Below are 288,358 nucleotides of genomic sequence, written 5' to 3'. Positions count from 1 at the left end.
GAGCCTGAGATTCCCCAGGTACTCGCTGGCATGGCACTTCCTGGTTTCCTTTGATTTCTGATACACTTTATCGCAATGATACGGATAGATTCACAATTGATTTTATTTTCATGTGATGAGTTACACATTTAATATCTATACACATACACATATGTTGTTGTCTAAATAAGGTAAATATTTATAATGCAATCATTTGTACTAAGAATAATACCATTGCAATCAATATTTTAGCATTGTAGGACAAATAAAGCAAAATAAGACCACTGCAGTTACAGTTCTGATCACCAGTTAATCATGACGTACGATGCTTCAAAGGGTGGTGGCATCACCAGTTTTATAGTTAGCAAACAGACACTGCTCCCCAGAGTCGGGTGGCTGTGCCAGCTCAGGGCTCCCTTGCTTGGTGGGTGTTGGCCGCCTACAGTTTTAACTCCCTCATCTATAAAATAGGGATTTTACAACCTGCAGTGCTGTGATGGAACGAGTAGCTGGTGTCAGTAAGAATTCAATAAATGGCCAGCCTAATCTTAAAGGGTTTAAGAGGACAATATTGAAGTTATCAAATGAGTACCATCATGTTAAATATTCACAGCCAATGATCAACTTACTATTTAAAACATTCGCAAGGAAAATAGTTCAAAGTCCTTTAATTTTCAGACAGTTTTTATTTGTGAATTACACGATGTCACAAGAACTATTCTCCACTTACACTGAGGTTCAGAGGCTCCATGGGACTACCAAAAGAGCCTCATGGTTTGACACCACACCCTGAGGAAAAGGGTCACACGAGGGAAACTTCTTCCTGAAACCAGGCCACGGGCCACTGGTGGAGATCACCTTTCCTATTGACCAGGGCATTTTTTGTTGTTGTTGTTCTCCCCACTTCTATCGACTCTGCTCATAAAATTTTCTTTTTGAGAAATTTTACATTTATTTTAATCTCCTCTTCTAGTGTGTAGAATTCAAACCATTTTGCTTATTGATCGTGTAAATACTTGTTAATAAGTTAGGAGAGTTTTCAGTGTTTACTATCCAGCACAGGAAAGGAACACTCCATGAATTTCCCATTCCCCTCACCTCCAACACTATTTCATGTACTCTCTGCCTAGAAAATGCGGGAATGTTGGGCATTTAAGAAAAACATGTTCTAGACTTTATGTGGCTGCAATGTGTCAGGCCAAGAAACAAACCCACAACTGGTCTGAACCTACTTCCCTTCCTGAAAGCCCTTCATCTCCCATTTTTTCAAGACAGACTGAGGGCTGAACTCAGCCTGACCCTGAGGTTCTCTAAGACAGAGCTCTCCTCCTGTAGCCAAGATGCACTTCCAGCTGGACCCTTACAAACACACACTATCTTCACCACTTTTAGCTCAATAGTTAAGACAATGCTTGTCCGTTCTGGGTATCCTTTTTTTGTTGTTTGTTTTTTTGAGTAAGAGTAAAACACTGATCAGACCAATAATTGAACTAATGGAAAAAAAGGATACCGAAAGCCCTGTTCTGAACTGTTGCTAAAGAAGACAATAGAATCTGATCTCTGAAATTTGACACATAAACCACTCTGATATGGACAAGGATGTCCACTAAGGATTTCAGCTTTCCAAAAGCATAATAAAGATATCAATTATAAGTATATATATATATATATATATATATATATATATATATATATATATATATAATTAAAACCATTTATTTTTATTTGGTATAACGCTTTTAACCAAGTTTTTGATATCACTAAATCTAGCAACTTTCAGGTTCAAAAACAAAGTTTCATTGATCTGGGAGAACTGAGGCATATCATAGAAACTCTTAATAAGGGAAAAGGCCATTCAATTTTTTTCAAGACCTTCCTGTTTGGGTTTGGATCTGGATATCCCACAAGGCTCAGGGGTTGAAGGTGTGGTCTCTGGTGCAGCCCTGTTCATGGGTGGGCCTGTCAGAGTGACCTGATGATGACAGCCCTGACCTCCTCAGTGGATTAATGGATTGAAGGCACTTTTGGATTGTAGGAGGTGTGACCTAACTGAAGGAAGCGGGTGCTTGGGCAGCTCCTTTGGCGACTATAGTGTGTCCCTGATCTCTTCTGCCAATCCCCCCGCCCGGCTGCCAGGCGCAGAGCAGCTTTCCTCCACACACCTCTCTTCCTGCCATGATATTCTGCCTTGCCTTAGGCCCTAAGCAGTAGACTCGGCTGACAATGGGCTGAGCCCTCTGAAACCATAAGCCACAATAAAGTTCTCCTCATCTAAGTCTCCGGTATTTGTCCCAATGATGAAAAGCTGACTAATATACTTTTCAAAACCCCTGAACTAATTAATATGAAGATTTCCGGTAATTGAATGTCTTGGCTCAGGATCTAAGAAAGTTAGTATTACATTAATGAAACAGAAAGTTAAGGGGATAATGAAAATAAAGTATTTTGGAATTTCAATACATCAGTATTGAATATAATTAATACCCCTGAAAAAATATGAAAACATGAGTTTTGTTCTAGTTTTTCCAAAAGGAGATGGAATTATAGTGATACACCTACCCATTTAAAAACTTCCGTTTATGTTTGGGCATGGTGGTGCATACCTGGAGTCCCAGGAGGCTGACACAGGAAGTGCATTTGGGCCCAGAAATTCAAGACCAGCCTAAGCAACGTATCTCAAAAAGCAAAGAAAAAGGGGAGAAAACATTATAGCATAATGTGAAAACAAGGAAAGAATAATACAAAAAAAAAAACAGATAAAGGTGGCATTATAATTGGTGATATCTCTGACTTTGTATGAGTAATGGCTATCAAAGCTTCTTTTAGGGCTGGGGTTGTGGCTCAGCAGTAGAGCTCTCGCCTGGCACATGTGGGGTCCTGGGTTCGATCCTCAGCACCGCATAAAAATAAAATAAAGGTATTGTGTCCAACTACAACTAAAAAAATAAATATTAAAAAAGCTTCTTTTAAAAGCTGAGAAAACTCAATTTAAAAATATCACATTAATCAAAAATGCTTCAAGATATATTTGAATAAACATTTCAACTCTTTTTATTTTGAAGTATAAACACATGCAGCTAAGTATGTTAAAGAAAACTATTCAGCTATTAAGTTATCATGTAAACACTACATATCTAACTACAATTAAGTCAAGGATTAGCATGTCTCCAGAAAACCAGTGTGCTCCATTGATTTTGTTTTAATCATGACTCTTTTTAACTCCAAAAAGTAACTAGAGGTACTCACCTAATTGCTTTTTGTTTTACTGTCCAAGTTTTTATCTGTTAATATGGTAGTAGAGTTCTGCCTGTTCTTTAACTTCATATAAATGGAATTATACATATGTATGTTTTTTACTTTCATCATTTAATTACATAGCGCACCATGTCCTTGTGAGTTGTTCAGATTGTTTGATGTAACTTTAGGTCTTTTATTTCCAATGTGTGCAGCATTTCATTGTACGAGTTTACTAGAGTTTCTATATTTATGATACTATTGATTGACATTTAGATTGTTCTGAAATTTTGCGAACTGTGAACACAGTGGTATGAACAGGCAGTCCCTTGCTCTCCTGGGGCATGAGCACCTATGATTTTGTTATTGACAATAACTGTCCCACCCCAACTCAAACTTTAGCTGGGCTCTGCTGAGCACTTTGCTGGCTTCAGCCTTAATCTCTGTCCTGGGCTGCCTGCCCAACCCAGTCCCAGCCAGAATCCTGCTAATTCAGGTTCCCAAGAACCCCCTCACCCTTGCTCATCCTTGTGGCTAAGTCCTGGCTTGCCTTAGCAACAACCCTGCTCAGTGCATTTACCAAGATCCTCCCACCTGGGCACCTCCTCTGCGTCATTACCATCAGCTGTCTCCTCACTCTGCTCCTCGACTTTCAGTCTTTAGCTCTCTTCAGTGGCCTTGAGCCCCACCTGGCTCCCCTTCTGCAGCACCCCCACTAGAACAGTCCTGAAGGTCCACCCTTGTTTTTACAAGAAGAGGTCTGTTTATAGTGCCCACTGAGGAATGATCCAGGACACATGCCCGCATCACAGCCCTAGAGTATTTGCATATTGAACCTGATCACCATTTTCCGTTTTGGGCAATGAGTATACTAATTTACAAACCTGCCATACACCATATACGAGCATTCCATAATTCCCTGTACGTGCCATCTACTGCTTGCTTGAATTTTAGACATTCTTGTGGTCACATGCGAATTTTATTGTTTAATTTGCTTAGTTCCTAATGAGGTATACATATTTCCATATGTACACTGACTCTTCAAATCATTTGAATATAAGCCTTTATGTCTTTGCATTTTTATTTTTATCATTTTACGGTTTTGGCCTATTTACTTCTGAATTTCATGCCTTTGTCTTATAGAAATGTTGTCTTCATATTCAGGAAAGAGAGCTTTGTGACTGTATGTGTTGCCAATAACATCTTTCTCACTCTTTAGAGGTGAATTTTGGAAAACAGAAGATCTTATGTTTAATGCCATTCTGTTAGTAATCTTTTACTCCACTGTATTTTTTGTCTTCTTATATATTTCCTACTATTATGTCATAAAAGCAATCTATGAATTGAACTTATATATTTGTTGTTTTAGTTGGTTAGTTATTTCATACAGGTGTATATACACATATCCTGTGTTCTCATCTGCATAATCACGTGCTCTGGAAGTTGGCTTGGTATATGGCAATTCACGTCCTTGCACATTCTTCCTCAAGGGTGCTTTGTCTACTTTTGAATATTCCCATTTCAATGTAAATTTCATAAATATCTTGCCAATTTCATATAGAACATTGTCATTTTTACTGAAATTTCATTAACTATATAGATAAGTTGGGAGGGTGTGACATTTTTCCAAAAGTGAAGCATACAATACAGGACTATGGTATATATCTTAAATTATTAAACCTATTTTAAATCTTTTCATATCATTTCAAAATTTTCAGACATGCTGTGCCTCTTTTTTTAGACATATATGTAGATATACTTGTATTTCCATTTTTCCCAGGTATATAATGTAAATTCATTGCAAACACTACATTAGTGAATTTTGAAAATTGTTCCTTGGGGAAACACAAGACAAAGTTCCTCTGAGCCTCTAGCCACTATGTTTTTGTAACTGATCAGAATATAACCTTGTTTTATGTATGATGCTGTTTATACACCCTATTTAATATGCACTGTTAGCTTTTTATCATGGAATTCACAGCCTACATCACTATAACTCATAAGGAAGGAAGCAGTGTAGCCCACATCCTTTCTCTGTAAGGTACAACATAGCCTTCCGGGGCTTAGAAACACCAGACGGCACTCTACTTTTACATTGGGAGTCATTTTCAGCCATGGAATCAGCAATCATAAAACCAACAAAAAGGACAAAAATAAATTGAAAAAAGTATACATGATCCTAAATCGACTGCCACAGAGACACCTGCTTGACATATGAGAGCTGGAACAAGAAGCAAAACATTGATTATTTGACCTCACCTGAGAAGCTTCTTTGAGTAACTCAAAAATTTCCACTGCTCTGAACACTTCCACAGATGACTCAACATAACCACAAGTTAATTAATTAATTAATTAATTTTGGTGGTGGGTGAGTGGGGGGAGTTGCCGAGAAATACAGAATCCATAAATAATGAAAATTAACTCTAATTTATATTCTTGATAATTCTGTATGTGTTTAAAACCCTATCTCATTTTATGTGTACTGAGTATAGAAATACAATAGATTTTTTTAGAAATGTTGAGAACATAGTCATCTTTTGGAAATCATTTATTAATTCCAATTTATCTGTAAGTTTCAGGTTTTGTACAAACATTATTTTGTTGTCTAAAAGTCAAAATCCTGCTATGGTGGCATTTAGAACTAAGGCTGAGCACAGAGTATGCAAGGCTTTCAAAGTTTATAACTAAACTTCAAATTTTCTAGTTGGCACAAGAGACGATGCCTTGGCTTGAATTGACTTAAAATGGTCCTAGCTACTAGTGCTGCAAGCACCTGGCAGAAACAAAAGGAAATCAGCTCAGGAGAAAAGAACAACATACACAGCCTTAAATGCTTTCTAAAAATATATCTTCAAGCTCAACGTTTGACCCATGTTGGAAGAATCAAGCACATAACCAAAGACAACAAGAAAGAAAACAGCAGAGACAACCCATGATAGAAATAGATCCTCTGGTTCCAAACGTGGAATTTTAACGATGAGTTCTCAATGTTTGAGATGCTCAAGGAAACAAAACAAACGGGAACATTCGGTAGGTCACCAGAATTTCTAGAAATAGGGTCAGGGTGACTTTTTAAAAATGATAACATCGTGCGAAGTAAAATAAACTAGACTCCGAAGTCAAGAGTTGACTGCTTTGTCTCATGTGCAGGAACCAGAGCCCAATAATGGGGAAAAGGGAAGGAGAAGTCCATTAAAATAGAAGTGAGATCAGTGAGTAGAGGAAGGTGATTGAGGGGGAGGAAAGAGGGAGAAAAGGAAGGAGTAGTGGAGTGAACGGACCAAATTATGCTCTATACATGTATAAATGAACATAAGACAGTGAATTTTACATCTGTGTACAGCCATAAAGCTCCAATTAAGAAACAATAAATAAACACTGGGAAGGTCAACAGAGCAGGCAGCATGTGTGTGTGTGGGAGGGAGAGCTGGGAGCTGAAGTAGACCAAATTAAATCCCATCCAAGTATTATTACATCAAAATGAACCCCACGGTTATATATAAATATAATGCCCTAATGAAAGCACCAAAAATGTCCCAGCATATATTATATTCTAAATAAAGGACAAAAAATGTGTAAAAGTTAAAAATAGATATTCTGGACATGGAAAATGCACAGAGCTTTATAAAAGGAATCAATTGTGTTAGGAAGTATCAAAGAAAATTCATAGAATGAAGCATAGGAAGTCAAAAGGACAGAGGGAGGTAAAGAGCTGCGGGATGCACGTAGGATTCTGTGGAAATGTTTTGTGCACATTTAGCCAGATCCCAGATGAAAGGAAAGCGAGGGTGCAGCAGAAGTGTTATGTGAGTGCTCCAAAACTGACAGAAGACACCCACTTACACATCAAAAAAGGCATTTTGATGGAGCGATACGCGTCTGTTTACCTATTGCTAAGTTATTCAATGATCATAAAATGATTTGCTGTTATCTCTCTCCATATTTATCTGCAATTTTGTCCACTATGGCAAGCTCCGTTTTAATCCCAGATGTAGGTCATTATTAGTGTTTTCTACAGTTATCATTTTTTTTTTATTTGTACCTACAGATTTAGCATTTTCTTTAATGAACATGTATCTTACACCTCTTCATTCCAAATGAGGATAAGCAGCGTATAGGGAACTCTTGGATATTTATTACATTCCTGCCTAGGTTCATAGCCTTGGTGACAGATGCTGCTCTATTATACATACCTTCACAAATAAGGGGAATTTAGAAAATGCCAGACTAAATAAGGGAAACTGAGCCTCAAAGAGGCCTTATAATATTTGATTTTCTACTTAAAGACTATATATAATGACTATTTGTCTAATATCAGGAAAGATATGCTTTGAAATTATTTCATGACTTCATATTCTTATTTTGGCTGTATTTATTTCCTTTTTAAAGCTGTTTATAAAGCTTAGTGCAGTTTAGAGATACAAAATAAACGTTAAGATAATAACTTAAAGCAAAAAACCAATCATTTGAGGGATCAACTATATGTTCCAATGGAGTTGACCTGCTTAATAAGGCATTTAAGCAAATATTTGCTACAAGGTATTCTGAAATTAATAGGAAAATGTAAAAGATCAGTGTGTATGCTTTCAGAGAAAGCACAAAATGTACATCGTTCAGAAAGATGAGAGGGATTTGGGAGATGGGATAAAGAGGTGTGACTGAATGAACTGGTTTGCGGGCAGAAGCTACTTGGTGTCTTCTAGCTGGCATTGACTGGGTGCGTGAAGCATGCAGGGACACCGTGGAGTTTGTGGGGAGGACACCCCTCCATTTAATTCACTTCAACGACGGGGGCTGCCCCATCCTGGAAGGCTTGCTAGTTGGGATGTCAGCAGACGGACACACTAGCCACAGGAGCTCATGGCACGGGGAAGCGGAAACAATGTGTTTCTGACAGCAGGTGAGAAATGAGAAGCAGCTTTTCTGTGGGCCTGAGGGCAAGGTTCATAAAAAGAAGATACATGTGGGAGGTGGCGTGCCCATTCTAAGTGCTGATCTGGAGTTACATACATGCCCTGTGTTCTGCAACTAATGCTCGTGACCTGAGTTTGTGATATCTAAAGAACAAGGACCTAGTCGGTCCCCAGAAGTCTATGTGCTCTGACCAACTGGACCAACAGCAACACTGGAAGATATAGGTCATTCTCACCTTGAACACCAACCCAGAGTTAGGTGAAGCCAGGACCCAGGGGAAACCCCACAGTACTATCTAGAATGAGAATGCCTGGCTTAGAACCACAACCAACATCTGCATGTTATGTTGAAATATTTAAAAGTTTTCAACTAATTTACACACAGCTTTATAAGTGTCATTATATCCCATCATCCCAGATATAGAATACCTATAAAATTTTAAGGGACACTATTAGATTGCCCACTTTAAGTTTTTATACGTGTCCTACATGAAGGCAGATGAGACACTGGTCCACCTGCCGCCCCAAGCAGTCTTCTCCTCCACAGCCTGAGTGGAAGCAGGAATCTGCAGGTCCTCCTGGCAGGGTGGACTCCATCTCCAGGAATCTCTTCAGATCAAGCCCCAGGGAGCCGGACAGGCAGCTCGCTCTCTGTTACAGATGCTGAACTCAGAATTGCTCACCTTTCTTCTTTCTTTCTAGCCTGAGCTCCCTTGGTGGGAGTTAGGGAAGCTCCTCTTTTTATTTCTTTTCTTTTCTTTTTTTTTTTGTTGTTTTTAAAGGCTGTCACTTGTTCTGCGCTTCCAGGGCAGAGATAGCTTCCTCTCTCCATACTCCACTGAACAGCTGTGCACCCCGCTTCTGCCATGGTCTGCTTTGGGGTTCTCAGTCTGACCCAGGGAGTAACCAAAACAGGGAACTTGTTAGAGAAGGCAAAAACACATTACATTTTCCCACGTCAGGGTGGAGATCTTTGAATTTTTGCTTTATAAAAAAGCATTTGTTTCATAGATTGATTAGGAGAAGGTTTACAACTATATTTTGATTTTTTAAAAATATACCAGCAGCTTCAAAAACTCATAGTGGTCCGGAATTCTGTTAATCTCTGAGAAACTCTGGCTATGAAGTAATCCAGGGAATTTCCTTATCACTTAAACTTACAATAAAATGTAACAGAATACTTTGCAGAAGTCTCTTTGTGAGTGCCTCAGCTGCAAGGCACAGTCCTGCCCCAGACTGTCCCTCTCAGCAGCTTTCATCTCTGGAACCTAGGCCACTGAAGAAGTCACCCTGGCCATTGTGGTGACACTGCAGGTGAGAACGGCCAGCCTCCTGTTAGACTCCTGTCCTGTGCAGGCCACCGCTAAGCACGTGGAGCGCAGGTGTCTAGTCCTTCCTGGCCCTTTCTCCTTCTCTCCTAGCTCACTCTTTCCTGGGCACTCTGGCGGCTGTCTGTCCATCCACATCACCAGTTCTGATGGGCAATCACAGTTGCTGCTTCATTATCACTCACATCAGTTCAGACACCTCCTTCTCCAATAGGCTGCCAAGATCAAACCAGTTACTTTCCTCCACTCACTCTTTGCCATGTTGACCTTCTGAATCTCTGTGGAACAATTGCTACTGGAAAAAAAAATCTAGTTTAATTATATGTATACACGTATACATTCTTTTATAAGGAGAAATAAATATTGCCTGTCTTAATGGCTGTTACATACTCAGTAGACAAATAACAACAAAGACCCATTGGGACATAGAAGGTACTCAATAAATATTTGTCAAATAAACCTTAAAGTAGTCTTTAAGTAGTTCAGTGACAGAGCACTTGCCTTGCACATATGAGACACTGGGTTAGATCCTCAGCACCACATAAAAATAAATAAATAAAATAAGGATATAGTGTCCATCTACAACTAAAAAAATCATATATATATATATTTTTTTAAAAGTATTCTTTTTGCATCTTTTCTCATTCCCTTTATTTTTCACATAACTTCTTCATGTTATTAGTATTGCTGCTTTTCTTCTTCATTTGCTTCATATGTATGTGTGTGTGTGTGTGTGTATATATATATATATATATATATATATATATATATATATATATATATGGCAGGTGGAACATTTAAGTTTAATATACTAGAGGTGGGGAACATTGCCATGAATTTTTTCAGCAACACTCTCATTTCTGAAACTTCTCAAATGGAACCAAGAGGTCTGTTGGGGCCAGAAATGACTGGAACATTGATGGTAGAGGAAATGTCATTGCCACCGGAGGGCTGGTCTTCTCAAGAATCGCTGAAAGAAAAGGGAGGCCTTACTCTTCATGCGTATTCTCTGGCCTCATTTTAATTCATGAACTGCTAAGCATTCAGCTTAAGTCAAACTTGCACATTCTATTGATTTGTTCAGCGCTATTCATGAAGATCATTCATACGCGCACAGTGCGTTAGAGACTGGTGCTATTAGGTGAAAATGGAATCCGGCTGAAAGCAGAAAAAGGAGACATATATTGGGGAGCAATTACCATATAAATAGACATTAACTATCCAGGAGGATTCTCCAACATGAAATAAGTGAACAGGTCTTCTGGGGTGTTATTTCTGAGACTTCAAGTTAAAATGCTATTTCAACTCATTTTTTTTCTTTTTTTCTGTACTAGCAGAGGAAGAAAATCCTAAATGAGAGGTTAACATTTTCACCTGTCCATCTCCTAACTATGAAGCGTCTATATGAACATAATATTCAGTTACAGCGTGTGAAATGCTAGGCGATTTTTACATGCAGAATGAAATAGCATATCACCAACATTCAAATGATACACAATAAATATGTATCAAATCAAATATATTATGGAGTTTTAATACATTCAGCACATGAAAAATACTCAAGGTTTTATTTCTTATGTCCATTTAAAAATTTTACAGAGGACTTCCCTAAAATCTACTTGGGATGACATTTTCAAGATAAATAGAAAATATAAAAGCAAATGAAATATTTTGCATGTAAGTCTTTATGGCAACTGAAATACTTGTATCATTTGCTTTGCTATTAATTTAATATGTGGCTTGAAACAAAATATTTCTTTCACTTCATCTGAACAGTGAATTAAGATCTTTACAACAATGAAATACATTTTTTAAAGAAAGTAGATAATTATTTCAGTTACATTTGATCATTTTAATGTGCATGCCCAAATCAATTTTTCTATAACCTCCCCCAAAATGAATTAAGGATATTTAACAGACTAAGACTATGAAGTCAAGAATGTGTATTCTCTCTTCTGTTTCTAATTTCTGTAGCTTGTGTGTTTCAAATGCCATGGTTCGGGCCTTCTGTGGTAGGGGCATGCTACTCCTTGTGTATGAATTCAAAGGTAATGTCATTTGTATTTGAAAAGTGCTTCACATTCCACAAAAAAATTATCTAACATACGTGGAGCTGATGATAATTGTTATGCAACTAAACTCAAGGAGCCTTTAGAACCAGGTATGGTCTAAAAGAAGATAAGAGGCATGAGGTTACCAAGCCACACTTCAGGCTGCAGCTTCTCCATTGGGTCTGCTATTCTAAAGAGCTCCTAAATAATGCTATTGGATTATTGGTAACTGTTTTACATAATGAATGATACCTTTCCTGCAAGCATATATACTGGATAATGTAATTTATGGGGTCTTTTAAGCATTAGCCAAGACAATATTTCTTTCTTCTTAATGCTTGAATAATAATCATATTAAAATTGTGTGATGTTCCACATGGAATTCAGAGTTTATGAATCGCATTATGTAAGCCAGCTCATGTAGCCATAAGCGAATGCATGGCTTAGTCATTTGCGACATGATCTCATCCTAAACAAATTCACATGAAACTTTTCCCATCCTATCACTTACTCAGAGCCGCAGCTTCAAGGGAGTCTGTTTTCACAGCCTTGGAAAATCAAACGAGCGTGAGAAGATGATGTGCACCCAGCAACAGTCCCCACGGCCAATCCCAAGGTTTCAAATTGTCTTTTCAAACCCAGTTTTATTCACGTGCTGAAGCTACGTGTTTTGAATGAACACGGAGACAAATGTGTTTTTCTTCATCTCTTCTATGAAGGGGAAGGTAAAGGGAGTGAAGGAACCACCCTGAGGTGAAGAGCTGCTGGCACCCTGTGCCTGCACGGTGCTGGCACCCCCACCCCGCATCTACCCCTGACCATTTGGTAGCTTCAGTGTCTACTGCATTCTGCCCACTGAGCTAAGTGCCGACCAAGAGGTGAAGACAGCGTTTCAGAGCTCTAGAGACTCGCGGCCAGTGGGAGGACACTTGCGGGGGGCCGTTCTCAGCTCTCCAAGGCAGTCAGCAAGGAGGAGAAGAGAGTGTGGGGGTGCGCTGGGGACGAGAGCCCTGGCAAGAGTGAAGCTTGTCACATCCGATTAAGAGTAAGCGTACTGGCACAGTGAAGCTTGTCACATCAGATTGGATCTTTGAAGATTAAAACAGAATTATCTGTTCCAAGGAGGAGAAGCAAAAAATTTCCCAGGCAGAGGGAATGGCGGTGCCGAAGCCAGGGAGCTTGGAGGAACCGAGGGTGTGAGAGAACACAAGCAGGCAGCCCGTGGAGGCCGCGATCCAGAGGAAAAGATCATGTGAGGAGGTGAGGAGACCGGCACATGGACAGAGCAGGCCACGGTGTCCCATGGAAAGCACCTTCGTAGAATCCAGAGAACTTCATCAACCTACGATGGGCACCCGCAAAGCCCACAGACTGCTCTCCTCAGAGCTTCCTTTTACAGAGAAACCCATTTCCCTGTTTCTCCTCAGTTTCCTTTTACAGAGATCACCCAGTTTCACTGTGGTTTACTGACTAGAAAAGTGCAAAATTTGCAACAAAGATATCAATGGCAGTAGTTACTGATACCATCAATGACCAAGGGCAGTGGCCGAAACAGGAAGAGATTCAGAAGCAAAATCTGCAGAATGTGAAAATGAATTAGATATGATAGCTGAGAGTCAGAGAAACCAGGGATGGTACCACAACCACCATCCTTGTTATCATACCATGAAACTATACTTGTAACTATTCACACAACTATTCTTGTGGGTGGATTGACAGGAAAATTTGGTAGTAGCAAATTTACATGTAAATTCAAGTGCAGAATTGGGTTCATGGAGTTTTTGGTCAGTTCTGTCTTAGATACACTATATGTATTTGCAGTGCTTGTGGAACATCCCAGGGGAAGAATTCTGAAGTTTGTGGTAGAGGTGGGGCCAGAGTAACAGAATTAGCATGCAGAATTAGCTGTGGTTCAACTCATTCCCATGCATGTACGAGGGACAGTCTGAGATAAAGTAAACTAAGTAGCTAAGTTAAACTAACAAACAAACAAACAAAATCACTGCATAAGTAGATCGATGTAAAGGGTTAAAAGTGAACACCTTATATACAATCAAAGATATGATGAATTGTGGTATAAAGTTCTATTAAGAATTATAATGCAAATAATAATAATAATAATAATGATAATAATAATAATAATAGAGCTCATGTATAATGGCATAATTTGGAGTGAACATACTTTATATACAGAGTTACGAAAAATGGTGTTGTGAATGGATAATTATGATTGTAATGCATTCCACTATTGTCATGTATGTAAGAAATTAAAAAAAAAACATACTAAATAAAAAAAAAAAGTGAACACTTAGCAATTGGCCTGCTACTGGTTACAAGAATAGTTTCATGGTTGTGATGACAAAGATCAGGCATGAATGGAGCAAAGATAGAATCCAATTATCAAGAAATTGAGGACACAAAAGTCCTTGTGAAAACTGCCCCTGTGAGATGTACCTGGCCCCAAGTTACATGAACGCTCTTGCAGTTCCAGCCCACATGCCTCAACAGATGAATGGACAAGGAAAAGGTGGTTGTAGACACAATGGAATTTCACTGAGAAGACCGAAAGCATGGCGTGTGCTGGTCAATGGATGGAACAGGAGAACCTCATGCCAAGTGACATAAGTCGCCTCAGCAAGTCAAGGGTCAATGTTTTCTCTCATTTGCAGAAGCAAGAGCAAAATAAGGCGGGGAAATGGCGTAGAGGGGAATCTGTGAGAACTGAGAAGTCAGTGGAGTGAAGGAAGGGATGGAGGGGAGGGCAGCAGAGTGGGGAAAGAGAGGAGGGGGAAAGAAATTGACCACAGTGACTGTGGACATCCATGAGAATACCAGAGAATTTCACTTCTATGGGTCTCTATAAAACACTGATTAAAAAAAAAATAAAAACTAAATAGACAGAAGGCAGACCAGTAGAGAAAAGAGAACAGGGACAGGGAGAAGGTTGAGGATAAAGGGAAATACTGGGGACTGAATTGGAGCAAAGCATGTTCTACGCCTCTGTAATTATGTCAAAATGAACCCACATAATGTCTAACTATAAAAAACCACAGTGACTATAAAAAAGAAAGTTTACATAGCAGGAGCCATGGAAAAGTAACTGGAGAATACACTAGAAATATGTATGTCTTTAATGAATTCATGAAGTAGACTTAACTGAAATATTGACTGGATTTTCTTAAAACACACACACACACACACACACACACACACACATAAAAGCTGGGTTATACAACGATGTCTCCAGTGCACAGATTTTGATTTAGAACTGGATGTCAGTGACGGTGGAGAAACTGAAGTTTCATAAATATTCTTGCACATTTATTATCCAGTCAAGTAACTTATACCATGATGATAAATCATAGTTGCCTTCAGGTGAAGAGTAGCACCTATGTCCTCATCTTCTCGTTTCTAATTTCATGAGCAGAAGCAAGATCAAGTCATAGGAGGCTAAATAAAATGAAGTAAAAAATCATGTAGATAATATTCTAATAGATTGCTACCTTTATTGTGTTTGTCCTGTGTGATTCAAACTATTTATCCATAAATAGCACTTGGTCATCCCGCACTCTGTGGCCTTGCCAAAGTGCTGCTGCCATGTTTGAAAGCTCTTTGATATATTCTGCCAATTTTTAGCTGAAAAGATGTGTTTTCTGAACCTAACCATCAATATGCCAGAAAGAGGTATGATAGGTGTTTGATCTTTAGCAGAGTTTTGAGGAAGAAGGGATTCAGATCAATTTTTATCATTGAATTGACATACTGACTACCTCGACAGTCCCGAGTTTTAAAACCCTAAGCTCAGTTGCTGGCCTGTTTTCATGTCTTAATCTACCTGAATTAGTTCACAGTGATGAAGGCTACAGTCTGGAAAAGACGCAGGTGAGGAAGAAATTCCCAGCCAGCCTATGAGAACTGGTATCAATGGAATTACTGCTTGACATAATCTTCTTCTTCTTGTTGTTTTTTAACCTAAGGGTAACTGGGAAATTATCCTGGTGGTTTTGTCAAATTCTATGTTATTATTAATTTTTGATTTTGTGCTTTTCATGAATTCCTTCCTTAAAATTTGTTACTATATGAAAGCAAGGAACTCCTTTCTCTAATTATATATATATATATAATTATATATATATATATATAATTCAAAGGCATTACTGGATAGGAATGATGTTGGTGCTACTCAAATGCAAGGTCATAGATGAGATCAATATGGTGGCTGTGACAGTATTCATCTGTGCTTTCACCGATGAATGCAGGGCCTGTCAAGGAGAACGTGAGGTGACCATATGTGTATAAAGGGTACAGCCTCCTTAACGATGCATGATTTGAACACTTCCATTTACCGAAGGAGTTTTGTGGGCCTTTTTACTAGAGTTATGTTCTTTGCTTATTGATCAAATTGATACTCATCTAAGGCAGAGCCCCCTCCTTTTGATATGTAGAAGTTGTCACGTTTTTATAAGGCTATGAGAAAGAGCCAATCAGAAAAAGAATGGCAAAGATATTAAAGAAAGAAGAAATGACTGATTAGAAGGGTCAAGAGTGCTAAGGAGGGGTTTGACTTCAACTTGAGTGGGGACAGATGGTGTCCTGTGAAGTACAGGGAGAGCTGGGGACAGGAGCCTGTGACACAGGCTGAGTCGTGGCTGCCTCCTTTCTGTCTAGCTTCCCCTTCAGACAGGGCTGAGGGAGCTGCTTTGGCTGGGAACCCTGGGGCAGAGGGCAGCCTCCACTGCCCCTGTCGGGACCTGACCCCCAGACTGGGACCAGTGTCAGCCCTTCCTGCCAGAGGCCAGGACCTCTCCATTAGTCACTGCGCAAGCCCATGGGCTCTTCCCCGGGCGTTGAGCAGAACCCAGAGCCTTTGGAGGTACTAGGTAAACTGAATTCAGTTTTGGTGATATGAGTTAATCTTATTTAATGCTGCAATAAATTGTCATTTGAGATTACAAACTTTAGCTACCAAAATTACTTATAAAGAAGAAAACAGAAAAATGATACCCTTGATCCTGAAATACAGGACATATGAGGCAGTTCCATGGAAAATACAGAGGGAGGGACTCAGGACGGGAGATGAGGTAGTTCGGTGCTTAGTGTGGGATTCCAGTGGGGTTGGATCTTGAAGGGAGGGGGGCACCCAGACCCAGGGACGGTGTGAGGGTTAGGGTAAGTGCTGTGGAGATGGCAAGGCCAGAATGACACTCATCACAGGTGATCAGAATTCATGTTTCACATGTGGCTGCTCCCACGGACAAAGTCCACGACATGCCTCTGAGAGAGGCCTTGGAATCAGGATGGCCAGACTTGGGGATCTGGAAGGTGAACACTGAAACAGACCACCTCTTCGGGGACCTAGGATTCCCCCAGATTGAAGGGAAGGAGGAGGGAGGAGAATGGAAGCCAGGATCCGGGGTACAACTGATAGACGGGTTGCAGGAGGAAAGAGTCCACCTTCTATGGTAAGCAGAGACCTCGGCCCAAAGACGGTGCCAGGAGAGGTGCTGGGGGGCCCTCCCTTCCCTGGGAGCAGTCTGGTTAAAGCCTTTCTGAGGTTCCTGTACCTGAGCAGGGAGGGCCTCTGACTGTGCCTCAGCTGGACCCTTGGGAAGACCAGGTTCCGTAAGTGCTGCTCACTTACGGAACCTGGCTTGTTGGGTCCCATTGTTTAAGAGAGCAGCTAACATCCCTTTCAAATCCGCACTTGCAAAATAAAACAAAAATCAGGGTCCTGTTTAGACTTTTTGATTTTAGTTCAACCCTCCAGCAAGACTGATTCAGAGTTTAGAGGATTTCTCTCCTCAAATATATGCTGGTCATTGAGAATAAGGGGTTCGCCACAGTGACGGAGCTCAGTGCTCAGCAGCTGCGCTGGTCTGGGGAGGAGGAGGCCGGGTTCCTCCGTGGCCCCTGTACTTCACCCCTTTCTGTGTCCCGATCCTAGCCACTGTTCCGATCTTCTTTCTCATGTTTTTACCCCTTTCTGTTTCTAGGTTTTACCAACACCACCACTACCTTCGCCCCTGCCTTCCAACCCACAGGTCTAGGTTCTCAGGACCTGTCCCCCGCTCATTAGGCACTCACAGGGGCTGCTGTGAATGTGTGCGGACGTGGTCAGTTGGACCTTGAGTAAGGGAGATGCTTAGGCAACCTTGGGGCCTGATGAGAGACCCGACTCGTTCTGCGGGAGGACCTGAAGGGACCTGCTCAGGCTCCTCTGAAGAAGAAGAAGAAATCTCACATTTTGCCGTGGACAGCGGCCACGCTCCTGTTGAGGAGTCTCCTGCCTGCTTCTCCTGACAGCCTCCCTGTGCCTCTCCTGTGGCCTGGCCAGCTTCCTATCACAGAAACCCATTTCTTGCCATGAGTCTCTTCCTATGTCTCCTACTATTTGGGGGCTTCTGGTTGAACCCTAATGCCTTCTTATTTCCCCTTCATGGTGCAATGGAGAGATACAGAACTGCACCATTTACCACAGCCAGGCTGCCTGTGGGGGTCCATCATCCATAAATCCCACGTCATGATAAAGCTTGCCTTCCAGGCTCACCAGAGGGTTAAATGGTGCTTTGCGTACATTGTCCACGCCTCCAAGAGGAGGAATCCCAGTCAGTTCCATTTCTTTCCTTGTCTTTATTTACATTTTTCCTTTCTTAGTGACACACTTTATAATTTGTATTTAGAATATATAAAAACTTTTTTCATTTAAGTCTCCAGATCACTAAATAATAAAATGACTTTTCAACAGGATGGGACCATTAACACCTGAAAGAACTTAGGTCATCACAATTTTTAACCAGAAAGCTGTATTTTCGGGGGCGGGGGGGATTAATTCAGTAAGTAAAATTTGTGGATTTTTATTTCTTAACAAAGGATTCTCAGTGTACATAGATAAACAGGCAACACACTGCAGATCGATACTTGCAAAGCAGCCTCTGCATTCCTGAAACATTCAAAGCTTTTAAAGACCCTTTTAAAATACTAATCTCGTCATTCATATTTTATTATTTCTCTGCCCTTCCCTTGCTCAGAATAATGGATTTTTGTTAATGACAACTTTGTTATTTCTTTTCTTCTCCTAAGCTCTGACCATTCTTTCCTCAGTTCATCTATCTCCCTCTCATTAGACATCCATTCTAAGGACTTTAGTGCTAGTTGTTGTTTTGAAATGTTTCAGGAGTTACATGTTGAACCCCAAATCCTCTATCACTATACTATCAAAGGAAATGAACTCGTCAACCAAAACTTAGTTACAGTTTACCTAGTATGCTTCAGTGGCAAACCAAAATCAAAGACAAGAAATGCATATTTGAAAGCATCATAATGACTCAATCATAAGGATTGAACTCATTTTCTCCAAACAATACCCTTGCTATTTTCTAGAAAGAAGGACATGGTACACACTGCCCTGTTCTACCACTGTACTCAATGTACACCTTAGGTTGCAAAAGTACTAATGCCCAGTTTGCATCCCATTCTTACAGGGACAAACACTGAGGGTGGGACTAAGAACAGTATTTCTGAAAAGGCACACTGCAACTGAGGACCTATGATGTCCACTGGTGAAGGTCCACCAGCATCAGAGCCCCTGTGGGCCTCATTAGACCTGCAGAACACAGGGATCCTCCTCAGACCTGCTAAACCAGGATCCGTGTTTCATAAAACCCAGGGGGAGACCTCTGCTCTATGAAAGCAATGCTTTAGCTTTGCTGGGTGGCTCAGGTGCCTCCCTGGGTTTCTTTGTTATTTTCTATGCAATAAGGACCAAGACAACATTCTTCAGTAATGTAAGCCATAGCCAAAGAAATAAGTATAACTGTTTTGTTACATATATCTTGCATAATTCAAACTCTATTACCTATCAGTGATCTATCTATATATTATCTATCAACTGTCATCACTCTGATCAGCTAGCTCTGTAAGGTGGAATACTCTAGGTCTTAAGGCACAGACTGTTAGGTATATTCTATCCTTAGACATCTTGTCAGTGCGGCTGGACAGGAGCAAAGACATGCACTTAGTTATACTACGAGGCTAAAATGGTACTCTTAGAACTCAGCTTTTGGTTGAAGAAAAGAATTTGGCAAATTAGAGAAAGTTTCTGGAAGAAATGTCACTTGGTTTTTCATCTAATTAGATCCTTGTCATGTCTAAATACCTGACCCTACCCTTCACAATGAATTAACACTTTTTCCTTCTTCCTCTCTCAAAAGAAGTTTTTAATTGAAATTAATTCACAGTCAAGAAAAATAGGATGGCTTTCCCCACTTGGTCACGTGCATATGGTTCCTTGATATGAAGTGACATTTAAACACAGGCCTCCTTGTGTTTAACGAACGACTACACGCTTTTCATTCTCACTCTTCACCCCTTGGTAGAGGTGACTAATGATCTTATTTAAGATGAAATGCAGAAGTTAATTACTGATCTTTCCTATTAACAATGATAATCAAGTTTAGATACTGAACCCAAATGTCTTTTTCTAAAATTTGCCCACTTCTTATAACAAATTTTCAGAGATAGTGCAATAAATAATGTGAAATATACAAGAATATGTTTTCTTTAATGCATTTTCCTGATTTAGTAAAAGTGTTTTTTTCTTTATGCAAATGACAGCATTCAATATGGACATACTGATGTGAAATAAATATATGTTACAGGAATTTAGGGAATGATTTCCAAGGGTCCTTGAAAAAATCATTGATGATGCTTTTATCTGGGTCTATTTAAAACTCACAGTATGTGTGGGTAGGAAAAAACCCTCCAGTGTGAGTTAAGCATTTTCTAACGCCCCTTCTTATTAGTCATTACCAAGAAGTCAAAAAGGAAGTCCTCTTAAAGAGCCTCCTCGGCCTGGCCTCCTTCTCCCTCTGCTTTTCACTGTTGCTTGCATCTCCGCCATGTCTGCAAGTCGGTTCACGGGGACTCAATTATGACACATCTGATCACCACAGGGGGCACAACCCTTGTGACTCTGGGCTGATACGTGTGAGGAAACCCACGGGTGCAGTCTCCTTGGGCTGGGTTTTCAAGCCTCAAGTCATTCCAGCACAGATGCAGCTCGCTCATTGTGAGGACTTAACCAAGGGTCCCTTCTGGAACCGACAGTGTCACTTGGCCTGACACAGTATTGTTGAGCTCCTGCCCAGAGGAGAACACTTTTCATATTCTTTAGGGTACCGACAGAGAGCACGGATGTTTCCCTAGGTTTTTAAACCCCAGTCCAGTACAAATGCAGCACCCTCACTTAGCCCCAACCATGTTCATAATCACCATACCATTTCAATATAATATCCCCCCAAAAAACAATGTTTACAATTTTATGCATTTTCATATCAATGTAAAACAGGTTAATTATACCTTGAGATAATATTAGGTTAATTATACATTGAGATAATATTAATTTGTGTGATTTTTCTTTGGGGTATACGTAGTCCCTTGTCAACTCATCTTTGCATGCCCAAGACATAAACATATTCAGGCACAGCTGGGCACCAGGCAGAATGTTTTGGAATGACAGTGTTTTAAGCACAAGGTAGTGTGCCCCTAGCTCAGGCCCTTAGGACTTATATCTGCATCTAAAATCTAAAGTTCCTGGGAGATATTGAATTCAAGAGCAGGAATGCTTTTTGTCTGTACTGAAGTGGGTACATCATAGTTGCCCATCACGTGTGCACACAAGAGACTTAGCTGCTTAAGAAATGCCACAGAACCACCTCTGTGGCCTAAGATGACATCAGCTCAGGCAGGCACAAGGCAGCCCTGCCCAAGGCCTCTAAGATGAGGAGAGAGCAGCCGTGGCCTCCACAGGGCCTGGCTGGTAGGATAATTTGCAAAAGTCATCACACAGTGATTCAAAAGCAATGAAGAAGAAATCAGTGGATTCCAAAGATGAAGAAATACTCTGTGCTCTGGAATTCGCACATCACATCACCCAGAAACTTCCAATTTCAAGTGAAATCCCTGGAATTTCAGATCATGGTCTTGCTGGGAAAGAGAGACTCTATAGAGGTAATCAGCTTAAAATAAGGTCCCACAGACTTGCGTGCACAGGGATGGAGAAACCCGTGCACACAAGCCCAGTGGAAAATTCTGGAACAGATCCTCCCTCAGACCTCAGAAGCACCAACCCCACTCCCACCTTGCCTTGGCCAGGAGCTGTGAGATAAATTTTCGCTGTGTCAGGCACCCAGTTTGTGATACTTGGTTATAGCTATAGCAAGCTTACACACTCATGGGGTGTGTAAGTAAATGAGCAGCCGTGGGGACAGATGTACCTGTAAAGGAAAGAGCAGTTTTCTTTAATTCATCACCATCAGTTTCAGATAAAAGGTCCCAGTGTGCCATGTCATGGCCCTCTCTCTCTGGGAGGTGCACAGGGACTCCTTTGTCATTCAATAGGTAATGAGCGCCTTTTGTCAGGACCAAGGATAGCAACTGCCCTCTTTCTCCTGGGAGACCAGCTATGGCTACTTCCTTGCTCCTGAAGACATTAGTGATGTGTTAATAGTCTAACAGGTCTCCTCCTCGTTGCTTCCAGACCCCTCCCAGTCACAGTCTTCATAGGTTTCCTCCAGGCAGGTGATGCTAATAACTCTTCATTCCATAACATTCTACCTAATATGTCACCACAATGAAGTTTTAGCCCAAGGGGCACTGACAGGAGTTCTGTCAAGTTCTGTTTTTATTCTAACTGTGAAAGTCTGAGTGAGGAGGGAGCCCTATTCTCCCTTGCCATGCGGTGTTGAATTTCATCTTTTTGGCCTCCTCCCCTAATCAGCCTTCCATTCCCCTAACCCTGCTGTCACTCTTATTGGGAGCATTAAACACATTACAGGCTTCTTTTTTCCTAGCCACATCCAGCAGTCGTCTAATCAATACCTTGCTGGCAGCTGTTTCATTTCTAGAGCGCTTGGTCCTCCACGCCGGCAGATTTGAAGGCAGAGTCTCTGAGCTCTTTCAATAGGCTCGCAGCCTCTTCTGACTATTTTCACCAAAATGAGGCCTCCGTATATCTGTAATGTTTCTTCTCTCTGAGGCTTACATGGCTGCAAAAATATCTTAGAATTATTCCTGGTGAATTTATAACAACAGTCCCCACAACTCTCCATGTGGTGACTGCTTTATTCCTTGTAAACAAATCCTGTAGAAAGAAATCCTTCACAAAAGCCTTCTTCTCCGGAGCTTCTAAAGCAGGGTATAAATCTCCATTTTAACCTCTGACTTCTTTTCTCCCTGGGAGTTGAATGCAAGGAGAATAAAAGATCCAGCATTTCCCTCCTCTTATATTTTCCTTCTCTCTCTGCTCTTCCTTGGGGCCTCTGTGCCGCTGCCCCCCACCTTCATGTACTTCTGAAGCCCTCCTCTGCCGCCACCTCGCCCGTCCCCAGGAGCTGACCCTCACCGGGTAGGAATCCAGACGGGATGCTGGGGTCCCTGCCTCCGAGTCCATACGCAATGGTGTTCACACCTGCCTGTGGCAAAGTGCTGACGGGAGCAATGGAAAGGACGGAAAGAAGGTCCTGTACCTGAGCACAAGCCCTTGAGTTCGGCTGGTGCTTTTGCTACTATGAGACTAATGACATGTTTTCATAAGTAGAGATGTTAGGGGCTGAACTGTGTCTCTCCAAAACTCACAAGTCCTAACCCCAAGCACCTCAAAATGTGGCTCTATTTGCAGATAGGGTCTTTCATGAGGTAATTATGGTAAAAAGAGGTATTGAGTGTCCCTAGCCCAATGTTGCAGGTGTATTTAAAAGAAGCTGAGTTTGGAAGTCAAATGCACACTGAGGACACAGAGAGAACACAACCACCCACCAACCAGGCAGAGAGGCCTCGGGAGGAGCACCCTGTGGACCTGCTCTTGGACTTGAGCATCTAGAACTTCAGGAGGACAAACGTCTGTTGTTTAAGCCACCTGGGCTCAGGTGCTTTGTTTCGGCAGCTGTGGTGAACTGAGCCAGAGAGGCAGCCTACAGGTCGGCCTACCACCATGGGAAGACAGAGCAGATTCCTCCAACCCATCACCATCAGTTTCAGAGGAGAGGGTCCAGTGTGCCGTGTTTAGGTGCAAACACTGATGGTCCCTATCGCTTCTGAAGGCTGGAAGGTGAAAAGTGAGCCTTACTCAACCCTCCTGAGAGCAGCCTGCGCCTACAGCTTCCCATCATCTCCCCTCTGCCCACGATCCCGTCTCCACCTGCTGAGGCAGCTGTGCCCCTTCTCCACATCCCTGACTCTAGGAATGATCCTCCTGGCTTACAGTTGCCACCTGGGCTTGGGGCCCTCTGGGGACAGCCTGCCCTCTCTGCTTTCTGTCTCATCAACACACTTGATGCCATTCCGTGGGGACCTATAGGCCCATTCCAAGTGTGCTGTGATGGCCTACCTTAGCTGAGTTTCAGCCAAGGGCCCTCTCAGGTCTCAGGAGCAGGTCTAAAGAGCAAACCAGCTCTCCCCACCATGGCCACACCCAGTGACACCCTGATTTTTCCTCCTCTTTGAACTAAATGGTGTGGCCTGAGTTTTTGTTGTTGTTGCTTTGTTTTTAACTCTGTGCCTGGGGACCAACTTTCTCCCACAGTGTTCCCCATGTCCTTCAAAACCCCACACACGCCCATCTAAGGGGCTGTGTCTGCTGTCCCCAGGATGCCATCTCTGCATCCACCAATGGCTCTTTCTCTTGCCTTCTCCAGGTCTTTGCTCACGTATCCCCACTTGAAAACTTTTCTGGTCATCTTATCTAAAGATGCCCTGTTCTCAGTTTCTGTCCTTCCATAGCATTTGTCACCACAGAAACTCCATCAAATACACCCGTGTCTGTCATTCCATACTTACCTCCCTTGGAAGGGATACTGCATGGCAGCCATTGTTGTAACCCCTGCTCCTCAACAGTGCTCAGCACAGAGAGGCCTCAGGACATCACCCCTGAAGCAATCTGTGAATCAATAAGGCCGCCCATCCTTTGTAGCAATTCAAGTAGAGCCAAGAAACACACCGTGGCAGTATCTCTGGGCCACGCCATCAAAATGCTTCGTTGATACATGTGCATGTGTGTGTTTGTGTGTGTGACATGGCTTGCACACAGGTGTGTGTGTGTGTGTGTGTGTGTGTGTGTGTGATTGCTGTGTATATTCCAAGAAGCCTAAGGTCCACTTTCCCCAGTGCAGACTCCTCATGCTGACAGAGGAAAGGCCTGTGAACAGCCCCGGCTTCCTTGTGTGGCCACAACCAACGCTGTGGAAATTCATGCTCTTTGTATTCTGTGCTCAATGTCTTCCTGGAATCACAGACTCCTCTCTGCAGTACACACCCTTACTCCTCCTGCCCAGTTCTGCTACTTGTCTTAAAGTGTAGTTCTGATGTCACCCTTGCTGTGGAATTTTTCTGATCTGTACCACCCACCTAATGTCATCCAGAATTTAAAGACTCAGTATGATCGTTTTTCTTCTCCGGTAGCTTGTACTATTGTATTCTGTAGATGGTGTGACGGAATCATTTCTCTCACCACAATCTCAAGCTCTGCGTGAGGTCCTAGGGCAGCTCTGGCACAGTGCTACAAATTGGCGGCTGAAACCACTCAGTTCTGGAGGCTGAATTCCAAGGACTAGGTGCTGACGGGATGGTTCCTCTAAGTGCTGACTGAGGTGTTCCTTGGCTGGAGGGAGTAGCGCCTCCATCTCCGCCTTTGCCTGCACCGCGTCTCCCTGGTGCGTGTCTGTCCAAATCTCCCCTCTCTCCAAAGATGGCAGTCACTGGATTAGAGTGCTCCCTGCAACAGCATCACCGCACTGAACTAATCACATGCACAAGGACCCTGTGGTACAGGAGGTCAGCCCCACCCAGAGCAAGCTTCCCAAGAGGAGGTCTTCCTCCCTCCCCTCCAGGCCCACAGTGCCCAGTCCAGCGCTATCCACATTACAGAGAAGTGAAGGACACGGCGTCCTCTGGATCACGCATGTCTTCCCAGAGTATGGAACATAGCTAGTATTCCATAATGTGTTTAGGGCTACTCATTCCACAGTAAATGTCTTCCTACACGTTTACTGAAAGCAGGTCCTGGGGCCCGACTCCCCGTGAAGGCACGCCATCATGACTTAGGCCTCTGCCTAAGCTGTGCTTAGTTACCTTAACCTAAGGCCCAGCAATGCAGTCAGGAGCCAGGTCCTTCGGGGAGAATACAAAAGATGAAACTGCAGAGGGAGAAACAGGGCTCCGGCAGCCTTCACCTTGTTCAGAATGCAGAGACTCTCCTCCTGAGCAGGACCCCTGCACAGCCCTGGGGACACATTAATTCACGCACCTTCCTTGAGCTATTGCTCATCCATTTCTTTGAAAACCTCGTAGATCTCAGGCTTGTTGACTCCAGAAGTGAAATGTCAGATTTATTTTTAAACATTGTTGCCTTTCAAATTCATATTATTGACTTCCTTTTCAGAGTCCTGTGGAATAGGCAATTCATATTCAAAATGCCTTCTGAGCCTGTGTCTCCCTCCAGCCCAGAGCTGGGTTTTGAAATGCTTTTGTGAGATGGCATTTCTTCTGTTACTCCCTGTCAAAGAGATTACTGAATCGCCTCCGGGATCATGTTTTCAGCATCACATAATTTTTATAGCCCTGGTTATGACTCTCTGTTTGCTGCCTAACTGCCTGCCCACTGGCCATCTTCACCTCCATCAACTGCGAGTGAACTTTACCAGCAAACTGAACCTTGACCTGGGTTTGGGAAATGAGCAACAACTTTAAACAAATGAAGATATGCACTCAGTACAAAAGCCATTTTTTTTTTTTACCATAAAAGCAAATTGGCTTAAATATATTAAATCTTAGAATGAAAATACGTAACACACTTGAGTAATTTTTATAATTTATACCCACCTATGTTATTTAATGATTTGATGAGAATAACCAAGTATTAGGATGGTTAAGATTCAGAGTTCTATACTTATTAATTCTCAAGTATGAGTTCTTTCATTTAATGTATCATAATTGCAAAATAATCCTTACTATAACCTTATTATAGAACAAATTTTTAGGAAAATGAAAAGATACATCTCACTGGGTCTGGTAAGTTCATGCATAAAACACTCACATACCACATCCACAGTAACAATTAACATTACAATGCAGCCCATGCAAAATTCTAGATGGCCAACTAAGAATTACTGATTAAACATGTGGTTAAATGAAAGTCATTTGAGACTTTGATAAATTACTGTGTGTTAAATATATTTTATTAAACTCATTCCTTATTTTTTTTTATAGATTTGGGCTATAAATTCACCAAGCTAATATAAGGTGTTTCAGAAAACTATTTTTCGGCTGGATTTTAAAGAACTTCTCATTAGCAGTGATTCCATTCAAATGGACATGGCTATGCCTTGCAAGGATTTCTCTCTTGGTAAGTGTAATACGCCTCTGTTGGCCTGGGTCTTGCTGTTTTTGAAACAGCTGGATTTTAAGTTGTTAACAACTCAGTAAGATCAAATAAATTGACTTACAATATGGATTAAAAGATAAAAAAATGAGTTCTTACTGAAACACAAATTTCTGTTGCACAATACATCTTTTAAGTGTTTTCTTTTGCTTTTGTTGATTCAACATGAAAGGTAACCAGGAGAACAATTCTACTTATTTCATGATGACAAATGAGCTCCTCCAACACAGCAAATGATGTAATACAACTGATAATTCTGAAAAGTGAGTAGGAGAGGTAGGCCCTCTTTGGGGGTCTGAATATTCTATCTAGTTTTCATCTGAATTTCTTAAATATTCTAACAGAATAAATCTTACTCTATTTCTGGCTCTTCCTTTCTATTTATCACTGGTTTTTAAATCAGGACTCCTGATGGCTCTCAACAGTGAAGAAACTTATGTTTTTCCTAAAATAATTAATTTTTTAATTTTTGCTGTCTCTTAAAACTTTTGTACCTGATGATGATGAATTTTGCCGGGCTTTCTGGAAAATAACCAAGGTTAAGAAAGCCCTCTTCCCTTTTATTTCCTGAAATCCTCCACGGTTGGCTTTCCAGGAAGTGATAGCATTAAAAGTCTTCTTCCTCTTCATATCACCTTCTTCCATGACCCCCTTCTTTGACAAAACTCTACGTTTTCTACCTTCCTTTGACTTGTTGCTGTTAATGAATACCTCTCTGTTTCACTGACCTAAATACAATCATTTTCTTGATTCTCTGGTGTTTTTCCTGTCATAGTCTGTGTGCCACGACACAGATGGAATCGCACCTCCTCTTTGGACAATTCGCTCTACCAATGATGAGACCTGTGGGGCCCTAGTTCTCCACGCTCCCCGGGGAGTCCACCAGCAGCATGTTCCCTGGACACTTGCCCATGGAGATGATATTGATTCTGTTTATTTGCTTGATCATAGATGTTGAAATCTTTGACCTCCCTGGTCTGATCACCTCTGGTCTGATCACTTGGCCATCATTATAAATGAACTAAAGTTTTGCAGAGATCTTTTCTCTAAACAATCTTGTTTGTTTGCTTTCTCTATTTTAATATTTTGTCTACTTTGAGATCTCAACTGAAAATTCATTGCTGGAGAAAGAATAACTGTTTTGATACAAACCAATTAGTTTTGCTTCTGTGCTTATACTTAAAACATGGCTGAAATTTCTGAACTGAAGCTATAAATTTTCTCTTTCTCTCCATTTCTCTGTGTTTATATTTTTGAAGTTAAGCTCTTTGCCTCATGATATGTATGTGATATGTTCCTAAGTGGTATTACCAACCTAAATTTTAAATCTCTTAACAGAGTTCTATTCTGATTGGCTTAAAGATAAGTAAATGTTTATATAAATGGCATGTTTCTAAATTCTAAGAAATTAAAAATTTAAATTCTAAACAATGTGCTTAATATACTTAAACAGAAAAAAATTCATGTCTTATAATTCTAGTTCATGTAATTTATGTAAACATTTGGCAAAGGAAACTAGTTAAATATATTGGTTCAATAACAACATGTATGGGTTCTCTGAGTTATCAGCGCTAAGTATAATGCAAGCTCATGTTTTAATATTACTTGAGTATGTTCTTTCTAAACTTACGAGTGGTACTAGCTGAAGGATTTACCATTCCTTAATACTTCTTAAATATTTTCACTAAGTATTTAAGAAAATGTAAATTCATGTATTCAATAATCAAATCAGAATCAGATCATCATTATAACAAACTTTATTTCAACAGTAATTATGTTCCCAAATATGTCATCTTGAAGATAATTTCCAAGATCTTTAGATAATTTAAAACCTTGGAACAATAATAAAGTGTGCTAATTAATGGATCTTTTGTAGATAATATCGGTTTGAGAGTGGCAAAATGCTAAACATTAATTATCAATCATGATTTTAAGTATACATGCCTTTTTCCTCTCTGTTTTTTATACACCACAGAGAAGCTATATTTATCTGCATCTGCTCATGAACCTGCTCACTTTTGCCACTTGGAGAAGTTGTACTATGAGAGATGTTTTTGCCTATAAAAAGTTGAGGACATGTATTTACAGGCACTACAAACCTGTGGCAGAGCCCTGACATGTGCCACTGATAGTGTGGACTCAGTCACCTGTTGCTTCATCTGTGAAATAGTAGTTACTAAGGTGAAAACAAAATCCACATGTGTGAGTCTCAGAAGTAGTAACAGATGTGGTAAGAGTCCAACATTGTACACAGGATATGCTGGATCAGATTTTGATAATGATAAAGACAGAGATTTTTGCCCTATGGTAAAATGACTTGTTCCAGAATGGGAAAAAAAAAAGTACAGGACAATAACTAAATGAATATAAGTTGAAAAGTGTCTCAGGAAAACAGTGTTGGCAGTCGAGGTCATGACTGGCTAAGACTTGTTCAATTTATAGATAGATATTTCAAGTTAGAGTTTGAACGTCAAATACTATTTTGACACAAAACTAGAGTTTTGTTATCTCTCTGTTTTAGTAACATTTTCTCAAATTATTAGTATTTTCATAGGAAGCTGTTGGAGAAACAATATCTGTAGTTTATAATGACTGTTTATGACCTCGGTTATTTCTCACTGATGGAGGAGCTAAGGGTCTGTGTAATCCAGTCAGTTCTCCTCTTACCTTTGAAATATTTTGTTGTCGCTTTGGTTAAGTGTTACTCAGTAATGCATGATCCTTTCTTATTCATTCAAATCTCCTGCCAACTTTTTGATATTTTGCCTTCACCAAATTGTCTTTTTTTTTTCCATCAAAGCAGTCTTTGAGATTCATATTTCCCAGATGACTTCTAGGGAATCATAAAGAATTTTCCTTTCATCTTATGAGAAGAAAGGTGCTACAGATAATCAATTTATTGCTACCTTACCACTGGAAAGCACATGGGAAGCATCGTAAAAGTCTTGCCCAGGTAGGATTAGTAAGGCAAAATGGTACCGCAGCAATATCTCCAAAGTTGCGTGCTGTCTGGGATTCCTGTGAGATGTGCCCACATGCTTACTGTCCATGATAGCTTCTATTTGTCAGAGTCTTGCTGCTGCTTTGCCTGGGTTAGACAACAGCACTAGAGTCTGGTCAGTCATCATTCATGCTGATTGGATCCAAATTTTACTTCTTTGATTCAAATCTAGTATTTTCTAAGCTAATGGAGTTTCTTCTAAGCGAATGGTCTCCATTTAGGGATTTCCAGTGCTTTTTTATGTAATTTTAACTATATTTAAATGTTGAAGACCTACTCTAGAAGTACATCACCTTCTGACTCACTATTCTTGATATATTTGTTATGGTTTAGATATTAAGTATCTCCCAAAAGCTCTTGTGTGACATAATGCAAGAAGGTTTAGAGCTGAAGGATTGGGTTATGAGGGCTATAACCTAGTCAGCACATCAGTCTCCTGGTAGGGATTAACTGGGTGGGGATTTAGGTAGATAGGGTGTAGCTGGAGGAGGTGGGCTGATAGGGGTGTGCCCTTGTGGTTTCTGTTCTGTAGGTGAGGGATGGTCTCTCTTTATATGCTCTCTGAGTGCCTTGGTCTCAGGTGTTTTCCTGTGTTACACCCTCCCACCATGATGTTCTGCCTCTCCTCACACCCAAGGAACAGAGCCAACTGCCTATGGGCGGAGACTTCCTAAACTGTGAGCCCCAAAGTAAGTTTTTCTCCTCTAAATGATTCTTTTCGATCTTGTCATGTCAGCAATGAGAAAAGCTGACTAAAACAATACTCCAATTATAAACTTAATATAGTTCTGTTATGTTTTAGGATTGATTTATAAAAGTTTTTATTTATTTATTTATTTTTTTAAGTTGTTGATAGACCTTTATCTTATTTATTTACATGGGGTGCTGAGAATCGAACCCAGTGCCTCTCACATGTCGGGCAAGTGCACTAAAGCTGAGCCCCAGCCCCTATGGAAGTTTTTTGTATGTAAAGAATATGTCATCCATTTTTATTAGTTAGATATGATATTGCCTCTTTTTTAAGATAGAGATAATCATTATGTTTATAAGTATTTTGTGGTTATCAAATCTTTTTGGATTGATTTTAATATCCTATTTTGCAAGCTACAAGAATGACCCAATTTCCTTGCCCATTGAATTATTCTGGAAATGAACTATCATAAGATCTTTCACTTTTGAAAGCTAACAACAATAAATTAACCATAGCCATTCTAAGTCTTTGGTTGTTCACAGATGGTTTCCATTTTTTTCTGAGGCTTCCCTGAAAGTTCTTGTAATCAGCTGTTCCAGAGCCTTGTCTTCAACAATGGAGACCATTCCCAGAGTCCTGTGGAACAAGAGGTATGCTTGGCCAGAGGCTTCCAAAGGCATCCTTTAAGCTGCTTGGACACTCTACCATAAAATTGGATTGTTGAACTCCTTCAAAACTCTAGGTGAGAAGCAGATGGATTCATGAGATTGTTAATCCAAGATCAAGTGAAAAGAAAATGAATTATGCAGGATTGAGGAGGTGAAAAGAGATGGTTATGAGTTTGTTTATAGTATTATTGATGTTTGGATTTTCTATTTTGATGATACATAAAAAACTCCTTTCTCCTGAAGTGATCTATCACTCAAAACAACTTTGGAGACTCTACTTTGTAAATTGAAATGAAATATTTTTCTTCCTGAATTTTTCATAATTCTGAAAACTCTTAAATGTTCTTATTTTCATAGCAATATAGTTGCATGCATACATTCATATTATGTAATGTAGTTATTTGCATGTCCTTGTTAAAAGAACATATTTAGAAACATTGGTTATACAACCAAGGTCTTGCCTGGAATGTCACATTTAAGAAGGATGTTCTTTTAATCAGATGCAACTAGACATTTTAAGAAACTAAGGTTGACTTTATGAAGTCAATGTTTACAAGGTCTTCTTAGAAAACTGACCCAGTACTGGTTATAAGGTTCCTAGGTGGTTAAGAAAAGTGGCTTACAGACAGGCCCAGGAATCTTAAGATATTGGGGGAACTCAAGAAGAGAGTAATTAGCTCAAGTTTCTAGTATTGAATTCTCACTTTCTTATCCTATCCTTCCTATAGCAGTTTTTAAAGTTCAGTCTGAGATTCCTCATAAAATTCCACCAAAGGAGGCATAAGAAGGCCTATGTGGTTAATCACCCTTCTTGGTGCAACTATGTAAATAATCAGACCAAATCTGAAGACACCAGCCTTATTTTGTGAGTATAAATGATCTTTCTTTGAGATTACTTTTGGCCTTAAGGAGAAATTATCTGTCTCAATGGAAAACTCATCAGCTATAGCCCCACATTTCTGGGTTATCAGATTCTAAGCTCATGTATTGTCTTAGACCCATGTTAAAGTTCTTTGAATATTAAAGGTAACTAACAGATATTCAAACTCTTGTCTTATAATTAGTTATTTGACTTTTGCCTTCACTGTGAAAAAAAAAACTGGTTTTGGTATTTAAGTATTTACTAGGCTGAATCTTGCTACTTTGCCTTATTTGGCAACCATTTCCAAATTTTCTAATTTTTCCCCATTTTCTTCAATACCAGGTTTCAAACTACGAGATGGTAGTTTCATCAAAACCACCATTTTGGAACTTTCTCACCTGATTCAAAGTCACCAAAGAATACATCCCGACTGCCCAAACCTCTGTGGGTTGCTTGCTTGCCTGGCAGGTGGTGCCTGTACCCAGGTTCTGAAGAAGCTGTTTGTCTTATAAAACTTCAAAGCCCTCATCAAAGCTAAAACCACCAATGGCCAGCATTCACTGTGGGACAGCTGCTGCTCAGGTCACCATGACAGTGTGGAGAAATGCCAGGAGATGCATCCAGGTGACCCAGATCTGACAACACCACTGAGAGTGCTGGCATCCCAGATTTGGGAAGCTCAGTGGGGGCCATCCGACCGGGATTTCCTAGAGTAGCCTCTGGGAGTCCACTGCATTGACTATTCCCAGAAGTTGACTCCTATATCCTTATTTTAATACAACATTTTATAAATGCTTCTTATTTTCTTTTTAGAAATATCTTTTGTATAAATACCTAACCTCCATGATCCTAGGACACCTGGACTTTTCCAAGTGCCTCATGATAAACGGTTCAACTGGTTTTGCAAGAACAGCCACAACAAGAGCCCACTAGAGACTGTCTAAGTGCAGGAGACCCATGATGTGCTCTGCTCTGCATGGTCCGAGACTCACTGAATAAACAAGAGGACTTACAACGATGGACTTCAGAAGACAACTGTGGCTAGGAACTTCCCTCACCTTTTGTTTAGGAAGGTGGGTAATCACAAAGGGCCATCCTGCCCTTGCTTCTAGAGGCAAGACCCATCGTTTCCCTCCTTTATAACGCCCTTGCAAGTTTTTCCCCTCTTCTCTGAGATGTCTCATGTCCTATTGTGATGTCCTAATTGAACCCTCTCCTGATCTCCTGAGTTATCTAATGCATTGCTGCCTTGACATGCCACAGTATCATTATAAAGGCTAAAATTTGGTGAGATAGCTTATGGTTTCCATCCTTCCATGATTTTACAGGTGTCCATGCTGGTAAATACATCTTGAAATATTTATTTTCAACCTGTTTTATTTATATATATATATATATATATATATATATATATATATATATGAGAGAGAGAGAGAGAGAGAGAGAGAGAGAGAATCATATATAGACACAAAACCATCTATATAAAATATAATTTTTACATTCCACACTATTTAAGCCTGGGGAAATAAAAACTTTAATAATAGGTTGTCAAATACCAAAAGAAGGTAGTATTAAATCCTGTTAGGCTGGTGTAAGGGCCAAATGGAAACTGAAAGCGGCTTTAGAAAAAATATGATATTTTAAAAAATAAAGAAAACAATCTTTTTTTTTTTTCCTGCTTAAGAGTTATATCAAGAAGGTAGAGGTGCTTTGGAAACTCTGGGTGAAGTCCTATTGATTACCAGGAGAGTTTTTATACCCTTTCTTAAGGATATGGGGATGATTTTGAAAGCACATTTTCTAATTCATCTAAAGAGATCACCTTAAAATCTGCTGTAAAATATCAGCCAGGACTCCGCCTGTCAGAGAGAAGACAAGCAGATACAGGGTCTGAAAAGGGACATGCAGCTGCGTCACATCACCTCCTGTGCGTAGCACCTGTCCCCTGTCTAGTTAGCTCTGAGGGTCACTGGGCTGTGAGGGAGGCTCCCAGGGGGTAGCAGCCAGGACTCTCTCCCTCTCCAAATCAGGACCTGCCTGTTCCTGAATCATGTCCCCCAGCTGTCTTGGACTTGCACCTCTCTCTCATGAACAGCACTGGGACCAGGATAACACTTGACTGGACTCTTTGCAGCCAAAAAGAAACATTCTTGCTCCTGAACACTTCTTTTTTTTTTTTTTCCTGTCATTTTCCAGTGGTTTGGGGGTAACTATTATTATTTTTTAATTAAAGGATTTTTAAAATTATTTTATGTATATCTATATAAATCCACAGTCTTACTCCTATATGGCTATTTAAAAAAACTTTTTAAATCTCATAACTTTTATTTCTGGATTCTGTTTCAAATCCCCTGTTTTATTCATAGGGCTAATTCAGAGCTTTCCACGATCACTGAGATCAAGTTAGGTGACTGATTCCCAGAGGACACAGACTGTCCTGATCGAGCCAGCAGGTCTGGACCCCTCCACCCCACCCCACCCCACCCCCGTGCCCTTCTGTTCTGTAACAGCACGAACATGGGTCCTTCAGTTGGTGTCCTTACATGCCGAAGTCCAAAGGTGATCATTAGGCATCTCTCCCATTATGAAGTGGTAACTCAGAACTTTGCAACTATTGCTATTTCTCTTCATTTCCTTAGAAAGCAGTTTTTTAGTTACATTGTGGGGTTTTTTTATTCCTTTCAACATTTAAGTTTGTGAAATATTATATATATGAAATATTATATATAAACATTATATATAATGTTATATCTTTATATAAGAAAGGGGTAGGGAGAGTAGGTATACATATTTGTTTTTATTTTCAAAAAGAATGTAAAGAAAAATAAAAAAGCTTATTAAAAATATGATACAAAAGTCAAAACAAGGAGGAGTGTGGAGAGGAGCAGAGAAGGAGACTACTGCGAAGCATATCTCCTGGTTTGTCTTAACTGTGAAAAACGTAAATGTTTTACATGTTGACAAATTAAATTGAATTAAAATGAAATAAAACCAATAATTAAGGAAATAAACCTAACAAATGATGTTAAAGTTAGTGAAATAAACATACATAGCAAGGAAAAATTATAAACAATGTGGGAATATCCAGCCTCTGAATCCATGATCATAAATGTGCAAAGACAAGCAGAACTACAAATACTAACATTAAACTTAGACTTCATTTTGCACTCTAATTGTCAGTAGCAATAGTGTTGAGATGATTTTTGAACTATTGTAGTTTTATTTGTAGTTTTATCTGAGGATGAGAAAATTCAATAATTATTTTAAAGATGTTGGAGGTCTATTTTGCATTTGTTTTTAGGAGAAAATATTACAGTACACAAATGAGGGACAACACATAAAAACCATACAGTGCTAAACTTGAACTGGAAATACTTTTATGAACTCATGATTTCATTTCCAAAAGTAAGTCCCTCTTGGTGGGCATGGTGGTGCACACCTGTAATCCCAGCAGCTCAGGATGTTGGGACAGGAGTCTCTCAAGTTCAAAGCCAGCCTCAACCACTTAGCAAGATCCTGTTTCTAAATAAAATATAAATAGAGCTAGGGATGTGACTCAGTAGTTAAGCACCCCTGGGTTCAATTCCTGGTACCAAAAAAAAGTAAGGCCCTCTTAACTCTGTCCTTGGAGAAGACCTAGAAGCAATGCCGGTGGAAGTGTGATGAGCAATGGTGCCTGCAGGAAATGGGCTGTAAATAACAATCCCTGCTAAGACCACCAGGATCCCCAGAGACAGGGAGGCTCCCCAGCCTGCTGTAGGACACGCACCCATCACCAGGGGCACATGTGGTCACAGAAGCAGGCAGCTCTCCACCATCAATCGATGAGGCCTGAAAGCTGTGGACACCAGCTGATAGCCAGGGTTGCCTGAATTGTCTTATGAAGGGGGAAAAGGCAACTCCCCTAAGCCTATGATCTGTATACAGACAACGTGTCGTTCCCATGAGACAGAGGGGCGAGACATCCAGAAGTGGCACTGAGAACAACATTTTGGGGCAACATTGGGTATAATAAGCGTATCACACATTCCTCTGCAAAGCGATAAAGAAACAATAAGCTTCTTCTGTAAAAAAAACTGCATATCATGATATCAAATAGATTCCCTTTATTTTAAAGAGTTATTTACAGAAGAGTTCTGGCTATGACATGGAAGGAGGAAAAAATGGTCATTTTGCAAATCTGGTAAAGTTTATCAAAAACAAATGAAAGGTCTGAGTTGGGGTTTTGTGGGACAGGGACCAGCCTGTGTCCACCAAGAACCCAGAACAATCCCAGCATCACTAGATATAGGCCAGTGTTCGCACTCAGGCATGATTCACAAGGAAGCACATCGCCGCCTACGAAGCCTTCCTCTGAAGCCCCCGAGCTAACTTTAACCCGTGAGTAAAGCAGAGAGCACCGCAAGCTAAACACCCCAGGACTCGGACAGGCCGAGGTGTGGGCACATTTCCAGGGCGGTCTGGGTTCTGCAACACAGCAGCGCCAGGTAGTGTAGGCGCCAGGGTGACCTGTGGGAGTAACTACGTTGTAGAGACAATTTAAAAAGACAAGGGCCATACTCTTTGGATCCCAATTCAAACAAACCCATTCTAAAATGATATTTTTTTTAACTGAAAATCTATTGTGAATTTGGTATCAGTGTGCTGTGGGATTGTCATGAATAGATGGAGTGACACCTCCTTGTGGTTTATTGCATTAGGTGTGGCGTTTGCCTTAGATATGACAGTGGCATTTGTCTAAAGATGTGTGATAAAATATGGAAATGGCATTCAGAATGACTCAGCAAAGAAAATTTTAAAAATAAAAAGTATGCAAGATGAAGCAAATTTAGCAAAATCTAGAAAATGGTTGTATCTGGGTGATAGGTATTTGGAAATGCATCGTACTATTCTCTCCTTTTGCAATCTGGAAGCTTTTCATAATATTTTAAAAGTCAGCGTGCTCTGGTTAGATCAGCTCTTCCACAGAGATGCCCATTATATACTGGAAGGTGCGACACTCATTATAATGAACCCAGTATGTTGATCTGTCCTAGTATCTTAGGTGACTGGCGATTGGCAACAACTGTTTGGATGCCTCCAAAGCAAATCACAACCAGCATGATAACAACCCAAACAAGACTCCCTCATTAATTTTAAATTCCTTATTTCCTCTATTTCCTTTCTTTTTAAAAATTGCATCAGGAGCAAAGAGCTACCTTTGATAGAAACTCCAAAGTTCTCATTACTACTTTTCTCTCTTCCAATTTCTGGATCTGATTTTTTAAAAATACATCATGAAATTCTACTTATTTTATCCATAAATATATCTGAAAATCACTCACTTTGACAATTCTCTCATTTCCCAAATCTTCTCTTTATCAGTTATAATCTGCTTCTTATAAGATGCCAGAACATATTTTCAAGAACAAAACTGAAAATTTTCCCACTTCTCTCAGAACAAACACTGAAACTCTTGTGCCCTGTAGGGTGTCAGATGGAGCCCTCAGTCTTTCTGCCCAGCTGTGCTGTCCTGCTTTCAGCCACAGGAAGCCTCTCTGTTCCTTGAATGAGTGGCATTCTTCCTCCTGCAGGGACTTTGCACAAGCTCTGTGTCTTGAATACTCCTCCAACCTTCCTTTATTTGAGTTGGACTCATGGCTCAGAGTCACCTGTATATTTTCTCAGCAGAGCACAATTTCATTCCCAGGATTAGATCAAATGTCCACAATATAGTCAGAGATACACCTTCTCTTCCTTCTCAGCACCTATCACTCTTTTTTATTTTGTGTGTGTGATTGTAAACATTTCATCACTGTCCCTGAACTTGAACTTCTAGGACTGCATGGACAATAGTGGTTTTCTGCTCACTTCTGTATCAGCTATGCTCACACAGTGATTGATGTACAGCATTGAAAGAACAAAATATTTCTTTAATGAAGAAGCAATTCATAAATGAATAAATCTGAAAATAATGCAATTAATGTGTATTAACTTCTTGTCTCTTACAACAACTGCTGAAGATATTTTCAGTTATTTGGATGTGTGTGAGAATCTGCTGTGATAGTGTAGTTCAATTTCATATTTTTATGCTGAGCACACTGCAAGCCTGTAATCCCAGCCACTAGGAGGCTGAGGCAGGAGAATCTCAAATTCTAGACCAGCCTCAGCAATTAGCAGGACCTTGTCTCCAAATAAAAAAAAAATAAAAAGGGCTGGGATGTAGCTCAGTAGGAGAGTGCCCTTGGATTCAATTCCTAGTACCAAAATAATAAAAATAACACTATTAATACTACTACTGCTAATAATAATAATGATGATGATGATATTGTTGATGATGATGATAATTTCCACATCTTCAGGCTCCAATTCAGCCTTTAATTTCAGCTCCTGGCTTGATGTCACTTCCTGTCTTTGCAGTCCCATGAAAGAAACTATCTTTATAGTGTCCCCAGTTGAAAAGACCACTGAAGAAAGACACTGGAATATATGTCAGCCATAATGTCTAAAGAGTTCCCTCATATTCACAAATATTTACTTTTAAACTTTTTATTTTTTTGCAAAAAAACCTGGTACAATGAATTGGCTTTATAAAGAAGAATAAAAAACAACCTCTGTCTTAGAGAAGTTGCCATCTGTTACTTCTCCTGAAATCATATTTTTATTATTATTAGGCAACAATGCCACAGCCCAGATTTTAAAAATTATTGATAATATTGATGATGGTAGAATTTCAGGATCAACTCAAGTTAGTTTGGAGCTATCTGGGTGATAGTTTTATCTCAGAGAAGAGTGTTCCCTGGGCCATGAACTTACCTGAAAAGCATTCTTGGAAGTCTGGTTCATGGCCCGGGGGGAGGAGAGTCAGCACATGGGCATCTCCATTGCATGATCCACCGAGAAGTCCCAAGATGGGACCAGGGCTCTGCCCAGTCAGGACTTTAGATCCGAACCCCAGGGCTGCTCCTCCTCCTTCAAGAGGGGGCTTCTGGCCCTGCAGGTATGATTTGTCTGTCTTGTCCCTTATGGAAAGGAACTCAGGCAGGCTATGCTCTTGGGTGTCTAGATTTTCCACTCCACACTATTTTTATGAGATTCACCTGTATCATTGCATGCATTTGATTTATACTTATTTTTGTAGAGTATTTCATCTGTATAAAAGTATAAATATTTAAAACATGGACACAAAACCATGCAAAAAAAAAAAAAAAAAAAAAAAACCTATGTTGAAGAATAGAAATGAAAACATCAAAATCTGGATGCTATTTGACTATATATTTTTCTTTCTTTCTTTTTTTTTTAAAGAGAGAGTAAGAGAGAGAGAGAGAGAGGGAGAGAGAGAGAGAGAATTTTAATATTTATTTTTTAGTTATCGGCGGACACAACATCTTTTTGTTTTTTGTATGTGGTGCTGAGGATCGAACCCGGGCCGCACGCATGCCAGGCGAGCACGCTACCGCTTGAGCCACTTCCCCAGCCCAACTATATATTTTTCTTAAGCAAATGTATAGAATAATTTATGGAATGGATGTTTTTCTAGGAATGTTTTTAAAAGAAAAGCTCTCAGAAAACATTATTTATATTGGAATTTTATACTATTATTTTAGGGGGGCTTGCGATATTATTTTTTGTAAGAAGCTATTTCTGATTGGCAGGCCCTGATGGGAGTCAGCTTTGCTCAAACACGATTCTAAAAAGGGAATTGTGAATCCTGGTTTTGTCCACATGCTGGCATCTTGAGATTATCAGTTATTGTCCACTGACTCTAAGAATTCTCCTAAAAATTCATAGGCCATGAGGCCCTGGGAAGGATACTTAGGCCGAGGACTCTCTACTGATGACCAAAGAATGCATTTAGAAGGGGGGAACCCATCCTGCAAAATACTTCAGGACCAAGGCTGCACATGTTCATTATCATCGTGTTGTCATTCATAAGAGCAGAGTTCACTGGCTTTTTGCACTATAAATGTTCAAAGTTCAAGCTTTAGGATAAAAATAGATCTGCTCCACATATTTATAGATCTAGCTATTGTTGTCTTATTTTGCACAGAAATTAACTAACTGTGTTTTGCCAGTGTGTTTTACAAAATGCTCAAGGTCAAGTCCTCACTGCGAGGACCCTCTCAGCATGGTTCTGAAGGTACCACTTTCTTTGCACTTTGGGGTATCTTTGAAGTATCTCTTCCAGTAACATCAAAAACATGATTTAGTAGTCTCTGAGTTTTTGATCAAAATAATGCTGCCTAGTGAAATGGAGCTGGCTACCCAGGCTTGCCATGGGCCCCACTACTCTGGGCCTGGACGTGCACACCTCGGCACACGATGTAAGGCTCGGTATCACCACCGGTTTGAAGGTCTTAATATTTGAGGAAATTGCCCTGGCTTTCACTTGATGCTGGGACCTGCAAATTACAGAGCTAGTCCTGATGTTAAATAGAAAATGAAAAAGTGTTTGCAGTGGTGAAGTTTCCCAAGAGGCAGGCTCAGTGTGCCGTTTAGAGCAAGGATGTTTATTAAGGAGGACCCCTGGGATCTGTACCTGTGGGCCTGAGGGGAAGGAGGCAAAGCAGAGCAGAGGGAGAGACTGAGCCTCCTTCAGGACCCACCAAGCCCCAGCTGGCATCACAGGCTCTCAGGAGCTGGAAAGGACCTTCCGAGTTGTCCAGAGCTACACTGACCTTGCAAGGCCTTTTGGGTTCCTTCCCCTGCAGGAGTAAATGATTGGGCTGCCCCAGAAGAACAGTGGACTCAGTCCCAAAGGGCCTGAGTGCCAAAGCCTATGTCAGGAGTGTTTGCATCCCCCAGGGCACATGGTCCTTCATATCAAGGAGTCCAGGGCAGCACACCTCTTGTGTTTCCAACTTGCAAACAAGTCTGTGATCATCTTCAAACATCCTCTGAGGTCTAGCAATCAGCCCCTTCATCACTGTGCAACCACTTCCTACCTGTTGTCTTACAGGTTGCTATTCTTGCTGTTGCTTCTTAACTTGTGTGAAGTCTTTAAGGGCTTATCCACATTCTTTGTTATCTTTCCTCTAGCCTGTGCATGGACCTATGTGTTGGTTAGATGTCTGTTCTTAAAAAATTCAGCCCATGCAATGGAACTAGACAAAGCTAATTGAAGTGAAATTGAATACGTGGCCTTGACCTCATTAATATGCCTTGTGGACCAAACAAAATGACCCCACTTGCCTTACTAAACTAGGTTGTTCCAGCCACAGACAAAGCATTCACTATATTTAAAGTCTACCTTAAAAAGCCAAGTAAATTTAAAAAATAATCCATTGGCTACCCATTTTAGCAAAACAAAATCAGCTCCTTGCAATATATTAACAACAAAACAAACAAATTAGTGCTTAAATATTTTAACTGTAAAGGCAACAGAGCAGAAATCAAAGTGTAAGATAATTGTTACACTTTGATTTTCTTTTAAGTCAGAGCCAACGTTAAACAAAAACACACAATCAAAACTTAAAGCAGTTGCTAGAATCTTAAACTCTCAAAATTAGAAGTGGTATTAGAATCTCACTGAGATTCTTTTTTATAGTAAAGCAAGCAAAGAAGATGAGAAAAAGATAGTTTTTTAATTTAAGAGGAAGGTAAGGGCTGGGATTGTAGTGCAATGGCAGAACACTTACCTAGCTCATGTGAGGTACTGAGTTCTGATCCTCAGCATCACATAAAAATAAATTAATAAAAATAAAAGTATTATGTCCATCTACAACTAAAGAGAGAGAGAGAGAGAGAGAGAGAGAGAGATAAAGGTAAACAAGCGATTCTCTAACCACTGCATGGTAGACAGAGAGGATAAAGAAGGACCACTTTCTGAAATCTTTTCAGAGGTATTGGGTGGGCAGGAGGCAGAAACTTTTACTTTGGTTTTATGCTCCCTTGTGACTCAATTCACTTTTAAGCCTTTGAAATTGAAAGCTCTCCTCAAATATCTCAATATTAGCAAATTCAGTGTTCCCAACTTTCTAAGAGCCTGTCAATATTTCTCCAGCAGCTCCACTTTGTTTTCTTTAGGATTATGAAAATGTTGGTTAGGTACCATTAGATAATGGATACTCTAGATCACAAATAATTAGAAATAGATAATTAAATGATTTCATCCTTTAAATAAAGAACTAAACACAAAGTATGGGAAGGCTGCTGCATAGATGCTTGCTCCCATCAACCTTAGTTTTCAGAATAAACAGCTCCAAATAGCTCTAAGTATTTTCCATACCTCCATTTTTAATAGGGTTTTCAGAGATACTGAGAATCCATCTGAACCAATCCACCTGTCTTCTAACCAGAAGAATCAAACTGGAAGTTATAAAATGAGTGGCTACAGTGCTATTACTTGAAAAGGGAAAATAACGTCTAATATGATAAAATTTTAGATATATTTTAAGTGTCTGACTAATCTCAGAAGCTGATAATGTATGAATTTCATTACTGCTGGTTCATACTCTAAGATTTTATACTTGATAAAGTTGCAAATCCTCTAGAGAACTGTATTCCAGCTCGGTTATCAATTTTTACACCACGGGATAAATTATCACATGGCTTCTAGATAGGAAACTGCACAGATGAAGGGAAGGGGCTTCCATGGGCCCAGAAAGGACCCTTGCATGAGGAAGCACGGAAAACACTGGCATGAGCCCTGCCTTAGTCTAGCATTGCGACAGTCTCCCAATGGCCTTCTTCTTGCTTATCTCTCCCGTTAACACTGTTGACTCTCTGAAGTGAGGGAAATTTCAACCTCATTTCCCCAGCAGAGCAGCTGGTTAAAATAAACTCTCAACCAAGGATTATAAAAAGAAAGGCTGATTGATTGGTGAAAATCTACTCCCTCCAACACACACACACACACACACACACACACACAGAGAGAGAGAGAGAGTCAATTTTAGTATTTAGGTGAGAAAATTGAGACCCAGTCAGTTACCTGACTCTTGAAAGAGCGCTCTGTGTTGACCTGTGTCAGCAATAGGCAGCTCCGGGTGTGCAGCCTGGTATTCTGTCAAAGCCACTCCTGTTCCCCCTTGGCAATCACTGAAACATCTCTTGGATTATTTTGCCATTCTCTTTCCCCTAGACCTGAAGGACAACAATTGTTTCTTCCACTGTATCCAAACATGACCATGAACACATTCATATACTGAAATTAATACAAGCCACACGCGCGCTGTGTGAGGAATCCTCACTGAATTCTCAAGCGCAAAATTGTGAGCGAGCTTATTCAGCTGTTTCTGCCTTAAAACTAAAGTCCTTAGAGTAACTAAGAAAAGTCATTGCCTACCTAACAACAGCATACTTGTTACTCTCTGGGAGGAAGTCCATAGCCTGTGCTTCTCAGCTGAGACGTGAACACACCAACAAGGAGATTAGATGTTTTCAAAGCCACAGTGAAGGAACTCCTCAATTTTTTAATTTTAATTTTTATTTTTTAGAAATATGAGCATTCCTATTTTGTACAGTTGGAAAATTCTACAGTAGTCTCATTTGCCTCCTATTGGAATTGATCCACTCGAGTATTACTTATGGCAGTTGAGTTTTGGGTAAAAAAGAAAAGGCATAACCAGAAAGTCACTTCTAAAAGTTTTGATCACTATCATTGATTCCAATGATATGATGCCAATGAACTTTTCTGGGGTTATAGATTAAAATATTGCAACCAGATGAAGTAGATATTGTATAAGTAGTAAATAAGAAAGGCTAGTATATATTTTTTTAAATTTATTTCTATTAATCTGAACCAGTATAATTATTGTTTTTAAAATCTATTGCAAATTCAGAAAGCACATTTTGTAATTGTGTACTTGGAAAACATGAAAAAGGATAACTCTGCATCCTTTACCCATGGATGTCACTGAAAAAAATATGGAAAATGACAGTGATATGTCCTGGTACAAATCTGGGGTAAGAAGATATTACTATACAGATAGAATCTTAGACCCTTCAATGGCCAAAATTCAACTCTCATATCAAATCTCCTCAAAATTCCTCAAGAGCTCCAGAGTTGCAAATATTCCTCTGAAATTCTTTCAGGAAACACAGTGGCAACTTGGACAAAGTGAAGCATTACATGAGGTGCAAGGGAGGCAGTTTGAATCAGTAGTACACAAGTATTCACATCACAATTTAAGGGGATGCTGTCATCAGATGATCTTTTTACAGTGCTAAAATACTCCTTTCTGAACTAAAATGAGATTGAACTCCAGTTTACCTAATTTGCTTCTTTCCCACCAGCCTATCATCTCTGTTCATTCCTAATTTAGAGACCACTTTTAATTAATAATTGAAGATGATCAAGAGTTACTAAGTGGTCTTTCATAGTTGAAAAATTAAAATGGTAGATCATGAGAAAATTAAAATAATTTAGGGCTCATTTTGTTCAACATTTCCAATATTTAGATATGTAAGCTGCATGCAATTAATCAATCAGTGAAGCTCTGAAGGGTAATTAGCTCTAAGTTATTCATACAAATTATAGATGACAGTAGGAACTTTAGGTCAGGACTCTGCTCCTTCAGAAGGAAATGTTTTGTCTTGCTTGTTTTCAATACACAAATTTATCTCTGAAAAAACTGAGTGACTTAAAAGTACTTTTTAAAATTTGGAGTCCAAGAATAAATGCAAAAAGCTTTTGTTCCTACCATAGAATATGTGAACTGTCTGGAACTACCCTGGCCGGTGTAGTTATGCTTTATAAACAAGGTGTCCTCCCATCCTGTTTTCATTTTCTGCTTTTAGATCCTCGTCTCCCATCTCTCCACCCTCTCCTTCGTTCTTTACTCTCTCCTTGGACACCACCTGATCATGCCGGACACCTGCTCTAAGAATACTGGGTCTGCTCACAGTGAAGTGCAAGCTCCTCAAGGAGAAGAAGTAGACATACCTGTTCCTACTCTCTTTAGGTCCTCCTTCAGCTTGCCCACAGAATGTTCCAGACCTTCTCTGCACTGCAGGAGTGTGTAGCTTAGACCTTAAGAGCGGGAAGAGCTCCCAGGATCTGCTCCTCTGCAGTCTGTTGCTCCCAGGCTGGAAGCTCTCTGGAGGGCAGGTGCATATCCCAGCACTTGGCGTGATGCTCGCCAACAACTTGAGTCAATTAATGGACAAATAAGCAAATAAACACATGTGGTCTGGTTTTGAACAACTCAGTGTTCCTATACTCAATTTCCTCATTTGTTAAACAGGAAAGTAGCTCTAGTTCTTGTGAGTACTGAATGATTTTGAGTATCAGTATAAAGGTTGGCATGTGTTAAGTATTCAAAAATCAATAACTTGTCACTTTTGTTACTGACATTTCATAATTGCTTTCCCTCTATTCGAAATTTTCTATCTAGAAAAATCATCTATTTTTTAATGTCTTACTCAAATTTTATGAAGTAGACTAGTTTAATTCCTTTATCATCTGTGCTGTTGGAACATGAGGGGCAAACCTTTTACATTGCTTTAGCACATTTGGCTACATGTCTATATATATGTGATTTTTACCTCCACTGTGCTGTGACTATCCTTAGGGTCACAGACACTTAACATTGTCCCAACACATAGCTACCTTGGCACATTTGAGAATTATTTCATTTTGGTCAAAAAAAAAAAAAAAAAAAAAAAAACAATAAGGCAAATAGCTGGTTCCAAACAGCACCTGCTCCTGACTGTGTATCCCGTGGCTGGTGCAGTGGAAAACTCACAGAGGAAGAAAGTAATTGTGGGTAGAAAGATATTTTCGTAAATACACAAATGAAGTGATTTGTAAATTTTCCATGATAAAGAATTGAAAAGCACTCAGAATCACTGATGCTTAAAGATACAAATCTTGATCCAAGATGGCGGGCCACTGAACTATGGGGATGCTGCTTTGCTGAGAGTGCTTAGAGGATCCCTCTGCAGCTGATCCTGCACAGGAATCACAGCTGCCATGCCCTGCAGGCCGGGCCTCAGTGTTAGAAATGACTCCTGATTGGACTACTCACCCACGAAGGTCTCACAGGTGCCTTAGCAAGAACACTGACATCAGCACTGGTGCAGAATTCCCAGACGCTGCTCCCACAGAGGACACTCAGCCACTCCCCACCAGCAGGAACTCCAGCCACAACTCCCGTGTGGACTCCCATCTATCAACGTGGGACTCTTTGTCACCTCTATCTTGGGACTGGGCAGCTACTGCCATAGTCCCCTACTCGTGGTAGCCTGCCTGCACCTGGGGACATCACAGTTCTGAAGACAGCCGATGGTGGCAACACTATACGCCATGGAGCTCATCTCTAAACTCATCGCACAACGCCATCGCCCGGCTTCCCCACTCAACCTGACACCCCATTGGGGAAAACCTCAGTCTCCATCTTGAATCCCCTTCATCACCATCTTTAGTCAGGCAACTACTAGTTTGGAACATGGGATAGCCAGGTACCCATGGTGTTCTAATTTCCCCCAATCCCCAGCAGCTGGTAACCTGGTGCAGTGACTGCCTAATTCATAACAGCCCTCCATGACAGGTGCACAGTCACCAGACTGCAACACACAAGACCCCTGGAGAGAAACGCTCCTGATTAGGAAGTGGAAAGGGAGAGGGTGATGGAGATAAACTTCAGAGACTAATTTAGAGGGCAGGAACTATGAGGTCACAGGCGAGTGGAGGAGATAAGACCTGTGCTCACGTCACAGGAGCAGACCACAGAGGAGATTCTTAAGGTGCTGTCTCACAACAGGATGGCAGGTGCCATACCCCATTTCCAGGTGCCCTGCACCCAAGACCAACCCTCACACCCTGGTAATCCCTACCATCCTGAGGGTGGAGATACCAACTAAGAACAGAAAACCCTACCTACTGGATGAGAAGAGAAGCAGGAAAGATATTGATCTCCAACTAAAACAATCCTTGTTTCTTCCTCTGAGTTTTTTTCTTTTTTCTCTCTCCTTATTCTCCCAACCTCACATCCCCAACATATGTAAAACCAAGTACTTTGCATGAATTAGGATATTGAGATTGAAACAACTGAATAGTATATTACAGTTGTGTTGTATATCATTTTTTTTTTCTTATTTCTTTTTGGTTTTTTCCTCTTATTTTTCTCCGATTTTCACTATTTTAACATTTTTTAAAATTTTCTTAATACATATGTGTGTTTGTCTTTTGTATTTTACTGTCTTCCCTCTTACTTGCCTACCCAAAATTACTACCTCTTTATTCTCCTACTACTAACCTTTTTCTTTAGATTTCTCTTTCACACTTTCTAAGATATAGTAACTCTATACCCACACCTCCTACCTCCTCAGCATATCTTCCTACTCCTCATCCCTTGTTCTTTGTCCACCATCAGAAACTGTAAACCCTTTTACAAAGCTCCTGATTATATTGTAGATAATAATGGAATTCACCATTTTAGTACATTGTGACCAAATTGTAAATGTCATATCTAAGCTATCAGATTATGTGCAGATTTTTCAACCCAGACTATGAAAGCCAGAATATCATGGAACAACATATACCAAGCTCTGAAAGAAAATGGATGTCAACCAAGAATCTTATATCCAGCAAAACTAAGCTTTAAATTTGATAATGAAATAAAAATCTTTCATGATAAACAAAAGTTAAAAGATTTTACAACTAGAAAGTCTGCACTATAAAACATCCTTCCTTTCATGAAGAGGAAATTAAAAACAATGATAAAAATCAGCAGAGGGAGGTATTGCACTAAAGGAAAAGCTAATGAAACCAAGTCAAGTTAAATAACAAAAATGGCTGGGAATACAAATCATGTCTCAATAATAACCCTGAATGTTAATGGCCTAAACTCATCAATCAAAAGACATAGGCTAGCTGATTGGATTTTTTTAAAGACCCAACAACATGCTGCCTCCAAGATACTCATCTCATAGGAAAAGATATCCACAGACTGAAGGTGAAAGGTTGGGAAAAATCATACCACTCACATGACTGTGGAATCAAGCAGAGGTTTCCATCCTTTTATCAAATAAAGTAGACTTTAAGATAAGTTAATCAAAAGAAATAAAGAAGGACATTTCATACTGCTCAAGGGAAGCATACACCAATAAGACAATAATTATAAATATATATGCCCCAAACAATGGAGCATCTATGTTCATCAAACAAACTCTTCTCAAGTTCAAGAGTCAAATTGACCACAACACAATGATTCTGGGTGACTTTAACATACCTCTTTCACCACTAGATAGATCTTCCAAACTTAACAAAAGATGAACAAAGAAAATAGAACTCAATAATACAATCAATAGCTTAGGTTTAACTGACATATATAGAATGTTTCATCCTTCAACAATCGAATACACTTTCTTCTCAGAAGCACATGGATTGTTCTCTAAAATAGACCATATATTATGCCACAAAGCAACTCTTAACAAATGCAAAAAAGTAGAGATGCTACCCTGCATTCTATCAGATCACAATGGAATGAAATTAGAAATCAATGATAAAATAATAAAATAAAAACTACTCCAACACCTGGAGACTAAATAACATGTTACTGAATAAACAAAATGGGTTGTAAAAGACATCAAAGAGGAGATTAAAAAATTCTTAGAGGTAATTGAGAACAATGATACAACATATCAAGATCTCTGGGACACTATGAAGGCAATACTAAGAAAAAGTACATTTCAAGGAGTTCATTCCATAAAAGGAGAAAAAGACAACAAATAAATGAATTAACACTACATCTCAAAGTCCTAGAAAAAGAAGAACAAATCAACACAAAAAGCATCAGAAGACAGGAAATAATTAACATCAGAGCTGAAATCAATGAAATTGAAACAAAAGAAACAATTAAAACAATTAACAAAACAAAAAGTTGATCATAAGAAAAAAATAAATAAAATTGACAAACCCTTAGCCATGCTAACAAAGAGAAGTTGAGAGAAAACTCAAATCACTAACCTATAAGATGAGAAAGGAAATATCACAACAGACACTACAGAGATACAGAAGATAATTACAAATTATTTTGAAAACTTGTACTCTGATAAAATAGAGAATATCCAAGGCATTGACAAATTGTAGAGGAATATGAGTTGTCCAAAATTGAACCAGGATGATATACACAATTTAAACAGCTCAATTTCAAGCAAGGAAATAGAAGATGCCTTCAGAATCTTACCAACCAAGAAAATCCCAGCACCAGATAGATACTCAGCTGAGTTTTATAAGACCTATAAAGAAGAATTAATGCCTATACTCTATGAATTATATCTTGAAGTAGAAAAAGAGGCAGCACTTCAAAACTCGTCCTATGAGGCCAATATCACCCTGATTCCAAAACCAGGGAAGGACACATCAATGAAAGAAAACTTCAGACCAATATCTCTAATGAACATAGATGTAAAAATTCTCAATAAAATTCTGGAAAATTGAATACAAAAACATAATCAAAAAGATTGTGTACCACGATCAAGTGGGATTCATCCCAGGGATGCAAGGTTGGTTAAACCTATGTAAATCAATAAATAATTCATCACATCAGTAGACTTAAAGATAAGAATCATATGATCTTTTCAATTGATGCAGAAAAAGCATTCAACAAAATACAGCACCTACATATGTTCCAAACACTAGAAAAACTAGGGATAACAGGAATATATCTCAACATCATAAAAGCTATCTATGCTAAGCCCCAGGCCAACATCATTCTAAATGGAGAAAAATTGAAAGTATTCACTCTAAAAACTGAAACAAGTCACGGATGCCCTCATTTATCACTTTTATTTAACATAGTTCTTGAAACACTGGATAGAGCAATTAGATGAAAGAAATTAAAGAGATACAGACAGGAGAAGAAGAACTCAAATTAACATTATTTGCCAATGATATGATTCTATACCTAGAAAACCCTAAATTCCACCAGAAAAAACAGTAAATGAATTTGGCAAAGTAGCAGGATATAAAACTAACACCCATGAATCAAAGGCATTTCTGTATATCAGTGATAAATTCTCTGAAAGGGAAATAAGGACAACTACCCCATTTACAATAGCATCAAAAAATTAAAATACTTGGAAATCAACGTAATAAAAGAGGTGAAAGATCTCTATAATGAAACACAGAGCACTAAAGGAAGAAATTAAAGAAGACCTTAGAAGATGGAAAGATCTCCCTTGTTCTTGGATAGGCAGAATTAATATTGTCAAAATAACCATATTATCAAAAGGATTACACATATTTAATGCAATTCTAATCAAAATCTCCATGACATTCCTCTTGAAATAGAAAAAGCAGTCATGAAATTTATCTGGAAAAATAAAAGACCCAGAATAGCTAAAGCAATCCTTAGCCAGAAGAGTGAAGCTGTTGGAATCACTATACCAGACCTCAAACTATGCTACAAAACAATAGTAACTAAAACAGCATAGTATTGGCTCCAAAATAGACTGATAGACCAATAGTACAGAATAGAGGACACAGAGGCTAATCCACATAATTACAGTTATCTTATGTTAGACAAAGGTGCCAAAAACATACATTGGAGAAAAGATAGCCTCTTCAACAAATGGTGCTGGGAAAACTGGAAATCCATATGCAACAAAATGAAGTTAAACCCCTCTCTCTCACCCTGCATAAAATTCAACTCAAAGTGGATCAATGACCTAGGAATTAGACCAGGGACCCTGCACCTATTAGAAGAAAAAGTAGGCCCAAATCTCCATCATATCGGATTGGGCCCCAACTTCCTTAATAAGACTCCTATAGCACAAGAATTAAAATAAAGAATTAATAAATGGGATGGATTCAAACTAAAAAGCTTCTTCTCAGAAAAAGAAACAATCAGTGAGATAAATAGAGAACCTACATCTTGGGATCAACTGTTTTAACCACTTGCACATCGGATAGAGCACTAATCTCTAGGATATATAAATAACTCAAAAAGCTAAAAACCAAAAAACAAATAGCCCCAGTCAATAAATGGGCCAAGGAACTGAACACCTCTTAAAAAATGATATGCACTCAACAACAAATATATGAGAAAAGGTTCAACATCTGTAGCAATTAGATAAATGCAAATCTCAACTACTCTAAGATTTCATCTCACTCCAGTCAGAATGGCAGCTATTAGGAACACAAACAACAATCAATGTTGGAAAGGATGTGAGAGGAAAAAGCACAGTCATACATTGCTGGTGGGACTGCAAATTAGTGCAGCCAATATGGAAAGCAGTATGGAGATTCCTTGGAAAGCTGGGAAATGGAACCACCACTTGACCCAGCTATCCCAATCCTTGGTCTATACCCAAAGGACTTAAAATCAGCATACTACAGGGACACAACCAAATCAATGTTCATTACAGCACAATTCACAGTAGCTAAACTGTGGAACCAACCTAGATGTCCTTTATTAAATGAATGGATAGAGAAAATGTAGTGTATATATACACAATCAATATTACTCAGCAATAAAAGAATAAAATCATGGCATTTGCAGGGAAATGGATGGAGTTGGAGAATATAATGCTAAGTGAAGTTAGCCAATTCCAAAACACCAAAGGCTGAATGTTTTCTCTGATATAAGGAGGCTGATTCATAGTGGGGTTGGGAGGGGAAGCATGGGAGGAATAGACCAACTCTAGATAGGGCAGAGAGGAGGAAGGGGTTGGGAGAGGGAATGGGGGTAAAAAAGATGGTGGAATGAGATGGGCATCATTACCCTAAGTACATTATGAAGTCACGAATGGTGTGAATATATTTTATATACAACCAGAGATATGAAAAACTGTGCTCTATATGTGTAATATGAATTGTAATGTATTTTGCTGTCATAGATAACAAATTAGAATAAAAAGATAAAAATCTTACATGTCCCCTTATTCTTTGTTTTGTGAAATCATCTTTCATAAAACTTTTAAATAATCTAAATGTATATAGGTAAATATTTTAGTTAAATTGATTTAAGTTGCAAATTATATTTTCTAAATGCACTTGAACTATTAATTACCCCCAATTTATCATTTCTCATAAAGTGATAAGTTAAGAAATCCAATATCTATGAAATCAATTATCAATTCTATTGCTAACAAGTCTAGAGATTAAGAGAGATAGACTGTAAGAAGAAAATTAAAATATTAAATAACTATTAGTTTGGAAACAAACTAAATTACACAAAATCCTGGTTTAGAAAATATCTTTTATTGTGATATACAACTTCATTTTTGAAGTATGCTGTGAACAAAAATAATTTTCAAACTAATAAACCACTTAATAATCTGAAGAACACTGCAAGAAGGAGGTATTTGTGTGTATCCACAATCAGGATTGAACATGATAGAATTATCTTTTTGTACTTTTATATTTGAGGCTTTGACATTTCTGATATCATTTTCATTCTATAATACTTGCTATTATGGTCCACGACATAATTTAATTTGATTAAATGTCATTAATTCTTTATATACTATGTAAAAGAATCTATGTGCTATATGTGATAGAGTGGATTCAGATTAATTGGATAAGATCTCAATAATTAGTCAAACCGTAATATGACTGAAATTCATTTTAAAAATTTGCCATTTCCCAGTCACGTCTGCTCATTCATTCATTTCTGTCGATGTTCACCCCATTCACACTGACTCAGCACACATGATGTGTATACTTGCTAGGGATGGGAAGGTGCATGGAAAGCCAGGCACGAGGGGTTTGATGGGAAGGATAGATATCTTAAAGCATGATGTGGGACATGTTACACAAGTGGTATAAACGGATGCTTGAGGAAACCCAAGAAAGGACAATAGAACACAGTATTAATATTAAAAATTGGTCTACCTATTTTGCATGGCGGGCAGGTATCAGAGATATAATTGCAACCACAGTGGCCTCCTGTGGCCAGAACACATTTCTACAAGGTAATAATCTTCGTTTTTCTCTAACCCAATTTTAAGGCTTCTTCATGAACATTTTCACACTTGCTCTAGGATGCAGAGAATGACAGGGAAGTGGCTCAGAATATGAAATATGATATGTCAAGAGCTTTGTAATGTTTTGAACAACTAATAATAAAAAAAATTTTAAAAAAAACTGCTAAAAAGAAAAAAAAAAAAAAAAGAATAGCCCCTCCTCTTCAACATTTCTCTTAGCCAACTGTGTGCTTTTGTGGTGAGCAGAACGGGAGAATCGGACCCTGCATCAGTAGTTTTCTGGGTGATCAGCTCTTCCTCCATCCTGTTGTCTTGAGCTGTACGTGCGGCTGTGTGCTGTGTCTCCAGGTTCACACTTGCCACTGTGCATGGGGGGGCTGAGGGCTTGTACTCCTCTTAGCTGACCTGTGCTGTGCCTTTCACTCACCATGCTTTCCCTAAGCGACTGTGCACTCAGAAAGTTGCCAGAGGAGTTAATGAGCTCATTTCCTGTTGCATGAACTAAGGTGCTACTTGAGCTCTGGACTCCAGTAATATTCATCCCAATCTCAAACTGCAGTCAGAATCAACACTCTCATACTGCTTCATCACGCCGGTGTTTCTAACACAAGGACCCTGACTTTGGTCACCAAGGATTAATTCGGCAACTTTCTCAGCAGCTAAAATGTTTTCATTGTGTGAGATGCTGAATGCGGCATGAAGCAACTTTTATTTAAATTGGTATTTTTTATTTTCTAGCATTGTGGAAGTTACAGTGTGGAGCACCCAGCTAATGAGCACGTGAACAGAGGTCGGGTGGCAAGTTGCCGGGCAGAAGGCAGCCGGGTGAGGAGGTCATCCTGCTCCAGGGTCCAGGCAAAGCCACATGTCCATCCACCAAGTGGCTTTCTTTTCCTTATGGTCTTCCATCTTACTCCCTTAGTCAACTGATTTTATGCTGATCTTTTGTAAGGGAATATATGGCAGGCATTTTTAAAAAATGATTGAACTTGATTATTTTAAAACTAAGATGTTTAAAGGGAGCAAGAGAACAAATTTTTTTTCAAAACTTAAGACAGACAAAGATATTTATCTCTTAAAAATTCAACAAGGTTTTGATGGAAAAGTCTTGTTGGAAAAGACTGTCATGAGTTATCAGAAGAAACAATATCTCAAACTGTAGTAGATCCTGTCATGTCATAGGGATCCTTTGTATTTATCTTTGTGTATACCAATGGAAAAGTAAAAGAAAGCAAAAGAGAAGGTATAAAGGAGTATCAAGTCCCCATATCTGCAGAATATTTTGAAGTAGAAATAATGAGAGATAGATTCATATACAGTTACAGGTTATTTATTTTTAAAATTCAATGCCCATTTTTTAAAAACAAGAATCATTTCTCCATCTTAGAAGATTCCAAGTAAAGAAACTGTGTCAAAATAACCAATGACACTTATTCTACTAATTTTAGGTAAATTCTAAATTCAAATTTATTTTTTTGGTTACAGGATAGAACATTATCTGAAATGCATACTGCTTGAGAATTTTCAAGGACTAGCCACATAGTGCTTGAGTAAAAAAATCTCACTTTTTGTTCATTTCACATAAACCATTTTTTCCTTCTGACGCAGGACACATCATAGGAGGAAGCAGAACTGGTTATTTTCTAAGCATCCACAAAGCTTAGATATTCACATGGCGAATACCACCCCTACTGTCTCCCTTTCCTGTTTCAAACGCAAATTCTCCACGTGGCTTATCTTCTCATTCCCTTCAAAGGCAAGAGAAAACGCACAACCCTAATTTCATATTTTGAGAAATCACATATAACCAAAACAGTTAAGAAGAAATTCCCCTGCACAATAAGACCACATGCCTTGCTTTTTCACATGTAAAATGGAAATTGTTTCTACTTGACATGGTTTTGGAAGAAGGAAAGATACATTCGTAAATGCCTAGCATGAAAGATTTGCTTGAAATTTTATAGCTCTCATTAGTCTTACTATTGACCGCAGATTTCATTTCAAATCTTAGTTTCAATCATGCAGCGGGAGGAATTTTTCATATGAAAAGGCATCTTAAACATTTATCCCCTTTAGGCGAATAAATCATGGTCACAGTCAGGGCTTGACAAAAGCAAAACTGCAGTCAGCCCCTGTTGCAAGGAGATGCAGCTGAAGTGGCTGAGCCAAGTAAGGGGAGGAGGGGCTTCCTTTTCCATTCACATGAATTTGGAACCTTTGGAACCGTAGCAGTTCCAAAAAAGGCATATGAAATATTTTATGTTGCATACATGTCGATTTTATTGATACCAAAGCTGATTTTGAGATAAGTTTAAATAGCTGCAGACATCTTCAAGTTGGGTGCTCATGACAGAATCAAGACAGACGGCCCGCATAGGCAGCTGTCCAGTGGGCATTGGACCAGTGACCAGACCAGCCTGCAAGAGTCAATCACAGGGAAGTGGGGTGTCAAGCAGCCACTGGTGACAGCAAATAAAAGGTTCTGCAGTGTGAATCATGTTTCCTGGGCAGAGTCGCAGCCCTGACACCCCACAGCTGGTGGCTTTTCTGGGCTCAGGCTGGTGTGAATAGGAAGTGACAGCAGTGTGCTCCTTGTCACATTTGAGTGAACAGCTGCATGACAGGAAGACTTTTCCTGTCAACACGATCACCCTGGCTCTGTGAGAGCCCAAGTTATGTGTTACTTCCCCCTGGGGGGAATTGGTACCTGATAAGTAAAGACTTCATTCCATGAATTCAACATATCTTGAACTGTCTGCCATGGCCATGCAGATATGACCCAGCAAGGGCAGGAGAGACCAGGCCTTGTCTCGGGGTGTTTTTACTCCCTGGGAGAAAGACAGGCTGAAATCAGGGCTGCAAATAAGATCATTTCAGAAATGGGTGTGTTGCTACCCGATAAAAGAATGTGATAAATGGGACAAGGGGTCCTGTGTGGTGGTGCACTCCTATAATTCCAACAACTTGGAGGCTGAGGCTAGAGGATCACAAGTTCCAGGTCAGCCTCCATAGCATGGTGAAGCCCTGTCTCAAAATAAACAAATAAAATAAAAAGGACTGGTAGTTCAGTGGTAGAGTTTCCCTGGGTTCAATCCTCAGTACCCAAAAGTAGAATAGAGAATAGAGAATAGAATAGAATAGAATAGAATAGAATAGAATAGAAAGAGAGGAGCCCAGCATTCCTGTTAGAACTTGCATAAGGTGGCACGGAGGTTTGATGAGGACATACAGCTGAGCGGACACTCCAAGGTTGAGATGAAGCAGCCGGGTGGACCTGAAGAAGTGGACGTTGCTGTATAGCAGCATGTTTAGGTTTGTGGAACACTCAAGTTAGAGATGGCTCTGCTGTTTCCCCTGCACAATGTACTATTGTATACATAAAAGAAATGGCCCTGAAGTCACTGGTCTGCACACTTCCTGGGACTGCCTGCAGGTTCTAAAGGAACACTGATGGTTAAGAAAACACAGGGCGAGTACGCTCTTTCATTACATTAGCTCTTAATTACTTATTACATCACCTATTTGTCCAATACTCATTCCAGGAGGTGACTTTTTCTAGGATAAAATGCTTAATTTCTTTCTAGCCTAAAGTTTTATGATCTGCCCCTCCCCCCCATCCCACTCCAACCCTGGAAGAAAACAAAAATCTCTCCCAGCAGATCAGAAGGAGGATTGTCAAGTAAATTCCATTTGCCTCTCTTTCTGTCAGTTTTACTTAGGATTTGCCCAACGACAGCCTCGTTAAACTTGCTGATGGACACAAAGTCCCCATGTGCAGTCTTAGGACACTTGTGCTCACGGCTAAATTCAAGTGGCCCGTGACGCATCTGCTCTTTCCCCCATATCAATTTAATCTTGCCAAGGGAAAAGCAGTTCCTAAGTATGCGGTTCAAGTAGTCCTTTGACTAATGACAGTCCCCCGTGCCACAACAGGAAATCGCAGGCCCTTTTCCTATAAAAGCCACATCAGCTGCTACCAATGGCATTGCCGGTGCGCTATTTGCCAACAGGATCTCGCCCTCTCCAGAGGCAAGCAGCACTGTGCGTCAGTCATGAAAACCCAGTGGTATTTTGAGGATTTTGAGAGGGAGCGAGAACTTTCGCCAGCATGTGCCTGTCGGATGGATGCTTCACAGCCACATGGAGCTGCCTGTGCTTCAGCAGCAGGTTGTCAGACCCCGGGAGCAGACAGGCCCACAGACCAGACTGCGAGAATTTCAGGAGACCCCGTCTTGTTTTGAGGGTTCAGTTTCAAGCATAACTAACTCATCATTTGTAGAAATTGCTGGTCAACAAGTTAAGGAATGAAAGTATTCACAGATGAATCGTGGCTCTGCTTGGTCATGCAATAAAATCAGTTGGTCATTTTTTTCTCTTAAGGTGCTTTTAATAAGAAAAATGCTACTTTGGTCCCAAAATAGTGCTTTTATATATTTAGTGTATATGGGGTGCATATGTGTGTGTGTGTGTAGCAAAAGATGTCTTCAGAGGGACTGGAGACAGCATGGCAGGTACTGTATGAAGTAGTATGAGGAAAGGGACTTGTGTGGACACTTAGTGACTGCATGCCAGCCCAGAAGTTAAAAATTATGGCCCCCAAAGAAAATCATCTGGAATAATTAAACATTTGAATGCACTTTCTTTTCCTTATTTCTAAACAAGCTGGCTTTGTTTTCCTTTTGTTGGTTAAACCCTTGTAGCAACTTGGTCCAAGGTCAGTGATCTGGTGAACTGGGGTGAAGAGAGAACCCCCACCCAAGTCTTCCACTGCTAACGTGAGGTGCTTTGCTTTGGCTGGTGCTGTGGTTTGAGCACAGGGCCTCCTATATGCTAAGCACACACTACTGCTGAGGTGAACCCCCAAACCAATTCAGGGGTTTTGAAAAGATTGTCATGTATTTCTCTGGGAAGTCCAGGTGTAGGCCTCTTGTGTGGAATTATAGGCCAAAGCAAGGCTACTGTAATGTTGGTACACGTGAGCCTTACGTGGGCCAATGTAATTGCCACATTGGTGCCCGCAAGTGGGGCTGGGCCACATAGCATTCAGAGTGGGCTCACGACTGCATTTGATTTTGGAGGGAAGGTTCACCCTGGGGGCAATGTTAACTGAGGCAGGAGCAATTCTATCTAAGTCTTGGTGCCTACTCACAATTCTAGACCTTAAGGTAGAAACCCAGAAATAGGAAAATGAAGTCAACAATTGTAAAGAATTTAAGGCTCTTTGAGATACATGTTCTTTAGAGAAAGTTAGACTAGTTCTACATTTTACATGAAAGAAAAGTATCCCTGTGTACTTTTAATCACACTGAGCATTGGTATTATTAATTCATCTATACTTAATTTGATGGGAGTATGTATTTTTTCTTAAATTGAGCATTTTAATAATAATGAACAGGAATATTGATAATTTTTATTTGTTTAATATCTTTTTTTTAATAAAGTATAAGTAGATAATCCATTCTTTTTCTTTTCTCCCTTCCTTCCTTGCTTTCATTCTTTTTTTTTTTTCTTTAGTGCTGGGGATTGAACTAGGGGCACTCTACTCCTGTGCTGCACCCCCAGCCCTTTTTTATATTTTTACTTTGAGGCAGGGTTTTGCTAAATTTCCAGGCTGGGCCTTGAACTTGCCATCCTGCTGCGTCAGCCTCCTGTGTCCCTGGGATCACAGGTGTGTGCCACCACACCTCGAGTGATCAATACATTTGAATTCTATACACATACATGATGAAGTAGCTGTGGACTTGACAATTAAATTTGGGAAGCTGAACCAAATAAGTGTATGTGCTAACACAGAAGCAGTGCCCATCATGGAAGTGTACTAGATAGGAACTTGGGTGACATATTGAGGGACGATGCTTCCAGAGAAATGAGAAAATCAGGTGAAAGTTGGCACACACCCAAAAGAGGGGAGGAGAAGGGGGGATGAGCACGTAGAGGAGAAAGAAGTCTTACAAGTTCAGCACAAGGTGAAGGTGGAACTCCTGAGAGCAGGGGAGGCAGGAAGAAGAGAGGCAATTGTGAGTGTCAGGTAACACAGAGCTGCAGAGAGAAACAAAGATTGAGAAAAGACAGTTGGTTTTATGTTCCATGTGTAAAACCCTCAGCTGCCACTCAAATTATCCAGTAGTTTCTTGATAAGCCCTAATTAATGACTGAGCTATCATCTGCAATACAACACACACACGGGAAAATCCCATTTAATACAGTTAAGAAGCTGACATTTATCACTCCATTCACCACAAGGCAGAACTTACTAAAATGAAATACCCTGACACTGGGAAGACTGCCGAAACATGAGCACCAGCTAGGAAGGTTCAAAATGTGACATTTATTCAGAAAGTTGTCATAACATTGCATAGATACTACTTCTTAAAAAATGCAGTTGCAAGAAGAGTTCTCCCAGAATGAGGACATCTCCCACAACAGTTCCAATTGTAAAGAAAGATTTCTATTTGGGGAAACAGCATGGATGTTCACCCTGGGGAAAGAGTAAACCTGCTCCTTCCCTTGAGTCTTTCTGAGCTGGTCACCGCACACGCGCCTCCTGCCAGCACATCCCAACACCTGCTGCAGCCCCAGGCCTGCCTCCTGCTTCACCTGTTTCTACACATCAAACTTGTGAAAAAGAGTTGCCTGCCTTCACCATTCCCTACATCCTTGACCTCTTACATGCCTTTGAAATCCGACATAAGCCTCTGATCCCTCACTTTAGCCGTTGTTGACTATTTTAATTGTTTGGTGAATTCAGTGAACGTCTTTGTCGCTTATGTAACATTGCTTTCTGTAGCACTTGACCTCCAACTCCTTCTTGCCTGTGGTAGTTTTCTTACCCTCCCCTTGGAGTGTGTACTTTCTCAGTTCTTTACAAATCCTTCCCCATTTCCGTTTCTGAACATTGCCAGCAATTTCCATGTTATGCGTGTAAACTCTCTAGTGCCTCTGCTTCTGTCCATCTTTCTGCCTGTCCCTATCCACACCCTCCACCCACACTCCTTGGCAATCTTACATCCCTCAAGGGTTGACCTCTATCGTATCTACGTTGAATTTGATGAGATGTTTGAAAGGTGAGTGGCCAGCACTGCCCCCTACCCCTCTGATAAAAACAACCACGATGACATAAAGATTCTGTTAGAGGGAAAAAGAGTTAAACAATTTGGGATTAAAGTTTTATCATGGTACCGTAATTCAATAAGTTGCCTTTCTCGGTTTTATGGTGCTTTTTAGGTATGCGGGAAGAAGTAGTTATTAATATCGTAGAATTCTCTCTCTGCCAGACAAACACTGGAAGGATACTGACCACTTCTCAGGGTCCAGCCTCCCAGTCCAGCCTTCCTAGGGTCCCCTCATGGGTGTTCACTATGGTGCCACATCCTGAGCGACGTCTGTCCCCATAGCCAACCAGACAGCTTTATGCTGCGAAACCACATTTAGAATTGAGACATGCCTCTGTTCTAAGAAGAGACCTCTGGCTTTCCACTGAGATGCACAAAAGAACCCAGTTCTATCATGAGAACCTGAACTCCCACCATGGCTCACTTCTGGGAAATATCCCTGCAAATGGCTCCCCCCACCCACCTTGGTTTCACTCCATCCGCCCTATTCTCACTTCATCTGTGATGCTGCAGGTATTTCTCAGAAACCCCACGTAGAATACTGTCTAGTCCCTTCCTGTCACTTGAGTTCCAGACTTTGCATTAGCATGTTGAGGCACATCTGCACCATGTGGCCATAGCAACAATCAAGACATTCAAAGTCTGGTTCCTCAGGGGTCCCTGACTCAGACCCCTTTTCTTCCTCCCAGTCCTCAACATTCCTCTGTGTTTCCTCCTTTTAGACCTGGTCACCAACACCTTACCACGCCTTGTTGATTTCTCACTTGGCACGAGATCCAGTCTCCTGTTTTTCTCCACCTCGGACACACTTAAGCTCATGACATTCAGCAAGGTCCCGTCTCTCAACCTCTCTGCTGGGCTCCAGCTTCTAGTTCTGCTACTCCATCTGTCCAGTGCCGGATAGCAGCAGAACCCACTAAGTCACAGCATATTCATGCTGTCTTCCTGCTCCAAAGCCTCTAGTAGCTCTCCTGGATGGGCTACAGCACGAAGTCAAAGAAAGAGAACAATTAAAATTCTGGCCCCAGTCGGACTGAGACCACTTTGAATCCTAATTAGACCACTGTTTTGATTTGTGACTGAGCTGATTTCCCTCATTTGTAATAAAGGTGTAGCACAATTACTTATCTCATGGCTTATTGTAAGGATTACACTGGAAAAAAATATGAAGTGTTTAGTATAGCACAGGGCATATTAAAACTGTTATATAAATTTTTAACCAAATATTCAGGGAATTTTGTTGTCAAAATAATTTCTTAGGATTTGAGTACCCTCAGTTGATGTCTTCACTAAACTGAACTACAAACAGGTTCTCTCAGTTATTTCATTTTTCTGTTTTCATTTTTCTCTTGTGACTTCATATTTACAAAATAATCTCTAGATATCTGCTTATCAAATTATACTCATTCTCCAAAATCTAGATTCGTTAACATTATCTTCAAGAATACAACTTCCAACTTCCAGCTGGGCTTGGTGACACACGCCTACCTGTGACCCCAGGAGCTCAGGAGACTGAGGCAGGAGGCTCACACATTGGAGACCAGCTTTAGCAACTTAGCCAGGCCCTAAGCAATTTAGCAAGACACTATCTCAAAATTTAAAAAAAAATTAAAAAAAAAAAAAAAACAGGTTGGGAACGTGTCTCAGTGATTCAGCACCCAGGGTTTAATCCTAGGTACCAAAAAAAAAAAAAGAAACCAAAAAAACTTCTATATTTAATAAAATAATTTGAAGAATAATTAATATTAATTGAACAATTATAACCTGCCACACTATATCTTAAAGAACTTTATATAATATTGCAACATGTTCCTCTTCCCTGGGATTCCTGTTATAAGTGGTGTTGAGGGTGTTGGGTGTTGAACCCAGGGGCTTGCGTGTGCTGGGCAAGTGCTCTACCACTGAGCTACATCCCCAGCTCTTTATGGTTTATTTTTAGATAGTTCCTAAGTTACCCAGGCTGATCTTGTGTGAACCTCCTGTCTTAGTCTCCCAAGTAGCTGGTATTACATGTGTGCACCACCACAGTGAATTCCCTGGATTCTCTTAACTGAAACTCTCCTTGTGTACAACTGGTAGAATCACACGTCTAGGTTGCCATTCTGAGCATGTCATTTCTCTGCTCACTTACCTTTTCCTGGATTCCAATATGCTCAAAAGATTAGCGCTCATTGCCTAGCAGCTAATAGACTCCCCCACTGCCCACTGTCTGGTCCCCTCTGCTCCTGGGGCACAAGCCTGTTCCTCGATGGAGCCATGTGCTGCCTTCACTTATATTTCCTGCTTTCCTGATGTTACACCTCCATTCATGTGACCTCTACCTGGACATCCTTTCCGTCTTTCCTGGCTCTCTGTCAGAGGGACTGCTTTGAACCCTATGGCCCTCTTTCAACCCTCTTCACTAGCTCTAATACAGATGATGCCATTGCATATGCAAGTGCCGTTTTCATCCCTCAGACGGAATCAAGGAGTTTTCAGAGTGTTCTTTTTTGTCTGCTTCTCACATCCACAAATAACCCAAAAACTTTCCCAGGATGAGGAGGGGTTTTCTGCTTCCTCCTATAAAGCACATGCTCCTTCCAGTTTGACACCATGATGCCTCTGTCTCTGTAGGGTCTTTGCTTGCAGCCTTCCTTCTCCTGAGATCAGCAAAGAGGCAGAAGATTCCCCCCAAAGAGAACATGGGCTGAAATACATAGTCCCAGGTCAGTTTTTGAGCCTCAGAGAGGTTGAATCCCATGCTAACAGTAATCTTGAAAGCCATGCTTTGTTAAAACAAAACTCTTGGCTTTAAGAAAGGAAAACCTCATCCAGGAGTGAGGAGGAGACAGAAAGCTTACTACCTTCAGATCCTGGGTGGCTGGGGCAGAAATTGATAGGAAGGAGCAGCACAGAAGCAGGGGTCCTGTCCTCCCGGGTTAGCTCAGCTGCTAGAGGCAAAGAAAAGAGATCAAGACCCTGGACTTACTCAGTTACTGTCACTTTGTAAAGTAAATTAGAGTCTCATGAGGTCCACTCTTCAGCCTGGGCCAGCTCTGTCCACGCTGTGTTTCCTCAGGTGACTACATGGGAGCTGGAATCATGTCTAGGCTCCTTCCTCAGCTGCTGGTTCACAGGGCCCAAGTCCAGGTGCCTGGACGGGAAAGACTGACGGCTGGAGCTGGAACGGCAGGTGCTCCTCGGTGTCTCTTCCCCTTGTCTCTCAATCTGATGAAACCAAGGTGTCTGGACTTTGCACATGGTGGCTCACTGACCAAAGTGGGCATGGCCAGGGAGAGAAGAGAGGGGGAGTCTGGCCAGTCTGAGCAGTGGGCATCAACCCATGAGCTGCACTTGTTAAGGGTGGCTTGTATTCAGAGGGCTGGGGGCCATAATTTGTGGAAAGAGTCTTAAAGAATCTGTGCACATACTTAGCGCTTAGCAATCACCATGCCAGTTCTAAAAATAGAACAGAAACATGCAAATACAGAAATACCCTTGGTCTTTGCCCAGTTAAGAGTCCTGAGGAGAGGCCACCCACACCAAACTTGCCCTGATGTCAAGGAGATGGCCTCCATACAAGTGTGGTGGTGCAGTATCAAATCCCACCCAGCTCCCTGGGGCGGGAGGGATCCTGAAGTTCCAGCTAATCCTTCCATCGCTGCTCCAAGTAGCTGAAGAGGTAGGAACACAAGGCTCCGGGTTGCAAGCAGAGACCACAGGAGAGCTCTAAGCACATGGTGCCACCCGTTGGAGGCAGGGAGCACAGGGTCACAACAATGAGGACCTGTGACAGCTCATGATATGGACTTGCTGAATTGCAGTCCTTATCAGAGGATACCTGCAGAACTCAATGAAGGTGTCAGAGGCTGCTGGGTGAGTCTTCTCTGATACCCACCCAGGACAAGCAGCAGGACTTCTCCCTCCCCATCCCATACTGTGAGCATCCAGTCGCAAGCACTCTTCTACCTGGACCCGTCATGGGCAAAAGGTGCTGAGACAGAGCTCTGAACCGCTGAGCATGTGTGGAAAGGAAGTCATTGGACTCACTTCAGCCTGAACAGAAACTAAGCTTAGACTGGTTGGAAATTATTTAAGGAACAGAAACTGTCAAAACCAGAAGAAACTGAGAAGCTGACTTCAATTCCCTGGTACCCCGTGGGATGGGGCTTCTAGGGTGGGCCTGATCGGATACAGAATATAAAAAGTCACACTGCGTTTCCTCTGCACATCTTAATGTAGGAGATTTTTGACACTGGTATGATTTATTCATATTATAATATGTGAAGAATGTCTTGCATATAGAATAGATGCAATAAATATGTATTAAGCTGGTCCATCAGGGACTTGGAAAATTTCAGAGTATCACAAGAGTGAACAGCTATTAGGAGTGACCAGCATCAAGATGTGTTTGGATAGGTCAGCAGACGGGCTTGGCCTGTGTCACATGACACCAATGTCCCTGTGTTGGTAAGTGGCAGGGCAGTGTGCAGGGGGCAGCAGGGTCACCTGCTCTTCACCGCCTGGACTCAGGCTCCCAACACTGCTGCTCCCTGCCATTCACTCCCTCCTTCTGCAGCTTTTTTGCCTCCTCAGTCATTTGGTGACAAGAATCCCAGCTGCAAATGCCAGGCTGAGGTCCTCAGCTTCTTCAGCCCAAATCCCGGCTGATCCACTTCCAAATGGATGATGTGTTCTTCACTCTCATACAGGAAGGCTGGGTCTTTGCAACGGAGGACCTTCACGTCAGTCAGAGGTGGAGTTCAAAATCATCAGTGCCACATCCCATTTCCGGCTCTGACATTGGCAGGCCCTGCGTCCCCAGAGGGGAAGTAGTTTTAGCAATATCTAGCTTGGGAGATAGTTCTTAGATTTCGGGGCAGATTCTTCCTGTAGAATATTGAATCAGCTACTTCCTGAGTATGTGAGGTCTCCTCTTCTTTGGAGGATTCTAGTCATCAGTTCAAATCTCCTCCGCTCCCCGCCCCTTGATAAAACATTTCAGACATGACTGCTGCTCATTTTCAGGTACACGGATCCTATTGGCCCGTGAATGGGGCAAGAAGACTAAGACCTGGGCGGTTCTGGAAAATGGGCAGAAGTGACATTCCTGTCGAAGCCCCTCCTGCTTTTGTTCACATCAGTGAAAACGGTCATGACGGGGACGCTGTCCAGATGCGGTGCACTGAATCCTGGCCCTCTCCATGCTCATCTCTGGGGCTAAGTGGAGAACTGACTGCCTCGTTCAGGGGAGGTTGGAATTCCCTTTTCAAGGGGGCTTAGGGACCACACCAGCCCACCTGGAGCAGACTTCCTGCAGGATCCTAGGTCACTTCTTTCAGGTGTACCATAATGATTTACCAATGGCTGGCACATTTGTGTCTTATCAGTCATGGTGTCAGGGCTGATGACAGAATTCCTGACATGGAGAAAGCTCAGATTTCACCTGATTTACTCGGTTTGTGTCTTAAACGTAGCAATAAACATCAGGAAGGAGATTTATTTGCAAGATAGTTTTATATAACCTTTGAAATCAAAGTGGTCATACCAGACTGGAGATTGGCAGAAAGAGGGAAGGAAAATCGGAACATCTCCTAGGATGTCTGAGGAGAAGAATCAATTACCTAAAGAATGCTAAAAAAAAAAAAAAAAATGTGGAGACTTCGCTTCCCAAGAATGACATGTTGAAGAGAAGACATGTGAACTAAGGGAATGCCACCAAATGTGCAAGGCCAAGGAAAAAGAGCTGGAGGCTCTGAGCCCATAACCAGAAAGAAGCCCGAGGAGAAGACAAGCTTTCCTGGTGGGGGAATTTAGAGCAGTACTGGAGTTGAGGCTGACATCCAGATTGGGGCTGGACCGTCTTGCCCCTCCCAGGCCTTCTGGGCCTTGTAAAAAGTTTCTCGTAAGACCAGAGGTATGGTGTGGACAAAATGACAGAAAGTCAATCACAAAGTCGGAGAGTGGAAGAAAGTGGAAATTATTCTCTGAAAAAATGTCTTCATTGCTTGAGGCCTAGAAATGAACCACACAGAACAAGAGCATTCAGACGCAACAGGATAAATAGCACAGGGTTCATCGCAAATGTAAGATCCATCCACAGATGAGGAACACGGTGGTGTTTCTATCTTACTGGATCCTCACACTTAATTCCTTTTCTTTTATTTCAGATCTAATAATAAATATCAAACAGTCCCTAGAGTCGCATGGTTATCCTCCGAGTGGTTGTCTCCTGACAATAGTTTTATTACCTCTTTATTGGCCAGTAAATTTTCACAAACTAGAATTTAAGGTCTTTGCGGGCAGGGACTTCTGATTTGTGTGTACCCACAGGGCAAGAAAGGTGCCTTAAAATATACATAATAATATTCAGTTGATTTTCCTTCAAGTAATAGTGTCAGGCAGAGTTTAGTACCTACCATTTTTGAAAAAAAAAAAAATTGAAGGATGACTGTGCATAATGAAGGTCATCCCCCTACCACTCGTTTCAGGCAGGGAAAGAGGGAAGGGCCAGACTCGGCAAATGTTTAATTTGTGTCAGGATCGGGGAGCCTCTATCAATGCAATTTAATGCAAAGTCAGATTGGTGTCTGAACACTGAATAATTCATATGTAACTTACATAAATATATTTCCACTTGTGTTACATTTTGCACATTTTAGGTTAACTTGAGTTTAAGGCCTTAACCCTTAAAAAGACACTTATTAAATTAAGCACAAATGTGTTCTTTAAAAATGGAATTGTTATCCCATAGGAAAAGATATCCTGGCATTTTGTGACTGTGCATTTAGTCAGGCTGTTTAATTTAGATGGCTCAATGTAGTCATCTGTGTCATTGCTTTACAGTCATGTGATACAGTCTTCACACAACAAGAAGCGATTCATTGCTGATACGGAGAAAAATAATGTTGATTCCAGGATGTTCACCTTGCATTACTCTAAAATAACTTCTATTTTCCCCAGTTTTAAGGGCTTTATTGTAAAAGATTTACATACTATAAGATGCACTTAAAATCATTTTAAAAATGTAAAGTATCATGCTTTTTGGTATTCTCAGAATCAAGCAACCATCACTACAATCCAAGTTTAGAATATTTTCACCACCCTAAAACGAAACGTTGTCCATTTTACATGTGTCTCTATCGCCTTCCAGATGCCCAGCCCCACACAACCTCACATCTAGTCCTCCTTGTCTCTAGTCCACCTAAGAGAAATGAGCGCAGACGCTGCCTGGACCCTTTCATCTGGCTTCCCTCATTCAGCACCCGGTTCACAATTCATCCATGCTGCAACATGAATCCCTGCTCATTCCATGTATTACGAATGATAGACCCATGTCGAGACAACACATTTGGTTCACTAATTCATCAGTTGATGGACATTTGGTTTCCACTTTTTTTGTCTGTTTTGCAGAACTTCAAAGGGATGCATTTTCAAAACCCACTTTGGGTTGGCAGTGTAAAGAGTGAAAACCTAGCCTCTTCTCCACCAGAGGGCACCTTCCCCGTTTCCCAGCTGTTTGGCAAAGCAACCACTTAAGCCCCCCGGGGCATTTGCCATCAAAGATGGATTCCAGTTTCCTATCCGAAACATGGTTTTATTTTTTCTTTCATTCTTTCATTCACCAGCTGGGTTCGTTTCACCAACATAGTTTTCATAATGTAACAGGATAAAAATAGACGTTTCCCAAAAGTTAACACATATGGTAGTCAGAATGATCTGCTTTTCCCTTGATTCTGCCATTTCCTGTTGAGGAACAGGAATGAGTAGGGTCCTAAGTTCTCGACACTTAGGTATTGCAGAGTGACCTGGCCCTAAGGTCTGGGAACTAGATAAGGAGCAGCTCCTGAGGTACAGACAGGATTGGACCAACCTAATGAAAAGCAGAACCAGAGCAGAAGGATCAAAAAGTCGGGAACACTCCTCACTGCGTATTTTGTTGGTTGACTTGCTTTGCTTTGTAAACTTCTTGATTGCTAGCGGTTTCTTTACCTAGAGATGAAATTTTAACACACCACCTTGCACATAAAAGGCACTCGATTCAGCTACAGTAAATTGTGTATGTTTTTCCCTCCTTCTTCTCCTCCTCTTCTGTTAGAGCCAGTTCCCACAGACAGTGTGTGAACCCTAGGCAGGGTATGGACTGTTCTCTCACTGGGCTCTATGGGTGCTTTTCATGGAACTGGCTGAGTGAGAGGACGAACTTTGAGAGACTTCAGGGAAATCGGGAACACGCTGTGGACCTGCATAGGATGGATTTATAAAGAGCTGCTTGAATGAGCCTTTCACACTCACTACGCAGAAAATTGGAGAGAGAGGCAGATCCTACCAGGGTTAATTCCTGTTGCATTTATTAGGAAAATAATCTAGAATAAAGTGGCCCCATATAAAATCATATAGAAGTTGGTCATCCGTGGCCACCTGTGCGGAGGTTCCCCTGTGTCCTTTAGGACCAGCTGGGATTGTGCCATTCCCCATCCCAACATCTATTTCCATCATTCATATCACCTTACAGCATAAGATGGCTGTCAGATTTCAAATCATTTTATCTTTATTCCCAGAAGTAGGAATGAGAAAGACAGTGGGCAGATAGTAGCATACACAATCACCATGCTCTGTTACCCCACCTAAAAGTGTTTTGTTTTCAATCTGTTTCTTCCACAGTCTATGCTTAATGAGGGCCAACTCTGTCATTTTACTAAGATTCCTTACTAAGGGTCAGTGTCTAGCAAATGCCTGAGGTACAATAAACTCAGTATCATTATTCTCAAAACGCAGACATTTTGGTTCTATCGGCATGGACTTTTCTATTATGGAACTAGCTGCTCCCAGCAGTCAGCGCCTATCATTGTCATATACCCAGCTAAGTTATCTCCGTTGTTCCCCATTCACGCCAACCAAGGAAATCTCTACTTCTGATTTCCCTTCTCTTGAAGAAAAGAGTGCACTGGACATGCCCACACTAGAAACTGGACCGTATAAGAGTGACTACACTCACGTTCAGTTAATAAAACAGTAATTTGTTATTATCCATGTGTTCCAGAGATGTTGGCCAAAAATCACCCTCCAATGTGGATCTCCTTGCCTAATAGAAAGAAGACAGACCTCTGACAAGTTAAGCCTCTTGGAGGCTTCAGAGCATGACCCATGCACTGTCATGTTGCAGCCTCTTCCTGCTGGGCTGCACAAGCTCATGGTGCTGTGGTCAGCCAGGAGATTCTTCCTCTCTGAGCCTCGGTAGACAACTCACAGTAGCTCTGCTGGTCTAGCAGGGGACTGAGGGATGAGGAGCGGGAGAGAGGACAGAGGGCTCAGGAGGAAGGCTGGGCATTTCATCTCTGGGAGGGTCCTTGGAAAAGGGTCTCTGGGAAGAGAGAGATGCCAGGCTGTGAAAAGGACGCAACTCACCCTCTCCTTCCATTAGATCCGTGTCCCTCTGCTCTTCTGTCCTGTCCTGTTCCTGTTTCACATGAAGTGACCCTGCTGGAAGGGGAGGAAAAATGGATTTAGAGGCCTGTGGCAGACTAAAGATGTTGATAATTACCTGGTGTTTCCTCCCCTCCCTCTTCATCTTCCTCCTCACTACCTTTTTCAATTGTGTGAGGGGGTTGGGAAAATGGGGTTAGAATAGGGTGATCTCTGCAGGGGTGGAGAGAGAGCCAAGAACTATCAAAGAGATGGAGGATCCTCTTTTATCTATGCATTTATCAAGTCTGCATTAGATTCTGGCCTAGGATCAGCCTTGGCACGCTATGAATTTTTGAGAAATGAGGATGGATTTTGGTGATCACATAGCAGTTTAATCCTGTAATCATGCACAGTATTGATTTGCCTTTAAAGTCATGGGAGACTTCAGTAAGTGAAAGCTTCATTTCACTTGGAATTAAAGACACAGGTGGAGCTTTACCTGCCCCTTCCCCTCCCGTGTCCCACTTCGTTCTTTCTACTCCAGCTTGGGATGCAACAGGCGAGCGCCACAGGGTCACACTGAAAGCACGGCAAACAGGGACTGAAGACAACTTGGGGCTGTTACTTGTCACTCTACTTTCCCAGAGAGAGAGCCTGCAGATGCTTAGAGAAAACAGGATTCCTTTGATTCTGCTCTTCAGTTCACATGGCCCATGTGAAGTTCAAGGATGGCTTTTTTTTTTTTTTAACAGTAGATAAACTTTAAAGGGATACCCTGAGGAAGAGCAATTACATCAGAATTGATTCTGCTGTTCAAGTGGCTTTTCACTTTAGAGAAACAACTAAAAGTTTTCCACTTCTAGGCCTCAGATTCTGGAGTAATCGGGTATCAACATTCCTCAGGAAACACTTAAGGGACACATGCAGATCAGCTGGGTACAAACACCTCCTCTGCCACTCTGCAGTACCCTGCAGCAGACTCTAAATTACAGGTGTCTTGTGTCCCGGAACCCTGCTGGCTTTGATGTGACATACACATTCCATCTGGTCGGTCATTTCCTCAGGCAACATACACTTGATGTCCGCCAATCCATGAGCACCCACGTCAGGCTGAAGGTACGCAGATCAGCAGACTGACACAGATTCTGCAGAGCAGGAGGGCCAATGGGAGTCAGAAATCCATCGATTTGGAAATACCTGGTCATTGATTCCTCTCTGTGTTGCTTCTTCCTAGGATGCACAGACAACTTACACCCCAATCAGGAAACCCTTCCCCATGGGACACTGCTAATGTGTCCATTATGGTAACACCGCATCATCAGAGGTTAGAATCGCTTGTGTGCAGCAGAGGAAGGCATCCACAGCACGTGTCTTCATGAGATGAAATCACGCTGTTTGAATTACTGAATGCGGTGGGACTGCTTAATCTCTCCCTCTGAGATTTGGCTTAAATCCTACTAGAAAGAGTTACTTTGGTGAGTTGTTTACTTTAGGTTTCTAATAAAAGCCCATAGTGACATTTTTATTATTTACAACACTACGTCCACTACTGTCACCACCAGAGATCCTCCATGTCAGTGCCTGTACTGTGGCAGCCTCTGCCCCCAACTATATGACATGCACACTGCCTGCCAAGTCAGGGTTACTAAGCTAAGAGTTATGGAGTCACAGCCCCCATAACATGGAGGCATAAAGTGTGAATGCACGGCTGTTACCAACCACGATGGGCTCAAGTGATCTGCTTGCTCCTCTCCCCTTCTCTGTGGGTGACACCCCGGGAGGGTCCACCTGGCTTCAGCATTCCAGGTCTCATTAAAGGAAGATAAAGGCCTTGATGAAGCAAGAGGGCAGTGGCCTTCCTGGGCAGGAAACCCAACATCTCCGCATCAGCTCAGGAAACAAAGGAGCCAAAATGTGCAGCTCCCTTCTGGGAGGACGATCAAGGACTCGCGGGCAAATCCCCAATGGCACGTTGAAGAAGGCAACATCACGCCATGCTTCTCTGGCAGAGAATACAGAAAGGGCTTGGGCCTCATCACATGGTGCATGGAAGCTGCTCAGAGCCTTGGCCCTGCTGTGGCCCCAGTGCCAACTCCGCTGCAGCCTCAGCCTCCTCCTGGCCCTTCAGCCCCGCTCAGCAGGGACGCACCTCCTTCCTGCGGCCACTCCTTGACTGGGTCCCTGGAGGCACCTGAGTTTCAGGGCTTGTTGGCCTCAGTCTACTGCTTCAGTCGGTCTTCAGTCATCCACACCCGAAGCCCTTGAGGTGGAGAGTGAAAACCAGCCAGCAAGTCAAGCCATTTCCCCACGTCAGGGGGACTTGCATCCACGTCCCAAGCTGTCACCATTTCACTCATTCTTCTAAGTCACAGGATTATGAAGATGAAAACCCCATTGATTCCCCCTCCTCTTTTTCACAGAGTTTGTCAATATGGAGATTCCTTTCTAGTCCGTGACGCCTGTGCAGTGGAGAGGATATGCTCGGCTGTTTCCAGTTTCTTTATTTGTCAAATGTTGTTTTTTGGACACTTTTCCGGGACCCAGGATCACCCGTTCCTGTCTCAAAGGGAGGGCGGATACCACCTTAGTGTAAAAAGCCGATTGCTGCCCCGTCTTTGGCTTTCAAAGTCGTATTCAGAAATCCATAGCAGGGGGACAGCCTTTCCAACCTGTGTGTCTGCTGGGAGGGGCGGGGGCAGTTATGTACAGCAGCGATGGAGGATCACGCAGAGCGAGACTACAAGTAAGACCCTTGCAGGTGACCCCTGTAGAGCCCAGCTGTGGCTTCCTGCCCCACCAGAAGGAAGCAAAGTCCTTCCAGAACTGAGGGGAGAGACCCAAGTGCTGAGATGAAAGGAGCCAGGCGCCAGAGAGAGGCGTGTCCTTGTTGGACCCTCAAGGACCAGGGTGGGAACCACCACCGTGGCAGATAATAGAAGGAATAGTTGACTTCCACATGGAGCCCTGCTTTACACAGCAGGACCGTGCCCTCTTCCTGACTGGTCCCCTGAGAAGACACCACTTACCTGTCTCAAGCCAACATAAAGTGGCTACTCTTGGTTGGACATAGTTGGCAGCCTGGAGACTGAATCCCCAGAAGACCATGGAGGTGATTCAGGGGCTCTGAGTCTATGGAGGGGATGTAGATGCTAAGCAAACAGATGGCGCAGCAGCTGGGCCTCTCGGCTCCCACACAGGCCTCCAACTATGAGGCCCAACCTGTGAGGACCAGCACTCAACTGGGCCCAGGTGAGAGGGAATCAACGTCACTCACTTGGGGTCAGACAGGTGCATGTGGAAATTCCCCAGAGCTGAGCAGCGAGTAGAGCCCAAAGCTCTAGGTCTGGAGGGAGGAGGATCCAATGGAGTCTCGTGATGGTGACCGCGAAGTCCACCCAGAGTCGAGCAAACAGGATGCAATTCTGCAGGTGCTGGGAGGTCTCCATGAACCTTGCCCATACATGCCCCTCAGGAAGGGGAAAGGAAAGAGCATCTGAGAGGTGAGGGAAACCACGAAAGGAAGTTGATACTTTCACTTAATTGAACCTAAATAAGAAACGGCTGAGACAATTGCAACAGACTGTGAATGCTCAGAAAAGTCAAACTAAACATCATCTGCAACCCAGTAGAAAGAGATTTACGAGGAAGATGATTTCATCTTTTGAAAATCAGAGCAGACATTAAAACATAATGTGCACTTTTGAAACTAATCCCTCCCCGTGCTTGTGTACATTTGCAAGGATCCTTGTATCTGTGACAAAACCTGGTTACAAAGCCCAGATCAAATCGGAATTGTCTCGGGCAGCCTCTGCCTGATGATATCTAACCCGCCTACCCTCAGGCATCATCAGTCTGAATTAACTTTGAATAAATGTTTTTATGTTAAATCCAGAAAACACTCATTGGTTGTTGTTGATTATTTGTAGATTATTCCCTTCTTCTATACAATCTCCCTAACCTTGGAAAAATAATTTTGAAATCCCACACTTCAAAAAAGAATGGAGGTTTTTGGAGATTATTTGCGTGGTTCTTTCTCAGACCATTGAGAAATTCTCAGGACAAAACAAATTCACATGCAATGTGGACACCAAGATTACAGCTGCCACTTTTATTTTCATCTCTGAATTGCCAGAGGCCAGCTCTCAAAAGATAGCTTGAAAATAAAGATAAATTCTTGGAAGCTCACCACTTGAAATTTTTAAGATTAAAGAACCAAAACTATTCACCTGGGTTTGGTAGTACTATTTCAAGGATAATGCTTCCAATGTGAAGATAAGAACAAAGATGTGGGGAAGGTAACTTGAACCAGGAATTGTCCCTCCCTACGGAGAGTGTGACCTGGGCTGCTCCATCAGGCCCTTCCCATCTGCTTCTTACCCTTTGGCCACCCCACTGAGCACCTCCTGGGCCTAGTCACAAATGCAGGAAGGAGAGAGGTGAGGGGAAGAGAGCAGGAGAACAAAGGAAGCCAAGGACATATAGAAAATACCCTCACTTCTGGGGATACCAGGAAACCAGCCATGGCCCCTTCTCCCTCCCGGGAGAAGTCTCTGTCACCCCTTTTAAAATAAACCCTGCTTTATATGCTTGCCTCCGCGTGCTTCTCTAATGTCATACCTCACCAAGTGAGGAGGCAGGACGCGGCACCAATAATCAGGGGTATCAATAGGATAGAACGTTCTGTGCAGTAGGAGGTAGATAACTGGGTTGGCTTCATGGAGAGGTGAGTCTGGCCTTGGGGTAGCATCTTTATCTTTTTTTTTTTTTTATTTTTTAAATTCTAATTTGTTATCTATAACAACAGAATACATTTCAATTCATATTGCACATATAGAGCACAGTTTTTCATATCTCTGGTTGTATATAAAGTATATTCACACCATTTGTGTCTTCATGCATGTACTCAGGGTGATGATGTCCATCTCATTCCACCATGTTTTTAACCCCCCCCCCCCCGCCGTCCCCTCCCTTCCCTTCCTCCCCTCTGCCCTATCTAGAGTTGGTCTAATCCTCCATGCTCGCCCTCCCAACCCCACTATGAGTCAGCCTCCTGACATCAGAGAAAACATTCAGCCTTTGGTTTTGGGGGATTGCCTATCTTCACTAAGCCTTATATTCTTCAGCTCCATCCATTTATCTGCAAATGCCATGGTTTTATTCTCTTTTACTGCTGAGTAATATTCGATTGTGTATATATGCCACATTTTCTTTATTCATTCATCTACTGAAGGACATCTAGGTTGGCTCCACAGTTTACCTATTGTGAATTGTGCTGTAATAAACATTGGTGTGGCTGTGTCCCTGTAGTATGCTGTTTTTAAGTCCTTTTGGGTATAGACTGAGGAGTGGGATAGATGGGTCAAATGGTGGTTCCATTCCCAGTTTTCCAAGGAATCTCCATGCTGCACCAATTTGCAGACCCACCAGCAATGTATAAGTGTGCCTTTTCCCCCACATCCCCACCAACACTTTTTGTTTGTATTCTTAATAGCTGCCATTCTGACTGGAGTGAGATGAAATCTTAGAGTAGTGTTGATTTGCATTTCTCTAGATTCTCTAATATATCAAATATATTTTTTTCATTTATTTGTTGATTGGTTGTATATTATCTTCTGAGAAGTGTTTATTCAGTTCCTTGGCCCATTTATTAATTGGATTATTTGTTTTTTTGGTGTTTAGCTTTTTGAATTCTTTATATCCCCTAGAGATTAGTGTTCTATCTGATGTGCAAGTGGTAAAAATTTGGTCCCATTCTGTAGGCTATTTACCTCACTCATTGTTTCTTTTGATGAGAAGATTTTTAGTTTGAATACATCCCATTTATTGATTTTTTATTTCATGTCTTGCACTGCATGAGCCTTATTAAGGAACTCAGGGCCTAAACCGGTATGATGGAGATTTTGGCCTTTTTCTTTTATTAGGTACAGGGTGTCTGGTTTAATACCTGGGTCCTTGATCCACTTTGAGTTGAGTTTTGTGCATGGTGAGAGAGGGGTTTAATTTCATTTTGTTGCATATGAATTTCCAGTTTTCCCTGCACCATTTTTTAAAGAGGCTATCTTTTCTCCAATGTATGTTTTTGGCGCTTTTGTCTAAGATAAGATAACTATAATTATGTGGGTTAGCCTCTGTGTCCTCTATCCTATACCATTGGTCTACCAGTATATTTTGGTGCCAATACCATGTTAGTTTTTTGTTTGTTTTTTGTTTTGTTTTTAACTATTGCTCTGTAGTATAGGTTAAGGTCTGTAGTATAGTTTAAGGTATAGTGATGCCACCTGCTTCACTCATTTTGCTAAGGATTGCTTACCTATTCTGGATCTTTTATTTTTCTAGATGAATTTCATGTCTTCATTTTCTCTTTCTATGAGGAATGTCATTGGTATTTTGATTGTAATTGCATTAAATCTGTATAGTGCTTTTGGTAGTATGGTCATTTTGACAATATTAATTCTGCCTGTGTAAGTACAAGGGCGATCTTTCCGTCTTCTGAGGTTTTCTTTAATTTCTTTCTTTAGCCTGTAGGTTTTGTTGTAGAGGTCTTTCACCTCTTTTGTTAGGTTGATTCCCAAGTATTTAATTTTTATTTAGCATCATTATCTTTTAAGACAGCAGGAAAAGGCCCTAACTCCTAGAACAAATCTTGCTTTACTGCTATGTCTTCATGATTCTCTGATTTTAGCCCTATGAGTCTGACTTCTTTCAACAGTTATCTGTGGATCTGCAATGACATTTAGGAAAAAATGAGTTGGGGCCCAGACACAGCCACCATGATCCTAATGTTTTCTCAGAGACACAGAAGGATTCTTTATATCACTCGCTGATCCTCCTAAATCCCCATTTCTTTTTAATTTTCAGAAGTTTTCCCTTCCCTTAGCAGATCCCACTTTCTTCTTTCTCTCTCAAGTTCTTTAGCTGTTCCTTAAACACACCAACCTGTCTCTTGCCTGGACGCTTTCCTGAAATCCGGCCTACTCATAAGGAGCTGCTTTCTGAAAAGTAAAATCTGTTCTAAAGAAGAGCTGGGACCATGTCTTGTTGCTTTTAAGGGGACATTATTTGTGCTATTGTATTGTACAGAACAATACAAAATAAAATCACTGTGTTGATAAAACACAAAATAATGTAGCTTTTGCCAGTTCAGCACGTCTGTACGGCTGGTAGTGACACCTTACTATCCTGGAGACGCCGGGCTCAGGTGTCAGTTCTGGACAAGAGGATGGTGTATACACTGCTTTCTTGGTAGCTCACAAATCTAAACACAGCAGGGGAAGGAAACAGGAGAAAGGAGAAAACTAATGGCCAAAGAGTAGTGGCACTCTGCGTCTTGTCCAAGGTACAAGACATGATTTTCTAGAGAAAAACCAATATGTGTGTGCGTGTGTGTGTATGTGTGTGTGTGTGTGTGTGTGTGTGTGTTTGTGTTTGTGTGGGTAGAGAGAGAAAGAGAGATAGAGAGAGAGAGAAATTTACTTAAGAAATCTGCAGAAGCAAGCCTGAGTCCAGGGAGCCAATGTCTCAGATGACACAGGATTGTAATTTTCTTAAGATAAACTGGATCGAACTTCAGTTATGGGTCTGAAACTAAAAGCAAGACTCTATCCTGTAATGAAAGATTGACGAATGAATTTACTTGTGTGTTTCATGCTTAAATAGGACGTTTGCAATGCCTAAGTATCACATCTGTCCAAGACAGAAGGCAAGAAAAGAAAGAAAGCCAATGGGCAGAAGAAATCCCCTAATACTGGGAAGAACTGGCTTTTATTCTCTTCTGGCCTTCAACTGACTCAATGAGGCCCAACCACATTAGGGAGAGCAAACTGCTATTTGGTAGAAACGTAAATCTCCTTCATAAACACATTTAGAGCCACAGAGTCACAATAGATCAAACATCTGGATACTCTCTAGTCAACCCTGTTGACCCACAAAATCAATCTGCACATCCAGGGAAATATACCGACTCCCCCAAGGACTGGGAGATATAAACGGGGGAGGTGGTAGCTGAGCTACTGACCTTGTCACATCTACCAGTCTCATCTTAGCAGTGACCAGGGTCTTGGCTGGTGCCTTTGACCAGCAGGTCAGCAGGGATGGTGTGGGCTCAAGGGTTCCCTGTGCATCTGGGGACAGCTATTTCAACTCCCAGGATGGCAGAAGTCTATGTTTGCCCACTCCTCTCAGGAGCACAGCCTTGGGGCCCTGGGACACACAGGAAGCAACCTTCCTTGCCCAAACCCCAGCCAGGATTCCCATCCTTTCTCAGCCCATGTCCCCAGGACGGGCGAGGCTTAGGCTGTGACTGAGGACTGGTTCTCTTTTCCAACAAGCTTGCTCCTTAGCCTGAGTCAGGGCCTGTTGTCCCGGTTGCCCCAAAGGGATCCACAATTTCTTTCACGCATGTGTCTGCCTTGCTCCTTGGCCCTGCCTCTTAGAAAAGTTGAAGGAAGCGAATTTGACGCTCTGCAGTTCTTCCAGTCCAAAAGAAATTAACGGTTGATCAGTGAATAAAAAATGCAGTTTACATCCATGAGTCAAAGCGAAATGTGATACTGAGACATTGCAAACATTCTATTTAAGCATGAAACACACAAGTACATCCATTTGTCAATCTTTCAATACAGGCCGGAGTCTTGCTTTGAGTTTCAGACCCATTACTGAAGTTTGATCCAGTTTATCTTAAGAAAATTACAATTCAGTATCATCTTTTTTTTTAATTGTAGAAAAGGAGTCTACAGACTTGGAAAGTAATTTGATTTCAGATTCTCTCTTGAATTTTTCCATATTTTCTTTGATATTTAAATGTCTATGTAAATAGTGAATTTCTTTTCACTTACTCTTATAATGGTTTTTAGATTTATTTCATATTTTTAGGTTAAAAAACCCTCTGGATTTGTCTTTGAGTTGATCTTATTAGATGATACTTTATTATATCACATGGTGAAAATACTAAGCTCAGCCCCTACAAATGGTATTTCAAAGAAACAGAAGCATATCTTGATGAGCACACAGTTAGCTGCAGGAAGCAGAAAGTCTAAAATCTGGAGAGAATGCTGCTGGCCAGTTCCAGCACTAAATCATGGCCTGATACGAGCATGTCAAAGAGGCAAAATAAGTAGAGGAAACAGGCATTCTGGGTTAAATGACAAAGCATTAAGAGACCAACTCCATTAGCTCCAATTAACTTCTGAAATAATTATTGCCTTAAATTCTTCTGAGAAGCGTGAAAGAAGCTCATAACCACAAGAACATGCTCACTACATAAATACACTCAGGAATAGAGGTCCCAGAGCTAGGGACACGGCTTTCCCCCTCAGGCCTGCACACACCCTGAGTGTTGCTCCTCTGTCCAGTCCTGAGTGTAGGTTTGCTTAAGAAGGCACCAAGAACAAACAGCGAGTCCTCTCTTCTCAGTGCTCTCCTCCCATTGGCCTATACCCAAAGGGGCAAGTTGATTGCAAATAGAATATTTTTTTTTCTTTTTGGCTACAGAGGATTGAACTCAGGGGCACTCCACCACTAAGCCTCATCCCCAGCCTTATTTTATATTTTATATAGAGTCAGGGTCTCACTGAGTTGCTTAGCACCTCACCATTGCGGAGGCTGGATTTGAACTCATGATCCTCCTGTCTCAGCTTTAACACCAAGAAGTTAATATGTCAACAAACTAAAAGTTAACATGAATTATAAATCTGATTTGGAAGTGGGATGTCAAGAAGTATTTGGCAATTAATGCTGCATATTACTTTAAGTCTGATTGATACTTTGAGGGGCGCAGGCATGGGTACCGAGTATGCCTGGGTATGCATGTGTAAGCACATGAGGGTTTTTCCTTCTGTCTCAATCCTTATCCCAATCTCTTGCTTCTGAAGGGAGAGGAAGGAGTGTTTCAGTCAGTATTTTTATGGGGTGACCAAAAGGACTGTAAAGAACAATTATAGGAGGAAAAGTTTATTGGGAGCTCACAGTTTCAGAGGTCTGAGTCCCTAGGTGGTGACTCCATTGCTCTGAGCCTGAGGTGAGGCAGAGTGTGGGGCACAGTGTGAGACAGAGGAAACCAGGAAGCTGAGAGCCAGCTCCAAACCCCAGAGAGGAAATTCCTGCCCCCAAAGGCACAGCCCAGTGAAATACCTACTCCAGCCACACCCTACCTGCCTCTAGTTACCACCTTCAGATCCCTACCAGCAGATTAACACATGGATTAGGTTAAGGTTCTCAGCACCTAATCATTGCACCTTTGAACTTTCTTGCATTGTCTCACACATGAGCTTTTTAAATCATATTTTTATAAAAAATCAATACACCAATTTAGAATTTTTTTAAATTAATTTCTTTCTTTATTCTGGTACTGGGGTGTTAGAGTCTGTAAACAAGTCAGGATGACGCCTAGCATTTTGCCAGAGAAATGTTAGAGTCTATAAACAAGTCTGGATGGCGCCTGGCAAAATGCCAGAGGGAGTGGTTTGTGAAGTAATGCCAGCGAGCCATTAAGTGTGGAGATTCCTTATTGGTTGACTGCTGTATCTAGTTTATGCTAATTAAGATAAACTGTTTGGAATGTATATATACTGCTCCTGTCCTACAATAAAGGGCTCCTACTCCTGCCTATCAATCTACACAAGTTGTTCATCACACCCCTGTTATTTTGCTGCACCCGGACTGCGGCAGAGAGCCGGACTGCAGAACTGGGGTTGGAACCCAGGGGTGCTTTACCACTGAGCTACACTCTCTCTGCCTCAGCCTCCTGAGTCGCTGGGAATACAGACATGAACCACCCTTACCGGCCCACTCTAGAATTTTAATTTGCTGGATGAGATCCAGAAATCAAAGATATTAGAACCTCTGTTTACGGAGTTTCCTGTGTTTCCCTGAATGATTAAGAATAGCCCATGTGAAAGTCCTTGGCGCCCTCTTGCGGCGACCTGGGGACATTACCACCATGCAGCTGCCTATGGATTTTAGTTAAGACCCTTGGTTTTCCTGAGTACAGAGTAATATGAAAACTAGAGAATCCGCCTGTGTTTCCACAACTAAGCTTATTTTAGAATTTCACAAACGATTTAGATTTATGCGAGTTTTGAAAATAAACGATGCATTCTTGAATCTCCATAAATGCGCTGATGGATCCTGTTAATCTGTCTACCTTGAGCAGACCTTGCTGCAAATGCAGCAGTGTGTCAGCGGAGTCTGGGAACGTCCAGCTGCAGAGGCTGTCGCGGAGAGACAGGAGTCCCGCTTTGCTGGCTCCCGCAGTCAAGTGGAAGATTGTGTAAGTCCCCCCCCCACCCCCAAAAGCGCTAGCCGAGGGAAAGGGCAGAACGCACACACTTCACAGGCTGCAGCACCCAGGGCGCACGGGCCAGCTCTGACCAGACCCGAGGCACGGCCGGCTCCCCAGCCTGCAGTGAGGCATGCGATTCACAATGTTGAGAATGTCACGGCTGTCACCCTGAGCGACGAGGTGCACAGAGCAGCGGTGGGCACGGAGGCCTGCGCCAGAGTTGGAGGCGGCCTTGCCCCAGGTGAGGCTCACCAAGGTCACGTCCACGCATGGACAGCAGGCGGTGATGCGGCACAACTAGGCGAGGTTTTAAACCTGGTGACAGGTTTCCGAAGAAGCGTCTTTGAGTGGTAATGGCTCCCAATTGGAACACCACCACCACCAAAGGGGGTTGTGGAAGCTTCTGGAGCGATTTCCTTTTAAAATAACTTACATGTCTTTTTATGTATTATTTTAAGAGATGTTCACCCTCACTGGAGGATGCAAAAATAAATCACATGCCAGAGAGATTTCTTTTCTTTCTTTTCTTTTTCTTTCTTTTTTGTACTGGGATCGAACCCACGCCCTGCATGTGCTAAGCAAGCTCTTCTGCTGAGTACACCCCAGCCTGAAGCCATAGCGGTTTCCTTCACTAACTGCACAGAATGGCAGGGACCTGGGTATTCCCGCTGTTCAGATGTTCCCTTTGCTGGCCTGGCCTCGGCTCCCTTCCTCTTTCTTATGACCAAGTGTATTAAATGGGCTCAGCATCAGAGTTTTGGGAGAAGTCCCAGCTCTGTCAAAAATAAGCTTTCTGTCAGTGTTCCCTACTTAGATGCCATATGCAATTATTGTATTATGTAATTAATATGTAGTTATATGTAAGAATTAATATGTCAGTATTATGTAATCAATGTCTACTGAATATAGAAAAACAGTGCATATTTAATATGTGCATGTGCACAGATATCCTCACATATTCATAGAAATAGCGTATTCCAGGTTGGGCCAGGGACAGGGGAAAGGTCCACCTCACTGTGCACATTCTCCCACACCTGTAGCATGTATTCCTGACTCATGCAGCCAGTGGTTCGACTCCTAAATCTACCTGAAGTGTGCTGACGTGGTGGCCGGGGTAGCCTGTGTCTGTCTAAGCAGCTTTTCTTCTGCGAGCTGCTCCACAGAGCTCATTGCCACCACAGAGAGTTCTACCACAGGTGGAAAGGAGGTGTGTTTTGCTGTACCTCTGACTTCTGTAGTCTGTCTTTTCCTATTCCAGACTAACTTATGGAAGTTTCTGCTCTTGGTACATGAGCACAAGGCCCTCCACTGTCTTAAATTAATCCAGCATTAGCCTGGCAGCACCTTCATCCCAGGACCACGGCAGGACTCTGGGCAGTATGTCCTCCAGTTCCTGGACAAGGCAGAAGAGCTCTCTTTCAGCAGTTATTTTTAGCCTAGTGGACTCTGAGGGTTCAGAAATTGGCAGTTTTCCTACCTGTCTTAGTTCCTTAGAAGTATTAGGAATTCTCCCAAGGGAAGAGAACGCTCTTCCTGCCCTGAAAGGTTTTAATCTTGGGTTGTTTTTTGTTTTCCTTTCCCCTTATCAGACTCTCTTGCATCTTCTCCGTTTGACAGCTACTCAGCCACAAAGGGAGACATAGTTAAAGGTTTGGCTCAAAGACAGGATTTCCACTAACTGAACAAAAACAACCAAGCACAGATATGGGGCTTGTCAGCTCTGAAGGGATCTCATCATCGCTTTCAAAGCAAGTGTATTTCGTGGCCCTTTATGAGTCATTTACAATAACCCATGTTTTTTCCATAAACCATTTTATTAAAAGACTTTGCTCCCTTTTAGATGCTGAAGTTTGCTTATTAAAACTTGCTCATCTTCTGCAATAGTGTGACAGAAATATCGAGGCCTGATTTCATTTCAAAAGTATATTGAGCCCCCGTTCCTCCAAGTTCCAGCAAAGATGGAATAACCCCATTCCTCCCAGTTTCTCCGTCTTAAAACTGAAATATCTAAAGTACACAGTAAGAAATACAGAAAGACTCGGCAAGGAGGAAGGAGGAGGCAGGACATCTGGGAACCTGAGGACATGAAAAATGACCTGGCAGTGAGTTCTCTGGCTCTCCTTATCACTTTCCACCAATCTTAGGATGGCCAACAAGGACAATCAGGTACAGATCCCAGAAAAGTCCACTTATTCTTGCAGGACCAGTAATAAAGGGGTCTATGAACAGAAAACCTTTTTTTTTTTTTTTTTTTTTTTTTAAAGCACTGTCTACCTTGTGCCAGCCAAATACCAATAGGAACACCATATCTTTTTTTTTTTTTTTTTTTTTTTGGTACTAGGGATTGAATTCAGCCACATCCTCAGCCCTATTTTGTATTTCATTTAGATATTTAGAGACAGGATTTCACTGAGTTGCTTAGCACCTTGCTTTTTCTGAGACAGGCTTTGAACTCACAATCCTCCTGTCTCAGCCTCTGAAGCCACAGGGATTACAGGAATATGCCACCATACCCGGCCATATCATCTTTCTGTAAGGTTTCAGTTGGGGGGATGAGCAGACCTCTCACTGACATGGGGCCAGCAATCAGAGGCCTCCCAGAGCGGCCCTGGCGACTGAGGAGAAAGCTGCTGTCCTTTCCCTCCTGTGGTCTACAGGTACACAGATGAACTCAGTTTCATTCCCACCCTCACTGAGACTAAGAAAGGAGAGAGAAACAGGGCTTTCAGAACTGCAGAACACATCCCTGGGAGTCCACTGGGGAGCTGAGCCTCATCTAATCAGCATCCACAGGAGGAAGGAGATGCTCAGGGGCAGGGCTGGTTTTCAATGTGCTTCTACCACTCCTTCTCTGAGTCTAGGGGCCTTTGGGGAGAGAACTGAGCTTCCTGTTATGCATCTGGAACCAGTGCTCCATGGCTGCTAAGTACTTTTTCAAAAACATATTTAACTCAAAGTCTAATAGTGCAAAGAGAAGATCCCCAGCAGGAAGCCTGGCATAAATGAAGACCAGGGCCTGTTACACCTCAAGAGAGGGAGAGCTTGATGAAAACAAAAATTGAAAAGGGTTAGATGCTCATATTACAATATCCAAAACTTGCATACAATAAAAATTCACTTATCATACCAAGAACCAGGAAAATCACAGTGTGAATGAGAAATGATAATCCACAGATGCTAACAGATGCTAATAGAAATTTTTAAATTATCTGGAGAATGTTTTAAAACTTTAGTCATAAAAAGCACAAACAATTACAAATTTTATTAAAACAAATGGGAAAAAATATCTGCAATGTTATAGAAAATATTTTTTAAAAAAGAATCAAGTGGGAATTATAGAACTGAAAAATATAACTGCAATAAAAATCTCACCAGATGGTCTCAATAGTGAATCGTAGATAGAGAATGGAATCATTGAACTTGGTGGGAGATCAAGATAATTTAACTATATTAACTAACCATATAACCTAGACTGAAAAGCAAATAAATAGTTCCACAGGCTATGAAAGAATGATGAATGAATGAGTTGATGTTGATATTAAAATCTCAGGAGAGAAAGTAGAAGAATTGAAAAGCTAAGGACTAGAAATTTATCACATTTAGCCAAAGGAATAAACTTTAAATTGTGAAAGTCACAAGTAAAATAATTCCACAGAAATCAGCACTCAGAAGCCTCATTTCTGAAACAAATTCTGAAAATGAAAGATGAAAGGTCAAGGAAAATGGGGTAGTCCCTTGACAGCAGACTTCTCATCTAAAACTATGGGACTCTGGAGGAAATGGACAACTCCTGACATTCTGAAAGAAAACGACCATTAAGACTAATTCCATAAATGACAAATTTATCTCTCAGGAGACTGTAGAGGAAATAATGGGATTCTCAGACAAAGAAAAATTAAATGAATTGGTTCAGAAATTCATTTTAGGAAACCTACTGCTAAAGAAAGGAAAATGGCTAAAAATAAAACATATGACCAGAAACTTCAGAAAAGGAAAAGAAAGAAGAATTAAATGGTTAAAAATAGAAAAAAAATATATAGACTATTTTTCTTATTAGATATTTAAATCATCTTTTATGGTAGGAAGAAAAATTATACCATCATATCATGCAGTATTCAATGTATTATAATAAAAAATTTGGACATTTTTATTCTAAAAGTTGAAAGAATAAAGCAACCAAGATGAAAGCAAGGTTTTGATTTTTACTTGAATGGGTAAAAATATGCATACCAGTTGATGGTGGTTAATTACCTAAAGTAAATACTAAGAAAACTGTACGAAGCTCTGTTTGGTCCTATGGTCCTGTGTTGCATAATGACATTTCAGTCCTGACGGGACACATGTACCATGGTGGTCCCATGAGACCATGACTGCGTGGCCATCTTAGGCTGTGGGAGTATAGGGTCTGATGTTTATGTGATGATGAAATCACCTAATCATACATTTTTCAGAATGTATCCCCATTGATAAGTGATGCATGACTCTCTCAAAGATACTATGAATTAATCAAGATAAAGTCCTAACTACATTCAAGTAGCTCACAGGCAGGTTAGAGCAGAGAAACAGGGAAAGGAAAGAAAGGAAATAAACTGAAAACAAATATTGACGGGACAGAATTAAGCCATAATGGAAAAGGAGATTTGGGAGACTCAGAAAACCTTGGCAAAAGTCAAGGAAGATGGCTTTGGAGACAACAGAGAGAAATAAGATGAAGGAGGCACAATCAGCCAGATCTGCCTCAGACCCCGAAGGACAGCTGAGGGACAGACAGTGTCAGGCAGGAGGATTCTGAAAGGCAGAGTTCTGTGGCATAAGCTCAAACACTAGCCCTTCATTTATTTGGTGAGTGAACTGGGCAGGCTTTTCCTCCTCTGGAGCTCAGTCTCTCGGTAAGAAGATAGTTGTCCATTTCAAGGTTGGTCATAAGGGTTAACTAAGACTTCAAATGCAGTGCTGGTCAGTGCCTGGCCCTTAACACCCAATCAGAGTTACTGACCATTCTGCAGAACAGGGAGAGGATCTAGAGTACAGGGTTTTGTTGACAGAGAGCTCAACATTTGATGGTTGTTGCTAGTGCAGCCTGCAATCATAGAAGCATGGAGTGAATACTGAGGGAGGTGGCCATCCTCCATGCCCTGCGCTTGTCTGAGGTCACCTTCAGTAGTGCATTAGGGAGCCGTGTTCTCATAGGAACCAGGACCCATGGTTCTTAAACTCTCGTTCCTAGACCAGCAGCACCTGAAAAATTGCTAGAATTTGAAATTATTGATCCCCCCTTGGTCTGCTAAGTCATAAACTTTGGGATTAGATTTATAAAGCTGTTCCTGAGGACCATTGACCTTACAGACAAAGTTTTGGAGCTGGGTAGAGGATTAAAATGTCTCTATGGAAAGTTGAAGTGAGTTTAGTCCAAGGAAAGGTGATTGATCTCAGGAGAGGTCAGAAGCCAGAGAGGGCTGGTTTAATTTTGTCTTTCCCAGGATACTGGAAACAACCAGTGGGAAACAGGGGGACTTGGCATGGAGGATTAACCAGTCCCTCTGGGCTGTAAGACAGCCTTCACAAATGTCCTAACTGGTAAGAGGTTTATTAATAACAGGAATCCAGGGGTAGGGATAATTTGTTGTTGGTTATTAACCAGCTCAAGTGCATTCTGAAGAGGAGGATTTCCCCATCATTCTTCTCTGCCATTCCAAGTGGATCAGCAAAGAGAAAAACGACAACACAGTGGTGTGCATAGTTGCAATGCAAATTGGTCGGCAATGCTGTCCTTGTGCCTCGCACAAGTGGTGCAAGTATGGTGATCCTCCACCTACACCACCTCTTTCCTTTTACTTACAGACCATCGAACAGTGGGGTAGAGAGTCTATCTCTGCCTATCACTTTTTAAATTGAGATGAATTCCACATAACATAAAATTAACTGTTTTAAAATGTACAGTTTGGTGGCATTTAGTTAATTCACCATGTTGTATGACCAGTACCTCTACTAAATTTCAAAACATTTTCATCACTTCAAAAGAAAACCCCGAAACTGTTAGGCTGCAGCTACCTGTTCCTTCCCTTTCTCTGTCTCTGGGGAACCACCAAAATGCTCTCTGTAACTGTGGATTTACCTATTCTGGATATTTCATATAAATGGAATTTCACAACATGAAATCTTTTGTGTCTGACTTCTCTCACTCTACTAAGGTGTATATTAGTCAGTTTTCATCACTGTTACAAAATACCTGACAAAGACAAAGTAGAGGAAGAAAAGTTTATTTGGTTTATGGTTTCAGAGGTCTCAGCCCATAGACAGCTGACTCACTCCACTGCTCAGGGCCCAAGGTGAGGCAGAACATCACGGTGGAAGGGTGTGACAGATGGAAACTTCTCGGCTCTTGGCAGCCAGGAAGCGGGGGTGGGGTGGGGTGGGGGAAGCAGAGAGGGAAGGGGTCACGAGGAAGGCGCTCCCTCCTACGGCATGTCCCCAGTGGCCCACTTCCTCCAGCCATGCCCTCCTGCCTTCAATTACAACCAAGTCGTTCCATTCAAACCAGAATGGGCTGATTAGGTTCCAGCTCACTTTATCCCCGCACCTCCCTGCATTCACAGGAGTCTGAGGACACGCTGCATGTAGACCACAGCAAGGTGTGTCAGGGTGGAGACCTATTTCCACACTCGGAGCCTTTCCACAGCTGACAGTGTTCCAGTGCATGAGTCAGCACACTCTGCTCATCCTGCTCTGCACTGATGGACATCATGGTCATCCCTACCTTTTGAAGGTTGCAAAGGGTTCTACGATCATCATCTGTGCACATGTTTTTATTTGGGCATGTGGTTTCAATTGCCTCAGGCATGCAGGCAGGAGAAGCATCGCTGGGTCACGTGTGACTCTATGGGTGGCCTTTACAAGACCGCCAGACCATTTCCTGGGGCTGATGCTTCAGTTCACAGTTCACACTCTTCCTACCAGTGGACCAGGGCCGACTTGTCCTGGTGAGGCCGAAGTTCTCTTCCTCTGCTTTCCCCCCACTTGTGTATCAGGTATTCTCACGTAAGAAATATCCATTCAATCCTCTCTTTTTATCATTTATTCATTAAAAAATAATTAATTATTTAGTATGAGGGATTGATTCAGGGGTGCTTTATCACTGAGCAACATCTCCTGCCCTTTTTATTTTTAATTTTGAGACAGGATCTTTCTTACTTGGACAGTCTGGCCTCAAATTTGTGATCCTCCTGCCTCAGCCTCCTGGGCATAAGTTTATAGGTATCTACCACCATACACCACCTCTTTCCTTTTACTTTTCTTTTTTATTTTTTTTTAATGAAGTTGCTTGTCCTATTTTTTTGTTTGTTTGTTTGTTTGTTTTTTAATTTTAAGGGTTCTCTATGTATTCTGGATACTAGAATTTTATCCTATGAATGATTTGTAATTTTTTAAAATTTTGTAACTGTCTCTCTTGACAATCTCTTGATGCAGAAATATGTTCAGTTTTGATTGACACAAAGATGGGGACTAGGGGCTGTTGGAAGGTTGATCTCTCAAAAACACTAGGCTAGGATTAGGACAAACTTTGTATTCTTTGCAAAGGCAAAATATTCATTTTTGGAGAAACACACCTTGGCTCTATTGAAATGTGCCATCTCATGTGATTATTTTCAGATTTTGTGGTACAGCGTTGACATGTGTATTGAGACTATTACAGTGCAGTATGCTTTCTTTTTTCCTGAGGAATCTCAAACACGGTAGAGAAAGCTTGGTTTGGAACCTGTTAAATTAGGTCAGTTATTCCAACCTCATAGCCTAGAGTTGCTTTCATTTCTCTTGGAAACTGCCTCCTGGAGGACTCTGGAATCTGGGGACAGATGTGGACATGTGCTCTGGGTCCCAGCTAGCTGAACAGGAAGGTCCGCAGAAGTCCATGTGGGAGGCGCTTGGCCTGTGTGGACTCCCCCAGCTGCTCTCTCTCTCTCTGCTCTTTGCTCTGAGGCCTGCCTTGCTGGCTCCAGCTGCCCCGTGGAGCCCAGTGAGTAAAGAACCGGACAGAATTGGCTGTCTCCTTGCTCCTCCCCTCCCTTGCCGTCAGTTTCCTCTTACTCTTTCTCTGTCTTCTATAGGTTTATCAACAGCTGGCACAAAAACCGAGAGTAGTTTCCTTGAGAAGACACCTGCAAGGAGAGGTGAAATTCATAGGGCCTGAGGGCTCTGTCACCACTGGCGATGACCGCGGCTTCTCTGGTGATAAGTAAGGGCTACTGTCCTGACACACGGCCAGCAGCCGCATGACTCAGCTGCAAAGGGGCAGAGAGCCACACCCAGGCACAGACTTCCCTACACAACCCCCACCCCACAAGAACCAAACACCTGCTTACCACTGAGTTCGCAGGAAGAGTCACTCTTTGATTAACAATCTCACAGGATCATGAAGCTGGTGGGGACAGAGAACCTCATCCATCAGCTGGCCGTGTCCCCTTCAGTCAAAACAGGCTCATATCAAACATTTCTTCTCTGACATTCACTAAAGAGAACAGGGATGTCCCAGTTTTTACAAAGATATTAAATAACTCTCCATAGACTCCAGTAAAACTGTTTTCACCCATAAAGGTCCTTGATCTTTGAAAAAGCAGGTTCTTCTTTAGATGGGAGAAGGGAGGGTGCGGGCAGCAGGAGGAGAGCTTTCTTCTGGGTCAAATGTCATAATGGATCAGCGATTGGCTTCAAAACCACAAAACATTTGGGGTTATGCCTGGAGTTACTTGTGACAAACACTAAAGCTAATGTTTCCTGACTGGTTAGCGCACATCTGTCTCATGTGCATTGCACAAGGCTACACTGCAGAGCAGAGCCTGAGACTGTGGGTACAAGTTTTATAGCTGTGTAGTTCCTGAGGTGTGGTACTCCCCAAGGCTGGTACCCCAGGTCAGTGGTGATGGGCAGTTCTGAGCGCTCAAGGGAGGAACTTAGACTCACTTAGGGCCAGGAAACAGAAGCATGGAGAAATCAACCCACAAGGCCACCTCTTACCTCTGATTCTGTGTACACATGTGTAAGTATCTGTTGACATATTACTAAACATCACTTCACAGTCTACTACCTAAATTCTGAAAGATCCCCCTGAGCAAAATAAAAACAATGAATTCCTTTCTAGGTACTATTGCTTTAATCCTAAGTGTTTTAAGTAAATGTGTTGTTCTTTTGTTTGATTTGGCTCACATAACTTATGTAGGTGGCTTTGGACACATTCCCTCATTCTGGCCCTACCTCCCCTGGTTTAAATTCTTCTTCTTCTTTTTTTTTTTTTTTGAAATGACTATGATGTCTTCAAATCTTTGCTGCTCCTTCTGTATGACCTTTGATGTTGATCTGTCTGTGTAGACAGATCTGGTAGAAAATCAATTTCTTGAGCTTCTCCATTTCTTCCTCCAACTTGTCGTTGGTTCTGGCAATCTGCATATGCTATATAACCACTGAAAATCCATTTTAAATGTCACCCTCCTTATTCCATAGACATATGAAACATGCATAGATCATACAAAGTGAATCTGATCTTGATTTTGCAAATGAGGAAACCAAGAGAGGGAGATAGCAGAACCCAGTCATGATCAACTTAAACTGGCAAGCTGACCTGTGCCTGGCAAGCTGACCTGTGATGGCAAGCTGACCTGTGGTGACCCCCTTATCTGCACACACTGCTCTCTGCTCAGCTGCTTTGGGTCAGAGCCCTGCCATAGAAGTACCAGCTTGGAACAAATCCTCCTTGTACTAAAAGCACTTCCAAACTCCCCACCCTTTCTTCTATGTAGACTGTGTCTGATACATTATTCCATGGCTTGTTAAAGTCTTAAAACTTATGGTATGCTCGTCTAAAAAGTAAATGCTGGCTTAATATCGTGAGTGAGTGCTGATGGTCCTCACCTTCATGTCTGTGGTCTAGTGGAAGAGTTAGTCAAACAATCCCATGCCTGTGTTTATAAAGACAAACCCTGCAAAGTGCTCTGTGGGTAATCCTGGGTGTGATGGGAGGGGACACAGGGAATCTGATTTAGACTGATCAGACAGGAAAATGGTACCTGGTCTGAAATTTGGAGAGAAGGAATTGCTTTGGAACTAGGAGGCTCCAGGAGGAGGTAAGCTTGAGGGTAGGTCACGCAGAGACCAGTCAGCATGCAACCAGAGGAACTGAAAGAAAGCATGTGATAGCCAGGGTTCTCCAGAGAAAGGGATCCATAGGGCAGGCAGACAGGTGGTTGGTAAATAGATGACCAAGAGAGAGAGACAGAAGAGTATCATGTATGGATAAAGAATGATTCATCATAAGCCATTGGCTCATGTGCAGAGATGGACAAACCTGCCACTCATGGAATAATCTGCAGACGTGATTGATGAAGGGCTTGTGATGGAGCGTCCGGAGTCAAGGACTGAGGACCGAAGAGGACCCTGGTCCCAGTTAAAACAGATGACATGCCCACCCTCCTGCAGCTCTACTCAGGCTCCAGCAGGTCACACATGGTGCCACCGGCATGGGAGAAGCCGTCTAATCTCCCCAGTTCTCCAGCCAAATTCCAATCTCTTCCAGAAGCACCCTCAGAGGCAGCTGGGCATCCTCTGATCTGCTCAGGGTGACACAGAAGCACCTGTCACAGGCATGAGTTTTATGTGATACCTGTAACCACCTGTCACTGGCATACGTTGCTGTACAGGGGCTGGGCTCTCAGGTCCTGTCAGGACAGGTTTATTCCACCCAGTTTAAGAAAGTCTGCAAGGAATGCCTATGCTGCATGCACCCGTGAAGCTTTGTAACTTCCCTATTTTCTAGTACATGGAGAGGACACGCTATTTTAATCCAAACCCCCACCCACCCCATGAAGGAAAAATTGTCTATTTTGGCCAAAACCCATAGTTCATGGTGTTGATCAAAGGTTCTCTAGGAGCAGAAGACAGGGAATCTAGGCCTGGGAGCACAGTGGTGGACTGCTGTTTGTCTGGAAGGACAGATTTTTTTAAAATGTAGTTTTATCTTGAAGTTTTCTAGTCAGTCCAGCATGTGAAAGAAGGCAGTGAAAGATCAAACTTCGGTGGGTACGGAAAGTAATGAAGTGTTTGCAGAAAGAAATTTATTCATCATATTTATGACTTCAAATGATGAATTTGAAAGGAAGCAATGAAATGTGTTAGTATTTTTTATGAAGTTTGCTCATTTTAAATGGGCTTATTCACTAGGTAATTTACAAATGGAACTCATGAATCCTTTACTGAAAAATATAATAATGAAAAGCTAGAATTTAGTGTTATTTCTGCTAAAATGATGTATTAGTTATGAAGCATTTAGTTTGCTTTTAACTAGGCATAATATTTGCTGCAAAAGCTGCTGCATACCAGATATTCCATGTCTTATCCCCCAATTTTTCTCTGCTCTATCCTGACTTTTTCATGCCTTTAATTGTAAGAGTTAAATTTCTTATGATTGTGTTTCTTGATTGGTGTGCTCATTCTAAGCTACTTTACTGTTATTTTGATTAAGAGATGTAAGGATGGCCTTAGACCTCAGCCTAATCAACTCCATTTTAAAACTCCAGTTTGAAACCTCAGTCTCACCATGCACACCTACGGAGCCCTCCAGTTTGGCCCTCAGACACAGACAAGTCACTTCTCCCCACCCTGACAAACTTGAGTGAAGTCTCTGGCCTGTTGCCCTCACTCTGATAAGAGTGGGAAGCAAGAAAATCAGGGTGAGGACCACCAGACCAGATGCTTTAACCTGGAGGAATGACATCACTGAGAAATCTGGCAGCAGCTGAGAAGGATTGAAAGGGTGGTCAGAAGCCCCCAAATTAGTTATAAATGAAGGAGCAAATGAACAGACATTTAGTCAGCTGACACTGATGCCCTCATGCTGGGGAGCCTGATGAGGACCTGGACTGACATTCCAAGTCTTCTCATTGTTTGCCTGATCCTCTGCATCCTCCTCACCGCTCTCAAACTCTACATCCACATCTTGACCCTGGTGAGAGCCACGACTTCTCCCTATGACCCTCTCCTCAACTGGCCGTCACCTCCACCCCAGGAGAAGCCTGCCTTGGTTCCTAACCTGATCACCCTGGTCTGAGTGAGTGGGCGTTTGCTGTACTTAAATCCTAAGGCTTGAGATTTTAGATCTGACACTTGAACTTAGCACCCAGATGGAATGTCTACCCAGAACTTATCATGATTAGGTGTGTTTGCAGTTCTTAGAATTAAACTAGAATTGTTTGCTGTGAATTGATTGGGTCTATTGCAGTGCCTAGCATTAAGAATTGTCATTTTCTTGATTAAGAACCTATAGAGTAAAATTGCATTGAGTGATCTGAGTGAATAAAGCATTGAAAAGGACAGAAGCATGTAGATATTTATTCCTCCCCCTCAACTGCGTACGTTGCACATTTTGCCCATCACTACAGTAGGTAACCAAGTTATTTTTTTTTCTTCTTAGTTTTATATGACTCCATCTTTTTGAATGTCTAAATCTCTAGTGCTCTTTAAATTTTTGCCCTTTCAAAATAAGAAACTAGTAGAAATATAATTACTACAGTCATTATTAAAAACAATATGGAGCTCCCTTAAAAACCTAACAATAGAACAACCATGTGGCCTGGTAATCCTAGTATTGGGTATGTATTCAAAGGGGGCGCAGTCTTGATGCCAGAGATACCTGCTGTCCTCCCTCCAGCCCTCTTCACAACAGCTGAGAGAGGCAATCAACTCAGCTGCTCCTCAGGGGATGGCTGCAAGAGGAAAATGTGTAGTCTACCCAAAGGAATGTCACTGAGGCACCAAACACGATGCAGTCTGCCGTTGGCAGCCGCATGAATGGAACTGGAGGTCATTTTGCTAAGTGAAGTAATCCAGATGTGGAAAAAATACATATTCTCACTTATTATGAAAAATAAAACTCAATCTCATAGAAGAACAGGTGGAGATTGGGAAGGGCAGTGGGGAGGACGCAGGAAGAAAGTAGATGAGGGTCCTAAAACATGGGAGGAATTAGGGCTGCCTCCTTCATCACAGCAGGGTAAGTGCTGGTTAAAACATCTGTGATATATTTAAATGATATATTCAAATGTATTTCCAAAACACAAAAATGATTAATGTTTGAAGAAATAGAAGTATTCATTTCCCTGATTTGGTGATCATCCAGTGTATGTATGTATCCTAATGCACCCCACAAAGATGTCCAAATATCATGTCTCAATGAGGATACTAAACTCAGCTCAAACTAAAATATTACTTGTGCCAAAATTTTGAGAGCTGAGGGTCCTTAGAAAAGCACAAATTTTTTCTTTCACCATATATTTTTTTAAAGTCCTGGAAATAGTTGTTTGTTGGATGCATTTTACAATTCTCATTTGGATCTACTGTCCCAAGGGCTACATGGGAAGAAGTGACATATGAGAAGGAGCATCTTACTTCTAGGGCTTAAGATTGTTTAGACAAAATGTAACTGATACGAAGACTTCAAAAACTCTGTATTTCATGGGAATTTCACTTCCCCCTATTTTAATGCTGTTGGGTGCAGTGACACATGAAGCAGAGCACTTAGCAATTTTCCTCTGTGGGTCATTTTGTCATATTCTGAAGCTTCCCTGAAGCACGTGGAAGCCACAAGCGGGAACTGACATTGTCACAAAGAAGACCAGAGCGAATGCAGCGGGAAAGTGGCACGGGAACTGTCAACCACAGGCACTCAAGAATGGCATCCACCGTGTACTTCTGAAAATCTTTCAGATGTATTTTTTTAATAGCCTTAAAACCATGATCTTGCACGATATTCAAAACTTCAGAATGTAATCGGTCAAATTTTGCTCTCTATGTATATGAATAAAACAGAGTGAATTTCATCTTTATGGATACCAACAATGCTCCAAATTAAAAAACAAAAAAAATAAGCCAAAGAAAGACCCTCAGAGTAGAAGAAGGGGAGCAGGAGAGGGAGCAGGAAGGGAAAGGGGAAGAACTGGGGACCGAAGTAGAGCAAATTACATACATTCCATGTACGACTATGTCAGAAGGAGCCCCTCTGATATGTGCAACTATGATGCAGTAATAAAAACATTCAGAAACAGTCTTCAACTGTCCTCCTTCAATTTTTAAAAACCGTGACTAGAACTCATGCATGAGTCGGATAACTTGCCACTTGGCCCTCAGGGACAGCAGACTCCCAGCACCCATGTCAACATGCTGAAGCCTGCTTTGCTCAAGGCACAGAAAAGCCCGCGTCCCAGGGGGCACACACAACTACATCCATCATCCTTTCCAAAGTGGGGACAGGGAGGGTCACGTGGGTTAATTGGGCGAATGGGGGAGAGCGTTAAGGAAGATCCTGCAGAGAGCAGGCTTAGCCTGCACAAGCAGTGGCTTCTGAGATCCCCTGGTGTTCCGAAACCTGTCTCAGCACCGTGCAGAGGACAGCCTGAACTGGACATATCGAGACGCGGTGTGATGCGGTCAGGGAAGTTCTGAGTACTAGTAGACATTTAAGAAACATTTATTGAATAAACAGCATCTTCCAAGTTTTAAAAAAAGATCCTTTTCCACCCAGACCTCCTCTGGGCTTCATAAACTCTGGAGTGAGTCCCACATGCCATGAGGGGAATGCATCCCAGAAGGTGTGTGTGTGGCGGGTGGAGGGCTCTCCTGCTTTTCTAAGCCTTCTGTCCCTGTCCCTCAGGCTAAGGATCCTTGCATGACCCTGGGCTGAGCTCTTCTCTCTCTACCCTTCGCAATGCACTTCTGCTTAGCTGTGGCCTTGCAGTTTGGCGGGAATGGAAGCTTTGAAACCCGTCTAGAAAACCAGGATCAGTCCTGCTCTTCCCTTGGTGTTGAAGGTTGAACACCTGAGAAAGCACCAAGGCAAGAGCAGAAGATAGAACAGAGAGAGAGAGACTCCTCCAGAGGGGGCCCGGAGCTGGGGCCCCAAGAGTGGGAGTGCCCTGCCCCTTTGGTGGATTTCAGGTTTCCTTTCTTCTCATGCCCCCTCCTCCTATTCTGCCTGGTGGTGACCAAAATCCCAGAGAGGAGCTGCCCAGGAGGTACCTCTCCCCATTTTCCACACCTTCTCAGAAAGAACGGAAGCCACCCAGGGGCACTCATTAACAAGCCCTGGCTGGGAGGAACAGTTCCCAGGAGGAAGTTGACCTTGGAAACTGGGGAGGAGAGGGAAGTGCTCTGGAAATATTAGCATTTTATTTCCTTTTGAATCAGCCTCCACCTCCCTGATCTGATGGTCCATTGTCTACACTGACTGTCCTTTACCCCGTCTCAGTATCAGGGAAATGGCTTTTCTCATTCCAGAGTCTGCTAGTCCATTTGTTTGGTCTGGGGCGGTCTTAGGCTTTTGGGTGACCCCCTCTCCCCACTCCTCCCCCCTTCTGCCCCCTGCAGGGGTGACTCCGGGCACCTCATCTCTATCCACATCTCCTTGCTTCCCCTCATGAAACTGAAATTCTCTACTCAGATCTAAATGTTCGATTTGTATCACATAATATTTTGAACATCTATCTTCTTGTTCTAAGCCATGGAATAGGGTTGCATCCTTATTCAGATATTCTGTTTCTTCACCATATGAGACAAAGAATGGATAAGATCTCAGTATCATTTGAAAATGATTAATAAACACGTGGAAAAGGAAAAGGATGAGGTCAAACACCTGTGAGCCTCGAGCACGCATCTTCCCTCAAGGTCAATGAGACGGTCAAATGGCTCCTGGAGTCCAGACACGGGCCAGGTACACACTTTTTAAATCAGGCCATTGCACACGAAAAGAACCACCACCACGTCAGAGTAGCGCCTGAAGAATTTTCAGAAATGAAATCCATGTGAAGCCCACCCCAAGGTCACTTGCAGCCTGCAGCCTGCCTTCAGGGCTGGCACAGGGGGTGACAGAGCTGGGAACGGAGAACAGCAGAAGCCGGGAGCCACCCAAGCCAGAACCCGTGGTGGAGTGAAGCAGGTAAGGTTCAGAGGAGAGCCTGAGCCTGCCGGGACAGAAAACGCACAGGGATCTACCTGCCAGCGCGGGGACAGCTAGGGAAGCGAGGGGTCAATGCCTCCGCCAGACTCCGTTAAGTCCCCCAGAAAGGATAAGTTTGCAGGTCAGAGCAGAGCTCTTCTTTTGCTTCCTTGCTCTCTCTAGGGGACAGGAGCCAGTGTGACAACCAGGAGATAATGTGACTCACAGTTCCACATCGTCCCTGTTCTGCAGTCTGCCTATCCATCCAACCCCAGGTGAATTTGTTGACTTGTAAGAAAGTCAAATATCTCAGATCTTCACAGCTTTTAACTTAACACTCGTAACACTTGGTTGTCATGCATTCAAGCAGACTTTTCAGAAAAATTAGATAAAATTTATTTAAATAAATTAGATCACACATGGTCTCATTGGTCATTCAAGTGCATGGAGCCTCCTTTTCCACCCAATTTAAAAAAAAATAATTATAACTAACATCATCATTTAAATGTACTGTTTGGAAGGATAGATAAAAAGTTGAAGCTTGAACGCTTGAAAATGGCACACCAAGGCAGGTGTTCTGTGTGACGGCTGCATCTACTCTCAAGAATAGATGGCCATGATGAATACCTGAACTCCCACAGCTGACAACGTTAGATAGAAGTTAGCACTCAGACATAAATAAACACACATGACTGGAGAATTCTGAATAAGACTGACGGACTCTGTAATGTCAATATCTTGGCTGTGATATTAAATATAGTGGTCAAGTGTTATCCCTGGGGAGCCAGGAATGTGCGCAGGAGATCTGTGTTATCTCCTATAATTGCACATGCTTCTCTAGTTATCTCAATAAGAATTTCAATTGAGAATTAATAAAATCACTTTTACTAAGGCCTTTGAATTTAAAGAAATCATATATCTTATTATCCTAAGATTATCAACCTATGTTCTATATTTATATAATTTCCATTTTGAAAATTCCAGAATGCTGGGATCTATTAGCACAGTCCCATACAGGTTGGTACAAATGGCCTTTATTTGATTTCTAAATATCAACATACAGAGAATATGTGAATCAGGTTTGTCCACGTGAGCTGACTTGAGAGCAAGCTTTGAGGACATGGGCACCCTGGTGTGGGTTGTAACAGCATCACACCTTGTACCTCTGCAAGACTCAATGTCCTCACCCTTATCCAGACCACCTCCACAAGGAATTATTTCAAGTTTATGTATATGAAATGGCAGTTAAGTATTGGTGTGACCGAGCCTCTAGAAAGTTCTAAGTTAAATTTCTATGAATCTCGGTCACAAAATTATTCAATCACAGCTCTTCTAATTAATGGGGAATCTCTAAGTATTTGTAATCTCTACTTCCAAGACATTTAAAGGGAAGAGGCCAAATCTTCTCTATTCTGGGAAGGCATGCGGAATGTTCTGTTGAGGTCACAGCAATATCTAAAATTTCTGTTCCATTCAGGAAGATGCTCCACAGTTGGCTGGGTATGACAGCTGCCCCTTTTCTGTATCATTTAGATAGGCAACACTTGTCTGATTTACCAAAGTGATTTCTGTATTTAGCTTTTGAATCAGAAATAGAATCTCCAGACAGTGGGCCACGTGGTGGCCACACATTTTCATAGACAGATCTTTGGATCTTCGCAACTGTGATAATATTTTGGTCTCTGAGGTATAGCATATAAAATCGTGGAGCAATGGAAGTCTATTTATGTTATCTCCCTGGAACTGAAAACACATCTGATAACAAGACGTGCTCGGTTCCTCCAGTAGATGTCACTCTTACACTTCTCCAAGAACCTAGAAAATAACATTAGGCAATGATTTCTTAACAAGTGTTTTCTATAGATGTTTAGTGATACGTTCCCCTTTCTCAGCTTCATGTGCTTTTGGAAAAATCAATGTCAATTCATGTTATTGTTAGAAAAATGTTTTTCTGCTGTTTACACACAAATAAAATTTGATTATGATTCTTATGATTCCAAAGACTAGAGTTTCAGTTATTATCGACCCTGACCAAAACCTCAGAAGAACTGCTCTGCAGGCAGTAGTGTGCAACCTCTATTCCCACAACATTGAAGGGCAAAAGGGCAAATCCCTTAGGATCTGGGAAGGTGTGCAGAAGGTGCCGTTTGGGTAACATTGAGTCTGAGATCAAACTCAGTGGTGCTGCAGCACTGGGGGGAAAGCATGTGTTGGCAACCTTAGAGTAGCAACTGTAGTCTCCCTGCAGTGGAGAAAACCTGTCCTGAGTTAAGGGCTTTCTCTCTCCTTCTCTAGAGGAAAGATTGGCGACTTGCTCAGCTGCATCATATAAATTCTGAGATTCATAATTACATATTTCCCTAGTGGTACAAATCTCTGGTACACACAGGGTGCATCTGGCTCTGTCCATGTATCCAGGGCAGGGGTAGGGGATGTGGGGAACTGATGACAAGATTACAATGTAAGCGAATAATTTGTCTGTTCTCTGATCCAGAAACTGTTAGGGATAAATAGAGATATAAACATTGAGTGATTACTTCTTGATTTTGTACTCTTGATAGAGTAGCATTTCTTTGAAGGACTTCTTCAGCTGCCAATTCTGCTCTCTGAAATGATTTTGTAAACAATGATAAAAAGGGACAACAGGAATCAAAATGAATCAAATGTCCCTAGATAATGGAGACTGAATATTAAACTATAAAGCCCAAATATTCCACTGCTCTCTGTGAAACCAACATGTCTCCAGAATAAAGAGGCTGTCCTCTTCCACCCTGCTTCCTTTATGTTAGTTTGCACTAAATGCTGTTGGAGACCATGTTGAAAGACAGTACCTCAAGGTACTCTTCCCCCAAGCAAGGCTATTCCTATCCCACAAATCTGCAAAATTCATGATTGCTCCCATCGTTTTACAAGACAGGCAACAAAGTTGATGGAGGTTAAGGGAGACAATGAAAATCCAGCATCTTCAACTGTAAACCTAAAATGGGGTCTGCATTGCTTCAAAGTCAAGCTCTTTACATTACAAAATGAAACCCTGTTCCTAAACGCAATGTGAAACCACTTCCATATCTGAGTTGTTGGTGGCCTTCATGTTGGTTTCCATTGCATATGCCTGGGCTCAGAAGCCAAGTAATTTGTATGACATCTGCCTCAATAGTTCATCTTGATTTAATAAACCATTTTTTACTAATAAATTTTGGAAACATTTTTTTCAGGAAGTCAATATGAGAACAGAACATGGTAATCTATCTCATCTCCCAGAAAGGGTTTAGATCCCATAAGATCTCCTGAAATCTAAAACAGTCTTTAAACAGTGCAACTTGACTTTTCACATGTCTTTCAAGTTAGATAAATAGAGTAGAATTTCTTTGAAGGGCTTCTTCGGCTGCCAATTCTGCTCTCTGAAATGATTTTGTAAACAGTGATAAAAAGGGACAACAGGAATCAAAGTGAATCAAATGTCCCTAGATAATGGAGACTGAATGTAAACTATAAAGCCCAAATATTCCACTGCTCTCTGTGAAACCAACATGTCTCTAAAATAAAATGATGCTAAAGGATCCAAATTATATTGTTTTGTATCATGAAGGAAGAGAGCTAATATTTCTATGCTAAGCAAATTGCACTCTTCTGCTGTAAAGTACAAAATAACACAAATGAAATTCTTATCTCAGCCAGAATGGCACAACAAATCATGAGTTGTAAAGATTATGAAAACCTGATGGGTCATAGAAATACAACTTTGTTTTGGTGCTACTTGAAGTTATAGTAAGTAGGTCAGAGGTAGTTGTGAAAAGTTCACAGTAACAATATTAATGTCTTGGTCCAAAAGTATTCACTCACTGTGGGCGGGCCACGCTGGTGGGACAGTGGTCCCTGTACACTGCAGAGCCAGTGGAGACCAAAAGGGAAGCCTGCTACCCTCTCCCAGCAGTATTGAGACGCCCCTCTGCCTCCGTGCTGGGGCAGTGTCTAGAGGAACTGGGACAATAAAGAATCACCAGTAGCTAACAGTCTGGCTTTAGTGAGGCCAACACGTCCCCCTCACGAGAGGCCAAGTGGGGTAGGAATAAAGCTCCTTGTTGCTCCCAAGTGAGCCACAACTTTCACCCCACCCAAGAATAGGAGCAGCCCCCTGACCTCCCCGCCCCGACACACACACAGAAACTATGTAGGGAACTGGTCCTCTGTTCCCACTGGGCAGTAATGTGGTGCCACCCTCTTCTGCCTGAGGGTGTAGGAGGAGGGCAACCTGACTAAAAATGAATAAGATACAGAGTGTCCTGCTTGGCCTGTCACCTGAAAATCCCTCCTCATATCAAGGACTCAGGGGAAAAAATATCCTCCTTTGAACACTATAATCCACCTAACAGGCTACAAATCCTGAGATGATGCAGATGCTAGATCCATCTGATAGCCACAACGAGGTGCTTTGGCAAGTGGAAAAAGCTTTCTCAAGACAAAAAAGTGTTAATCAGGAACATAATAAAGCTGAAATGAAAAACCCAGTGGGTAGGCTCAATAAAGAGTGAGGAACAGAAGGATCTGGGAACCTGAAGATAGAAAAACAGATGTTATACAACACATTAAAAAAAAGACAGATATTGAATAAAAAAATGTACAACGCCACCCAGGCTTGGTGATTATAACCCAAGATCTCCAATACTGAGTAGATCTTCCTAATTCTGAGTGGACAGAGGAAAGAGGAAAGAATTGGTGGGAAAACTTAATAGCCAAATTCTTTCCAAAGTTGGCAAAAGAAAACAAAATGGAAAACAAAACCCCATAATTCTAAATATTCAAGAAACTGCAGACTACAAAATGGGGAAATGCAGAGAAATCTCCAATGAGACACATCATAGTCAAGTTTATGAAAACCTAGGACTCTGCAAAAAACAGGAAGACTGGAGTCAATGCTAACCGTCTCAGGGGAAAAACTGTTCTAGCAGGAGATTTCTCATCAAAAAAGCACAAAGCAGAGGCTTCACAAAGGCCTTTGAAGTGCCAAAAGAGAAGTACTACCCAGCCCCAAATCAGTATCCAGCAAATGTGTCCTTCAGTAATGAGGCGGGGGCAGATGGAGACATTCTCAGGTTGGGGAACTCGAGAGTTGTCTCCCAGCACATTCCTCTAGACAGGAAGGAACAGAAGATGGCCCCTCAGAAAGACTGCAAGAGCTCGGTGAACATGGACATGGCTGAGAGTGCCGGCCACCCTCTGCATTTGAGTTTCTAAGCTGAATCAGTAGTAGAAGCAGAAAAGCAAGAAGGCAGCACTGTCTGATGTGGGTTTAAATCGGTGCAAATGGAACACTTAAGACGACTCTATTGCACGTAGGGAAAGGCAAAGTAATGGAGAGGCAGGGAAGGTATCCATGTCTCATTCACACTGGTAAGACGTTGACAGGAGAAGACTGTTAGCCATATATAATCCCAGAGCAACCACTGGAGGTATTCAAAACACCAACCCAAAACACATGGACAGGTCAAAGTAAACTCAAAATAACCTTCACAAAACCATAAGAAGGCAGAGAAGTGAAAAACACAGAACAAACTAAAACCCAAAAAATAAAATGGAAAAGTTCAGCCCTAACGTATCAGCAATGACTTTATATTTCAATGTTCCAAGCACACCAACTAAAACTCTGAGATTTGCAGAATGGACCAAAACAAACAAACAAAGGCTGATCCAGTTATAAGAAGTTTTTAAGAATCTCAGTTCAAATATAGGGATGAGTGGGTTGAAAATGAAAGGCTGAGCAAAGCTCTGCCACGTGAACACCAACAGAAAGACGTTTCTCTATTACATTTAGAGAGAACTTCAGAGCAAAGAAAATCACCTGGGACAAAAAAGGAATCACCTGGTGCCCCACCTGAAGAAGCACTCAGGGCAGACCTGTGCCAAACACGAGATCTGCGAAATTCCTGAGGCAAAAATGGTGGAAACGAGAGGAAGGTGGGCAAGTTCACTTCTGCAGTCAGAGATGCAATGCAGCTGTCCCACCAAACCATGGAACAAACAGGAAACCACCAAGGACCCCACGCTCAGCACTACCAGCCACCGACGACCAGAGCTGATCAGCGATTCCAGAACACTTGGGAGAGCTGAATACCCAGCCATTTCAATGCTCTTGGCCCATTTACCATAGCGGACAGTATCCTTGGTCATGGAGAAAACCTCAATAAACTTCAACAGTTGACACTGTGTAGAATGAGTTCCTAGATACAGTGGAACCAAACAAGAAGCAAAAACCAGAAAAGTCACAGGAAACTTAGAAACTAACAATGTATTTCTGAAAAAAAATCAGTGAGTCAATGAGGAAGTCTCAAGGGAAACGAGAAAAATAAAAAGCTTTTAACTAAATGAAAACCCACTGAACTGATATATTCAAAGGATTCCGAGTGACTCCTATAGGACTGAATAAGACAATGAACCAGGATGCATAGCAGAAAACTAAGACTGAATCAGCATCCCTGTCACATAATGTCAGTTTCTTAAAATTATGTGATAATACGATATTTTTGATTATCTTTTTTCAGTGATTAGTAGTAATTGCTGTGGAGTCCTAGCTTTGTGGTGGCTTGAATTTTTTTTTTGTTATTATGTGTACGAAGCAGTATCTGTGGACAGACACCAAGTACGGATCCTACTCGAGAGGTCATTGCCCTGGTCAGCCTTTGTTGGGCAGTCTAGTGACAGGGGTGCCCACTGTTAGGTTTTAGGAGAACCAGGCTTCTTCTGGGAAGGATCTTATTCTTCAAATAAACACCAGCAATTTAATCCCACATCTTTTACGGCAATAAGAACAATTTAACGTCAAAGGAGAAAGGAATGCCGTTGAAGTTTGTTTGAAGCATCTATCAAGACCTTTTAAGACACTATGCTGATATGTTGGGTGGGGTGTGTGATATTGTCCTTTTCGTATGTCATATCAGAGGGAATAACTGTGGGGTGATTTCCTTTTGGAAACAAAATCTCTCACAAGTTGGTGTGATGGAGAGCTCTGAACTCCCCGTTGACGTTTACTCTTGGTACAGGAGCCTTAAAATTCTGCAAGTAATTGTTATATAAGAAAAAGGTCAAACAAAGCCCTAGCCGTTATTCCTAATGAAAAATGAACACCGTGAGCCCTAGTTAATGCCGTTGACTTAAAACATGAGGCGTGTTATAAAGCTGCTCCCTGACAGGTATAAACACACTTCAAAATGCATGTGAGATCAATCAGCACCAGGCACCCCCTTCACCAGCCCGCCGCTCTGCTTAGATAAGACAACTGCACAGGCCTTGCCAGAGCCCGGCTCACCAGACGCCCTTTCCTCCGGCCCTGATGCCCACCGCCCACCAATGAGAGCTCACCCGAATCTAGATGAGAAATTAGGAAACCAGCAGAAGGATTCTGAATTGTGTGACCAATGCAGTCAGAAGTCAGTGCAAAAGATGGGATAATTAGTTAATTAGTGCATAATTAATCTAACGTGAGGGAATGGGGAAGGAGAAAGATTGAGAAAGATTGAGAGAGAGAGAGAGAGAGAGAGAGAGAGAGAGAGAGAGGTTATTATTTAAGTGGCCTTAGGCAGTTTATTTATTGGAAAGTAGTTTATTGGAAAATTGAGCAATATATTAATGCCTTAAGGCAGAGACTTTCCATTTGAAATATAAACTGAATCTCGGAGTGAGAGGGATCTGGGAAATCATCTAGCTCTTTATTTTACACCTGGGGAAATCAGGGAATTAAGTGATTTACTCAAGGTCAGGGCAAGTCAGCAGCAGAGCTGGGAACAGAAACGGCTTCCACTCTGCTCAGAGTGCTTGTCCGTCTCTCTACTCTGCTGCCCCCCAGAACCTCAGGCCGTCAGGCTCTAAGTTCTGAGGTGCGGCGGACACACAAGCCAGGATGCAAGGAGGAGCCTGCAGCTGGCGGGAAGCTGCACCTGGGCGAGGACCAGAGGGCCAGCTTCCTTGGCCTCGGACCCCCAGGGTTCCATGGCTCTGAGAAAAGGCACTGCCCTGCTGGGCGCCGGAGGTGGGCAGGGCCTTTGCTGTCCCTCAGCAGGCACGGCAAGAAGACCCTGCAGAAGGGGCACACAGGAACAGAGAATCCCGGCCTCCAGCTCCCTCTGCACAGACCAGGAAGCCCAGGAGAACTCAGCTGCAGTCTCAACCTGTACCAACTAGGGAGGCGAATCCTTTCACCACCTACCACTAACTCCTCGGGATTTAAGATGAAGACTTTGATTGATGCGTTTGTTTTGGTATCTGTTGCTTACTTTTGAAAAATCAAGTCAGCATTTAGCTTCATGCAGCTACGGACAGGAAACAGTGATATAGGACACCGGAGGCAGCTGATAAGATAGAGCCTTGGCAGCAGGGGAGAAAACTGCGAGCTCCCTCATGAGACTTGGTGTGCAGACAGGTCTTCCATGCTCCAGGCAGGAGGAGGCTTCAGGACCCCTGGGGACATGGTTTGTATGCGAGGCGTGGTGTGAAATGTTGTGTGCTATGTGCCTGTATGTTTATTCACCAGTCATCTTGTGAGTTTACGGTGTCAGGCACCGTCCTCTCCACTGGGGACAGACAATGACTACAACAGGTCACGACTCTGCAGGAAAGGACCTCACATTCCCCTACAGGGAGAGAGACACAGCGTAAATCCCAGAGCCAATTCCAGAAAGCAAACCGGCTGTGATGAACCGAAGCTCTAGATGGAGGCTGGGAGCCACTTCTCTGAGGAGCTGCTGGAGCTGGCATAGCCACGGGACAGAGACCTGGCAAGATGCTTCCAGGTAGCTGACCACACATGTCCAGTATTCAGTGTGAAATATTACACCTGTAGTTGGTGGCTTAATGTGTGCAACATGGGCATTGTGGGTTGTTTTGAGGCTCCTAAGACTTGCATGTTAAAGTTTTAGCTCCCAGACCCTCAGAATGTGACCCTGTGTGGATATAGGGTCCTTACAGAGGTAATTAAATTGGAATGAGGGCATTAGATAGGCACTAACCTCATAAGACTGCAGTCCTCATAAAATGGGGAAAGTTGGAGACAGAGACAGGCGTGCACTAGGAAGGACAATGTGGAGAGACATAGGGGACAGCCATATAGGCGGGAGGACTGGGGCAGAAGCTTCTCTCAAAAGCCCTCAGAAGGACCGACCCTGGACTCACCTCCTCTATGAGCTTCTAGCTGCCAGAACCCCCAGGCAGTAAATTTCTATTATTTAAGCCACCAATTTTGTGGCACTTTGTTACAGCAGCCCTTGCAATCTAATCCCATAGGTATGCCAGCTACAAAAAATGACCTCCTCTCAATCTGTTTTCTATACCAACCACATTGCATTGCACTGATGAGAAAGAAAAATAAAAATGTTCTAGGAACTTAAATGAATGTGAGAAAGCTGTCAGCGCAGTGAGGTGCTGACCCCCTTACACACCAGCTGAAACCTGGCCTGTTGGTGGTGCAGGCTGGAGAAGAGGAGCTGGTGGACAGGACCTGACCCACGAGGCGTGAGTGTGCTATGCCCCTACACAAGCGAAGGTCTGACCAGCTACATGTAACAGAGAGTTGGACTCCCACTTGGTGGCAAGTCCTTGGGGTGGGTAGTGCAGAGTTGATTCCCTCTGGCTAGGAGCTCTTCCGACTTTGCTTCCACATTCACCTTCTGCCACCAGATCAGGGGGTGGGGGGTGTGCCTGGGAGGGTTTAGAGCCCTCTCACCCAAAGAACAGCAATCTAGCAGAAAGATTAAGTACTGATGCCGGGATTTCAGGCCGCCATTCTAATCCCAGCACCAGGGCTTAGTAACTATGGCCTCTTGCAAGGGCTTCAGAACATCTCTGGCCTGTTTTCCCAGTGATAGAATGCCATAGTAATTAAACTCTGTAACTGGTGGCAATGTATCTAGGCAATGAAGCAGGAAATATAGAGCTGGTCTTATTCTCACTGTGAGTTCTAGCGGTTTCCCACACAGCTAAGTCTTCAGTTCCAACTGTATTATAAGCAAGGCAGAATAATCCTCTTAAATCACAGCCCTGACACTCTGACCTCACCTCCCTTCTCTTGCACCATCCCCCTCACCTTCTAATTGCCTAAAAATGGAATCTAAATTCCCTGACACAGCTGGCAAGACCCTCTGCCTCTGGGTCTTGAACACTCTGTGTTCCAGGACAATGGCCAGAACACAGTCCCTCCCCATCAGCTGTACCTTTCTGCACATCTCTGTGATCAGATGGTCCTCACCATCTTTGTTCACTGCACAAAGCTGCCCACCTCCAGCGCCAACTCCCGCCTGCCTCTTGAGTGAAGACTTGCTGAGCATCACTGCGCTGGGGACCCTGGACCATGTCACAGGTGCCATGGGACATCCCACTCAAACACTGTGTTAGGCAAAGAGTTTGTCATCAAAATGCATTCGACACACTAATTTTTCACCATTTACTAAATGCCAGAGCACAGTTTTCTACTATATTGAATATATTCTGCAGGCTGAAAACAACCATCCTCTCCAGGATAATGTCATAAACTACTTGGAATTACCCTGATAGAAAACTCAAGGTTTCACCAAACCAAAATTTAAGTGAGGACATAACTCAGAGAGCAACAGCTATATGAAAAGGAAACTTGTCATTTGCTTCTTGTAAACTGATCCCCCTGAGTGCCTTTAAAATATTGTTTGGTGTATATTGGAAGGTCCAGGGCATTGAATAACGCAATGAACAGATTGTTGATTTCATTTCTTAGAGAGGAGAATTCAGTTTTTAGAGCTGTCATGGAAGAACTAAATTTCTTAGAAACTAGGGTAGTCATAACAAATCGATATTTCAGGGAAAAATGAAATTTTCTCAGTAGTTTGGCACAGTTTTTACTTTTAAATAGAAAGCTATATTTTTATAATATAAAACACTCAGTTTTGTGGGTAGTGCAACTAAGTTATCAAGATAACTCAATAACACTCTAAAGTATTTCCACCCAATTTGTGCTTCTAAAAACTTTTAAAATAAAGACTAGTAATTATACCTAGGAGTAATGAGAACCTATGATATACTTTTATTGATTATAAAGAAAATAGGTAGACAGGTAGGTAGGAGATAGATAGATAGGTAGATAGATAGAAAGATAGATCCATCAGTCTACAGATAGGAAGCCGCATGTGGTGACACACACCTGTAACCCTAGCTGCTTGGGAGGCTGAGACAGGAGGATCTCGAGTTCAAAGCCAGACTCAGCAAAAAGCAAAGTGCTAAATAACTCAGTGAGACCCTATCTCAAAATAAAAAGTAGGGCTGGAGATATAGCTCAGTGGTCGAGGACCCTGAGTTCAATCCCTAGTAACCACCCCCCAAAAAAATCAATCTACAAATGCAGAAATATCCCAATGTATTGCACATAGAGCATCATCCCAGTGACACTATGACCAACAAGACAGTCCAGGTCATCCTATATGCAAGTACACTAGTATTGGTTGTAGGTTAATGTCATGGGGTCAAGGCAGACCCCATGCCCATTGGGTGTCAGTAACCAATTTATAAGTCAACTGTCTTCTGACTGTAATAATTATAGCACACTGCTTGTATTCAATAAGTCTCAGAACACAATATCAAAGCAGTGTTCATTAATGTTGCCCAATACGTTGGGATATTTCTGCACTTATGGGCAACCTCCCAGACACCCTGAGCAGTAGCAAGACAGATGCATATGAAAGAAAGTTGGCTTTGCCACCACGAGGTGGAGAAATATATTGAGAACAAACCAGTGAACAGATGACCATGCTTCGAGCAGCTACGAGAGAGAAGACTGCTGGGCAGGAAGACACAGCACTGCAGGGAGGGTGTGTTTGCTAAGAGAAGCGCGTTTCGTGAAATTTAATGAGAGCTGAGATGGCTGCAGTCAGCAAGCTGACGGCTTCTTCTGCCAGGACCGTGCAGTGAGGTGGTTTCTGATGGTACAAGGCAAGGACAATCCTGCCACCCACATACTGGACGGGGAATCTGTGAGCACATTGCAAAATTTCCACATGAAATTATAGTATTTCTCCAACACAGAAGCATTTGTTATTAAATAAGTTTTGCAATTCTCATATCTACTACGGTAAGTGGAAGACATAGAAAATGAAAGGGAAATACTGAGATGGGATGAAAGATAAAAGATTCATGAAAAAAATGTAATTAATCTAAAGGCAAATATTTTTATTGCTTTTAACTTATTTATCTACTTATTAATTTATTAACATTTGAAACATTTTGAAAATATAGTAATATTTGAAAGACTAAATGGATGATATTCCACAGCTATACATATTATATATTTATATATTATATAATTTATTTATTTACTTATTTTTGCAGAGTTAGGGATTGAACCCAGGGATGTTCCACTACTGAGTTACATTCCCAACCCCTTTACCATTTTTAAAAATTTTTTTGGTACTGTGGATTGAACTCAGGGCCACTCCACCACGGAGCCACATCCCCAGCCCTGTTTGTATTTTATTTAGAGACTCACTGAGTTGCTTAGCACCTCACTTTTGCTGAGTTTGACTTTGAACTCACAATCTTCCTACTTCAGGCATGTGCCACCACGCCTGGCCCACATTATATTTTTATTCTTCCACTTGTTAATGATTACTTCATGCTGTTATCTTTATATTTATCCTTTTCCTTCCCCAAATCATGACAAGTAAGTAAAAATTAGCAGTAAGTTAAAAAGCAGTAACGTAAAGGGAAAAGCCGTTGATCCCTCACTGTAAGGATGGTGCACCAAGGCTGATGGGCCCTAACCCTTGGGTGCATGTTCTTCCTTTTCTCCATGCAGCTACACAAACACAAAGACCTACAGGTATGTATGCACTTAATGTGAGCTCAATACATTTATTTTACAAACATATGATCTTATCCTATTGATTAGTCTCCAATTTAATATTTAATGCAGCAAAAACATCTTTCCAGGTGAATAATTTTTTAAATATTTTTTTTTAGTTGTAGTTGGACACAATACCTTTATTTATTTATTTTAATGTGGTGCTGAGGATGAAACCCAGGGCTTTGCACATGCTAGGCGAGCACTCTTCTGCTGAGCCACAACCCCAACCCTATGCATCATAATTTTAATGGTAACATTATATTTCCATATAGGTAAACAACAACCAAACTGATTTATTGAGTTGGAATTAGTGCCTTAAAAGGAAGAAAACTTTTCTCTTTAACCTCTGCCTTTAACTTCCCCATGGAGGGAAGACGTCAGTACTTCTCTAGCTAACTGCCAGCTGAGTTGTTCAAAGCTGCTGAAACATTCAGTGTGATGATAATAGGTGATTCTCAGCGTTACCCACGGAAAATGGGCATCTTGCCCCTGCTTCCAGCTCGTATCCCAGGGACGGAGCTGAGAAGGGACTCTTCCTTATAACCCTTACATTCATTCCTTTCCAACTCCCTGCCTTCCAGTGCTGGCTCTGGCCCTCCTACATCCCAGGGCCAGCTGGAGAAGAAGGATGAGTGTGACACTGGCCATTGACTGAGCAAGCCCACACCATCTGCAAGACGGCCCTTTTCTTGACTTGTTACCAATCCTGTGGTGTGGGCCCACCTTCTATAAGCAGAATGCAGAGAGTCTTAGCGTAAGCCCTGGGTCCTGGAGGTGAGACAGGGCATAAGATAAAGGGGACCTGGATATTGGTGGGGAGATGTGCATGGTGTGCTGAGGTCCTTCTGGCAGACTTGCCAGGACTGTGGTGTGATACGAGGGTAAGATTGCAGACTCCTGTTACCGCAGTCAACTTACCCTTGCTAAAAACCAAAGGCAAAGATTCAAAGGCCAAATTATTCCTGTCTGCACATTTGAAAGCAAATAAAGTTTCAGCTACTGCCCAAAATGCTTGCTATTTTGAGTTGATTTTTATTTTGGTGGTAGGTTATCTTTTATGTGTTATTCTACTTCATTTTTATATTCATAATGAAAGGAGAATTCTGGATTTTTATCCCCAAATTATTCATCTCCATCTCTGTATAAGTAATTGCTGAAAGCCACAGCTTAAATTAGACTGCATGAGTCACTCTTAATTCTTCTGTTTTCCTCACCCTCACATTAACTCCTTCAGCCTGTTCTATCCATTCTACATTCAAAATATATCTGGAAGCCCTCTTCTTCGAAGGCATTTGTCATGTGCTTTGTGGACAGTGGCTCTGGCCTTCCATCTGCTCTCGGTGCTCCCAGAAGCTCACTATAATCTGTCATGGATTCGGAATGTGGTGGTAACAGTGCCAGCCTGGAGACTGGGCTACCATCCTCTCACTTGTTTTCCCAAAGGGGAACCTGACTGGCATTTTCCCAAGGGGCCAGTGCACACCAGGGATGTCATGGTCCTGCTCCCTCCCACTCCTCAGATGTATTCTCCATGACACAGCCACACTGAACTTTGAGAAACACAAATCTCTGCCAGGCATGGTGACACCTGCCTGTAATCCAGTGGCCTGGGAGGCTGAGCCAGGAGAACCATGAGTTCAAAGCTAGTCTCATCAACTTAATGAGGCCCTAAGGAACTTATTGAGACCCTGAGACCGTATCTGAAAATAAAAATTAAAAAGGGTTGGGGGTGTGACTCAGTGAGAATGAGTGTGAGAATGAGAAGCACACAGTGCAGTTTAGGTTGCTGTGTAGCACACAGTGGCTTTGTACTTAGCACTTAGAAAAATTACAGCCTCTGTTTAAAGTCATTTTGAAACAATCTCAAACTAACAGAAAAACTCTAAGCACAGTTCCCCCTCAACATTCCAGAAAAGTCATCAACTTGGGTCCCATCGTCCTAAATCCCATCCTGTGTATTTCCACCAGACAAGAGCCTTCCACAGGATCACAAAGTGTTCTGCCAAACAGGAAATCACAGTGGAGAAGTCACTACAGTGCCCTCCTCAGCCCCCTTGAGCCTTGCCAGCTGTCCCCAAAGCACTCTTTACAGCCAAATAACCCTGATCACACCTTGAAATAGGTTGCCATATCTGTTTCTCAGAATTTCCTGACTATCTTGGCCTAGACACTTTAAAAAATTATAAGCCAGTTCCTTTCTAAGTGTCTTTCATTTGGATTGGCCTGTTTTTATGTGATTTAATTGAAGTTTTGCATCACCTTTTGATAGGCTGACCTCTCCTCATTCTGAACGTGATTTCCCGCCTCTGCTGGTGTTAATGGATTCCCAGCTGAAGCAGAAGCTGCAGGCTTGTCTGTAGTAGTTCCTCATCTGCATGAGCAGCACCATGTTGGAGAGTCAGGCTCTTCTGCATCCCTCTCCATCCCCTGCTGTGGCTGCCATGTTAGAGAGAAACCTGGGAGTCAGAGTCCCCTGCCCCTCCACCCCTTGAGCTTACCTGTCCCCATCTACATGTTGAACAAATGCATTGAGAATGAGAATTCTGCTTGGGAGCAAAGGTTGGACTGCTTTTTAACTTCATCAAAGGCCTTGATGCGGCGTAGTCCAGGCAGTGATTGAACACGGAGCCTGGGCCTGAGATGAGAGGCTGGCTCGGCGAGCATTAGCAGTTTGGAGTGAAAACAAATGCAGGAATGACATCACCTGTGGAAAATTTATGGCATAAGGAGAGCAAGGAGACAAGAAAAGAATCCTTAGAAAAATTAGTATTGATGGTATTGTTGTAGGAAAGAAAGCTCAAGAGCAAATAAGGAAATTACTACTGAAGTATAAAAACAGCCACAAGAGTGAGGAAGTACCTGGCCAGAGAAAGCCGCTACAGCTTCATCAGCAGCAAGTGGATGTGCGAAGTCATCCAAGGGTGATTCAGCTAGTTTAAAGAAGAAAAATTTGGAATTTGAATGTTTTTCTTGTTTCCAGGATAAATTTTATAGATAATTTGCTATGTAGAGAAAGAAAGCTAATGTATAATGGACAATCTGTATCTCTCATTTTGCTGGAAGTGCTAATATGATCTTATTTAGTAAATCATCATTAAGAAAACTGAGTAGGCATTACCATACCCTGAATAATGGTTCACGCAAAATTTAGTTGTCAAATGGCTTATTTAGATTGAAACCCAGGTCCGTCTGAAACTCAATCTGTGCTAGCCCAAGGAGAGTTTAAAATAAACTTGGGTTTTATAAACAAACATGATATTTATTTATAAATAAATGTTTATATTTGTATTTTAAATATAAATATTTATAAACATGATATTTATTTATAAATAAACATGATAAAAAGTTGTTGGGTCAAAGATACGTATTTGTATTGTGCTTATCAGCTGTTTTTTACAGTGAATTCAAATGTAGTGTTCTTGAATTACAGTTATTTTGTAAGACTTTCTGAAAGCCAAGACTTTTTTCTATCTTCTAAGTGTAGACTGCAAATGTGGAGCTGATCAGTGATTACTGGATACACAAACCTGTGGAATAGCCCCTCTGCCATGCACATTGCAGAATCATGTGCACTTGCTCATTCTGTCAGTCCGTTGGTGTTCAGCGAACATCTGTGACGTGACCAGCAACTGATGGTACTGAGAACACAATGGTGAGAAAATGTTCTCACAGGACTTGCCTGGACTCGGTGATGCTAGGTAACCAACATCAAACATGGCGATCAGGGATATGATCACGGTGAAAACACAAAGTCAAATGCTGAGTGGTAACAGAGGGGCACCAGAGGACAGGCTCCTGCTGCCGTGGACAGAGTGACCTTGGAGGCTCAGCCAGGAGGATGGTTGCACACAGACCTGACATGAGTAGGCCAGCATGTGGCTCTCCTATGGGGAACAGACCAGATGAGTGACAGTGCTCAGTCCCATAGCCTCAAGAAACCCATTGGGGCTGAAGGTGGAGGATCAGAAGCTGGGAAGATTGTGTCAAAGCTAGTATAATTATGATGTCATGTAAATCAGTGATACCCAATAGCCAGCAACTGTTGAATAGTCTTTTTTAATTTTTGTAACATGTTCCATTCATCTGCTACTGCAGATGACCTCTTTAAACATCGAGTTGGTAGAATGAAGAGATCCTCCTGCTCATCCCCTCCACCCCACTGGCAGTGAAGGGCAGAGGTTAAAAGGGTCTTAACAGTTACTATAATTTCAATGACCTAATCCTTATAAGGAATCATTCATAACATCTCACTGTGGTGCATCTAAATATCATAATTTCCTTTTGCAGATGAAGAAGCTGAGCCTGTGTTTTCAAACAGAGCTTAAATTTTATGCTCACTGTCTAGTGACAAGATGCTACACTGGAAAGCCCCAAGTCATCAAGTGGGATAAATGCAAATCCCCTGTTTCCCATTATGCACAAAAGCACTTGGCAGCTTGTATGTCAAGGACAGTTGCAAGCACAGACCCTTCCTGGCTTTTTCTGTGCAATCAGATGGACATGTAAGGACTTAAGACAGAAGGGTCAGCCTTGCCACAGCAGGAATTCCACAGTAGGCTGGGCACAGTGATGCACAGCTTGAATACCAGCTACTTAGGAGGCTGAGGCTGGAAGACTGCAAGTTCAAGGCCAGCGTGGGCAGCAGAATGAGACCATGTCGTATATATGTGCTAGTTATATTAAGGACATTTTAAATACAAAATTGCTTTCTAAAGCAATATATACTCCTCAAATGTGGGTCCACTCTATATCTTATGTCAAAATAACTGAGTATAAAAGGGAAAAATGGCCTTACCTACTCAGAAGAAGAATATATATGACCTTACCTACAAGAAGAAATTGGAGTTCTCTTTCTCAAATAGGTTAATAATCATGAAGAACATTTACCAATTTTTATCTGCTTATTTGGTTGTCTATTATTTCTGGAAATTAACAAAATAAAGTAAATGAATTTTTCCATTCAGGTAATAAACAGACTTTTGATGCTCGTTCTGAAATATAAAAAAAGCTTGTTAGTTCCAGAGGGCCCAAGTATAAATATTCACGCCACATGTTGTGTAGACTCTAAAGTCTAAACAGGGAGCTTCCTGGCCTCCTTCTGCTCGTGCCTCTGTGGGCTGGTGGACCTAGTCCAACTGCCCTCACCATTGACCTCTGCATTTGCTTCCTCTTACTTCACCCATCTGCAGCTATTACACATGCAAGGAAAAAGAGGCCTTGGAGATGAGTCACCAGGAGGCACAGCCTCAGCAGGGTGCTGGTGGCCCTGCAAGGGGCATGGGTTTCACCACTCGAGAAAGCTCTACTTGTGGTCTTCCTTTGAGAGTAATCTTTGCCTTTTGTGTTTTTTTCTAGCAGTCATGGTAGGTTAGTAATACGCTATTTAACGGTGTAGTTACCCCTCTCTGCAATAACAAACTCATTCCTGAAGTAATATCCAAGAGAGTATATAGTGAAATTGAAATTTAAGAAAAAGTGTAAATATAGAATAAAAACTATGCTCTAGACTTGGTTAAAGATATGGTCTTCCAATCTTCAAATTACAACCTGTTATCTTTCTCCATGGAAAATCATCATCAACCACAGCTTTACAATTTTTTTTTTAAGAGAGAGTGAGAGAGAGGAGAGAGAGAGAGAGAGAGAGAGAATTTTTTTTTAATATTTATTTATTTATTTTAGCTATGGGCGGACACAACGTCTTTGTTTGTACGTGGTGCTGAGAATCGAACCCGGGCCGCACACATGCCAGGCGAGCGTGCTACCGCTTGAACCACATCCCCAGCCCACAGCTCTACAATTTTATGGCATTTTTTTTTATTGTGTTAGGCAGCCTGAATTTGTGGTTTTACAAATCTTTGAAGAAATACAACGACTACAATGTTATTGTTTTCCAGGAGAAGAAAAATCAAACTGATCCAAGAGCCAACCAAGTGAATGCCCTGCAAGCCTCTGCCTCTCCCACTGTGCAACATTCAAACATGACTCTTCAAACTCTCTGAGAGTCTACTGGTATTTCAGGAGCCATTTTGAAAGAATGGTTATCAGCCCTTTGAAGTAGAAATTTAACTACTGAGGTTCCCATAGAACAAATGCTTTATAGGCCAACATCTTCACACACACACACACACACATTTTATTTATTTATTTATTTATAATAAAGTGAAAACAATCCTATGGCTTAGGAACTGGTACCAGCCTTGCTCTTAGTCAGACAAAATATTTTTGAAAGAAACAGTAAGCAATGAATCCTTAATCATAGCCGAGGTAGAAAGCCCAGGCTCCTGTTGATATGGTGGCATCAGGAAGATAAAGTGCTTCTTCGGAGACAGGGAGGGATTAGCTGCTCAGATTTCAAAGAGCCTTTTCAAAAAGACAGGGAAGCCACAAGTGAGGGATGGAGAGAAGACCTTGTGGCAGGAAGGAGCCCGTCATTTCATGGAGCATTGTCACGAAAATCTGCATTTTGTGGGTCCCAGAAGACAAATAATCAAGATCTCTGCTAGGTGGCCTGTTAGGGCTCAGCATGAGGGCACCCTTCCAGAGACACCCAGCATCCAGTCCTGCACTCAGAATGCTCGTGGGGTGGATGGTGGGTGCTGAATGGGAATGTGAGAGGCTGGTTTCATTCACAGGTATTTTCATGACAATGGAAACGTTATCACCAGTAACCAAGGTGACCCATAAAATGGAACTTTTTGACAAAACTGAACCCCCTGGGCATGGGGGATAACTGGGTGCTTCTCAGTCCAACGCAGGTGTGGGATCCTCCCGCCATGCACATCTGGGTTCCCTGCAGGCACAAGGCCAGGTCTCATCTGAGTCTACTTCTCCCCTGGGCCATCCTCATCATGAGGATTTTGTCCTTGTGAAATCAAAATAATCACTTCTATTTTAGAATCCTATCTACAGTCCAAGAGGAGGAAGAAGAGGAGGCAAAGGTTAAGGATCCATTTCGTTCTGTTCTAAACAATGGCACCCTGAAGCCCCCACTCATCCTGCCAGGGGTAAGTGTTGGTTCACGTGACCACACCTATCTGGGCATGCCAACACTCACCTGGATAAACCAATACTCTGAACAAAACCGGGATTCTGTTAATAAATAAAATGGTTAAATTCTGGCACCGCTCTAAAGGCTGGGGGAACTCTAAAGCTACTGGAATATCATTCTTCTTACAAACAAACAAAAACAAACAAACAACCACAACAAAAACAATTATTAAACTTGGTTAGTCTAATGGTGCAGAGAATTGATTTTATTATTCTTCCTAATATTAACAGCCCCCTAAATGCTCCCCTAGACATGGCAGAGAGTTAATGTAAATGGTAGTTTCCTGGAGGAGACTCATAAAATAAAACCCAAATGGACCTCAGGCTTTCAGTTAGGAATAAAAGGCAGTAGGCCTGTGTATAGTTTCTACTGCATTAATTAGGACCCATCTGGTCTCAAGAAAGGACTCCACAAGGCAAACGGAAATGTTTTATCTGCTGTGACAATGGCGACACCTGAGGCTGTGCGCCAAGGAGCTGACAATTAGCATGCCAAAGTGGCTGCACACACATCTCTAGGCTTCCTGAGGTTCTCTACCTCCAGCAGGTTCCAAGAGATCATTAAACTCCATAACACTGTTACCTAAAAGTCCTAGTATTTTTTAAAAAAGGAGACAATATTTTTTCCCTTCTAGATTTTGTTAGAATTGAATAAAATATAGGCTTGGAGCTGAGCTGAGCTCTGCACTGCATTGGGATCCACACTGCTTTCCCTGATGGAGTGGGCTCAGTAGACTACACAGGGCTGGTAAGTGAGCAGCACCAGTAGAGCACTAAGAAGAACCACACCGCCTTTCTAATCAAGTCCTGGTCAATGTGCGTTTCCTACACACATTTCATTCCTACCTCTGAGGCCCTGTCATTTTTGCATCAAGGAATGCTGTAGTTAACATTATTAATAACCACCAACAACCGTATGTTGAGGGAAATATTTTTAATTTAAGTTTGCTCCCCTCTTGTTACTGATGAGTGCTGCCTCAGTCTCTGGTTCCAAAGAGATGAAGGTCCTTCGCACCTTCACCTCTTTCTTGGGAAACTTGAAACAGGAAGCGAATGGACAGAACCACTCTGCCCCTCCAAGAGCTTCAGTTCAGATGGGTCAGTGGATGAAAGGTGTTTACTCATATTTGACACATTACTTAAAAAGAAATGAAGAATAATTTTTGAGTAAAATTCAAAAAATCATGGAATATTTAATATGATTGTGTTTAAGACTGGGCTGGAGGAAATTTGCTCTCACTTAAGGTTTAATCATTTACTTAACATTTTGGCAAACACTTACTGGACAAAAACTGCATCAGAAATTTGGCAAGTTTCTAGTGACAAATTATAAATGGGACAGTCCCTCCTCTCAAAGATTCAAATATTACCGAGAGGCACAATCACAGAATCCTGACATTGCAATTCTGTCTTGCAAAAGCTGTACTGGACATGTCCACGCATACAAAATAGAAGAGTGGGACCACCAGACAAGACAGGTGCACTGAATCTGGGATGCATGACTCTGACCCCAAAGAGGTGCTGCCAAGGCCCATGGTTTAAAACAGAAGCTACTATTGTGCAAACTCTGTCTCCAGAATGCTGACCTGTCACCATGGAAATATTTAGACCAGGGTATTCTCTATCTAAAGAAGGAGAATTAATCTAGGATGTCAGATTTAAAAAAAAAAATCAGATGTCTGGATGTCAGTAATGGAGAGTTTGGGGAAATAATATACATAACGACTAAGAAAAAAGCGGGCAGAGAAACCAATGACAAAATAATGAGGAATTTACTTTGTTGGTAGTTGATCAGCTATAATCTGAATTGATGGAAACTCTAAGAAATATTAGATAAGTTTTGATGGTTGCAGAACAAGAGATGGTGGACCTAAGGTAGGGGTAGCATCTGCAGCAAATGGGTAATTTGAAAATGGATCCTATAAAAGTGAGAGAAGTTGATGATATTCGCAGATTTAGAAGCCAAGGCAACACTATTGCATGGCTCCGGTTACTTACTTACTTCTGCTTTCTGTTCTCATAAGGCAGCTTCTATCATACCAACCTTCCTTAACTATGCAATAAAGGATTCATTTAGTGAAAACATCAACCATAGACTCAAGAGTAGAAGCAAATCCTACAGAGAAGTGGAAAACATTGGTAAGAATCTGGCACTTGCCATTTCCCTCCAATGTGAAGATTACATCAAAACAAGGTGATGGTGATAGTTCAGTTAGAATGCTCAATATGTGAGAGAAACAGCACTGGAGCTCCAGGCTACAGAGACCTCAGAGCTTGGTAAAGAAGAAATGCGAAGAAGAGAGACTGATATTCAACACATCTCCTCTCTGATAACTGGATCAATCCTTCCTAAGCGGTGCTGGACAAGAAGACCAAGCAGAAAATATGAGCCACAAGATGATATGAAAAATCTACGTAGTAGATAGAGACAGTCTCAGAGGACAGAGATGAACCCCACCAATGCCCAAAAGAAAGCCCTGGGTGGCCTGCCCAGGATACAAGAAGCAGATCTTTAGGAGGACAAAGCAACTGTGAAAACTCTAAATTCCTGCCAGAATTAAAGTAAAATCCTTCTAGGACAAAGATGGTACAAATAAAAATCTTTAATTTTATAAACAGTATCTGTAGTGCAATAAAGATATGCCAGTCATTCCAGAAAATAGAACCAAATAAATAAAAACAACAATAAAAAGGAGGCAGCAGACACACAGTGTCTAGTAACTCGTAATCTGAGTTACAAGACATAGATAACAAAATCCCTTTGATTTAATACATCTGACAGAACAGATGAAATTAGAGCAAAAACTAAAGAATAACACCATGAAAACAAAATTCTAAAATAAAAATTCTCATAGCCCTAATTGGTACCCTCTAGATAGGTTTAATAGCAGATTAGACACATGCCAAAGAGGGAATTAGTAAATTAGAATATAGATAAGGAAAAAAGCCAAGATTGAATAGAAACAGGGGAAAAGGGAAAACAGCAAACACAGAACACTAAGTGGAGGCAAATGGTAATGGTCAAAATCATTACTAAACTGACCCAAGAAGTCAGACAGCAGAATCAAGAACTGTGGCCCACACCAAGCTTAATACCAAAGAAGCTGTGCTTAGAACATCATTGAAAGTCATGAAAACTAAAGACCAAATCAAAATTATAAAGGTGGCTAGAGAAACGATATATTACTTCCCAAAGAGAAAGAATTAAATGACGGGTAACTTTTAAATGTGAATGATAAAACCCAGAAGACAGCAGGAAGGGCTCTAAGCTGAAGGAACATTGCCAATTTGGAGAGAGAGTTATCAGAAATCAAGGTGATACAAGGACATTTTCATAAAACAAATGAAGGCTGAGAAAACCTGAGCATATGCATACAAAATAAATAATAGAAGAGATTTTTCAGACTGAAGGAAAATGATGCCAGGTTGAAGCACAGAAATGCAAGAAGGAGACGGTTCGGCAGTTCCATAAAATATTAAGCACACGCCAAACTTCAGATCCAGCAATTCCACTTTTAGGCATTTATCCAAGAGGAAAAAAACATTTATCCACAAAATACTTGCATAAGAAGTATTTTTTTTTAAAAAAATATATACTCTTTAGATGTTGATTCACCTTTATTTTATTCATTTATTTATATGTGGTGCTGAGCATTGAATCCAGTGCCTCACACATGCAAGGCAATGAGCCACAACCCCACCCCCTTGCATATGAATTTTAAAGGCAGCTTTATTCTTCTTAAACAATATGTGAATTGCTATTGTCAGGAGAAATTGCTGAATGTTTAAGCAATGGAACATGATTATATCCCAACACAAAGGAGCTCATGTACATGCAACAGCACAGACACATTTTGAAAACAACATGTTGAGCAAAAGAAGACATATTTTTAAAATGTGCATACAGTATGATTACATTCCAAGAAACTTCAATGGAGGAAAGTTCTTAATCTGAGGTTGACAATGCTTACCTAAGAAGGCTAGATTTCTGAGGTGACAGAAATGTTATGAATCTTAAACTTAGTACTGGTAGTACAGAGGTTACTTTTATCAAACTCATGAAAGTAAACACTTAAAATCTGTGAACTCAATATAAAAGATAAGAAAAAGTATATTATCTATGATAATAGATAAAGGAGACTTCAAGTCAAGAAACATTAGTGGAAGTTAACAGTGATATTGCCTAATGATGAAAAGGTCAATCCACCAGAAGAATATAACAATTCCAAATTTATCTTACTAAATGCCTAGTCCTCAGAAACATAAGGAAAAATTTACAGAGCTAAAAGGAGGAGACATACACAAAAGTTAAATGTTCACAGTCATTTCTTGGTAAACAATACACATAGTTTGAAAGAAAATGTTGAAGATGGTGAAGAATTGAGTAAAGTTATTGATTGCAATTAAATTAAATATAATAAATCATGTGGGATATGAGTGGTTGTGTTCAAAGATCAGCCTGGAACCTGAAAGTAGGTCAGATAAAGGAGACTTCAAGAAGCCTCCAGGTGGAGAGGCCCTGCTCCCTCCCTAGTCAGTGTGGCCATGTGTAAGTTTCATTTATCATTTTATGAGTTTTGAATTCTGTGCCCTTCATGCCTGCAAAGCACCAAATTTCTTGTTCATCTGTTTTTTTTTTTTTATCCATAATGTTTGTTTAGATTTATTCAGGAGCACGGAAAAGGGTTGACACAGCAAGCTTGGGTGATTCAAATCCTGTACTTTCCAAAGGAAAAACTAGCCTTGACTGATACTTGGAAAATAATGTCTGAGCTCTTAGATACTCTTTTCTAAGAGTGTTTTGAATGTTGCAGGCTTTGAGTCATGTTGTAACCATTTGACCACTTGTTTTATGTTAACCATATGACTGTGGGAGAATATCTGTCTTGGTTTGCACAGAGTTCTTGGGTTACATTATATAAGCTTGACCTTGGAGACACACTGCATGCCTTCAGGACTGATACCCAATAAATCCCTGGACACTAAGGCTTGCGGGAACTTCCTTGACTGGTGCACTTCAAACACATTACCACACATTGTGCTGGAAGAATTAAGCACCATGCTTATGACTCTGCTGGAGAAGGCAGCTGGAAACCAGTGCCTAGTTTCCTCTGGACTTCTCTGTGCCTTTCCCACTGCTGATGCTGATCTGCATCCTTCTACTCCAGGTAGCCCTAGCGTGTCACAGCTGTTTCTGAGGCTGGTCCCCCAAGTGCACCACCACACAGACTGCCTACACAGCACTTACCATTTCCTCTGCTCCCGTTTTCTTCGTGGATTCCAATACTTTCTCAGGATTATAGTTTTCTTCTTATTGAGGACAGTGCAGCTTGGTAGTTCTTTCAACCCCAAGTGACATGATTTCTCATCCCTTTTCTGGAAAAGTCCTAACCCCCTTTTTCTTGAAAGATTGTTGATGTGAGTAGTAGAAAGTTTCCCTCCACAGCTTGGGTACTCGATCCTTTGATGGTCTTCACCATCAAAGGATTCACTATCAGTCAAGGCTTGTTTTTCCTTTGGAAAGTACAGGATTTGAATCACCCAAGCTTGCTATGTCAATCCTTTTCTGTGCTCTGGAAAATAGATCTGTGTGGCTCTGTGGATGCAATGCAGTATGCTGAGCACTCCTTCCAGTTAATCTCTTTAGTACTCACCACTGGGGAAGGACATGCTTTGGCTACATTCCATTTAATAGGAATTGGGTGAAAACCCAGCTTCCAGTTGACTGATGAGGACACACAAATCCAAGCTATTTGGTGCAAAAATTTTGCTTATGGTCAGTTGACTTTCTTAACTTGTCAAGATGATTTATTTTCTCTCTGACTCCTTTCAAGATTTCCCTATATTGTTGATTACCTGAAATCATACCCAAAGTTTACGGATGTATGTCTATTAGCTATCCTGCTCTCATTCTGAGACTTTTTAGAAATTTCTCTGCAATTTGATCCTCTATTAATTGTGATTCCCCATACTTGGTTTTTATCTATCTGTGCCTCTTAATATGTGTGTATTGGGAAGTTTCATGTATCCTTCTATTATGGTTTAGATGTGAAGTGTCCTCCCAAGACTTGTGTGTGAGACAATGCAAGAAGGCTTAGAAGTGAAATGATTGGGTTATAACAGTCTTAATAAAATCAGTGAATTAATCCCTTGATTACTGAGTGGTGACTGTAGGCAGATGGGTTGTGGCTGGAGGAGGTGGGCTGTTGGCTTCACTTAGGAGTATACATTTCATATCTGGTGAGTGGAGTCTCCCTCTGTTTCCTGATCATGTCCTGAGCCACTTTCCTCCACAATACTCCCTGCCCCCCAATGTTCTACTTCACTTTAAGCCCCAAGGAACGGAGCTAGCCTTCTATGGACGGAGACCTTTGAAACCATGAGCCTCAAAATAAACGTTTCCTCTTCTCAAATTGTTCTTATTGAGTCTTTTGGTCACAGAAGCAAAAATGCTGACGAAAACACTTTGTCTTTTTTTTTTTATTCTACTACTTTACATTTTCTTCCTTCTTTTCTAAGCTGAATTCTGGTGATTTCTTCAGGTCTTTCTTTCAGCCTATAAGTTCCTTCTTCAGAGACTACCTAACAACTCACAAGCACACTTTTGAAAATTTAAGTAATTATTTAAAGACCTTTGCCCCCTTACCCTTTTTATTAGTTATTTATGAGAACTAATTTCGAATTTCCTTGCAACTGTCCTCATACTCTGACCTTTATTCTCTTGTTTATTTTCTCTTCTCCAGTTTTTATAGGATGGCTATTTAATTGAGTTTAATTCATAATTGCAAGCCCTCCCTTTCCAGGAGTTTCCCTTCGACTTGTACCACATCTTACCTGTGCTTCAGTTCCTCGGAGAGGAGTTGCCCTTGCTTCTTCCTTGTGGACTCTGGATTTTACTCCTTTGGGATGATTTTTTTCTATTAATATCTCTTAGGATTCCACACTATATTTAGTCATCATGAATTTTTATCACATATCTATGTACAGTATCTGAAACTTAGATTTCTCCAGATGTAAATACAAATATATATACACACACATACATTTTTTCAGATTATTAATACATATTTATATATTATTTTCTTATATATGTTATTGAATATGTCTATAAGAAAATAATATCATAAATATGTTCTTTTTTGTGCTGGTAAGTGGAGTACTCCTAACTCAATGTCCTAAATCCCTAATAATTGTGTTTGGTGGTCCATCAGAGTCCTAGCCTTACATGGAACAGCTTCCTACATTTTATGGATTCAGGACAACACATTTCATTCCTATGGAGACATCAGACTCACAGTTGGGGCCTAATTACAAACTCAGTGCGTACCTGGGTCTGATTCACAGGCAGTGCATCATTTCACCATGTATGAATTTCCTCCTCATTTCCAGTGCATAGAACAATGTTTTCTGTTCATTAATTTCTGTTTTGAACAATTTAAAATAATTTTGGTTATATTATATTGATCTTTTCATTTCTTTAGGCAAGGACATTTCAACTTATTTTTCTTAAGTCAGAATGCTTTTTTTTTTTTAAGTTTAGTTCATGAACTGCTGATAAACTGCCTATGAATCATTATGGTATATTTAAACATACCCAATTAGCACAGTATGTTTCACTTCAATCTTAACTTGAACTTGACTTTCATAGTTGAAAAGTTTCTAGATTTTTATAACGTTTGGAGTCAGAGGAAAATTTCATAGATAGGTAGGTAGATTGATTCCTATGTGTGCAATTTTTACTTTGGCTTATTATTTTGGCTCTGGAGCAGAAAAATATCCTATTATTATTAAATTTGGGTTTTCACCCTAAAGCCTGCTAAACACCTTTCCCTGCCCCATCCCACATTGCTTAAACTGGATTCTCCCTCCCTGCATAGGCCTGCATCTGGGACATCCCCATCTAAACTAAGTGCCCCAGGCGAGAGGCCACTGAAAGTAGTGACCTGGTCTCTAGTAGGTTCCTCTGGGGAGTCCTGTCCATGGCCTCCCCCAATTACTAGTCTAAATAAAGTAGAATCTATGTTTAGATTCCATGGTCATCTATGAATGAAGAATAGGTATGTCTAGCTTAACTTTCCTGAACTATAAAGACCACTTTACCATCTATTTGTAATTCCTTTTCAATGTCTGAAAGTCACAGATGGAAGAGTGAATGATAAGTCACCTCACTACATTACCAGAGGATCCACTCAACAAGACCAGTGAGACGGCTTACCCTCTGGTCCCCCTCCCAGGCAGAGCACCTGGGACACAGGGATCCCTCCAGCAAGCACCAGCGCCCACCCTCCTACTAGAGGCCCTTAGCTGGCTTCTCATCTGGAAGTCCCTGGCTTTTCCCTTCGATCCCCAGCCTAAGAGTGCATGGGCTTAGGAGTCAGGGAAATTGCCCTGCAACCTGCCTGCGCTTGGCTGCTATGTGATCATGTGCACGAGCTTCCCTCCTGAGCTCCTGTTTTTCAGGTCTAAGTGGAGAAGTCAGTGGTGTTTGTGGGGTGAAAAAGAGTCATCGTGTGTAAAATAGCCAGGCCAATACTGGGCAGGTACCAAAATATCTTTTTAGTTTTCCTAAGGAAATTAGCTCCCTTCACCATATTTAGTTAATACTTATAGTATGAAATAAATAAAACAATAAATACATTTTTCTCTATATATAGCTTGAATCTACTGCAATTATCTATTTTGTATCTTTCTCACGAGTCCATGAATGTTAATATTTGCATTCCTTGATCCCAAAATAGATGTCTGGCACCATCAGCACTTCATAAATATTTATTTAATGTATGAAACCATGATTGAAGGATTATGTGGAAACAGTGTAAATATTTTTTGAAATATAAAAATGAGAAACTTTTTCAGGAACAAAGTCAAGTTATTGTATTGCAAAAATATATTGTTAATGTACCATATTCACATATATAATCACATACCACTTTACATACTTACAGTAAACATACAGTACTTTTTATCATTAAATGAACGAACGAACACTTTTGATTTTTTACCAAGAGCCTAAAAGCAATACAACAGTATGTCAAATTACCATAAAGCTAAGTAAGACTTATGTGTACAGCTTTATTTATATGTTTTTTTTTTAATTTAAAAGTTTTATTTTTTTGCATTAAGTTTAGATTCATTTCAGGAGCAATCTGTCAAATTATTTCAGGTTGGGAGGCAGTAGGAACAGACACTTTATTCTAAGATGTTTTGAAAGAATGTGGGTGGGACAGAATGGAGATTCTTCTTTAAGAACAAAATTGCAAAGCTGAGTTTCCTGTTGTTGGTAACCGTAGTCTTACGTAAGTCTCCTGATACCTTTCTTATGAAGAAGGATTCCAGAGAAGACTCCAGGAATGACAGGGAGCTAGAAGATCTCTAGTGACGATGAAAAAACAAAACCACTTTTTTGTTCATATCTAACACTGTAGGTTGGGAGAATATGTTGCCCAAGGAAAGATTAAATAGAGACCCAAAGCCCCAGTACCTGCACACAGAGACCAAATCCCCAGCTTTCCATATCAAAATCTCTTGGGGACAAGTTAGTTCCTTCTTAAAATTGCTAAGGAGAGTGAGGGATAAATGTCTGCTGCAAAGCCATTGGTCTGTTGGTCTAATCTTACTGTGGCCAGGCAGATGGTTACAGAAGAAAAGCACTGTGAGGCACAGTGGCACACACCAGCAATCCAGCCACTCCAGAGGCTGAGGCAGGAGGATCTCAAGTTCAAATCCGGCCTCCTCAACTTAGGGAGGCCCTCAGCAACTTAGTGAGACCCTGTCTCAAAAAAAAAAAAAAAAAAAAAAGTCCGGGGATGCTCAGTGCTTTAGTGCTTGAAACCACAAAGCCAAACTGATCAACTTGTGGATAGTCTTTGATGTCATTCTAGATATTTAAAATGCTCTCTGGTGTCTAGATGTGAGAATGAATTAAACACAAATTGTGATCTTTGAAAATATTTTATCTATCTCACTTATATATTCATTCACCAAAGGTATACTGGCTGTCTGTATGTGCCTGGACCTCTAAGACATCACTGAAACATCCACTCCTGTGCCTGCCCTGTAGGGAGTGAGCTGTCCAGTGAGCAAGTGCTTCCATAGCAACCATTGGTCCCTTGGAGTAGTGTTTATCTCTACAGGCAGGTGATCAAGGACCCAGGGAGAGGAACACCAGGAAAGGCAGCATGATCCATCCAGATGACTGAGAGTTGGCTGAGGAGCAGTGACCCACGGCGATTTGGCCAAACAAAAGGTGGACCATCACTACCCTAAGTAGGTGTATGAAGACACAAATGGTGTGAATATACTTTGTAAACAATGAGAGACATGAAAAACTGTGCTCCATGTTATAATATGAATTGCAATGCATTCTGCTGTCAATATATGACAAATCAGAATAATTTTTTTTTTTTTTAAAAAAGGTGAACCACAAGGATAAACAGCAAGAATGGACAAAATAAAGGTAGAAAATAAGTAAAAGGTAGAAAATAAGTAACGAAGACACACATCTCCAAAGAAAATGACAGAGTTTTATTCTGAATAATTTTTCTATTCTCTAGGCTTACAGATTAAAACTTGGCATCAGGGTGTTCCACATATGTGAAGGCCAACACCACTGCCCATACATCTCCCCTAGGGCTCCTGTGCAGCTGGTCATCACTCAGGTTGGTGCTGGGAAGGGAGGTAGTTAGACTCCAGGTAAGGCAGAGGCCGGGCAAGTTCCTGTGCGGGCACTGGTCCCAGACACAGTCTCTGTGAGGATGCTCAGGGATGTTCCCTGATATTTACCAACATACAGACCTAGCTCTTTTCCAGCCTATTACTAAAAAATATTATACTAAAGATCTTTTATTATAAATTTGCAAAACATTATTTGTACCCTGTTTCATTCACATGCTGGTAACATGGCATGTAACAGTCTTTATCAGATCATTACAAGACAAATAATTGTACACATTGACAGTAATTTGATTCAAGGATAAAATCCAAATATATTACACATAATTCTTCTATCCCTTAAAGACACAGAGTAAGTACCACCTGCCACAGAGAGAGGCTGCTGATCTTTATTGAGTGGATCCTCATAGGTGGGACTGGGTTTCATATTCATAATTTCACTGAGCATTGACTAGAGGCTTTGCTTTCAAAGGACTCCCTTTGCATGAAGTGTAATAACAGTGCTATCATTTTATAGTCTAGATTGTTTAATCTGCACAAAGAAGCTGAGGCTTTTCCCCACCTAAATGGTTTTATGTGCGGCCACTTGGTGACTGGTAATACCCTATCTTTACAATCTGTGATTGAAGAATACAGAATTTTTAAGTGAGGGCTTGCATGAATGTATTTTGATATTTTTGTATCATATCAACCATCACAAAACATAAATGTTTATATATAGTGGGCTCAAATTTTGTATGTATTAAATGTTAGCCATGTGAATTTTAAAATAATCTGATATCTTTCATATTTTTTCCTTGATCATCTGAATAGAAATAAGTTAGCTTCTTGATACACACACACACACACACACACACACACACACACACATTATATAAGGAAGATCCACTTTCATGTAATGTGAGGCCCCACACAATTGTCTGAGGGGCGGAAAAAAGGTCCCATCTTCTGGAACTAGGATGTCCTTTTCCTGCCTGTGGACATTGGAACTCATCTGATGCTCATCCACATTGGCCCATCTCTAGGGCTCAATGTATGAAGCCTTACTTTGTTAGAAAATGGGCTTATCACTAGGAGACTTAGATTATGGAGTCTTGGGCCCAGTTTATTGGCTCTGAGGACTGGATTGACTTCTGTAAGACTCAGTGTACCTACCTGTAAATAATAAGGTCTTCCTTCAGCTTGACAGCCTATGGCCCACAATGATAAAAATCACATGTGTCCAAGTCTTCTTTAGAGTTAACCTTATTGTGAAGTAACTTGCCTTTTTCAGTAAAAATGCATATCGTCTCTCAGACATTAGAAACCTGAAAAGCCTGCAGTTGGGTGGCCAGACCTCTTATCAGATGCAAGTGCTGTTTATCTCTGTAGGGACAGAGCAGCTCCCAGGCTGTAAGTCCCACCCGCCTGGGTCCAGCAGTACACCAGAGAGCTATGTGGAAAGCAACGGCAGGGAGCCTTGTTCTAGAAGGACTTTCCCGTGATTGCCTGGCTCCTTTGTAATAGAGTTCCCAGATACTTTCTGGAATAGTCTGTGGATATATGCTTTCAGAACCTGACAAGAAGATTGAGCTGTCAATTTACAATTTACAAAGAGCAGCACCAAGGAGATGCAATGGCATCTGAAAAAAAATTACAAGCCCATCGATTCGATTATACCGGGTAAGCCTTGAGGAGAATATAAATCTCTGACCTACTTTTTCCTTAAAGTCCATCATGAAAGTGTCTTCCGATGAAAAAATAAAAAAAAACTAGTAGAAAGAATGAAATGATCCACTCCATGTTTTACCGCAGTTTCAAGCCTGGCCGTGCCAGGCCCGCACTGGTTCTGAGTCCCACGTGTGTCGTGTGTCGTCCACGTCCACCTGCTGTGGTCCTTGCTTCCTTCACTGACTCACCAGTCCTAAGCCTCCCGGAGCCAGCGACGCCCTTCGTGTGCATCACTTTCACACACGTCTCCACTTGCCACTTTGATTCCTGAGCATCTTAGCATTCAATTTAGCCCACGATGTCCCCCCTTGACTGGCAGTTTTTTACTGAACCAAAAAATGTATTCATTGTGTATCAATGTGTACCATAAATAGTGCTGTATTATAAGGAATAAATAGTCAGATGTGGAAGACCAGCTAACATCTTGGAATTTCAAAAGAGCTTAACTGTAAAGGAAAATCCTTGATGAGACAGTGAGAATCAGACTCTCCAATCAGACTTACAGAAATCGCACGTCTTACACAGGGCCAAAATTTACCGGTAATTCAAAGGATACAGGTGACTGTGAGATGCAGGTGAAGCCTGTAGACACATGGTATTAAACACCACTGTATTAAACATGTCTTACACAAGAGGAGATAGTTCAGTCATGGAATATTGACATTTCCAATCAGAAAATTGCATACTGATGTTAATATTCCTTTTTGGCAAATCTGGTCCCATAATTATAAATTAATTTACCATAAGTAACCTAGACAGACCAGGTACATCATGATAAACGCATTCCACAGATAAAGACCCATAAGGAATTCCTAGGAGTGTTTTCAAGGGCAGTGACTGTGGTCTTTCTTTTGTTCCTAGTGTCTCCTCTTTCTCTGGGCTAGCTGAGTAGAAGGGTGAGTTTCAGTCAGAGGCTAACTAATCGGGGCATCTCGCGTATTCAAACTGAGGAGTGGATAACCAACCAGAAGCCCTAGGATCCTGGTCAAGGCTGTTCATCCTGTAGCCGCTCTTCTAAGGTTAAGACACAGGCCTGTAATTTATTATCACATGATCTTGGGAGGTCATTTGACTCCTTGGACTTCACATTCTCATTTGTAAAACACAGCTAATAACTACTTTACAGTGTTGTCCTGAGAATTAACTACATAAATCCCTGTCAGGTCTTGGGACTGTGCCTCACACAAACTGAATGTCTGATTATTGCCATTTGTGGAGATTTCTTCATTTCAAGGCTGACTGTTGCTGGCTGTCTTTATTTTGAGATCAAGATTGTTTTTTTTTTCTTTTTGTGCCTTCAGAATTAGCTAAATTTCCTAGATTTTCTAAGAAAATCGGAATATGTACATGTTAGTATTATATAAGAATCCAAATTGGAGAAATGTCAGGAAATTTTTTTGTATGAGTTTAATCATAAGAAGCTATAGTCTCATCTGATTAAACTAGAAAAATGAATCTTTCCCGCTGTATAATCACAGACTGTAGGGAATCACAATTTAAACAGACCACAGGCAGAGTCAAAATCATTCAACTCTATCAGCCACATCTGGTAGACTCTCTGTTTGCTTAAGATAAAAGTTCGAGGGTGGTTGACTTTGAATAGATTAAAATTCTTATCACCAGGTGATTAGGTTTAAAGTCATTCCCTGTGAAAGATTTAGTTTGTATATTTTTAACTTTCCAAGCTCTGGAAAATTAAAATAGTTAGTTAGAATTCCAGTTATTATTATTGTCTTCTACAAGACAACTGAGGTTCATAGCTGGACAATCATTTTGGAAGGTATTTTGCTTTTACATAATAAAGTCAAATTTAGAGGTGCATAAGACTCACTGTGGTCTGCATTCCTGAATTAGGAAGTTATCCAAAGCTGGCTCCATGAGGAACATCAGTTGGTAAGATGCACTTCTTTCATGTCAAAGCCATTTCAATGCAAATTATATGCCCCTGCAAAATCCCTAGAATTGTCTACCCATTCTAAAACTGCTCACTATAAACATATATATTGTAGCAAAAAAAAAAAAAAAAAAAAAAAAACAAACATCTCCTGGTACAGAACTAATATTCCAGAAATAATCTAAACAAATATTTCTTTCTAGTGAAAACTTTAATTAGACAAAGTTGTAAGTTTAACAAAAGTATCTCTGGGAAGTATTTTTAAATGCCCTTAGGGAGGAAAACAATTCCAATTAAAATCCACCCTAATCCTCTGGTCTGTAAGAAAGAGAACACACCAGATCCATCAACAGAGAGATTTTAATAAATGGAATCCTTTGCACATTGGAGGGCTAAAAAACAAAACAAAACAAAAAGAGAGAGAGAGAGAACGTGAAGGTAACACAGAGATGAGCTTAAAACACTCTAACCCCCTTAGGCTAGAGGAAATAACAAAAGGGAAAGTGGTGCTATTAATCCAGAGGCTCTGAAACAGTATCCTGCAGAGCAGGGCTGGAGCCCCTGAGGGAGCTCTCAGGGCTGATACTCCAGGGAAGAGCTGCAGGTGCTGCTACTGAGCTAACTGCAGAAAGGGCTCTGTGACCTCATTGCCCTCCATCTGCTCCGGGAGCCACCCTCTGATGAAAGGTCCTGAGGTATCCTGACCAGGATCAGGGCATCCTAACTGGGGTCAGCTGGCAAAGGAATTGGTGAGTTTTGAAGTGAGATGGGATGTCCTGCCACCTGGCACAATCCTTTAAAAGATCACGCCTATATTCAAGAGGCTAGAGAATAAGCACTGATCTGATATGTAGGAAATATCTGCATATTTTGTAAAATTCTCAAGACAGGTGGGAGAAAATGTTTTGCTATAGAAAAGGAGTCAAAAGAGGAATTATTTTCTCTCCAAAACATGAATTCTCTCTAAAGTCCTATTATTATCATCAATAAGTGTTAGACTTTTTGTAATGAATAATGATTATCCTTTCAGGAAATTAGGCAAATACAATATATGAATCATGTTGTCACAGGATATATCTTAGCGATAATGATCAACTTAGAAATATTCTATTTTAGAGATACTTATTCATAAATTTAGCTTATATGAGGAAAATAAAAACAGAATTTCCTATGGATTCTAAATATACTGAATTGATATGGACTTCAAGTAATTCAATGAAAATGTTAATCTCTAAGTTTATTATACTTTAAATCTTGCCAATTTTGCATTTTAGCTACCAATTTTGCTTAGGAAGCAATTTTTAATTTTTAAAATATTATTTTAGTTGGAAGTTTAATTATATGGGCTACAGTATGATGGTCAAATTGGTGTAGTTAGCCTCTTCTTATCACAGTTTTAAAATGTTTGATTAACATGTAATAATTGTAGAAAGTAATGCACATGCACAATGTGTACTGACCAGATCAGGGTAGTAAATGCTTCCATCTCCTTATTACTTCTTTATCTCTGCAGATTTTGAACTAGATTCTGAATACTAAACTTATTCAGATTTTGTCTTTGCTATGGAATTATCTTTCATCCACCAAAATTGTGGATGTGCACAACCCAAACCAGATGACAAGGAATGGAAAGATAAATAAGTTCAGATAAAGAGTCAATTCATATGCAAAGTGGTATCATTAATAAATCTAAGCCAGGTGTCAGGAGAGAGCTTCTGTGAAAAAGAAACTTCAATGTTTAATTGTTCCACTCCTTTTCCCGTTTTTTTCAGACACACATTGATAGCCAGCTACTGAGGGAGCAGCCCGTTTTTGCGGGATCCTTGCAGATTGCTGGTCCTGACTTGTGTCCTCACGCGTTTGTGCTCTGGAGTCGCAGCTCTCGGTGGTGCCAGGGCCTTGGCACCATTTCCTTCATTATGCTGGACAGGGCTCGCCACGCCTGCAGGCTCCCTCTGCCCGCTGCCTTCCCACCTGAGGGAGCATTCACACCTCCTCTGCCTGGTCCTATCTCGAAGATCTCTCCGAAATGAAGGCCAGGTCTTTCCCTCCATTGTCTAAACCCACTGGGATGTCAGAGGCAGAGCGTGATGTTTAGTGGGACTGCCTGCCTGACAGGGGTATGGGAGGCTGACGGGGAAGAGACACTTTCCCATGCTGAGGCAAACCGGCAAACACAAAGGCAGATGCCACCATCTCACAGCAGCTCACTGTCTCAAGCTGTTGGTTTCTGCACCCTGCTCTGGCTCCCGTGGGAACTCCTTCACGAGCTATAGCCTGCTCTGTTTTACAGATTGAGGTGAAACTCAGAGCCTTCAAATGACTCTTTAAAGAACACATATGTAGCATGAACTGCACTTACAATTTGGGTTTGAACCACTGGCAAGCTATTTTCATGGTAGCATACCACATTTTTATATCAAAATTACGTTTATGAGATTGCACTGAACTGCACAACTGTGTTTGTCTTTGCACTGATGGAATATGTGAATTTGTGCAAGACAATTTTCTGTCTTTGAGAAAAAGGATTTCCTTTCAAGTGTTGCTATCTTGCTGTGTCCTTGATAACTAGGGCTTGGAGGTTATTTAAGAGCTTTGGCATTCAATGTTGCTCACTGAAGATGAACAGCACCCCTATAACAGGATGCAAGAAAAAGAAAAAAAAAAAAAAAGAAACATTGCAGGAAGTGGCACTCAGGTGAATTGAGAATCGGTGGGTTCCAAAGGCCTATGTTTCACTGAGGCAAAAGAAGCCACAAGTTATTCTTCATCACTGCTCTTTATAGAGGATGTGTTTGTTCCAGGTCGATTATAAAATAAAGTGTACACATGATTTAGGAAAAATGATTTATTTTTACAATGCATTATAGGGTATAAAAATATCTTCCAGTGCATGATAATTTGATCCTCATACCCTCTGAGGTGGAAAGTGGAAGGAAGGTGCTATAATACATGCTTTACAGATGAGGAAACACAAAACTCTGGGATTAATATGGATAACTATCAATTTTTCTCAGTGAAATGGACTGGGCTGAATATTGATGGACAGGTGTCACACATCAGGGAAGAATGTTGGCTGACTTGCCGTTAGCTTGGTTTCAGAGCTGGATTTATCACTTATTGTACAACTTTCCTCACTTATTGAAACTTTCCTCATCTGTACAATGGTTATTGACATATTAACAAAAATTATTATTACTACTGATACTATTCATTGAATTACTAAAGTGACCAAGGAAAAGATGACATGTAAGACACTCAGAATGGTGTTTGGCTTGTGACCCTCCATACGTTCATCAGTTAGTCAACCAAGACCACAAAACAATAAAATAGGGTTTAAAATAAATAGAAAAGCCAGACAAACGCTCCGCATCCCTGCCCATTCATCATTAGTCTTTCTCATGTCTCTTTTCTCCATTGGTCTAATTTGCTATAATTTCTTTCACTCTTCGCTCATTTTGGCAACAGCGTCTTCAGAGGATTCATAAGCCACATTTCTCAAGAAACTCCAAAACGATCCATTTGAATAAAGGCTAAACTCCTTTGGCTAAGCATCCAACATAAGCAGAAAGCATGCTGTAAACGCCTACCTATTCTTCACACTATATTTACCACCACCCTCCCGTCTCCTCCTAAGCTCCATTCAACTCAGATAAATGAGCCTCCAAGACTACAGCTGCTCTCATCTCACTAGGTGGAAATTCCTTGCTGCACTGCTGATTGACAATGGTGTCACTCTTTAAGACCCCATAGAAGGCCAGTCTTCTACCACATGCCTTTTCCCATCCTCCTTAGAAGTTATTTCCCCTGTTTCTGCTACTAACTTCTTGATTGTGAAACATCATCTGTACTGTAGTCTCTTGTCAGTTGAGTATGTTCTATCTTCCACAGAAGATGATATAACAGGAACACAGGGTTTTGTTTGTTTTTTTTTTTTTTTTTCCAAGATGGAAAAAGTCCCTTCTACAGCTCCTCAAAGCCCCATTCCTTCTACCTGTCCTTGTCATTGTGTCCCCTACTAGATTGCCTTCTTCATTTTCTTTCCACAGGTACCTAGGAGGAGGTCTGGCATGGACATTGTATAGACACAAAAAGTCTAGCCATATTGAGGCAAGTTTAACTCATGGGCAAGAAAATAAAGAATACAAATTTTGCAGCCTGATATGAAAGGAATTATATATTTTGCGTTCTCATAATTTAAAAAATTTATGTCAGTATCTGTGACTATTAAGATAAGGGCCAAAATCTTTATTTCAAAGAAGGAACCACTATAAAATAGCATGCTTCAGTGGTTGGAGAGAAAGTAAGGATGAAAAGAATCAGGTTGGATGCACAATCACTTTGGATAGAAGGAGTCATTAAGGAACAGGACTTTCTGGAAGGAGCGAATCAGGGAATAAGACCTCTGGAAGGAGCGAATTAGGGAGTAGAACCTTCTGGAAAACACTCAAGCAGAGGGCAGAAGTCTGAAACAGGTCGAGTTCACTTTTCTGACCCTCAAGAAATTAAAGGCCAGGTATGAGCATTTACCTCCTTGAGAACTTCCAAGGACGTATAGCACTTGAGCAGCAAGGAGACTCAGGAGTTGTTAGGAGCATGTGTCACCAGTCACCTCTACCTGCTACTTTTGCAACACTATTCCAATTATTTGAATGACATGATCAACTTTTAAAAAATTGTGTAGCATAATATAAACATTCATTAATAAGAACAACCTGGGGGGCTGGGTTGTGGCTCAGTGGTAGAGCGCTTGCCTCACATGTGTGAGGCACTGGGTTCAATTCTCAGCACCGCAAATAAATAAATGCATAAAATAAAGGTCCATCAGCAACTAAAAAATATTTTAAAAAACCCAATATGGTAATTTTAAATTGATTAAGGGCCTTGGATTTATTGAACTGGGATTATTGATTTAAAAGATCCATGGATATTTAAAAATATATCTTTATTTGATAGTTTATTCAGTCATTTAAAGGGATGTGGGAAATATTAACTACATAAATAAGAGATTAGATTAACTACATAAATCAGGTTCTCCTTATTACTTCATCTACTAAAAAATTTCCTGGCCAGGTCCTTTGTGCCATCCTGTGAGGCACAGAAATGAGCCAATAAAGGAAAATGTAGGTAGAAAGTGACTGTCAGACTGGGCAGCCTGAAACTCACTTTCCAGGCATGTCCATTTAGGATGCAGAGAACTCAGAATACTTCCTTAGCTTTCCTCCAGATCTGGAGGCTGATGTGCATTTGCATTGTGAGACTGCACAAGCTTCATGACAAGCTGCTATCATTTATTTCACTACCAAAACATCTGTGCACTATTTCCATTAATAAAGGGAATGGGAACCAAGATCATATTTCATAAATTCTTATTATATTCTGAGGAAGGAAAACCCATTCACTGATTTTATTAAAAAGTTATAAAATGTAAGGAAACCCTGATATCCTAAGGGGAAAATATAGAAAAAGCTAATGCAGTCACTTATGTGAATATTCAAGGAAAGTCAAAGGCCTAACTTTAAAACATGGATCTTCAATTGTGTTTATAGCCCATTTTAATTATGTAATCAAATCAAAATCAATTATGGCAAATCAACTACCTCATACGTGAATTTTGCAGTCTGATGTACCAACTGGCAAGTAATGTAAAAATGGATTAAAAAAGGAGATTTCCACACCAACCTTGAAGAAGAGAACAAAAAGGCATGTGAGCAGAGGTACAGAGCCTTACTCAGGGCTTCACTGGTGTTGCTTGTGAGTGTGACACACCACCAAGATTTTGCACAGTGAATCCAAACATAGAAAAACACAGAGCTTTATTACACCAACGTTGGGCTAACTTCACCCATTATTTGAAAACATTTTGTTAATAAAACACAAAAATAAGAATGATCAACAAATATGTGAAAAAAATGTTCAACATCTCTAGCAAATAGAGAAATGCAAATGAAAATTATACTGAGATTCCATTTTACCCTAGTTAGAATGACAATGATCAGAATACAAGTAACAACAAATGTTGGCGAGAGTGTGGGGAAAAGAGAGTGCTCCTACAGAGTTAGTGGGACTGCAAATTAATGCAACACCTCTCGAAAGCAGGAAGAAGATTCCTAAAAAAACTAGGACTGGAACTGTCATTTGACCCAGTTATCTCACTTTTCAGCATATATCCAAAGATTTAAAATCAGCATACTATAGTGACATGGCCACATTCATGTTCATAGCAGCATAATTCATATTAGCTAAGCTATGGAACCAACCAACCGAGACACCCATCAACAGAAGAATGGATAAAGAAATTGTGGTATTACTGGGACATAAAGAAGGATGATTTTATGACATTTGCCAGTAAATTGATATATCTGGAGACTGTCATGCTAAGTGAAATAAACAAATCCAAAGGTCAAATGTTTTTGCTGACATGTGGAAGCTAAATTGCAATAAAGAGCAGGAGGGGAAGAAGAGAAATTCAGTAGATTAGACAGAGGGGAATGAAAGGACGGAAGTGGGGACAGGAATAGGAAGGGTAGTACAATTAATCTAACACCACGTTCCTACATACACATATGAAAACACCTAAGTGAATCCTACCATCATTCCCACCCACAAGAACGGGGTCCTAATTAGAATAAGATCTATTTCATGTTTGTATAATTTTATCAAAATGGATTTTACTGTCATGTATAACTAAGAAGAATGAAATTAAAAAAGATTAAGAAATAAAAAAAACCACTCAGGATAGCATATTTGAATTCACTTTATGAAAAAATATAATTGTTCATTAAAATAATTTGATTTAAAAGTTTTGAAACATATTCTCCCTTACCTACAGGTGTCCCCATTTTGTAATATAGGCTAAAATTGATACTCAGATGATTGGGTCTTATGAAACAAGAGTTTTTAATATAAAAAGAGATTTCAATACTGAATTTTAAATAAACACATCCAGGGGTCTCCAAGGAACATGTCCAAGCCTTGCTGGATTCCTGCATCCCCAGGTTCAGAGCCTCAAGTTGGTGCCAGGGACAGAGGAGTGCCTCCAGGTCCCTGCCCCAGCATTACCACATCTTCTTTTTTGATGAATTGGTGCTTATGTGTTGTTAAATAACTTTAGCATCATCACACAGGAGGCCCATTCTTGAAATATTTTTCTTTTCCTGTGGAGCTATTGTGTTTTAAATATATGCAAGTTATCCATCTATCATTATACTTAGTTTGGTTTGACAATAAAAAATCTGAAGTACCTATTAGTGGATTCCTGTTACAAATACCTTTTAAGCAGAGAAAAAGCAGATCAGTACCATTCTGCACATTTAAAAAGAAGCGGAGGGAATGGATATTCTGTGAAGAGCTACAGGACTCATCCTGTAGTATAGTAAACTTCACCTACTTTATTTTCCTATCTTCATTGCTGTTGTAAATAAAAAGTTGAGACATGTATATAATATTGTTAACATTAGTCATTTAAAGCAGATGAGAGCCTATTAAGATTCCTGAAGAGTGAAAACTATATAAAATATGGCTATTTATTTAAAAATAATCTTTGGTGCATCAACTTTGAAATAAGGGACATAAAAGTAAGTATGGTAATAAATAAATCAGCCAAGCAAAGTTTGAAAAAAATGGTAAATTTTTATCACAAGTAATGTGTATCAAAATAGGTAAAATAATAATAAAAAATGATCTTTATAATGTCCAAAACATTTTCTATTAACCAGTTTATCAAATTCATGGAAGTGATTATTTTTGTTAGTTTTTTTCAATAAATATGAAGTATTCAGAATTGCTGTAATTCTTTGATTCTTCTATTATAAAATTACTATATATTTCATTTACTTTTTTTTTTAAACACAAACCAAATGGATTTCCTAACAGGGACATACGACATGATTTATCTGGGTGGTTTGTGAAGCCTGCCTGTGTTGCCAAGACTGAATTGTGTAGACCAGATTGCTTCACTATTTGAAGGTCAGAATCTTTTCAGCTATAGAATCAAATAGTTTGGAAAATTTTGTAAGCGGATTTATAGTAATACTGGTTCTTAAAATTCATTTTCAAAGAATATGCATTTAATATTTTTAAAATTTCCCACTGAATAAATCAAATATAGAGTGTGTATACAATTCAGCAGCAGTTACCATTACAGGGTTTGACTTCCTTTGTATATAACACATCATCATCACTAGCTTTCAAGTGTTTTGTGTGCTGAGGACAAGAATGACTCAATGATGCAGTTCAAGGTCATAAAGGCCTATGCTTTTAAAGTGCTTAAAATGATTTTCCTATCCTAAAAGGAGAACATACTCCATAAAATTCTAAAAATCAAATATTTGGGGAAGTAAACCTAAATACTAAAGGATATCTCTTATGCTCTGAAAGGTGGGAAGAACTGATAAAAATAAAACCTGTTCTTCTGTAAGTGAGTTTGAATCGGTCTAACAGAAGAAAACATTTCTCTTAACTCAAGTTAGGAAATTATTATACATTTTATATATCTTTATATAAAAACGTTACAAGTAGCAAGCATGTGACACAAAGAAATGGAAGAGTAACAGCAATATTTGAGAATGCATGCTTTTTACAATGTGTCTAATAAAGAGGGTATTTTTCCCAACTCAAATATCCAGTACTGACATGCAGGGTAGTTTCTCAGACTGTCAATCCAGTCCTATTGCTAAGTACTTAGTCAAAAACATCTCTGTGGTAGGATATGAACAGTGAAGTACCTGGTTTCAAAAGCTGTTTTTGAAACTTGGTACCTCCCTTTGATATAGAACAAAAAGAAATCAAGGGAATGTAGGAGAGAAAAAAAATGAAATTTTTCTTATTGCAATCTAGTAATTGGACTCATGACGTTTTACTGCATTTAATCATAATAAAACAATAGGTGTGTAGTCCATAAAACCTCTAGCTGGTGTTTCCATGGTCCACATTTTCACTTTCCTCTGTAGCATGTTCAAAACCACTCAGGAACGCACTATTCTCAAGAAGTCTATATAATGAAAACAATTACATGTAACCGAAGGTTCGTCCAAGGTTGTGTTTTCCACACATCACACAATGTACAATTACATAACAAAGACAGAACCAACACAGAAACAAAAGTGAAACTGACAATAAAAATAAAGTTGGGATCGTCTTAATCAGGATCTAATTTCTTCTTCAAGTTTCCAGTAAATCTCAAAATGTATTTAAAAACTAAGGAGCACTTGGTGGCCAGCAACCAAATTACGAAATGAACATATCATTGTGCAGCGGGGATGTCTTGCCGAAGAAATAACAAATGTCTGTAATTCTTAAGTTTGGATAAAGGCAGTGGAATGAATTTAGAAATAGGTCCACTTTTCACAATTCACTATAGAATTTTCTTTTCACAGTCCCCATGTTTGTATAAATAGTTCTTTTCTGAAAATAAAACACAGTTAAAACATTTTCTCCCAGTGAAAAATGCAAGCAAATACACCAATTTATCAAGGTAGTACAGAGCATGGAAATGCATTTATCTAATTCAGGAATGGTGGGTAAACTGGAAGAGTCCTGAGGAGACTAGCTATTTAACAAATTTAACTGGACATTGATAGAGACTCTCGCAAGTTTCAAAAATAGAGCCACTGTGATATCTGGTGACAAAACAGATGTGAACACAGACAACTTATAATAATGGAACCTTTTACATTATCAAGGATTCAAGTTTTATCTTATAAAATTTGACATAGCATGCTGCTTTTAATTTTGATGAGATGAGCTACACATTCATGCAAAACTAAGAGTGCAAAAATACCATGAGTACCTTCCAAATACTTAGTGTTTTGGTTATGAATAGAATATTGTCAAGTTATATGAATAATTACTAGTGTTATATATTCACTCCAGTTTTTAAAAAAATGACATTTTTTTATTTCATAAAACTTGAGTTTCTTCTGTTTTTTTTTTTTTCTTTAAAGAAAGTTCATTGCTTTTAGTATCTTTACTTTAAAATATGTAAAATTGTCAACATCCTTTTAAATAACATTTTAGGACAATGCTTACTGGTAAGAATACTAACATTTATTTTAAAGTTAAATAGTCCAAGAATCATCCCTCCATCAGCACTGTTCCATGATCTCCATGTTTCTAATTATGAAATGCCATGAAACACATATCTCAAGAAATAATAAATAAACATCACATTCCTGAAAAACTACAAGACGATAGCAACGAAACAAAACAAAACAGAATACAACAAAGTGGGAAAAGGAACCAAGGGTTTTTGCTTACCTTGAATTTTCTTTTTAGACCCTAGTTGTGTTGTATTCAGAGTCATGTTTGCTTAGAGACCCAATGAGGCAGAACCTGGAAGGTTACGGCTGTTTCATTCAATAAAGCAATATTCGCACAAAAATAAACATACGCATACAACTATTTACTGCAAAGCATTTCAAAAACTCATAAAACTATAGAAGTTCTTGTTTTACATCAGCATGCAAAAACGTATTAAACCAACTAAAATATTTTATATTTTGAGAATGTATAACAAATGGAGATGGTGTGTAAACTCATAGAACAAACTAAATGCTAGGAAACATGCAGAACATGGCTTAAGAAGACTGGATGTGGGAATTTAAAATAATATTTTCTAATTTTAGGTTCTCTGTCTCCATAACTTTTGCTAATCTTAGGGCTGACAATAGAATACAGATAATATGGTATATATTATTTGTATAGAAAGGACAATGATAAAATATTTTAACTAACTCTCGCTGCATATAAACATCAATATTTCGTCTTCTAGCATATCATGCTATTGTGAGCAATTTGTAATAAAAGCGTAATGAGATATATGCAAGGAGACTTTTTTCCATTTTCATACAAAAAGTAAAAATATTGCAAAATATATTATTTGTGCATTAAAATTATTCAAAAAGATGAGTTAGCCATCTTGGTAAGGCAATTGTTTTCAAATATCATTTTATCTTAAAATATATAAATGTTGTCAGGGGGGTACGTTCATGACCATGTGGAAATGAATCAGCAATATAAAGCTGTTATTAATTTAATGTCAGAATTTTGGGAGAAATAAATATATGTATAGAAATGCTCTATCTTTGGTCTGTGCGAGATATCTTGCATGTGGGGGTTTCAGCAGAGTGTGGGCAGCCCTGGGAAGGAAGAGGGGGAGATGCTGAGACTCTGGCTGAAGCCTTCACTTGTGGGGGACTGAAATCTGGAGACAAACTGGCACAGCACACTCTGACAGGTAGAGTCCTCGGATTATAGCATCATCAAAAAATCAATAGATACTGACCGCTGGACGGCTTTGTCGTGTCTGGACAGCCTGTGGCTCGTGGTGGGCACCTCCTCAATCTCGTCGATGTCACAGGCGTCGGCATCTTGGGAGTAGTTGTGTTTCATGACGAGGATGTTCCTTCTGCTCACGGGAGGACCGAGGGGCTTGACCGGCTGGGCGGGCATGTCTGTCAGGATGGAAGCCTCTCTTGTGCTGAGGTTGCTGCGGCTGCCTTTCGTGCTGGACAGCTGCGATCCACAGTGATGGTCGTGAATGCATTTGGAAGATGACCTCCGCAGTTTATGGTAGTTCTCAAAGTCATCTGCCACGTCTGCAAAGTCGGCAGCTGTCCCTGTCCCTCTGAGGGTGCACAGCTCATAGTGCGGAGGCTCAAACACCTCCTGGAAAGCAGTCTGGTCAAAGTCTGACTTCCTTGGGACGTATTTTTTACGGGGCTGTTTGATCTGTACAATGACAGAAATGATAATAAGGATGATCACAATGCAGGAAGTCACGCCAATCACAGTCCCGCTGGTGTTGGTGAGCTGGTCCAGCAGGCTGGCTTTCCTCTTTTCTGCAGGTAGGAGAGAGCGGAGACGACAGACAGACAACGAGAGACAACCCACCACACGTTAATGTCACGGTCAGAACATGTGCTGAAAACTTAGAAATGAGATAGGCTGAGCATCGGAATTTTGCAAGCTTAAAGCAGCAGAAGAAAATATTTTTAAATTCAACAAAATTTCTTACTTGGTAAAAGGCCCTACCTTCTAGCCTTACAGATGATCGTCCCCTTGCCCATCATCTCTGCTTTCAGTAAACATCTGTGTGTACACATAAGTGCGTGTATGTACGCATATTCATATACACATAATGCTGAAGAAATATGTACCAGGTCAAAATAGCATGACAATTAGGAATGAACTGGTGATTTTACAAATTAACTTCTTTCTTAGTTACGAGAAAGCTCAAAACTCCCATATGAGGAACATGAATGCATCTGTATCATTTTGTATTTATGTTTGACTAGGACATCTAAAGTTAAAACAACAGTAATATTGTGACCTCAAAGGATAATCCATTTCAAATTCAGGACAGACATTTGGGGATGTGGCATGAGGGCTTGGGAAGACTCTTTCCCAAATTAAGTAGCCATGACTGACAAAAATAGAGGCAAAGAGACAACAGTTTAAACTCTGGTTTAATGGAACTCTGTAAAACGTCCCGATGGTGTGTGGCGAATGCAGAGGCATTTCCTGGAACATATCTGCTAGATTTCTTTAGAGACAGTGAACTCCTGTGCATTTGAACCATGACCAGTTCTTTGGGCCCTCAAATCATCATCTCTAATCAGAGATGCTTCAGAGAGGAACAGAAGACCCCTGTTCAGACTGGAACACAGAGGAACGAAATCACAATATCTGAAGAAGTAGGGAAAAGAATGAGGAGAAATTAAGTGTCAGAAAAGCAGCCAATACTCAACCATGCTGACGTGATGGGAGTACAGAGAGGAGGAGAGAGAAACCAGAAAACCATCCGGAAATTCCAGAAACTCGACAAGAGATCTCATATCCAGGTTCAACACAGTCCAAGCAGGACAATGTAAAAGCACCACACCCAGACAATGTCAAAAATGTTACCAAGGTCAGACTGAAATATAGAAATGAACAAGGGATCACAAAGCAGCCCAGGAGAAGGAGCCCCGAGAGGCCACGATCCGATTCACCAGTGGAGGCCAGCAGACCACCACGTGGGGACATACATAAAGTCCTGCAGACCAACCAAGGGTTGCCACAGATACACACTGCAGACCAAGACCAATTGCCAACACAAGTACTGTCAAAATGAAATGAAGAATACCAGGCAAACAAAAATGAAAAAGGAACTCAACACTGAAGGAGCTGCCTTAAAAATATATGGAGGGAGGTTCTTTGAGTAGAAAGCATGTGACCTGAGACAATAGCAGTTCCACATGAAAAAATTAGACACAGCAACTGAAATAGGAAAATGAATACATCCAATGAAGGAAATTATGTAAATAATTATGGAAGTTCAGTTGCATATTTCACCTACATTCCTTACTTAAAATTGTAAAAAGGCAAGGTTATAGGGTATATAATGGTATTGCTAAGCTTATAACTTATGGAAATATAATGTATTTGGTGATAATGATAAAAAAAGGTTGGTAGGAACTAAACTGTTATGGGAGAAAGGAAATTATACCAGAGGACAATATAAATTTATGAAAACAAATGAAGAGTCCAGAAATATTCGATTAAAGGAGTTGTATAACAAATTACATTAATCTATATCTGCTGTCCTTTCTTCTCCCAATGTGAGATATAAAATACATAAATGAATAACTATTGCAATGAATTTAACATATATAGATGTAATATGGAGAAAATGTGAAAAATGGAAGAGAGAATAGAACTGTACAGGAGTAGTTTTTCTATATCTCACTAGAATTTTTGTTATAAATCAGAAATATATCCTGAGAAATTAAGCTATATACTATAAACCCTGAAGCAACCATAAATCAAGAATACCTTGAAAAACTACTTAAAATTAAAATGTTACTGTAGAGTATGTTAACTTATGAAGAAGAGAAAAATAAAGAAATTAAAGAGAAAAAGAGACATATAGAAAATAAAAACTATAATGGTGAATATATATCCAATGATATCAACAGTGATGAAATGGGAATAGATTAAATGACTAAAGAAAAAAGCAGAGATTGTTAGACTGGATTAAAAAAAATAAGAACCAACAATTCATTGCCTTGAGAGAAAATGCTTTATAGGCAAAGACACAGTCTGAAATTAAAAGGGTAGAATTACAGTCCAAAGAAAGCTGGGGTCGTTACCAATGTCAAGGTATATTTTTAAGACAAAAGTTTCTAAACATTACTTCATTTTATGGTGATAAAAGGGTCAATCCATCAAGGAGACAAAATAGTTGTAAATTTTTACAGACCTTTCCACCAAGCTAAAAAATGCACGAATCAAAAGCTTTACAGAGTTGAAGCGAGAATCAGAGGATTCAAGAATGATACTTAGAGAACTGAATACTCTCTCTTAATAATGGACCAGATGTGAGAAAATCAAAAGGAAAACAAAAATCTTGAACACCTCTGAAATAGGCCTATTAGACATAGCAGTATCTCAGATTCACCCAATATCAACAAGACACATTCCTGTCAAGGGCATGTGGGACATTCTTTTAGGCTACATTGTAGGCTAAGCCCAAACAGCAGACCTGATCAATTAGAAGTGATTGAAATGATAAGAAAGAAGTGCATTCTCCTATCACAAGAGAATGAACTGCAAACTTAAAGTGAGTTTTCCTCATTTGAAGAAAAGGGTCTGGTTTTCCCCCATGCTCACAGGTACACATTCTCTTGATGCTCTTGGCTCCAATGTTCTTCACTGGTATGGCCACAAGTCCACCTTGGACAGAAGGCTGATGGTGACTACTGCTCGTCTCCAGTGCTGCATTAGGACAGGTCTGACAATATTTAACTTCTCATTTGCTCACAAGTGGTTCTTCCACAATTGTCACCAACACCCCCATGAAAGCACTTGATACCAGACCATTCTTTCTAATGGACCTGCCATTCTAAATGACTCAATCAAGCAATGGCTACTCAACACTTCTGCTTGAAGAAAGCCTTTTGATAGATAACATTGGACTTTAATAAACATAATAGAATTATTTGCCTGTTTATTTTTTGATATTTTTGATGATTGTTTAATATTGACCTTGAGTGAAAGAGTTTATATGGCATTTTGAACTTAATTAATCAAAGCCACACAAACCAGCCAAGTAACTCTGTTTAAATGAAAAAAAAAATCTGTGTGTATAGGTTAGAGAAGGGCTCAGGGACACTAGTTACTATTTTTATTGGAAAGAAAGAAAAGCATTTTGGTAGCAAAATAGAAGTGGAATTAGGTGGCTGGAAGCTATTAGAAGCATCAATGCTCCTGAAACATATTTTATCACTAGAAGATGAGCTCAAAGGGCAACAAAGACAAACTGGAATAAATGAGAGGTGTCACCATGGATTTAAGGGGTACCCGTTACACTAGGGAAGAAATGTGCTGTGCTGTGCTGTAGGTATCCATATCATTTCCATGGTTCTGCAGATTCTCACAAGATGTCTTTAATGGCCATTCCAGTATCAACTATCCTCCAGTGTACATGCACAAATTAGGAAACCTCTGGATACAGTGCAAATCAAGGTAAAGAAAATTGCTTACAGATTGGTTATATAAACAGATGAAGCTCATAGAAGCAACTATATGCTCAATTTTTAAGTCAGGTGCATACAAACTTCCTTCCCATTCCTTAGGAAGGGGACTTTGCATATTTCAAGAACTAATCATTACCTTTACAGTGATTTTCGTCCCAAGGATACACACAGTTCTGGAGTCCGTTGCAGACCAATGTATTGTTAATACACATGTTACTATGGCAGAAGAACGTGTTGCCTTCACAAGGAGCTAAAAACAAAGAACAAGAACAAGAAAGAGAGCTGTATCTTAGCTCAGTCATAAATCACTCACACTGCAACATCTATAAACACAAAAAGATTAGATTGATAATTTGCCAATAGATCAAGGCAAAAAGTCAGCCGTGCGATATTCAGAAGTGTGGCTTTAGTATTCATTGTCTCTGGCATATTTTTCTGGGGGGCTCAGCTAATAAGATGGCATGAAACCTCTGCTATGAATCCTATCATCCACAGAGGGTTCTAGCTTGTTTTTAAGTCATACATTAATTGAGCAAAACCTGTATACTGACTACTGGCGTGAATTATTCTTTACAAAGAAATTCCACATGCATAAAGTTAGTTTTGCTGTACAAAACTACATAATTGCAACACTAAAATATTTTGAAAAATATGTATCAGATAATGATGCGAAAATATTCATAAATCAATCCCTGTGAAGTCACTTAGGAATATGAAAAAAAAATACAAGTAAGTCGTGTATACTCAGAATCAAGGGGAAATTAATCCTGAACATAAGAAACAATATATTAATTCAGATTTTATATACACACACACAAAATATAACTAGCCCATTATGCAAGTATTTTATACATTCTAGTGACAGACTACAATGACCATGATCTCCAAATTATTATGCATATTTAGGCACTGTGAAGTATAACTGAAACTCCAAGAAAACATGAAAACTAGGTCTATAATTACATGGGACAGTCAATACAGCAAGGTAAAATGTTAGATATGATTTTAATGTTAAGAAAATGTTCCTTTTTATGGTTAGAAGAATGGCATGTTTAGAACAATCTCTATAGTAACACTGCACTGTAGATTAGAGTAGGTCCAGAGTCCTTTAAAACAAACTTGTTTTTACCTCTGTAATCACTGCATACCTCATGAGTTGTAATTTTTATTGTTTTAAATAGTTCTGTAATTATTATACATCTAGACATCCTGGAAAAATGTATGGCCTACACAAAATGGGTAATTTGTGATGATTAGTTGGAAGAGCAATAAAAGCCTATTGACCTATTTTGCTGTGATAGGATCAATCCTCAGGCAAGTATCCTACACTGAGCTAACCCTCCAGCCCAGTGAAGACTTTTTAAGGATAAAGATTTCTTAAAACTACAGTCATACATAATGACATTTTTTTTTTCATTTTCAAAACTAGTGCCTGTGTTTTACAATATTAGCTTTGTTAGTCTATTTGAGATATGATTCAAAATGGTCAGGAAAATATTTTGCATAAGGCAACTTGGAATACACTTCTAGAGAAATTCTTAAAGTAAAGTTCTCAAACCCTAAGAAGTCAAAAGCAAGACATAGCTATCTTGGATTTAGGCACAGTACCTCCACCCCCCACGCCCACCAATGACTTTTAAGTTCCAGGTAGAGGGTGCAAAGACTTCCTAGTCAGTTTCATATATATATGAAAAAGTAGAGAATACAGTCATTTTGAAAAGAACAGTCTCATGCCTGACATTTTATTGAGTTAGTGACTTGTTAAGCACTATTAAAAACTGCTATAATGTGAAATTTAATCATCTAATACATTACTGCAAAAATCTGCTTTTTATTATGGAGCTAAATTTGAATTTCTGTAGCCAACCATAATCGTTTTTGTAGAACTTATATGGTCTGTTGAGCAGATAATAAATGATGTCAAAATCTATACAAAAAGTGTAAGAGAGTTTTCCGCAAATTGGTTTGAATAACTGAAAAATGGTTTTGTAAAAAGCATGACTTAATTCACTGCAGTGATTTCAAAAGGCTAGTCATCCAACAAGTAAAGAATACCTATAGAGAAACATGAATATTTATTGATCCTCCATAAAGAATTGAAAACTATTATAAAAATATCTAATAGAATGGATTAACTTAATACTTCTAAATATGTAAGTAAAAGCATTGCTATATTCTGGAATTAAGTGAAGTTCAATGGTATGTTGATAAGAGCACTGAAATTTGAATTTCAAGTAGTCCACATTGGTCTTACTTGTTTCTGTTTCTTATTAATTGTGAATCTGTCAATTGATGTGCTGGAACCAGTAATCAAATTTTAGTGGTTTTACTGACATTCAATAGATAATCTAGGAACACCAATAAATCACATTCCTGATGCTTCTGGGCATTAAATAATTTTGCAAACGTGCCAGTTTAATTGGAAATCATCATCACTCTTTTTTGCATTATTTTAGGCAATGCTTCATATCTTTTCTCCTTTAGTTTTGATAATTTATAGACTTACTGGGCAAATGACAAACAAAATACGTGCATGCTCCGTCACACATAAACACACACCAAAAATGCAATTAAACACTGCATGGCTAAAAGCCAGATCTATAACATCTGTAACTTTGAACAAAAATTAATTTTTGTCTTATAAATAGCAAAAATGTAATTTTATATTGGTTTCTGAATGTAGTGAGACTGTCTGGATACTTCTCTGATAAATTTAGATAGGCAGTGGGTCCTTCAAGATTCTCATTTCTCTTCTGCTTAAGAATTCAAGGGTACTTTCTGGTAACCAACTCAAACTCACAGGAGTATTGGTCTCAAGGCCTCCTGAGCATAAACTGGGGGACCCTCATACTACAACCCCACTTCATGGGCAGAGAAAAAGAAACTGATTTGTTAAAATGCAGTGAAATAATCTAGTTGGTCAAGAGAATGGCATACATATAAAATACCATTGCTCTTGATTTAAATAACCACCTGATAGAAAGTGAACCCCATAACATTGCCAAAGGAGTCTTCCCTTCCCACTGACTTCGTCTCCCTCATGAATCAGCACAGGTGCATAGTGTCAAGTGTGCTGTTTGGGCTGTGCCATCAACTGGAATTGTAAATAAAGCTCAGCCTTGTGACTCTGGCTGCAAACAGGAAGAATGCTTATGTATTTGCTTCTTCCTTGAGCAAAAGCAGGCTTCAGAGACTGACCAGTGGCTGTGGGCATTTTCAAACTCCTTGCTCTGGGGCTGGCTAAGCATTCAGTTACCCAGTTACCACATCTGCCAAATAAGGGAAGGTAATGCTTACCCAAGAGATTGCATTATGTCCAGAACATAGTGTGGCTATACAGATGCACACAGAGGCATGTTGGTAACTGTGTGAGGAGAATGTTGCACAGAGGCTGTGAGTCAAAACATCTCATTTTGAAGCATGGGCCCAGCACTTCTTGGTTGTGTGACTCTGAGCAAACATATTCAAGTGTTTTTGTTCCAGTTTACATCTGTCTGATGGTGACAATCTTTACCACATAGAGTCATCATGAGAATTAAATGTGAAAAACTCATAAACACATAAAACAGATACTGTCCCAATGTATATGATAAATAGAGTTTAGTTATTTTTGAACTATTCTACTATGAAACTTACCAAATATAAAATAAAACTTTTCAATGCAGAGGAGATGAATGATACAAAACTTAAGGGACTTAATGGATACCGAATTTCTTAACTTGTGAAGTAGGGACTGTCATTCACAGACCCTTGTTAGCACAGCATGAGGATGGAAAATTCAAAGATATGACTGGGGTGTCCCTGAAACTAGAGATTCCGTGGGGCTTAGGCACATTTATATCCTGGAGGGTATATGTCTCTGCCACATCCTTGCCCAGCATAAAATACTATGGTTTGATTCTAAAAGGGGAGAAGGAAACAGAATTTATGCCTACTAAATATCTTGATAATTGTAAGTTTTAGCATGGGGTGGTACTATGTAATGGGAGAAAGACTTAACTGTTTAAGATATTTACTTTTGATATTCCATTTTTAACAGTTTCACAATCAAATTTTTAACAGTTTTACCATCAAAATAACATGCATTCTTTAACATCAAATTGTCAGGTAGATATTCATGTCTCATTTGGAAAGGCATGATAAACAATATTTGGAAGAGAATGCATCTTGGTTTGCTGGCTCCAATATAAAAGGAATGTTTTCTCAAAGTGTTGAGTGATCCTATACCATTGAGGCATGAATTAAAGTGATAATATTTTCTTACAATCGTAGTAACATAATTTTCAGAAATTGCATACATCCAGATTTTATATTTATAGATATTTAACTGCAATTTTTCAATTCAAAGTGTGTCCAGTGAATAGTTATCCGCACATTTCACAACAAATTCTTTGGAAACACAAAATCTAGCACAATGTTTAACTCCAGAGGGGAAGAAGTATATTGTGAGAAAGTGAGACCAAGAAACAGGGTTTGGGACTTGCTTAGAGTCAACTGCAAACTGAAGTGGTCAGAGAAATTGCACAGCAAAAAAGCCTGTTCAATTTTGTTTAACATTTAATCCAAGTAGTTCTAATTTCATTTTCTCACACACAAAAAAAATATTTTTAAACTTCAGGAAGTATCACCCTTATGTTTAAAATCATAACAAAAGATCCTTAATTCTTAAGGAGATATAGAATAGTCTAGGATATTACAAGACATAAACTTGGTTGATAAATAAGAACATACTTTTGAAAAACTATAAAAACTCTTATGGAAATGTTACTGAAAATACAAAAGTCAAAATGCAATAGTGATTTCTAAAAATTACTCCAACTATACTGTATTTAGCACTTTTCAGATTTTTTATGGACATATACACACAGAATTAAAAGTATATGTATAAAAACACCCATGTAGTTTCATTATTGGGAAAAATATCATAACATTTCAGGAAAAGAATACTAAATGTTAACCAACAAATCCAATTTTGTCTTTGGGATTTTTGAGTTTGTAAATGGTAATTCTTGCATGAAATCTATGCTTTTCTATATTCAAGAATAAATAACTTAAAAAGTATTTCATTATTTCTAGGCTTTGGTTGTTTTCATTTTTAATTTTTTCCTTTTGTTTTTTTTCCTTTTCTTTTAAACTTACATCTGTTCCCATTCTGACCACAAGGTGGCGGCCACACACTAAATTTCAGTGACAGTGTTTCAATCCTTCATTAGGATTGCACGCACCTGTGACTAACCACGTTTATATGCACATCCTACTGACTCTTTAGAAAGAAACTATTTAGCAGGAGACAACAGAAATAATTTTGAGCACATTTTAATTAGGAAGCAAGAAAGATGGATAGCCAACATACAAAATTAAGGAAGTTTTACAGAGTGTGTTAAATAAGGAATCTTAAAACACTTACAATGCCACAGACCTCACCATGAGTGCACCATCGTTCTCTTGTGTGTCTGATCTGTCTGATCTGTTAGCAAGCACTGTTTTGAATCCACAATTAAAGGGCTTTATACTTATAGTTGTTACTTGAATGCTGAATCTATTAAAGCTTATTCTACCTGGATTATTCCATTCTCTGTTTTTTAAAATAAATCCAGTAATTCACTAAATATTATTCAAGAACTATTAAAATAAAATTGAAGTAAAAGGGGTAGATTTTTCTCTGAAACACTGATAATTCAAAGACCTGTATTTGTGACTAGTAAAACTATCATTTGTAGATTAACTCAAATAAATCATAATACTGCATCAAGAAAATCTGCAATTAAAGGTGATATTTTATAATATGTTTCTATGATTCCACTGATCATCTGAACATGCACAAGTCCCAGGGTCAAATGACCCTCTGGCCACGCCCACCCACCATTCTCCCTGCATGTCCCCCTCATTTCCTGCTTCCCTTATAATCCTGTCTTCTACCTCTGCCAGCCTGTGGGCACAGCCGCGCACTCCTTCACACACATGCACACTTACCGCACATCCGCCCACACCCCAGTGCCACACCCACTCCCCTGGGACTTCTGCTTCTTTTCTTTCTTCATTTTCAACCTTTCCTCAGTCGTAATCTGAGCGGCGCTAAGTTTCTTAGGGCCTTGCTGTGTTGCTGAGGCTTGCCTTGACCTTGTGATCCTCCTGCCTCGCCTCCCGAGTCACTGGGGATTGGAGCCATGCACCCCTGCACGCAGCTTGGACCCATGTCTACGTTTATTAAAACTTTCTGAACCTCAAGATGCTATGGAGCCTCTTGCTGTGTTCGGGTCAGAGATGTGAAAAAGAGCTTCACATTGTTTTAATCATGTCGACATTATATACAATTAGGTAGTGAATCCATACTACACAGCAAAATCTAGCACACCCGAAACTCCATTGATTTTATTCGTAGTGATTTTGATCAATTTAGGTGTGCTCTCTGCCTTCTGAGGCCACGTTGCTGGTGTCTGCAGATGTCTCTAGTCAGATTTCCAGAGCCACCAGGGGCTCCCTCTCTTCTCCCGCCTCGGCGATGCCCTCAGCTGTACTCTGAGCCCACGCCCTTGACTCTGGGCTCACACCCGGCTCTGACTCATGTCTGAGAACCAGACTTGCCCTGATCATTCAAACGGCTTCTTAACATCTCCACTTAGAATTCTAGTTACTGTCTCACGTGAAGCAGGGCTGACTGGGACCACTGAGGATCCTTATCACCCTAGTCCTCTTAGTGCCCTCGTCCACCTTGATTCTTCCCCCACACAGAGTACAGGGTCCCGCCTCCCCCCAGCCCTGCAGGCTCAGGATTTTCCTGAGTCCTTTCTTCCTGGACAGCCTTGGGCAAACTAGCCATCACTTGTGCCTCAACTCCAGGCTCTTGTTAGAATCTCCACTGCTGCCACAGAGCATGACCACCTCACCCTCTGCACAGGGTCCTTGGAGACAGGTGCCACTGGGCGATTGGCCACTGGGCAGTCTCAACCAGACCGTGATTCCCCACTGCTAGAGATACTCCAGTTCCTTGCTTGTAGACTTAATTCCAAGTCCTTAGCTCACAGTGGCTTCTATGCTCACAGCCCCTGACTGTCCCAGGCCTACCTGTGCCTCCGAAGCTCAGACGTCACCAGCACCAGTACAGCACATGCACCTCATCCCTGCTGCCCCACAGGTGACCCCGGGGGTTTCCTCCACTGCCCTTGTTAGGAACTGAGCTTTCTCTCTTTAATTAACTTACATGAGCATCATTTACCTCCTCTTCTCAGACCAAATGGTAAATCCCTGTGCTGCTTCATTAGGTGCTGAATGCAGGCTTGCTGGCAGGCCACGTGCCCCAGTGGAAATTCTGGAGGCGGCACCATGTGTATGAAGTGCTACCCTTTCACTAGATCTGACAGTGGCTTTGATTTCTAAGGAATTTCAAGCTTTTCCTGACAAAGTTGATGGAGGAAAAGAACTGAAACATCAGAGATGGTAATGATAAGTAATCAATTCAGTATGCACTTTTGAAACTTCAAGACTGGATTGAAAATGTATATTTTGCTTTAATTGCCATTTTTAACTGTGGTATTTTAATTATAGGAGCAAAATTGTTAGAAAGTATAAAATATATCAGGCCTCAACATTGCCCCCAAAACAAATGTTTGGTTTTTTTCCCCTAAAATAAATGGAAAAATTTCCCCTGCCACCATATTTTAACCTTCATGTGGCCCTTATGCTGCCTAGATACAAGAAATGGCAATCTATTTGAAAAATGCTGAAGAAATTTGAGGTCAAAAATAGATTTGTGCATCTTCTCTTCATGTCCTGCATTATTTTCATGTTTGTTTTGAAAAAATCAATATCTGTTCCCAAAATGCTGTGACTAGAGTAATCATCGAAAATATTCAGCATTTTCAAGTAAGTTACATCTTACTCTCCTTTTTAAAATATGGGACATTCTGTTCATGAACTTGAGTTTAATCTCACATATAATTATTATATTCCTCCTCAACCATGCATTCCTGCTATTTTAAAAGATATTATTTTAAGAAAACAGAAAGACATTTTATGTGAAAATTATATTCTGCAGATAGGGACAATTTCGTTCCTGTCACATGGTGTGAACCACATTGCGAGTTATCTATTCCTTTTTCATTCCAAGAAATTACTGTATATTTTTATGCTATCATCTCTGCCTTGGGTCAGCTGCACAATGATTTACTCATTTTGTGCAATTAGATGCTGCAATTATACAATGAGGAGATCCTGAATTGCTTTGAGTCTGCACTCTGATTATTATTAGGCCTGCGATGCGAGGTCCAGGGTTCGTTTAGGTGGCTGTTTCATGCATGTAGGCAACACTTGGTTCATTTAGACATATAGTTCTTATAAAGGTACCCTACTTGGTTTCACTGATAAACATGCCAAAATCCAAAAAGATAACTTGCAGTAAATAAAGACCACAGACCCTGGAGCTGGTGATTCTGTACTTCATGTGCTAATGAATCAAGATACTCATTTTCTGTCTCCATGGAGCAAACCTATAGTGTGATGGAGGTGAACTACAGCGGCTGCAGAACCAGAATCAGAGAGATCTTGCATATTATCCCAATGGATCCTTCTAAAAATCACAGGAAGCCGGCTGTCTTCATGTTTGTCCACGGCGTGGCTTGGGCCCACTACAGCAGACCGCATGGCCAGTGAACCTTCAGCAAAGGCCCCACAGGCTGAGCTCTTCAGGCAAGAAACACAGGAGCTAGGTTGTTTAAATTAATGTGATTGTTTTGATCTAACAAGTCACTAGAATGAATTGACTTTAATGTTATGTGATTCATTAAACTACGTGTCTATAAACACATAAAATTTTTTTTTCAGGGATTGGAGTCACCATGTCAAAAATGAAAGTCCATCGAGAATACCTTTCAAATTTAAAATACTTTTGACAGGTGTTTTCTTTTATGGTATGATTGGGCTGAAAGAAAATTCTAAAAAGGTGAAAAAGAAGAAGATAGAGGAGAGAGGGAAGAAAGGAATGAGGGTGGTGCCTGGCAGATGATATACTTTCACCACTTTCCTTAGCTTAATCGCCTCGTTGCATTTGAAAGTGAGGAGTGTTAACTATCAAGGTTTCAGTGTGCTATGATCCTGCTTGCAGGGAGATATTCGATTGGCTGTTTGCTCAGTTCCCGATACATGTATTCAAAACTTTACCCATCACTGTGATGTTTCCCCATTTTTTTGGAAAGGGATTAGAAGTCTAAAGTCTAATCATTACTTACAACAAAGGGGCAGAACTAATTGGCTGGCCCTGAGCACATGCTCTTACAATTCTTGTCATCTTATTATAGACTTATTTTTAAACAACAAAACAAGTTTTTAAAAGTTAATTTGTAATTTTGTTTCTGGAAAATAGTAAGCATTAGTTTTAAACTTCTAAACACATATTCACTTTAAAATTCCAAACACATATTCAATTTATATCAATGTAAATTATATTGATCTTTGGAGCACATTTCCATTTTTGTAGATATTTCTGTAGTAAAAAAATAATTAATTAAAAAAATAATACCCTAATGGTTAGGGGGCAAGGGAAGAATGGAGGTACTTTGGATGGAGCAGAAGGGAAGTGTGTGGGGAAAAAGATGGTAGAATGAGACAGACATCATTACCCCTATGTATGAGTATGATTACACAAACGGTGTGACTCTGTATCATGTACAACCAGAGAAATGAAAAGTTGTGCTCCATTTGTGTAAAACAATAAAATTTAAAAAAACAAAAAATTAATGATTTCTTTATAGAGATGAGAACTTAATAGTTGTGAGGTGGACATGTGTTCAGATGCACTGTTATCAATTGGCATTGTATACAATTGAGCTTCAAGATTACCTAATTAGTCTTCCCATAATTTCAGACAAACAGCTCATCAGTTAATAAAATAAGAAAAAAGTAGAAGAGAAATATCAAATCTACTGTGGTAAACTGAGCAATGTCCTCTCCCTCGGTGTCCCCCATGTTAATTATCAGAGCCTTTGAAGATTACAGTCTGTGTCCAAAAACCTTCACAGGTGCAATGAAATTAAGGCCTTCCAGGTGGAGAGACTTCCCTGGATCATCCAGGTGGGTCAGTGTAATCAGTAGACACAGAGGGAGAGAGAAGGCGATTGGGACAGAGGTGGTGTAACAGAGAACAGAATTATGCATGGTGCTGTGCTGCTGGTTCTGAAGAAGTGACATGGGCCAAGAATACAGCCCTGGAAAAATGTAGGGGACCTTCTTTCCCCACAACCCTCCAGAAGTGGCAGATCGTAAACGAACTGTTGTTTAAACACTGCGTTACAACTACAGTAGGAAACTGATGCACCATGAATAGCAAGGGCCGGCAGCTCCAGTGGTCAGAGCATTGGCTGGCCAGCCTTCTGCAGAGGTAGGGCTGCTGTCCACACAGCAAGGAGGAGAAGTGGCCACCAGAAATGGAAAAGTAGGAATGGACCTCCACTTGGGAGGACAGCTGCTGTCAACCAGGAGTCTCTGACAATCCACATTGGGACTGGCTGTGAAATGTGCCCAGGGTAACATCTTTCTGTCTTTACAATGTGGAGGTGAATTCAAGGGTATGTTCACTCAGAATCAAGTGGGAGGCAAGTGCTGAGGCTCTAGTGTCCCGGGAGGTTGCACACTGCAGGGCTTAACCGAGGAACTCAACCCCCAGTACTTGGTTGAATGCATGTCGGATGACAAACTGGAAAATCTCTATTGTGGTGAATTCACAGTGGTTTTTTTTTTTTAGTCTGAGATAATAGATTATTAGACAGCAATGACATACCCTTAGTTATCAGCATAACTAAAACTGTATTGATCACTTGTTTTCTGAAAATATAAATGAGTAGTAATCATCTCAATTTAGAAAATAGTATGTACAGTCTTATTTTCCCAGACTTAATACATCCAATTAGATCTTGATTTCATATCTACTAACAAAACAATATAAATATCCCAAAAAGCAGAAAAAAAGAAAGAATAAAGAAATCTTCATAACCTAAAAATAATTACTATTGATATCTTAATTTCATTGTCCTCTATATATGTGTTATGTGTTGGCCAGGTGCTGTATACTAAATATCGATCCCATATATTTATAGTATATTGGTGATGACATGTGTGTTGATTTCTACATGCTCTTAGTGACTTGTTTCGGTACAATTTTAGGCCCGCTTTCACCCACCCCATCATCTTAACAATGAAGTCAATGTGTGCTCCTAGGACCACTGAGCCAAACCACTTAGCATTTTCCATTTTTTTCCATTATTTCAAACACACCCGTCACATAGTCCATACTCACAGAGGTTACTAGCCTAGAGGATGAGGTGAGGCCCATCTTGGTCTGCTCTGTGTTCTGTAATTCTGTGGCCTAGTTTTGCACAGCCCTTCAGAATACTTTCCTTTTCCTCCCAGCAGCATTTTGCTCTCACCTCACCCTGCCTCCTCCCAATTGGGCATCCCATCCCTTTGTTAATAACTGGGCACATGAAAGGCAATGGCATCATGATTTGACATTATCCTGTGCACTTTTGCTTCCTAGACAACTTATCATTTGCTCTTTCTCTGTAAATCAATCTTTCACTCCTTTTGCCTCATTTTCTAACAGGATGCTTACACTTTTGTTTTGTCTTATTCAATGTTTATTCTTTGGAGAATAAAAATTTACTTATTGCCTGAGGTTTATCTTGCCAATTGTTCTCTGATTCATCTTTCCCCTATTTATTGTACCTACAATGTTTTCATATTAACACATACTTTAAATTTTATGTTTGAGTAGAGCGATATTTTCTCTTATCCATACTGTTTTTATGGGTACTTTAAGAAAACCTGCCAAACTATGACACATGTCCAGCATTTCCCCAGCATGCTTTGTGTACACTTTAAGTTTATACCTATACCATCTGGTATTTATACCCCTATAAGACAGATATCAGGAAATACTTCCTACACCAAAAAGTGGTCTTGATCTTATTAGGACACATCAATTCATAATTCTGAGGTATTTAGACATATGTCCAGATCAATCTACAATTTAGAAAACACTATATTTGGTCACACTGCCTTCTTTAGTACACAAAATTTTCTTTGTTTGGAGAAAAGCAGGATAAATGCAATGCCTTTTGACCTTAGGAAGTACCACAGAGTTGTAGTTGTATTTGCCTTCACCTGTTTTTTTTTTTAGAGAAAAACCATTATTGTTGAATAAATATTATTTCTGTGAAATATTGCTCTGAGAAGATTCATGGTTTTTTCCCGTCTTTTCTCTTTCGTATTTAAATAAAGAATTCCAATTTGAAAATGTGCTCCTTTACTTTTCTGTAACTAACATAAAGTCATCTTTTTTCTGTTTTGTTCTGAGAAGTGGTTACAAAGATAAACTTGAGCAGATTATTGTCAGCATATTTGGTGCATATTCTCAAAGTGTCACTGAACATGGTGAACCAACTCACTGACATTTAAAGTTATCATCTGTAATTATTTCTTGTTTAAGATCCATCAAATTTAGTTTATTGAGTTTTACTTAGTTATTTCAAAATTAGAAACAAGCACTATCCAGGACAGAATGCCAACTTTGTAAACAAGAGCCAGATGGAAGGCTGTACCATGTTCTAGACAGGAAAATATAATAAAACTGAGGGCTGAAATCATAACCCATCACCTGCAGAAGATCAAGGATCCAACTAATACAGACAAGTGCTGAGAAAAACACTCTGCTAGCAGGAATTCAGCTTTGTAGAATAAAAAGTTTTATTGGGTAATTACTAAAGTCAATGAGGAAGCGTGCGGTGGGAGGTGCAGAACAGAATACCAGATATAAATGAAGATTCTGTGCAGTGAGTCACACCCTTGAGTTGAATTTGAATGAGTGTGGTTCAGTAGCACGTTAGGAAAAGCAACCATCTTACTCAGCTGTGTGCATCAACTTCTGAGTGCTCAATTGTTTACACAGCAAAAATGCAAATAGGAATAACACAATGAAAAATCACTGATGCTTAGGCTTAGAAGATAGTGGTAGTTACTCAATTTTTAGGGTCAACTGATGTTGGAGTAGTTATTTTTCCTTGCTTTTGTATAATTATTTCTTGGCACAGCTCATGAACTACCAAATTCAGAAATAGTAATATATTCATAATCAGTAATATATGAATGTTTTTAAGTAATATGTTAAGATTGACACTTATATCATTAAAAATACACATCATTGCAATAGGAATATGTTGGTTTCTATGACTGAGTCCTAAAGTACCCTAAAATTACTGTCTTAAAACAACAACCATTTGTTATCATGCCCTTGTTCATGTCACACCTCTGGGTAGGACTCAGATGAGTTCTTTCTTAGGGCTGTACAGTTTAATGCCAAGGTGTGAGCTTGGGTTGGGTTCTCAGGTAAGCAGGTGGGTATCTTCGACTTCATGGTGCTGGGGGAACTCAGTACTTTGGATTTATAGGACAGGGCTACCTGCTTTCTTGCTGCTTTCCAACTGAAGGATCCTAAGCTCTAGAATACCACCTGTAACTCCCTGCCTAGGTCTTCTATGTGACAGTTTGTTCCTCTGTGGCCTGCAGGAACAGGAGCTACAGCGAGGAATCTTTCTGATTTCTTCCATTCCTGGGTTTCAGAACTTCTTTTAAGTGGGAATATTTGATTAGGCCAGACCCACTAAGATGGTTTCCTTTTAGATTCATGTAAAATCAACTGATTAGGGACTTTAACTCCATGTGCAACATTACTTTTGTCATATCACATAAACATGATCATGGAGAAATCACCCATTACTTCCACAGATTCTGTATCCAAGGGAAAGACCAAAGTTTGTGCAACCAGGGTTAGAAATGTTGGAGTCCTGAGAGAATTCCCATCATTCTTCTCTGGCTGCCAGTGCTTCATCATACATTTGCCTTTGCCCAAGGTTTCCATGAATATCATTCTGTGACACATTGACTCAAAGCCCAAAATGTGATATAAAACTCATCGGCTTGAAGTTGGAAATCTTGTCATCTAAATTATCAAAACCCTTTGATGAGATTTCTGGGTGTGATCCTTGATGATTCTGAAAGCCCAGGGGAAGTTTATCTCCATGTACGGGCACAGGAAACCAAAGAGACAAGATCTCTGGCCCCCAAATTCCCAGCACATTGTGGGGGGCAGGTTTAAAATTCTGGTTCAAAGGGAAAATAGAGGCAAAGAGGAGTAACTAGGTTACCATCCTTTGGAAATCCATGAGGGGAGATGGTGATTTTTCTTGAGTATGTTTTAAGGTCCAAGAATCAGCCTTCTGTAGCTCCTGGCTCTGCCGAGTTCTCTCATGCAACGTAAAATGATATGCAGCTGAGTAGTTTTATCAGATTGCTTCATTTGGGGGTTCTGACAACCTTTTCTTTTGCTTCTCTGTCCCTTTCAATCCAAGTTGACAGTATTTCTGCTGAAATGATTTTCTTAAGAACCTTGTAGGCCTTGCGTGAGATTCAGTGAGTTTTGCTGCATTAAATGAAGCCACCCCTATAAATCACTTTGAAATGGTCCTTTCTCTGGGCTCCTGCTGTGAAGGCCAGAAGTCTGTGCCCTTCATCCTTCTGGATGCCTGCTACTTTGATGTAGAGGCACAATTTCACCTCTTCAAAGCACAATTTTGTTGCTAAATACTGTGTGCTTTGATGCTTCCAATGGCTTGGCAAAGCCTGTACAGCCACAAATTCAGCCTTTTCTCTAAGTCATACTTTCAGCAAACACTTTTACTACCATGGATGGTGGGCGTTTTCAAAACAATTTTGTTCAAATACACTTTGGGTCTAATTGTTCTTCCTTTGATTTATTTGTCCCCTCTCACATGTACCATAAGCAGCAAGAAGAACCCAGTTGACATCTTTGGCACCTTACTGGGCAGTGACTTCGCTGGGCAGTCCATGATCACAACCTTGACACTGGGGGTGCGCGAAGGTTGGCAGCATCCTGGCAAGACCCAATTTTCCTGAGCTTTCTGCCACTATAGACCAGGGATTCTCTTTCTTTCAGTTTCTGATAACAGATCTGAACTGCCCGCGGGGCCTCACAGGCCCCGCGAGTCCAATTCCCCACCATCTGGGCAGGCAGTCTAGGCTGCACCCTTCAGGCTCCTAAAAACACCTCTGACCACAGGAGCTCAGACTATAACAAAATGCCATGAACCAGGTGGTTATAATCCACAGAATTTCATTCCTTACAGTGCTGGGGGTTTCAAGGTCAAGATCCAGGCACTACAAATTTGGTATCAGTGAAGTGCGGGGTGCTCTCATAGATTCCTGCCTTCTCACTCCAGCCTCACATGGAAGAGGGCTACGTGGTCTCCCTTGGGCTCTTCTGTCACGGGACAACCCCATTTCCAAGGACTCTGGCCCCCCGAAATGATCACCTCACAGAGGTCCCACCATCTCAGGGGGGTGAGAGTCTCCATAAATGGATTTTGAAATGACAAAAACATAGATTAAGTATTATCTATATTATTATTTGCCATATTACATTATGTATGCAATTATATATTATATGATATAAGCACAGAATTTGTATAGTTATTTCTATGGTTTGAATGGAATTTGTGACCCGTATAGGACTCAGGAGTTAAAAACCCCACTTGGAAGTATTAAGAGGGTGGAAATTGAATCTGACTATGGATTTTAGAAGTGAAGTCTTTGAGAAATGGTTAGGAATAGATAAAATCATCAGATTAGATTAAATCCTGGTAACTGTTGAAGAGGGGAGAGAGCAGAGGGTAGACATGCACACACACTGAGCCATTTCTTACCATGTGATGCCCTTTATGACCTTGGGGCTCTGCCAGCACCAGATGCAGTCCTGGACTGTCATGGTTCGGATGTGAGGTGTCCCCCAAAAGCTCACGAGTGAGATGATGCATGAAGTTTCAGAGGAGGAATGATTGATGAGGTTATAAGAATCTTAACCCAGTGAGTGAATTAATCCCCTGATAGGGATTAACTGAGTGGTAACTGAAGTGGTAGGGTGTGGCTGGGGGATGTGGAAACTGGGGTGTGGCTTTGGGTATGTATTTGTTTCTGGCAAGTGGAGTCTCTCTCTCTGCTTCCGGATATGATGTGAACTTCTTCCCTCCGCTATGCTCTACCGCCATGATGCTCAGTTTCACCTCAAGTCCTGAGGAATGGAGCTGGCCTGCTGTGGACTAAGACCTCTGAAACCCTGAGCCCTCAAATATCAGGAAATACCTTGATTTCAATGAATAAGGACCTGGTCTATGCCCACACAGTTCATTACCCATGATTCCATGTTTGGTTCATGTAATGGTAGAATTTTGTATGATTTTTGCCAATGAAGCAGAAACAAAACATCAGGATTAAAAAAAAAAAAAAAAAAAAAAAAAAAAGCACTTCAAACACCCTAATCTATTCAGGATGCTACAGCTCCATGCCACAGCTCATCAACAACAGAAACACGGAGCTCACAGTTCTGGGGGCTGGAAGTCCAAGATCAAGGCTCACGCAGCCTTGTGTCTGGTCAGTGCCCCTTTCCTGGCTCACAGTTGGAGCTCCTCACTGTGCTACACAGCAAGGAAGAAGAGACAAAGCAGCTGAGACCCTTCATCAAGGCACAAACCCCTTTCACGAGGGATCTGTCCTCATAACTGAATAGTCTCCCAAGTACCTAAAGCCTCACACTGGTGATTAGAACTCCAATATGGGCATTTGGGAAAGACAGACAGCCAGAACACAGTGGTCAGCATGACACTGGGGGTGCGCGAAGGTTGTGGGGGAGGCTTACTGTAACTGTCCAAGGTGATCACGAGAACGCCATCCAACTCTCCCACCCCTAGTGGTCATTTATCCACTGTACAGGCACATCAAGGGTCAGGGGCTCTTTTCCCCTAGGCAGGAAGAACACGCTGGTTCACTCACCAATACTGGATTGGCTCCCAGAGACTACTTAATCTTTCAGAGCCAAGAGAGATATCAGAAAATGTTAATACGGTTTCAAATACCTACTGAAATAAAGATGCACTAACTCTAACATATTACTCAGCTCCAGAAGTAAAAACATGTTTCACAACATGCTGCTGGAACCTGACATCACGTGGGGAAGGGCGTTGATCACACCTACGTGTGGTGTGGTATCAATTTGCCATTTCTTATATACGTAGGCCACTAAAGACTCATAGAATTTAATAATCTATTCTAGAGTTAAAAAGAACCACAGATGCTAGTGATTTTTTGTTGTAGTACTGAACAAAGTAGTAGACCAGTCAAGCTGGATGGCAGTTGATCGTCCATTTCCAGGCTGAGTCACTATCCACAGCCTCCTTACGGGCACCCGTGCAGTTCTTCTAGCTCACAGCTCACGTGACCTAGGCAGCTCCCCTCTAGTTGTCCTCAGTAGCTCCCTGTGATCGTCCAACCCTGATCTGACCTTAGGCGTTGATCCACATGCTGGAGCACGCGCTTGTGTAGCTATCACACTGTGAACCACAACACAGAGCCCAAGAGGGGCACACCTTCTCTCTGGCGTTTGTCATGACCCTGCTGGTTTCCCGTCTTCGTCAGCTTCCTCCAGTTGACTACTCTCCTTGAGGAAACCCAGAATAGAACAGAGGGCACCTCTTCCATTTTGACCGTGCAACCTCCATGAGCCCACATTTTTCACAATTACTGCATTTCCTTAATACACAGCTTAAATGATTTTTGTCTATTATAGCAGAAGTTTGGCTCATATTGAGTCTAAATGAATCTTTAAATCTTAAGAGTCAAGATTCCTCCATGCTCTTGTCTAGTTTATTTTTAAAATATAATAATATATTTTTCATTTTAAGCCTAATGCATTTAAAAATACAGCTCTGATAATTATTCCAGATTTTTCATGATGTTTAAAAAATCTAGAATATGTATGTCATCTAACATATTAGACTGCCTTCCATATTTTTGTCATTTAAATTGAATTAAAATGGTATTGTCCAAAATGGGGAAGAATATTGAATACATAAAGGACCCTATGGAGTGGCCAAATATAGCCAATCAACATATATATCTCACATAGTTTTTGTGGTAAAAACAATACTCGCTACCAGCAGTGTTCAAGAACAAGATACATTACTATTAGCTAGATTGAACCTTTTCACAATGTATATATGCTTCAAACCATCATGGTGCAAATGATAAATATATACAACTGTATCTGCCACTTTAAAGAAATAATGAAAATATTTATTAAACTTCAAAAAATGGTTAAGAAGGTATATTTTATGTGATTGTGTATCTTATCACAAATGCAAACTAAAGTAATTTAAAGTAGACATAATCCTAAACCTTCACCAAAGGTACCATTAATTAAATTCGCAGAGCAAGCTGTAGGAAGATATTAAACTGTTATACTGTAGGATGAACTCCTTCATATTGTAGTCCAGAAAATGTTAATACGATGCACTAACTGTAACATATTACTCAGCTCCATGTTTACAACATGCTGTTGGAATCTGACATCACTTGGGGAAGGACGTTGATCAACTGGAGGGTGGTACCAAGATTTAAGAAGATTAAGTGACATTCAGTGGTTCTAACCTCATGAAGTTCTCCAATTGGGCAATTAGTGGAAAATTTAAAGACAAAATTATTTATTCATTATATAAAAAAATTGTCTAATACATTTAACTCTTGTGAATTAAAATACATCTGTGTGTGTGTGTGTGTGTGCGTGTGTGTATTTTTTTTTTTTTTTTTTTTTTTTTTTTAAGGCTGAGGATGTAGCTCAGTGATAGAGCACTTGCCTAGGGAATGTGAAGCTCTGGGTTGCAAAAGAAAGAAAAGAAAATGTGCTGTCCATGGGCCATTGTGCTACTGACCATAATAAAAAACTGAAATCTCATAAGCATTGTATTGTCTTTTTTATTTAAACAAGTATAGGTTTTGAAATAAAAGGTGTTGATTCTTGAAAGCTGAATTTATCAGGATTCTTTTTGATTTGCAGAACCTTGTAAAATATGAAAGTCTCAGGGTTTCTGAGATGTTGCAAACATGTCTATTGATACAATTCACTATTTGTTAGGATATAAGTTTCTAACATTGCTGCAGAGGCTAACTTTGAGTATCACCTATGGTGTCATTGTTGACATTTTTATGAAGCTTTTTCTATTTGCTGATTTTTGAAGCAATTCCCTCTCTTTCCATGCTTTATTTGTGACTCTGTAATCACAAACCTATTTTAAATAAATGGGACTGCAAGAGAAGCTTTACTAAAGTGAACCTACCAAATATTTTTATGCAGGTTTTTAAGATTTAAACTCAGACTTCATCAGAAGCTGCTGCTGCAGTTCCGCATGCTTCGCAAGAGCTAAACCAAAGACAAACAAGATCCATCATTTCCCCATTGTATAGGTAACTCTCACAAGCAAGGCCATGATGCATATGCCAAAATAAGTCATCAGAATGTAATGTGTCACTCTCTGGCCACTAGATCAAAACCAAAGAAATCTCAGTGATTTAGCCACTTCTTAGAGAACACCCTGCTGTGCTCAGACTGCGTGAAGAAAACACTATTAACGGGTTATGAGACTAGCATCATATGACATATTTGAAGGACATACAGTCAAGTGCAGAGAATCTTACGTTCTTGAAAGGATGTGAAGAGCATCTGGAATCGGCTGTTTCGACTGCCCTCGTCTGCCCACATGCGGATCACCCCCAGACCAGTGCGGAGCATCACATCATTAGCCACAGTGCTGCAGAACTTAGCTTTCAAATCCTCCACAGAACTGCTTCCATCGTACACAGCCACAAAGTTTCTTTTGCATTCATTTGAATTCTGCATCTCATAGTCTAAGAACCGTAAGTAAATCTGTAAAACAAAGATAAAAACATTTCTTCATTTCAAAAATGTAGATCAGAAAGTACCAGAACTTCCTTTCTCTTTCAGGCTCACAAGACAGTCTTGATTGCAATCAGTCTTATTATTTTCCCCCAGTGGAGAGCAAGAAGATGTACAAGCAAGAACAAATTGTGTTGAATAATTTTTTTCAATATTATTATCTTCTCTTTACTTAAACGTATCATTTTCTTTAACTGAGTATTTTTACCCAAATGATCCTTATCTATTTTCATAACTTACTTGGAATCACTTATTAGTTTTGCAAACTTATACACTTCTTTGCTTTGGCTAGAAAAATGTTTTAAATATTCCTGACACATTCTTGCTAAAATTCTATAGCTTCCTTTTACTTCCAAAAAATATATGGAAAGAAACAATTTGTTAACTATTAAAGGAAAACAAAAATGGTATCAAAAGTCTCTGATTTCAGGGGGTTGACATAATTTAACATGATTACACTGCTTCATTTTTGATGTGGAGTATATTGTAAATTAAAAATGGCAAAGCTAGTCTACACCATTCTCACCATACTTGGAGTCAAAGCATTTAGCTAAATCCACATAAATAAACATTAATTTAACAATGAGAAAAAAGCACGTGTGACCTAAAGCACGTGTGACCTATGTTGTATGCTACATTTTAAAACTTCCAACAATTCCATCAGTAGCTCCTATGTTATCTTATTCAGATGTGGAAACTCAGACTCTGAGATGTAAACTGGAAGGTAGTAGTGAGCTCTGTCTCACACCCAGTCCACGTCCTTCCACATGCCACATTGATTCAGACACACTGATTCTTGATCTACAGACACTATTTGATTCCATTCCAACATTGATTCAGAATCGCAAGCAACTGTTTCAACCAGAGATAAGTCGGTAAAGAAGCTGTTTGCTCATTCACCATCCATTCTGCAGCCTCCGCAGGTTGGCCTCTTACTTGGCCCCAGACACAATCCAAGGCCTTGTGCCTGCAAAGGTGACCAGCAGGAGGAAGGCCAGTGCTGACCCATGTGATCATCGGGTCATGACACCAAGATACCATGTCAAACTGTGGGGATTGTATGAAGAAAGACAAAGCCAGACTAAAAAGCCTAGGCACAATGGGAGGGGTACTCAGACGGTTCTGGAATGAACTGCAGCCTTCACACAGGATCCCTGAAGGGCTTGGCTCTGTTTTTTAACATGCTTATCTATAGGCTACTTTGTCTTAAATCTGCTTCTCTTGATGTAGCATGAATATAAAACAAAATAAGCATTACATTAAAAATGCATATCTTTCATCCTCCTGCATTCATTTTTCTTTATTACGTAAACATTGAATCTCATGAGAACTCTCCCTCAAATCTGATATGTCCACCCTCAATTTTAAATTCCCGTATCTCAATGAATAGAGATGGTCTTTTGTACTCAATGTTCTCGTCAAGTTAGGCCCCAGCCCCTGCTAAGTTCACCTTCAAATCCACTGTTTTCGGTCCACAACAGATGACACCTGAATACAGCCTGCCACAGGGCCTGGATGTTTGCAGGTACAGACCCTCCAGTCTGTCCCCAAACCCAAACCTACCCCACTATATTTCTAAGTAATGAACCTAATAATCACAACTCTTTAGTCAAAATCTTGAACTGGTATAAAATAAAAATATTTAAAAGCCATAAAGTGGCAAATTTGCCTTCCTCCTTATGTCCTCAAATTACAGTTATTTGTTCCAATGTCATCCTATTTGTACACGATGTTAATTTTACACTGTACACCACAACCTTCTGCCAGCCTCTTCCAGAGTCGTGATGGTCTAGTTCAGTTGCTGCATGTCTGGTTTGGGATTTTTTGTGATGCCTACTCCCTAACCCTAGCACAGCCTTTCTCAATATCCTCTATGCTACAGTGTGATATTGAATGTACATTAAACTGAAATTACAGCTGATATATTCTTTCTGCTAAACTATGTGCTCATGAAAAGAGCACATTTATATTTTCATGCCCTAAGCCTTAAACCATGTTTTGCAAATATTAAACACTCCATAAGAGTTCTGGAATCCACAGAACATAATTTGGTCAACTTTTGTTATGTGTATGGGATAATATGTAACAACGAAGTCCATTATTATGTATGATTAAAATGTACCACTTAAAAACTTTAAGCTGGGTGGGGTGGCTTAATCCCAGGGATTTAGGAAGCTGGGGCAAGAGAATGACATGTTCAAAACCAGCCTCAGCAAGTTATGAAGGCCCCAAGCAATTTAGTGAGATGCTATCTCAAAAGAAAAATTTAAAAAGGGGCTGAAGATGTGGCCCAGTGGAGAAGCACCCCTGATTCAATGCTCAATAATAAGCAAACAAACTAAAAAATTTTTTTAATTAAAAGAGAAAAAAATGTTTGAGAATATACATACCTGCAAATGATTAAATAATTAGAAATCCTGTTTTCTAAACTGACTTCATTTTAATATTGATCAACTGTTTGTTGGGAATCTATCTATAAGCCAGACATTTGTTTTAAGTGCTAAAAATGATAATTATCTAGAATCATCATTTTGTTACATAGTAGGAAATTATTTGAAATAATGGTCAAAACAAGGTATGGTGCAGATCTAAAGAATAATGAAGTATATAAAAAACAAACATGTGCAGTCTTTCAGGAAGCTGGAAATGTATTTTGACATCCTAGTGAGGCTGTCATAACATAACTTTGGGAAGAAGAACAAAAGAGAGAAATATGAAGAATTCAATGAAAATGAGCAACAGTGGAGAACCCTGGAGCTCCAGGGCTCGCTGCTTGGCTGCAAGGTTTCTGCATCTAGGCAATCAAAATACTTGGGCTGGAGAATGTCATGAAGTGCCAATACTGTGATGATGCGTTTGAATCAACTGCTACTGCTGCAGCCACGTGACATACACATGCCAAGAAAGCCCGCACTGCCCTCACGCCTGGGTAGATGCTTTATGTTATTCCATTAAGAGTGCAAATATTACTCGCATGGCCCATTTATCCTCTATTTTTCCAACACAGTACTAAGCTCCTGAAACAATCTGGAGAATTCCTTCGATGTCTAGTTTAAGGAAGCATGCATCCAAAAAAATGTTAACATCCAAGTTGTTGCCAATCACTGCCCTCTGTGTGTCAAATATCCAGGCAGATTCTTTAAAAGGAAGCCCCCCACCCTACCCGATGATCTTACTAGAAACATGAAGCAAAGAAGACTCAATAACTTGCACAAGATATATAAACAAAGTAACACGAGGCCTAGAATAGGATGAAAATCCTCTAACCTGGATTAAGCATTTTGCCACAATACCTTGCCCTCTTCTGACTAACTGTAAACAAATGAAAATACAATAAAAATAAAAGCTAAAGTTTAGGTATTCATCTAAGATAACAAAAATTTTAAATGAAACATAAAGTTAAATAAATACATTACATTCTAAAATAGTATGCAACATAGTTTCTCACCTCTCAAAAGAAAGCACAATTTCAACTGAAAACATACAAACTTATCACAAAGACGAACAGCCACGGGGTAGGGAAGGCAGTCTATTCACTCTTTGATGGGCGGTACAAACTAATCATCCTCTCAATAGTTCTGGAAGTTATGAAAACTAAACACTATGCCCATAGAAGGAAAGACACTTGAAATAATTGTTTGAAGGGAAAATTCGTAAGGAAATCATTTGACTAAATAAAGAATAAAACACACCTGATGTTTTCAAGCCTAATGTGTCTGAACAATTACTTCAAGTTTCTTATTCTGCTGTACAATACAGCTTGAAATTCTAATGTATTATTAGGAAAAGAAAGTTTGCTTGGTGTGTTGGCAGCAGCTCCTGACAGTGCACCACTTCACTTAGTTCCCTAACCAATAGCTACTTAGCTTAACCATTAAGATGAAGAAAAATGAGTTTAGAAAAATTAACAAATTTTTCCATAGTGGCTCAGGCCCTTAAACAATGGCTTGATTTTAAGAACACCTCTGCCTGGCACATCACTACTCCTGGTCTCACTATGTGAGCAGCCTCATAAAGAAGGAAGCTCAAGATGGAGATTCCAGGAAGAAAGCTAGACTCTTAAAGACAACAAGCTGCAGCAAAAATAAGTAATCAAAGAGAAATAAACAAGCAAGCAAAGCAAACCATTTCCATTTTCCTAAAGGATCTAAGAAACATGTTGACTGTCAAAACATAAAAGAAATGCATAGATCAGAAATGTGTTCCTTCAAAATTGATGATTGTATTACAATTCTTTAAAAATAGAATTATTTGCCAGGCACAGTGGTGCAATGCCTGTAATCCCTGTAGCTCAGGAGGCTGAGGTAGGAGGATTGCAAGTTCAAAGCCAGCCTCAGCAACTTAGTGAGACCTTGTCTCTAAGTAAAATACAACAAAAACAAAAAAAAAGGGCTGGTAATACAGTTCAGTAGTTAAGTGCCCCTGGGTTCAATGCCTGGTACCAAAAAATAATAAATAAATGAATATATAAATAAATTCTTATAAGAATATCGCCATAGTTAGAAAGTCAGTTAGCATGTTTGGTTCCTGCGTTGTCACTGACAGCAATGGAGAGTCTCCATATTTTTTACGAGGTAACTGACTGGCATTTGTACATGAAGTGCAATGACTGCATCGAAGTACTTCCTATATTAAAGGGCATTCTTAGTAAGTAGAGCACTATTTATGGAGGACGTGAACAATTACCATCACTAGACTTTATATAATCACTTCTGAAGCATTTTATGCTTTTTCTGGACTTCAGTTTTTATATCATATAGAAGAAGAAATAAAACAAGCTAGTAGGGTATTGGCTGTCCTTGCCCAGAGCTGTCAGTGCAAAGGCTGGATTCCATCATCCAGAAAAGGTGATCAAGCGTCCCTCACTAGCCCTCCTATAAGTCACATGAAATCCCTCCCTGTGTCGAGATTGGAGCAACTGTCTCCTCGGCTTAGCTCTTGTGCCATAATAATGCCAAGGGAAAGAATTATTTAAGGTAGCAGATAATAGAAAACTCTTCAATTGCTCTGCTAAAGAAAAGAGAAAATGATAAACAGAATAATATATAACTCTAGTAAAATCGTCAGATTACAATCTCTTCTCAGTGAATCATTTTGATGCATTCTTCTTTTTAATCAATCAAAAAAAGTTGGAGCTGACAAGATGATTTATTGAACACGACGTGGGAAACCAGAATATTAGCCAGTTCTAGAAATATCTGTTTTTCAAATCACACTAATATGGAAGGCAGAATACTTGTTTTTACTCACAAAGCAAATAAATCTATCCAACAATATACTAAGTAATATATTGACAAACAGAATTTAATACCAAATACTCAGCCTGGTCCCTCCTCTCATGGTCATAATGACATGCAAATAAGAAATATTGAGGTGATTATCTAGGACCTGGCAGAGCTTCTTTCTTCATAATATACAGAATTAAATATTCCACAGCCTAAGAAATGCTGCAAATGGCTTCAATAGCACTGGATACTTTATAAATAAAGTCATATTCTAAAAGTCACATACCTAAGACTTCTGTGGTTACTGTTTTAATTGTGATGGACATATCAGGTCTACGATCTCAGGTGAGATATCATTTGAATTTGGAGGATAACAAACCAAACTATCGTATTTTTCCTGAAATGGGATCTTGATGCAATAATATTAAAGTAATTTTCATGTAAGCCCAGAGTCATGTCAAAATATTTCAAGTTCATCTCAGTTTCCCCCTAAAATCTGATAATACAAAAATATTTCCTTAAAAACAAGCTGGGCCATAGCATTTTTGTTGGTAGTTATCTAACCTGCTAAGACTTTCACTTTGCCCAATTTTATTCTCATTTTTGGAAATACTGAAGGCAAACCCCACCTTCAGAACTGGTATGACTTATCATTGTAATCCATTACAGTGATTGCCCTTAGTCTATTGCATGAATTTTTTATTGCTCCATAACAAATCACCTCAAATTTAGCAGTTTAAACAACACCCATTTATCATGCCCCTGTTTTAGAGCTTAGAAGAGCTCCAGGCTTGACTGGGCTTTTCTGAGGCTAAAATCCTAGTTTCTTGAACTTCAGGAGGGAAGGCCTTTTCCTTGATGGCTCTTCACCAGCGACCACCTTCCTCCTGGAGAAGGTTCCCGAGTCACCTGGTTAGCTTCTCCTTTGCCCCAAATCAGAGAAAGCAATGTTTTTTTAAAAGGCTCATATGATTTGATAAGACTCACCTAGATAATCTCCCTCTTGATCAAAATCCACTGTTTGGTAGCCTTGATGGAATCACCCAAATCCCCTTGCCAGCACTTTATCATCAGCAGACATGAGGCAGTCTGTCGTCTCCTCAGTTCCAGGGTTGAGTCTGAAATCTTGGGTGCCCTCTTAAGCTTCTGCCTCCAAAATTCATGGTCATTATAGAGTCATTTTCACACAACTTTACTCTAAATGACCGCAGACATACTTGTCAGGTTTTTATGTTTATTTGATTATTATTTGATTCAATTTTTTTTTTTTTTTTGGTACAGGCAATTGAACTCAGGGACACTCAACAACTGAGCCACATCCCCAGCCCTATTTTGTATTTTCTTTAGAGACAAAGTCTCACTGAGTTACTTAGCACCTGGCTTTTGCTGAGGCTGGCCTTGAACTTTCGATTCTCCTACCTCAGCCTCCCTCCTGAGACGCTGGGATTACAGGTGTGTGCCATTATATCTCTCCTCAAAATGTTTTTAATTAGCTAAAAAGTTAAAATTAATTTGAAGTATTAAAGGATGGATAAATAATAAAAATTTTATTTTCCCCAAAGGCTCTTCATTGACTTAGTTACCTCCTTACCGCATCTTTTATAAGTCTTTTGACATCATCTCCTTTTCCTGTCTCAGCAAATTTTATCACTTCCCACAATAGTGGGCTTTTGTGATATTAGACTCCACCAGGAGTTAGGAGACGTTGACCTAATGCCAGTTCTGTTACTAACTAGCCAAATATTTGAGCAAATCACTTATCATAGATTCATGGGATTTTGGTTTTGAGAAGACTTTCATATTATCTCTGCCAAAAAATTACTTGAGTTTTAATTATTATACAAAGTCCTTGCCAAACTCTGCTTGGATTTCTCCTCTGGAATCTCATTTGATCTCCATTATTAAAGCAAAAACCTTCTCTTCATTTAATTAAAAGCTACATTTCTCTAGTTTCAAATATTCAAAGAAATTGCAGTACTTTATCCATGCAGATTGTCTACTCCTCTTCATACGCCCGTCCTTCAGGTATCTGAAGGTTGCTAATGTATCTTTCTTCTGAGTGCTCATCCATTTATTCTTTCCATGAGTTTTAACTGAATACCAAACCTTCTGCCTGAGACTAGGGTACAACAGATACCCAAGGTCCAGCCCTCCCAGAATTAAGGTTCCAACTATTACCATGATTTATTCTCCCATTATTCCACCCTGCTGGCTTTTCTCTGGAGAAGATTTGAAACTGGACAAAATAATACTTTCTACCACCCTTGTTCAGATTTTGTATGTATGGGAGATAGACATTTTCTACAGGTCACCTCTTCCATGATTTCCTTGTTACTGTTTGCCAATACTCTTTCTGGCTTTAGTTTTTCAAAATCTAAGAAATCTGGACAGATCACATTCTAATTAAAGGGAATCATCTGTATTCCTTTTCCTAAACAAAGGAGGTGCCAGAAATCACCTTTTCTATTTATCAAAACCTGAGAAGCATCATGTCACTCATCTAAATTTTAAAGGAATTCAAGGAAGCTATTTAGCACTTTCATTGTGCAATAGTTCAGTCACCAGGTATTGTTGAAATATTCACAGCAAGCCATTTCAAGTTTAACCTGTGCTTTGATAGTTTATTCTCATAAACTGCTAAGAGCTCCATAAAAATAGAAAGCCCACATAGGCAGTAATCTCCAGTTCTTGCTTTTCTCCACAGCATTCAAAGCCACTTCCTGTCCTCTAACCTTTAATTTAGCAGAGAAAGCCTGTCACAATAGAGCCATCTTTGTCCAGCTCTGCAGGCGGCTTCCCCTTTGGGTCACAGAATGCCAACTTCTGTAACAGACAGGTACACTCGGTATTGTTGTTCTGGGAGTGTACAAAAGACAGCCTATTTACCAGCTGGGAGAAAGAGGTGTATCTGCTCTCTCATGGAAACCTTCCCCGTAAGACAGCACTGAGGCAGTGAGATGCTGCTCACATACTTCCTGCGCATGAGAAGCCTTAAAAATCTCTCATTCATAGAGGTTAGGAACAGTGGAAAGTACTTGCATGTTAATTCATAAATCATGTAAGAAGTCATAATAAAATGCACTCTAGCTCTCTGGTGATCCAGGAAGGTATTTATGGCTTTATGATGCCAAGAGCTTTAAGTGAATAAAATTTTACAGAGGAGTAAATATTCTTTTCATAATGAAATTAACTCTTTCACAGATTTTCTCAGATGCAAAGAGAACTGCAGGTGTCAAAGCAGGAATGTGGAGAGGGGTCTCGGGGTCTCGGGGTCTCGGGGTCTCTGGAGCAGAGGTGTGGGTGAAGAGTGCAGCTCTTCTCCTGCACACGCAAACCCTACAGACAGATCCCAGGGAGACTCAGGACAAGCAGGACATAGGTGTTTCCTGAGATGTCCACTCCCTCAAAGGCGACTCTTGGTTTCCCCTCAGCCTGAATATCCCGTCACAAATTGTTTGCCCCTGTCCTTCGTGTTTCTGTGGTTGTCCACCAGCAGACAGGTCTCAGCCTGGGTTCTGTCGGAGCACAGCTTCCTGCTCAGTGATACGCCCTGTCCTGTCTTCTCCAGAAAGCACTGTATTTCAAAATGTAAACCTGCTCGCAACACTTCCCTGCTTTGCCCCTCTTCCACGTCACTGAGGCACCCAGATGGAGCCCAGGCTCTCTGGTGGGGGTGCCCACAGAGCCCTTCAGCTTCCCGATTCACCGCCCCTCCACCATGGTGCTTTGATAAGATGGCATGCTATTTCTTTAATTCATAAAAGCTCATTCTCATGATTCCATGACCTCCCGGATGCTCTTCTCTCTTCCTGAAGAGCCTGCCCTCCTGCCTGCCTGACACACCAGGGCTCAGTGGAGACCCTGGCGCTATGGGTTCCACCTTTGACCAGGTGTATGTGCCTCTTCCTCCTTTACTTACACTCAACTGCACCTGGGTGACCTGATCTTATGGCTTGGACTTTTTCGTCACATATTTGTCTAAGCAGGAAGGTGAGCACCAGAGGACACGTTTAGGAAGCTTGATTATTTCTCCATCATAGTGGTGTTAATAAAATAATTAACTGTTTCAAACTCAATAAATAGTCAAGTATGGATCTAATAAATCAGTTTTTTTAATGCTTTGCTGTAACAGGAATGAGAGTATAAGGAGGAGGAAAGTAAATAATAGAGTTTTGCACCCATGGAAGCTACCCATTCCCAATGTTTCTGAAGATAAATAGGATGAATATGGTTGTCCTAAAGAAATGTGTCCCGAGTGGCTGCCATTCTATAGTGTATTGCCAAAAATGGGGTGATCAACATTGAGTCTAGACTTTTAGCACCATGAAAAAATTGTAAGGCTTAGTAAGATCGACTGCACATCTTCTCTTAACCATCACAAAGAGCTTAATAGGCAATCACAGAGGGACTGTCCCTTTCCAATGGACACAAGCTCTGGAACAAGGGACCAGTCATTGATCTAACTAACTCTGTTTTTTCCTCTCTGACTCCATTTTCCTTTTTAATCATTCAGTGGGAGCAATTACCCCATGATGGAAACTGAGGCTGCCCATTAAGCAGGAGGAAACATCTCACCACGGGGACCAAATCACCCTTCAAACAATGATGACCTTCTCAAAGCTTCACAGAAACGTCTTGAGAGGATTACCAACCAGACCATGGGCTGACCTGGACTCCACCTGCTGTGCCAATGCCCCGTCAGTCAAGTCCCCAAACCTTGCCTTTCTTCACCTTTTTACAAAGCCTTCAAGTTTCTGTCAGTTGCTTGAAGACAAGTTTTGGTCACTGTCCTCCATATCTGCTCTCACCTGGCCACACTGACCAGAACTCTTTTCCTGCCCATCACCATTGCTAGTCCCTTTGATTGGCATATGCATGGCTCAGCCTGATCTTTTGGGACCATGAGGGCCTGAACTTTCACCTAGGGTCTGTACTAACACTCCTCAATCCTGTCCCCATTGTCCTAGCCTTTTCACACCTGTATTTTATATGCCAGAGACACATGATTTTATAACCCTTGACCCTTTTCTCCACCAGTTTAAGTTAACAAATAAACTGCGAATACTGACATTAAGAGCATAATTGTAATTATGCTTAGGACCCCAGCTCATGCCTAACGCTTCAATCTAACTTTTGGAGAGGCAGACTTACTTCAGTCTCTTGTCTCGGTTGGGTTATCAAGTGATCCTTTCATCACCTTCTCCATATTGTAAATTATGATGCAGAAAGTTACATTGGATAAGGGAGGATAGGTTGCATTTCAAAATCAAAATAAAATGATAGCTGTGATGGCACCCTGAGATGTGTCCAGCATGTCCAGTTGCCTCAAAGAGATGTCCACTCTAGACTATTCTCAAGTCAATCTTCAGGTCTGGGTTTCCTCTTAAGACTGACCTTGGATCGTGGAGGGGCTCGGATGTACCACTTGCAATCCACGGCCTCGCTGGCAGAAGCTTTGCCTTCCTTCAAAATTTGTATGGACTCCACAATTCCTTCAGGACCGCCCATCTCAAACTCACATGCTAAATAATAAGATGCCAAACAAACACACAGAAATGGAGCTTGAATAATAAACCAAAAGTATATTTTATAGCAGAAAACAATGGCCTCTGAACATTATTAAATATCTATTTTACCAACCTGGTAAGGGTTTCAAAACTCCAAGGTCCTTAAAGTCAGGATCTTAAAAATTGAGAAAAAGACAATTAGTCCTATTCTGCATTTATTACTAACAAAGATGTTGATTAATTTACCACCAACTCACCCAGGAATCAGCCTAAAAAACATTGTAGGGGAAATTAAATGATAAAATTAAAAGTTCATGTTAATATTAAATTTATATAATGTTGCATGACTATTGTTTTTCCCTCAGTACAAAAGAAGCCATTAAAAAAATCCTCCAATGCCATTCATGCATCCAATCATGAAATACAAATCTCACTTATTCTCTGCAACACCATAATCAGACAATAGACGCTTTTGTAAGACACAGGTATGGATAACTCAAGGTTTGGATCAGCTGCATAACTCTACACAGGATTCTTCTGTCTGACTCAAATGATTCTATAAATTGTTGAAACACAATTTTCACCTGAAATATTGGAAACACAACATTAAGGTTGAAAATGCAGGACACCTCTCCTCTGGCAGCTGAACTATTCTGTGTTCATCAAATCTTCATTTGGTGCCATGCTGGCTTTCAAAGTATTCCTCCGAGTTCTTCTTTGTCAACTCAACATCCACCCGCCTCTCTTCCTCCTCTCAGTGGTCCCTGCCTGGCTTAGGCATCTGTCCTTCTCTACTCATTTATGTGTCTCAGAGGACTCTCACTTCAGTTTGAGCCTCAGAAACATTGGTCTCATTCCCATTTCCTGGAATTGTTTTAAAGATAGGTTTGTAGCCCAGGAAATAATAAAGGCAAGCCTGTTAAAGGATTTATGAGGAAGTACTCCTCACATGGAGATAAGACACATAGTTTTTCTGACTCACATTGTAGTCACCTTTCTTAGGAACCATTGAAATCAATCAGGGACAGTGCCCAACTTCTCAGCTGGAGAGGAGCCACTGGGAGAAGTGCTAACTGATGAGGAGCACAATGGAGACATGGAAACTGGGTCCTTCAGGATGCCACTGAGCACCGTTAACCTATTCTATCTTCTCTGGGCTTTTTTTTTTGTGTGTGTGTGTGTGTGTGTGTGTGAAACCACACATGTCTTTATACCTTAGCCACTTTGAAATGGATTTCCTTTCACCTGTGGGTGGCTAAAGGTGTCAATGACTATGATTTCCAGGTGGAGATACATTGTGCATAATGTAAAGATGGTGGTGAAGCAATGGGCTACTGGTATTATAGTATAAACTCACATAGAAATCTTAGACAGTTGGAGATATTGTGGGAGGCACTGCTCAGAAATGACTCAAGAATGCAGTAAGAAAAGGCACCAATCTTTCTAAGTCTAGATACTGATGAGATCACACGAGTTCATATGTCCATGTGGATCTAAGTCTGCAGCTATGTGTTTCTGTGCTCACAGACACTAAACTTCTAAGGCATGCTGACCATGTTAGCTTAATGGTCTTCATTAAGCAACGTTCTTGCTCTTGTTTGCTTTTTGTTTTGTCAAACAGTGATGTGAACCAATCTGTACACACCTCCGTGTGGATCAGCTATGCTACAGTCTGGTTATATAAACTATTTAAACACACTTAATTACAGAGCACTTGAAATGAAATTATAAATTTGGAATCAAGAGTCAAATTCTTGAAACTAACAAATTACTTTGTATGACTATTTTGAAGAGTTATTTTACTTTAGTGAGAAAAAGGAAAAGGAAAAAAGAAAAAAAAAACCTGAAAGCAATTTCCAAGGAATAGAATGCTAGTTTATTCAGAAATGAGGACATATAGATAATATAGACCATGAAATTCCCTTATGGAAGTTTTTTAATACCTAATCCAGTATGTAATTTGTTATTCTTTCAATACACATTCATTTAGTATCTACCCATGCAATAAAAAAATGATTTCTATAAAATACTCCTATGTGTTGATACCATTAAGGATTTTTTTGGTTTTAAAGACTTCATGCATGTTTTCCTTATTTTAATATCAATTTTGTCCACCACAGATATCTAAATTTTTGGTATGCATTATACCCTTTTTACTTTTTAGAATACTGTTTAATTGAATTCATTATTAATACTCATTATCAACTATGTTATTAGAACATTTGTCTTTGTTCTAACAGCTGTACACGGCTGTTCCTACAATTTTTGTGAAAATGTAGTTCATATTCTATTTTCTAGTTTGAAGGCTAACATTTGTCATTTTTATGACTTATGCCAGACAATGTTGAGAGAAATGCCAGTTCTGGGAAATGAAAATTTATTTTTGTCTTTGTATTAATAGTGATAGTACTGATAGTTTTTTTTAAAATAACGAAAAATTTGTTTTTGTAATTCCATTTATATTAATCACCAGTAATACCACAATTGTAGATGGCTTATTTGGCTAGCAAAAGAATCCAAAATATTTTGAAACTGCCTAAATTCAATTTAAGAATATAAAGTTTGATTGATTGTCTGGGTTATATGGGGGCAAAGACAAATTATTAAGGACATGCACAATAAAGTTGGACTTAAAAAATAGCATTCTATCCCCTGGATGTTTCTCAAAATCAATTCTCTACAAAACACTACTTTTTAAAAATGCAAGTCAGTCATGGTACTCTCTGGCTTTCCTTGTCCCTTAGAATAAGACCACATCTTTTTTTGTGTCCTTGTCCATGACCACGGAGTCCCATGACACTGGGCCCTGTTCTCCACTTCCATTCACACTGCCCATTTCTATTTCAAAGACACTCAAGATTGTTTCACTCACAGCACTTTGAACTTGCTCTTTCTTCTGTCTTCAAGACTTTCTGCAAGTTTTGCATAGCTGAGTGTCTTTTCCTTCTTCGGTTGACATCTCAAATACTATATTCTCAGAAAGGTTTTCCTTGATGATCCTCTCCAATCTAGTGCTGTCTCCCAGATTCTATTTTATTCCTGATTTTTAGTATACTTTATATTTGTTTTGCTTTTGTTTACTTTTTAACCAAGCACCCATTCTCGCCAGCCAATAACAAAATCGCCTATTTCAGGGATCTTATCTCTCTTGATCCCCTCTCCTCAGGACCTGCATCATGGTAGATGCACAGTGAATACTATTGAATTCAATGTAATTCTCTGTATATAGAAAAATAGTTACTTTACTCATACTGATTTTCCTATATTTTTCTCTTTAAAAGCCAACTATTGCTTTTCCAAGGAAAAATGGGGAAGTTACTGAAATATCTTACAGGGTAAACTATTGCATTGCTTTGGCTGAGGAGCACACACAAAGAGCTGTGAGACAGATAAGGTCATTTGCAGCTGCCATTGCTAAATGCGCACAGAATAAATACGAACAAAAAAATCCCAGAACACTGCTCCCTTCCAACCAGACAATAATTCATGGATTGATGTTTTACTTTAATCAAGAGAACAGAATTGATATGTTTTCTCCAACCTTAACTTTTGTCTAAAAATGGATAGATGTACAGACATAGTTGGGCTTCCTTATTTTAGCTGATCTGGACCAATCACTGAAGTTCATCCTTAACGTGCATGCTGGACAACAAATACAAGTTTATGCAGAAATATTCAGATTGCTGGCTAAATCACAAGTCTTGTGACTTTTACTAGAATTTCTGGGTTTACATTTGCATTGATGGTGCAAAAACAGTGGTAGATCAAAGTACTAGTGTCTTATTAATGCATCAGAACAGCAGCACCAAGCCGAAGCAGCCCATGCCCTGGCACAAGACCATGCATTTTCAGGGTTAGAAAAGATAAAATATTGTATTTCAAATCTATTTGATGAAGCTCAACAACTATTTTAATATCTAAAGTCTTGAATATATGTCTTAATTTTATGTAGGATGAAACATTGATTATGACTAAGTCATGTTGCTGTAGGCTGAATTGTATAATGGTTTATTTAAGATAAAGCACTTTTGTAATTGTTTTGATTGTGAACCAAATTGCTTGCTTTATTCAGGGAGCATCATTTCTGCTTAAAAGACAAAGTTATTCAGATTTGGGTATTTGGCAGACATTTTCTTGAAAATGAATAAAACTAATCTGTTGACTTTTAAGAAAAACAACTGACAATATTTGTTGCCAATAATAAAATTCAAATGAAGAAAACGTATTTGCCAGTGTGCACTTGACAGCTTCTCAACACTTAGAACAATTTTATTGAATGAGATTGTTGTTGGTACAAGCAAACAGTATCAACAGTTGGAAGTTCTGCATCAAGTGATGAAGAATCTGCCAAGGGAATAATCTATGTCACAATCATGCATGTATAAAAAGGGCATTTGAAAAGAAAAAACTGCATGGCTAGATTTTAATGTAACAAACACAAAATAATTCATTGATACTGTTTCACATTTCACATTTCAACTAACCTTTAGGAAAACTATCCCTTGCTGAGGTTTAGTGTAGTATAAAAGAATTAGTTACTATCTCTAAAGACTATACCAAAATACTCTTCCCTTTACCAGCTATATAACTATATGAATTTGGATTTTCTTTATTTTCTTCTACCAAAACAGCATATCATGCCAAATTCAAGGGATGAGCAGATGTGTGAATCCCCCTATCTTCTAAAAAGTCAGACATGAAATTTTCAAAAATATTCCAATCAACATTTTAATATTTATTAACATCTTAATAATAATCAATGTTTTAATAAAATGTTGTGAATTTTAACACATAATTGATTTATTAATACAATTTTATATGAATTAATAGTTATCTAAAACAATCTATTTATAATAAATAATAATATAATGTAAATAGTAAAAACAGACAATATGATAACTATTAAATAAGCCAGTTAGTCAAAGCCTTAAGAGAGCAAGGGGCATTGAGAGCAGCCAGCTTCAGCACTTCAGCCCTCCATGCTCATCTCCATCATGGTGCCTCTTCTTACAGAACCTGTTGCAATCCCATAACTGTGGCCAATTCCATGCACTGATTTCAAAATTCAAAGAAGTTTCCATACAGCTAACCACAGATAGATGGACTATCTGGAAATTACTGTTGTATTAACTGACTATGACTGAATCCCATCAGAGGTATGTTGGTTTGAAAAGTGGAAAAGACCTGGGAGCTTAACAACTTTATAAAAATTCAAATTGTTTTTAACCTATGATTAAAGTAGCTTCAATGTTGTTTCTAGAACATTGAACAAAACACTGAATCTGTCTAGGGGTGTGTTTTTGTTTGTTTGTTTGTTTGTTTACTAGGTTAAAAGGAGGATCTTTTCGGGTTAGGCTTTTACAACCAAGAGTGCTACTCTATCAGAGAACCCAGTGCTGTTCCTGCAATAGGACAACAGTTCATGAGCAAACACAGCTGCCTGAATGGGCCGTGGAACTAGCTAGAACCTTTCCTGGTAAACATTGGTTCTGATGTTTCAATGCACAGGTCAACCACCTGACACGGCAGACCCAGGAAAAGTTAGTTAATAATGTCCTCAACTTTCCACAAGACTCATTGGCTTGAATCATGTCATTTATCTTTACTATCACCCCACCCACCTTACCAACAAGAAATGTTGAAAGCAAGATTAGGTGAAATCCTTACTTCTTACAGAGTTACCAATGTCTCTTTGTTTGGCTTTGGATAGCGGAACAGGAATTAATGATCTTTAAAGGGTTAAATATTTATCAAATAAATCCCAAGGCAAATGTGAAGGCACTAAAATTTTGCTAGTTTTTGATCTTCTTAATTTTGATCTTCTTAAAATATTATGAAGTAAACTAGCATCAATGTTTACTTGAAAAGCATTTACTGATTGGTCAAAGGAAAATAAACCCAATATTTTACAGATATTAACACATATATTATAAAGGAGAATGAAGACTTTAGAGTCAATTTATGTTTTTTAGGACATTTCTCAATTTCATTTCTAACTACACTCTCCTAGAAATTTTCAAAAGTAGTAAGTAATAACTTTACAAACAGTCAAAGTTTAATGAGGTACAATTCTTCTATAATATTCTATACAATTAAAAAGAATAAAATTTTAAAATATGCCTATATAATTAAAATGTTTTGTTTTAGCATTTCAATTCCTGTTATTTTAATTTAGCAAGGTTTGTGAAAATGGTCAACGTTATCACAATAATTAATATGTATGGGGTATTATTCTAATTACTTCAAATGCAGTAATCCTTTATTCTGTGATATTATAATATGAGGCATATAAAACATTATGCCTAATTTCCAGATAAGGCAAACAGGCTCAGAGAGACTGAACAGCAGCCAGAGAACACACAGCTATGGAGGGATAAATTGGGAATCCGCACCAGGCAGTCAGCTCCAGATTCCCTGTTGCCAATTTATAGGTGGGTTCGTAAGAATAATTAATGGTTTCATTAGGACATCCCCAAATTGGTAAATAAATGTGACTTTTGATGACAGACTGGCTAATGCTCACAGTGCCCTTGGTCGACCCACCAGGTCTGTCTGGACTCTCCACCTAGCTGCTCTCCACTTTCCCTGGAACGGAAGTGAGATGACTTGAAACCATTTTATTTAGAAATACATTGTGAAATACAATGTTTTTTTTTTTTTTTGTCATGGTAAAAATAAGTTTGAAGATGATATTAGAAGTGGGATTTAAAAATACAAATATGGTTAAAATTTTTAAATTAATTATGTCAAAAATCAAGATCCACAGAAGAAAGTAGATGTTCCTCATTTTTCTACAACGATTAGACTCCAAGAGAACAGACTGTGTGTGAAACAGTGAGACCTAAATGTTGCCTTGGAAAATGCACAGGTACGCATGCTCGGCAGCGGGGATGGACAGGTGGGGGCTCAACAGCTGCTGATGTCCTTTCCACCCCAGAAACAGGTGATTCTGGGAGCAGTTCTTCTAGCATGTGACGTCTCTGAGTCTACAGCAAATTTGGTCAAATTTACAACCTGCAGTAAATCTACAAAGAGCGATTACTTTGTATTTGCTGATAGCAATGAGTGTGGGAAGTGAATGAAAGAGAAATTTTCCCAGGGAAAATGCTCAGTCCTCTAATTTGAATGAGCACACAGATGCCCTGACTCAGGAAGTTACTCAGCTCCCCACCTATGACCTCATCTGGACCCACTCCCGTCTTATATCTCCACCACTGGGTTCTGGAGGAATCCCCTTTCTAAATCTGACCACTTGTCCCTGGACTCCCTACTCACTACTACCTCACAGCAATTATCTTCTTATCCACTCATTTTCAACTTACCTTCTGTCATCTACACCCTTTCAGTGAATAAATCTGCGTAAATTTAAATACAAAACAAAAGCTCCTTTGATTTTTTTCCCCATGATCTGCGCATTCTTGCCTGTCCACATTCAATTCCAGGTTACCTCACTTCCACGTCTCCTACCCACCATTGAAGGCTCTGCAGTCTGGGGACCTAACTTCACTGAAGCGTCTCTTACACCCAAACTAACTGCACACTTCAATGACCAGCTTCCTATTTCCACTCTTATTTTTCTGTTGGCAACATGCCACGGTGGAGATTGTGCTTCACATTCAAGATTAAAAATTATGGTGTTTGTAGTTTTTGAAATCAGTTAACTAAACTCAAAGTATTGTTTTAAAAACCAAGTGCAAAAAAATCTTGATGGCCCAGTAATAAAATAGCTTGCGTGATCATATTATTTTAATAATCTAATTTCATTCAACTCTAGTCTAGAAACAGCACCATTCTAGTATCAATTTCATACCCCAGCGTTTAAACTGCTTTTGAGTGTTTACTCTTTTCTCTAAGCATGGATGGAGTTAGTAATCACAGCTTCTCATTTTGAGTTTGTCTTCCTAATGGTTTCATTGTAGACAGAGGTTGTTTATACAGCATGACTTATTTTTTTCTAGTTTAACATAAGATTTACTCATACCTAGATTTTAAATACTAAAACTTATGAGATTCACAGAGAAGAGTTTCTTAAGCCCTTTAAAATATTATTGATATTTTTCAGGATTTATATCATAGCTTTGCTGTGTTGTCATTTGATACAGCTATAATATATAGTTTTTTCACAGTGCTTATATTCACATTTTTAAATAAATTGAGACAATTATTTTGATCACGTTGGTAATCAAAAGCTGGATTTGCTTGGATTGACATTAAGTGGGCTTTCACAAAGCTCACTCTTGGTGGATCGTCACAGGCCATAGTACAATTACCTGGAGGGAACAAGTGCTTACTGTAAGTGATACGGAAAAGGCTTAGGTGAGAGAGAGAAGAAATTGTCAGAGGGCACAGAGGGGCAGAAACAGAATGACAAAAGACAGAATGGCAACAACACAACACCAAAGCGCATCGGGTTGTCCCAAAGCTGGCCGTGTGTGTGTCAAGGAGCTGCCACGGAACCTCTGTTTCTTTTTCCCTTTTCCTGTCCAGGGGCATCCATGCAAGTTCTTGACTGCATGTTGGCAGTGTGCCTTCCCCCCGCTTCTCTCAGAACGCCCTCCTGCTGGGTATCCACAAGCACATTCTAGCTCACACGGAACCCTAAGTAGAAGAGGTCATCTGAGCCGCCTTCCCACTAGAACTTGTTTGACAGGGCATGTGTTGCTGGCCCCACTGTGATGCCGGCTGACGGTGAGTGGACTCCTCCACGTCCTCACTCTATCAACTGTCCATGTCCGCGCCTCCCTGGAGCCCTCAGCATTCACTGATGAGCACAGCGTGTAGGAGGAGAGGGACTGCAGACCACAGGGCTTCAGAGCTGAGGCCGTGACCACCGGACAGGACTGGGTTTGAGCTCCAGGCCAAGGAGAGGGACAGCAGTGACCCTCCACGCAAGCAGTGAGGGTCCAGGAAGAACCAACTGCACTGGTGTGGGCCCAGCCTGCAGGCCTGGCCCAGGCTGTGGAGAGGGCAGTGCTGCAGCTCCAACAGGTCCGACAGTGGCGAGACACCGCAGGTGAGTGTGAGTGTGTGTGAGTGTGACAGCATGCCACCACCCCCACACCTTCCTCTTCCATCTGCTTACATCCCTGTAACCTCAATAAATGATGAAACCAAGAAACAAAGCATTTTTTAGGGCAAATTGTGTCTTCTCAACATTATTTTAAAAGGATGCCTTCTAGGTTACAGCTACAGAAATACACGAAGGACACAACAAACCTGTAAAATCCAGGCAAATGTAGCCTCAAGACCAGATCTTTGCTGCTTCCAGTCACTCTGAGGAGCCTCAGCCCTTCTAAATAGAGCTGGAGCTGCCTCTGATGGCCACGTCAGGAGCACCCGCTGCCACTGCCATGGGCAAGGACGCTGGAGTTTCCTGCCAGGCACTAGTGGCTCCCAGAGGCCAGTGGAGCCATCATGGAACTGGGAGAGAAGAGCAGATGCAGAATGCCAAGTGCCACCACTGCCAATCGCCTGGCCAAGGAGCATGCACAAGGCTCTCCTGCTAAATCCTGGAGAGGCTCCGCGGGGTGTGAACAGCACGCGTGTTCATCAGTCTGATGAGGACACAAGTTGCCACAGTTTGTCTGTCAAAGTCCAGCAGCTCTAGCTCTTTCTTTCTGGTGCTCTGATGGAACCCAGGGCCTCCTGCCTGCTAAGCACATGGTCTACACTGAGCCACTCCCCAGTTCCCTGGCTTTTTATATCACAGCTTCTAAGGTAAGACTCTTTACCAGGGTCAGAATCTTGGAGTTCTGTCCATCTCTCTGTTCTTCAAACCCACAAAGTCCAGACACTTGTTTCTGGTAAAAGCCACACCTGACATACTGATGTAGAAAGGTCAAAATAAGTAGGACATAAATACACCAAACAACAAGAAAAAAAAAAAAAAAAAAAATATATATATATATATATATATATATATATATATATATAATCAGATTATGTTAAACAAAATGGACCTAATGGCCAAACCAAAGCACATAATGGAAATATAAATCAAATGCTTCACTTCTTGAAGAACAATTAACCAAAAAAGTTTTAATATGCTGACCCCATATCTAAGATTCTCTCATTGAGATAGTTTCAGCTTCTAAGGCTTTAATTGCTACTCTTCTAAAAATCTGGGGTTTGAAATAACAACCTGGGTTGGTACAAAGCAGAGCACTTGCAAATATCAACTAGGAAGTGAATGAGACTTAGCTTTGCTACAGTACACAATGCTGTGTAAATGGAGATTATCTGTTGCATGTGTGATTCAGAATTTGAGCTCCTTTGTGATAGATGGATACAATAATCTTAGTTGAAACTACTTGAGATATTAACTCTTCTATATGAGCATTATCCCAAACCAAATGTTACTATTGTAACCTCACTGGCTAGTTTATATTAGACCTTACTTATTTTTTAGTGTTAATGAGTAGTTCCCTTTACTTTTTCAACATCTGAGATTGGCTAGAGAATTATTGCAGAAAATTGATAACATGGTTCTTAATGTCTTTTTATAGATATCCAAATAATGTTAAATGCCCAGATACTTACTTTTCTTTTAAAATAAAGCAACATATCTAGATACAAAAAGCCCTTTTGTGACCATTTAGCCCCAAACTTATACACACATTGTGGATAATTGTAATATTAAGTTAATCAATAGATATGAAGCAGTTTTAAAAGCCTGAATCTGATGTCAAGTTGGCCAACAAGGAGGGCCTTCCTTGATGCATGTGTGCATTCTGCAATAGCAGCAAATTTGCTTCATTTAGGTTTGAAGAAGTAAAGGCGTGCCAAAGAATCCAGAGTCCTGCCACCTCCAATTCTTGTATTTCTTTTCATCCACTCTTACTTGTTTTTCCAAATATTAACGTATAAATTGGTGTCTGAAACAGGTATTTCTAATGGGTAGGCTAGTGGAAAACAGAAGTGATCCACCTGGGGAACTAACGTTGGACTTTGCTTTGATAAAGTTTAGATGACAGTCCTTGAATCCCTCTGCTTTGGAGAAAAAATCATTTCTACAATGTATGGATTGTGTCCTAGGAGATTAGAGAGAATGTCAATCCCCAAAGCTTCAGGCAGAAATTGGCTGCCGGGGTCACTCTGGTTCCCAAACCTGTCATCTCATGAGGATTGGAAGAAGTAAGAACATATCCTGTCTGTATCAATGCAACAGTAAATGTGCGCTGAAATAGAAGTTTTAGAACATTGAATTGTGCTATATAATTTCTTCTCATTAGTATATCTTTTTAAAAGTGTAATTTTGAAAACGACATTGCATCACAAAAGGATTTTAAAATGGTTTACTGGCTCTTGGATTGCATTTAAGACCCAGCTGCTTATTGAGACACATGCTTAATCTGTGGTCCCTGCGCTCATTTCTCTGCCATTCAAATGCAAAACACCAAAGGTAATTTCATTAAGAGGTGTGAGGCTGCCCCTAAAGTAATGGTGGAAAGCCATGTAAATAATTATCATAATTTTTTGCTTCTGTTATGTTAGCAGGAAAGAGTAGGTCTCTCTTATTTAGTCAGAGTAAGATTGATGAGATATCTTCAGCTTTATTCCTTAGATTTTTTTCATTTTTATCAATCATCAGCCTTCTCCTGATTACTCATGCTAGAAACTTCAAAATCAAACTCACTGGACTCATTCCTCACATTTTCCTTTCATCGGCAAGATACCAACATCTTTCAGTTACTCTTTGAAAAACCCTCCCTCACGTTCTGTACCACTGTGGGCTTCTGGATCCTGGCCGTCATCATCTGAGGGCGCTGGAATCCCAACCTCCTGCTTGAACTCACTCCTTCCTGGGCCAGTGCTTGGCACTTGCCTTCCTGACTTTGGGGTCTAAGCATCTCTCTCTGCCCACTCACAGTGATAGTGCCACTTGCTCAGATGATCCGGACCCATAGAAATCCCTGAGCACTCATTCTGCCAATAATTCCCTAGTCATATTCACTATGGAAGATTCCAACATAGAGGTTTCCCTCAACTTGGAAACCCTCCTGATTCCATTTTCCCAAGGAAGCTGTTCACCAGCCACAATGCTATCTGCCAAACCCTAACCGTTCTTTTCTGTAGCTCTTTTTTTCATGTTTGGCCACAAAAATTATCTTTCATTTATCTTACTAACTTTATTTTGCTAAACTTGTACAAAATAAATGATGAAAATATTTCATGGAACAACAAGGAAAGAAATTGATCAATGAATCCATGAATTTGGCTCCTGAAATTCTTGTTTTGAGTCTCAGTGCCCATCTTCTGGCTTTCTCCATTTACTCCTGTGCTTCTGCCACTGGCTAGAAGACTCCCAGTTTAAGAGTGGCGGGAACTAAGCAGGCGGATCTGAGCAGACAAGTAATAATACTGAGAGCGCTGGTGTAGCAGGGTGATTTGGGCTTCAGATTATAGTTGCAAGGACAAGCCTGACATCTTTATGAGGAATCACAGTAAGTGAAACTTGACCGGATGATGTTTTCATAGTGAAATCACAATATTAAATATATACAGCTATTTTAAGGAATGCAAGAGAAAAAAACAAAGATCATAAAAAATCAAAGGACTCGCCCAAAGTCACAAAATTAGCAAGGAGGAGGCAGTATTAGCACCTGTCTCCTTGACTGCAAGGCTGTGCATGGTGCATCCAGCTCCACCCTTCAAGCCTCTGATACGGGCAGCAGCTTCACAGACTGTCCAGCCCCAGACATCCACCTGGATGTTCATTTGCCACTTCAAAATCAGGAACTCTAAAACTTACAGTATCATCTTTCCTCCGTTTTTCCTCCCACCTTGGTCAATGTCATCATGAGTTTGAAGTTAGCCAAGCTCCCAACTCCAGGGGCGTTTTGTCGGACTTCTCTCTCACCCTCACTACCATAACTCGTATTTCATTCACCCCAACTGTCCTGAGAATTCTTCTCTTAAAAACCTTCTCCCTACATCACTTTTGAATCTCTTTCCCCCTCGCATTCCTCTAGTGACACTCAGGGCCAATCAGTGGCCCACCCTGCCTTTCTGATTTCAGAAGCTGGGCTTTCCAAGCATGCTTTTGGTGCTGCCCATTTCTTCAGAAAGATTTTTCTTGCTCCCATACGTGAAGAACAGAGCTTGAATTTCTTAAGGGTCATTTTAAGATGAATCATTCGAGACCTACTCTTCAAGTTTCTCTTCAAGTCAACAACCAGTCGGAATAAGCTGCCTCCTTCATCATGCATGACAAATTCTGTGCCACAAAAATGTCTTTGGCTAAAGTGTCCTGGAGGGAGTGCTCATCCCCAGGCACACATATAGTGACCTTGTGGCACTTTTAAAGCCCCTCTCAAGTAGTTTTCCCATCCGAGTTCACCAGCACCTCTGTGAGGAAGGCAATCTTCCAGAAGACTCCCAAGAAGCACAAGGGACCATTCTTTTAGATCCTACCTGGCCATTGGCTCAAAGTTTAAGGCTTTATGTGCTTATGTTGTCTCCTTTGCTACAAAGTATGCTTGCTGAAGACAAGACAGACTCTATTAAGAAAAACTTGTGGGCTGGGGCTGTAGCTCAGTGGCAGAGTGCTGGCCTATCCTGTGTGAAGCACTGGGTTTGACCCTTAACACCATATAAAAAGCAAACAAATAAAATAAAGGCACTCTGTCCAACTATAGCTACAAAATAAAATAAAATAAAATTAAATTAAAAAAAAATTTAAAAAGGAAAAGCTTATATTGAATTCCACTAAACTGAACTGGCTTTATATTACTCAGGAGATAGTTCTACTTTAATACCATCATCTTCATAAAATCCAAATAGGAACTGTAAACTGGTGAGCTTTCCAGGATTCTTAACTCACTCATTGGAAAAATATTAAAGAATAAATAATTTACAACTAAATATCCTATTAATAGACTATTAATTCTCAGATGTCAGTGTGCCTGTGTCCCTGGATGTGTGTGTCAGGGCACAGCATGGGCTACAATCTCAAGGATTCTATTCCAGAAGGGCTGGATTAGGTGGTACCTTAGCATCCAGTGCATAGGGACACATTTTAGAATTATGTAATTAAATCTCTTTGCAGTCCCTAGAACGTTTATCTAAATACTCAAACTGTTTCAAAAGCAACTTTAATTGTTAGGGTAAAGAGTATCACTAGCTTGAGAGAAGGTGGTGAAATCGAGGCCAATGAGGGAGGCATTTTAAACTCTGCCTTCCTGGTCTAGTCAATGAAGCATGCATTTGTCTTGCAGAGAAGATTAGAGACCGCATTTCCTTCCTGTCTACCTGGAGGCAGTCTGTGGTCATGGCTCAGGGTACACTCTAAGGACAGGTTGCCAGGGCCGGTGGGTATCTACTTCAGGCCTTGCAGCAACAGCCTGAGTCCTTGGTGAGTTTCCTGCCCTCCTGCAGGCCTGCTTCCTCCTCACAAAGGGACTAATGGTGACACTTCTATCACAGCATTGCCCAGGGGACTCCATGGATCAGTATCTGGAGAAAATAACTTAGAACAATTCCCAGAAATTTTACAAATAAAACAGTATTTATCCATGTGATAAATTAGCTAACATTGTGTGTGTGTGTGTGTGTGTGTGTGTGTGTACCCACCATGTAATGCCAGAATTCATTAATTACCTAGAAACTTGGCGACATCCTTGGAAGTCAACCTGCTTTAATCTCCATGTGCATGTCAAAAACTTAAAGACTGCAACGGTCACTTGAGTCACCAATGTCACAGATCCTAGAAGAAACCCACCTCATTCAACATGCCTGGAAATCCAAGTTCTTGTGTGGTCTTCATGTGCTGGTACACACAGTGTATCCCTTAGGAATGGCGCTGGGAGTCTCAGAAGTAGAACATGACCTACCCCTGTTTGCTGAATCTTAAGAAAAGCCCTTCAAGTAACAACAGCTTTTCTAAAGTTTCTCAAATGTTGAGAACATTATTTTATAAAAGCCCCACACACTTAAAGATAAACTGATAATACCTTTGAAAACATCACTACTACTATCTAAAATAAAGACAAATGAACATACATCTAACTAAAATATGTATATATGTACAAAAATAAAACATTATATACACACAACAATAAAACATATTGTCTAGCCATATTAACTTTATAAAATTAAATTTAATTAAAAATGAAAGTAATAGGCATTTAGTGATATAGGCCTTAATTTGTATATCTAAAAAATAAAACATAAATTCCACTGTGTAACAACAAGTGTAATACAGAATTATTGTTCTGGCTTTTACTAAAGTGAGGGAAATTTAGATTCGATAAAGGTAGAAATGAAGATGAAGTAGATCTATCTTTTTTTCACAGGAAGCAGTCCAGGACACACATGAGCATAGGTCGTCCCTGATGTTAACAGCCCTCAGTTTGTGCCAAGTTGCCCAAGGGAGAGAGGCCGAAAAAAATCCCTTCCACCATGATTAATCCCCTTCGTGTTATATCCTCTGTGGTCTTGCATGGGGATCCTTGAATTTGGTGGTGGGCCAGTGGGTTAGGGGATACACTGAGAAGAGGCAGAATCATCCCTGGGTCCCCTGAATGCCAGGCTGCCCCAGGAGGATACACACTGGAGTGTGAATCAGAGGGAGTTTTCCAAGGAGCCACAGAAATCTCGTCTTAATGAACCATGCATCACCACCAGGAAGGCTGCAGAGCAAGACAGGGGAACAGAGAACCCCCTGGGACACGAATTCAAAGCCACAGCCCTCCTAGACATTTGGTTGACTACACCAGGTCAAAGGAACCATGAAGAGCTTTAAAGAAAGTACAAACAACCCAGCAAAAGCACATGCAGAGCTATTCATGAAGGTGCACAGAAGGGAGAACAGAGTGCGGAAGAAGGAGAGATGAGGGTCTGTTGGCAAAATCAGTCGTGAGATGATAAGTGCAGAAGGACAAGAGGTCATTTCCTCACTGATGACCACTAGGATGCACCTACTCAGAGCCCTGGAAGAACCGGGAGCAGAGAGAAAACTAGTTAAAAGAAAATTTCAATGTGTAGCTAAAACTGTGAAAATACATTGATATTGGATTCACAGGCAGACTGGCTTTGGTAATGTACAGCCCAACTTGTTCTCCACCCCATCAGAAAGGGCCTGAGTTCCCCTTCAAGGGAAACACACCTGGAGACAATGTTTTACACCATCCAACTAAATGTGGTTATCTTCTGACTCAAATTTCCTACCCAAACATAACATTTAGAAATATGTAAACTTCAAGTATATATTCAAGTGTGTTGATTCAAAGTCCAAACCTTCTGCTTCATCCACACTTCACCTCTACATGTTCTTTGCTAGTAAAAGCATAATATTTATTTTGCCACAGTTATGTGAATCTGTCACATGTGTACATGGGTGTGTGTGTGCTTCCAGACACAGTAAACAAACCATATTGGTACCTAGACCTTTAAATCATGAAATTGAATTGTAGTTACCAAAAGCAAAATGTGATCTGGAAATATGAAACAAGGTGAGGAAAAACTTAACATTGCTCTCTGAGGCAAACAAGAACAGGAACATCAAAACAGAAAGACAAGTAATTCACATTCACAGCTCACAGTAAGTGGTTTCAAAGAAGGGGAAGGTAGAGTTAGATTTTCAATATCCAAATCTTATATATGTTTTTATGAATAAAAACTTTAATAAAAGAAAAAGCTCTAAAATGGGATAGAAATGGCCAAGAACCTAGAATCCTCCAAATCTCATGCAAACCCATTTAATGAGCTTTGATAACAGAATTCAATACCATGTTTTGTATCTCAATTTAGCAATTGATAAAAAATGAATACCAAGAATGAGAAATAAGAAAATTAAGTACTGCTATCAAGTTGGTAGTAGTAACAATTGATGCTCTCAACTGAAGTCAATTGAAGAAAGAGATGCAAGTGAGTTCAACCTTTTCTCTACCAATTCTGTTTCTGGGGCTACATCTTAGAGTGGTGAAATAAATAGATGCAGAGATGGTTTAGGTACCATCTTTCTAATATTTGGTTTTAGGACTTCACATACATGTGGCAGAAGGCAAAGTATGGGGTCCAAGCAAGGCTAGAAGTCTAACAAGGGAGAGCCACCCTCTGTGAATCTGGAATCAGCAATGCACCACCACTTGTGTGGGATGAACTGAGGGAGCCACTTCCCACCCTACCCTCAGAGGAAATAACAAATAAATAAACAAAGAAGGAAGAAAAGAAATACGCCTTGCTGAGCAGTGCGGGATGAAAATTTGTATGAGGAGTTTCAATGAACTCTTCATGCCAGTAGATTTGCAGCCCAAATAAACATTACCTGGATTATCAAAACACCTTAGACCACATATTTAAGTTCCAAGGGTTGTGAAGGGATAGTTTCAGGTCAAATCATATGCACCTATTTTCTGCAAGAATATAACTTTATTCTAGGAACCCAGCAGTTCCCACAATTTTCTCAAAAACATGAGATTGTTTATATTCAAAGTAAACTACAGAAGAGAAAAAGACCTTGAGGATAAACAATGAAAACCCAGCAGAGAGGGGCTTGTGAGGCTCCAGGTAACACAACTGCCACTTACTGGTTATACAATCCCTATGTTCACAGTATCTGAAGAAATTACAAATGAGATTAAAAGTATCTGCAGGAAACAGGAAACCATCAAAAAGAATCCTATACTTGAAAAAAATCAGGTCAGTAAATCACAATAACTGAAATTGCCAACTGAATACATGGATGGCAGCAGATTAGAATTAATGAACTGGAAGTCATCAGAAGAAATTCTCCATGAATAGTGCAAAGAGATAATGTGAGGGAAATGTAAGAGAAGTTAAAAGAGGACAGAGTAAGGGATGATGGTCTTATCAGATTTCTAGAAAAAAAAAAAGTTGGTAGGGGGCATGAGATAAAAAGGGATAATGACTGAGTTTCAAACTGTTAAGAAAGAGGAAATCCAAAGAAAAAGTCCTGTCTCTCAAGGAGCAGTAATTGGATGGATACTGAGTTCCCTGGGATCCAGAAGGCTCCAGACTAATCATTCAGCTGGGAGGATTTAGGTACTGCTCTGGACTTCAGCACCTGAGCTAAACCCTTGCAAGAATAAAGAAAAAAAAAAGGATGGTTTCAGGCTTCCTGTGCAGAGTCTGTTTCCACTGAGGGAATTTCTGAAGGTTGTAGTTCAGGCAGAAGCAAGAGACACTCAGAGTCCAGCCATAGATGCAACGAGGAATAGAGAATATGCACAAATGGCCACTGGCTGAAAAAGTCAGTCATGATACAATGAAAGTAACACATACATGAGGAGAAGGTGATTTGAGATACAAAATCTTTTGTTTTCCAAGGAAAATATCAAGGCAGATTTTGTGAAGATAATTGCATGTTGTGATGCTTGGCTAATCGCTATTAGGAGAGGAAAAGAATGATTTAATTCCAGAAGTAAATAGGGGTAGAAAGTGTATAAGAAAACAAATAATCAAAAGAAACAGGAAACAAAGAAAAAAAAAACAGGAATAAATAAAAGAATAGAGAAAAGCAAGGTATGAAAGAGCTTGGCTGATCTCAACCTGGCTGTTTGAATACGGAGGAACTAAATGCACCCCTGAAAAATGAAGATGGAAAGATGGGGTGAGAACAGCACAGATGCATCCCTGTTAAAAGATGGGCAATGTGGGGGTAAATTCTGGGAGCAAGTTTCAGAATCGAAAAAAACCTGAATTCAGAGAGACCCTGAATTGCCAATTGTCATAAGGATAAAAGTTGATCTCAAGACAAAAAAAAACATTACTAGATACAAATTGAGTAACTTCAAAACTACAAAAGATTCAAGTTACTGAGGAGATAGAAGAATTTTAAGTGTGTGTGAACAATAACATAATAAAATATTTCTGGAATCCAAGAAAAATTAAAATATACCAACCTTAGGGACAGATTTTGTTATAGACACAAACAAAAAAAGATGCTACTTACTGCAACAATCACTATACAATTACTGCATACACAATTTGTTTGATGCTGCTGAAGTCAGCCTTGCAAGGATATTTTCAGCCTTAAATTCATGTGGTGAAGGGCGGAGGTGCTCAACTTCCTCCAGCAGCATCTATCTGGGGGATCTACTTTTTGATCATTCGTGTCAATACAGCTGGAATCCGCACATTAAGGACATGAAATGAATCCTTGCTCCACACCCTTCACACCTTGCTTCACACACACCAAACTCAAAACCCGAGAGGTAGCAAATACGGTATTAAGCAGATAATAAGAACAGCCTCATGGTTTTGATAAGGGAGACTTCTTAAGTCACAAAATGAAAGATAAAATAGCATCAAATTAATATCAGGAACTTTTCATCTTCCAAAGACACTGTGAAGAGCATGGAAGGATGAGCCACTGGCAGCAAGTTCTCATCACCACGCAGGCCCTTTGGTCCCCAACGCAGGCTGAGGAACCCACACCACACGGTGTTCCTCACAGAGGAAATCTATGTCTGCAGAATGCAACACAAGCCAACATGTGACTGTAGTCCTATGCGACTACGTGAAGCAGCCAACAGCAGGACTAAAGCACCGGGCTTCACAAAGGCAGGGACAGGGCCCCCTGCCCACCCTGAGTGCAGCAGGCAAGCCTTCTACTTTCTTTAGGGGCAATTTGGTTAGGGTCTGAGGCCAGAAGTCCTTGGGAAAACTTTCAGCCGTGCTTGGGAGAACACATAAGACAACCACAAGGTTTGGAAGACTCAGACCAGGTTTGATTCAAGGGACAGAGGTTATTCAAAATTGCAAGAAGCCAAGATATATTTTTGTATCCAAAGGAAGTGAAGAACATATTTCACATTAGAGCTATATAACTTAAACAATTCAAATTTATAAGCTCCTCTAAAACCTTTTGGAGAGGCTTTTTGGATAGTCCTTTAATGTTCATTTAATTTACATCAGAACACTGAAAGTAAGATAAATGAGTTTTATTTTTTATGTTTTAGAAAAGACCAACAATAAATGTGTGCAGATTACTTTGATATGGGAACTCACTGTGACACACCTTGATTTAGAGCAACTAAACCAGGAGATTCACAACTTGAAAATACATCAAATTGGAAAGAAAAATCAACCATAGAAAACACTGCCTGCCTCCCCTTCACCATCCTCACCTAGCCACACATGCGGACTCTGCCCTCTCCGCCAAGCCCATCCATCCATTCTCCTGCTGTAGAGCTGCCTCTTAGCCACAGCTTTGAAAATGCGTAGGATGGATTTTGTTTAATTTTATACACCTCCTCGACTGAGCCACTGGGAGCACTCCACATTTGGCCTGAGGTTCCCGTGGGTGTGTCTGTGAGGGTGTTCCTGGAGGAGATTGACATTTGAACTAGTAGACAGAAAAGCAGAGGCCTCTCCAGTGTGGTGAGCTCATCCAGCAGCAAGACCTGAACAGAGCCAAAGGAATAAGAGGGACACCTGCTGTTTGATTGCTTGAGCTAGCACCAGCCTCTCCCATTGGACTCAGACTGAACAACTGAATTTTCTTGGGTCTTAAGCCGGCCAGCTTTTATACTAGCATATACCATTGGCTTTTCTAGGTCTTTAGCTTTCAGACTGCAGATCTTGGGACCTTTCAGTCTCTGAAATTGTGAGATGTAATTGTGCAAGCCACTTCCCCATGACAAGTCCTTTATACAGGTAGATAGATAATCTTCTATTTAGAACCCTGACTAACACAGATGGTAAAGTGGCCTCCAGGATCTGCCCCTGCATCTCTCTTCTGCTCACCTGTTGCCTGGGAAACAGCCCTACATCCCCTTCCGCTTCCTGATCTGGGAGTGGCTTTTCCTGGCTGACAAATCCCATCCTGTTCTTTCCTTTGTGCCCTGTCTTATGTCTCCTGGAGCTCAGTCTCTGATACGTTGCTTTCTTTACCCGGAATGTCCTCTTCTTCATAGAAACAGATTAAAGGGTAGGCATTCTCTCCTGATGCCATGGAGTATTTAGTAAGCCCTTTCTACGTGCCATGCCCTATGCTGGAAATTTTAACAATAATGGTCTCAGTCTCCAAAACAATACCTATTGCAAAATTTGCTGCCATTCTAATTTTTCGAAGTTGAAGGAAAGGAGACATCGAGTGACTGAGAAAACTGATGGAGAGGCGAAGATGGACTGTGAGTGCAGTTAAACCTCTTCTCAAACCCACCTCTGCTCTTCAAGTGCCCTTTTAAGATTTAATGTTCAGGCACTGCAACAGGCAAGGGAGGGGCGAGTGTGGGCCATGCCCCTGGCTGTTCACCTGCTCAGCGCCCCCCTCCTTGTCACTTCCTGTTGCTCTCTGAACTCTCTCCAGGAAGGTGGGGGGGGGGCAGAAAAGCTGTCACTGGGTCTCCTCAGGGTCCGATGAGTGAGGGGCATTCCCAGGACAGCTCTGGTGTCACTGGTACCCAGGACTAGAAGCACCCAGGAGGAGGGGACTGTGAGGACATCCCGGGCTTCTCCTCACAGCAGGAAGGGAATTTGAGTGTGACCTGTGAACACCAAAGGTGGACAGAAATGATCTGGTACTTGGCTGGGGCACCATCTTGGAGGCTGGAGGGAATGAGAAGAGGTGGGTCCCAGAGGGAGAGCTGGCAAGAAGGTGGGCAGCGGGTGGGCCAGGCCTGACTGCCATGGGCTCACCAAGCCAGGAGCTGCAGGATGCCCAGGGTGCCGCCTGGGAGAGCAAGCACTGGGCACAGTAAAACCTCAGGGGAGACTAGGAGGACAGGTGAGAAGGAAGGAAGGGACACTACTGCCCCAGCCACCTCCCAGCACAGGAGCCACTGCAGAGGGCCTTTCAAAGAATTCACTTGATTGACTCTCCAAACTTTTATAAAAGAGAAGAAAGAAAATTCCCTGTGTAAGGTTAAGTCTTCTACTTCCAAGTGAAACTGCGAGCTCAGAGTCAAGAAAACTATTTTAGGTTTAAAAGAGAATGCCATTCTTTTATTCCTGAGCTTTTGTGCATCTTGTACCTGTAAAATATAATAATTGCACTACAGTTATCAAAACAGCCTAGACTGTCATAAGAATCAAAGCTGAAAACGCAGCTTTGGGGAGGCACTGTTCTGTAAACTTATTTATGAATTATTAAATTTGCATATATAATCACATTTCTGTAAGAACAAGAACACAACACAAGCAGTAGCAACAAATTCTCCAATTCTGCCCCCCAAAAGAGACAAGCAGAAAGGAGGAGGACTACTTATGTGGTTGCATGTTTGTCTTGCACTCATATATACTGAGCAGAAAGAACAGTGTGAGTGTTTACTGAGCAGACTCTTTTCAATGCCTCAAGGGGTGGGGGTTCAGGGAGCCTGAGGGGTTTTAAATTCTCCTTCGTACATTTCTGTACTTTGGGGCTTCTTCACAGGGTACGTCACTTTCACAATAGAGGCATGACACAAGAGCTTCCTGAGTCTCCCCCCCTAGGGGATCTCATTCTTCCTTAGTGTCCTTCCTACCCATCTGTTACAAACAAGTATTTACTGAGTGCTTTATAGGTTCTAAATACTGAGAAAGCAATTTTTTTTTTTAAAGTTCCTAACTTCATAGCCTTAATAGTAAGGTAATAAGGGACTGCATAAGAACAACTAAAAAGTCATCCTGTCGTAAGTGAAGAGCGCTACATGGGAAGTTAACCAGGGCTAAGCAGGTGCCAGGCTGCTCCTCAGATGGGGTTGGGCGGGGGTCAGAGAAGGCCTCTGAGATACAGTGATGCTCGCAGGGACTGGAGAGAAGAGGGAGAGCCGTGCTGGGGATGGGGAGAGGAAGAGTGGCCCAGGAGAATATGCTTAAGGGCCTCAAGGTTGGTCAAGGACTGGTCATCAGTGAGGCCAGAGTGGCCAGGGCAGCGTGAGGAGGGGCAGTCCAGAAGATGGAGAGAGGGGACCATGAGAGCAGGGCTGGCACACTAGACCCGCTCCCCTGATTCTGTAAAACTCATTAGCAAAAAGCAGTTTTGCATTTTTGAGCAGATTTTTTTTTTTTAGAGAGAGAGAGAAATTTTTAATATTTTTATTTTTTAGTTTTTCGTTGGACACAACATCTTTGTTTGTATGTGGTGCTGAGGATCGAACCCGGGCCGCACGCATGCCAGGCGAGCGCGCTACCGCTTGAGCCACATCCCCAGCCCCTGAGCAGATTTTTTTAAGTCAGGGAAAGAATATTGTGTGATAAAGAACATTCTGTAACATTATGAAAAGGCATGAAATTCAAATGTTTGTGTCCATCAATAGTTTTATGTGACACATCCACCCCCACCCCCCATTCCTGCTTTCCTGCTGCCCTGGCGGGGCTGAGCAGCTGCCAAAGATGGTGCTGCCCAAAGGGAATATGTTGACTACCGACCGGGTCTTTCCCAGAAGAGGAGTTTGACAACTCCTGATGCACAGCATCCTGGGCGCTGGGAGCTCCCTGTCTGTACCTGGGTGGGTTTGTGATGCTGACGGCCACAGGGAAGGCATTCTGCTGGAACTGGGCTTGACTTAACTGTACAACTTTATGTGCAACTCCTAGCCTTGTGTTCTCAGGCAGTCAAGTCTGCTTCTCCAAGGCACGAATAGATGAGCCACACATGGAGAAAATGGAAGTTTTTTCTTGTCCATGTGTTTTACCGTAAGTAAATACAGTTCTCAATTCCTCATCTTCCATGGGTAAAGAGCTAATGCACTCAGGCTGCAATGCGGCTGCTCATCATATCACCTCATTCCTCATTATCGTTCTATGACATTCTACTGTCAATATGTTTCTCTTCTAAAATTTTTATGAGCCCAAATCTTAAAAGTATGACCTCAGATAGGACTTACAAATATCTGGCCGTGGATACTTGCTACATGTGTGCTCAAGTTCCCTCTGGACAATAAGAAAAGTACTGGGAAATACTCATGGGCTGCTGAGGTTGTCAGCATAGGAGAATAACTCACAGACACCCATTTCATTTCTTGAACTGGGAAAGCAACTTGAATTGCCATAAAAGAGATGTGAGATTAAACATAAAAATTTCTCTTAGTTTTAGAAAAGCGGAATGAGAAATGTTGTCAGATGTTCCTTTGGAGGCTCTAAGCCATGGATTCACAGTCAACCTAGACATGGAAAGACATCCTAAATGAAGGGAGATGAAATCAACTGTCATAATTTGGGATATGATGTTGCAATATAAGACCATGAAGGGCTGACCCTGAGGGAGACAGGGCAGGACCAAAGGGAAAAGGTCACAGGGCAATGCAAAGCCCGGTTGGGGGAGCGTCTGAGGCCCCCCAGGGATTTCCGGGTAACCCCACCTGTCCAACGGCCAGCAGCTGTAGGCTTCCTCTTCCTTCAGGAGTAATTCAAGGGGATTTTTATTTATATTTTCCTAAACATTGACTTACTGTATTTAACTTTTCAAATATATGGACTGACTTTCCTTTTTTTCTACTGTATTCACATGTTCTAATTTCACTCTTATTTATTCTTGCCTTGTTTATTTCATGAATGATTTTTAGATTGTTTTTAAAAAGTTATGCTTCCTTTAATACTCTAGCTTGTTTTTTTCTCCTTAATTTTTGTCCTACTCTGTTTCCCAAACTTCTACTTAAAAAACATTAGTCTATTATTATTTTCTCGCTTCTTGAAATAATACTTAAGTCTTAACTATTTTTGCTTAGTTTTTAGTAATTGTTTCTCAATTTTAACAACTACTTTTAGAGAGAGTCAAAAGAGTTTTTATACAAATTTTTGTTAATATTTTCATTAGCATAAGGTTCCACTTTATCATTTTTATCCTGTTTTCAAACATTCATGATCTTAAATAATCTTTTTATTGATCCTGTTTAATTAAATTAAAGGTAATTTATACAATTATTACTTTAATAAGTATTCAGATTTTTGTGATTATATGGTAAAGTTTTGCAAATACTTTCTGTTGTTGAAAATCATTTATGTGCTTAATTGATGTGGGCTTGAAAACATGATTATTAGATCTAATAGCTATTTCCTTATTTGGATCATTTATACTCTCATTTTGAGTAAGACACTAACTATACTTCAGGGACAAACAATCCAAGACTCTTGTGCTTTGGCTGTTCTTTTAAATATCTGCTTTCAATTAATAAATTTAAAGGCAACTTTTTAATTTTTTTATATGAAAATTTTCTTGTCACCATTACACGGTTACTCCTTTCATATTAATGATTTTTCCCTAAATTCTAATTCATCAGACATTAACATTTTTCTTCTTCTTTTTACTGGAGATTGAACTTAGGGGTGCTCCATCACTTAGGTACACCCACAGTCTTTTATTTTTATGTATTTATTAATTATTTTTTTGCAGTGCTGGGATGAAACACATAGCCTCTCACACTCTAGGTAAGCTCTGTACCACTGAGCTACACCCCACAGCCCTTATTTTATCATTATTATTATTATTATTAATTTTGAGACAGGTCTCACTAATTTGCAGAGGTTGGTCACAAACCTGTGATTATCCTGCCTCAGCTTCCTCTGCCAATAGGATTATATGCAGGCACCACCATGACTGGCTGATCTGACTTTGATTTTACTTGTAAAAGATTTCTTTTAGACGAGGACTCTCCATCTCTTTATATTTCTTAATTTTCAACCTTCTTGCACATGTGTATGTGTATTTAATTTTGGGTGTGTTTTTATAATTATGAGGCTGGATTTTTCCCTACTCTATTTCTTACATATTTGTTTAACTAGTAAATTTACTCTGCTTATAGTTACTCATTGTTTTTACCCTCAAACTCTGTGCTTTCTTCATAAAATCCTTTTTCTTTTCATTTTTCTCTATTCCTACCTTCATTAAGATGTTTGTATTCTCCCTTTCCTTCAACGGCTGCAGACTGTATACAGACTATAGACTGTATTTCCACCATCTGGGAAGCAGGCTGATTGTTGAGGCCACTGACCTGAGTCCAGTGAGAACAGAGTATTGACATGGTGGCTGGGGGAAAAGCACGTGGAATCCAAGGCAGAGTCAGGTCCAAAGCAAGAGGAACTTTGGGGAGCAAGAAAGCAGGAATTTGGCTGAATGTTTGAACATGCAAAAAGGGCGGCTGCTCTGATACCTAGCCCTGTAGAAACACTTTTCTGGAGCAGGTGTAATGGCCCATGCTTCTTGCCTCAGGAAGCTGAGGCATGAGGACTGCATGTTCAAGTTCATCCTCAGCAATTTAGTGAGACCCTGTCTCAAAATAAAAAATAAAATAAATAAAAAGAGCTGGGGGTGTAATTCAGTGGTAACCCCCACCTCTGCCCCGGGTTAAATCCCTGGTACACCAGATCAAAAACAAACAAAGCAAAGCAAAAACAGTTCTCTGAGAATTTTGAACTTTGAAAAGAACCTAAAAGTGAAACTGAGTTTGGAAATATTTTCTGCACCAAAATTTTTGAAGAACGTTGAGGACGCTTTGATGAGAAATTATCATTTGCTTCTGGAATAAGCCATCTTTGGAGAAAAGTTTCCCAAAATTAGTCTGCGTAACAGCAGTAGCTTGAAAGAGCAATATATATATACACATACATATATATTTATATATATTATATATATAAAATGAAATAAAAAAGAGCTCACAAAAAAGGAAAAGAGCATCACAATTTGATAGCAAATAAAAACAGCATACAACAGACCTAGGACTTTACAGTGATCAAATATATAATACCTTCTAGAATGAATGCAAAATTTGGGGAAAAATATATTTGCAAAAGATAAATATACAATAAGAAACTATAAAATTATGTAAAGTGTAATTGCCATACAAATATTTATAAATAAAATAGTTAAATATTTGTAATGTTTAAGAAAGAGCAAGTACAAAGTTTTCAGAACTAAAGAAAAACATAAAGTCAGTGATCAAGAAGGCATAATATTCTCCACACACACACACACCAAGAATAAATACATGAACAAAATCACATTCACACCTAGACACATAGCAATGGAATCAGTAAACACAGAAGATAAAGATCAAGTCTTGAAGGGACAGAAGGATAAGTCAAGGAAGGGAAGTGCCAGGATGGCTGCAGATGACTCAACAGCAAAAACTCAAAGGACACTTGAGTATCTCCCAAACTGGGAGAAAACACCTGTCAAGCTGGAATTGTGTAGGCTGAAGGACAAATGATGCTTAGGGACTAAGTGGGTATTGAAAGATTCTATCTCCAAGAATTAAAGGAAATTTAATTCAAGAAGAGTATAATTCAAGAAGAGTAAAAATGACCTGAAAATTCACTAATGCAGACCAGTGACTAGATAAGATGAAAACAAAGAACACTTCATGATTCCTTAGTCACACCTCTGAAGTTAGAATTTAGTCACAAAAATACATGAATTTCCTGGAGTGGGGGAATGGCACACATCCATAATCCCAGCAGCCCCAGTGGCTGAGGCAGGAGGATTGCAAGTTCAAAGCCAGTCTCAGTAAAAGTGAGATGCTATGCAATGAGACCCCTTGTCTCTAAATAAAATACATAATAGGGCTGGGAATGTGTTTGGGTGCCCCTAAGTTCAATCCCCAGTCCACTGCCCCCTCAAAAAAAAAAAAACACATAAATTTCACTTAGAAATTGAATACAATCATTATATTTAAAATGCTTCAGAAATTGTAAAGACTTTAAACTGAATGTTAGTCAGATATTAGATAAGATCTTTAAAGTTATAACATATACCTTAATCACAAAACATAAAACTCAACGTAATAAAAATAGAAGTTTTTGTCAAGGATTCTACAAACAGGCTAAAATAGCAATGGTGATTATCTTTAACAAAATTTGACAAGCTAATTCTCTACTTTTTTAATGTTGATGAACCTTTGTTTTATTCATTTATTTATATTTGGTGCTGAGAATTGAGCCTAGTACCTCACACATGCTAGGCAAGAGCTCTACCACTGAGCCCTAGTCCCAATCCATGACTCTCAACATTTTGTGGAAGTATATAAAGGGACAAATATGTCCAAAACATTCCTTCTAGTTATTAAATCTTATTTATTTTGTCACTATCATTTTTATTGTCACTGTAGGCTCACAACTGCAGGACACTCACCCTGACATGCTTGTGAAAATTAAATGTATATTTTAACAACCAAGTTCTATGTTAGCTGCCAAAATAGTTCTAAGTTCTCTTGACCCTAGTTGTTTACATTTTGGAATAAAAAATAAATTATTTGCTCAATTTTCAAAAGACAGTCTGAAAGAGTATGGTATAATAAAGATCAAAAAGGAACGATAGGAATGCACACCAGGTTAGGGGTGCAGCTCTCAAGCCGGGGGAGGGTCAGGGTTCCCTTAGTGCTGTAGGCCGAGGGGAGGGTGTGAGTCAGCACTAGTCTTGCTGCCACGGCACAACACTTGGGAGTAGCCCTAAAGGCCACACACCCATAGATAAGCAAGAGCATCCTCTCATTCTAGTACAAGATGAAACTGTATCGCCCTGGGATTGGCTCAGGCAGGCAAAGATACTTCCGAGCGTATTTCCAGCATATGCATAGAAGGGAAATGGTAGACTTCACCCAAACAGAGGAAATACAAATAAGGCTTAAGAGAAAGTGATGTGGAAGAGATCACAGTATGAGCCTCTGAGATCGCCTCAATTCTGTTCCCAGTTGTACACATGTGGCTGAAATTTTAAAATGCTCCGATTCCTATAGTTTTATCATCACAGAGTGTGGTAGGTTGTCCACCCGAGCGGGATCACAGCAGCACAGGTGGGAGAAACCTCACAAGAGACAGGAGCAGCAGTGCCACACAGGAGCAGGCTTGGGAGAGCAGGGACTCGCTGTGGGGCTGGGAGGAAGCAGGGAGTCAGCGGGAACACGTTCAGCACCATGGACAGAGTCCAAATGCCAGGCTGCTGTGGCAGGTGGACCTGAATTTTCACATCAGTGGTGCCACGTGGGTTTCAGAGAGCCACTGCCGCAGCACCTTTGCTGGCCACTCAAAGGGTCTGGTGCATCCCAGCAAGAAGTAAAAAGTAATAACAAATATAAGGGCTGAGGGTTGGCCCAAAATTCCTCAACCAGCACAAGGACAGACTTTTGAAGGAGCAGCTCTTGATTTGGCAGGATCATGGGTGGGTAGAGGGTGGAATTCTCCAGGGAGAGGCAAAGCAAAAGAAAATCTGCCTTAGGGCTGGTTCCTAGAATCAAGTCTTGTAAGAAATGACCCCCCCAAAATTAAAATGAACTTTAAAAATATCCCCATTGACTTTGCCCCTCAAATTTACCACCTACTCTTTTCTAGATCCTGCCATCATAAAATTCTTTTCACAAGCAAGGTTCTTGAAAGATTATTCTATGCTTATAGGCTGCAGCTGTTCAGTTTTTATCCACTATTTAGTTACCTACAGTCTGAATTCCCATCTTACCTCGGCAAGAAAATCGTACTTGATAGGGTTATCAATCATTCCTTCTAATTGCAAAGTCTGTTTGTTGGATAATGGGATTCCACCTTGCAACACATCATCTACTAATTTGACTTAAGTCTGTCTTCCTATGGAGTGGGAGACCCCCACCTCTGACACTAAGCTCCTTTTGGGCTGCTGGCCACACATTTCAGGTTTTATTTTAGGCTTCTTAGACAGAAGCCTGCCTCATCCCTTGCCAACACACCTACTCAAATGTTCTGTCTTTATCTTTCTTGATATTTCTTTGCTGAGCAATGTCATCATACCCATGATTTTTACCACCACCTCCAGCCCAGTGACTAACACATCTGATTCCACAGACCAGAGCTCTCTTATAATTTCAACTTCTATTCAACAAGTGGAGCTGCACCAATGAATTAAAAGGATCTATGCTTTCACAGAATTACACTGTGGTCTGTCAAATAATAAAGGATACAGTATTACTTTGCTCCTATATTTCAGAGGACCCTCAGGCCACAGATGTACCAACATAACTCACTGTCTCTGCCTCACACACAGACAGAATGTGCCATAAATTTCAACATCTACATAGATCTTGAAGCTGTTTCTTCCTGATCACATCCAGTGAGTGAGGCCTCTAGTGCTCATATAAATTCACCTTAGCCTATTTTGTGGCTTCTCAATTCATCAATAATTCCAGCCTGTCCCATTTTACTTTCCATCTTATGATCCACTGGTGTTTTTGCGTCTCAAATGTGATTATTTTCATGCATAAACCATTTGGCTGGTATTCATTGTTTCAAGACTAAATTATGCAGCATACCAAACTCTGATACTCATCCTTGGTAACATTTTCAAACATCTCTCTCATCAAGTCTCCATTCACAGGCTTTATTTCAATCTAACTTATCATTGACGATGTCTCTGATGGAAAAGCAGAAGTAGTATTTCTGTCTTTGAGCCCTCTCAGCCTGGAGGTACCTTTTTAGCCCCTGTCCTAGTGGGGTCTTCTAAGTGCTTCAAGCCAGCTCTGTGTTAACTCTTGAATGTGCTGTTGATTTTGTAACCCAGTCTGTGCTAAAAGGCTGTTGACCTCCTGAAAATGATCAGCTTGCTTCTATTATATCTCTATTATGCAATATCATGTTGTACTACCAAAATTCCTAAATAAGACATAAGCAGGTCTGAATTTCATTTGTTGCCTCTAGTTCCTGGCACATGAGCTAAAGAATAACTGATGGATGAACTAGATATCTTTAAAATTCCTGCTGATTCTTCAATTTCCCAATTCTTAAAATTTCATATAGTATTCCTAGGAAGAAAAATTAAATTTTAGTCTCTAAAATTTGTAGGCAATTCTTTCACAGCATTCTAGAAATTTGAATATGACGCAAAATATTTTTAGGAGAGAACATTATTGTTTGCAAAAGTTAATAAGTCTCAGGTCTGTAATTAAAATAATTTGCATCATACTCATAAGTATCAAATTTCTTTTGGGGCAATGTAAACACTTCATATTTTATTTACTTACATTTATCATTCAGGAAGAACCACTTCTAAATTACACTGCAAAAGAATTATGAAATAGCCAAGTATTCTTCCTCAGAATTTTATTAACCCATAAACCACAATAAGCAGATCTTACAACTCAGTCCCTTGAGCTCCTAGGTGACATCTGGCAGCTGAGCTTTATAAGCCCAGTTACACAACAGCTTCTGGATTCTCAGTGTCATCCAAGGGATTGATGTGTGACTAGACTCCCCGAATACATTCTGCAGGCTGCTCTCATTTATACAAGCTGTTAGTAATGGATAGACTAGAGTGAGGCTTATTATAATTCAGCTTTTAACATAAAACCTTAGAGTGTTTGGGGTTTATAAGCATATTTTCATGTATCTTGTAGTGTGATAAAAAGCGATTTCTATATTTTCACTAGCAAGTGACACTTTTTCTTACTCTTTTTATGTGTGATTTATAGTTCTAATATATTGAAACTTGAATGAATAGAACAAAGGTTACAAACCCTCTTAAATAGACTCATGTGTCACTTAAGGATGGGGATACATCCTTAGAAATGCAGCATAAAGTGGTTTTTGTCTTGGTACAGACACAGAAGTGTACTTACACAATCTAAGACAGCTACAATGTCACTAAGTACCATAAGTCATGGGATGACCATCATGCATGTAATCTGTTATTAAAACCTCATGGTGCAATGCATGACCATAGTTAGAACACCATTTAATGAAAATAGTTGTCATTACTTTTTAAAAGTTTTCAAAGTATTTATTTTACTTCATTTCTTTGGTCATCAATCTATAATCATTAAATATATACTGATTCCAAAATAATAATGACATGCACTGTACAAAACACAATCTTAGATTCAGGACAGTAAATTATTTAGCTACAAACACTAAAATGCCCACCTAAAATATTAACACACTAACATGAAACTGTAAATAATAACAAAAATATATAATAACTGCTGAACCTCAGTCTACAGAAGAGTAAGATATAGAATTTACACAAAGAAAGCTTATTGCAGGTGGAGGATTTGGAGAAGCAACACTCTAAAACAGAGTAGCAGATTTTTTAAAATTTTATTTTTGCAGAGGGAAAAATGCTAGGCGAACTGTGCTTTTGATAATGGTAAAAACTAAAAAATCAAAATGTGGCAAAGGGTGGTGAAAGGATTTTCATAGGGGAAAAATGCAGTCTTCACATTTCCCCTCCCTTACCACTGCATCCAAGATGGCCATGACAACTACCGAGTAATCTTGATTGACAGATTCCAAAGACAGAAGTACAAAACAGACCAATCATTCAACTGAATAATCAATCAAAATGAAGAATTGGCAGATTGCATTTAGCTTATGATTAAAGGCAGCCACAGAATTTTTTTTTTGTCCTGCCCTGGAGACAGATCTAACTATGCTTCATGTTTAAATGCTCTGAACATTCAAATGTTTACACTGAATCCAAAGACTCATAAAATGATAGGACCAAATGGTTATTAAGAAACATGTGCCGGGACACAGCCACATCAATATTTACAGCAACACAATTCACAAAAACTAAAGTGTGGAACCAACCTATACCCTTCAGTAGATAAATGGATAAAAAATGTGGCATATATACACAATTAAATATTACTCAGCAATAAAAGAGAATGAAATCATGGCATTTGCAGGTAAATGGATGGAGTTGGAGAAGACAGCGCTAAGTGAAGTTAGCCAATCCCCAAAAACTAAAGACTGAATGTTTTCTCTACTATAGGGAGTCTGATTCATAGTGGGGTAGGGAGGGGAGCATGGGAGGAATAGACAAACTCTAGATAGGACAGAGGGATGGGAAGAGAAAAGAGGGAGCATGGGGTTAAAAATGATGGTGGAATGTGGTGAACATCATTATTCAAAATACATGTATGAAGACACAAATTGATGTGAATATACTTCATATATAACCAAAGATATGAAAAATGTGCTTTGTATGTGTAATATTAATTATAATGCATTCTGCTGTCATATATATGTATATCAATAAAAAAGAAAAAAATAAAGAAATGTGCCACATAATATACCCCCAATTTTTTCTGCAGTGTATCTAAATCTTGTCACAATAAATCAGTGTCCTTCTCATGTCATAGGTAGAAGATCCGAAGCTTCCCTTACACCATCATGTGAAGGGATGGAGCAGGATTTTGACCAAATTCCCCGAGGTGAGATATTCCACCTGAACTACTAGTCATACTTCGGTGAAGCACGAGCTTTAAAACAGTAGTTGAAAGGATCTGAGTATGTATCACTCTATACTGAACCCACAGCACTGAGTTCTAACCCCTGCCACACAGGCACAGTCTACTAGACAGTAACAGATATCAGTGACGTTTCCTGAATAGATACATACACCCGCCAAAATATTGCCCCCTGATTCATGTGGCCTTAAATTATAGTTGTTATTTTCAGAACTGATGACATTTTTAGAATACTGTGAAAGTGTCTTCTCCAAAGCTTTTAGCATACTTGGCCCTCACCAAAGAAAAATGTGTGTACAAATTTAGTTGAACTCTAAGCTTCCAGACAGTTCAACAAATCTACAACTTCTGTGAACTATATTTAAAGGCAATATATAAACAACTAAACAAATGCTTTGTAGTCATCAATAGGCCTAGAACTCAAATTCAGTATTGGGACCTTTGACACATCTATATGTTGATGCAGTCAGATCAAAACAACTTTACAAAAATGTGAATCTACAGTTTTTTATTGCTGTGCTGTTTGAGGCACAGATAGCTCTGACTCTTAAAATTAAACCATACCCCACCTGAATGTTAATTTTTAAGGACACTTTCTCTGACCTCTAGATTCGATTCTTTTGCTATATTTTTCTTCTTTTTCTATCTTGACACTCCAACATTATTTGAATGGCTTGCTTAAGGATGTATTTGCCACTACACTTTAAGGTCTATTGTCTTTATTCCTCTATGCCTCTATTTAGGACAGTGCTTGCAACCTAGTAATTCTCAAGGAAAAACTGTTTAGGAACAAACTCTTACCCCATTACTTTCTTCTACTAATCCCCAGTCTTATATCATCCCTGACCCGAGCCCCAGGCCCACTTCCTTGCTCACAGTCTTTCCCCATCATCTCAGGTCCTCAGGACACGGGTGACAGCCAAGGACAGGACGCAGCCTGCGGTGGGCATGAAATAGATACCAGCACATATCTTCTGACTTAAAAACTAAAGACAAATTGCTTCTTTGGGTGCCTCCTAAAATGGTCTCCACTTCAAAATAACTGTGCAAAATTAAAAACTCAAAATATCCCTGGACTAAAATAGCTGCTTCAGCTTGCCTACACCAAACATTATCTCTCTCATCAATGGTTTAATGGGTTTTTTTCCTTTTAAAATATGTTTTCTCAGTGATGATTTCCTCTTCTATGACATTACTATGTTAAAATGCACAAGTCCAGAGTAAATCTAACATCTAACATCCAATTCTTCAAGAGTCAGGTACATTTTATCAGGTAAAGAAAAACTAGGTTTGGTTACTCACATTATTGTCTTGGAGGAATGTCTGCTGAAACTCAAAGCCACAGTGTTTGGAACTTCCAACAAATTGTGTACACAAGATACCAGTACTTCAAGGAAATAAAGCATGTACATATTAGTGCACTGTAAAATATTTATTATTATATTGTTAAGTGAGTTTCAACTACGCTCATTATGACCTAAGATAAGCTATCACTATTGGTGATACAAATATTGACAAATAATTTTGTGAATAAAGAACCTATCATTTAATCTATCACTTTTAGAAAGAAAGGGAAGACATTAAATAGAAAGAGGATTTGGAGCCAGACAATGTGAAAGTAGTAAGGAAAACAGAAAATATCTAATTAATATTCACAAAAAAACCCAAAACACTGGAAAAACATGTTTGGATCCAAATCTCAATTCCATTTTTAAATTCTGTGGTATCATTAAAAGTTAATTAACTTTTCTGCATATTAATTACTTTATGAATAATACAGACCTCATAAAAATAATGTAATAGTTAATTTCACACATTGTTGTTTATTCAGATCATAATAATGTTAGGGTCATAGAAAATGTGTTTTTATAATTTATTTGTGTATTTTTTTTTTGGTCCTTGAATCATTTCCAACATAGTGAGTAGAGGAACAGCACATTGTCTTCCATTTTAACTGTTCGATTGTCTGAACAAAATCAGAATATGTTAAATATATGGTAATTCCAGTTATTGACAATAAGAAAATAAAGCCTAATTTCTGGGCTGAAGAACCCAAACTATATGGGGCAAGGATATATTTTAATGAATAATTTGTTTGGGTGCCTCCTAAAATGTTCTCTATTCACATTATGTTAGGAAGACTCTGGGAATAAAAGTACTTTCAGAGATAGAGGGTGAGGCAGGGACCCCTGGGAGAGGACCTTCATCACATTTTTAAAGAAGGAGCTGGAATTTCCCAGGTGGGAGGGCACTCCACCTAGAACTTTCTAGATGGAGCAAAGAACATTGTCACTGGTACAGAACATAATGCACTAGGCACTTTGTATGTGGGTCAAGAAGGATTTCGAAGAACCTTCTAGGCATCATCGTATCTGGAGACGAGAGAGGAGAGGATGGAAAAGGAGGGAGAGCACCAGGAGTTGACATTTCCCCAGGGGGCAAAGGGAGTGAATAAAGCAGTGCAGTAGCCCAGTGTCGTGAGTGGCTGGGAATTTTAGGAAGCCCACTGTGCCAGATGTTTGGGGAACATGGGAGAAGAAGCTCGGAAGTAGCATCACAAGTTAGGAACCTACTCTAGTCATGCAGGTAGGACATTAGGAGGGCCTGGAATGAGTGCTGAAGAGAGGTCAGGCAGAGATGCAGGAGAGAGCATTTCTGAAGACGGTGGGGTCTGAGAGGGAGAAGGAGGGATAACTCACAGCTGCCTGCCCGAAAGGCCCAGGTAGCATCATTGCCACAACCAAAAGACAATGGAAAGCCAGCTTCCTGTCAAGAACATATCGATGATTTAGATTTGAAGAGGAAATGCAAGTAGGAGCAGCAGCAGGAAGAGAAAGAAATGGGTGAGAAGGGGGTCGCTCTTGAAGCTCCGTTTTCCACGGGTTGACACTGTGGCGGGTGCTTGGAGCACCAACATGACTCACAGCCTACTCCCTGGAAATCTCACAGTTCAGCAGAAAACTACGTAAACAGATGACTCTGAGGCACCGTGAGAGCACAGAGGAGGGGCAGCCAGCAAGGGGACTGGGGGCTGCGTGGGGATAATTCATCAGAAATAAGCCAGAAGTTCCCAAGCAGAGCTCCACCCCTGCCTACTCGAGCACCGTCTATACACAGTGGTGCAAGTCTTCCTGCAGCCTGCAGGTGAGCTGTGCTGCTTCCCTGTAACTTGTGCTCAGACTGCTCCTCTATCCAGAACACAACCCCGTCTCTGCCAGTGCCCATGGATCCCTCATCCTTCCACCTGGCTGACTCCCAACAACCTCTCAACCTCAACTCAAAGTCTCTCTCTCATGAAAGTCTCAACTGCATCCATGACCTAAGTGAGCCCCCCTTGTCGAACTCTCTTCATAACATGCTCTTCTTATGCTTTACCCCACTTATTCATAGTCATCGCACATTGTTAACTATTTAAATGTCATTTAATATCTGCAACTAGATATTTAAGGTCCTAAAGACTAAGGTCCACATTTGTCTGGATCATCACTGTGTTCCCAGGACCCAGTACAGTAGACCCTTACACAGAGCAAATATGCACTCCTTATATGATGAATAAATCCACAAATAAATGAGCAAGTTGATAAAGACACTCCAGGCAGAAGAAACAAGACAAAGGCCCAGAAGATTTAAATTACAAGCAGTTTTGCATGAATGAAAGTCTTACTTGAGAAAGAGACTGGTAGGATTGGAGGAAAAAAAATCCCGCAAGATTTATGATTCAAATTCATCAGGACAGGATGGTATGGTCAATATCTAAAAGGCCACAGAAAGCAGCTTAGGATTGGGGTATTTTTCAGAATAGCATGTTCATTTGGGGAAATGGAGTTAACTTAATGAGTTCAGGTTTGGCCATCATAAAATAATACTTGGAGTACATCTGAGGAACCCAGTAGGAGTTCTGTTGGCAGAACTGGATTTCCACAGAAAGTTCAGTAAGATAGATGAGAAAATACGAAGTGGTGTGAGTTTAAGAATAAACAATCATTGCATTAATCAGCAAAATACAAGTGTGGTCAAATTATTGTTCCTCCTTACTGTGCAGACATTTGTTAATAAACCTAGTTTATCACGTTCATTTTCATAGGAGACACCACGTAGAAGTCAAGAGCAAGTGTTTAGTGTCAAATTAAAACCCCCTCTCACCCCCTAACAAGTGTTTTTCTGAGGGACCTACAGAGGGAAGAGGCACCAATCTGCCTTCCCTCCTCCAGCTCCATTCCCCCTCTCACCTTCTGCATCTCCTTGGCTGGAGGGGAGGAGCTCAGCAGGTGAGGCTTGCAGCGACCTCTGACTCCCCACACCTACCCTATGAGAGGCAGCTCTCTACGCAGGAAGCAGCGGTGTGAGCACTTTGGCTCCAGCTCCCACACCCATTCTCTCTGGCTGATGTCTTGAGACAACTCTGGTGACAGCATTGGTTTTTACTTCCCTGATAGGCCATCGTGATGGTGGGTTCTTTCTAGAGGGCTTCCGCTGGGACCATGTGACGCAGGAAACTTGCACATTCTCGCTGCACCAAGATGGGGAGAAAAGGCTTGGCTTGCGGCCGCTCACATGACTTCTGCCACCCAGGCTGCTCCACCCAGACTCCAGACCCTGACCTGCTTCCAGCAAGAGGCAAGTGTCCTTCCAGCCTTGGGTACAGGTGTCCCTGGGTCCGCTGGCAGCCTATTCTAGAGCATCTTGGTGCCCACTCCTGCAGGAGCCCACAGTGTCCTGCCTGGTTCTCAGAGACCCAAGCCAGGATTAAAATTCTCTTACTCAAAGACAGTGTGAATTTTCAGAATTCCAGTTACTAAAAGCTATTGGGAAAGTGAGGATAAAACGTGAGGCACAGCTGCACCCTATGACTATCTGTAGGATTCTGGGATTGTTCTCACCACCAGTTTTCCTCAACTGTAGACTTGACTAAAATTTTGAGGCAACAGGAAAAATTACATCCTGTAATGTTCATAAGAATGCTTAAGCTTTTAGGATTTTTTAGGGATCAAAGGGGACAGAACATAAGGACATAAATAGATTTGGCCTGTTACCATTTCTTTCTTACAGCTCTACTCAGCACTTGCAACCACATGGCCTTTAACAAATTTTAACTTCTGCAAAGTCAAAAGAAATCACATGGGAAAAATGATCAATATTTTCTTATTACAGGCTATTGTGAAGAACCGAATATCAAGGGGACTTTCTGAATATATGAAAGGAAAAGTCTAAATCTGCTGTCTGCCAATTTGAATAAAAAGATAACAAAGTAGATTTTAGAGACAGAAAGAGAGGGTTTGAATTTGAGCTCCCCCAGTCATTAGTCACATCAGCATGTACCAGACATTCGATGCTCCAAAATTCAAATGACTCATCTATAAAACAGGGACATAGAGAAAACATTATAATTTCATTTTGAAAAATCAAGTGATCAATGTTTCTAAAAGCAGTTTTAATGGGATAGTAAGGAATTCCACCGTTTCAGAATGTCAGGGTTGAAGGATTTGGATGACATCTAGTTCTATGCAGCCCTTTTACAAATGGAGGCCTTGGTGGGGGAAGGACTTCGCCACGGTCATGTCCAAGTTCTTAGTCCAGCGCCCATAGGGACCACAATGTTATGCAAGTGCCTTGAAGGTGAATAACTCTCCTATTTCAGTAGAACTCCTCAAATGCCTTTAAAATGCCTAATTATTTTAGTTCTTGTCACAACAAAGGTACAAACTCTCCCTAAGGTATAGAGTGTAAATATGGCAATGTTATTGGCACGAAAGGCATAAAAAATAGGGACAGGCTGACTTTTTCTGTGGTTCAAATATTCAAGCATATTCAGTGAAGGCTATTATAAGTTCATTTTTCTTTTGAATTTAGCTTTATCCCTTTGCATTTGCAGATCACACTGTTGGTCTCCTCCTCCTGAGCAGGACTTTCTGCAGGGCTTTGTATTTATTCATCCAGTTCCTAGCACATGGTGAGGACTGGCGCACATCTTGTGGACGCATGCTCTCTGCCAGCTGAAGTCTTTGTCATTAGCTCCATAGTCAGAAGTTGTTCCCATCTGTCTATAGTCCCATTGCCTAGAAGTATGGACTCCATGTTTCATGCCTTTGAAATCAGTGTGAGTGTTGGTCCTTGTGCCCCACCATTTATATTAAAAGGTCATAGCAGGGGCAAGTAAATTTCCTCCTCAAGTCAGATTCCTCTTAGTGAGAAGGGGTGCAGAGGGCCCTTCTCCAGTGGGGTTACTAGCTCAGAATGAGCATTTACAGACTGCAGTGTCAGACGGCTCTCTGTGAGTACTGTGGAGAGAGAACTGCAAAGTGTGAAACCACAGATGTTGGGGGTAATCACAATTCCCTTCTCCACCTTTGCTGGGCCTATTTTTCCTTCTATGTTCACAGGAGGACGGGAGATGTCAGAAGATCACATTCTTGGTCTAACAACTTTCAGCTGTTGTCTGTAGGTAGTTGTTCATCTTGCACCTAGAATCCATCACACTTAATACCAGCATGTGAGAAGCACAAGCAAGCACGCACACCAGCTAGACTGTGGCGTGCCAGTCAAGCATTTCCAATCTTCAGGATCATTCTTACATTGTTACAAGCCGTGGGGAGCAATAACTGAGGGTGATTTATAGAGCTCTTGGGGAGTCTGTTAGTGGCCTAGAGAAAACTCCCACATGATACATTATATGACTCATTGGGAAATCTGAGCTTGTTCTGATGCAAATTCTAAGATTAAAAAAAATTAATAATAAATAAATTAAAAAGCAGGAGGAGCTTGGAAATTATGATCTTTGATTTAACCAATATGACAATGGCTAATTTAGGTAGGGTGGACTTCCTGGTAAAGCCGTTGTCTGTGGCTGGGATCCTGCTGGATGTAATTGTAGTTGTATAGTGAAGACACTCTCAGAAGCCCTGATGCAGAGCCAGTGAACAGTGCCCTCCACATGGTCCATGCTGCTAGCTCCCCTTTAGGGAGTGCCCTGTGCCTCACTCTGTCCCAGGCACTGCATCCTCACCCGCAGTAGCATCAGCCTGAGGAGCAGCAGGGGTCTGTCATGTAACTGGGACCAGGCTTCAGTGTTTGGGTTTTCAAGGAGATAGGGAGCAGAGCTTTGAGAGATATTCTTCCCAAATATTTAGGAAAGTTGCTTTTTGATATTTGAAAAACTACCTAACTCAAGTCCTTGAAAAACCTTTAGCAAAACTTGTATTGGGGATGAACGACTTGGCCATGTATGGAGGGCTGAGATGGCTGAGACCAGTCTGTAACAGCCCTAGAGAAGCGGCAGAGTTGCAAAGGAGCCGTGGAACAGGTTACACAGACATTATTTAATCCTTGAAAAACTGGGTCAAACAGTTATTATAGGAAGCACTTGGCAGACATGTTGAGCTGAGAAAGGCTGTTTGTTTTAATTAATAGCAAGATGGTATCCTAAGTGCTTGAATTCACGTGTGCCTTTCATCCCAGATCTGTGTTCACTTATCCACTAACCAAATCTAAAGACCCAGTGTCAGCCTGGTCTTTTCTGCTCCAAAGCTGGGTGTTCTTTCACTGTGTCACATGGCACTTCCATCTGCTGCCACCTGCTAAACCAGGGGTTGTAGCACTTGGACATTCATAGTCAAGGAAGTGTGGTTCAGAGAAATTATATTTAGCTTTTTCTGAAATTCAATGAAAACATGAATATGACTAATACCATTTTCACATAGTAAGCCATCAAATAAAACATATAGGGAGAAACTTGATGAAAGGCTGAGTATAGTGGCCTTTGCCTATAAACCCACCATTGTCCTTAGGAGCTCCTGGGTGAATGCAGGGATAGTCAGAGGTGGAATGACTAGACTGTGAGAGCAGTAACCTAGTCAGTCCATCCTACTTTGAATGAACTGACTGACTAGTAACTGTCGGCAGGTGGGGCAATGCTGGAGAAGGTGGGTCCCCAGGGGGCTGCCCTGGAAGGGTGCATCTTTCCTGCTGCCCCATACCCCTGCTCTCTCTGCTTCTTGATGGTCATGAACAGGACAATCTTCCCACCACACTTTTCTGCCATGATGTCCTGCTTACCCTCAGGCGCAAAGCAATGGTGCCATCCTTCCATAAATTGAACTCTGAAACTGTGAGTCATAATAATCCTTTCCCCCTCTAAGTTGTTCTTGTTAAATACTTATTTTGGTCACAGTGACAAAAAATTAATATACTCAGTTACTTGAGAGGGTAAGGCCACTCTCAGAAACTTGGAAAGACTCTATCTCAAGCTTAAAAATAAAAAAAAAAAAATTGGGGATGTAGATCAGTAGTAAAGCACCCCTACATTCAGTTACCAGATTGGAGAAAAAAATGTGTTGTGAAAGGGAGGGAAGATATTTGTACTATATCTACAACTTTGCTGTAAGTTTAATATTGTTTCAAAATTAATTTTTAAGATACATAGAACTGTACAGTAGTGTCTTATGGGTAAAAAATATTCAAAATGAAGAAGGTTAAGGCCCTTTATTATTTCAACATTTGGAATAATTATTCACTTTTTTCCCCTACTAACTGATAACATTGATTGAATTAATCATCATTTTCCAATGACAAGTATATATTATAATATATCTGGAAATATGAATGGTATTGTTATGGGATATTGTTATGGGATTAAAATTAATTCTTAACAGTACTATTATTACTAATATTAATTACTAATAGGATGCCCATCAAAAAGAAATAATATTGAAATTATTATTTTAAAATTCTGAGGGAAATTTTTGCTTAACTCATACATAGACAAATGTTCCAATTGTATGAAAGATATGGGAGCATAAAGAAAGGCAAATTCTAGAATTGTTGAAAACATCTGAAAGTACTCAGTAAAATTACAGAGGGCAAGAATAATCAGTGTCTTTGAGTTTTAACCTGAAGCAAATAGCTATTTACAGGATGAATGTGGGACGCAATAGCTAAACACATATCCCTCTTGTGTTCAAATCTCAGCTTTGCTTGGAGGATGAACTAGTGTACATCATTTGAACATTCTAAGTATCCTTTAAAAATAAAAAATAAAGAATGGAAATATATAATACTTCATAGGTGGGCTATAAAAATCAAATGAGATAATGTGTGCAAAATGCTTAGAACTATGCCTGGCATAAAATAAGAATTCAATAACTCATTATTTTTATTAAGATGAATTTCTTATAATGGGATTTTTGGAAAGCAGGAATCATTGCCTAATTGTACCATATTTCATCTGAATTAATTTTGAACTTATCACATATTATTCTCCAGCACCATTTTACAGGGAAACTTCAGAGGGAGTGTTTTATCTAATAAACAAAACTGAATTATGTGATAAGAAAGAAGTTATTCATAATATGTAGGTTATATATGTCCGAATATTTTCCAAATTACTTCCCGATATAAGTAGCAGCCAATAGCAGGTATTGTTATTTCACAGTGGTAAAGTGTGCATTTTCAACTAGTGTAAATTCCAGTGGACAGAAACAAGAGACAGATACAGTATTAGAGTAAGCATTGTCTGAAAGACAAGAAAACGATGCAATGAATAGAAGCAGTGGCTCTTTTCTATCATTCCCTCCAGCCGTTTATAAACCTGATCAGAAATCAAATACAAGAAACTTGAAGGCATCCTGATAATAGTCATCTGGTATTTTTAATACGAGGCATAGAAACAATAAGATCATTCCTAAAAAGAAGCATGGCAAAGCCACACAAGAAGAACAGCCAACTACTAAACAGCATCTTTCTAAATGGTCTGGTCACTTATTACACAATATCACTCATGTCCACCCTTGTCCCTTTCAGAAATACGCCAAGGAAACACCTTTCCCAGTGACCAGCCCCAGGACAGCAGTCCTCTCCAAATATCTGGAAAAACCCTACATATAGGGATCCTCCAAGCATGGCGAAGAACAAAAACTCTCCCTTCAACTTAAAAAAACAAAACTTTTCGTTGTCAGGATCCAACTATTACCCAAAGAACAACTGGCGTCAATTGGCAGCGTGCTAAGTGGCCTTGAGCCCACGAGGACAAAGGCTAACATGGAGCAACACGCAGAGTTCTGACATCCACAAGTTTGTACTCTACTTTGCTTAGACAAGTGCATTGGCTCAAATCAGTGATGTTCCATTTTAACACAGAGATACCAGAAATAGTAGCAGTTTTCCTGGTGAGCTTGTCCCTCTTCCCTGGTGGCTCATCTCGGTCTCAGCCCTAGAAGTCTCACAGCCATGGAGACATCTCATTGGTAAGTCTCCAGTGGCATCTTTTGTTCTCCAACACAAGTATGATGTGACCACTCACCAAATCACAACCACTCTTACTCCTCTTCTCCACACGCACCCCCAGTCGCTACTAAATGTGGCCCTCTCCTGATTTGTTCTTTTACCACCTGCCAAAGACACGATCTTACTACTGGTTTCTCGCCCTTTCTTACCTGCCTTGCTCTAGTTGTATTTTAACTATGGTTTTCTCCTGTGTTTCATTCTCTGAACTCAATCTATCATACACATTCTGAAAAAGTACTCCTGCAAAGAAAGTCTCAAATATTACTATTCAATTAAATATGTATATAGAAAAAGTATATAAAATATACTCTTTCCCACTTCTGAAATTCTGTGTGAATCCCTGTCATGTCTTACAGAGCCCTCGATCATCTTAATCTGGTTATTACTTCACTCTTAACTTCTTCCCTTTCAAGTAAGATGACTACTTTCCAAATGGTCTCACTCCCCATTTTAGACCCCACCTATTAGCAACTCTTTTCATAGCTGGTGTTCTGCTCATTCTACCCTCCTTGATAGGTTAACTGCATCCACTCATTGATTCATTCATTGGCCCATTCAGGGGTCCATTTAGCACTCTCAGCAAGCTCCGGCCATTGCCGAACACTGATGAGGCACTGGATATTTAAACAGGTGCATCAAAGTCCCTTCCTTTGAGATGCTCAGTGTGGGTGGTAGGAAGAGTATTTCACTGTAATGCCCTTCCCCAGGGCATGATGGAGCACGGCTCAGTGAGCAGAGGTGCTCACCTCACAGTGAGGGCTGTGTGGGAAAGGTGCGGCTCTCACATCGTATCCGGCGATAGCCCACTTCTCAAAGGTCACTTGGCACTGCGTACACAGCACAGCATTCACTGCATCAGGTCTAAACATTCATATCTTTAAACACACCATAAGGTCCTCAAAAGTAGGTGCTCAATCTCAACAGTGTTCTCATCTAGCAAGAGTACAAAATCTAGACAGTGAGGTCGGTGACCTTCTGTTGCTGTTGAATGAACCTATGAGACAGTGAATCAGGGGTGAGATGTGGTCACATATGACCACATGCTCAGTGACACCAGTAACTAGGTAGCAAAATCTGTAATCCATGTGATGTCATGAAAATTCTGAATGTTGAAGAGATTAACTTCTGCTGCCCAAAGTCTTTACAAAGCAAGAAAGTGAGCCAGAAACGGAACTCAGATAATCTGACATTTTAGTCCATGTTTAACTGTTTCATGAAACCATGACCCACATGTACCATGATGTAAACATATGCATTATATGAAACTATGTGGCATGATACATGGGTTTATGCACAAATAAAAAACCGAAGAACTACACAAATAGACCACAGCAATTATCTATCACACTGTCTACATTCTCTGAAAGAAATTGAGCATCATCTATATATTTTTAAGGAAAAACCTAAGATATTCTAAGTGACCATGGATTATAAATTGATAGCCACAAGTGACTAGTAATTTTTTCCATGATGAGGAAATAAAAATCACCTTAAAAATAACTATGAATCATTGAAAATGATGGTACCTCTTGGGCATAAAAGTATATTTTATCCACAGACACAGAGAACGTCATTCCCAACCACATTTTTGTAACCATTTTATGGAAAGTGTGACTTTGCAGTATTACTTTGTGATCTAGAATAGAATATGTAAGTTGCTGTTAGAACAAAAAAACTATTTCTAATTCAAGCTACACAGTGAAAAGTCTAGCGCAGTGAACGTAAATGTCAGCACTGGCATTTGGAACAGGAAACTAAATACCCTGTTTTCATATAATCGCTACATTCTTCATATATTGCAGGCTCATAGATAGTTCCAACATAAATGCTTTTTTTTTCTATAAAATGTGGGAGCACACCAGGAACACAAAAAAAAAATGGTGAACCAGAATCAGGAGATGTAACTCAGAACCCAGAGAAGGAGCAAGTGGGAGGTCGTGGGAGATGCAGGGCTTGCAGTTGTCAAGGAAAGAGGTGTGCCACCCTTCTGAGGGAGGTGGGAGCAGGCAAGATCCAGGAGGGCCCAGCGTGAGATGGACAGGACAGAAATGACATCCAAGCCACAACACAGCTGGTGGACAGAGGATGATCTCAGTGGAATTTTTTTAAAATAATCATTTTCTTTTTGCTTAAAACTGAGATGCAAATATTGAGAATGATTATTAAAAGAAAGCAAAGTACAGATGCAAAGAAAGCCAGGAAGAATTTTCTAATAGTTAAACAATTATTTACAATAACAGGTCTCTGCAAGGCTGATTCATTTTTATGCTCACAGAAACTCCGTTTCAGATGCTACCTCTCATTGTCATGGCAACCCTCTTGTGTGCGTTCCCACTTCCTCAGCCCAGCCCAGACCATTCTACAAATTCTATTTTGTTTGCCCGCCAAAACTGCCAGAGGAAAAAAAAAACATTCTTTCAGACCTTGCCCACGAGCAAAATGGAGATATTGCTGACTTCTGAGTCACACCTGTTAAGCTAGGATGCTCTCTGAATCAGATACAGAGACTTGTGGGGCTTTGAAGTGCAGATTTCTGAAGACAAGTTCCCAGGGAACAGAAGAGTCTTCTGATTTTGGTTATGATCAATAGGAGACAGAATAGAAGTGGCACATTTATGACCGATATGTCTTCCTGCTTAAAAAAGTCAACTTCAATTCTTTTGGGGACATGTGCCTTGCCGATTGTGAACAGCTCTACTATTTACAGTCACCCTGCAATTTCTGAAGCAGTCTAGTTGAAGCAAGGTGTCTGAAAGTAGTCAGAAAAAGGAAGATGCTGTAAGGACACACTGAAGCAGAATTTCAAGCAAGTCAGCATAGCTTTGGAGTGGTGGGCAGCTGGCCAACTGAGCCAGCAAGAACGACAGCCCAGTTCTTTAGCACAAACGCATCAGGCAGATATGCCGTGAAGAGGCAGAGGCTTCAAGAGTGCCAGGTTCTACAAATAGCTATTATTGCCACAAACAAAAATATCACCATCCTATGCACATCTTTGGAAAGGATTGTAGATTATTTTTCATATATATTTATGCATAAAAGGAAATTCATATAAAATCAAATGACATAAGAAGACAAATATACATATGTGTATATAATCTAGATATAAATTATTAATTTTTGTAGAAAATTTTAGCTGGGAGGACTCTATACTTTGCATTTGGAACAAGTGTCTTTAAAGTTAGAACTGATAAATCCAAATTATTATGTTGTTATTCCCACAGATAAATGCTTGCATCATTTATTACTTTCTATACCACTTTCCAAATTCTAACCTATATTTTAAAATTTAAGTTGCACGCTATATTAATTTTCTTTTTCCTCCTGCAACAAATACCATACGAATATTGACTTTAAATGACATAAATGTATTATTTTACAGAAATAATAATAATAATAATAATAATAATAATAATAATCCAGAAAGTGCCCCACTGGATTGAATCAGGTGCTGGCAGAGGTATTTCCCCTGCTTGAGGCCCTAGGGGAGCATCTTTCTTCTGCCTTTTCCAGCTTCAAGACACTGCCCATTCCTTGGCTCATGGGTCTTTCCATTGCCAAAGCCAATAATGGTCACTTGGGTTTTTCTCATGCTGGGCTGGTCTGCCTCCCTATTCTATGCTAAAGGACGCTTCCATCCACAAAAACCTTAATTTCCCTCTCCCATGTAATATAAAATATTGCTAGGGTCCATACTTCAGGATGTAGACATCTTTTGGGGTCAGTATTCCTCCTTCCACAGTTGGACATCTGGCCCACCAAGACTCATACCCCATCCACATGCAAAACATGCTCACTCCTTACCAGGTCTCAGCCCATCACAACATCAACTCAAAGTCTAATTCCCATTATGCACAAGCTCCGCAATAAACATTGAGATCATCTAAATCCCATATGGGTGGGTTCTGAGTAGCACCCACCTGGAGGTACAACTTCGCTCCATTTCTGAACCATGAAACTCGAGAGAAATGTTCCTTCTCCCAAAACAATGGTGGAACACGTGTAGAATACTATTTACTGACATTCCTGCTCAAAAAGCCAACACCCCCCTCCAAAAAAATGAAAAGGGAAAAAATTCAATAATCTCAAGCAATGTTGAAATCCAGCTGACAAATTTCACTTGGTTTCAATGCCTTGGAACTATTCTGTGCTTCTCTGCTCTGTCTTCTGAGCTCAAAGTCCTGCCCTGTGGGCTTGGGATTCTGCCTTCTGAGTTAGAAGAGTCAGCCTACATTTTCCACAAGAGCTAGCAGATGCTTGCATTGAATGTTTACAAGAGCATGTTTCTGGCTAGTAGATATTTGGGGGCCTGGTAATCTTCTTTCTCTTTATTCTTTTGTTGTCTTGTTTAGTTCAAAATAGCAATGCTTTTGCCAATATAGCATTCTCAAGAACTATGTGGGTCTATGTATATCATGGGATTCACTCCATTAGACACAGGCTTCTCTCATAGGTCCTCCTTAGATGACACCATAATTCCTTTTGACTTCTGCTGAAATGAATGAAGATGCTTCTAAATCACATACTTGGTCATTTCAGAATGCCTTTTGTGAGACTGACTACTCTGATCTTCTGGCCTTTCTAGGAGTTAGCAAAAGGTCCTCCAGCTCAGTATTTGCTCTATACCAGGATTTTCCAATCCTGTACAAAGATCCCCTAGATTCTAATTGATAGTAAATTTCTGAAACTAAGTTAATTGCTTGAAAGTTCTGCTTTCCACCTGACTCTGGGATATAATTCTGCCAATCTTTCTGAATCAACAGAACAAGAATTCCCTCTCTCTGGGTTTCCACATACATGCTCCCCATTCCTCACTGAGCCTTTGCCAGCAGCACCTGTAACCTCCACATTTCTGCCAGCAGCCTGGTTATGATGCTTGAGCTGTTCTTTAAGGCAGGCATGTTTTCTCTGCCATGCTCCTCAGTTCTTGAGAGTCCCACTGGGAGAGCTAGTGACATCCATATTTCTTCTAATGGTTTATTCAACAGAATATAAACCCTTTTCTAATATGCTTTTCAAGATTCTTCTATCTTTTGCCCACTGCCCAATTGTGAAACCATTCCTGCATTTTTAAGATAGTTTTTACAGCATCATTCCACTTGTAGGAACTAAAATTGTTTCTTTCTGCTGCTATCATGAACTTAGTGGCTTTAAGCAATGAAAGCATATTATCTTATGCTTCTGGATGTCAGAAGTCTGAAATGAATCCCAGTGAGCTAAAAAGAAGGTGTCGGCTGTATTCCTGTTTCAGTGTTTTAGGGAAGAATGCCTTCTTTTCCTTTCTTAGTTGGTAGGAACCTCTGGGTTTCTTAGCTTCTTGCCCTTTCATCCATCTTTAAAGCCAGCTGAAGACCTATATCACATCACAAGATCCTGATTCTTCTGCCCCTTCTGTCCATATTGAAGGTCTCTTGTGATCACATTGGATCCTCCCTCAAAATCCAGGATAATCTCCCTAAAGTTAGCTGAGAAGCATCCTTCATCTCCTCTGCTTCTGTGATCTCCCTTTGCTGTAGAGCCCAACACATTCACAGACAGCAAGGCTGAGGATGTGGACATTTGAAGTGGGCATGACAGTCATCTAAGAGACTGAATTTTCTGTAGTACAGTCTAAAGTCATGCACATACTATATTTCTACAGTGTAGCACAGGGGATCAATAAATATATGGTGAATAAATATGAGCAGCAAGTGCAGCCCAGTGAAAATCAAAATAGTTTTTGTATCCACTTTAAAAAGAGTAATGCTAGTTGTACTTAAGTAGTTTTAATGACAAACAAATTCTAAAATAGGAAACAGTTTTGGTTAAGACAAAGAACACTGAGTTTTCTGACAATTTCTTGACTTATTTTATACATGACTAAATTTACAATAAGCCTCAATTCATCTGCAAATTGTTATAAAATGAAATGTTTCAAAGAATAAACAGATTATAAAATACTTTATTATGAAAAATATTATATTCATAATCTCAAAAATATTCTTGTATATGAAATGTTATGTTTCTGAAAAAAGAAGATTGTGTCATGAAGATTTGTAACTAGACACACCTAGAAACAGAAGGATTCAAAATAGAGGAAGAGCACATGCATTATTTTTCTGTTTTGCTTTTATCAAGTTTCTTAAATGTTCCTCTTGCTTAAATGAGGCACTTTCCCATTGGGGCAATGTATGTTCACAGTGCATGTTGCTCCTGAGATGAGAAACTGGATGCACAGGGGATCCTACAGTAGTTTAAAGCACAGCCACCACTGGTCCTAAAGCATCTAGTTGTAAATTAGTAAATAGAGCCATGTCTGCATGCAGCCCTGATCCCAGGGGTCTGAATGCACTGTCTCTCAACACGTCCATCTCGCTCCCTCAATTTAGCGAGCTTAAGATGCACAGATGGATACAGCAGTCCTAGGTAGAAGTGTAGGGTCTAAACTACTGGAGAAGACTCACATCACAGGAAAAAAGCCAAAGATACATATGTCTTAGGGAGTACAAAAGTTGTAGTAAGTTGGAGCAAGAAATGATAGCGTTTTCCTGGGATATTTAACATGAGTGCCATAGTGTCAACTAAAGACAGTGCTGCTCCAACAAAGGACCAGATGTTAGTGAAGGACAGGAAAGGAAGCCTGCATTCCAGGCTCAGATGGGTTGAAAAGCAGAGAGAGGCCAGCGGGGGACAGACCCTTGTTTCTTTGGTCACTGCAAATGGAAAGACCTTTGTGACAGGAAGAGAAAGGTGGATTTTAAATTCATGCACCAGTTAATGGTGAAATGTGGGTGATGTAGTATTAGAGCTTAATTAAATTTCTTAATATAACTGCACTAAAAGCACTTGCGAGATGTGATGTAATTAAAGCCATAATCTCCACCCTTTGTAGAAGGTGCTTCAGCGCAGTGTTACATAATGGATAAGCCAGCATCAGGTCGACATCTGCACAGAGGTCGTAAACCCAGACAAATGCTCTCTCTAGACCTCTGGCTTCTTTCTTTCTGAAATGCAAGGGTTCCATGAAATGAACTCCTGGGTCTCTTGGCAACCTAACGAAGATACACATCTACGATGAAAATAGATGGGGATCGATCGCGCATGGTGTGGTCCTGGCAATTAGCCACTAAATAAAGATAAACAGCCTTGGACACTTTTCTCTACCTCTCCAGGAAATGAAGAGGGCACCCTTGAGTAGAGGAATTGCTTCCCAATCTCCCTTTTCCTTGCTGTTGCTTGCAATATTCTATGCACAGATGGGAGCTAATCCTGGAACTTTTCTCTCCCACTCTCAGCTTCTCTCCTGAACACCCACCTAGACAAAACAGCATTCTGTGTCTGTCTTTATTCTTCATCCCTCTGCCTGAGCCCACTGCTCTGTGATGAGGTCAGCCAAGACTCGGCTGGGTGAGGGCGATAGGGTTAGAAGAGATCATTCCCATGAAGGTCTCTGGTGCCTAGTAAGCAGTCCCAAATTTGTTACTGCTGTGAGTTTCAAGTTTTTAATTTCATTTCTTGAAAAGTATGCCTCAAGAGGAAATGTGATTTTACCCCTTAAACCTTCCATTGGACAGTCTTTGCTGTAGCTGAAATGAGACTATTTTGGAGTTAACAGTGTAAATATAATAGTTAAAAAGATAACATATGGTAGCCTACATTTATTTACTTTCCTGTTTCTACATGAAAAATAAATAAAAGTTCTTCTTTTAACCTTAGCCTTTAAAATCTTCTATTCTTCCATCTTTTAATGCAAAATTCAAACTAGACTTTAGATACTGAAAAAAAAGAATCAATAACTAGATGTTTTTCTGTCTTTGTCACCAGAAAGGATGTCAGAACTTTGAATGCCTAGATAAGAAAATTGAGATACTTTCAAAATGGCATCACATCTCTGTGACAAAGAGCAACACAGCTGCTCTGAATTATTAAAAAAACATCAAATCAATGATAACATTTTACCTAAATAATATATTTCCTCGACTTTGCATAGAAATCTTTTTAAAATGCTCAATTTAAATCCCCACACCACAGCGTACTCTTCCATTGCCTTTGAAGTCAATCGGCATGCAGTAGGAGCGAAGGCTAGGAATTGGCTAGAATGTCCCTAAAAGACTTTGAGTGCCTCAGATGAAAGCTGCTATTTAAGTACAAAGTATCATAATAATTTCTATATATTTAACAACTCCACTCATTTCAATGCCAGTGCCTGACTCAGCCTCACCTATTTGGTACTTTGAGCCCTAGTCCTTAAGTGAAATTTAACCAGTAGGATGTGTGTAGCTTTGTTTCATAAAAATAGTACAGAAAAGAATACCATCAAAAGCGGAAGATTCCAAAAATGTCCCACTCCATAAATTTCCCATTCTGTATCTGTAAATAGCAGAAAATCTCTTCATTAGAAAATAAAAGGCTAACAAAAGGCATCTGCTACTAAAAAGGCTGGGAAGGTCACCACCCATCCCCTGTCCCCAAAGAGAGCACTCTGGGTGTGTACCTTACTGCTGACCATAAAGCCCTCATATGATGCCACTGGACCAGCAGGTAGACAGAACATAGGCCATGTTTTCCTCTTAGGTATGTTTTCTAGTGGCAAAGAAAATTGTGGAAAGAAGGTAGTTGGCTGTGGGAAAATGTCATTCTCTACTCAGAATGCATTGTTAGGTTGAATAAGAAAAATGCGAAATATGGAGAAACATATTCTCCTTTCTAAATATTCACATTGAAATCATCAACTGTAGTATTTTCTCTTTTGAAAAATTTTGATCTTACATAAATAATTAAAACAAGTAATACCAAAAATATAAAATTCTTTCAAAAAATGCAAGCATTATTATTATCAAGAAACCTGAGTCTATTTTTACTGTATGTCCACTGAGCCCCTAAAGTCCTCCTCCTTCCTCACCTCCTGCCATCCCCTACCTGGGACAACCATTGCTGTGAGCTTGGTGTGCACTATTTCAGTATGATCAAGTACTTTTGAGGTATTTTCTAGCTATTTTCTATTTTATGAGAGATTGAATTTAAATTTTCTAAAATGAGGGCTCATTATATGAGAGCCATGTGTGTCTGTGGTAAGGAGTACTTTCATGGGTCTTCTGTTTTCTTGTTGAATTAACAAATTATCAAATGTGAGATATCAAATTTTCCCTCTTATAACTTTTTGGCATTTTCAGTGACTCTGCATTTATCCTTCTTCTTGATATTGGGACAGTGTTTGCTGAGATGACCTCACAAAACCAGAAGTCCCCATGTGTGAGCTTCCCCCAAGGCTCTGGGCCTTCAGTGAGCCCTCTCCATTCTTTGCAGACCCCAGGCTATGAACTAGCTGACTGCCTCCTCAATCTCCCAATCCTTATGTGTGCTAGATTGCGATTCTAGGTGAGTCATCATGGCACCGTGGCCCTGGACAAGACTCAGATCAAAAAATAACCGTTAGTGAAATAAAGAGTAAAGAATCATCATAATATGTCAGGGAAAACAAAAATGCTTTCTTTAAGACTGCCCATGGTATTTCTCTGGCTCTGCCATCCTACCCTCTAGGTCCACATATGACCTCTAGTTGGCGGGTGCCTAGATGTCACTGGGAATTCAGAATCACAGAAAACAGGAACTGCAGGAGCCAGGATAAAAAGACCACTATTTTAAAGTTCAGTAGAAAAGGAAGTCAGAGATTCAGATTTTAGAAAACAGAAACAATTTGGAGATAAGGGTTAACAGAAATTAACGTGCCAGTCAGGCATAACGCAAGCCAGAGATGGGTCAGGAACAAACCCCAGGGAGTCTGAGACCTAAGGCACCATTGGAAAAATCAATCCCTGCTATGGAAGTAAAGCATCAGGAACCTTAGCACAGTGCTCTTAAGTATGCTCTTTATTTAACTAAGTGTCAAATTTTGGATTGCACACTCATTATTTAATCTGATTATAATCTGGCTACACATCTTTGCAGGCAGGAAAAATTGAGCATGTGATTCTAAAAATTTATTTTGAAAGTGTGTGTGTGTGTGTGTGCATGTGTATATGTATATATGTGTAGTACATATGCATATATTTATAACAATATAACTATATATGTATGTTCATTTTCTTACGTTGGCAAAGGAGACTCATTCCTAAGAGACAGATGTTCTCTCAATGTGCTGACATCAACTTTCTGAGATTCTATGTTTGAAATTCAGATTAAAGATTGTGGTAAATTCATGAAAATAATAAAGACCACCTGGCCTTTTTGCTGTTATTCCTGCCTTTACATATTTTATGATCTATTTTATGCCATCAGAAATAACTATAATCCCCACCTTGATATCTAGGTCCATTAACATTACCAAAAAGTGAAAAGATGCAAATATTAGTTTTCACACTGACTCTCCAAGAAACAGAGCAAGAGGTTCTAACTTGAAAAAAAAAAATACGAGACACTTGCTTGCCTCTCAATAACCTATGCCAAACCGCCTTTCCTTTTAAAGAACACAAAATCGAGTTAATTAAAAAATTAATAGGTGCTAATGGTTGAGGTCTTACACTCAAGAAACTCATTCACATGTACTGAATGACTTATCTTTCAAACAATCCTGTGGGACTATCAATACTATCTTTACTTCAAAATTAAAAAAAATATATCAAAGGATAAAATATTAGGGATTATGTCCAAGGTTTCTGCATGAAATTAAAAAAAAAAAAAAAAAAAAAGCCGGGTCCAGAAGCCAGATGTGGCTCCCACACCAGGGCTTCTTGCAGTGGTGATCCAGGACGTCAGTTCTACTTCACACCCTGAGTCACTAAGTTGGCTTGAGCCAGCCTCCCCACTCAAGCTCCCCTAGTCACCGCAGGTCTCACCACTAGACAAGAACGAAGCCAAAGGACAACCGAAGCCTGATGAGTGTGTATTCCTGAAGTGTCGTCTGAGCCATGGCTACTCCATACCCACTTCCAGTGTCAATAGCTCAGTGGCTTCTCCTGCACTGTCTCTTCAGGGAACCAGCTGGACATGGTTAAGCCACTCAGGCCACAGCCTTGGGCCCTACAGTGTCATCTCTGTCATGGACATGTTGCAAGGTCCTGTCATCCCCCATCTACCACGCCCAGGCTTCCCCACCAGCTTTAGTGCAGATTATCGAAATGAAAAAGAAGCACAGGTCCATCCTCGACTCACTCTGATTATCTGGGATTACCTCCTGGAGGTTCCTGGCAGTAGCATCCTCCCCTGCTAGAGACGAAGCATAAGGCCCCAAAGAAACCCAGCAAAGAACAATGCCTTGGCACCCAAATGACTGCTGGCAACCTGAGCCAGCAGCGAGAGGGCCAGTAGTGTGCCTGTCAAGTAGAGCTCAACCTGGACAGTGTGGCCAGGTGATGAAGGGGTTGGCTGGTCCTGCCTTTACAAAACCAGTGTTATACCCTACACATGCTTCCACATCATCACCAAACCCAGAATGAAAATGCAGCTTACAAGGGCTATTTCATGCCCCATGTTTCTATCTTTAGTTACTATCAGGGTAACTCCAAATAAATAACTAAGAAAAAAACACATTTCCATTTAGAACTCTTGGGCTAACAATTTGTCAGAGTAATAAAAATGTTCATAATTTTTTGAAAAAATTCAAGCTCATTTGAATGTGGCATGTGAAACACTTGTGATTTCTATGAGTGGTCCGATAACAACAAAACATAATTAAAACCACAATCCCTTAGTGATATTATCAAATAATCCTAATGCTGAAGGTTGAGTCATGATACAGTTACCATCTGATTTAACATACTATGAGATCATAATGAAAGTTATCATGAATCACCTTACATTATTTTCAAAAATTTAATTCTTTATTCAACAAAACACTGTTTGTATGTTACCTCTGTAACATGGTAATTTCAACAAATTTCACATGTACTTTTTTGTCCATTATAACCTAACTGAAACATAATGTATAAACTGAAAAAAAAATCTTTAATCATATACACATAATGTGTTGTGCATAATTTAAATCATATTCCACTTAAAAAAAAGCTTCACTTCATCAAACTCAAGTGATGAATGTGTGGTGCTCTTGCAGGTTAAAAACGTGATAACCCACTTGTATTGTAAAGGATGCTAACACTTCATGAAGAGAGCCAGTCTACATCTGAGATTGTTTTAAATATTAACAGGTTAAAGGGAAAAGTGACAGAGACTGCATAATTTTATAATTGCCCATGATGTCTGCCAGATATTGAAAGTGGATATTTGGCTGCTGTGGGCCTCGGTTTTCTTTTCATCAAAACCCTAAGGAATTTACATTTCTAAAACAGACATTAAACTACTTTATAATGGGATCTATTTGCTTTGGAAATGGTAATTTTTAGAACAAATGAACTTTTTAAAATTCAAATTCTCCAAAAATCATTTTAATAAATAATTTTTCATAATACTACAATAGCCATTTCAAGTTTATTGGGAATATATATATATATATATATATAGCTTCTTTATGATGTACTGTCCTCTCAGATTACACATTTCATAAGTCCATTTAATTAATTGTGTTAATAGTGACCATTTGGACTTCTGAGTCATTTCACTTTAACTCCAGGGTTGAGTTTGAGGGAAATCTCTTTTCCTTTCAGAATTTATAAAGTGAAAAGAGAGAGCATTGTAGGTTTGGTTTAAAATAGAATTCTAATATACTGTGGAAAATTATAATATCCTACAAAAGTTTTGTACTATGAAGATAGAATACTAGGAAAGAAAAACACATAGATAAATAGAGGGAAAAAAAAAAACCAAGCTCCCACTTACCAGGTGTGAAATTGTATCGAGCTGAAAATCCTATAGACTCCAGCTCTCCATCAGCAAAAAATTTAATCCATAGAAATCTTCCACTGGATTTTATTACGGGTGGATTTTGTTGTCCACAAAAACGGCCAATTATTGGAGAAAAGCCAAAAGGTCCATCTCGAACTTCAATATGATCAAATTTGCACTCCCAAGACGGTTCAATAGAGTATTTCTCATCAAAGTAAAGTTCAATGCACTGTCTTGGGGCAGCTGTAAAAAAAGAAAGATTGCATCTAGAAGGCCATTTCTTAAATCTTTTAGATTGACTTTTCTGATTCTATTTTGGCTTTTATCTGTTATATCTTTTATCGAACTCTGAAGATGATATGCATGGAAATACAAAGAAATCAGAGGATACTCGGTATTCTAAAGGGTATTTTCGTAAAAACGTTTGATGGGGTAGTCCTCAAAACTGATGATGTTGCACAAAATACTACTTTGATCTAAAACAACCGTTTCGACGTCTACCACAGAACTATCACACCACGACGGTATTTGGGAGAAAGGCTGGCACCTCAGATATAGAAGGTAGAGGGCACTGTTCTCTTTTCTTATATTTCCACAGTACTCAGGTTCAAGGTCAGACAAGACCTGAGAGGAGCTCAGCGTGGAGTTACAGGAGCACTGAAGAGGAGCCACGCAGGAATCTCAGTTAGCTCCAAGGGTACACACAAGGCTGTTAGGGACAGTTTTTCTAGAACACAGATCTGACCCTGTCACCCTCAGCTTAAACTTCAGCAGCTCTGGCACCTGCAGGACAATGACCACTGCACTGGACACAGGAGAAGCCTGAGGACTTCCTCCTTCGAGGGTCATCAGCTCACAGACAGCCGTCCTCAGGCCACCTCCAACATGCTATGTTTTCTCAGATGACACACCTTTCAGGAGAACATGTGTTTTCCCACTTTATTGCATATCTAAAGACTCAAATTTTAATTCATCTTTTTTTAGGGAGGCCTTGTTTAATGGAACCTCCTCTTGACTCTGCTCATGAGAGATGAGGACCATATCTTATTTATCTTCTTTTTTTCTGCACCATGACACAGTATCTGTCATTGAGGATTTCCAAAACAAGGTCTTTTTGACTGAACTACAAATGAACTGAACTTCATACATGTTTTCACGCTCTCTAAAAGATCCAGGAGAGGCCTTTGGGGCTGTGACCACATAAAGCTTCACATGAACACACTTGCTAATGCCTCCCACTTCCCCCTTGTCATGCCCCCAAAAGTCTAAAAGTCAGTTTTACCCTCCACAATGTTCCAGAGTGGCCATTCATCGGTGGAACGACCAGGAGCTCATGACCAGCCACTGCCCTGGGCCCAGGAGGACTTCCTCACTACTTGCCCTTCCAAACGCTTGAATGGCATCAAGCTGTGCTGTCCCTGTGGTCAGTAAACCATGCTGAATGGCAGTTGTCCACCATCCACTGATTATTAAATGTGTATTCACTATCACTCTTGATGACCTAAAAATTAAGCCCTTCTATCCATGGATGCCAAAAATGTGTATATAACTGAGATATGCAATAACTTGAACAGTAAAATAAAATTTCACTGTCCTCCAAGTACGAATTTAAAAATCAATAGGCAAAAGATCAGATCATGTAAAAAGATTATTTTGTGAATCATTCTTAATCCTTATGAATATCTCTGACTTACTAGACATTTAAAAGAGATACTTATAACTCATTAAAAATCAGGCATAATTTTATCTGACATTAATGTATATCACAGAGTTCCATAGGCATAATACCCAAGATAATGACAGATTTGAAGAGTGTCCATTAATATTTTGAAATCTGCAAATTTGAAAATACCCTAAGAAATGACTTTGAAAACCAAGCAGTATTCTGAAAGCAAAATGGCAGATGCTTGAGAAACTGAACCCGTTTATGCGCTTAGCACCACATCCACCATTTGTATGTGTTATCTTGGTGCCTTATCCAAGAGGTGTCCTTGGCCCCTCTAAACCACTCAGGCTCCTTATAATTTTCTTAGATGTAAATAACACAGGGTGAGGGCGAGTGGAGCCGTGAGAAGCCAGGGCTGAATTACTCAGAGCTATCTGCCTGCCTTCTCGCAACACACACCCATCTGCTGTCCTCATTAGGAAAGACGTGGCTGTTTGACACAAGCTTATTTATTCTCACCATCGTCACTGTCACTTAAGTTCTGTCCAACATGGAGAGGCAAACCGCTCCATGTTCCTTCAGAAAACAGCCCCATCACTATGACTTTTACTAGAGTACACTCTATGTGGAAAATTTGATTTTCTTTTTCCAGCATGTTAAAATTACCTACATATACCCACATATGAAAATGCCACTGACTGAGTTTTAGGATATAATTAAATAACCTTTTAGGATAAAATGAGTCTACCAGCCAGGCATGGTTGCACATGCCTGTAATCTTAGCAACTTGGGAGGCTAAGACGGGAGGAGGGCAAGTTTGAGGTCAGCCTGGGAAACTTAGTGAGCCCCTCAGTAACTTTGTAATCCTCTGCCTAAAAATTGAAAAAGACAGAAAAAAAAAGAAGGAAAGAAGGAAGGAAGAGAAGGAGGGAGAGAGGGAGGGAGGGAGAGAGTACTGGAGAATGTATTCTAGTGGTAAAGTTTCCCTGGCTTCAGTCTCCAGAACCTCCTTGCCCCCCACCCCAAGTATGCCAGAGAATTCTTGCATATTTAGAAAATGAGTGATTATGGCACAAGTAAACTAATTCCAGCTGTCCACATTCAACTCCTTAAATATGCATTTATTTTCACCTTCTAAATGCTGGGTTCACAGCTGCCTCTCACATCCACATTTTCCCAAAGCTGCCTTTGATGTAAAACTGGCTGCTTTGGAGAAGACTCACACTCCTTGAGCTCTCTGAACATGCTGTGCACCATGGACACTTCCTTTGGAACAGTGCACATACGTACAGTTCATACCCTGTAATTTAAGACCACCTGAACTCCTGAGCTCATGTACTTTCTGTGTCTGAGACGTCCCCTGTACTCTTTATCACAACTCATCTTACCTCAAGAAACTTCACCCCTTACTTATGCTTCTTTCTCTTGTATTTTAAGTATTCCCAGTTACTTGGAAGGCTGAGGCAAGAGAACTGCAATTTCAAAGCGAGCCTGGGCAACATAGTGAGATTCTTTCTCTATGTTGAAAATTAACTAAAGGCTGAGGACGGAGCTCAATGATGGAGCACTTGCCTAGCATGTGGGAGGCCCTGGGTTCAATTCCCAGTGCCCCATAAAGAAAAGAAAAATACCTTTACTTCTGCAGAATAGGCTATTAGTTTTAGAATTAAAGTCGTACTTTTCCCATTAATAGAAGAAAAGACAAAGAAAAAGAAAGAGAGAGAGAGAGCGTGGGTGAATGACAGCAAGGGAGTGCCTGCCTGTCTTCCACTTATGGATCCCACTGTCCACAGATACATGGTCCCTTACTCTTGCATGCACTGTCTCCCAGCCTTGGTGTCAAAAGGAGAGCACATCCTAAATCCGTGGCCACTCTCAATTGATTCCTGCAGGATACACTTCCGCCTTTTCCTTATGTCCCTTGCTGTATCAAATAGCTCCCTGGCAACTAACTCCTTGTTGCTTGAAACTCCACCTTCGCCAGCCCTGTGATATCCTTCACCTGATACTCTTGCCACCTCCAGGTTTCTCTCTGCCTGCCTCTCCCCTACCTGTTATGTCCAGAAGACTAACCCACATCTTCTCTACTCTCATTTCAGGCCAGCACCCTGGATGCCACTGGTGTTCCACAGAGGACCCTTGGGCTCCACTTAAGACCAACCAAATCAGGATTCACAGGCAGGTGCCCTGCCATCGTCAGATTTTATAGGAGTCGAAACATAAAGCTTCAAATATTTTGGGTGATTTTATTCACATTGCTAAGTTCAGTAACAATCTTTTTGCTTGTGTCCTATAAATAGGCTTTGCCAGCAGAGATCTTTTCACTGAGCTCAAGATACATATATCCAATCTCTTCTTAAGGCATCTCTACAAACGCCAAAATGGAGCACATTATTTTTTCTCTTTTCCACCTACATTTCTTGTCTGGCATGACACTGTACCTAATAAATCACCAAGCAAAGTGTCTTGGAATGGTCCTGGGATTCTCTATTCTCACACCCCATACTCATTCATGATTCCATTTCCTAAATATTTCTCTTTCTTCCATCACCAGTTCCTTTCTTTAGTTCCAAGTTTTCACTAGGATTTGCTTGGTCCTTTACAGCAGTTTCTTAGTTTCTCCTTCTTCAAAATATCAGTTCATCACTTCTCTACATAGATTATTCCATGGTACCCGTTGTCTCAACTCAAAGTCCAACTTCTATGAGTGTGACAAATGGAATTCAAGTTCTTCTGGTCTCTTTTGTCTCTACCCCTCACAGAAACACTAGGTGCTTCCAACATGCCACACCTCTGAATATTGGCATATGTTGTAGAGAATAATTACCTCCTGATTATTCTTTAAAAGTGAAAGTTTTGGGCATTCTTCCTGACAGGCTTTTCTTTCATCTTCCTCTTCCAACCATCGTGTACCAATCTCTTAGCCCTATTAGATTGCTAAGTGAAAGGAGTATAGTGCCCGGGCCATATTGCAAGCATCTTAATGCAAATAGCATGACTTTCTTCAATGCTCTCTATACTCTACCTAGAAGAGCAGCTGTTCAGTGTTATTTAAATAACATGCAACATGTTTCAGAAAGAGTCGAGGTACTAGAGGAGTTGAACTCAGGGTCCTGAACATGGCAAATTCTCTACATCTTGAATTTATTTTTATTTTTTTAATTTTGAGGCAGGGTCTCATTAAGAGACCAGGCTGGCCTTGTGACCCACCCAGGCTGGCCTTGCAGCCTTGAACTTGTAGTCCTCCTGCCTCAACCTCTTGAGTTACTGGGAAAGAAGCAACATTAATCGTTAAATAGTTTCTAACCATTTCTTCACTTAGCTTTCTTCTTGACATAATACAAGTGAATGAGAATTTGTACATAGTATTAAGATCAAGGTTAGCAATGCTTTTTATTTTTAAACAATAATAAACATGAAAATGCAATTAATTAACATACAAAGATTTGTTTCTGAATTAATTTTTGAGATAAGAGATTATAGGTGATTTTATTTTTTTAATAATTTATTATTTTAAAATAATGTTGTTTCAAAAATAATTATCATTCTGTGAATTACATAGGATATTTAACCTCTCTCTGCTTTAGTTTCCTAATTAGTAAAATGAGGACAAGAAAAATATTTCTTATAATGTATGTATTGATGAGTTCTTACAAAATTTGTAATCTATGTTATTTGTAGCGTAGGTAATTCATAGATATGTGGTAGTAATTTGACAAAAAGAACAACTATTTCCAGGCCAGAACCTCCATAATTCAATTTCCTTTTCTATCAATCAAAACTGCCAGATCTCTGATTTTTTTGTTTTATTCCTTTAATATCAGAGTTTATTGTTTTTCCTTTGTGTAGGATGCCATTTATTTGGTAAAACTTCTACTTTAAGCATGGAAAGGGGAAGAAAAATATTCTAAACTCAAAATTACAATAAAAAATAATCATTCTACTTCTTCCATCTTTTTTATTTCCTTCCCAATGCTAAGGAAGATTGAACCCAGGGCCTCATGAAGACTAGACAGGTGTCCTAATACTGAGCTACATCCCTCAATGCAAGAATAATATCTAAATAAAGATTCTAAACTCAGTTAAGCAGGAGTCTTTTTCTTTTTAAACATCAATCAAATGAGCATCTCCCTAGTTTAAACCTGGATACTAATCACATATGTCTTTTTCACTAAATTAGCTTCCTCTGTGCGTGTCTATGTGTGTGCAGGGGTGTCATAAGTCTTACCTGTTTTGGCACTGATATTTAAAGTATTGATGAACTTTATCACTAGATAAAATATTCATATATTTTTAAAAGTTATATTTAACACAGAAGTGTCTCAAGGTTAGCAGAAATGGGATAAGTTCAAAGAGAGGTGAATCTCTTTCTTTAGTACTATTTATCCTCCAAGCTAGTGAAAGAAATCTTCATAAATTAAGACTCTGACTTTCACTTAAAAATGTAATGTAAATTGGTAGCACAAAATAAGGTAATTGCCATCCAGATTAGTGTTTATAAAACATGAGTATAAATACATCTTTGACTTCAATATATGTGTGTTGTTTTATGCTTCAAATAAGAAAATAGTGAATGCATAGGTCATTCTAATAACTGTTAACTTAAAAAAATTTAAGTTTTTTAAAATACTACACATTAGGTAACACTACACCAACTACACTCCATTCTGTTACTTTGGAATTCTAAACCAATTCAATCAGCTGAAAAATAGGCTCTTAGATTGTTAACTTCTTTTTATTTCACAGAATTTGCTTGTTCATAACCCACTGCTAATAACTTCAGTAATTAGCCTTATTCCAGATTCGCAGTTGCTTCACTCAGAGATATTTATTTCTACCATCTCCAGAATCAATTTTTGTAATGTCTATGTGCATATTGCCCATCCAAAACCCAGAGAAGGCCAGGTTCTGTGTTTGTTCTCCCTGGCTCTGGCCCTGTCCTTACCTTCTATGATATAGATGCATTCTCGGTCCGGGGGGTACTTGCTGGGGTAGTTGGGAGAGGTGAAGACACCTCCCTCTGCATGTTTTGTCCAAGTTCCACACTGCACTGACTTCTGTGTTTCTGAGGTGGTTTGTTTTTCTGCTAAATAAATAAATAAATAAAGCCATCATCCAGTTTTTTTATAATACTAAAAATAGAGAGGACATTCTTATAATATCCATTAGCAAATTAATTTTGAAATGCTCTCTTAGCTAAAACCAATCAATTATACACACTATAAAATGTTCAGATATTCTGGAATATTAAGAGAATGGGGAATACAGGAAAATGCAAATAATTAGAGTTCTTCCACTAGCATTTTTTTCAAGGAAACATACCTGTTCCTTTCTTGGTTGCCCCAGACAAATGGAGGATGATTAAACTTGCTGCAACTGCAACGGAAAGAGAAAATAGAAAGAGATCATATACTCTGAAATGACCAAATCTTATAAGAGCATAGAACAACGTTTAAAGATAAAAGGATCCCAAAGTAGAGTAGTTTTATATTATTAACTGTTACCAGTTGATTCAGAACTTGCAAAAACCAATTTAGAATGTGCAGAGGAAAAACTTGGGAATACCTAAAGGAAGTAACGCATGCTTAGAATGGATGAAACCCAAGCTCCTAAGGCCAAAGCATAGTTCAATATTAAGAGGTAACATTATATTCCACTATTGTCACACAAGTTACATTTGAGATTTTAAGATCTAGGCTGTTATTAAACTACCCTTTTTGAAGGGTTTTGCTAGCATGTCTAAGGGAAGAGACAGGGACAGCATGTAAAAGGAGAAAAGAGACAAACAAGAGGAAGAGTTCCATGATTGATCCTAACACACTGCCAATGTGGCTGCATTCTAGAACATAAACACTTCCTTAATCCAATGGGGCAAGGGGGGAGGAAGATCAAGCCAAACAGATGAGTCTGGATTGGAGGTATTAAGCAGTATTATAAAAAGGTCTCACAAAAATGTACAGAATCACCAAGTAACCCTGTCCCAAGCACTTTTTTGGGCTATGAAATTTTTATTATCTATGTGTTTTATTGAGTCATTTGTTCTGGATCAGAGACACTGGTCTGTAATTTAACTGTAAATCTGCAATAGTATTATAACCTAAACTTCTATTTTACTTCTATACTCTTGATTTGCTCAATATTTAAAAAAAAACCCTAAAACTTACAAGATATTAAAGTCATCTAGTAGTCACAACTTCTAATTTTTCTTTACCAATTTCTTTTTATTTATTTTGATGCTGAATTACATAAAAGGTCTACATTCTCATATTTCCACTTAAAATGAAGTTAGGGAGGAAGAGTATAAATCATAATAATATCCTAAAATTAAATTCAGTACAGGAGCTTAGGAATTTATGCCTGAATATTAATTCAAGAAAATCATCTGGGCCCTGATATAATATTCAAGAAGGTGTCAACTGTATTACTTTATATTCTAACAAGATCATCTGTACTCTGTATAAAAACATTGGTGGTTGCTTTTGTCGTGTTCATTGTTTTGGGTATTTAAGTCGCAAAAATCACCTTAGTTCGCCATGATTCTGCATACACACACACACACACACACACACACCCCACAGAGGCAACTATCCACAATTTCAGGGTGCACATCTGGTATTTTCCTGACTCTGCTTTTGGTGTTTTCATGGAATCACACTACTGAACGCATACTACGTTTGAAAGGGAAAAGCTAGTCTTAACTGCGTGGCACAGGATGAACACTCTAATATCCCTGCTTTATAATGTGAAATTGCCATCACACATTTTACCTTGCCTCCGGCTGAACGACTTTTGATGCTGTTTCCTCCACTTCCTCCCACCCCACACTGCAAGCTTCACCACACTCTAAAGCAGCCTTAGGTCTACTGGACAGAAGAGAGTGGAAGTTGGCATTCGCCCCAAGCCCTGGTTCCAAGCCTTAGATTGCCCATGGGACTGGGAGTCTGGGCTGCGGAAGCCCTAGGCAGAGGAGTATTTCTTCTGGTCCCATCAAGTGTAAACCCTGCTCCCTGGCTATTTCCACCTGCGCCCTCTCTGGGGCTGCGGCCGCTGCGCACGTGCCCTTCTCTGAACAGCACACTGTTCTGGACCCCGGAGGTTCCTGCCCTCGGAGAGCCTGTCTTTCCTGGCCTGACTGTGCGCCGCCCCCACTCCCGGCTCTATGATGCTGCAATACAGAAAGTTTACATCTGCCCCGAGACTCACTGGGACTGCGGGGTCCAGCTGGAGCGCAGCGGCTGGGCTTTTCCCCCTGCGCGTTTGGCGGGGAGGAGGGGAGGGGAGGAATGGCACCGGGGAGCCGGCCGAGCGGCGGGAAAGGTACTCACTGTGAAATAAACTGCGTCCATAGATCATGTCTGTTCCTTACACCAGAGGCTCCGATCTCCACTAATTCCATTTAGAGACGGGAAGACTTCAGTGGTGGGGGAGAGGATGGAGTCCAGAGATGTTAAATATGCAAGCCAAGAACAAAATACAGGGGGGAAAGCGCGCGAGAGAGGCTAGAGAGAGATGGAGCCCACACAGCAGCCAGATCCCAACAGTCCGTCTTCCGCCCCTGGCTCGCTCTCGCTCTCGCTCTCGCTCGCTCTCACCGCCGCGAAGCCAGCATCCCCACCAGGACCTCGCATCACACTCGGGCGCGGATCGCCACCATCAGCACCGCCGCCGGCAGCACCCTCCTCCTTTGCATCATCGCCACCGCCGCAACTGTCAGAAGGACGCGGCGGGCAGTCGGCGCGCGGGCGGCGGCGAGCGCAGGGCGAGCCCCGGAGCGCCCGGAGCCGGGGCCGGGCCGGGGCCGGGCGGCGGGCGGAGCGAGGCGGGGGCCGGTCCCGACCGACGGCAGCGACGGAGCGGGCGGCGGCGGCGACTGGGGCTCGCTCAGTCCCCAGTCTCATACACCACGAGCAGCAGGTCGGAGCAGCCTCCCAGGGAGGTTGTCCAGCAGCAGTCCTCTCTCCAGCCCTGGGGGGTCTTCCGCTGAGGCATTGAAGACTGGAGGAAGGCGTCCCTCATCGGCTTGCCGGGCTCCGCGCCACCTCTGCGATCTTGCGGAAAGAGGAGCGGGTGGGTGGGCGTCTGGGAGGAGGGCTCGAGGGTGGTGGAGGGGAACGGGGGTGGCTAAAGGGGGCGGGGAAGGGAGGGAAGAGAAAGCAGCAGGAAGATGGCAGAGTTACCGAGTGGGCGCCTTAGTCATTGCCCTGCGCTACAGGACCCTCCAGGAAGCCCGAGACAGGGGTGAAATTGGGCAGCTCCGCGCAGCCGGCGCCCCCAGGGCTGGTGCGCGGCGGAATGAGGCGGCGGCGGCGGCGGCGGCGGCGACAGCAAGGACATCACAGCTCTTTGGATGGGGGGGGCGGGGGGTGCGGGGAGGGGGGAGGGAGGAGGGAGGGAGTGAAGCCCAGACTGGGATCAGTCACTCTTCTAGTCTGGCTAGAAGGGGCGAGAAAGGCGCGGGCAAATCCCCAGCTGTATCTGGGTGATGGATACGTGGCGTGGAAGGGGGAGGGGCCATCAAGTGAAAATCACCTTTGGGGCTTGGTTTTCCACTTTTTAAGGGTTAGGAATTGTGGTGCGTTTTTCTCCCACCCCTTGGATTCCGTCTCTCTAAGGGGAGTGGGACCTCTCTAGCCTTCTCCCCTCTACAGTGGGTGAAGGCTTGACCGTCTACACTGGTTGGTCTGGGAAATGAGACTTGGGCTCCGGAGGAATGGGAAAGCTGTGAAAGTTTCCCTGTAAGTCACTGGGCCAGATACCAAGGCTGCCCCCGTCCAGTTGCCCCTACAAAGAGGCAAGCTCTTGCCTTTTATCTTTCCCCTATTCAAAATATTTAAAACCATCCCAAGATAAGCATGGATCACCCCACCCAACCCCAACACACAAGAACATCAGCGCTCCCGGTGCGTTAAACTCTGAAAGGAGTTGCTGAAGAAACAGCACCGGAAGAGCCCCAGCTCGTAAAAAGAGAATAAATGAATACCAAATACCGGTATACACGAGGCAGCGCTGCGAGTGTGGGGAGTCCCTCCCAGGACGCTGCAGCAGCACCTCCTCCCCTTCCCAGATGCGTCCCGCCCTCCCGGGCCTCTGCGGACTCTACCCAAGCCGGACCTCAAGCACACAGAGGCAGTCAAAGCTCTGCTACTGCCCTTGTGGCCCTGGACCTCCAGGGCGCTCATACCCCCTGGACGCTGAGCCTCGGATTTCACAGCCCAACTGCGCTCGGGTCTGGGATGATGGCGATGAGCAGCTGGGGGTGGGGAAAGATAAAGGGGGCCAGTAGCCCACCGACTCTGTGCTGCGAAGACAGGGGTCGCCCTAAAAGGCTAAGGAGAGGGGAAAAAAAGCGTCTTAAGAGGAACTGGAGAGCGCTTGAGGCCGGGGCGCTGTTGCCTGGCTCCTGGCCTTCACTTCCCTGCACCTGCTGCTGCGGCCCTGGGACGCCCACGTGGGTGCGTGGGTACGGGCGGGGTGTGGGTGCTCGCCGCGGTCCTGCCCACATTTTCCCCATCACAGCGCTGAGAGAAGGTGGAGGTCTCCTGCCAATACGTTGGGAGGAGGGATAATGAGATGACCCCCAAATCCAGAGGGGATTTCTGAGATCCAAACGCAACCTTCAAGACTCCAGCTACCAAGCTGTTGGTTCCTCGATCTCCAGGAAGCTGCAACTCCTAAATGGTGGGGTAAAGTGAGCAAGTGGCGCGGGTGTCCATCCATTTAAGGAAAGGCTGGCAGATGTGGAAGGGAGGGAACGGAGAAAGACAGCGAGCTAGAGAGAGAGCTTGAGAGCGGGAGTCAAGGAGGGGGCGGAGGAAGGGAGAGATAATGATGATGATGCTGATGCTGATGATGGTGATGGTGATGGTGATGATGATGAGCGGGGGAGACTGTGCGCGCCCTTAGAGTGCCAACTCCACCTGAACCCAAGGCCTGGGAGGGGAGCTACAAGCTCAAGAAAAGGGAAAGGGGCAAGAGGATGGATGGAAAGCGGGTGAGTATCTCCCCATGTATGCACTTGTAAAAGGATGGAAGGGAAAATAAGCTGCGGTCCCCCTGGAGTCCAGTGACCAGTGAGATTCTGGAGCCAGCGCGGGGGAGGGAAGTGGGGAGCCACCGTGGGAGTGGAGAGGGAGAAATCCCCGACCCCGGTGGAAGCAAAACCCATCAGTCTGCCCAGGACAGCTGAAGAGGGATGAATAACTGACGCAGAATGCCTGGGCAGTGTCCCTTGGATCCGGGTCACCTCTGGAGGAGAGGGGTGGGGCTCTTGTAAAATTGCCAGAGAGGAGATGGTAGCTGAATATTGAATCTTTCGTAAGAATGGAAGGTCATTATTTTTCATATCCAAAATATGCCTTCCTTCGAAAATGATTAAACTCTTCAAAGGAACCGTGGCAACATTTTGAAGGATTTTAAGGAAATTTACTGCATTTCTCAATCACAGTTGAGGAATGAAAGCTTGGTTTTAGGCTGAACCCCCCACCCCTTCCTTCCTCTTTGCCTGGATCAGTTTCTCAAGACATAGATGTTGTAACCCAACACTGGAAGTGGCCATGACAAATTTTGCTGGAAAGGGTCCTTGCAGCACAAGGGGAATCCTGTAACTCAGGATGGAAATCCAGGAAAGGACTGTAAACCTTGACCATGCCTCTGTTGGAAGTCAAACTCTCATATAGTAGTCTCTCTGGTCCTGAGTGCCCAGTACTCTCCGACCTGTGCGGTGCCTGGGTCTGAGGAGTTTCACTGCCTCTTTGGCCTCCATGCTGAAGGCCGGAGTGTAGACCTCCTGGACCCCATTCAGCAAGGAGGTACACTAGGAGACTCCATCACCAGGAGCGGAGCCATAGCACACTCAGAGGGTTTTGCCCTTCTCCCCTGGTCCTCCCAGGCTGCAGGTGCACCTATTCCCTTGATGATTCCTTCCCCTTTTCTTCAACACCCATGCACAAATCCTTTTAACCCTCTGCTACCTGCTACTTGCTTGGCAAATGGCCTTCTCATTCTCGAGTTCCAGAATCTCCTTTTGCTGAGTAATCCTACCTCTCTAATAGGCCCCCAAAGATTTTTTCTTTCTAAGAGAAAACAATGTGGGAAAATTTCTCCAACGAAAGGAGGGCACCTCCTTTGGTTCCCCAAAGTCAGAATTAAAATAGTGACTACCATGAGAGAAAATGCAGAATTCAAGCTTCTTGGACCCAATTAAGGGTCATTGGTTTCCTCCTGGCTTGCAACTTCAAAACAATGACAGGCTGAGTAAAACTTCATCCTCTATAGATACCACATTTTCTTGATCCATTCATCTAAGGCATTCTTCTCACAGGCAATTTTTTAAAACTTATTTATTTATTTTACAGTAAAATGCATTTTGACTTAGTGTACACAAATACAGCACAACTTCTCATTCCTCTGGTTGTACATGGTGCAGAGTCACTCCAGTAGTGTAATCACACATGTATGTAGGGTAATAATGTCTGTCCCATTCTACTGTCCTTCCCATCCCCTCAGCCCAGCTCCTCCCCTCACTCCCCTCTGCACAAACCAAAGTACCTTCATTCTTCCCTATCCCCTCACCCCACTGTGGTCGGCATCTGATTATCAGAGAAAACAATTGGCTACATGGTGAAGTTTTACTCAGCCATAAAAAAGAGGAAATTATGGCATTTGCTGGTAAACGGATGGAACTGGAGAACATCATTGTAAGTGAATTAAGCCAGACCCAGAAAGTCAAGGATTGACTGTTTTATATGTGGAAGCTAGACCAAAACAAGGGGGAAAAGGGGGGAAGGAGAAATTCCATGAAAATAGAAGGGAGATTACTGGACCAAAAGAAGGGGATTGATGGGGAGAGACGAGGGGCGGAAAGGAAAGAATTAGTGGGATGGAAAGGACCAAATTATTCTAAGTACATATATGAATATAACACAGTGAATTTCACCTTGATGTACATCTGCAAAGCACTATTTTAAAAAACTATAAATAAATATAAGGAAGACCAGTAGAGTAGGAGAAGGGAATAGGGGAGAGAAGAGGTGAAGGAAGGAGGAGATACTGGGAACTGAGTTGGAACAAATTATATTCCATATGTGTATAATTATGTCAAAATGAACCCCAAAATTATGTGTAACTATAATGAATTAATAAAAACATTAAAAATAAAAATAAAAATAAGAGCATAATTTAAAAAAATGATAGGTAAGACAGATTTCTAAAACTCTGGGTCCACTGGTGGAGACACTCACTCCTTCAGTTCAAATGCATGACCTCTTGACTTTGCGCTTGCAACTCTCTGTAGGAGACATAGAAGCTCCTGCAGACTGGATGCCTTCCTGCAGCACTGCTCCATCTTTGCTATCGCCTTTCTTTTGCTAAAAGAGAAGATGTTACAAAACAGTGAAATGAAATAGTGCTTTGTACACAACCACATTATGCTAATATTTTTTATTTCTAAACAACATTTTCATTTCTTTTCACAGTTATGCAGTGTAGAGGTTTGTTTTTTTTTCCTGTTTTATTAACTCATCAACATACAAGCCATAATATTAGGTTTTCAAAAATATATTTCTAAATAATTTTCTGCCAAATAGTGTAGTGTTCTTGAAACTTATGTGCAATACTTAAAGATGAAGCTGGTTTTCAGGAATATTGATAAACAATTTCTTTTCAACCATCTGTAGGTGTATCCTGACAGATGAGAAGCCTTCACAAAATAGAAGATGTGTCAAAATCTGTGAAATCTTATAATTAAGCCAAAGATGATATTTTATGATCACTACTAGAGAAATATAAAATTTGTTTTTTTTTAGAAGTACTTACATAGAGAATTAAAAGCACAAGAATATCATCCCTTTGTGGAAAAGAACTTTCACAGTGCGTCCTTGGTCTTCCAATATTAACTGGCAGCTTCTGATACAGAGTTGTTACCCAGCTTGTTTCACATGTGACACTGTGCTCCCAAGACAATGATTTTTGCCTCAATTTGGGGAGACACAGGGAGAGAAAATAATTCTACTATCTACTACCTATGCTTAGATTTTGGAAATATTTTCATTTTGATTGATTTTTGACAGGCTTATAAAATGGCATCAAAATATTTTCGTAATAACAAGATTAACAATTTGCAATTTATAAATCAGAATAAACCACAGAAAGAATTATTAGGACATATCCTAAGGTTTAAAGTATAAAATCTCTGTTTAGGTTCAGTATCAAATCACAACATCCATTCACTACCACTTTGTGGAGAAAACAAGTTTCCATCCTAGGTGACAAACAGATTTAACCATACTTAGAAAATGTAAGTTAAACTACAGAGTAAATCTACACATTCTGTGCCAAAATAGCCATTAATGAATACAGACTAAATATTACTTAAGATTGCTAACTCAATATGTGACTATAACTTATGGGTTGGGTATTTTTTTTACTCTTAATAATATGAATTAATAATATCCCATAAATTTACCAACTATCACTACTTGGGACATTTAATGCTGCTTTGATTTGTTGTTATGTGGATAAGGAAAATAATAAAAGCCAAGATTTTCTTGTTGACCAGAACTCTGGAAGTTACAGTGGGACATGACTCACCTCTGACTCAAGAAATCATTTGGAAGACAGAAATATGTTTTGTTGTATGAAAGTAAGTGATGAATGAAAATAATGCCTTTTAAAAGGTAATAACAAAGCCATTATTCTTTCTTTGAATGTCCATTCTCTTGTAATTAATATGACATAAGGAAATGTCCTAAAATATTTTAATCGAATTTTACGAAAGAAACACAAAAAGGAGAGAAAGAAGGAAAGAAATATGAAATATATGTAATAGCTCTGTTTAGCCCTCTTCCTAATTTTAAGGTAGCCCAACCTACAAAATAATGCAATTTTAAAAAGTGGTAATGTAATAGAAGTTTTGCCAAGCAGCTAGGATTATGATAATTTCAAAAAACAAGGGAAAATATCGTTATGTTTTAAGTAAATTATCCATTGAAATAGTAGTCTTTAAAACAATTTTCTAATTGACATTCACAGCTCTTTTATCAATACACTTCTCTGGGACCTAGAAGGATTTATTATAGTTATTACTAGGCTATCTACAACTCATGACTGCTGTCACAATTGCATTCCATCTAAAATGATGCCTTCTAATGGGATGAAATGAAATAATGCGTTGTTGGAAAGGACAGAAAAACCGTACTTTCCAAGAGCCTCTGAAGGCTGTCTCAACACAGTCCTCCAAGCATCCTAGGTCTCTGTCAATGAAAGTGACAGGAATTAAAGGGAGAATAATTTATACATGCATGGGATACAAATTCAAATACTTTATTTTAAAGAATATTTTTGTTTTCTTCTTGTAGATAATAAAATGGAGATATGAAAAAGCCCAAGAACAGAGGTCAGGATACAAGAACTGAGTTCATATCTGAATGAAGATCAGAAATGAATATGTTAAAATTATTTTAATTTACAACTGGAAAATAGCAGAGTTCTTTTGAGCCAAAGAATACAAGAGGATGCTTTTGATTAATGTCTTTTATTGAGTTCAATTCTAGATAATCTCTGCTTCCCTCAGAGTTGACCAAAGGTACTGAATGCCAGCAGCTAATTTAAACAGAACAAGCAACAGTTAGTTCACTTCAGTATCCTCCATTCTCACCTATTCCCTGCTGCCAAGGCAGGAATATCCATACCACTGCCATTTTGCCCTTTTATTTGTATGAAGATGTGATCTTACGTCTCTATTAACATTGTATGATGCTAATTTTCACCATTTAGGACATAGAACATAGTTAAAATGTGGTAGGGTTTATTTGCCTGGCCTCCATATGCATTTCATTAGTAATCCTCAATCTTACAATTTTAAAAATGAAGGAGCTGATGCCAAAACAAGTGCACTTAATTTGTAACACAGCTGGTAGAAGCCCAGACCTTCTGACTTACTGGGGAAAAAAAAAAGTTGCTGTCCAGTTTGAAGATTTTATTCCAAAGTGTATAAACCTCCAGAGTCATTGCTGGCTGTAATGAGTGTCCATCAGAGTTAATGTGAAAGCAGCAATTCAAAGAACAACAAAAGAAAATGATAAGTACATTGTGAAAAACAGCGAGGTACCAGATATCTCTTGGTAAATAGAAAGTAGAAATGCATTAGTATTATTATTCATTATTGATCTTGCCCATGAGGTATACCAAGTTCTCCAGCCTTATGTATCTATCAGCATTATTGAATTAACGCTTAAAAAACTGGCTTGATAATAAATAAATGTAAATATGATTTAGACATGGATATTGAAAGGAGTATAGGTAGCGCTATAGCTGTAAGTATAGCTGTAGATATGAGCTTTATATAGAGAGACTCTTTGGCAGCAGAGAAGAGTGTGTACTGGGGAAGGCTCAAGCCATGAATGAACATTTGTTTATATGGAGAAGGCACAGAATTTCTATCAGCACAGAATTTCTGAAACACAGCTTTGTAAAAATGCCACCATATCCTGCTTTGATGCTTCTTCCAATACAGCTTTCCCCAAAATTTTGTAGGTTTCCTATAGATCTAACTGGGTTCCTGTCTTTAGAAGCAAATTACATCCACAATTTATTTAAGATAGTTCTCTTTCTGTCTTGGAATAAAACTAGAAGCAGTGGAAAAATGCCAACAAGAATGTCACTTATCCTATACTCCTTTTAAGGGCTTTCAAGGTTTGCCTTAAGATTCTTATGTGTGTGTGTGTGTGTGTGTGTGTGTGTGTATGTGTCTCTGTGTGTGTGTGTCTGTGTTTTCTTGAATTTTTAATGCACGTTCTTTAATCTTTTTTTTTAGTTATAGACAGATGCAATATCTTTATTTTGTTTATTCATTTTTTTAATGTGGTGCTGAGGATCGAACCCAGTGCCTCACATGTGTGAGGCAAGAGCTCTGCCACTGAGTCACAATCCCAGTCCAATGCACGTTCTTTTAGTTGCAAATTTGAAGCCCAGTTTCCCTGGTCATTTCCCAAATATGATTTATAGTTTGAATCTGTTTCTTAATCTTGAGAGTATTTTGCCTTCTGAAAATACTGAAAATGGCAAGTTTTAGATCCAGATTCTCACTTCTCCCCTATATTCTGCTTGAAAGCTGATCAGTGTCATCTTTAGTTATTCTCTGTCTAGTTGCATCTTATCATATACAACTAAAAGAAATATCTGAGCATTCATGCTCTAAAGCTCTTTAGTCATATTCACTACATTATCAAGTGTATTTCTTTTTTCCACATCACTGTGGATGGCAGTTTTATTACCCTTTCCTTTCCTCTACAGCACATGTCACTTCGCATCCTGGTCACATTTGCACTCTCTTTTCTGCTCCCACTGTCACCTTAAGGTCCTTTAAGACACCTTCTCTGGCTTAGTCCCCAAACCAATGCCACTTGCTTTAGCTTTCTACCACAGTGACATCTTTGCCCTTCTGGGTACCATTATGTTCCAGGAGCACACATACTACTATGTCACGAACAGCTGCAAGGATTTGTCTTAAACTAGTCACCAGTGTGGAAGGATGGCTTCTTTCTGCCCCACGTGCTGTCAGCTGGAGGGACCAGAGCAAAGGGCCACCTTCCAGGAGAACTGCCCCACCCAGTGTCTGGCATTGTGTGCCCCCTTTCTCTGCCTGCTGCTCCATCTGGGGCTCTCCCACTCCTCATAATGGGGTCTCCCCCTCTGGTGTCCTCTAGATGGCTTGGCTTCTCATTACGTGCTTCTTCTAGTGGCTCTGACTTTCTAGGAACAGGAGAAGAAGCTGCAAGGCCACTGGACATGAGGTGTCCTCCTGAAGATGGCACAAGATCACTCCTGTCATATTCAGCTGATTGATGAAGTCATACATCCCACTCAGATTCAAGGGGATGAAATAGAATCTGTCTTTTAATATTAGAAGGATATGGTCACAATGCAGGAGAGCATGAGGATTTTGAGGTATTTTTAAACCCATCCTTGAAAAACACACTTTGCTACCCATGTCCCATTGCTACCCCTGGGCTAGAAGCATGAGGGTGAACGACAGCTGAATGCAGTATCAGGGGACAGCAGGGAGGCCATGGTGCAGAGCAGTTGCAATAGTGGGAAGTACTTGTCAGCCTCGCATTCTTCCCCATCCAGTTCTTCATGGATTGAGAAAGTCCAAAGGAAGTTGGAAGCCCTAGAACTTGGGACAAGGATCTGGTGAATTTGGGTACAGGGACTGACTAAATCAAGAAGAAAACAGAGGTTTTGCATCCTTGAGGCACACTCCAAATCCTCACTCCTGACATGCAAGTGGGAAAAACAAAGGTAACACTTGGGGTTTGGGGTTTGTTTTTTGTTTTTGTTTTTTTATATAAGGATCACATCCAAGACAGCTGCCAATCCCAAGAGACTGACAAACTACTTAACAGTTGTGCAAATAGGCTGACAGGAACACCATGCATAATACTCACACAGACTCAATACAAACCACTCATCACACTGGAATTTATCAAAAACCTGAAGAACTTACAATGTGCAGTGAGACATTCTCAAACATGGTCACAACAATTCTATACTCCGTGTCTAAATGATTCTTTAAAATATGACCTTGAGGCTCCTCCTAATGTCTTGGAGTCATCCTCACCACCTAAATCTGTGCTCAGCCCTGGGGCTCACTTTGGCCCAAGGGAGGTTAACAAACATAATGCAGGTACAGACTTGGCCAAGGCTTACCAATGGGGGAAGAAGATTTGCATTGCTATTTGAGGAGTCTGGCGTAGCCTGTTGGAAGATGATGACCCCTGGGCCTGGGTGAGTCATGTCAGCGGAATCCCCCATGTGGAGCATCTCAGTGAGATGACCTCAAACTGTGCAGTACCAGAAGAGACACCAAGCGCTGCTGGGGAGCAAGTGGCTTCAGGTTCCAGCATCCAGAACGTGACCCAGCTGATCTGAGGTCCAGGTGCTTATCCCAAAAATTGAAACCAGGAAATTTATCATTATTTTAAGCCACTGTGTTTTGCATTAATTTATTTTATAGCAATATTGAACTGATACAGATGTAAAATACATTAGAAATATCAGGTGTAATGATGATTGCTATTGAAATTCACATTAAAAAATAATGAGTGTTTTGGAATGAACAAATGAAACTCTTTCCTAGAGGGCATCTGGAAAAAAAGTAAAGAAAAATAGTATGGAATGTCATGTTTCTGAGGAAATAGCTCATTAGCCTACCTGAGAGTGGGTCTGGAGGGAGCTACAAACCTCAAATTCAGGATTTCTCTGTGATTCATTGTGAGCCCTTGTTTTCTTTCTGAAGCTTCAAGAAGACCTTCCAGGAGTTGATTTGTATTTTATTATTAGTTTCTTATTTCTTAAGTAAGCATCAATCATCAAATTTCAAGTCACAGAAATATTCTGTCCTATGAAAAACCTTGTTGATTTTTATATTTTGTTCCCAGTACCCTGCTATCCCAGCCTTGGATTCCAAGGTCTGACTGATGATAACTGTCCTTCATGTCATTAGGACTTCTCAATAGAGACATGCTGAGCCTTGAGCCTCGTCACTGGTCTGTAATTAGTGAAGGGACACAAGAAACGGAGTTTAAGTCACAGGTGATTCCGTTGTCCCTCCTGATGATCATTCCCATCTATTGGAGCAAAATATGAAAACATGAGAGTGAAGCTCTGCATCTCACACTGAGCACACTGCCTACTGTGTTTTACCATGTCTCTTGGTCCCATGAGACAATTTTATTTTCCAGAATGAATGAGACATTTCTTGTGAAATTCAGATGGCTACTGTGGGGACCCTACCAGACTCCTTACATCCAATCTGGAAACTTGTCTTAACTCTTAAAATGGGAATACTGTGATAGTTGTTAGAGCTTTAGAGCCTGAATCAAGTTGGGATGATTCCCAAGAAGGTAGAAAGACAGTCAAACTAGTGATAAATGTATTATTGGAGTAAATAATGTATTATCTGAATAAATATGAGGTCATGACAGTTGCCTTAGTGAGTAGATATTATTTTATTTCTGCCTAGTTATTTTTCAAGTTACACTATTGTCCAAGGAAAAACAGAGCTCTTATACAAGAAAATCTCTCCTTTGTGAGTTTTTGTTTTACTTTTCAAGAAGATTCTATATTGATAAACAGAGAAGATTGCAAGGGAGTGAGAGAAGGTCAGGCTGATCCACAAATAGCTAATGTATGGAGCTAGTGTAAATCTTCCTACACAACCACAGAGCCAGAGCCAACTAACATGGCAATAGTACCACAGGACATGCCACCTCTGCAAAGAATTAAAGTATTGCTCTCTAATAATATTCCTACATTAGAAAAAGATAATAGATGGAAAATGATGGGAGATAGGTAGATAGATAATGAAAGACTTGATCAAAATATACTATCTTATTTTTGTCTACAATTTACTTTTAAGTATGTTCCTATCCATCTTTTTGAAATTATTTTTCTTTCTTTATAAAACTTGTATTTTCAAGATGGAACACATTGTTCTTGTTACCCTTAGCAATACGAATTTTTTATAAAATATTCTTAGTATATACCTTTGACTCATATTCTTTAATTTTAGGCACACAACTCAGGACTTGTAACTGCATACATATGGAGAGAGGTGCTTGGAGAGAAAATCTGCTCTTCTGCAATATTGAATACAAAATTAAAGTCTGTCACAGCAAGCATAACTTGGAGAAAAGAAATGCAAGATGAAATATAGCTTTAAAATCATTATTAAAATACAATGTGTGCATTTTGCTTAGACAATAAAAATGTACCATTGGTATACCTTGAATTCTGATTTACTTTAATAAGCCACTGAGATATCTTGAAAATAGACATTATGTGAAACACTCAAACTTATTCCGTTTTTGTATTGTTAATAAAATTATTTAATAATTATTATTTCTATGTTCTATATTTTAGAACTACCTGAAATCCTAAAATTTACCAATTCCTCCTAAAATTATCATTCTTAATAAAATTCAGCATCAGTTTTACTATGTGTGTGCTGTCAGTTAATTTATATAATGGCACATATTTAATTGGAGAGAAAATTTTCAGTTTCCTGATTGCTCTGTGGAATGTGAATTTATCAGTAGCTTTCTTAAGCAATCTTTTTCAAGAAGACTTAAGAGGATATCAGAGAAAAAGAAATGGCATGAAATCAGGTTTGACTGTTCTTTGTTGTGGAAAACTTCATTTGATAAAGAACTAGGAGACACACACACATATACGGGATCTTGCAAATTATCAATGAAATAGAATATATTAAATAAGTGGAGTCAAGTACAGATCAAATTATTTTTCCTATCTTGATTCATCCTGAAATAAACCAAATGGATTGCAATATGCTTCAAGAGAGATCCAGGGCAGAGAGCTCAGGACATATTTGCTTTTTAGAAGAGTTTGTCAAGATGCCAGTTTTCAAGGAAGATCTCTTATTTGATTATGTTTCTATAACTTCTGAAATTTTATGAATTTCCTAATTGATAGCCATTTATTGCCCTGTTTAAAAATATATAGCCAATCACTTTAGAATGATAAAATGGAGCAAAGATATTTTAATGATTAGAAAGGCTTAATAAAGTATCCTAACGGGGAGATTGCAATTCTTGGTCAATTATATCACATAAAAGTCATTGGTGTACTCTTTTTAATAAAAATTATTTTCATCAAATTATAGATAAATCAATGTTGGCTTTTTTATAAATTGCAAAACTTGGTATCAGATTTTAGAAAAGATGTTCACAGGATATGCACATTCTTGGTAAGTTTTATTTCTGAAAATTATTGCTCTACTCTTACCTGCACATTGAAAAATCCTTCTAGGTATATGATCCTGTGCTGGCCACTGTCCCCTCAGACAGGTGACTTTACCCACTACAGTCCTCATCCCTGTTGTTGTTGATGATGATGGTGGGGATTCCTACAGCTGTGTACTTTCCCTCTGTGGTGACTCTTGGGACTTTTTCAATTGCATTTATAATGCAGGCTCTCAACATGCATCTTTTAATCTGAAAATGTCTTTTAGTTCTAGTGGCAGAAAGAAAGAACAGAAAAGCAGGAAGAAAGGTGAACCCCAAATTGGTTGATGGTATGAATCTTTTATTTGCCCTTCTGTTTTTCTAAATTTTCTACAATTAGTATATTCAGTGTGATGATGGAAAAGTCAAAAGTAATATTAAAGAAAAGACATCTGCTCATTAAATACCCGTGTCTGCAGCAGCTTTTGATATTTCATCCCAACTCAAGTCCTGTCTCTTAGCGTAGGTATGATGTTATCAATGAGGAAAGGTGTGGGCATATGCTCCTAGCAAGGAGGTCTCCCTCCTCTGTCCTTGGCAATAATTGAATCACACACACAAGTCTAAATCCACCTGAGCCAGGGGAGGAGAGTGCAGGTGTCTGGCTAAGGAAGCAGTGATTTCTCACTCATCCTTTATGGTAGGAACTGAGGCAGGTGCTGGGCCAGTACCTACCTCATGTTGCTTCCCGTTCTGTTTAATGAATGCCAGTTTCCACTTTATCCTATTTCTTCTATGCCATTGCATATTAGATGTTTGGGTGCATATTCTTCTTCTGGCTTCCCTTATCAAAATGCTCTATAAAAACTACTTCCAGACATGTTAGAGCAGATTACACATGGCCACAAGATCCTGGACTTTAAACTAGAGAACTAAAAAGATGAGAAGGTAGGGATTTTGTAAAGAAAGAGAGCATCTGTTGTAGACCTGTGTTTTAGTGTAAGTACAGAGTGGAGGGTAGGAATGGATGCTGTGTAGTCAGAGGAGTGCAGATGGTCTAGTCATTGACAGCTGCTGTCGCATCATTATTGCTCACTTTGACTTCAGCTATTCAAACCTGACTTTGTGAAGGTGATCAATCATTTCTGCACACAGATTCAGGTTAAACAATGTTTAAAATGGTAATGGTGGTGCCTCAACCACTGCCAATGAACATTTTGGATGAGTGAATGCAGTTTTTCTAGAAAGAATTGTACCATGACCTTGAAAAGAAATGCAGGAAGGAGGAGGCTTACTTTCTTCCTTTGACTGATTGTCTTATGAACCTTCCACTGTCAGGGTTGTCTTGCCACCCCGAGTCTACAGATGCTGTGCACACATCAGGAAGAAGAGAGAAGCCAAGGCTTGCAGACCTGAGAACTCAGAGCCCTGACTTGTGCCTGAAGCTTGGCTCATCGCTGGACTTCTTGTTATAAAAAACAAACATTTCTTTATGACTGGGATCAGGATTAGCTGAGTGCAAATGAAATCTTCAAAAGGACCACCTGGTGAATGTCTAAAGAAAATGTGGTTTACATATGCAATGGAATCCTGTTTGGCAGTAATTAAGACTGGATTCCTATCATTTACAACAACATGAATGGAAATGGAGATCATCGTGTTATGTGAAACATGCCAGGCACAGAAAGATGAGCACCGCTTGATTTCACATGTATGTGGAATCGGAAAGGTGCATCTCATAGAACCTAAGAGTAGAGCAGTGGTCACCAGAGGCTGGGGAGAGAAAAGGGGTAGGCAGGGATGGGGAAAGTGACGAGAGAGCAAGCAGCTCTGATGTGTTATTGCACATAGGGTGACTTTGGAGGACAATAATGTACTGTACATTTTAAAAAGCCAGAAGAAAGGATTTGGAAGGGTTCTCTTCTCCTTTTAAAAACCATTTTTCTATATTTTCTACATGTGCATTATGTACATAGTTGTACATAATGATAGGATTCATTGTTATATATTTGTACATGAACACAACATAGCAATATAATTTAGCCAATATAATTTCCTAGTATTTCCCCTAAAGAAATTATAAATGTTACATTTGAGGAGATAGATGTTTCAGCCTGATCTAAACATAACCCAATATATGGGCATCAAAACATAATGTTTCTCCATTAATATGGTATAACTTCATGTACCAGTTAAAATAAATTTGATTTTTAAAAAGACATAATCCCCTCAAAGAAAAATTATCATATCAATGCTCTAATGACTCAGTCTTTTTGGCTTCTACCATTAATCTGAACAAAATCCAAAATCTAGTTCTTGGCTTAGGTGTTCATTTTGTCAATGTTCAAATATGTCAGCTAGAATAAAGCTATAATAAATAAATAATATCACCAAAATGAATCACTTTGAAGCATGGAAGCATTATTTTTAAGCAATATTCAGTAAAAATTTATTTTATTGACCTTGAATCAATAAAGAAATAGTTCTTAAATAATTACAAATATGGAGATAGTAGCATCAAAGAGCTATCAGTTTTATTTTACAGATAAGGGAAATCAGGAGAGAAGCTGGGTATAGTTGACCTAAAATCCCAATTTTAAAGGAAAATAATTACCTTCCTATGTAATCAATCTACTTACTCTAAGAATTCATTGAAATTTGCCTTATTAAAATTGTGGGAAATATATTTTTAAAGAGCATGCATGAAGATATTATAATCATGTATGATAAATTCTGATATCAGCAGCCTAATGAAACATCTATATATCTCATTTAAAACTGTTTGTTAGGGTCTGTAAACAAATCAAGATGGCGCCTGGCATTTTGCCAGGGGGAGTGGTTTGTGAAGTAACGCCAGCGAGCCATTAAGTGTGGAGATTACTTATTGGTTGACTACTGTATCAAGTTTATGTTAATTAAGATAAGCTGTGTGGAATGTATATATACCCCTCCGGTCCTACAATAAATGGCTCCCACTCCTGTTGTATCAATGTACACAAGTTGCTCGTCACCGCCCCCCCACCCCGTTAGTTTGCTGCAGCCTGACCGTGGCAGCTGTTAAATAAAGGAGGCTAATAAAAGAGATATTCAATGATTTAAAAGACAACTTACTTGCTGAATTTCTACATTGAATGGCCAAATCAGTAAAAATCAAACCAATACAATCCTACACTCTAAACAGGAATGCAGGATTAGTTTAATTTTCAAATTGTATTTTAATCTTACAACTAATTAGTACAATTAACAGAAAAAGGAAGAAAATCATATAAACATTGTAAGAGATGTATAAAATGACTTTAGTAAATTTCAAAGACTACCCCAGGCAAAAGCAAGTTAGGAGGAAAGTTGACCTTCTTGTCTGTCAATAATGACACAATAGTGGAACCATGCCCAATGTACAAATGAGTCAGCTTTTTGCTACTGAATCAATACTGGGCTGATAGTCCTAACCAAAGGCAAACATAACAAAATGCAAGACTTAGTGCAAAATAAAACTACAAATATTTGATGACAATATGATTGTATATAGAAAAATTCCAGAAGTATATACCAATACATTATGGAAATTAAATAGTGAGTGAAACAGAGTTACTACCTGTAAAATTTTTCACCAAAAATATGTTTATACTTGCAACTAAGTAGCAGCAATAAAAGCTCATGTGCATGAACAGACACATTCATACACACATGCAGTAAAAAAAAAGCACAATTTTACTACCATCAAAAATGTAAAACACCTCAAAAATATGCAAGGCCTCTACATAAAAAACATTACAATACTATTGAAAAGACTTTAAAATTTAACATTTTCATAGATTGGAGAAACTAACTTGCAAAGATGTTAATTGAAGCTGAAACATTTATTTAAAAATTCAATATAATTCTTTTCGAAATCTCAAATATTTTTGGAAGATCACAAACTGACTTTAACATTTAAATAGAAATTCAAACAATAGAAAAATCTCAGTCTTTCATGAGAAAGAGGAAGAAATCAAGGGAGTAATAGCTTTTGACCATGGAGACTTATCAATTCCATGACACAGTGTACTTTTAGTGCAGGGAGAGAGGTATCCCAATGGAGTGAGTAGGAGGGTTCAGAAGCAGATGGATGCACTTGATGGACACTTGATTAATTGTGAAGGTCACAATGCAAACAGAAGGGAATGATGAGTCTTTCAAAAAGTGATGGTGATGATGTGTGTTGAAAACCTCACACGTTTATGAAAACTGATCGCAGGCAACATTAGGACTATTATGAGAAAAAGGCAGTGAGGCTTCTGGAAGGTGAAGCAGAAGAATATTTTTAAGACTCTTAGATTAGTTGAACTCTATTAAACACAAAACTCTACTAATAATGGAAAACAATTTGCAAACTTTTATTAAAATAAAATACTTTTGACTGAAATAACATTTTTGACCTAAATTAGGGACATTAAAAATGGGAACAAGGTACAGAGTTGCAGAAGATATTTGCATCTGTAACTTCTCAAACTAGACAGAGAATAAAAAAGGGAGTTAGGGAAGAATAGAGCTACTTTATGTTAGGCAGAAGGGAGTGAAGGGAGGGAATAAGGTATAGGAGTATGAAGGATCACAGAATCAAACATTATTACCCTATATACATATATGACTACAGGATAGGTATGATTCTGTATCATGCATGTACAGCCAGAAGAATAAATAGTTATACTTCATTTATGTATAATATGTCAAAATGCATTGTAATGTTATGTGTAACTAATTGGAACAAAAAAAATTAAAAAGAGAAATAGAACATAAAGAAGCTAAGATTTAAAGAGGGACTTCACCAAACAAGTCCCCAGATAAACAGTAATTTAAGAAAAGTTGTTCAATTCAATTAGTCACCAAAAAAAAAAAAATGAAAATTAAAATTGCAATGAGGTTTCTCTTTACATCCACTACAAGATTTAAAATTTAAAAGATCGAAGGTACCATGTATTATGACAAATTGCATAAACAAATAATACACTGATGTTGGCTGAGTACATTGATATAACGTCTCTGAAAAGCATTTTGGCCTTGTCTAAGGATAAAAAATATGCATACATATAATCTAGCAATTCCTTCACTGTGTATGTATCCAATAGAGATGCAAGCATTAGAACAAAGTTGCAAGGTCAAGAATATTAATGGTAGCAGCATTTATAATAGAATATTTTTCCCATCAATAGTGAAATGAACAGACCAGTAGAATAGAAGAGCTCAGAAATAAACTCACAATTATACAGTCAGCTGATCTTTGACATAGATGCCAAGAATAAACAATAGGGAAAGAATACTTTCAAATGTGCTGGGAGAACTGAATATCCATTTGCAAAAGAATGAAGTTGGAGCCTTATTTACACCATACATGGAAACCATTTAAAATGGATTAAACATTTACACCCCAAACTCAAAACTGTTGAACTCCTAGAAAAAAAACAGAGTGGGAACATTTTACAACATTCATCCATGACACTAAAATCACAAGCAACAAAAACAAAAACCAAAACCTCACTTTTGCATAACAAAGCAAACAGCAGTGAAGAGGCAAATCATATGTTTAATGGGATGTTAGTATTCAATATATTTAGGAACTCCTATGACAAAGTAGCAGTCACCATCATCATCATTATCATCATCATCAAATGAAAATGGGCAAAAAATTTATTAAAGATACATGTTTCAAAAAAACACACAGATAACCAACAGATATATGAAAAGATTCTCAAAACTACTAATCACCAGAAAAAATGCAAATCAGAAGCACAAGATACAATAGTACAACTGTTAAACTACCTGCTATCAAACAAACAAAGAAACAAATAAAAAGATGATTGCTGTGGAGAAATTAGAGCTCTTTCCAAGGTGATAATGCAAAACATAACCACTATGGGAGTTAGGATAGAGGTTGCTCAAGAAAGTATAGAACTGTCATTGGACCTACCAATTTCCCTGCTATGTACTTATACTTGGGAATAAACTTATCAAAAGAGGTTAAGACCTCTACAATGAAAACTACAGAACACTGAAGAAAGAAATTGAAGAATACAGTAGAAGATGGAAAGATCTACCTTGTTGTTGGATAGGCAAAATTAATATTGTCAAAATGACCATAATTCCAAAAGCACTATACAGATTCAATGCAATCCCAATCAAAATCCCAATGACATTGCTCATAGAAATAGAAAAACAATAATGAAATTCATCTGGAAAAATAAGAGTACCAGATAATAATTACCAAAGTAATTCTTATCAAGAAGAGTGAAGCTGGTGACATTACTATTCTAGACCTTAAACTATACTACAGAGCAATATTAATAAAAACAGCATGGTACTGGCACAAAAATAGACCTGTAGGCCAATACTACAGAATAGAGGACACAGTGACCCACATAACTACAGTTGTTTTACATTAGACAAAGGCACCAACAATGTACAATGGAGAAAAGATAGCCTCTTCAACAAATGGTTCTGGGAATACTGGAAATCCACATGTAATAAAATGAAATTAAACTTCTATCTCTCACCATGCACAAAACTCAAGTCAAAGTGTATCAAGGACCTAGGCATTACACTAGAGACCTTGAGCCTAATGGAAGAAAAAGTAGGACAAAATCTCCATCATATTGGAATTTGCCCCAACTTCCTTAATAACATTCCTATAGCACAATAATTAAAACCAAGAATCAATAAATGGGATGGATTCAAACTAAAAAGCTTCTTCTTAGTAAAAGAAAAAAATCAGTGTGATGAGTAGAGAGCCTACAGAATGGGAGCCAATCTTTACCATAAGCACATCAGATAGAGCACTAATCTCTAGGATATATAAAGCACTCAAAAACCTTAGCACGCACACACACACATACACAAAACAAACAAACAAACAAACAAGTAACCTAATCACTAAATGGGCCAAGGAACTGAACAGATACTTCTCAGAAGAGGATATATAATCAATCAAAAAACATATGAAAAAATGTTTAACATCTTTAGCAATTAGAGAAATGCAAATCAAAACTACTCAAAGAACTTTTCACATTCTTTGCCCACTTTTTAATTAGACTCTTTGCTGCCTATTGATTGAGTCATAGGAAAGCCTTATGTATTCTGGATATTAATCATTTGTCAGCAGAATAGTTGACAAAATCTTATTCCATTCTTTAGGTTGTCTTTTAACTCTTTTTTAATATCTATTTTTTTAGTTATAGTTGGACACAATACCTTTATTTTATTTATTTATCTTTATATGGTGCTGAGGATCGAACCCAGAGCCTCACGTGTGCTAGGCGAGCGCTCTACCACTGAGCCACAGCTCCAGCCTGTCTTTACATTCTCTTGATCATTTCCTTTGCTATGCAGAGCTTTTGAGTTTGATATACTCCCACATTTCCATTTTTTATTTATAATCATTTACAAACAGCAACATATACCAATTATAATAATGATATACCCTTTTGAATCACATATATTTATGCTAAAAAATATTTAGTAATTATTTGGGCCAGGGAGTCTTCTAAGCATTTCACATGTGTTAACATATTTAAAACAATAATTTTACAAGTTATTACAATAATTTTACAAGACATAAATTTTATGTCTATTTTCCCTGTATAGAAATTTGGACATAGTGAGTTTCATTTACCAAGGAACTTATTCAAATGTAGGCCAGTTTGCTGCAGAATTCTTATACTTAAATATTAGATCATACTGTTTCTCCACGGTGTTATTACTTGCTTAATTGAATGACTGATTAATGTGTGCATGAATTAATGGCTAGTGAATTAACAGAGTATGATATAATAATAAAATATGAAAGTTAGAGGTGATGTTTATCTCTTAAAATGTCTAACCTACACTCAATTACAAAAATCTCCATTTAGAAATATTTTAGGGGTGAGAAATAACATTGGAAAATTAAGTTTACCAAAATATTCTTTAGACATGTAAGAATAAAATTTTTATTATTTAAGATAATGAAATACTATCTCTAAGTCTGGGTTACTGATAAATAATTACTTTTTTGTAAGAAAATCTGATATTAAGCCATAATATAGCTCATTTTAATTATATTATTAGCCTAGAAACAGAGTCACAGCAATTATAAGCATTTTCATATAAATCACATTACAGGCACATTTCCTGGGTGTGTATCAGAGAAAGTTCTAGCGCTGTTTTGAACATGGAGGACAAGCTGCAGGCTTGCTGGTGAAGACTGGCTGCTGACGGGACCATGACTGTTAAAATCACTTAGAATTTTCAGTAGGTTTAAAATATGTCATTGTTTTCAAGTTTTGTTTCTCCATATAAAGCATAGTTTTCTCTAATATACACGAACATTTAGAGTCTGATTTTACAGATTTAAAAATAATATCTAGATTTATCAATACTGAAATTCAACATTGAGTACTTAAACTTTTTCAAAATACTGGCACCCTGAAGATGAAACCCATAACACCCATAGGAAAGTGTATTATGTATTAGAAAAACAAATCACCTCATGCATTAATTGCAGCCAGCAGTTACACTGTCCTCCATACCTACTCTTTGTAAAAAATCTGTTTCAAGAATTATCCAATAGTAAAAAGTTTTTTTAGAAATAAACTCATTGCCACAGGAGGTTGCAGAGACTTGTTAGGAGAGGAACCAGATGCCTGCAGAAGCAGAACAGGAGGAGGACAAGGAGGTAGAACCCACAGTGGAGGTCTTGGTGTATACAGCATGTTCGTGAGGAAGTTGCGGGGTGGGAGCAAGCTGCAAGGAACCCCCTCTTCTCTCCCTTCCTTCAAGTTCCTCGAGCTGTGGGCTCCTCTCTAGAACATAACACCTTCCTATTTTTACATGCAAGGTCGTTAGTTTTATTTGAGTAGGAGATACCAAATTGTACAAAGCTCAAGAGAAGCAGAGTGTTTAATTTTGATTGACTTTATTTTTCCCTGTTACAGTTGCCTAAGGATATCTTCTTCTAATATCTGGTGGGAAGATGAATGGCAGGTCTGTATATTTATTTCATCTCATAGGTGAGAGAAGTCATGCCTGGACTGCATAATGAAGTCTCAAAGTCTCACGTGTTCATTCCATTTTTCTACACTCAGCTGGTGATCTACAGCATCAAAACTGGGGTTGTGCAAACTTTGCCCATTGTGAGAACTTGGCATGAGTGTGAGACAAGGAGGAAAGCGGTCATTCATTTCCAGACTGTGTTCGTATTTTATTAGAAAAATAAAGGTTAAAAAACTTTCTCTGGGTATTGAAAAATTCATGTAATTCTTAGCTTGAAACGTTCCATGAGTCTAGAGTTAATTGTAGACTAATATAGATACATTGAGCATATCCTGAAAAAATAATTTTGCTCCAAGAATACATAAACATGGATAAATAGAAAAATAAACCTGAAATATTTTTTTAACGAATAATGATCCCCATCTTCTCTTCTCCTTTGTCTCTTTTCCTCATGTTGGTGGAATCCTCATGCTCTTATTCTTTCTTTTGGTAGCCACATCAGTATCTTTACAGTAAGGCAGACTGCTAGTCTTGATTTCTCACAGCTGGACAACACCTGTTCACTTTTTGCTATGATGGACAAGAATTCGGCTATCTCCCACCACACAACCCTCTCCCAATTCATCCTTTGGGGAGATATATATATCATGTATTGGAGATATATATATATATATCATGTATTGGAGATATATATATATATATCATGTATTGGAGATATATATATATCTCCAATACATGAGAAAATGAACAGGTGGTGTGTACAGCCATAGGGTCCTGCAAGCAGCGCTCACTAGAAGGTCCACTGGTATATCACAAATATCATGACTGCATTTCTGTCACATTTTCATTTCTCTTTTCAGTGGAGTTTCTGACTTTTCTTATTGTAATGTCCCTTTTGCCACACAATTGTTTCTGAGGTTTGAAGTGGCAGATACTCTAAGGATCATTGTTTTCTTGAAAACGTCTGATTCTGTTGTCCTTTGGTTCCAGATTGACCCAGCTGCCCTCTCAGCTTTGACCTTGAGCTTTTCATTCACCCACCTGCTTTTCCAGTGGCTCTTCTGGTTCCCAGGCCTTTGCTGTCTATGCATCCTCCCTCCTCCCTCACTGTACCAAGGACTCTTCATCAGACCGCTTTCTCCCACTCTCTGATAATGAGGTTTCTGAGGGATTCACCCAACCTTCATGAATCAAGTGGACGAGGGAAGTCAGGCCTTAGAGTGTTGGGTGTTTTAGGTAGGGGTGTGGGCAGAGGGGAGCCCTCTGTTCCAGAAACAGGAGATCAAGACCATGTTGTGTCTCTACTTGTTTCCTTCACTTGAAGTCAAAAAAGACAGAATCAAATTAACAAACCAAGAAGAGGAGAGAATCTGGAACAGGGGACAACATCAATTGGAGGATGGAGTTGTTTGAAGATAAAACTAAAATTCTTCTAAATTTTAATATTATACAAATGAACATAGCAGAGCTACCTAATTTTGATGATGATGGTGGTGCTAATGATAATTTGCATAATCTGGTTTGCATTTGGTTTTCTGTTAGTGTTTATAAGGACTTTATTGATATCTTAGATCTAACACTTTCTTGTTTTAATAGTCTATTTGACTAAGAATGCATTTTCATGTAATTTGGAGGGGGAACAGCTTGCAAGAGGAAGGACATTTCTGAGCTCTTTCATGTCTGGAAAATCCTTTATTGATTCTTCACTTAATTTACAGTTTGGTGTGATATAAAATTCTTGATTAAAAATAATTTTCCCCAATATGTCAAAAGCATTTAGAGTCTGGTATGAATAATAAGAAAAAATAAATTATGAGACTCTTGCATAGTTTTACTGCATGTTTATTTCTGAACATGTTAAAAATATCCAAATTCTTCCTGATTTCTAAAATGTGATGAAAATGTACCATGTAGGGTTGGGTTTTATCTGCTTTTCTAGCAACCTAGGTATGTTTCTTCCTCACGTATTTGTCAACAATTTGCTAAATATTTTTAAGAACAAGGTAGGTAAAAGAGTGGGAAGTCTAGGCATTTCAGGAGTCTAGCAGATTGCCTGATTTGTTTGAGAATGGCTGAACTCAAGTTAGATATAAGTATACTGAGTGGCTGCACCATTCCTACTGTGGATTGATCTCCTGGGAGGACATTGGATTTGCCTGGGGATGACCTGAGATTATGTACCTGGGGAATGGGAAGGAGAATAGATGCCAGGCAGGCAAAATTCTGTGCATGGAGGTGAGATGTGCATCCATGACTATGCACTCGCTCAGGTAATTTTCTTTCCAGCCTCCGTGAATGTCTACCTGTCTGCATATCTTGAATCCAGCATTAAGTGGAGTTAGAAGGCCAGAATTGCATAACAGATGTTAGCAAAAAGGAAGGAAAGATCGGGAGCTGAGGTTGATGTGCTCGGTGAGGATGGAAGTCTTGCAGATAGTTATGAGCCACCAAGTAGCATAGAGGGCATAGTTAGTTCTCATTTGAAATAACTGAATTGGTGGCAGAAGCACCAGAATCACACAAGTTTAGTTTGGGCTCTCTTCTTCCAGCCAAGCTGGTGATTAGAGTGGTCACATTATGATTAGGCAAACTGTTAAGATTGGGGACAAAAGACCCCTGAAGTATTGAGGCCTCCTGGTTGAAAGGTCAGATCTATCATGGTGGTTTGAATGCCAGCAGCCAAAGATGCTGATCCCCTGAATATCATGCAGAATACAGATAAGTTGGAACATGTAAGTCCTACGGAATGTAGACAGGAAGCCGCAGAGTAGCCTTGGGCTTGTGTCCCACAGGAAATCAGGGGGTCCAAGACTAAGATGCTGAAAGCAGAAGCCAGAAAATAGCTTGAAATCCTCGCTCAGTTTCTGGAACTGAACTTGTTTTCTGAACTGGAATCATGGAATGCAGAGAAGGGTGTGTCCCCAAAAGGAAGGACTCCAAAATGTTCCCCCAGCTGGTGCACTTAGTGACAATTCTCCGGTTTCCAGTTCACACATTTCTTTGGGTGAATGCTGGCTTGCTGGGGCTGCTGAATAAAGAAAAAATCTCACAAACAGGATGAGGTAAAGAGAAGTATATTGCCCCACTGTTGTGGAATGAGGAGGTCTGAAATCAAGGGGTTGGAGTGCTTGTTCCATTTTTAGGGTTTGTGGGAGAGAACCAGCCCTATGCCGCTCCCCATTCACTGGTGGCTGCTGACAATCTAGCATCCCTGGTGTGTGGAAGCATCAACCCAATACCTTCCCCTCCACGTGGGGTTCTCTTTGTTTCTGTACCTGAATTTCCAAAAGTCCTTTTTATAAGGACATGATGACACAGAGTTATGACCTCTCTACTCCAGTTAACTTCATCTTAACTAATCACATCTGCAACGGACCACTCTCTAACTAAGAGAGATTCCCAGGCACTGGGGTTAGGTTTTCCCCATACTGGCTCTGGGAGGACTCAGCCACTCAAATCAGGTGGCGAGGGTGACAGCAGCTGTTTTGAGGATGACGGTTGCAAGCCCAGTCCATGTTGACATTAGAGTCTAAACATTGTGAGCACAATCGATCATGAAGCATGTAAGAACCAGATGACAAGCAACCATCACTGGGAGAGGCTGAGCCGAAGCCTGGGACGTTACCCCTCCACTCTCAGTCACGACAGTGCGTAACAACAGCAGTGCATTGGGGTGTTAGGGAGGATGGAAGAAGTCAGCATCAAAACCATCAGGAGTGACCGCAGCCAGGAGGCCAGGGCCACTTATTGTCATGGCAAAGCACCAAGAAAGGTCTTCACATTCGAAACTCAAAGGTGTGACTTTCACTGAGTCATAGCAGCAAACAATCTCAGGATGTAGGTGTCCACATTTCTTGTCAACCTTCGGCCCAGGTCAAGCCTGGAGCTTGACCTATTGGGTCTCCCTCTTCCTGTCAACGCCCTGACTCTCCAGATTGCTCCAGGTGAGGTCACACACTGAAGTGAGGCTCCACGCCAAGTGACACAGCTCCCTTATTCCTGATGTGTTCAGGTAGAGCCATAACCTGCGAAGCTTGTCCTTACAAGACTTCTGCGATTCTGAAAAGTTTCCTGATGGGAGTGTGTAAAGGTGAAACTCTGGTTGCAAGCATGGAGCATCTTGGACTTTCCCTTCACCTCTGTTCTTTTAGTCCATAGTTCAATACTAATGGAGTGATTTCCTCCCCTGGGGCAATGTCCTACATCACTCCTGCCCACACCCAGGGAAATTCTGCCCTTGACTTCAGAGAGGAGGGCCATGGCCAACCTTGACCCTGCCTGTGGTTGTCCCAGGGCATGCCCCTTTTCCTTTCTTCTCAAGGTAGAGTCTTATTGCATGGTGTGGAATGCAGGTGACTTTTTGGTGTGCCTTTTTGAACTGAAGATCTACCTTGGTGGTTGGAATCAGATCATAGTGCCTAGTTCATCTGGTTTAAAAGGGGCCAGGTTTTTTGCTTTGCTTTTTTTTTTGTTGTTGTTGTTTCAACTTTTCCTTTTTCAAGCCAGATTCAAAGAACAGACCTGTAATGGGTTTGAGAAGGCAGCAGGCCCAGTGCTGCCCTGTGGTCTGAGCCATAACTGCGTGGCTGCAGGCAATCAGCTGCAGCGGGCAGGATCCCTGGGACTGTGCGGGACATAGAGGGACACAGAGACTGCGTGAAAACGTGTGGCTGCTCCTTTGGGTTGTGTCAGCCGGATGAGGACTTAATTTGAGAAGAACATTTTATTCTATTCCTATTCATTACTTTTTCTAATGTGCTCTTTATTTTGGCCAAACCAGAGTTTCTTGGTTTAGGATAAGCTAAACAAGCAGATCCACTCCATATTATATAATTCTAATTAAATGCAGTTAATTGAAAAACCTAACCAAGTTTTTATTTGGCACATTTTATGACTAGAGCATTTTAATTAAGTAGAATTTCCAAGGGATATTGATGATAGCATTTGGCTTTAAATTGAGAACACAATCTCTTTCCCCCATGAGAATGAAAGCAGCATATATAGAGACTGCATTTCTTTTTCACTAAAAAACAAGCATGTTGCATCTATTTGTGAAATGTTTCAGTGCAACAAATGACTGGTGTATTGGAGTCATTAGCTCCAAAGTCAGGAGGTGACTCCTGCAGGCACAGGTAGAAATTTCTGAAAGATTGGTCCATTCAGTTACTTAATACAACCTTCACGCTTCAAATCCATCCATCAAATTATGAATATGCATCCAAACAACGGAAGTCAAAGGCTCCACAGAAATCCTCAGAAATTGGCTTTGGGGTGAAGACCGTTCTTTGCCTTTGTTTGCTCTATTTTGTGCTTGCCTCTCTAATGGAAGAATTAACCAGAATAAGCAGATGATCTGCAGAATGCGCTGCCTTTATTTTGAAAGGTGCCCAGCACTCCCTGTAGACAGGGCGTCCTTCATTCCCACAGCTTCCTGCCTCCCCAGCCCACAGCTCTGCGAGTGAGAGGCCAGACACTTTGTCCCACCACCCCTGCATTTTCAGTGCAGAAAGGAGCGTCTGGGAAAGAGGAGGGACCTCACCCTGGTGCACATGGCATTGAAGAGGAGGATAGAGCCTCTCTAGCCACAGGGGAAGGAAGGACCACCATCCTAAGAGCTGCCGTCAAATGTTCAGTTACAAAGTCACAATGAGTCTCCACGGAGGCAAGAATCTAAAAACTCTGAATTGTCAAGTATTTTTGAACCAAAAAAATGGGTGTTTTATGGTTACAAACCTAAAAACAAGATTAGACATTTGTGATAAGGTAAAATCAACCAGGCTAAGAACTACCTTATTTCTCTTCCCTTCCTTGACTACAACAACTAGAAAATGTAGCATTATTACTCATGCTCAGTATCCTGATTTCCTGCTCATAAGTTCATGTTTTATAGAGTTTGATAGTAAAATAAAGATTGCTTTATCTGAAAGAACATTCAGTGAAAATTATACTCTTTCAGCCTGTTATAAAGTTACCCTTTACTGTGTTACAAATAAAGAGGCGAAAGGGAGCTTCATACGGTAACTATGGAAACGGTGTAAGCTTAAAAACAATAGGAAGCGTTAGCAGAATATGCAGCAAATCTATCTTCAAACACAAAGGCCACTTTACAACTTCCTGAGATTTTGCCACAAATCTTATTCTATAAATATTAATTAAATCCAGTAATCTTATATTTATAACAATGCACCAATTGGCACATGGGACCCCCGACACGTATTTATGAACATTACCTCACAAATTTTGACTGAAACCAAGAATTATTGAAATTGATGAAGTTGTTTTAGACATTTCAAAATGCATCAATTATATCTAGTAGCTGTATCTCTTAAGAGGTGCTTTAGTGTAAACATGTTTACTCTAGCCGTAAGACACTCAGTAGCCCACAGGACAGCCCATAATTAGATCACTTGAGTCTATATTGTTATGAATGAACTGTTCAATGAAAGCATCATCTAAAATATTTTTTTTAAGAGAGAGAGAGAGAGAGAGAAAGTTTTTTTTAATATTTATTTTTCAGTTTTCGGCAGACACAACATCTTTGTTTGTATGTGGTGCTGAGGATCAAACCTGGGCCACACACATGCCAGGCGAGCGCGCTACCGCTTGAGCCACATCCCCAGCCCATCTAAAATATTTAGAATATTTAGATCCCATAGACTATATTTCATACAATTAAATAATGTGGAGCATCCAGTATTTATATAGCTTTTGTGACTTGAGCCCCCAAAGATGAGGAATTTCTTAAATAGAACATGAAGTATTTGTTTGGTTCTTATGTAAGTTCATGAAACTACTAATTTTGTAAACTTTGTGTAACATAGTGATACTTGTAGAAAGATAGAATATGTCTAACCCCAAAAAAGAAAACTTGTCATCAATATTTTAAGTTCTGATTAGAATCAAATTTTGCATCATGAACTATCAATGTTGATGTGGGGTTATAATTGTGCCTTTATGTCCCTTATGTTCTAGACTCAAGTTCACAAAGTATTCCAGTACAGACTTTATGTTTAGGTGCACAATATGCCCTTGAACATGCTAATTACAGTCTAGTTTCCTCAATATAGTCCGTGTTTCTCAAACAGCAAGTTGCCTTATAGATTATTTTCCTATAAGACAAATGTTATGTCAAAAAATTGTGAAGCAATGCAGCAATTCTGAGATTCAGAAGAAAATGCTATTTTTTTTCATTAAAACATCTATAGGGCTGGGGCTGAGGCTCAGTGGTAGAGCACTTGCCTAACATAGGTGAGGTATTGGGTTTGGTCCTCAGCACCACATAAGAATAAATAAATAAATAAATAAATAAATATTCAAACAAATAAATAAAAATAAAGGTTAATGTCTTAAAAAACTGTAAATACTAGTGATTGCTATTTACTGCTAATACACTTACTAAGAGTCCCTCTGGTCATAAAAAAGTCATTTTGCTTTAAATTTCTTTACCTAATAAGCCTCAAGGATAAATGCCACTTTTCATAGAGGATTATGGAAGAAGCAGGAAAATCTCAAAGGATCAAAGGAAGCCACTGAAATTGACCACAAAATAGGAAAAGCATGTCCGAGAGAGTCATGATGCTAGAATGTTATCCTCCAATCTCAAGGCCACCAGGAACCAGGAAGCTGAGCTCATTTGGAACAAGAGTTTATGCAGAGGTCCTTGGAGTAAGGGTCTTGAGAAAAGATGATCCTAAAGTGAATCCTCAACTCAGTAATGTGTATCCCTGTAGGATCCTGTAAAGAGGGACAGAGACACCAAGGGGCAGCCAAGTGAAGATGCGGGCCCAGGTGGAGGACAACCTCAGCTAAGAATCACCAAGGGTCACCAGCAGCCAGCAGAGACAGGAGGTTCAGGGACAGATTCTCCTACAGCTTCCAGAAGGAGTCAGCTCAGCCAGCACTCTGAGTTTGGATTTCTGATCTCTTGAACAGTGGAAGAGAAAATTTCTGTTTTTGTAAGCCACAGAGTTTGTAAAGATTCCAGGTAGCCTCAGGAAGCTAATGCAGGGTGCATATCTGCTAGTATTTATATTTAGTGTCCATTTTCAATGAGTTCCTAGCAGAGAAAAAGACATGAGCTGATGGGAATGTGTTGATTAAACATCTCCTCTGACTTCACATTTATTCACAACTTTCTGTGATTTTGCAAATTCATGTTACGTCTAAAATGACTTTCTGTTTCCTGTCCATTCAAAATTTAACAATGCAGAGAATCTTGAGAAAGAAAGAAAGAGAGAGAGAGAGAGAGAGAGAGAGAGAGAGAGAGAGAGAAAGAAAGAAAGAAAGAAAGAAAGAAAGAAAGAAAGAAAGATAGAAAGAAAGAAAGAAAAGGAATGGAATTGTATTTTTAACTCGGATCACCTAGAGCCACATGTTTCCTGAAAATGCTTTTGCTCTTTCCTCTGGTTATTTCCCACTGTCTGTTGAGTACCCATGTCCTCTGTCCTCATGGCCACTGCTTTCCCCGGGCTCTTCTCTTTTGCCTGCTTGTTCTTTCCTACTTTTCTTTGTCCTTCCTCAGTAAATGCTGTGACCCTTTCTTCAAATCGACCTTTGGCAATGCCCCACGTCATTCTGCATCCCTGCTGGGACAGTCACCTCCCATTTGGCTTTTGTGCCTCACTCTGAGCTCCCCAGTGGGTGCAGTGCCCACATATCACCCAGCAATACCTGAGCAAGCTTCCACCCTGCACAGACTCCTCCACTGGATTCCACTGGGTCAAGGAATATTCTGGTCCTTGATTTTGCTCTACAAAAAGCTCTCTGCTGGTAGAACCCCTGTCATATCTCTGACATGGTCTCCTCCTATTTCTCCACCTTATTCACTTTCTCAGGTTGGCCCATGTCCCATTTCAGGGTTTTGCATAATTGTACAGTTCACCTTCCCAGGTGGACTAGCACAAAGAAGTCAAGATACTTTTCTCCTTTACCTCCCCTACCTCTCCACCCTAATGTTATCAGTGAAGCTCATTCTAACCACCCCATACCAATAGCTCCCACATCTACACCTTCTCGATTTCTTGCCTTTTTCTTCCCCCACTAGAATACAAGTTCCATGAAGTCACTCACGGATGACTTCATTTCTGTTCGCTCATAGTGTCCTGTGTGTGATGGTCTTTCTAAGAATAGGCATTGCATGTGTGAATGAACGCTCTGCACAACTTAGTTCATTAAGTACTTACTGAGCACTTTTTTGGACACCAGACATGTGGTGGAAGATACTAGAGACGCCATTGGAAATGAAGACACCGAGGCCTGGATCTCTCCAGAGCTCTGGTCTGCCTTCAGAATCAAGCACCTACAGAAGAGCTTTTCCAGCCTCCTGCCTTTCCAGCTCATCTTTCCTGAACTGCTGGGGTCCCTGTCTTCCATCTCACACCTTCATTCTTTCACTAGTTACATTGTATCATGATACTCTCTTTATCCTGGGATTTCCTGTAGACAGAGGGCATGAATGAACATTTTTTTGCATCTCCCCTGCTTAGAGCTGTGCCTGACAAGTCTCAGATTGAACCTGAACATCATGTCCCCCCCTTCCCTCAGATGGCCCTCCTTTTGTAGATGCTGTCACTGTTTTCGGTTCACAGTAGTTTGCACAGTCATACTAATGTTGGAATTCCTGAGACCTTCAGCTCATCTCTGACTTCTTCCCAGTCTTAACACATGTGAATATCTGATAGTTATCTTTTCACTTTGGACAATATAGCCCATGCAGTTTGATATCTCCCCCAAGAGCTCTGGTTACAGATTCACTGAACATTTCAATTTTCTCCCATTTCCTGCCAGATAGGGTGTTCAATGCATGATAGCTATAATCAATTTAGAATCCACACAGCAGATTTATCTCTTCAATATCTGGTAAATAGAGTCTATTTTCTATGAACAAATATTGCTAGTCTTTTACTGGTGAGCAGAAGGAACACACAGACTGTTCTGTGGTGGTGACATCTGATCTAAGAGAAGGAACTATCGTCATCATCACATTATCGGAGTCAGACACTCTGTGGAACTTCATGTGGCTGTGAAGTGTCAAAACTGATGATCATAGTTCCAGAATATGAAGTATAGAACAGCCTACTTGCAAAAGAAAAGAAAAAAACTTTACTGCTTATAATTGATCACTATCTGAGGCATCCAAAAACATTCTAGAACACATTTAATAAAAAATAGTATTTGCTAAACAAATAAAAATTACTCTTAATAATTAGTAAACTCATCTTAGTCTCTATCATCAGAATGGAATGATGTAGCAGAACAGAAAAATAAGCTGTCATTTACCATGGGTTTTTTTGGAGGAAACATTACAAATCGATTTTAATTATTTTGTCTACTACAAGCTATAAAAAACTATGGAAGGATATTAAATCAAAGAACTGCAATTTTCACAACAGAGGTATAAAAATACATAACTGGATAATGACTTTTAATACTTGTTTTGTTTTAGAATGATTTTAGACTTGCATAAAAGTTGAAAGCTACTTTAGAGAGTCCTGGTACATCCCTCAGTATTTCCCAGTGCTGACAAATCATATTACCTCAGCATGTTTGTCACAACCAAGAAGCCAACATTGGCAACTTTTGCTATAAATTTTTTTTCCATTAATATCTTTTACTTTTCATTTCAGGATTCAATCCATCAGATCAGACTACACTGCATTCAACACATTATGACTTTTGGTAAATAAATTCTCATCGACAAGCTTACAATGTGTGTGAATTCATATAATTGGCTACAGACATGATGACATTGTGTAGCAATTTACAAAAGAGCCCCAAATTCAAGTCTTGAGAAACAGAATTCCACCAAGCATTGCCACTGCTTTTAAAAATCTTTTTATTTCCTAGTTATTAGCTTTATCATCTCCTTTATGGTGTACTAGAGCCCTGATTTTTAGTAGAAATTTTTCTTTTGGATTGTATTTAGATATAAAACCATGATTTTCAGAAAAATCTATAACATGGGGGGGGGATTCTATTTCTTTACCTCAGAAATAATGAATATACTTTTTAAATCAAATGATTTTACTTCATAGAAGTTTTCATTATGGAAAGCAATAATCACGGCCAGCACTCAGAACAAGCAGCAGTCCACACACTCCCCACGTGTCCATGTTGCACGTTACAAAATGTCTGTGCCTTTGAAGCAAAGAATTTTCACTTCTGAAAAATTATAATAGCAGCTTTCAATGCTTTAAAAAATATGGCCTCTACATGTGGAGATCATAGTTTGATAAATTGGAACTGGAATTATTATACAAAGGAGCAATTATATCACGATCATTCAATCTTGCAAATTTCAATCTCAGTTTGGAACTGAGATATTTCTTGTTTGTGTCCCGTGGTAAGGATCAATGACACACCAAAAGGGCAGTGCGGCTTTCATTCAACTTTATAGGGTGAAAAAGGTAAATTTGAAACATGGAAGCAGAAACATCAATCATAAGTGCAAAGGTGCTCCAAGCCCCAGCAATGGCAGGCATGGTTCATGCTTCAAAATGCCTAAATGTTAATTTCTTAAAACAGAACGAATAACCATTTCAAAGTGCAATAATTTCAAACTGCAATAAATTGGCAGGTGAGCTGTATAAATAGACGCCTTTAAGATATATATTTAGTGACTTCACTCTGCATACTGCAGTTTATTAAAGGGTGAGTTATGTTAAAGCTTTTGTGCTTATTTTCTTCAAATAATGTGCAATACACTCATTCAAACAATTGCTACTATTCTTTTGTTTCTTTAAAATATAGAAAAATTGAAAGTTGACAATATTTCCAGCACTCAACACCTCCCACCTCTTTTATCTGATCTTTCCAGAATTTTCCAAATGGGCATTATTTGAAAAGAAGGCTTACCAAGGTTGTCTTTGTACTTCAAAAGATGCTCCAGAATAAGGAGTTTAGGACATTTGCTCTTTATCTGTCCCGATGCTGGAGGACTCTGTTATTTCCTTTGTGTGTGCCTGTGATTCTTTAAAACCAACTGTTGGTAGGTGACTGCCTGAAACTTCCTCCCCCATCAGATGGATTCAGGGCATGGACTCATTTACAGCCCTTGCTATGTCTCCACGTGGTCCTAAGACCTGTCTAGTAAGGAACCTGGGATCACTGTAAAGCTCTTGGGCCACTTGTCCTCCTGTGAAATCAAAAGTCTTTCTTTGACCTTCAGACTTCAACTCACTAAATAAAGCTGAGACAAACTACAGTGATTTCAGAATAATGAGTTGAGTGATGAGGGCCTAGGAAAGAATATGAATTTGTCCATAGCTTTTTTTTCAAAACAGAAAAATAAAGCAATAGAGAATACCACTGCACAATATAAAATGCTACCTTACCATATAGAATACCACCCTCCTGGGTTGAGTAAGAACTTATCATGGCCTTACTTCAGGGTGTTAATTTCCCATGAGTACCATATCTTCTAGTCTCTGAGTATTTCAGAATTGAGAATTTCATTACCTAGAGCACAGTTAAAGTTCTTAGTTTTCTGATTCCCACCTCCATTGTAGAAATACTGCCTTATCACAGTCGGTGACAACATCTAGATACAGCACAGTGTGTATCAGGTTGTGGATAGTCAATACTGTAGTCACCCTGGATTCTTAACCTTGGGCCTTTGAGAATTAGGTACAGTTTTTTTTTTTTTTCCTTACATAACTACAGAAAGCAGCACAACTTAGCTTGACAGTTGATTTAAAATTTAGATTTTGGCATAACTGATCTAAATTTGTTTCTAATGTCTCATTCACTGTCTGATGCCCACACGTTGCAACTCCTCAAATGCTTTCGCCTTAGCTTTCTTCCTGCGGTTCTATTTTGGCCACTGTTTTCAGAAAGAGTCAGTGCCAACTGTGGGCAAATACTGTGATTTTCCCCTGTTACCTGCATCTGATTAATGCTGGCATTATGGAAGCATTTAACAAAATATAACCCAACATCCCACATAGAGAGGTAAAAACTGCATTATACAATTGTAAGAGTATTTGATGGTATTTATTTTTAATATATAAAATTATACTTGAATCACCATTTTTATAGATTAGCATATATATTCTGTCTGACAAAGTGATCTGTAAAGCAATGTGCTTTTATTAGTGGTGCTAGCAATCTATTTAATAGTGACTCTGGCAGAGAAACAGAAGCCACCTTAAAATGAAGTGACACCAAAATAAGCCAACTATCATGAGGTTTGACATTGTTTCATTAGAATAATTTTTAAAAATTAGGGATTATCCAATTGCCATTTGTTTGTAAACCAACCACTACATCCAGTTATAAGTACATAGTCTGTAGATTCTTATCAAAGAAGTCATGCAATGATATAACTTGCTAAACTAATTTTTGGAGTAGAGTATGGCATGCACACTCTGTGTGCACACAATGAATTAAATGTGGCTGAGATTTTGGCTGTGTGTGACTCCTGGATCTTATGGATGTTTTCACAAATTATTTTGCTGATGCAAGATTTAATACATTTTACATTTTTGCTTTTCTTTGAACATTCAGTTTACCTATTGTGGTATTGCATTGTCTTATATTTTATTTGTTATATGAATACGTGTTTATGGATCTATTTAGCTTACATCTCTGTGAGTTGTTAAATGCAGACTGTAATGTTGCAGAGTTTACAGGCAGAAGCACAATTTTACATACATATACATGTGTGTGTATTAAATAACCTAATATATGTATACACATATATTAGATTATTTAATAAATATTTTTAAATTAATGTTATGCCTTAACAAGAGGACATTAGCAAGACTGAACATATAATGAACATTTTTTTAGCACTTTTATACTTCACAGTTGCTGAGTACCGCAAATTAGTATTTTTAAGTATCTCAGAGTTGCTTAATCCTCACAAGGCTGGAATATAGGGGGTATATTCCATATTTTCTCAATAATAAAGTATTTGCAAAGTTTTTCATATAAGTTAAATGAGCTGTTAATTCCTGTGTTAATATACACATCCTTCCATTATTTCTCTTGCCATTGAAACAAGTTTCTGATTTTTTAACTTTTTGATGATTTTTCTTACAGTCAGTGTCTAATTTGTCAGTATTCGTTGGATTTGCTGTCCAGAATGAAACGCACTCTCCAGATTTGTTCTGGACCCTTGCCCAAGTCAGCAGCAGCAGCTCTACTCATCAGAGATGCAGACCTTGTGCTGACCTAAGGACCTGCGGATCACTGATTAGAGAGATCTCCCAGTGGCTGCTGTTGACATTTGAGTTTGCAGAGCTCTGCACCACAACCTGCCAGAGGCCGCTGCTTCCCTGAGGCCGCTGCACCTCTTCTGGGAATGGAGCATAGAAGTGCCCTGCCTTATCCAGCCTTGGAATGGCAATATAGCTCACGTTGTGCTTACGGTTAACCACTACTCCCAGGCTTTTCCCCCTAAACTGCTTTTGATTCCAGTCTCTCCCATAGAGAAATAATGATGATGTTGATAAAAGCAAATAAAATTTCTTGAGTGTTCAAAGTACTTTAGGCATACAATCTTGCTTAAATCTTCCATTTTTTCCACTTGAGGAAGAGGAAACTGAGTCTTAAGCAATTTGCTGTTGTCACAAAGGTGGAAAGAGTGTTTTGTTGATGTGCTCCCAGATCTTTCTGATTCAGTCTACATTCTTAAACCCTGCACATACTGCTTCCTTTCCACACAGGTGCAGACATACTCTGTACACAGTGAATGATTTTCCTTGTTATAGATCTCTTCTCTGCTCTGTCCTGACAACTTCGCAAAAACCATTGTAAGCACTGTTGCTGCATTTCTATATGACTGCCTCCTAGATTTGTGCCCCCAATATATTTGTTTAACTGGCATTTTATATCCAAGCAAGTACATGATAAAATATTAAAATAAACACTTGCAGACAGAGCCCAGTGATGAATGTCCATGCACATCACAGCAGCGTGTGGAACACTGTCCTTCTGGCAAAGTCAGCCACCTGCCATCATTCAGCTCATGTGTATATTTTAACGAGAAGACATGGAGATAGTAAGGTTTAGAGATCTACTGCAGAGCAAAGGAGGAATGTTTAGCAAGAGGTTGTAAAAAGGCTGGAGGAGGCCAGAGGGAAGGACGACAGTGTTTGAAAGAGGGTCTGAGGTCGGCTTGGAGGGACTGTCGTAACCAAAGGAAGTACCCAAAGGCCATGGCAGCCTCTGCTCATGGCTGACATGGGAGGGGGCTTGGTTTCAGATGGCCACAGAGTGTCTTCTTGGGTAAGGAAAATGGAGGAAATGACAGTGAAGCCCAGGCACAGTCAGCCTGAGGGAGGGATTTGCCCAGCCAGGGTAAAACGTCAGTAATTAACAAAGATGTGGTAGGATCGCAGGCTGAGCTAAGCTGACTTCATGCCTGAGACAGCAGAGAGGCAAGATGAGGTCCCTGACTTTGTGACTGAGCCAGAAGAGATGCCACTCTCAGGACCACTGCCCAGGGGAAATGCGAAGACAGGTCTCCTGCAAAAGCAGCACCAGGGTCCCAGGAGCCAAGTGGCCTCTGAACTCGCTTCATCTTTGTCAGAAAAGTAAGAGTGCAGTTCTCTACCTGCCCTTGGGTTAGGTGGGAGCTAATCTAAATCCCACCAAATGATCACCCTTAGAGTTTCTTCTGTGAGGAACCAGGAAAACCGGACAGAAGGTCACCATCTGGACTTTCCTCTTCTTATAAACAGCATTAAATTGGAGACCTTGAATAAGGCATATTTTGATGAAAACACTCATTTACCTTCTAGTTTAGAATCCCTAAAAGAAGAAAATAAAGTTAATTCTAAATAATTTTTCATAGGCAACAATTTATGGTTCCTTTAAACTTAATCGGTTTTCTTTGGATTTTTCAGGGTTTTATTGGAAGTTGAGGCAAGAATGATCTACATTTAAACTCTATGTTATAATTTTGGATGGTAATATTTGTCCTTTTCTGCCTTTTGAATGACTATCTTGTTTTGATTCGTCTTAATATAGATGATAACAATAATGTTCATTGAAACTACATGGTAGAATTTGGTGTATTTTCAAACCTTCATTTACTTCTAGTTGCACTGTTCTTGCCCTTTCTATTTTAAATAACATTTCCTCTATGAAAAAAAGGAAATAAAATAAGATTTGAATTGTTTGCTTTCACTTTTTTATAACAAACATAAAAACTATAGCAATAAAAAACTTAGTTTTCATTGTTGAAGAAAATAGGCACCATAATTTCAGGAGGTCACAAATTTAGAGTTTATATCAATACTTGATCTTTTCCCTGCTAACGCTATGATGTTGCATGGAAGTTTATATTAGCTGCTTCAAAAGGGAACTGTGGTCTCAGCAGCTTGAGAGCATTTCTTGCTCAGCTCAAGGGCCGTTGACATCCTGGAGCAGGGTGGTCTTCTCTTCCCAAGGCACTCAGACACGTTATCTCGATAAAGGAAACTCTGCATCCTCAGCACCTGGCTTGCAAGGCTATACTGAAGTAGTCATCTAGCCACAGGTGGGAAAATAGAGGGTAAGGAGACTACCTGGAAAGTATTTATAGCATAAACCATAGGAGCAAAAGGGGTGAACCCTCTTCCAAGCAAGAATCACAGAAGCTTCCCAAAACATGGAAGGATAGCAGCCCTTCCTGTCACACCCCATGTCTCTATCCTGTTTCTGCACACAGAAAATGACCTTTTTCCCCAATAGATAAAATTTAAAATTGCACTCAATTTCTGCATCTCAAGTCTTCCATTCATGCATTGCAGTTGGTGTCCAGTCTTTTCATCCAGGCCAAATGGTGCCCTATATTATGGACTAAAAATATACAGTGTCTGTGTAACACACAGACACTGACCGTGGTGCAGGGATGAGACAGCCATGAGAGAACTTGGCCTCTCCTTCTTCATCTGTAAGACAAGAGGAGAATAAATCTTATCTCCTGTGTCGTCGGGACTAAGTGAAATCAACATGTGGAGCACTCTAAGCACTGTGACCTCTGTAGAAAGGTCAACATCGATGGCTGTGGCAAAAAGTGCAATGACCAGAAATACTGAACAACCATCTCGGAGCCACCACTTTGCTAGTCTGTGGGAAATGACTGAAGAATAAATATCTTTGTGACCTTTAAATAGGGTAAGATTTTCTAAGACACAAAAGAGGCACTTCAAATAACTAGACTAGATTAAAATCAGGGACATCTGTTTCGTAAAATATACAATAAATAGAGCAAAAACCGTGAAATGGAAGAGATCAGCTCTGTTTTCATATTATTTTGAAAATCAAATATATTATTCATTATTTTATTCCTAAAATATATCTTTATTTTTCATAGCTAATTTAAAAAATTGTTTCTGAAAATATTTAATGTAACAGTTTAGCTGGTACATTTTAAAGGGGAAGACAGATAGCATCTCATTGGGGGGTTCCTCTGCCCAGAGGAATCCAGGTCACTCTAAATAGCCACCCTAAACATTAATATCTCAAATAATTAAGACACCCTAAATCTTAACAAGACTCCTAAACATAAGAAATAAAACCAAAAATCAATAAGTGGGACAGCATCAAATCAAAATAACTTCTGCACAGTAACACAGCTACCTCAATGTTTACAGCAGCACAACTCCCAATAACCAAGCTTTGGAACCAGCCCCAGTGCCCATCAGCAGATGAATGGGTAAGAAAATGTGTGTGTGTGTGTGTGTGTGTACATATGTGTGTGTGTGTGTGTGTGTGTGTGTGTGTGTGTGTATATATATATATATATATATATATATATATATATATATATAAAAGCATTTTATTCAGTCAGTCACAAAGAAGAATGAAATCATGGAATTCACCGATAAATGGATGGAACCAGAGAACATGCTAAGTGAGATAAGCCAGACTCTGAAAAGTCAAAGGGTTCAATGTTTGATCTCATATGCGAAAGCTAGAGCGAAATAAGTAGGAAAAAAGGTGGAGGAAACTCATAAAAATAGATGGTAAATCAGTGGAGCAGAGAAAGGGGAATGGGAGGAGAGGGAATGGACAGATAAAAAAAGGAACAGTGAGATGAAAATGACCAAATTATACTGTGTACATGTGTGAATATACCACAGTGGATTTTACATATATATATATATATATATATATATATATATATATATATATATATATATATATATGAAAAAGTATTAAGAAATTAAGAAAAAGTATAAATAAATAGAAGGAAGACCAGTAGAGGAGAGGAAGGAGGATGAGGGCAGGGAGGAGGTGGGAGGAGGTGGGGGAGGACGCACTGAGGACTGAAGTAGAGCAAATTATATTCCACACATGTATGATTATGTCAGGATGAACCACACTATTGTGTGAAACATTCACAAATAAAAAGACCAAAATTCTATCTTATTAATATTCAATTTTTACATTGCTCAATGCAACAATAAGAACATGAATACTAAGAATTTCCTCCCAAAGTAATTCTCAAAGAATTAGAATGCAACAAGAAATGTTTCATACTAATTACATTTTATGTAAATAGTTTCCATCAAGTGTTGCCTGTGAAACTTTATCATCTTTCATTTTTGTCAGCCATCTCTGTTACAATCCATTTCCATTGTGTTGACAAAGTACAAGAACACAAATTAAAAGAAAAATAGTCATGGGGCTGGGGTTGTGGCTCAGTGGTAGAGTGCTCACCTCACGTGCATGAGGCACTCAGTTCGATCCTCAGATCCACATGTAAAATGGAGATATTGTGCCCATGTAAAACTAAAAAAAATTATTAAAAAAAATAAAAATAGTCAACACAATAGCATATAGAATTCACAATGTTTGTTTGTCTTGTGAAATGCTATAAATGTTTTTCACCATCCTTGAGTAGCTTTTCAAGTACATCTTTTTCCACAACTCAATGCATTGAGTGTGCTCCATTTCTCACAACTAGCTGCTCCTGCTAGGTTCCTCCACCCGGCTCTCTGCTCTGGAGGAGGACGTCCATGGACGTCATCAGACAGCTTCCTTGCTCTGTGATTTCTGATCTGGTTTGCAGGCGGTGGGGTAGGGAAGGTAGGAGAGAAGACAGAATGATATTCATTTTACTTTGAACCTCCTCGGTGGGCACTTATTTTGCAAGTTTCTTTATGGAAGCCACACTTCACCTTGATACTTTGATCAGGTCTGTACTTATTCTTTCCTTGTTGCTTCTGACTTAGGTGTGGTAGCAGCTGTAGATTTTAGCTGTTAGATTAGAGGTTTTTCAATAGAACTTGTAATTCTATCAGCATATTTATATATAGATTTGCTTAAACTCTCAGTCACTTTTTGCAAGTGTTGTATATTTCTAGAATTGAAATGGCCACGCTAACTTCCACTTCATAATTACTATACAGAAAGCAATAAGGTATGAAGGGATGGGAATTAGATGGTTAAATATTTCAGTGTAGTGTGTTCCTGGGCTATTTATTTCTTAGACATCAGGGCAAACTCAGATCATGTTGGATAACACTGATAATCATAGAGAATAATCATACCATAGTGAATAATCCATCATCATTTTAAATTAATTTATGAAGTTTCCATAGATAAAAGATATCAGAAACATATAGGTCTTGGAGATTTATTTTTCAATCATAAAACCATTTTAATAGAAATGTCATATTTTTAATGAATGTGAAAACTGTAGTAATAAAAACTTATTTTTCATTGTTGAAGTAAATAAGCACCATCATTTTAGATGTTCACAGATTTAGAAGTAATATCAATACTTGATCTTTTCCAATCTTGGTGAAATGCCTCAAAATGAGTGATTTGAATAAAAAACAGCATTTGTGCTTGATAGCCTGCCTTCTCATGTTGTTGCCTTTTAAAATAGAATGCAGTTTAGATTGTGATGAAATTACTTGTATATTTGTCTTGACATTGAAGTCTGAGTATAAGGAATTTTTGTACAATTGAGAGCAGCAATAGTCTTTGGTTTCTTGATCACCTTGTAATTTGTGTTTAGTCAGTTTTTATTGCTATGACTGGAATATCCTACAAGAGCAACTTAGAGGAGTAAAAGTTTATTTGGGGCTTACAGTTTTAGAGGTTTGGTCCATGGTTGGCCAACTCCATTGCTTTGGCCAGAGGTAAAGTTGAGCATCATGGCAGAGGGCCTGGTGGAGGCCAGCTATCTCAAGACAGCTGAGAATGTGGAGGGAGGAAGGGAGGGAGGGAGGGAGAGAGAGAGAGAGAGAGAGAGAGAGAGAGAGAGAGAGAGAGAGAGAGAGAGAGATGAGTTGGGAAAGGGCACATTCTCAGTGACTTACTCCTCCAGCCAGCCCCTACCTACCCATAATTGCCACCAGTAACCCATTCAAATCATGAGTTTATTAAATGAGTTAATCAGGGTACAACTCTCATAATGTAATCATGCCACCTTTGAACATTCCTATATTGCCTAAGGAAGGAGCTTTTCAGGGGACACCCCGTATCCAAATCATAACAGGATTCTCTCCTCACTTCTTTGCTGGTGTTTTCCACACTATGATGTATATTTTATTCTCTTACTGATCCCTACATTTTTCGACTAGAACTTTAATCTTTGTATGTTCACCCAGCATCTTCTCCCAGGGAGCTTTTCTCACTAAGCATTTTCCAGAATAAAATGATTGATCAATGCTTAAATTCCCTACCTAGTTCATTAATTAACATGCATCTGCTCCAGTATCTTTGTTAATACTATATTATTTTTTTCCTTGTGAAATATCAAATCACAGTTAATAAAAACCATAATTAATCAATCAGAATTTATTGTTCATCTACCAATTATCCTTTAGATTGGAAACTATAATTCAGATTTAAGAACAAAGATTATAAGTAGTATTTAAATTGCAGGATTGGAATGAACCTTGAAAGATAACACTGACTAGTGTTGGGTCCATAATTTTCTCATCTCTGCTTCTTAGTTTCTGCCAAAATTTTCATATTTTCTAATCTACAAGAACGTTTTATGACATTATATCTCTTAGCATATAGGGACTTTGGAATATGAGAGAACAAAAGAAAAACAAATGCTTAAGTAGATTTATCCAATATTCTTGGTTTCAAAGTCAACAAATATCATTAAATTGATTAAATAGTCCAAGTGAGAAGTTTCATACATCAAAGTATGACCACAAGGAAGGCTAAGTTAAAGGGCTGCCTGGATAAGTTATGTGCATGGTGAGAACAAAGCAGGTGTGTCCCCAGGAGCCCAGTCGTCCTCACCCAGTAAACTCAAGGTGATCTTTTCTTTGTACCACTAGAAACCATAACTTTTATTTTTTATTGTGAAAAGTCAAATTCTTTTTAAATTTTGGTCAAAATGTGCTTCAATATCCTGTAGACACATTTTGATTGCATGTCTGAGGGTTGGTCTGTTGGCTGGCTTGAAAAGGATAGGCTACCACAGTGAACAGATTTCAGTTACCGGGCTGAGGGCAGAAGTTTCAGAGTACAGATACGTCTTAACTATAATGAACAATCTTTCTATCCTAGGACATACATACATTTTAATTAATTTGTAGTGAGCAAATGTGACAAGAATTAATATATGAAATATGTTAATTGCATATAAAAACAAAAATCTACATCACGACTATTAAACAGAAACATACAATTTTATATGACACAAAGAATATTTGGGTTTAATTATATACACTTATATATGTAAATATACCGTGAATTTAAGTTTCATGACAACCTGAGCAAAAAAAAGAGACACTTTTTGACCCAGTTAGAGGGGAGAGAATCCCAATAAGTACTTTAGGGTCAATATTTTTTCTCTTAACTCTGAGAAGGCAGGGTCATATGATGCATTTCTTTGTTCACACAGTAATGAAATGAAAATATTCCCAGCATACTTTAGTTGTAAAGTTAGAAACCGATTTTGTTTGTTTATTTTTATACATTAACCTCCAAAGAAAGCTATCAATAGAATTCAATGAGCCTGTTTGGATTTTCCAAACTTATGAGTCTTTGAATGGAATAATTTACAGTATGTTGAAATCTGCCACGTAACTACATAGAATCACCAACTATAACCTTATGTCATTTAAAAAACAATGTGAAAAATTAGTGGATCTGTCACAGATGATATAGTTAAGGTCTGAAATGGTGTCTTATTCTTGATACTTTCTGATAGAATATCTGATTTTGAAAAGCAGAGAATCAAATTCAATTCAAATAATGATGAAAAAATATATAGGTTAATTCTAACCTTTTGTGGTATGCTTTGATCCTTCAATACCCACATGCAAACAGAAAAGACAATGTAACCAAATGAAATGTTAATCAAATTAGAATATATCTTCTATAATATCTTTTCTTTCATAAAGCTTTACTTTACTACTTAAATTTTGAATTCTGAGATGTCTTGATGAATTAATTCTTAGAAAAATGAATTCAGTCTTAGAAAAATGAAATAAATGAAAAAAGATAAAATAATATAATAGTATAATATTACTTCTTCCCCAAAGGGGGAGTTCCTAGACATAACCTTGGACATGTTGGTCAGTGACAATTTATACTATGCAACCTGTTGAAGTAAGGTCATGGGCTATGTGACCCAAGTGGGGATCTGTCCTGTGCTCTTATGTCCAAAAATACTTCAGTCTTTAATACCTAGTAATAAGCCATTCTTTGTTCTGTGAATTAATTTCAAATGTGGGGTTTCCTCACATTTCTCTAATGATGATCTATTCTCCCTCACCCCATAACCACAGCCTACCAGTGAACTTCCTATCTGGAGCGCCTGACCCCAGGTCCTTTTCAATGGTATCAGTATGGAAATGATCATGATGCCACTTCTTTCTAGAAGGCATTTAGAACTTATCACTAATGCCCCAAAACCAAAAGCCAAATGTTTTCAGATATGCGGATGCTAATTCACAATAAGGGGACTAGGGAAGAATAGAGTTACTTTAGATTAGGTAGAGGGAAGTGAAGGGAGGGGAGGGGGCATGGGGGTAGGAAGGATCGTAAAATGATCAGACATTATTACCCTATGTACATATATAACTATACAACTGGTGTGATTCTACATCCTCTATAACCAGAAGAATGAGAAATTATACTCCACTTACGTATGATTTGTCAAAGTGAATTCTACTGTCATGTAAAATTAATTAAATCAAAAAAGCAATTATTGTACAGAGTCTTTGGTCATTTATCAATATGAAAATAGGCAATTATCTATATAATATATACAATTTTTGACTCCTCAGAAAATCATGCTTTGACACAAGTATCACCAAATGCTTTGAAATTTAGGTCTCATATTAAGAAATATTCATACATCTGTGAAATTAGAAGAGTTGAATGATATTAGATTAAAAGACCCTCTTAAACTATGGATATAAGATACTAAGAATTTTCAGTGAAAATTCTGCTGTTAATGTGAAAAGACATGAAATGTTAAATCAATGCTAAGTGACATTATGTACAAAGAACAGGAAGTGACTATGTACATAGTCACAAGAGGACAACACTCTGTAGCGAAGAGTTCACTAAAGGACAGGGACGGCTGGCATTGTAACTAATGTTCAGTTTAGGAATGTGCAAGGAAACAGTCAACAGGCCAGGAAATGCTTTTTAAATCTAGGGGAACAATTGAGATATAAATATCACCAGGAAAATTATCTGAAGAGTTCAGTAAAATGATAAGATGGTAAAACAGCAATTCGTGACTTACGTAGGCACTAATCATGCTCACAACACCAATTCATGTTCTCCACCAAAGGTTGAACAACTCTCGCGGCAGATTACAGAGCAGAATAGCTATCTGAAAAAGAAGGAAGCAGGAAAGCATTGTTCATCTTCTCGA

At 40.0% G+C, this 288,358-nt stretch overlaps 1 protein-coding gene across 1 annotated transcript; it reads right to left on the bottom strand.

Moving 5' to 3' along the window:
• Positions 1-141,189: 141,189 nt before the first annotated feature.
• Neto1 (neuropilin and tolloid like 1) lies at positions 141,190-242,204 on the bottom strand. The gene is made up of 10 exons (XM_076837066.2): positions 242,143-242,204; positions 240,140-240,193; positions 239,763-239,900; positions 233,146-233,394; positions 177,168-177,209; positions 176,922-177,049; positions 166,044-166,272; positions 146,593-146,706; positions 142,223-142,778; positions 141,190-141,270 (listed from the first exon to the last, which is right to left on the bottom strand). Exons 1-10 carry the CDS (start codon positions 242,168-242,170, stop codon positions 141,210-141,212), a joined length of 1,599 nt encoding a protein of 532 aa, XP_076693181.1. The 5' UTR covers positions 242,171-242,204; the 3' UTR covers positions 141,190-141,209.
• Positions 242,205-288,358: the final 46,154 nt, after the last annotated feature.

The sequence above is a fragment of the Callospermophilus lateralis genome, chromosome 17, assembly GCF_048772815.1.
Source record: "Callospermophilus lateralis isolate mCalLat2 chromosome 17, mCalLat2.hap1, whole genome shotgun sequence".
In the NCBI taxonomy this organism is placed as follows: Eukaryota; Metazoa; Chordata; class Mammalia; order Rodentia; family Sciuridae; genus Callospermophilus; species Callospermophilus lateralis.
The sequence above is the reverse complement of the archived record's forward strand: the minus strand, read 5'-3'. Positions and strand labels throughout refer to the sequence as shown.

Bases quoted from the DNA above. Each gene is read 5' to 3' on its own strand.
- Neto1 (XM_076837066.2), bottom strand. From the start codon at position 242,170: ATGATCTATGGACGCAGTTTATTTCACA. The intron at 240,194-242,142 runs GTGAGTACCTTT...TTTCCGTTGCAG, and splicing joins TGGACGCAGTTTATTTCACA to TTGCAGCAAGTTTAATCATC. The intron at 166,273-176,921 runs GTCAGTCTTAAG...TTTGTTTTACAG, and splicing joins GAGCCCCTCCACGATCCAAG to ATTTACTTACGGTTCTTAGA.